The sequence below is a fragment of the Podarcis bocagei genome, assembly GCF_964188305.1.
Source record: "Podarcis bocagei genome assembly, chromosome: 2".
NCBI classification, from domain to species: Eukaryota; Metazoa; Chordata; class Lepidosauria; order Squamata; family Lacertidae; genus Podarcis; species Podarcis bocagei.
This window is the reverse complement of record NC_138126.1, coordinates 12,104,673-12,383,990: the sequence shown is the minus strand read 5'-3', so window position 1 is coordinate 12,383,990 and position 279,318 is coordinate 12,104,673. Positions and strand designations below refer to the sequence as shown.

Genomic DNA, 279,318 nt, shown 5'->3' with positions numbered 1-279,318 from the left:
ACCGCGAAGCCTCTTTGCACCCCAGAGATCGCGATGGCCGGACGCCTCCTGCAAAAGACCCACGCAAAATGGAAAGTCCTCGTGTCCTTCGCTCCTTCCCTTTTTTTTTTTCCAGACCCAAAGGATTCTGGGAGGTGTAGTCTTTTCCTCCCTGGGAAGACAAAATATGCCTTTGGGCTCTGGGAAAGGCTGTTCATGGCCCCTCCTTTCTATTTACTCGCTTACAATCCAGCCTCGCCTGAGCTCTGCTTTCTTCCAATTGAAGTGCAGTGTTTGAGGAAACCCAAATGCTTGTTTGCAGAGCTATTGCACTACCAACCTTAGTTTATGCTTGGGATGCCCTAGTCCTTCGCTTCTTCCCTTTTACCAGACCCAAAGGATTCTGGGAGGTGTAGTTTGTTCCTCCCTGGGGCAAAAAAAGTGCCTTTGGGCTCTGGGGAAGGGTCTCACTTATTTTTTATTTATTTTTTATTTTTTATATTTATTATTTATTTATATTTATTTATTTTCCCTTTCTATTTACTCGCTTACTGGCACACCAGTAAAGCAATGGTGCCCGGCCAAAAGAATGAGAAGGCGAAGCAAACTTGCATGTCAACGTGGTTGGATTCTAGTCTTGGAAGGGACCCCAAGGGTCATCCAGACCAACCGCCGGGAATGCAGGACTCTTGCCTCACGTGGGACTCGAACCCATGACCCCGAGATTAAGAGTCTCGTGCCCCCATCTAAACCAAAAGTACTGATCAGGGAGCGACCTGTGGCTGCTGGCGGCCTCTCAAGCTGACCCACCTCACAGGGTTGTTGTGATGGTAGCTACGAAAGCGGAGAGCAGCAGAGGCCGCCATGAGCCCCTTGGAGAAAAGGCGGGGTATTAAAAACGCAAAGAGGCAGCTGGGCTTGTGCTCCAGGTGGAAAGCCCTTCGAAGTCTCTGTTCGCAAGAGAGCATCTCAAGTCCCATCAGTTCAGGGCAAGAGGGAGATGGCAGGCAGCCCCGCTCACTTCCAGTGTAAAATTGGGAATAAACAACTCGCTGACTTTTAGAAGACAATTGAAGGCAGCCCTATTTAGGGAAGTTTTTAATGTTGGCTGGGGAGACGCAGCCAGATGGGTGGGGGATAAATTATTATTACAGTGGACTCTCAGGTTGCGAACATGATCCGTGAGGGAAGCACTTTCTGCGCGCACATGGGTTGCGATTCAACGCTTCTGCGCAAAGCACGATTTAGTGCTTCTGCGAATGCGCAAGCACCAAAACCTGGAAGTAACCCGTTACGGTACTTTCAGGTTTGGTGCAGTGCGCAACCCGAAATCATGCAACCCGAAGCGTCTGTAACCCGAGGTATGACTGTATTATTATTATTATTATTATTATTATTATTATTATTAAGCCCTCATCAAGATTCTCCCGAGAATTTGGCACTTTTCAAAGTGAGATCTTATTTATTTATTTCCTGAAAGTTGTCCACCGCTGGGCTGTTAAAAAAAACGCGCCAATCTCAAAGCGGTTCACAGAGAGAACAGAACGGCAAAAATGTCAGTAAAAGCAGCTCCTCAAAACATTCAGAAGATAAAACCAGCAACAAACTGAAAGCAGATTGAGACAGGCATTATCGGCTGCACTGGAGAATCAGCAAAGCCCTTTGGTGTTTTGGATTGAACAGCAATTATCCGTTGAGCTACAATCCCATGTCATCAGCATATGTCCCACGGTGATGTACGAAATATAATAAAAACAGCATTCAAAAAACCCCTGACAAATGGAAAAACAATAGGAAATGGACCCCTAAGGCCTGCCATCCTATTCACCCAGCTGGAAGAGCTTGTAGGAACAAAAATGAGTTCACCTTTTTCTGGAAGGTACAGGCTTCTGAGATCTTTGGAAATTGCCCGCAAAGTGTAGTGACATCCTGGGTACATAAGGTAGAAAGCTGTCAATCAATAACAGAAGGTCGCTTAAGCAATCTCCCTCAAGGCATTTATAAGGGGTTTATTTCTAGAAATAACACACACTTGTGATCCGCAGTTAGTTTATACTTTTATTTAAAACGAGAAATAAGACAATGTTTGTGGCTAGGGTCCCCACAGTCCAAATACTTGAAAGCAGGGGGGGTCACTGAAGTCCAGTGTTATTGTCCATAATATTATTAACGGTAATCATTATCATTAAGCATAAGAAACCCTCTTTACACAATATGTACATGGCAGGTGGTGGGAGCAAACCGAAGGAGACTCTTGAGCTGGCTATTTTATTTATTATTTATATTTGCTATTGTCTGAATTGCCACACTTCATCCGGAGATCGCAAGGCGGTTCACAAGATAAGAATACAAAATGAGAACGCAAAATGCATTAATAAAATGAAAGTGGAGCAGATTCCTGTGAGAGGCAGGAGAAACTCTCCTTCCTCGGAGGTTTCAAAGCAGAGGTTGCATGGCCATCGGTCATGTATGATCCAGTTCGAGATTCCTGCAGTACAGGGGGTCGGACCATCACACAAATGCATTCAAAAGGCCATAGAATGTTAATCAGCTAAAGGCCTAATTATGGAGAAATGTTTTTGCCTGGCGCCTAAAGGGACGTATTGAAGGTGCCAGCTGAGCCCCCCCTGGGGAGAAGCATTCCACAAATGGTGAGCCACCACAAAAAAGGCCCGTTCCTGTGTTGCCACCCTCCTGACCTCGTGTGGAGGAAACACACAAAGAAGGGCCTCGTTTTACGATCACGGGGTCCGGGGTTGGTTCATGTGGGGAGAGGCGGTCCTTGAGGTATTGTGGTCCTCGGCTGTTTAAGGCTCTCCAGGTCAGAACCAGCACTTTGAATCGGGCCTGGAAACTAAAGGCTGGGAGACCTGGCCGAATGATTTGCTCCAAGTCAAACTGTACAGTTGGAAGGGACCCCTTGGGTCATCTAGTCCAACGCCCTGCAATGCAGGCAACCCTATGCCTTTCTTTTAATAAAGCCCGAAAACTGATGTTTTTGACACCCTTCTTTGGTACCCCTGCACCCCACCATTCCCTTTGGGCCGGTGGATCAGGACACCAATGCGGACAGGCTAGGATCGTCGTGTGATGGGCTCAAACTGCCTTGCCCCGGTGAGAAACCTGGCCGTTGAATTTGGCACCGGCTGAAGTTTCCGAACCATCTTTTGACCACTGCCTCCTTCAAGCAGCCAGGGACCACCCCATCTCTCAAGGAGAAATTCATCACCCCCCTGGCCCAGGCAGCTGTCTCTGCTCTGCTTGTTTTTTTCAGCCAGGAGGTTTCGACTCTGCCTGTTAAAAATGTCAAAAAGCGCTTCACCTCTCTGCCGCTCCCCCTGCTAACAGCACCACATTCCCAGCGTAAGGCTCCCCTTCGCAGTCCTCGACCTTCACGCCGTTGCCCAACGCCCCTTCCTCCCCAGCCGCCTGGGGGTGCGCAACACCGTTTTGCCCGTGGTTTAAGAACTCCTGGGTCACCGGTTTCAACTCTAGATTGATGGGCTGGCGGTGGATGAGCTGGTGCTTGTACAAACTCGACGTGTAGCTGAACCGCCGCCCGCAGTCCAGACACGAGTAGGGCTTTTCACCCGTGTGGATCCTCTCGTGCCTCACCAAGTCCGCCTTGTCCCGGAAGCCTTTTACGCAGAGGAAGCACCAATGGTTTTTTTGCCCCCTGCGGCTCAGCTTTTTTCGGGCAGCTTTGGTGGCAGCCCCAACCCGGCTTGGGGCAGCTCCCCACGGAGAGTCCCCCGCTGGCCAGTATCCGCTGGAGAAGGTGCCAGCAACGCTCTCTTGGGATGCTGCTGACGGGCTGGGCTGCAAGGATCCAGGCTGCATGCCGGCCTTTTCCTGGCTTGAAGACACTTTTCCGTCACCTGCGGGGAGAAAGAGAGAATCCAAGCAGATGTCATGTCTCGTGCTAGGGAAAGGATTGAAGAAATTAATATATTTCACAAATGCACACACACAAATGTTGCACCTGCAAGTAAGTGTCTCTGTTACTGATTTTAAGATTTTCAATTTTATACATTTCAATAATTTTACAATCATTTTAACATTTCAAAACTCGTCTTCCCCCTCTTTCTGCGGTTCCTTAAATTTATTTTTTGTATTTTCTACATGTTCCAAATTAACTTAATTTACTCATTTATTCATCTACTTTAAATATAAAACTTCAGGTTATTACAATAATCATGCCAATGTCCTTATCTGTTTACAGTTTATTTGTAAATATTCAATAAACCATTTCCATTCTTTTATTAAAAGTTTGTTATCTTTATCTCTTATTCTTCTGGTAAGATTTGCCATTTCTGTATACAGTAGACCCTCGGGTTATATTACCTTCAGGTAATGTAAACTTCAGGTTGCGGACGCGGCAAACCCGGGTTTGCCGCTTGCACATGCGCAGAAGCGCTCTGCGCACCTCATGCATACGCAGAAGTGAGTCTTCCAGTAATGAAATCTTCGGGATATGGCCAGGCCTCCAGAACGGATCCCATACATAACCGGAGGTACCACTGTATTCCATAAGTTTTTGTATCTGTTATACTATTATAACATGTTGTTATCATTATTTGTCCAAGACCTTTTCAAACCTCTTAAAGCATGCAAATGGCTTTCATTCTATCGGTGCAGGCGTTTCTTCTCCCTCCACACGCTGTTCTGGGTGGGCTCTGCCAATCCTACAGAGCCATTTTGGGGTGTTTGTGTGCATGCATGGACAGGGGGAAATCTTGTTGCACTAGTGAGACTTATTGGTTAGTGCATGGTGCTGATAACGGCAAGGTGGCAAGTTTGATCCCCGTATGGGACGGCTGTTCCTTTCAACTCTTCGATTCTGTGATTCCAGCTCTTTGGTTTATTTATTTGCATTTATATCTCACCTTTTTCTCAAAAAAAAAAAAAAGGGAGGTTAGGCTGAGAGAAGGAGAGCGCGCCTGTGTGTGACTGGCCCAAAGTCACCCATCAAGCTTCATGAGTAAGTGGGGATTTGAATCTTGGTTACTCAGGTCCTACTCTGAAACCCTAACCCACCACAAAACGCTGGATCCACCTCTCTGCTTAATCCACCGTTTTATGTTCAGTTGCTGCATATCACACAGCTGTCCCATCGAGACGATGCAGAGGGCCTGAAAACTCTCAAGTAAGAGACCAAATCTCCACAATAGAAGTACTGTTTTGGGGGGACAGGGGGGCGGACAGGTGTGGATGGAGTACGGAATGGGGTAACTGTGCCCCTGAAGGACTAGATGCGCAGCCTGAGAGTCATTTTGGACTCACAGCTGTCCATGGAGGCGCAGGTCAGTTCTGTGTCCAGGGCAGCTGTCTACCAGCTCCATCTGGTACGCAGGCTGAGACCCTATCTGCCTGTGGACTGCCTCGCCAGAGTGATGCATGCTCTGGTTATCTCCTGCTTGGACTACTGCAATGCGCTCTACGTGGGGCTACCTTTGCAGGTGACCCAGAAACTGCAACTAATCCAGAATGCAGCAGCTAGACTGTTGATTGGGAGTGGCCGCCAGGACCATATAACACCGGTCTTGAAAGACCCACATTGGCTCCCAGTACATTTCCGAGCACAATTCGAAGTGTTGGTCCTGACCTTTAAAGCCCTAAATGGCCTCGGCCCAGTACCTGAAGGAGCATCTCTACCTCCATTGTTCTGCCCAGACACTGAGGTCCAGCGCCAAGGGCCTTCTGGCGGTTCCCTCCCTGCGAGAAGTGAGGTTACAGGGAACCAGGCAGAGGGCCTTCTCAGTAGTGGTGCCTGCCCTGTGGAACGCCCTCCCAGCAGATGTCAAGGAAATAACCAACTACCTGACTTTCAGAAGACATATTAAGGCAGCCCTGTATTAGGAAGTTTTTAATGTTTGATGTTTTATCGCTTTATTATTATTATTAATATTCTGTTGGGAGCCGCCCAGAGTGGCTGGGGAAACCCAGCCAGATGGGCGGGGTATAAATTGCTGCCGCTTGTTGTTGTTGTTGTTGTTCAGGTTGACTCACACACACCCAGTTCAATCTCTGGCACCCCTACTTCAAAAAAGAACCAGAAACTAGGTGATGTGAATAGTCCTAACAGGGAAGGGGCGACATCAGTGGCAGCAGGGAGGGAGATACATTGAAAGGGGGTCTTTGCCCAAGGGCTCCCCCGAACCCAGATCCGGCTCTGGCTGGAAGCTGTGGTCCCAGAGGGTAAGCCCAGCCCCATACCTGCACCGTGGCTGCCTTCTACGTGCTTCCTCTGGTGTCTGCTGAGGGCGGGTTTCTGAGTGAAGCTCTGTCCGCACTCGAGGCAGGTGTACGGTCTCTCTCCCGTGTGGACCGTCTGGTGGCGAAGGACTTGCGAAATGTCCCGGAAACTCTTCCCGCACTCTAGGCACTCGGGGCGTTTGCGGCCCACAAGCGTCTTCGGGGGTCGGACGGTGATGCTGACACCTGTTTGGCCAGAGGCGGGGAGCAATATGAGATCCCGCACGAGGAAGGAGCGTCACAAGGTTTAAATAAGGTCATTTGCTTACGTGAATTTTAACCGATGCAAAACTTTTATGGAAACTATGGTGCCAAGCAGTGTGTGTGTACCATACGTAATTGAAAACTACCACACGTTTTGGGAAGTTACTCGTTTGCTGCTTATTTAGACACCTCTTAAGAGATCACAAACAAATGTTGCATGATGGTTCCCAAGATAAGGAAGCAGGGGTTTTTTTGTCTATGCGTCTCTACAATTGGAGGCCATTTTGAATCAAGGTTGCAGAATGAACCTTTCAAAACTGCACTGGTTTTTAGGTTTCTGAGAATTATTGAGTACAAGCCTGCTCGTAAGTAAGCAATTAAGTAAGTAAATACAGTAGATTAGATAGACAGACAGACAGATAGAAGGATAAAAATATTTTTGACAAGCTAAAAAGGGTGTCTCTTATTAACTGGGCAGCAGATTTTGTTTTTCTGTGAAGGTTATGTTTAATACAGTATCTTATGAGGACAGTATCAGGAACATCTGAGAACAGACATTTCTCCTCCTAATATTTATTCCGCTGTCATTTTAAGAGAGGCACTTTGCCTCTCTCTCTCTCACACACACACACACAGACAGAATTCCTCTTCTTAAGATAATATTAGAAGAGGCATTTCCTTATCTCTCACACAGCAAGAGGGAATCACTTTGTCCCTTGCAATTATTCATAGCAGAATGCGGAAAGGTGAACGCTCCTGATGATCCTGTGGGAAGTTTCATATTATTGTGGAATATTAAGAAGAAAAAGAAGAGTTTGGATTTGATATCCCGCTTTATCACTACCCTAAGGAGTTTCAAAGCGGCTAACAATCCCTTCCTCCCCCACAATAAACACTATTAAGTATATCAACACACCAAAGTTGGAATCCAAATACAGTGGTACCTTGATTCTTAAATTTAATCCGTTCTGGGAGTCCGTTCAACTCCCAAAACGGTTCGAAAACCAAGGTGAGGCTTCCGATTGGCTGCAGGAGCTTCCTGCACTCAATCAGAAGCCACATTGGACGTTCGACTTCCGAAAAACTTTCGCAAACCGGAACACTCACTTCTGGGTTTGCGGCGTTCAGGAGCCGATTTGTTCAAGAGCCAAGCCGTTCAGGAACCAAGGTACCACTGTATTACATCTTCTATTGTAAGTTGCATAGTTTCAATAATCTGCATGGAGCTGCAGGGTTTGTGCAGTTATTGAAAAGCTTTATATTTTTTGTGTGTGCAGATTCTATTCCCTCATATTCATCTTTTGTGGCACCCGCAAAATTGATTACGGCGTACGTACCTGTGTAATTCTTTTCTTCCAGATGTTTTCTGAGATGTCTATTGAGTGCCGGCTTCTGGGTGAAGCTCTGCCCGCACTCGGAGCAGGAATACGGCTTCTCTCCGGTGTGGACTGTCTGGTGCCGGAGGACATGCGAGATGTCCCGGAAACTCTTGCCACATTCCGGGCACTCAGGACGCTTGCGGCCAGTGTGGGTCTTCTGGTGTCTATCCAGCTGCCACGCATCCTGGAAGCTTTCCCCACATTCGAGGCACCAGTGGCCATATTCTTCCAAGCGCACAACGGTCTCGTAGACCCCCTCGCTGCAGAGCGTGGCTTCGTCCCACCTCTCCAGCGGCTCCGTCTCATTCTCCTGTTCCAGATCACAGCTGCTTTCGAGGGAACCAGGCCGCCCCAATAACGTCCCGAGCACCACCGGTAGCCTGGGACTTCCTCGCTGGAAAGGGCCCACCTTGCTCCCATTCAGAGTTGTTTCGCCAGCTGAGACCGCATAGCCATCCAGGTTCACTTTCCCTGAACGGGAAAAGGAAACAGAAGAATCAGGCTGGATTTTACTGCACAGTATTTAAAAATATACAAAAGAGCTCTGCTGGACACCAACGCTGCTTCCACAGGGCCACATTTTGATGGGGCATTTGCATGACATCTTAAACACCCTCTCTCATTTTAGCTTCTAAAGCTCAGAGAAATCTGACTCTCTTTATCTCATTGGATGAGCTGCACAATTTTCACAGGCCTTTTGCTCTGCTATTCTGGTCAATTATGCCTCTATTTACTTTGCTCTAGCAGCTAGCATTTTCCTAGATTCCTCTAGCTGTTTCCTTCTCTATGGCTTGTCTCTTCTGCCAAGAAATCATCATCATCATCATTAGAATTTATATACTGCCCAATACCCGGGGGTCTCAGGGTGGTTCTAATAATAATAATAATAATAATAATAATAATAATAAGAAGAAGAAGAAGAAGAAGAAGAAGAAGAAGAAGAAGAAGAAGAAGAATAATGGTGATGATTTATACCCCACCCTCCCCAAAATAAAATCAAGATATAAAACCACAAAATACCTAATAAAAATAAAAACAGATGCCTCCATGGGAAGCCCACAAACAAGACTGGAGAGCAAACAACCTAAATGGGATCAATGGGATCCATACAATTCATACATACCCAATGAGTTGGGACACAGGCTGCCCTCCAACGGCGACCACTCGGCCTCAGGGGAGACCACGATCACCTCCTCCTCGTGTCTCCCCAGTGCCTAAAAGAGCAGAGAGGATTCCCGTCAAGTCAACGCCTTGGAGTCAGGAGGGCGAACCCCCCCTCAGGCTCACCCTGAGGAAGATCAAATCTGAAAACTTTCTCAAAAGACGAGCAGGTCAAATCAGCAATGATACACAGGGCAAAGGATTTGGGACACAATATCCAGATGGCAGATTGGGAAAGGTTATGGAAAACAGATTTGAAATTTACAGCATGCTGTACACAGAAAATTATATGAAAATGATGTACCGGTGGTATTTGACTCCTAGTAAGTTAGCAAAAATGTATAGAACTAGTGCAAATACCTGGTGGGAATGTAAAGAAAAAGAAAATTTGTCATATGTGGTGGTCGTGTAAGGTAATAAAATCTTTCTGGGAGATGATATATAATGAAATTTTTAAAAAATGTTTAAAATAACTTTTGTTTAAAAAACCAGGAGCTTTTCTATTAGGAATTATAGGAATTATATTCCAAAGAAGACATTTTATGTATACAACAACTGCTGCACGGATGTTACTAGCCCAGAGATGGAAAGAAGACAGAGTTCCTACCAGAGAGGAATGGCAAACTGAGCTGATGGACTGGAAAGCTCAGGAAACAAGAGGACAAAAACTTTATAAAAGGAATGGGATTTAAAAAAAAATTATTTAGGAGACCATTGCAAGCTGATGAAAACATGAGCAGGATTTTAAACTCACTTGTAGTGAAACAATTATTATGGACAATACAGTGGTACCTCGGGTTACATACGCTTCAGGTTACAGACTCCACTAACCCAGAAATATTGCTTCAGGTTAAGAACTTTGCTTCAGGATGAGAACAGAAATTGTGTTCCGGCGGCGCGGCAGCAGCAGGAGGCCCCATTAGCTAAAGTGGTGCTTCAGGTTAAGAACAGTTTCAGGTTAAGTACGGACCTCCGGAACGAATTAAGTACTTAACCCGAGGTACCATTGTATGGAGTGATACAAAATATAGACTATGGAATAATATGCAGCTGTAAATGTTGACAACAGGACCCACGGAGGGGGTGGAGGGAGAAGTCTTGAGATTCAGAGTAATCTCTGTACAGTGGTACCTCGGGTTAAGAACTTAATTCGTTCCCGAGGTCCGTTCTTAACCTGAAACTGTTCTTAACCTGAAGCACCACTTTCGCTAATGGGGCCTCCCACTGCACAATTTCTGTTCTCATCCTGAGGTAAAGTTCTGAACCCGAGGTACTATTTCTGGGTTAGCGGAGTCTGTAACCTGAAGCGTATGTAACCTGAAGCGTCTGTAATCCGAGGTACCACCGTATACGGATATACATTTGGATTGTTCTAATGTTACATTTCTAAAATCAAATCAAAATGATTTAAAATAAAATCTTAAGACTTTCTCTCCTTTACCTCGGCCTCTGGTTGCTGGCGTCTGAGGAAATCTTCGGCCAGGGCCACCGCCTGGGAACAGGCCTGAGGGCCGCGATCCCTGACCCAGCTCTGCATCTCCGGAGGCAGGATGGTCAGGAACCGCTCCAAGATCACCAGCTCCAGGATCTGCTCCTTGGTGTGCCTCTCCGGCTTCAGCCACTGCCAGCAGAGTTCCCGGAGCTTCTTGCAAACCTCTCGGGGTCCCTCGGCTTCCTGGTAGCCAAACTGCCCGAAACGTCTGCCCTGCGCGTCGGTGCCAGTGTCGTCCTTTCCCACGGCCTCTTTCTCCGACGTCCTGTTTTCTCCAGCGACCGGATTGCTAAAGGCTGCTGGAGCTCCTCTGCCATTGCTCACCAGAAGCTGAGCGACTCCATCTCCGCTGGGCCACTGGCCAGCAACCGTCACGGCCTCACAAGAGCCCCACAGCAACGGTTTCGATGGCTGCTGGCTTCCCCACCCGGAGGGAAGGGGCTGCACGGCCTTTAGGACCTCCTGCCACTGAGTTTCCCAGCGTTGCGCCAAGCCTTCCTCGGATCCCTGGGTCAACTCTTGGGGGGGCACCCAGCCCAGAAGCTCCCCAATGGTCCCAACCTGGATGACGCGAGGGACCACCCGTTCCCCTTCGGATTCCAGAAGCCCCGCTTGGGATCCCTCCCTCAGTTTCGCGCCAGGGAACGCCTCGTGTTCTAGAACGTTCTGCAAAGGGAGACTCATGACTCCGCCGGCCCTCAGCTCGGCAGCCATTTTGTCCAACGGCGTCGGAACACCGGAGGCAATGTCCACAGAGACCGTAGAAAGTGTTATTTTAAGCTGGAAAGCCCATCACTGGAAGGACAAGGGTTCAGAAATGTTCCCACATCGAGACCTGCAGGCCTAAAACAAACAAACAAACAAACAAACAAACAAACAAACAAACAAACAGAATATTTGTAGCCTTCTCCTTAAAGGAAGAGCTAAACAAAGAGTTTACTCCTTCTTATTCAATGTGTGAGAGACTTGTGCCTTTGTGGATGTACCACAGGTGGTGCCAGGAAGGACCTTGCCATCAGTCGCACCTCCTTTAAAATAAGCGCATCTCATGTTTTCATTTGCCAGGCTAATTCCTCCAGGACACACCAGCAGGATCTGTCGATGGTGCTGCAAGTCACTCCGGTCAAATGGTGACTTTATGCTGGATTCAGCAAAATTTCCAGACAGCAAGAAAGAAACTTCTTTTCCCTGAATGAAGATGACAAAAAGTGGAATAAATAAGCCAAACCAAGTTGTTTTGGCTGTTGAGTCATTCTGAAAGAGAAACCATATTTTAAGCCTTCAGGCTGAGCATCTGCCTTGCACTATCCTGGGTTCAATCTTTTGCATCTCCATGCAGAGCTCGGGATAAGCTGGGTTTCCATGTTGATGATAATAATAATAATAATAATAATAATAATAATAATAATAATAATAATAATTTATTTATTTATACCCCACCCATCTGGCTGGATTTACCAGCCTCTTTGGGCAGCTCCCAACAGAATAATAATAACAATAATAAAGCGAAAAACATCAAACATTAAAAACTTCCCTAAACAGGGTTGCCTTCAGATGTCTTCTGAAAGTCAGATAGCTGTTTATTTCCTTGACATCTGATGGGGGGGGTGTTCCACAGGGTAGGTGCCACTAATGAGAAGGCCTTGCCTTTTTTCCGAGTGTGCTCATTCAACTTTTCCCTTTCCTCCAGTCACTTTCTTCATGATCAGAGCTTGTGCAGCTAGACTGAACCTTTTCTTTTTCTATATGCACAACGGCAAATATAATTGGCAAGCTTTGAAAAGCCTCAGGCCCTTGGGCAAGGGTACCAGTTAAAAGCGCTTTGCTAAACTGGGCCTGCTGTCCGGATCTAGCAGCTGGCGCAACATCATGAGAAGAACATTTCAGTTCTGAGCTAAATGGACCAATGGAACAACATAGTCCGTAGATGGACCAATGCTTGTCTCCTGTGTCATTTTATCCTCTCAACAACCCAGTTAAGTAGTCTTTAGGCTGAGAGAGAACGTGAGAGGCTAAAGGTTGCTCAATGAGCTTTACAGCCATGTGGAGACTTGAACTCGTGTCTCCCTCTTCCTAGTCCAGCACTCCCAACTCGACGTGACTGACCTATGCAGCCCTGCAGAGGTCAGGGATGATGCGAGCTGTTAGTGGTTTGAGTATCAGACTCGGACCTGGGCGACCAGAGTTAAAATTACCCCACAGCCATGAAACCCACTAAGTGACCTTGGGCCATTCATTGCTTCTCAGCCTACCTGGCAGGGTTAAATGAGGATTAAATGAGGAGGGAGAGAACCCATGTAGGCCACACCTTTAGCTCCTTGCAGGAAGAGGTGAGTTACAAATGCAATAAACCAAGTTCTCTCCTCTAACCATATGGCACAAAAAAAGAAATATATATATATATTTATATAAATAAAAGAAATCACACTCCCAGTGTTCTTATTAGATAAGTGATTCTCGGGAATACCTATTCTTCCTTTGAATCCATTTGCTTACACACCTGGTTAATTCCATAATTTTATGCTTGCTCACAATCCTACCTGAAGTCACCTTTGCTGTTTCACACCCCTGACATTCCTTAGGAAACAACCTCAAATTTAACTTTTAAGTAAAAAAGCAAACAAACCCCAAAACAGAGTTTTGTGTAAAGTGTTAACCTACCACCCCATTATTATCTAAACTAGGACGTCCGGTTGGTTGTTGAGTGACTTTCTCCCTTGTTGTGGACCAAGATAAGCAAAACCCGCAAAATTTCTAGCAGTTGCTGTTAGAAATAAGGGTCACAACGATGAGCTTTCGATTTTGTCTGGTTTTTAATTTAAATTGGGCAGCGTTGTCTGCTTAGCTGCCTTCATATATGTCTGTTTCTTTGTGCACAAATTGCAATGCTTGGTGGCTGATTAAAAATATTGATCTACTGTAACAGGATGTTCTATGGCACAACTTCGATGTGTATTAAGGGGGAGACGTTCTTCTTAAAAGCCTCCCCACTTTTGCAAGAATCCTCTATCGAACCACTGCTTCTTCACTTTTTCCTATCTCACCCCCCATCCACCCCAATTGCACGAAAGTTACTTTCCCATCCTAAAACGCCAAAAAGATGCAATGGCAAACCGTAGCATTTATGAAGGAGAAATAAAATACTAAAATACTGAAGAACAAGAAGAAGAAGAAGAGGAGGAGGAGACTCTGTAGTTGTAGACAGAGGTGGTGTACAGGGAAACACATGTACAGGAAAACATACGAAAATCCGATTTATCAAAGATCTAGGTCAAAAGTGAACGGAAGTGGCAGAGGGCAAGAGTTTGCATCTGCTCTGCACCACTTGCACATTTAGAAACTTTCCCCTTTCCCCCTCCACATGCAACTCACAGCACATCCTGCCCCACTGCGCTAGATCGGCTTCAGCCCCACAGAGGCTCTCCTCTTTCTGGTCTGGCTGTATCCTGCAGCAAAGGGGCTGGGGTGGGGGGTGGGGAGCATCCAGAACAGGAAGTGGGCAGCCCTAATTTATTTCCCCTTCACCCCCAACTTCTCAGTCTCTCTAGGAACCAAAACACTCACAATGTAACCCTTCATGTGCCTGTAAAAAAACACACACCAAAAAACCCCAGCCAACCAGAGACACACCTTTAGCCTCACGATCTTATAAAACACACATTTTATCAATAGGGTATGGAGTACGATGTCCCCATTTTCATCAGAGGAATGTTGGAGGGAATGGACTCAGCTGTGCAAATCCCCACAGAGCGAGGAGGGATCCACAGGGTCATCTAGTCCAACCCCCTGCAAATGCAGCAATTACATATTGGAAGAAGCTGGGGCTTAAACTCTGGACCTCCTGCATGCAAGCCGCGCGGCACCTCCCCAAGGGCAATGCATGCACTCTGCATATGCTCAGAGGGCCCACCGGAGCCTTCATATTCCTGCCTGCCATGACGCAGGCTCTGAAAAGCTAGACACCTCATCTGTCCCAAACACAAGTTCTGCCCATGTTGGAAGTTCCCCTACTGCCCCGCTCTACCCAGGGCAATGCAACCCCACGATCAACTCAGCTGTGGTACTAAAGGGGTTAAAGGGCCTGAGCTAGAGAGTCCTAGAGAGGACAGGAAATGGCGAGCGCATGGGGGAACTAAAACGCTGGCGGAATCTTCCTGGTGCACCTTTCTTTCCCTTCCCTTATTTCTTTGGAGGAAGCTGGGCTGTTTAAAGGGGTGGTGGTGTTATTTAGTCGTGTCCGACTCTTTGTGACCCCCTGGACCAGAGCACGCCAGGCCCTCCCGTCTTCCACTGCCTCCCGCAGTTTGGTCAAACTCATGCTGGTAGCTTCGAGAACACTGTCCAACCATCTCATCCTCTGTCGTCCCCTCCTCCTTGTGCCCTCCATCTTTCCCAACATCAGGGTCTTTTCCAGGGAGTCTTCTCTTCTCATGAGGTGGCCAAAGTATTGGAGCCTCAGCTTCAGGATCTGTCCTTCCAGTGAACACTCAGGGCTGATTTCCTTCAGAATGGAGAGGTTTGATCTTCTTGCAGTCCATGGGACTCTCAAGAGTCTCCTCCAGCACCATAATTCAAAAGCATCAGTTCTTCGGTGATCAGCCTTCTTTATGGTCCAGCTCTCACTTCCATACATCACTACTGGGAAAACCATAGCTTTTACTATACGGACCTTTGTTGGCAAGGTGATGTCTCTACTTTTTAAGATGCTGTCTAGGTTTGCCATCACCTTTCTCCCAAGGAGCAGGCATCTTTTAATTTTGTGGCTACTGTCACCATCTGCAGTGATCGTGGAGCCCAATAAAGTAAAATCTCTCACTGCCTCCATTTCTTCCCCTTCTATTTGCCGGGAGGTGATGGGCCCAGTGGCCATGATCTTCGTTTTTTTGATGTTGAGCTTCAGACCATATTTTGCGCTCTCCTCTTTCACCCTCATTAAAAGGTTCTTTAATTCCTCCTCACTTTCTGCCATCAAGGTTGTGTCATCTGCATATCTGAGGTTGTTGATATTTCTTCCAGCAATCTTAATTCCCGCTTGGGATTCATCCAGCCCAGCCTTTCACATGATGAATTCTGCATATAATTTAAATAAGCAAGGAGACAAAATACAGCCTTGTCGTACTCCTTTCCCAATTTTGAAATGTAGCAGGAACCCCCCCACCCCAATCATTCTGTTTGTACAAACTTCACACACTCACACTCACACACTACATACGCCACATTTCTGTTATAAATTCATAGAAAAATCAACCATACATCGGATTTGCACTGTTCCATTTTTATTTTACTCCATATGACAAGGACTATCAAAGGGGGGTGGCTTGGTTCTGGTCAGCCATAATCCCGTCACCATCCCAGCACATCCACAGGAGCCCTGCCCAGTTGCTATGTCAACCCTAATGATCCCAGACAGAAGACAATCAAGATCACAAAGAACTTGCATATGTGAGTGGACTCAGCATGGACTGAAACAAAGGACAATGATCAGATCTTCCCTCTGGGGGCAGGAAACTGCCAACTCCCCTTTGTCTCCTGGAAGTGACTCATGAGGAGGGGGAAAGGAGGAACCAGCCAGGTGACAGGACACTCAGGTTACCACCACAACTCCTCCCTCAACCCCTCCTTTCTGTAATGTATGCATGATGTTTCTGGGGGTGGGCTTGACCTAGAGGATGGGAATTTCAAAAGTTTTTATAAGGTCTTGCACACCATCTTTCTGGGTCTTTCCTCTCTCCTGCAAGTGAGGGGAACACCCTGTAGCAACAGTTCAATAAAGGCCAAGCCTACAGGCTGCTGTTTTGCTCCAAGTTGGTGTCTTTGTTTTTGTCCAAGGGAGCCCTCGGATTTTTCCAGTAACAGAACCAATCAGTTGTTCCATATCCAGTTCTAACTGTAGCTTCTTGTCCCACATAGAGATTTCGCAGGAGACAGATGAGGTGATCAGGCACTCCCATTTCTTTAAGAACTTGCCATAGTTTGCTGTGGTCGACACAGTCAAAGGCTTTTGCATAGTCAATGAAGCAGAAGTAGATGTCTTTCTGGAACTCTCTAGCTTCCTCCATAATCCATCGCATGTTTGCAATTTGGTCTCTGGTTCCTCTGCCCCTTCGAAATCCAGTTTGCACTTCTGGGAGTTGTCGGTCCACATGCTGCTGCTTAAGCCTGCCTTGTAGATCAGCTGCTCTACATAAGGACATAAAAGGCCATGAATCAGGCCAGCAGCTTATCTAGTCCAGCATCCTGGTCTCAAACAGCAGGCAGGATTCAAGCAGTTTCCCCTCCTGTGGTTTCCAGCAATTGCCATGGAGAAGCATTGGTGTCTCCAACCTTGGAGGCCGGTGTTTCCCAAACTTGGGTTTCCCGGTGTTTTTTGGACTACAACTCCCATCATCCTTAGCTAGCAGGACTGATGGTCAGAGATGATGGGAACTGTAGTTCAAAAACAGCTGGAGACCCAAGTTGGAAAACACTGGCAGAGGCAGAGCATAGCTTTCATGGCTAGTAACCATCGATAGGCCTCTCCTCCATAATTTTTTAAAATACATACATACATTTTTATTAATTTTTTAACATAGTCATTTAACATACATTTTTATCTTATACAATTTTTTAGACTTCCGTCAACTATCTCTGAAGATTTTCCATTCTTTATCGCTTAATCTGCATTTCTTAATTTCTCTATTACTTTTAATTATCCTTAACTAATATTCTCTTCATAATCTTCCTTGCAATATTTCGCATAATCCTCCTGACAAAACATCTTGCAGTCCTACTAGCGTAATCTGTTCATTACAGTTGCTTTTCAAATAGTTCAAATATTTACTCCAGTCCTCTAAGAATCTTTGGTCCCACAGGTTTCGAATCCTTCCTGTCAATTTGTCTGATTCTGCATAGTCCATTAATTCTCCTCCATGAATTTGTCTCATCTTCTTTCAAAGCCATCCCTGTGGCAGGGAGTTCCATAGTGTGACAAAGAGCTGCATAAAGAAGTATTTTCTTTTATCTGCCCCTGAATCTTCCAACATTCAGCTTCATTGGATATCCTTGTAATTTCCCAGCATTTAGGAACTTGAGATGCCCTTAAAAAATTCCCACTCAGCCATGATGCTGACTGCATTAGCTTGGGCCAGCCCTTACCTTAAAGTCTAACCACGCTTTTGAGGTTGTTGTGAAGATAAATTGTTTGTGTGTGAAGAGGGAGAGAGAGGCAGGCAGGCAAAGAGGGCACTGCTGCCCCAGGCTTCTTGGGGAACTAGCAAGATTCAATAAAAGGGAAACTATCACAATAATACAGTGGTACCTCGGGTTAAGAACTTAATTCGTTCCGGAGGTTCGTTCTTAACCAGAAACTGTTCTTAACCTGAAGCACCACTTTAGCTAATCGGGCCTCCCGCTGCTGCCGCCGCAAGCACGATTTCTGTTCTTATCCTGAAGCAAAGTTCTTAACCCGAGGTACTATTTCTGAGTTAGCCGAGTCTGTAACCTGAAACGTCTGTAAACTGAAGCGTCTGTAACCCGAGATACCACTGCACTGACAAAATATCATATTAAATAGCTAGCTATATTTCCCTTTATTCTCCATTTTATTGTATTGTATTTTACTTTTTCTTGGCAACGGCTGTAGAAATATTATATGCATCCCAGTAAAGAATGGATACAAAAACTTATGAAATATGCAGAAATGGCAAAACTTACTGGAAGAATAAGAAATCAAGATGCTACGGTAAAATCTGGGTGCGGGGCTACTCTGCCACCCAGCTCGACGGACTAGGTCCGCGGGTCCCTGCGGAAGAAAATGAGCTCAGCCGGAGACAGGAGCAAACTGGAGAAGATCCAAGTTTATTGCGCAACAGGTTCAAGACGAGATTGAACTCCGAGAAAGGGGTGACATGAACTTTTGAAATTTCCCTCCATGTCCCAGAATACAGTGCAAAATACATCCCAGTTACATCATGAATACATTAAGAAGAGGTTGGGTTACACAGATTACATCATGAATACATTAAGAAGAGGTTGGGTTACACAGATTACATCATGAATACATTAAGAAGAGATCAAATGCCATCAAATGCCAACCGTGTCCTTCAGCTCTCTATATTGGACAAACAGGCCAAACCTTATGCCAAAGAATAAACGGACATAAATCTGACATCAAGAATCACAAAACAGAGAAACCAGTAGGAGAACACTTCAATCTCCCAGGACATTCTATACAAGATCTCAGAGTAGCTGTTTTACTACAAAGGAATTTCAGAAATAGACTGGAAAGAGAAGCTGCTGAATTGCAACTCATTGCCAAACTCAAAACCATGGAGAGACCTGGTCTGAACAAAGACATTGGATTCTTATCTCATTATACATGACTAAGCCATTTCTCACCTTCTCACCCCTTGCCTTTTCCTGTAAGACCTATTGCAGTCGTTAAGAGTCGTCAACAGGCTCATCTCAGCTATCTGCCAATCTCCCATTCCCACCACCCTTCTGAGTAATACCCCTCCCCACCTTCTCACTATATAGAAGGATCTGGCAACTTCTGTTTCAGTGTATCTGAAGAAGTGTGCATGCACACGAAAGCTCATACCAAGAACTAACTTAGTTGGTCTTTAAGGTGCTACTGGAAGGAATTTTTTTATTTTGACATTAAGAAGAGGTTGGGATACACAGATTAACATATGGAGGAGGGAGGGGGGAATATGTAGAGCTGGAGATATGCGCAGATAAGCACATCCTGAGTACCTGATGAGAAGACAATGGTCCATGTATGCATGGTGTGCCACCTGGCATTGCCCTGAGGAAAGGCTTGGCAGAGTGATTTGACAGGATTAGGGTCTTGACACCTTGCTTGAGGGATTATGGAGGACAGGGGAGGTGTCATGGAGTCCTAGAGAAATTGAGCAAATTGTCACGTTGATTTTCTATGAATTTTATAGGTTTTAGTCCCTTTTGACATTGACAATTGGAAATAAATGGATATATTGTAGCGAAGAAGGAGGTGAAGAAGACATGCCCCCCCTTCCGTATCAAAGATAACAATTTTTTTATGAAAGAATGGAAATGGTTTATTGAATATCTACAGAAGATATATACTTACAATAGATAATTAAATGAGCAAGTTAAATGAATTAAAAAATAAATGTAAGGAACCGCAGAAAGAGGGGGAAGGAAGTCAAATTTTGAAATGTTAAATTGATTGTAAAACTAATGAAATGTATAAATTTGAAAAGTTTAAATAAAAAACATTTTTTAAAAAAGAAATATTATATGTAACTAATTTGCAAACAGTTTTTAACAACACCCATCAATAAAATGTGAGGTTCTTATTTTTTCCTATGTTTTCTGTATTTCTTTCTTTCTTCTTTTTTAAAAATCTGTTTGCCTACTGTGCAGCTGACAGTGTCATGGGAGCCTCACATAAAAAAAGACCAAACTCCCTCCGTTAAAAAAAGTTGCATGTTTAGAATAGATTTATGAAAGATTTAGAAAACTTATTGATTACAATATTTGTGTGAGAATGTATGGGAAAAATACGGAATAACAGATACAATCTTGCTTAAAATGTATATAGGAAGTGCAGTGTAAGCGATGGAAGCCAAGCAATGAAATTTTATTATTATTTTCATGTCGAGCTATTTGTAGAATAAACTTGGAATTAATTTTTTCAACTTATCTTCTTCTTTTCTTTTTCTTCTTTTTTCTTTTCTTCTCTTTTGTTCTTTTTTTCATTTATATGTTCTTATTTGAAATATACACAGTATGTATGTATGTATGTATTTGCAATACTTTGCTTATATTTTGTAATAATTATGTTAAATGGTTTTTGTTAATACAATTTTTTTATTAAAAAAAGTTGCATGCGTTTTGCTTTTTTTAAAAATAATAATATTTAAATCACTGCAGGGGTGCAGTTTGGGAATTTTAGACTCCGGGGACTCGATGTTCTTATGCACCCTCCCATTACATATCCATGCGCATTCTTTCTTCGCTTACTTACAAATGCAGCAAACAAGCCCTGAAATTCGGCCCGGGAGGCACCACTTGCAGGGATGGGGGCGGCGGGGGGGGGCGGGCGGAGGGAATTGCAAGTGGGTCTATAATGGTTAAATCCAAAGAATCCGATTCCTAGAGAGGCTCAACAAAGCTGGTGGGGGCGGGCGGAAAGGGAGGTCAGTAATGGACTCCTCTTCCTCGCTGGAGGAGTGGAAATGGCTCCTTTGCAGCTCTGAGCAGGGTGAGCAGCTGACACCGAGTTCAATAATAAAGGGAGCTTGGGTGGGTGGAGGGTGCTGGAAAGCCGCAGGGTGCAGAGGAGGAGAGGCAGGGGGTGGGGTGGGGGTGCAGAAGGGAAGCACCCCCTTTCTCCCCTAGATCCTCTCCCTTAAGGGAGCAAACCTTGCAATGCACGTGGGAACGGCGCGCAGAGCAGGTCAGAGGTCCTCCTGCAGTCCATTTGTCCCCTGGCACTGGAAGTGAAGGCCAAAGGACGGACTTCCCAACTGCAGCACGTCGTTAAACTTCGGAACTCCCTCCCACAGGAGGCCATATCTACTTTTCCCCTTATTCCCTTATTCTGAATAGGATTCCTCGCAATAAAAGTTGACAGCTATGTAGGAGGCAGTGATGACCACCAACCTGGGTGGCTTTCCGTGGAGGAGAAGGCCCTCCTCTGCCCTGCCACATTTGGAAGCAGCAGTGTTTCTGGATGCCAGAAACCGCAGGAGGGGAAAGTGGTCTTGTACTTGAATCCTGCTTGCGGGTTTCCCAAAGGATGGCCATTGTGAGAGCAGGAGGCCACTGGCCTGATCCAGCGAGTTCTTCTTAGGTTCTTATGAAAATGGCTCGTCTGCCCTTGTTTAACCCCCGCCACCTAATATTTGGGGATAGACTGCTGCTGTAAAAGGAGGCTTCCCACCCCTAGTGTGGCACAGACATTCCCCTCCCCTGGACATGCCATTTTTCAAAGTAGGAGTAAGATGCAGCTCTGCTGCAACATCAGTTTCGTTATGCGTAAATAAAGTGTTTACTATCACTTTCCCAATTATCTTCCCCAGTAAGACCATCAGTTTTACTCTCCCTTCTTCCCATAGTTTTTGTTTTCAGCAGAATCTTTCTTGGGGGAGGTCTCTTTCTTCCACTTGCCCTGTCCAGTTGCTCCTTTCTGAATGTTACCTAAAAATTTGCCAACCTCCCTCCCACAAATCACTACCCAATCAGATGGGTGAGGTACAAATAATAACATTATTATTATTATTATCATTATCATCATCATCGTCATTGTCATTGTCATTGTCATCATCATCATCCCAGTCTGCCTGTGTTGGATTTCAAATCCACTTTTATATATGTAAGGGTTTTTAATTGTTTTTGGATATGCAGTTGTTCATAGGCAGCAATCATTTTAACTTTATAAATATGTGTGCATGAGAGAGAAATAGCCCAAGCGCAATATATCTGTATCTATATAGTACAGTATTGTGAAATGACTTCAAGATCCTTCATAGGGAGCCATCTATTATTATTATTATTATTATTATTATTATTATTATTATTATTATTATGCTAAGCTTACTCAGGAGTCTTAGGTGAGTTGCCTTGGTAAAAGCTTTTTGAAATAACAACAACAACAATAATAATAACAATAATAATAATAATAATAATAATAATAATAATAATAATAATATATTTACACCCCGCCCATCTGGCTGTGTTTCTCCAGCCACTCTGGGCAGCTTTCAACAGAATATTAAAATACAATAACCTATTAAACTTTAAAAGCCTCCCTAAACAGGGCTGCCTTCAGATGTCTTCCAAAAGTCCGGTAGTTGTTTTTTCTCTTTGACATTGGTGGAAGGACGTTCCACAGGGCGGGTGCCACTACCGAGAAGGCCCTTTGCCTGGTTCCACGTAGCTTTGCTTCTCGCAGTGAGGGAACTGCCAGAAGGCCCCCCGGCGCTGGATCTCAGTGTCCAGGCTGAACGATGGGGATAGAGACGCTCCTTCAGGTATACTGGACCGAGGCCATCCACTTGAAAGCCTAAGTATGCTTGGTGACATTCTCAAAGAACTCTAAAAGGTTCATGAGGCAGGACTTCACCTTGTAGAAGCCATGCTGTTTCTGCGTCAGCAAGAATTAGTCTACTATACAGTCAGTTATTTTATCTTTAACCGGACTTTACCGCAGGTGACCAGGGATGGTGGTAGTCATAGTCTAGCAGCTTCTCAAGGGCTACAGGTTCCCCATCTCTGCAAATATACAGTCTAACTCCTGTTTGTCTGTGTTCTTTCTCCGTCAGGTGAAAGGGCTTCCAGTTACGGACTTCAAGGAAGTATCTCTGGAGTCTCTGATTCCGGCGCAGGTTGCCTCTTCCTGTGAGATTTGAAGGTTGGCTTCAACTTGGCTCTCCCCCCGTCGGAGGAAAATGACTACAGATTATGAATCCTCGTCAGCCTTTGGTCTCCACTTTCAGGATGCGCAGATGGGACTTAAAAGGGAGACCCAGGAGGAGCCGGCAGCTGCCGCCCAGCCGGGATCAGAGGAAATGGGAGAAGCTCTTCGGCGTCAGTGGACAGCCCTATCTGTTAAAGCAGAACCAGATGTGGGTCTCTGGTCCCACCAATATGAAGCTCAGTTGCAGGAGTTCATGAAGACAAATCGGGCCCCTTGCTCCGGACAGGGAATCCCACCGCTGCCAGAAACTGTTCTCTGCGTTGATGCTAAAGTAGTTGCAGCAGAGCAATTGGCCCAAATCCTGCCGTGCGCTCAGAAACCGAGTCAACATGACTCCATGGTGCAAGGCCACAAGAGAGAAAGACATGATATCCTGAGCGAGGAGGCCGCCGTCAGCTCAGATGTACCCTGCCAACACTTTAGGCAGCTCAGGTACCGGGAGGCCGAGGGCCCCCGAGAGGTTTGCAGCCAGCTACGGGATCTTTGCCACCGGTGGCTGAAGCCGGAGAGGCACACCAAGGAGCAGATCCTGGAGCTGGTGATCCTGGAGCAGTTCCTGGCCGTCCTCCCTCAGGAAATGGAGAGCTGGGTGAAGGAGCGTGGCCCGGAGACCTGCTCCCAGGCAGTAGATCTGGCAGAGGATTTCCTGCAGAGGCAGCAAGATGCTAAGAAAGAGGAAGAACAGGTGAAGGGCAAAGGAGAGAAGTTCGAAATGGGCATAAGGACATTGCCTGTCCTGGCATTAGGGTCACCTTCAAAGGTAGCCCCACGTAGAGCGCATTGCAGTAGTGCAAGCGGGAGATAACTAGAGCATGCACCACTCTGGTGAGACAGTCCGCGGGCAGGTAGGGTCTCAGCCTACGTACCAGATGGAGCTGGTAAACAGCTGCCCTGGACACAGAATTGACCTGCGCCTCCATGGACAGCTGTGAGTCCAAAATGACTCCCAGGCTACGCACCTGGTCCTTCAGGGGCACAGTTACCCTATTCAGGACCAGGGAGTCCTCCACACCAGCCCGCCCCCTGTCCCCCAAAAACAGTACTTCTGTCTTGTCAGGATTCAACTTTAATCCATTAGCCGCCATCCATCCTCCAACCGCCTCCAGGCACTCACGGTATGATGGTCAAACCACGATACTGGTTTCAGACTTTTTGAACTGGGGATATATTGCAGCCACTGCCAGCACAGTGTCTGCCTCACTGTTCTCTGCCTGCCTGCCTGCACTGTGTTGGCAGCATTTGGGAAGCTACAACATATCGCCATCTCAAATTGCCTTGATCAGCTGAGAAACGGGCTTCCTTAAACTTAAAGCAAGTTTAACTTCCTTAAACTTCCTTTAAATTGCTCCTGAAGGTCAACAATGAGGGAGACGGAGGCACTTCACCAGGGAGAGCGTTCCACAGATGGGGAGCCACCACTGAGAAGGCCCTGTCATGGGTCAATGCAAACTGGGTGGCAGCCAGAGGCAGCACTGCCAATGGGACCTTCCTTGCTGATTGTAGGGCCCAGGAAGGTTGATATTGTGGGACTCCCTCCCTTAGGGCCCAAACCATTTTGGGCTTTGTACTAAACCCATGAATTGGGCTGGTAGCTCACAGGCAGCTCTAACACATCCCCTTTCCTACTGCTTCAAAATGCTTTCGAGTTTTTACTGGGCGTTTCCCAGACCAGGAATGCACGATGGCTGAGAGTTATACAAATTTAACAATTCCTTGTTTGCTGTTTCAGGAGCACTTTCACGTGATCACAGTCAGCTTCCCTGACGATGAACAGGCTTTGTTGGAAACCTCACAGAGCCAGTCCCACAGGGAGATCAAGCAGGAGGATGAAAGGGATTGCAGCTCCCCAAGTAAGGACCTGTTGTTACAATCCATTGCTTACCACAAAGAGCCTGGCAGGGCTTTAATTTGGGGGTTCCTACTCGGGGGGGGGGGAATGTCTAAAGTGACTGCACTTGGAATCCTTTGTCCAGTTCTGGTTGCCTCACCCTAAAAGGGATATTGTGGAGTTGGAACAATTCAGAAAAGGGCAACCAAAATGAGTCAAGCTCAGTCGGGACACTAGCTAATCTCAAGGTAATATGTTTGAGCCCCACATTCGGGCAAATGACTAGATGATTTCTAGTTGGTCCCTTCAACTCTACAATTCTATGATTTTATGATTTGGGGCTTTTTACTTTAAGAGAGAAGACAAATAAGAAGAGACAAGATATACAGTGGTACCTCAGGTTACAGACACTTCAGGTTACAGGCGCTTCAGGTTACAGACTCCGCTAACCCAGAAATAGTACCTCAGGTTAAGAACTTTGCTTCAGGATGAGAACAGAAATTGTGCAGTGGTGCCCATTAGCTAAAGTGGGGCTTCAGGTTAAGAACAGTTTCAGGTTAAGAACAGACCTCTGGAATGAATTAAGTTCTTAACCCGAGGTACCACTGTAGTTGTTCAGTCAAACCTCGGTTGTCGAACGTAATCTTCCGTAAGCCCATTTGGCTTCCAAAATGTTCAGCAACTGAGGCACAACTTCTGATTGGTTGCAGGAGCTTCCTGCACTCAAACAGAAGCTGTGTTGGACATTCAGCTTCTGAAAAATGTTCAAAAACTGGAACATTTACTTCCGGGTTTTCGACTTGGGGGAGCCGAACTGTTCCAAAACGGAGGCATTCAGGATCCAAGGTTTGACTGTATAAAATTACACATGGTGAGGAGAAAGTGGGTAGAGAAAAAGGGTTTTTTCTTCTCTCTCTCTCATAACACTACAGCTCGGGCACATCTAAGAAAGCTGAATGTTAGAATATTCAGGACAGACCAAAAAACATCATTCTCACAGAACATAATTAAACTATGGCGTTGGCTTCCAACACGAGGCAGTGACAGCCACCAACTTGGATGGATTTAAAAGATTAGACGAATTCATGGAGGAGAGGGCTACTAGCCAAGCTAGCCGTGTCCTACTGTTGGAGGCAACATGCCTCAGAATATCAGTTGCTTAGGATCACAAGTGGGGAGAGTGTGGCTGTTGCACAAAGATTGTGTGGGATACTCAGAGGTTATCTTGTTGGCCACTGTAGGAACAGGATGTTGAACGAGGTGGCTACTGGCCTGATTCAGTGAGCTCTGATGTTCTTAAATACTGTTCTCTTTGACATCTTGTGGGAGGGCGTTCCACATGTTTGCTCCGACTTATTACTAAAGAGGGTTTTCTTGGTGGAAAGTAGTGGGGCATGCGCAAAACCACTCAGAGTTGTGGCTAGAAAGCATGGGAAAAGTGGGAAACTGCTGAGACCTATGCTTTGCCGGCATGGGATAAGCCAAAGTATGGACAAGCCCTGAGTATGAGGCCTTATGTTCTTTTATGAGGTATTACATTAACAGAAGACAGTATTATTCTCTTGCCCAAACCTCTCCTGTCACATTTTTCTTCATTATATCGCCATAATCCATCTCTTCCTTTCTATTTCCCCCCACCTTGTTTATTATCTCTCTATTTCAGCAGGTGACGAACACATGAATGGGGTACATTTAGACGAAGCTGAGCTTCGAAAGCCGAAGAAAAGCTCAGGAGATCAACGTGGATCAAACAAGCGGAAAGAAAAAACAGCGCAGAGGCGAAGAGAGAACTCTGTACTTTGTCAGGCAGGTGGTATTGGAGGTCAACCGAGAATCTCCACAGGAGAGAGCAGGGACGTGCCCTCCGTGTGTGAGGAAAGCTCGAGTGATGCCACAGCCCACGATGCATTCTTAGGAGACGAGCCTTATACCTGCTCCGCCTGCGGGAAAGCCTTCCGTCTCAAGTCAAGCCTCAAAAGACACTGGAGAAGCCACACGGGCGAGAAGCCGTATACCTGCTTAGATTGCGGGCGGAGCTTCAGCTGGAGGAGCAGCCTCACCACACATCAGAGAACCCACATGAGCGAAAAGCAGTACAAATGCTCCAAGTGCGGGAAGACCTTCCGCTGGAGCCAGAACCTCACCAGGCACTGGAGCATCCACACGGGAGAGAAGCCGTACAAGTGCTCCGACTGCGGGAGCAGCTTCAACCGGAGCCAGAACCTCATCACACATCGGAGAATCCACACGGGAGAGAAGCCCTACAAGTGCTTGGACTGCGGGAGCACCTTCAACCGGAGCCAGAGCCTGATTACGCACCAGAAGACGCACGCGGGAGAGAAGCTGTACATCTGCTCGGACTGCGGGAAGACCTTCAACCGGAGCCAGAGCCTCATTGCTCATCAGAGACTCCACACGGGGGAGAAACTCTACATGCTCCGGATGAAAGGAGAGCTCGCGGGGAAAATGCAGCCTCCTCAGACACGGGTGGAGTCGCACACTGCGGACATGATATAGTAGGGTTGCCATATTCCAAAAAGCGAAAATCCAGACACAGATGTTGTTGAGCAAGATCTCCCCGCAAAAAAAGAGAATGGTTTAAAGCTATTTTTTTTTAGCAAATTTGCCAAAAAACAACACTGCTGATTCGAGCTGCCACGTGTCCAGATTTTTCTGGACATTTTAACCGATTTTTGAAAATTCTGCCCGGACGCCATTTTCAAAAGACAAATCCTGGGAAATTTCGTATGTATGGCAGCCCTGTGATATAGGCGTGCTCACAGCGGAGGGGGAAAGATGGGTTTGAGATCCACCCCTTGTTTAGAAAGGTACAAGGACAGTGGAAAATGAGTGCCAGAAATGTTCATTTAAGTCGGGGTTTCTGATGTGTCAGCCTGAGGGTGCTGGTATACCCACCGGGACCTCCTGTGGTGCCTGCAAAAGTTCTCTGTAAATATCTCCTCAAAAATCCACAATCCACAAAAGACTCTTTGCTCTTCCTACTCAGTTCCCGTGTGTACTGACTCCACCTCTCCTGCAGTGAACACGCCCCCTTTCAATATGCCCAAGTTCCATTGGACGCCAGGACTGGATGCCCGCCTTCCCTTCCATTCTGAACAGGGGAGAGGTGCAAAGAGCTGCTATTGGGCAGCTGACGTGGAGGCATGCTTCCATCATTTGGCGATCCTGTCTCTTCCTCCCAATGCTGTTAGATGTGGCATTTTTGTGTGTGTGTGTTATAGCAAAACCTCCTGCATGCAGCATTATCTCTAAAAGTCAAGGGCTCTGTGCAAACCTCTCCTTCTGTTGAGCGATCAAGGCCAATGAAGGAGGACTTGCTAAGCTTGTGTAGCATAGTGGACACAGGTTCAAATTTTGGGATGGGGAGGCCCTCTTCGAGATGTCACATTGACAGCGAACGCTACTTAGCAGAGCCCGACCTCACACATACACCCCTCCCCAAATATGAGTGCAGTATGCTGGAAATAAAACTGTTGTATGTTAGTTAAAATAATAAATTTGATCATCCCTGAAAGTTGAACTGTATCCTCTGACAGAACATTGCTTCAAACTCCTAGGAAAGATACTAGCCCATGCTGCTTCTATGGACTATGTTTCTTCTTTTACCTAGCAAACTGCCTAAAACAAATCCTTAGTTTTGTTAATAAACATGGTGAGGGCGGAAGGCAGGAAATGAAAAGGAGCCCCCCCCCCCAAAAAAGTGAGGAAGGCAAAGAAGAAAACACATGGGGAAAAGCCCCCTTAGCGCATCATGAGTTTGAGGGAAAGGCTTTAAAGCAACAGCAGGGGAAAGACGGAGAAGCCCAGTGAAGGCTGCCTTGCCCCGTGAGCAGCACAGCTTTGAGCAGGGCCACACAGACACACACACACAGAGCACACGAGCGAGGGCGGGACATGGACGGGCAGGGAGAGCGGCTGGCATTTTGTCACCCCTCTCAGTGATGACACCCGGGGCGGGCTGCACGGGTGGGCAAACAAACTGCCCACCCCCTGCTCTGGTCCCCATGATGGAGGCAGGGGCACATTCGCTCCACATTGCAGATTCTCATAGCACTAGAATTCGTGGCCCTCCAAGAAGCTGAGTGTTGGGAGATCCAGGACAGATAAAAGCATTTCATTGTGCAGCAGATAATTGAACTATGGAACTCACTGCCACTGGGGGCAGAGATGGCCACCAATGCAGGAATCTTTTGCCCAACATGGTGCTCCAGCTGGTGACCCTTAGACTGAGAGTCCAGCACTATCCAGAGGACACCCCATTTGATGCCCCCGATATACAGTACAGAATCCAGCTTGTAAATAAGGAACGTCAACGCATCAACCCTAAACACAAAGTTTAACAGGGCAGAAGCCCCACTCAATGCAATGGGGTTTATTTCTGACAAACTGTAAAGAAGGTGAGGCTGTATTTGCAGAGGATATTTGAAGCCAGCGCCTTGTTCAATTTCTTTTACATTTTCTTCCCGTCTGAGGTCTCCAGAGCGAGCAGCTATCCTGCGTGACGTGGGTCAAGGGGTTCATTTTTAGTCCTCTATTAATCCAATGATGCATGCATTTTCACAGCTGCATAAGGCATTGTGGGGAGAGGAAGGTTTCCTAGAATTGCAGAGTTGTGAGGGACTCTGGTCCCACCCCCTGCAGTGCAGGAAACGTTTGGCCAATGTGGGGTTCAAACTCACAACCCTCATGCTCTGCCAAATCAGACATCTCAAACGGAAAACAAGATTGAAGGTGAGAAAATTTATTAGGACTCCTAAAAGTATGACTGTCTCTCTCTCCTGGGAAAAGGAAAGAAAATGCAAAGTGAGAGCAACCCATTTTTGTTTGGTTATTTTTGCTGATTTTGACTGGAATGAATCCTCTCAAAGGGCCCTTGGAAAACTGCCCAACCTGCTCTTGGCGGGTAAATGGTTTTTATGTCGGTCACTCTGGAGAGAAACTCCTGCTGGGCCTGAGAGGCAGATTTCGTCTCCTCAGGAGATACTGAGGTGGGTTTTATTTTCCCACAGATCAAAGTAAGGGAGGAGGGTCTCTCCAGAGAACGAGGCTCCTGAGAACGTGTAGAGTTCGGCTCCTGAGTCAGCGTCAGAAAAAGACACACGTCCCCCTTCATAGTCCAGAGTCACCCGGATCCTCCTGGGCTCCCTCAGGGACAGAGGAGAGTAAAAAGGGGAGGTGCAGGCCCAGTATTCCCCTCCCCACTTCTCCACAGCCCAGATCCCCCACTCAGGCCTTAAGGGGAAGATGCCCTTTCTCTCCACAGACATCCTGGCGACCCCCAAAGCCCACTCTTCCCGACTTCCCACAGTGATTTCCCAGAAATGTCTGCCTGCTGTGAATCCCTCACGTCCCAACACACAAATCTTGTGGCTAAATCTCTCAGGATTATCAGGCAGGGCTTGAGGTTTGTGTCCCCTTCTCACGCTTTTCCCATCCTCGGACAGGATGAGTTCAGGATGGGCTGTTTCTGGATCCAGAGTGACATTTGCTGTTGGGGAGAAGATGAGGGAAAGAGAAGAATATGCAGAGTCAGCTGAGAGACAGAAATGGACATTCTGATAAATAAGTAAAAAACACCCCAAAAACCCAGATTCCCTCTCATATCAAGGGGATTTCTTTGCATTGCATGCAAGACTGAGACTCCTTGGAGTCTTTCATCAGAATAAATATCTTCCTTGTTGGTTTTTAAATCAGTTTCCTTCACTTGAGTGATGCATGTGTTGCTCTCAAACTTACAAAGCCTGAGCCAAGGTTAGACAAATTATCAACATGCATACAACAGCAAAAATCACATTAATTGTTCAAAAGTATGCCAAATACAAACTTTTACCTTTCAATAAAAAGTTGTTTGTATCACTGAAAGCTGTTATTGTGTTTTTATTTTAATACTAAAGGTGTCAATATAGGAGGTTTTTTTTCTAAACTAAAACCTCAATATTCATGTTAAATTGCCGTGTTGGCACTTAGCGATAAATAAGTGGGTTTTCAGTTGCAGTTTGGGCACTCGGTCTCTAAAGGTTTGCCACCACTGGTCTATAGGCAGGAATGGAACTCAGACTGGTGGGCAGGTTCTTCGCAGGGACAAGCTTTGCCCCCAATCCAAACCTTCAACCTCCCTCCCAGTTCATTCATGGGACAGACAAAGAACCCAAACACCACTAGAGGACTGTTTCCCTGAGTGACGCCATTGATGGGGGTCCCAAAGTCTGCAGAGCAGATGGTTCAACACCCATGAAATATCAGTCCCCATCCCTCCTGTGAAATTGTTCCTCCCCTGGAAATTTACCTTTCTGAATCTGTTCACTGAATAGCAGAGCATCTGAGGAAGCAGAAAGATATAAAGTGTAAGGGCAACACTCTTCCACCTGAAATAAATCTCCATAAAAAAGTAACACTTCATAATGTGGCATCCTTAAATTGAAGTACAATTATTAAATATTAATTAAATAGTACAAAAAAATTTAAAACTAGAAAATCATAGGAAGAATCTATGAAAATAACTAAAACCTTAAATAGCAGAATAAGAATATTCAGCATAAATCCTAATGGTCTCTGAATTTTGTGCCTGAAATTGGGCTCTACATTGGAGGACTGGAGGGGAGGCAGAGGGGAGATGGAGGCAGCCTTAACATCTTCCCCAAGTAAAGTGGTGGGGGGAATCATTAAAGCCAAAATTGTGAAATATAAGGAGAAGTGAAGTTTGATGAGGAAGAATTGGCAGAGCTCTCAGGCAAAAGGAAGCCCTTCCTCACAAACCTTCTACAAATATTTCAGATTGTTAACAAGCATAATTGTGCCCTTTGGGGCTCATGTGCTCTTGCTTCCACTCTCAATGGGGGAACTCTCAGGAGATCTTGAAGGCTGAAGCCCTAGATATGGCAGCTGCAGGGGGACGTCTGAGGAGGAGGCGGCTCAGGCCTTGGCTCCACGGCTGAGAAAGAAGCCTGAGCAGGAGGCAGAGGGGGAACTGGGGGCTTCTTAATGCCCCTTGACTCCATTCAGAGCAGGAGAACCTCCAAAAGGACAAACTCAGATTGTGCAGACAGGGAACCACAAGGAAAAGGAGGTTTCGTATAACTGTAAACAGATGCACATGGGAGGAAAAAATCCTGACTTTGCTCTACACTCTGGTTCAGGCTTTCTTTACAGGATCCAGCGTCACAATATACATGGGCCATTCTGGAGAACAGGAAATGAAGGCTGGAGCACCAAGAAGGAAGGTATCCTGGGGTTACTCAAATCCATGAAATAAGAGCCTGGCATGTTCAGTTCTAAAGAAATAGTAGAATTCCCAGTGTGAAATCATGGCAGCCATTATTCATTACCTTTCCATTGTTTCATTGTATTCTCCACAAGGTGATTTAGATCACAGGATTCAAAGATCCTGTTCCTCAGCTCTGGAGGGAAAGCCAGTGGCTTCTCTGGACTCTCTCTTCCCTCATACCTGGTGAAAAGAAAAACAATGAATGGTCCCATTGTGGCCCCATCTCCCCAATTATTGCAGGTGATTTCAATAAAATGAACAAAGTGGAAGTTTATTTCCCAACAGGTTTATTTCCACCACAGATGAGACCTCAGTCCAAAACCCCTGAGGACGGCTGTCAGTGGCTTCGTAAGGATGCTAAACAGAACAGGATGCTAAACAGAATTTGCTGCCAAGGCGTGTGGTGGAGTCTCCTACTTTGGAGGTCTTTAAGCAGAGGCTTCACAACCATATGTCAGGAGTGCTCTGATGGTGTTTCCTGCTTGGCAGGGGGTTGGACTTGATGGCCCTTGTGGTCTCTTCCAACTCTATGATTCTATGATTCTATGATTCTATGCCCAGGAGGAGTCCCCTGAGTGAGTGCCTGAGGGCCCTGCTCCTTCCTGCCACTTACCATCTGGCTTGGGGCGGGGCCTGGGGCCTCATAAGGACTGCGTGCTGCTTGCGGCCTGCTGCCCAGGAAGACTCCCTGAGTGAGTGCTTGAGGGCCCTGCTCTTGCCACTTACCATCTGGCCTGGGGCGGGGCCTGGGGCCTCACAAGGACTGTGTGCTGCTTGCTGCCTGCTGCCCAGGAGGACTCCCTGAGTGAGTGCTTGAGGGCCCTGCTCTTGCCACTTACCATCTGGCTTGGGGCGGGGCCTGGGGCCTCATAAGGACTGCGTGCTGCTTGCTGCCTGCTGCCCAGGAGGAGTCCCCTGAGTGAGTGCTGAGGGCCCTGCTCCTCCCTGCCACTTACCACCTGGCCCAGGGCGGGGCCTGACAGGCCTCACTAGGACAGTTGTTACTGCCGGAGAGGCACAGAGTGTTTTTAAAATGTTTTTAAAAATTTTCTCTGGATTTTTTGTATGTGGGGGGTGGGGGTGGGATTGATGTTTGGTTGGGCTTGGGGAATTTTTATTATTATTATTAATTTGATGTTTTTGTAATTTTTACATTTTTTTTGTTTGTATTGTTTTATTGGTTTTGTTTGTTTGTTTAAGGTGTTATTTTGTTTTTAGGGGGAGGGGTCAGGGCTGCCGGGGAGTGGGCCCCAGCCCACAAAATGGCTGGGGCATGTTCCACAGGGGGGGATGCACTGGGACAACCGATCTCAGTGATCACGGGTAGGAGGAGGAGTTACGCTAAGACCAGACCATGTCATTACAGAGGAGGCAGGTTTAGTCGTTGTCTGAGGACTATCCCTGCCTCCGGGTCTGGTCCTGACCGGATGGATACTAGAATCAGCAAGGGATACCCACATGACCTGAAGGTGCTGCTGTGCAATGCCAGGTCAATGATTCATAAGACCACTGCCATCCATGACTTGATCGTGGATGGAGGACTTGACCTGGCATGTGTAACAGAGACTTGGTTGGATGAAGCAGATGGGCCTGTCCTTGCCGCTGCTTGTCCACCAGGTTTCTCTTACGCACAGCAACCCAGGTCACATGGGCGGGGAGGGGGGGTTGCAGTGATTTTTAGGAAGTCATTAGTTTGCACCAGGCGTCCTATTGGGAAGACCCAGTTTTCTGAGTGCATGTTCTGGAAGTTGGGCAATAGGGGCAGTACAGGATTCCTTTTGGTGTACCGACCTCCCCGCTGCACCAAGGATTCCCTGCCCGAGCTGCTTCAGGTCGTGGCGGATGTTCTCCTGGAGACACCTAGCTTGGTTGTCCTAGGGGATTTTAACATCCATGCCGACACGACCTTACAAGGGGCCGCTCGGGACTTCGTGGAAAGCATGGCCTCCTTGGGGCTGTCCCTGAATAAGTCTGGCCCAACCCACAGCCGTGGACATGCCTTGGACCTGGTGTTTACCTCTATGGATGTTGGTGATCTGACACTAAGTAAAAGCGAAACGAAAGAAGTGCCATGGTCAGATCACTTCCTGGTGCAACTGGACTTCTCCGCGACCCTTCCCCTCTGCAGGGAGGTGGGACCAATTCGGATGGTCCGCCCCCGCCACTTAATGGATCCAAATGGTTTCCAGAGAGTGGTAGGGGATACTTTATCCCATGTTGATGGCCTTTCAGCCGATTCCCTGGTGGCCCGCTGGAATGTGGAGTTAACCAGGGCTATTGACTGTTTGGCTCCGAAGCGCCCTCTCCGATTGCATGGAGCCCGGACAGCCCCGTGGTTTTCCACGGATCTGAGGGCAATGAAACAATCGTTGAGACGGCTAGAGCGCCGGTGGCGGATAACTCATTCCGAATCTGACCGGACACAGGTTAGAGCTCAACGTCGAGCCTACCAAGTGGCGATAGCGACGGCGAAGAAGAATTTCTTCACCGCCTCTATTGCATCTGCAGAAAACAGCAGCAGGAGACTTTTTCAGGTGGTTCACAATTTAGCGGAACCACCTGCAACATCGGGGCCCAGTACGGGCCACATGTTCTCCTGCAATGATTTTGCAAAGTTTTTTGCAGATAAAATCGCTCAGATTCGGGAAGAAGTAGACTCCACCGTGGGAGCAGGGCCGGGGCGGGAGAGTGCTAGAGTTCTGTCTAGTCAAGTTGAGTGGGATCAATTCCAATCTGTTACCTCCGAGGATGTGGACAGGCTGCTTGGACGAGTGAAACCAACCACCTGTCTCCTGGATCCTTGCCCATCCTGGCTTATAAAAGCTAGCCGGGAAGGACTGGGCGATGGGCTTCGTGGGGTGGTGAATGCTTCCCTCCGTGAGGGAGCCTTCCCAGACCCGCTGAAAGAGGCGGTTATTAAACTGCTTCTTAAAAAACCATCTTTAGATGCGGCCACGATGGCCAACTATCGCCCAGTCTCAAATCTTCCATTCCTGGGCAAGGTGATTGAGCGAGCGGTTGCCGAACAACTCCAGGCACGCCTGGAAGAAGCGGACCATTTGGATCCCTTCCAGTCGGGATTCAGGCCTCATCATGGGACTGAAACTGCCTTGGTCGCACTGGTTGATGATCTCCGGCGGGCTAGGGACAAAGGTGAGAGCTGTTTCCTAGTTCTGCTGGATCTCTCAGCGGCGTTCGATACCATCGACCATAGCATCCTTCTGGACCGTCTTGAGGGGCTGGGAGCTGGGGGCACTGTCATACAGTGGTTCCGCTCCTTCCTCCTGGGCCGTGTTCAGAAAGTGGTGGTGGGGGATGAGTGTTCAGACCCCTGGGCTCTCACTTGTGGGGTGCCTCAGGGTTCTGTCCTCTCCCCCATGCTTTTTAACATCTACATGCAGCCGCTGGGAGAGATCATCAGGAGGTTTGGGCTGGGTGTTCATCAGTATGCGGATGATACCCAGCTCTACCTCTCTTTTAAATCAGAACCAGTGAAGGCGGTGAAGGTCCTGTGTGAGTGTCTGGAGGCGGTTGGAGGATGGATGGCGGCTAACAGATTGAGGTTGAATCCTGACAAGACAGAAGTACTGTTTTTGGGGGACAGGAGGCGGGCAGGTGTGGAGGATTCCCTGGTCCTGAATGGGGTAACTGTGCCCCTGAAGGACCAGGTGCGCAGCCTGGGAGTCATTTTGGACTCACAGCTGTCCATGGAGGCGCAGGTCAAATCTGTGTCCAGGGCAGCTGTTTACCAGCTCCATCTGGTACGTAGGCTGAGACCCTATCTGCCTGCGGACTGTCTCGCCAGAGTGGTGCATGCTCTGGTTATCTCCCGCTTGGACTACTGCAATGCACTCTACGTGGGGCTACCTTTGAAGGTGACTCGGAAACTACAACTAATCCAGAATGCGGCAGCTAGACTGGTGACTGGGAGCGGCCGCCGAGACCATATAACACCGGTCTTGAAAGACCTGCATTGGCTCCCAGTACGTTTCCGAGCACAATTCAAAGTGTTGGTGCTGACCTTTAAAGCCCTAAACGGCCTCGGTCCAGTATACCTGAAGGAGCGTCTCCACCCCCATCATTCTGCCCGGACGCTGAGGTCCAGCGCCGAGGGCCTTCTGGCGGTTCCCTCATTGCGAGAAGCAAAGCTACAGGGAACCAGGCAGAGGGCCTTCTCGGTAGTGGCGCCCGCCCTGTGGAACGCCCTTCCAGCAGATGTCAAAGTGATAAACAACTATCTGACATTCAGGAGACATCTTAAGGCAGCCCTGTTCAGGGAAGTTTTTAACGTGTGATATTTTATTGTATTTTTGGTTTTTATGGAAGCCGCCCAGAGTGGCTGGGGAGGCCCAGCCAGATGGGCGGGGTATAAATAATAAATTATTATTATTATTATTATTATTATTATTATTATTATTATGAGAACAAGGGACAGGATGTAACCCCAAGCGACACCACCGGAGGGCTCCCATGGCTTCAAACAATGCTGCCCCCTAACAACTTTCTGGGAAGGTCCCAGGACTTAAGAACCAAACCCCTGAGGTGGAATGCCTGCAACCCCTCCCTCCCTGAGCTTCTCCAGAGGATGTGAGTGATGTCCAAAGCTGCCCAGTGGTCAAGGAAAACAACCTCCACCCTCCCTTCACCCCCTCTCTCACCCTGGAAGGGCACAACCCCATGCCCCATGGGATTCTCCCTCCAGAGGCAGGAAACAACTAGACTTTCACCCCCCACTCAAGACCACCTTCAGCCTCTCACGCTGGAAACGCTCCCAAGAAAAAGAAGCCACCTATTCTAGACCAACAGACTTCCCCCCCCCTCTGTGCCTCAAAGGGGCTGTTACCAGAGTTGGGGGGCTTCTAGCTGGACATTGAAATCTATTTGTATATCCTAAGCTCTTCCCAAGTATCTTTGGCACTTTCTCTTAAGATGTTTGCAATTATCAAAAAGTCCATGAACAGAAAGTGCAAGAGAAAGAAAAGAGCCCCCATCCCTTTGTGAAGGGATGTGGGGAGGGAGGGAGGAGGCAGTTGACCTTGAACCTTGGAGGGAGAATTGGGGGGCTACAAGTTCAGAAGAGGGGGCTCTACTTTTACCTGTGAGGTGCTGCAGGGAGTGAGTCCTCCAGTCTCCCCCCTGCAGCCCCTGGAGGGTCATGTCTGAGGTTCTTGCATCTCAGCTTCAAAGAGTGATGCTAATGGAAATGAGCCAGATCCACTTACCTCTGCAAGGTCCTTCTCACATCCTAGAGGGGAAAAGAGAAGGGAATTCACTGCACACCACAGGCCACACTAGGAAGACCCCCTCTGGCCCTCGGATGTCAGTCTGCCTGGGACATGCCAAGGTTTTGGGGAGGGATGGCGGAATCAGCTGGTTTTGGTTTCTCACAGCTTTTATTTTCCCAGTGTAAAATTATTAACTGTTCTGATTTCAATATCTCCACATTTCCACATCAGTTTGCCATTTTTGTTTAAAATCCTTATGAAAATCCACCAGCATTTTAGGGAAATTTCACATTTGTGGGTTCAAGAGACAATTCACACCATCTCTAGTCTTAGATTATAATTTAATAACTTTAATCCAGTTTGCATTGTGCAATTCAGACGTAAGCAAGCCTACAGGATAATCCTACCAGGGCACTGTCCTAAACTGTCTTCCATAGAAGTCCCCAAATTTCAAATGCTTTTTTCCACCTGGAAATTTAAAAAGCACCTGCAGCATAAAATGTCTCCCAAGGGGTAATAAAATAGGTCAGTGTTTCTTTGGGCTCACCCACACTTCTGCTTTTCCTGTGCCCAGAAAACACGGGTCCAAGTGGTTTTCCTTTGCCCTGCCGCTTTCCCTCAGGAAAAACTTGCTCCTTGGTGCAACATCAAAGAAAACGTCAATGCAGAGAAAACCTGGCTGAGGTTTGCTCTAATTCAGCAGTAAACAGCGGGTTTTCCTGGAGGAAAGGGGTGGGACAAGCGGCAGTCTAGATGAGTCCCTCTGTCCTGCTCTTTGGTCACTGGGACTGAGCACCATTTTGGGCTGATCTGTATCCATGGGGAAGGGGATCAACCCAGAACTTGTGGAGGGAACGGGAAGAGAAGCTTGGTCAAGAGACTGGCTCATGTCGGAAGGAGGCCTGAACGCATCCCAGACGTAGACCCCCACAGGTGAAAGGCGTTCGGAGACAAAGCATCAGCAAAGAGCAGAAGATCAGCTCCCGTTCCATCAAGAACACAGACGAATCTCTAGTCTGCATTCAGGTGAGTTAAGCATCCCAGGTCTCTTGGGTCTTCCTGTCCATTACAAACCTGACTAGAGGCTCCATCATCTCAGCCCCTGCACTCCTTGCATACATGAAAGGGGCAGCCTTTTCCTGGATCCTCTGGTTGTTCCTGCCACCATCTTACCTGCAGGAGTTCACTCGCTGGCTGCTGACTCTTCTCCTCCATCTCCTGGATGATCCTCTCAAGAGAGGAGATTTTCCTGGAGAGTCTGGCCAGCTGCTCATCCCTTCTCCCTGCAATCTCCTTCTCCACCTCTTCCACATCATTCAGCAGACGTTTTTCTTGTTCTTCCAGGAACCGGCGCAGTTCTCTGAACTTCTCCACAGTCTTCATCCTCTCCGTTTCTGTTAATTTCTGCAAGAAAAGAGGAGGTCTGAGTGTGGAAGGTGCTCAGCCTTCAAAACATCAGGAAGAGAATTGTGAGAATTCCACAGGGAGGACACTTCTGATTTTTCAGAGACATGAAACCTCCAGTTACTAAAGAAGTAAACCTTTATTTTGAGGTGAGGCCCTCTCCATTGCTGTTTCTGTTGACTTCTATTTTTCAGAGAGCTGCAGCCTAAAGGAAGGACCTTTTTCCTAGCCATGGATGTTCCCTGCATGTTTTGGGGCATGGCATAACCAGAGTTCAGAGTTGTTCAGAGATCACCCAGGGACATAAAACACCCCTTAGCTCAGGCTGGTGCCATTTAGGTGTAGGAAAGACTGAAACAGAACAATCTTTTGAAATTTACACCTCTGAATCTTTCAAGGTTGACCCAGCCAGGTAATGTTCACAAAAAAATGTATTTATGAGGGTAAAGTACATATCAAAATATTTGTACAAGAATGTAGCCACCTTCATCATAATAATAAATAAACAAACAAACTGATATGGAAAAGGAGAATGGGGGGAAGTTGAAATAGGCAGATTTCCCCATCCCTCCTCAGTCCTGACTCGACTCTTCAAGTGCTTGTTCCCTCCCTAGTAATAAGAGAGACACTTACCAGGAGGTCTTTGCTTTCCTTGTCCAGGGCTGCTTGATAGGCCAGAATTTCCCCTCTCTCTTTCCTCAGAATCTCCAGGCGATGACAGATCTCTCCCTGAAAAGAAAAAGGGAAACTTAGGTTTTATTGAGACACAGAGAGAGGAGATGAATATTATACAGGCTTCTTGAGTCCAGTGGCCTTGCTATAATAGCAAAGTGCAGTGGTATCTCGGGTTAAGAACTTAATTTGTTCTGGAGGTCCGTTCTTAACCTGAAACACCACTTTAGCTAATGGGGCCTCCCGCTGCTGCCGCCACGCGATTTATGTTCTCATCCTGATGTAAAGTACCACTGTACTTTACTAGAGGAAATAAAAGTACAACCTTTTTGGGTCTAAGGCTCCCTGGACCAACTTCCTTCTTTCTGTGGTGTCCCTGTGGGGCTCAGGATCCCAGTTAGGTCCCCCCTTGCTTGCAGATCTTGCAGCCCCTCACCCTTTCTCAAACACCCTCCCTTGTGGAGGGCTCTCTCAGCCTCCTCTTCTCTCCTCTCTTCTTAGGAGTCCTCCTCTGGGTCTCTGAGCTGCCCCAAAGAGAGGTGCTTCCTCACACTGCCCCACAGGGGCCTGTCTGTCCCTTCCCACCAGCAAGGGCCCCTCGCCAGTTTCCTTGCTTCCTCCGAGGCCGCCTCAGCTCCTGGCAGCCCACACCCCCTGGCCAGCCCCAGAGGCACCATTCGCCAGCGGAGCTTCTAGCCAGGGCTGCTGCAACAAACAGCTGCGCAAGCCTTTGGGAGATCCCAGGAGGGAGGTAAGGAAAGAGGGACAGAGGCCAGTGTTGCCAGCAGCACCCCTGAGCATCATTCAGGGCCCCCCAGGTGCCACAGCACACGGGTTGAAAAGCAGGGCAGAACTGGGATGGGAAAGTTTTCTAGCGCAACAAACTAGTCTGGAGAAGAGCAAAGGCAGCCATGCTTGCTCCTTTGTCTCCTCCGAGGAAAGTCCCAGCCTGGCCTCTCATCTTGAGGTCCCAGGGAGAAGTCGGAAGAGGAGGAGGAGGAAGGGCTAAGGCCATATCCAGAATGAGGGTTTTATTTTTTATGTATAATAGCACAGGTCCAATTCTGAGTTGTCATGGCAAAGTCATCTTTCCCCCTGGTCTTTGCAGATGCCACTCTGAACCACTGGCGCCCTCCCTGTGGAACGCCCTCCCACCAGATGTCAAAGAGAACAACAACTACCAGACTTTTAGAAGACATCTGAAGGCAGCCCTCTTTAGGGAAACTTTTAAGGTTTGATGTATTATGGTATTTTAATATTGTTTTGGAAGCCGCCCAGAGTGGCTGGGGAGGGCCAGCCAGATGGGCGGGGTATAAATAATAAATTATTATTATTATTATTATTATTGTTATCACTGAGTCCTTTGCCATTTGGGATGGGAGGAGATCCTCAGCACACGCACACACACCCCACCACTGAAATCTCATTGCACAGGCTCCACAGCACCCCCAGAATAAGCATGCTCCCCACCAGTAGGCACTTCCACACACACACCCCCACTCCTAAATCTGCTTCCAAGAGTTACTTGGGGGGAGGATCCTGCACCATCTGGTCAATTCCTGGCCACCACTCCTCCCCTTTCCCACCCAGCTGATCCCTTGCAACCTTGCTGAGGGATGTGGATGAGGTTAACCCTTTCTCTCCCTCCCACGGTCCCAGTACAAATCTTTGAAGCTGTTGTGAGTATTTCAAGGGAAGATCCCTTTGTCCCCCTGGAAGAGAGAAAGACTTCAACTCCCTCCTCCCAAACTTCAGGCTTGCCCTTGGCTGCTTTTAATGTAAGAAACAACCACCAATTAATGCCACGCCTACTTTGGACCTGAGAATTAAAAAAGGAAACCTCCCAAGTAGAATCCACAGCTATTTCTCCCCCTCCAGATCCAGGGATCTCCTACCTTGTATTCCTCCAAAGCCTCTTCCAGAGGAATCACCTTGTGATTTTCATGTTCCTTCGATCTGTCACACACCAGGCAGATGGGGGCTTCGTGGACTTTGCAGAAGAGCTTCAGGGGCTCCTGGTGATCCTCGCAGACTCCTCCTTTCCCTCCTTTCCCTCTTGAAGGCTGAGATTCTGGGCTATTTCAGCCACATTAGCCAATTGCCTGTTGGGGATGAGGCTCCTTCTCTGGACTCTTTCTCTGCACTGAGGGCAGGAAGCCTCTGCCTCCGATTCCCCCCAGCACTGGATCAGGCAGAATCGGCAGAAGTTGTGCCCACACTCTGCAATGGTGACTGGATCCTTGAAGTAATCCAGGCAGATGGAGCACGTGGCTTCGTCGCAAAGATTCTGGATGGGACCCCCTGCAGCAGCCATGGCTCCCGCACCAAAGACCCGAGTTTCGTTTTCAGCCACAGGGAGTTTCACTTCCCGGAAATGACCCAGAAACTCAGTGAGCACGTGATCTTTTTTAAAAAGATCTCTGCAGATCCTGAATGTTTTCTCAAGTAGCAGTGAATGCTCCTTGATTGCTTCCCATGCTTTTGACACATGGAGAGCGGGATCTTCATTGTCGCTCACAGCCAACGGAACAACACTCCCAATTCACCCCTGTTCCTTGCTTCCTCCTGAGGGACTGGAAATGGCTGAAGGTCATTGAACATCTCGCTTAGCAGCAGGCCTGGGATGTTCCCTTGAGCAGGGTGAATGTAACGACGAGCTAAGGATTACAGCACACCTGAGCATGTGCAGAGTGCATGTGCTGCATCACTGAGCAACTTCCCAGCCCCGTTTAATTTGTCTCAACCATTTCTATACAGCTTGATTGCCATTGTCTCTAAGCAGTGTGCAAAGTATTCCATACAATGAAAAAGGGTGGAAAATATAAAATGGTGTTTTCTGGGACAGCAGAACCTAAGTGGGAGATGTTTGGCTCAACTCTACCAGACACAGATGTTGTTGCGCAAGATCTCGCAAAAAAAGAGAATGCTTTAAAGCTACTTTTTTAGGAAATTTGCCAAAAAAAAACCACAACACTGCTGATTCGAGCCGCCATATGTCCTGATTTTTCTGGCCATTTTAACCGATTTTTGAAAATTCTGCCAGGACGCTATTTCCAAGAGACAAATCCTGGGAAATTCCGTATGTATGACAGCCCAATGATATAGGCGTGCTCACAGCGGAGGGGGAAAGATGGGTTTGAGATCCACCCCTTGTTTAGATAGGTACAAGGACACCGTGGAAAATGAGTGCCAGAAATGTTCATTTAAGTCGGGGGTTGCTGACTGATGTGGCAGCCTGAGGGTGCTGGCATACCCACCGGGACCTCCTGTGGTGCCTGCAAAAGAAGACCTTCCGCTGGAGCCAGAACCTCACCAGGCACTGGAGCATCCACACCGGGGAGAAGCCGTACAAGTGCTCCGACTGCGGGAGCAGCTTCAACCGGAGCCAGAACCTCATCACACATCGGAGAATCCACACGGGAGAGAAGCTGTACATCTGCTCGGACTGCGGGAAGACCTTCAACCGGAGCCAGAGCCTCATTGCTCATCAGAGACTCCACACGGGGGAGAAACTCTACATGCTCCGGATGAAAGGAGAGCTCGCGGGGGAAATGCAGTGTGGATTCGCACACTGCAGACATAGTAGGGTTGCCATATTCCAAATAGCAAAAATCCAGACACAGATGTTGAGCAAGATCTCCCTGCAAAAAAGAGAATGTTTTTTAGGAAATTTCCTCACCCCCCCAATTTTTTTTTAAATTTTTTTTGTTTATCATCTAACCTGATGAATTGTTCTGTAGGCCTTGAAAGCTGGGAAGCTGCTTTCTAACATTTTATTTTCTCTAATAAAGGCATTGGTGTAATATGAGCTTTGTAGAGCATACCAAAAATCCTTTAAAATGTGTTACGTAAATATTAAGCATTGTTAAGCACGCCTCATTTCCTCATAAAGGGTGGGATTAGGGGTTGCACAATAGTTTACACCCCAATCCTGTATATGTCTACTCAGAAGTCGTCTTCTTTGGTGATCCCTCATAGCCAAGTAACATTGTCTTCCAAAACAGAGTTTTAGCAGTGAGTCCATAAGTGAATGGAGGCCAATTCTGGATCCACACATCCTTCCACAGTGGGGACAAAGGTCCCTGGGTGGGGGTTGATCGTGGTGAGGGTTTGCCAAACGTGCCTTCCTCTCAGCACGTTTCTCCCTTTCGTCCTGAGTTTGAGTGTCTTCAAAGCCCATGACACCTTTGGTAAAGGCTGTTCTTCAATTGGAGCGCTCGCAGGCCAGGGTTTCCCAGTTGTCGGTGTTCATACTACATTTTTTTAGCAGTAAGCCCCAATTCAATAGGGTTTACTCCTACATGAGTGAGTAAAGGATTTCAGGCCTAGTTTCCGTTGGGAGAAGAGCAAAGGAGACGGGTTTGCTCCTATTTATTTAGCAGTATATTGGACAACACAACTGCTGATCCTGCTTTGGATTCTGAAATTTTAGCTAGGTAACATCTCTATCCAAATTAAATCAGAATGGGCTGCTTTCTGCACATGTCCCTCTCTGTCTTCCATCCAACAAGCAAGAGGCATATAGGATGGGAGACACCTGGCTTAGTACATGTGAAAAGGATCTAGGGGTCTTGGTGGAACACAAGCTGAACATGAGTCAACAGTGTGATGCAGCAGCTAAAAACCTAACACTATTCTAGGCTGCATCAACAGGAGGATAGTGTCCAGATCAAGGGAAGTCATAGTCCCACTCTATTCTGCCTTAGTCAGACCACATTTGGAATACTGTGTCCAATTTTGGACACCACAATTTATGAAGGACGTTGACAAGCTGGAACGTGTGCAGAGGAGGGCAACCAAGATGATCACGGGTCTGGACACCCAGCCTTATGAGGAGTGTTTGAAGGAGCTGGGTATGTTTAGCCAGGAACATAGGAGACTGATGGGAGATATGACAGCCATCTTCAAATACTTGAAGTGCTGTCACATGGAAGATGGAACAAGCTTTATTCCCGCTCTGGAGGATAGAAGAAGAGGAGTTTGGATTTGATATCCCGCCTTTCACTCCTTCAGGAGCCTCAAAGCGGCTAACATTCTCCTTTCCCTTCCTCCCCCACAACAAACACTCTGTGAGGTGAGTGGGGCTGAGAGACTTCAGAGAAGTGTGACTGGCCCAAGGTCACCCAGCAGCTGCATGTGGAGGAGCGGAGACGTGAACCCGGTTCCCCAGATTACGAGACTACCGCTCTTAACCACCACACCACACTGGCTCTCACACTGGGTAGGACACAAAACAATGGCTTTAAGTTACATAAAAGGAGATTCTGACGAAACATCAGGAAGAACCTTTCTGACAGCAGGAGCCCTTCAACAGCGCAACAGGCTGCCTTGGGAGGTTTTGCACTCACCTTCCTTGGAAGTTTGAATCAAGGTTGGACGGCCATCTGTCATGGATGCTTTAGTTGAGATCCCTGCATTGCAGCGGGTTGGACTAGATGACTCTTGGGGTCCCTTCCAATTTTACAGTTCTAAGATTTTATGAAATGTCCTTACAACATAATGCAATTTAGGAGGAAGATATGTAAGTTTACATAGCAGGAGGGCTGAGAGCAAATGTAAAAAAGGATGGGACAGCTCCATACTCCTGCATTGCAGAGGGTTGGACTAGATCAGTGTTTCCCAACCTTTTTTGGGCAAAGGCACACTTGTTTGATGAAAAAAATCTCGAGGCACACCACCATTACAGCCCCGTGACGTCAGCGTGCAGCGTCACGCCGGGAGGGACGCATGAAAGTGTAAGTTTCAATTTTTTCCCTCCCCCTTGCCGGGGAACCTCCAAGCTTTGGGGGTGGGGGGGAGGAGGCAGCAAAGCGAGGCAGGAAGGAGAGCGCGGCTTGGCTGGGTGAGCTTTGGCAGGGGCAGGGAATGAGAGCCGCGAGGCGGGCGCTGCGGACGGAGGCGCTGCCCGCCGAGCTCGCAGGCAGCCAGGCAGGCAGACGGCGAGAGCCCCGCGCTGGGCGGCCTCTCCTCGCCGCCCCGCCTCTCGCCGCCCGACTCGCCCGCCTCCCTCCAGGCAACATCTCGCGGCACACCAGGCAACATCTCGCGGCACACTAGTGTGCCGCGGAACAGTGGTTGGGAAACACTGGACTAGATCACGCATGTCCAAAGTCTGTTTCAGGGGCCTAATCTGGCCTGCCAGCCCCTGTGGCAGTTTATTAAAATCCCCCCCCCAAAAAAAACCCTCCACAACTTCAATCCTAAAAAAGGTCAACAACTTTTCAGCCCTTTGGGCGGCCCTCACGACCCTTCACTTCATCAAATCTGGCCCTCTTTGAAAAAGACCCCTGGACTATATTTCTAGGGCAGGCATGGCCAAGATGTCGTGATCGATTTGGAGATCCTGGGGCTGATATTGATCGCAGGCTTCTCCTTCTTCTGAAGCCGACTGGCCTTCTGGGAGTTAGAGCCCTGGTGGCGGCGTGAGTGGGACGTGGTGGAGGGGGGAAGGCAGGAAACGAAAAGGAACACCACCACCACCACCCCCCCCCCCGAAAAAACAGTGAGAATGGCAAAGAAGAAAACACATGGGGGAAAGCCCCCTTAGCACATAATGAGTTTGAGGGAAAGGCTTTAAAGCAACAGCAGAGGAAAGACGGAGAAGCCCAGTGGAGGCTGCCTTGCCCCGTGAGCAGCACAGCTTTGAGCACAGCCACACAGACACACACAGCACCCGAGCAAGGGCGGGACATGGACGGGCAGGGAGAGCAGCTGGCATTTTGTCACCCCTCTCAGTGATGACACCCGGGGCGGGTTTGCCCACCCCCTGCTCTGGTCCCCATGATGGAGGCAGGGAGGCAGGGGCACATTCGCTCCACATTGCAGATTCTCATAGCACTAGAATTCGTGGCCCTCCAAGAAGCTGAGTGTTGGGAGATCCAGGACAGATAAAAGCAGATAATTGAACTATGGAACTCACTGCCACTGGAGGCAGAGATGGCAACCAATGCAGGAATCTTTTGCCCAACATGTCGCTCAAGCTGGTGACCCTTGGATTAAGAGTCCAGCACTATCCAGAGGACACCCCATTTGATGCCCCCGATATACAGTACAGCTTCTAAATAAGGAACGTCAATGCATCAACCTTAAACACATTTATAACAGGGCAGAAGCCCCGCTCAATGCAATGGGGTTTATTTCTGACAAAGTGTAAAGAATGTGAGGCTGTATTTGCAGACAATATTTGAAGCTGACGCCTTGTTCAATTTCTTTTACATTTTCTTCCCGTCTGAGGTCTCCAGAGCGAGCAGCTATCCTGCGTGACGTGGGTCAAGGGGTTCATTTTTAGTCCTCTATCAATCCAATGATGCATGAATTTTAACAGCTGCATGAGGTCTTCTGGGGAGAGGAAGGTTTCCTAGAATTACAGAGTTGAGGGTCCTCTGGTCCCACCCCCTGCAGTGCAGGAAACGTTTGGCCAATTTGGGGTTCAAACTCACAACCCTCATGCTCTGCCAAATCAGACATCTCAAACGGAAAAGAAGATTGAAGGTGAGAAAATTTATTAGGACTCCTAAAAGTATGTCTGTCTCTCTAAGAAGTAAGCTGCAGAGGGAATTCTGGGAAAAGGAAGGAAAACGCAAAGCAAAAGCAACCCATTTTTGTTCTGTTATTTCTGCTGATTTTGACTGGAATGAATCCTCTCAAAGGGCCCTTGGAAAACTGCCCAACCTGCTTTGGGCGGGTAAATGGTTTTTACGTCAGTCACTCTGGTCTGGAGAGAAACTCCTGCTGGGCCTGAGAGGCAGATTTAGTCTCCTCAGGAGATCCTGAGGTGGGTTTTATAATTTCCCCCCAGATCAAAGAAAGGGAGGAGGGTCTCTCCAGAGAACGAGGCTCCTGAGAACGTGTAGAGTTCGGCTCCTGAGTCAGCGTCAGAAAAAGACACACGTCCCCCTTCATAGTCCAGAGTCACCCGGATCCTCCTGGGCTCCTCACTCAGGGACAGAGGAGAGTATTTAGGGGAGGTGCAGGCCCAGTATTCCCCTCCCCACTTCTCCACAGCCCGAATCCCTCTCTCAGGCCTTAAGGGGAAGATGCCCTTTCTCTCCACAGACTTCCTGGCAACCCCCAAAGCCCACTCTTCCCCACTTTCCACAGTGACTTCCCAGAAATGGCTGCCTGCTGTGAATCCCTCACGTCCCAACACACAAGGCCAGTCATTGAATCTCTCAGGATTATCAGGCAGCGCTTGACGTTTGTCTCCCCGTCTCACGCTTTTCCCATCCTCGGACAGGATGAGTTCAGGATGGGCTGTGTCTGGATCCAGAGTGACATTTGCTGTTGGGGAGAAGATGAGGGAAAGAGAAGATTAGGCAGAGTCAGCTGAGAGACAGAAATGGACATTCAGATAAATAAATAAATAAAAAACACCCCAAAAACCCAGATTCCCTCTCATATCAAGGGGATTTCTTTGCATCGCTTGCAAGACTGATACTCCTTGGAGAATAAATATCTTCCTTGTTGGTTTTTAAATCAGTCTCCTTCACTTGAGTGCTGCATGTGTTGCTCTCAAACTTACAAAGTATGAGCCAAGGTTAGACAAATTATCAACATGCATACAACAGCAAAAATCACATTAATTGTTCAAAAGTATGCCAAATACAAACTTTTACCTTTCAATAAAAAGTTGTTTGTATCACTGAAAGCTGTTATTGTGTTTTTATTTTAATACCAAAGGTGTTAATATAGGAGTTTTTTTTTTCTAAACTAAAACCTCAATATTCATGTTAAATTGCCGTGTTGGCACTTAGCAATAAATAAGTGGGTTTTCAGTTGCAGTTTGGGCACTCGGTCTCTGAAGGTTTGCCACCACTGGTCTATAGGCAGGAAAGGAACTCAGACTGGTGTGCAGGCTCTTCGCAGGGACAAGCTCTGCCCCAAGTCCAAGCCTTCAAACCCTCTCCCAGTTCATTCATGGGACATGGAAAGAACCCAAACGCCACTAGAGGACTGTTACCCAGAGTGACGCCATTGATGGGGGTCCCAAAGTCTGCAGAGCAGACGGTTCAACACCCATGAAATATCAGTCCCCATCCCTCCTGTGAAATTGTTCCTCCCCTGGAAATTTACCTTTCTGAATCGGTTTTCTGTATAACAGAGCATCTGAGGAAGCAAAAAGATATAAAGTGTAAGGGCAACACTCTTCCACCAGAAATAAATCTCCATACAAAAGTAACACTTCATAACGTGGCATCCTTAAATTCAAGCACGATTATTAAGTATTAATTAAATTGTACAAAAAATAATTAAAAACAAGAAAATCATAGGAAGAATCTATGAAAATAACTAAAGCTTTAAAACACAGCAATCATAAAGCAAGCTTACAAATAGCAGAATAAAAACATTCAGCATGAATCCTGCTGGTCTCTGAACTTTGTCCCTAAATTGGGCTCTACATTGGAGGACTGGAGGGGAGGCAGAGCAATAGGAATCCCGTAAAAGGAGGCAGAGGGGAGATGGAGGCAGCCTTAACATCTTCCCCAAGTAAAGTGGTGGGGGGAATTATTAAAGCCAACATTGTGAAACATAAGGAGAAGCAAAGTTTAATGAGGAAGAATTGGCAGAGCTCTCAGGCTAAAGGAAACCCTCACAAACCTTCTACAAATCTTTCAGGTTCTTCACAAGCATAATTGTTCCCTTTGGGGCTCATGTGCTCTTGCTTCCACTCTCAATGGGGGAACTCTCAGGAGATCTTGAAGGCTGAAGCCCTAGATATGGCAGCTGCAGGGGGACGTCTGAGGAGGCGGCGGCTCAGGCCTTGGCTCCACGGCTGAGAAAGAAGCCTGAGCAGGAGGCAGAGGGGGAACGGGGGGCTTCTTAATGCCCTTTGACCCCATTCAGAGCAGGAGAACCTCCAAAAGGACAACCCCAGATTGTGTAGACGGGGAACCACAAGGAAAAGGAGGTTTCGTAGAACTGTAAACAGATGCACATGGGAGGAAAAAATCCTGACTTTGCTCTATATTCTGGTTCAGGCTTTCTTTACGGGATCCAGCATCACAATATACATGGGCCATTCTGGGGGACAGGAAATGAAGGCTGGAGCACCAAGAAGGAAGGTATCCTGGGGTTACTCAATTCCATGCAATAAGAGCCTGGCATGTTCAGTTCTGAAGAAGTAACAGAATTCCCAGTGTGAAATCCTGGGAGCCATTATTCATTACCTTTCCATTGTTTCATTGTATTCTTCACAAGGTGATTTAGATCACAGGATTCCAAGATCCTGTTCCTCAGTTCTGGAGGGAAAGCCAGTGGCTTCTCTGGACTCTCTCTTTCCTCATACCTGGTGAAAAGAAAAACAATGAATGGCCCCATTGTGGCCCCGTCTCCCTAATTACTGCAGGAGATCTCAATAAAATGAACAAAGTTGAAGTTCATTTCCCAACAGGTAATTTTCAGGATTCAGCTTCATCTCTTGACACCCACCTCCAAGCCCTGGTCAGTGGCTTCATAAGGATGCTAAACAGCACAAGGGACAGGATGTAACCCCAAGCGACACCACCGGAGGACTCCCATGGCTTCCAATGACGCTGCCCCCTAACAACTTTCTGGGAAGGTGCCAGGACTTAAGAACCAAACCCCTGAGGTGGAATGCCTGCAACCCCTCCCTCCCTGAGCTTCTCCAGAGGATGTGAGTGATGTCCAAAGCTGCCAAGTGGTCAAGGAGAGCAACCTCCACCCTCCTTGCACCCCGTCTCTCACCCAGGAAGGGCCAACTCCATGCCCCATGGGATTCTCCCTCCAGAGGCATCAAACAACCGGACTTTCACCCCCCACTCCAGACCACCTTCATCCTCTCATGCTGGAAACGCTCCCAAGAAAAAGAACCCACCCATTCTAGCCCTACAGACCTTCCCTCTCTCTGTGCCTCAAAGGGGTTTGAGTTTGCAGAGTTAGGGGGCTTCTAGTTGGACATTGAAATCTATTTGTATATCCTAAGCTCTTCCCAAACATCTTTGGCACTTTCTCTTCTAGATGTTTGAAATTACCACAAAGTCCATGAGCAGAAAGTGCAAGAGAAAGAAAAGAGCCCCCATCCCTGTGTGAAGTGATGTGGGGAGGGAGGGAGGAGGCAGTTGACCTTGGAGGGAGAATTGGGGGGCTACAAGTTCAGAAGAGGGGGCTCTACTTTTACCTGTGAGGTGTTGCAGGGAGTGAGTCCTCCAGTCTCCCCCCTGCAGCCCCTGGAGGGCCATGTCTGAGGTTCCTGCATCTCAGCTTCAAAGAGTGATGCTAATGGAAATGAGCCAGATCCACTTACCTCTGCAAGGTCCTTCTCACATCCTAGAGGGAAAAAGAGAAGGGAATTCACTGCACACCACAGGCCACACTAGGAAGACCCCCTCAGACCCTGGCACTCGGAAGTCAGTCTGCCTGGCACATGCCAAGGTTTTGGGTAGGGATGGCGGAATCAGCCCGTTTTGGTTTCTCACAGCTTTTATTTTCCCAGTGTAAAATTATTAACTGTTCTGATTTCACTATCTCCACATTTCCACATCAGTTTGCCATTTTTGTTTAAAATCCTTATGAAAATCCACCAGCATTTTAGGGAAATTTCACATTTGTGGGTTCAAGAGACAATTCACACCATCTCTAGTCTTGGATTATAATTTAATAACTTTAATCCAGTTTGCATTGTGCAATTCAGACGTAAGCAAGCCTACAGGATAATCCTACCATGGCACTGTCCTAAACTGTCTTCCATAGAAGTCCCCAAATTTCAAATGCTTTTTTCCACCTGGAAATTTAAAAAGCACCTGCAGCATAAAATGTCTCCCAAGGGGTAAAAAAACAGCTCAGTGCTTCTTTGGGCTCACCCACACTTCTGCTTTTCCTGTCCCCAGAAAACACGGGTCCAAGTGGTTTTCCTTTGCCCTGCCGCTTTCCCTCAGGAAAAACCTGCTCCTTGGTGCAACATCAAAGAAAACGTCAATGCAGAGAAAACCTGGCTGAGGTTTGCTCTAATTCAGCAGTAAACAGCAGGTTTTCCTGGAGGAAAGGGCTGGGAGAAGCAGCAGTCTGGATGAGTCCCTCTGTCTTGCACTTTGCTCACTGTGACTGAGCACCATTTTGGGCTGATCTGTATCCATGGGGAAGGGGATCAACCCAGAAGTTGTGGAGGGAACGGGAAGAGAAGCTTGGTCAAAAGACTGGCTCATGTCGGAAGGAGGCCTGAACGCATCCCAGACGAAGCCCCCCACAGTTGAGAGGCGTTCGGAGACAAAGCATCAGCAAAGAGCAGAAGATCAGCTCCCGTTCCATCAAGAACACAGACGAATCTCTAGTCTGCATTCAGGTGAGTTAAGCATCCCAGGTCTCTTGGGTCTTCCTGTCCGTTACAAACCTGACTAGAGGCTCCATCGACTCAGCCCCTGCACTCTTTGCATACATGAAAGGGGCAGCCTTTTCCTGGAGCCTTGGGCTGTTCCTGCCACCATCTTACCTGCAGGAGTTCACTCGCTGGCTGCTGACGCTTCTCCTCCATCTCCTGGATGATCCTCTCAAGAGAGGAGAGTTTCCTGGAGAGTCTGGCCAGCTGCTCATCCCTTCTCCCTGCAATCTCCTTCTCCACCTCTTCCATGTGAGTCAGCAGACGTTTTTCTTGTTCTTCCAGGAACTGGCGCAGTTCTCTGAACTTCTCCACAGCCTTCAGACTCTCCGTTTCTGTTAATTTCTGCAAGAAAAGAGGAGGTCTGAGTGTGGAAGGTGATCAGCCTTCAAAACATCAGGAAGAGAATTGTGAGAATTCCACAGGGAGGACACTTCTGATTTTTCAGAGACATGAAACCTCCAGTTACTAAAGAAGTAAACCTTTATTTTGAGGGGAGGCCCTCTCCATTGCTGTTTCTGTTGACTTCTATTTTGCAGAGAGCTGCAGCCTAAAGGAAGGACCTTTTTCCTAGCCATGGATGTTCCCTGCATGTTTTGGGGCATGGCATAACCAGAGTTCAGAGTTGTTCAGAGATCACCCAGGGACATAAAACACCCCTCAGTTTAGGCTGGTGCCATTTAGGTGTAGGGAAACTGCAGAAACAGGAGCAGGAGGACAGTGCAGAGTTCATCCCCATAGCTCCCCTGTTTTCTTAAAAGGTTCAAAATGGCTTGAGTTTCCTAACAATGAACAAGAGCGCACATTCAGAAAGACAACTCTTTAGTAATATTTATGGTAAATCAGGATTTGAATTGAACCACTTCCACCCTCTCAGCTCACAAGTCCTCAGGCTTCTCCTTCACTGCTATTCATATAATAAATGACAATGTTGAAATAAACTCAATTTAGCTGCATTGAAACGTGATGGAGACTGAAATATGGAGACTGAAACAGAACAATCTTTTGAAATTTACACCTCTGAATCTTTCAAGGTTGACCCAGCCAGGTAATAGTAGTAGATAGGTAGCCGTGTTGGTCTGCCATAGTCAAAATAAAAAAAATTCCTTCCAGTAGCACCTTAAAGACCAACTAAGTTAGTTCTTGGTATGAGCTTTCGTGTGCATGCACACTTCTTCAGATACACTGAAACAGAAGTTGCCAGATCCTTCTATATAGTGAGAAGGTGGGGAGGGGTGTTACTCAGAAGGGTGGTGGGAATGGGAGATTGGCAGATAGCTGAGAGAGCCTGTTGACGACTCTTAACGACTGTAATAGGTCTTACAGGAAAAGGCAAGGGGTGAGAGGGTGAGAAATGGTTTAGTCATGTATAGTGAGATAAGAATCCAATGTCTTTGTTCAGCCCAGGTCTTTCCATGGTTTTAAGTTTGGTAATGAGTTGTAATTCAGCAGCCAGCCAGGTAATGTTCACAAAAAATGTATTTATGAGGGTAAAGTACATATCAAAATATTTGTACAAGAATGTAGCCACCTTCATCATAATAATAAATAAACAAACAAACTGATATGGAAAAGGAGAATGGGGGGAAGTTGTAATAGGCAGATTTCCCCATCCCTTCTGAGTCCTGACTCGACTCTTCAAGTGCTTGTTCCCTCCCTAGTAATAAGAGAGACACTTACAAGGAGGTCTTTGCTTTCCTTGTCCAGGGCTGCTTGATGGGCCAGAATTTCCCCTCTCTCTTTCCTCAGAATCTCCAAGCAGTGACAGATCTCTCCCTGAAAAGAAAAAGGGAAACTTTGGTTTAATTGAGACACAGAGAGAGGAGATTAATATTATACAGGCTTCTTGGGTCCAGTGGCCTTGCTATAATAGCGAAGTAAAGTGGTACCTCGGGTTAAGAACTTAATTAGTTCTAGAGGTCCGTTCTTAACCTGAAACACCACTTTAGCTAATGGAGCCTCCCGCTGCTGCCGCCACGCGATTTATGTTCTCATCCTGAGGTAAAGTACCACTGACCTTTTCTAGAGGAAATAAAAGTACAACCTTTTTGGGTCTAAGGCTCCCTGGACCAACTTCCTTCTTTCTGCAGTGTCCCTGTGGGACTCGGGATCCCAGTTAGATCCCCCCTTGCTTGCAGCCCCTCACCCTTTCTCTAACACCCTCCCTTGCGGAGGGCTCTCTCAGCCTCCTCTCCTCTCTCCTTAGGAGTCCTCCTCTGGGTCTCTGAGCTGCCCCAAAGAGAGATGCCTCCTCACGCTGCCCCACAGGGGCCTGGGACTTGTCTGTCCCTTCCCAACAGCAAGGGCCCCTCGCCAGTTTCCTTGCTTCCTCCGAGGCCGCCTCAGCTCCTGGCAGCCCACACCCCCTGGCCAGCCCCAGAGACACCATTCGCCAGGGGAGCTTGTAGCCAGGGATGCTGCAACAAACAGCTGGAGGGACAGAGGCCAGTGTTGCACCCCTGAGCATCATTCAAGGCACCCCGGGTGCCACAGCACACTGGCTGAAAAGCACGGCAGAACTGGGATGGGAAAGTTTTCTAGTGCAACAAACTAGTCTGGAGAAGAGCAAAGGCAGCCATGTTTGCTCCTTTGTCTCCTCCGAGGAAAGTCCCAGCCTGGCCTCTCATCTTGAGGTCCCAGGGAGAAGTGGGAAGAGGAGGAGGAGGAAGGGCTAAGGCCATATCCAGAATGAGGGTTTTATTTTTTATGTATAATAGCACAGGTCCAATTCTGAGTTGTCATGGAAAAGTCATCTTTCTCCCTGGTCTTTGCAAATGCCACTCTGAACCACTGGCGCCCTCCCTGTGGAACGCCCTCCCACCAGACGTCAAAGAGAACAACAACTACCAGACTTTTAGAAGACATCTGAAGGCAGCCCTGTTTAGGGAAGCTTTTAAGGTTTGATGCATTACTGTATTTTAATATTTTGTTGGAAGCAGTCCAGAGTGGCTGGGGAGGCCCAGTCAGATGGGCGTGGAATAAATAATAAATTATTATTATTATAATTATTGTTATCACTGAGTCCTTTGCCATTTGGGATGGGAGGAGATCCTCAGCACACGCACACACACACCCCACCACTGAAATCTCATTGCACAGGCTCCACAGCACCCCCAGAATAAGCATGCTCCCCACCAGTAGGCGCTTCCACACACACACCCCACTCCTAAATCTGCTTCCAAGAGTTACTTGGGGGGAGGATCCTGCACCATCTGGTCAATTCCTGGCCACCACTCCTCCCCTCTCCCACCCAGCTGATCCCTTGCAACCTTGCTGGGGGATGTGGATGAGGTTAAGCCTTTCTCTCCCTCCCAAGGTCCCAGTACAAATCTTTGAAGCTGTTGTGAGTATTTCAAGGGAAGATCCCTTTGTCCCCCTGGAAGAGAGAAAGACTTCAACTCCCTCCTCCCAAACTTCAGGCTTCCCCTGGGCTGCTTTTTACATAATAAACAACCACCAATTCATGCCATGCCTACTTTGGACCTGAGAATTAAAAAGATAGCCTCCCAAGAAAAATCCACAGCTATTTCTCGCCCTCCAGATCCAGGGATCTCCTACCTTGTATTCCTCAAAAGCCTCCTCCAGAGGAATCACCTCGTGATGTTTGTGCTCCTTGGATCTGTCACACACCACACAGATGGGGGCTTCATCCTCCTTGCAGAAGAGCTTCAGGGGCTCCTGGTGATCCTCGCAGACTCCTCCTTTCCCTCCTTCCTCCTTTCCCTCTTGAAGGCTGAGATTCTCGATTAATTCCACGAAGTTTGCCAGTTGCCGGTTGGGGATGAGGCTCCTTCTCTGGACTGTTTTTCTGCACTGAGGGCAGGAAGCCTCTGCCTCCGATTCCCCCCAGAACAGGATCAGGCAGGATCGGCAGAAGTTGTGCCCACACTCTGCAATGGTGACTGGATCCTTGAAGTAATCCAGGCAGATGGAGCACGTGGCTTCGTCACAAAGATTCTGGATGGGACCCCCTGCAGCAGCCATGGCTCCCTCACCAGAGACCCGAGTTTCGTTTTCAGCCACAGGGAGTTTCACTTCCCGGAAATGACTGCGAAACTCAGTGAGCACGTGATCTTTTTAAAAAAGATCTCTGCAGATCCTGAATGTTTTCTTAAGTAGCAGTGAATGCTCCTTGATTGCTTCCCATGCTTTTGACACATGGAGAGCGGGATCTTCATTGTCGCTCACAGCCAACGGAACAACACTCCCAATTCACCCCTGTTCCTTGCTTCCTCCTGAGGGACTGGAAATGGCTGAAGGTCATTGAACATCTCGCTTAGCAGCAGGCCTGGGATGTTCCCTTGAGCAGGGTGAACGTAATGATGAGCTAAGGATTACAGCACACCTGAGCATGTGCAGAGTGCATGTGCTGCATCACTGAGCAACTTCCCAGCCCCGTTTAATTTGTCTCAACCATTTCTGTACAGCTGGATTTCCACTGTCTCTAAGCAGTGTGCAAAGTATTCCATACAATGAAAAAGAGTGGAAAATATAAAATAAGCCTGATGGATGATGATGATGTCTTCAGTAGGCTCAACAGGGAGAAGGGTCTGTCTGAACGCAACCTGGAAGGGAGTTCCATAAAATTGGGCCCACAATGGAGTGCTTTATATCCCACCTTTATGCCAAGGAGCTCCAGGTTCTCCCCTTCCTCTTACAATCCCCAGAACAACCACCCTGTGAGGTGGGCTAGGCGGAGAGCCCGTGACTGGCTCAAGGTCACCAGTGAACTTCATGCCCCAGAGGGGATTTGAACCCTGGCCTCCCAGGTCCTGGTCCCACACTCTAACCACTACACTACACTGTCTCTCAGCAAAATCGGGAGTGGGCGTCCATCTTTAAATGGTGTTCTCTGGGACAGCAGAACCTAAGTGGGGAATGTTTGGCTCAACTCTACCAGACACAGATGTTGTTGAGCAAGATCTCCTCGCAAAAAAAGAGAATGTTTTAAAGCTACTTTTTTAGGAAATTTGCCAAAAAAAACCCCACAACACTGCTGATTCGAGCCGCCATATGTCCTGATTTTTCTGGACATTTTAACCGATTTTTGAAAATTCTGCCAGGACGCTATTTTCAAGAGACAAATCCTGGGAAATTTCGTATGTATGACAGCCCAATGATATAGGCGTGCTCACAGCGGAGGGGGAAAGATGGGTTTGAGATCCACCCCTTGTTTAGATAGGTACAAGGACACCGTGGAAAATGAGTGCCAGAAATGTTCATTTAAGTCGGGGGTTGCTGACTGATGTGGCAGCCTGAGGGTGCTAGTATACCCACTAGGACATCATATGGTGCCTGCAAAAGAAGACCTTCCACTGGAGCCAGAACCTCATCACACATCGGAGAATCCACACGGGAGAGAAGCCCTACAAGTGCTTGGACTGCGGCAGCACCTTCAACCGGAGCCAGAGCCTGATCACGCACCAGAAGACGCACGCGGGAGAGAAGCTGTACATCTGCTTGGACTGCGGGAAGACCTTCAACCGGAGCCAGAGCCTCACTGCTCATCAGAGACTCCACACGGGGGAGAAACTCTACATGCTCCGGATGAAAGGAGAGCTCGCAGGGGAAATGCAGTGTGGATTCGCACACTGCAGACTTAGTAGGGTTGCCATATTCCAAATAGCAAAAAATCCAGACACAGATGTTGAGCAAGATCTCCCCGCAAAAAAAGAGAATGTTTTTTAGGAAATTTCCTCACCCCCTGAAAAAAAAAATTTTTTTTTGTTTATCATCTAACCTGATGAAGTGTTCTGTAGGCCTTGAAAGCTGGGAAGCTGCTTTCTGACATTTTATTTTCTCTAATAAAGGCATTGGTGTAATATGAGCTTTGTAGAGCATACCAAAAATCCTTTAAAATGTGTTACATAAATATTAAGCATTGTTAAGCACGCCTCATTTCCTCATAAAGGGTGGGATTAGGGGTTGCACAATAGTTTACACCCCAGTCCTGTATATGACTACTCAGAAGTCGTCTTCTTTGGTGATCCCTCATAGCCAAGTAACATTGTCTTCCAAAACAGAGTTTTAGCAGTGAGTCCATAAGTGAATGGAGACCAATTCTGGATCCACACATCCTTCCACAGTGGGGACAAAGGTCCCTGGGTGGGGGTTGATTGTGGTGAGGGTTTGCCAACTGTGCCTTCCTCTTAGCACGTTTCTCCCTTTCGTCCTGAGTTTGAGTGTCTTCAAAGCCCATGACACTTTTGGTAAAGGCTGTTCTTCAGTTGGAGCGCTCGCAGGCCAGGGTTTCCCAGTTGTCGGTGTTCATACTACATTTTTTTAGCAGTAAGCCCCAATTCAATAGGGTTTACTCCTACATGAGTGAGTAAAGGATTTCAGGCCTAGTTTCCGTTGGGAGAAGAGCAAAGGAGACGGGTTTGCTCCTATTTATTTAGCAGTATATTGGACAACTGCTGATCCTGCTTTGGATTCTGAAATTTTAGCTAGGTAACATCTCTATCCAAATTAAATCAGAATGGGCTGCTTTCTGCACATGTCCCTCTCTGTCTTCCATCCTACAAGCAAGAGGCATATAGGATGGGAGACACCTGGCTTAGTACATGTGAAAAGGATCTAGGGGTCTTGGTGGAACACAAGCTGAACATGAGTCAACAGTGTGATGCAGCAGCTAAAAACCTAACACTATTCTAGGCTGCATCAACAGGAGGATAGTGTCCAGATCAAGGGAAGTCATAGTCACACTCTATTCTGCCTTAGTCAGACCACATTTGGAATACTGTGTCCAGTTCTGGACACCACAATTTATGAAGGACGTTGACAAGCTGGAACGTGTGCAGAGGAGGGCAACCAAGATGATCACGGGTCTGGACACCCAGCCTTATGAGGAGTGTTTGAAGGAGCTGGGTATGTTTAGCGAGGAACAGAGGAGACTGATGGGAGATATGACAGCCATCTTCAAATACTTGAAGTGCTGTCACATGGAAGATGGAACAAGCTTTATTCCCGCTCTGGAGGATAGAAGAAGAAGAGCTTGGATTTGATATCCCGCCTTTCACTCCTTCAGGAGCCTCAAAGCGGCTAATATTCTCCTTTCCCTTCCTCCCCAACAAACTCTGTGAGGTGAGTGGGGCTGAGAGACTTCAGAGAAGTGTGACTGGCCCAAGGTCACCCAGCAGCTGCATGTGGAGGAGCAGAGACGCGAACCCAGTTCCCCAGATTACGAGACTACCGCTCTTAACCATTACACCACACTGGCTCTCACACTGGGTAGGACACAAAACAATGGCTTTAAGTTACATAAAAGGAGATTCTGACGAAACATCAGGAAGAACCTTTCTGACAGCAGGAGCCCTTCAACAGCGCAACAGGCTGCCTTGGGAGGTTTTGCACTCACCTTCCTTGGAAGTTTGTAATCAGAGGTTGGATGGCCATCTGTCATGGATGCTTTAGTTGAGATCCCTACATTGCAGCGGGTTGGACTAGATGACCCTTGGGGTCCCTTCCAATTTTACAGTTCTAAGATTTTATGAAATGTCCTTAAAACATAATGCAATTTAGTCCCATATGATTAAGCAATTGTAAATAAATGAGTGTCCACTCCCACCCTGAGAATAATGCACTCAGATAAACTGGTATGTGCAGATTTTTGGGTAAGATACAGTGGTGCCTCGCAAGACGAAATTAATTCGTTCCGCAAGTTTTTTCTTCTTGCGAGTTTTTCGTCTTGCAACGCACGGTTTCCCATAGGAATGCATTGAAAATCAATTAATGCGTTCTTATGGAAACCGCTTGCCAGGCTGGCAGTGCGGAGAAGGGCTTTTCTCCCCACCGCAAGCCTTCAGGACAGGTACGGGAACAGAGGGGAAGGGGCGCAGCGCTTCTCCTCTGTTCCCGGGGCTTGCGGTGGGAGGAGGGTTTTTCCTCCCCACCGCCAACATTCAGAACAGCATTCTGAATGTTGGCGGTGGGAAGGAAAACCCTCCTCCCACCGCAAGTCTTCAGGACAGCCTTCTGAAGGCTGGCGATGGGGCGGAAAGACCTCCTCCTGCCGCCAGCCTTCGGAGCAGCCTTCCAAAGGCTGGCGGTGGGGCGGAAAGACCTCCTCCCGCCGCCAGCCTTCGGAAGGATGGCGGCGGGAGGAGGTCTCTCCGCCCCACCGCCAGCCTTCGGAGGAGGTCAGCGGACAGTGGGGAAGACGCGCTGCGCTTCCCCGCTGTCCCAGAGATTTCCCTATGGGCTTTCGTCTTCCGAAGGAAGCCCATAGGGAAATTCGTTTTGTGAAGCGCCTCCAAAACGGAAAACCCTTTCGTCTAGCGGGTTTTCCGTCTTGCGAGGCGTTCGTCTTGCGGGGTACCACTGTACTTTGGTCATAGCAACAGGCTACATCCATCTAAACCCTACTTAGGGCAGACCCTTTGAAATTAATGTTGGGATTTTTAATTCATTTCAGTGAGTCCACTCTGAATAGGACTAGCATCTGAGGCAACTGTGTGTGTGTGTGGGGGGGAGATATGTAGGTTTACATAGCAGGAGGGCTGAGAGCAAATGTAAAAAAGGATGGGACAACTGCACACTCCTGTTATGCAGAGGGTTGGACTAGATCAGACATGTCCAAAGTCTGTTTCAGGGGCCTAATCCGGCCTGCCGGTCGGTTTAATCCAGCCCCTGTGGCAGTTTATTAACCCCCCCCAAAAAACCCTCAACAACTTCAATCCTAAAAAAAGGTCAACAGCTTTTCAGCCCTTTGGGCGACCCTCACGACCCTTCACTTCATCAAATCTGGCCCTCTTTGAAAAAGACCCCTGGACTAGATGATCCTCAACTCTACAATACTATATTTCTAGGGCAGGCATGGCCAAGATGTCGTGATCGATTTGGAGATCCTGGGGCTGATATTGATCACAGGCTTGTCCTCCTTCTGAAGCTGACTTGCATTCTGGGGTTAGAGCTCTGGTGGCAGCGTGAGGGGGACGTGGTGGAGGGGGGGAAGGCAGGAAACAAAAAGGAACACCACCACCACCCCCGAAAAAACAGTGAGAACGGCAAAGAAGAAAACACATGGGGGAAAGCCCCCTTAGCACATAATGAGTTTGAGGGAAAGGCTTTAAAGCAACAGCAGGGGAAAGACGGAGAAGCCCAGTGAAGGCTGCCTTGCCCCGTGAGAAGCACAGCTTTGAGCAGGGCCACACACACACACACACACACACACACACACACGGGTAGGGAGAGCAGCTGGCATTTTGTCACCCCTCTCAGTGATGACACCCGGGGCGGGTTTGCCCACCCCCTGCTCTGGTCCCCATGATGGAGGCAGGGAGGCAGGGGCACATTCGCTCCACATTGCAGATTCTCATAGCACTAGAATTCGTGGCCCTCCAAGAAGCTGAGTGTTGGGAGATCCAGGACAGATAAAAGCAGATAATTGAACTATGGAACTTACTGCCACTGGAGGTAGAGATGGCGACTAATGCAGGAATCTTTTGCCCAACATGTCGCTCAAGCTGGTGACCCTTGGATTAAGAGTCCAGCACTATCCAGAGGACACCCCATTTGATGCCCCCGATATACAGTACAGCTTCTAAATAAGGAACGTCAATGCATCAACCTTAAACACATTTATAACAGGGCAGAAGCCCCGCTCAATGCAATGGGGTTTATTTCTGACAAAGTGTAAAGAATGTGAGGCTGTATTTGCAGACAATATTTGAAGCTGACGCCTTGTTCAATTTCTTTTACATTTTCTTCCCGTCTGAGGTCTCCAGAGCGAGCAGCTATCCTGCGTGACGTGGGTCAAGGGGTTCATTTTTAGTCCTCTATCAATCCAATGATGCATGCATTTTCACAGCTGCATAAGGTCTTGTGGGGAGAGGAAGGATTCCTAGAATTACGGAGTTGCGAGGGATCCTGAGGGTCATCTATTCCCACCCCCTGCAGTGCAGGAAACATTTGCCCAACGTGGGGCTCAGACCCACAACCCTGGGATCAAGAGTATCATCCTCTGCCAAATCAGACATTTGAAAAGGAAAAGAAGATTGAAGGTGAGAAAATTTATTAGGACTTCTAAAAGTGTGACTGTCTCTCTAAGAAGTGAGCTCCAGAGGGAATTCTGGGAAATGTAAAGAAAACGCAAAGCAAGAACAACTCATTTTTGTTTTGTTATTTCTGCTGATTTTGACTGGAATGAATCCTCTCAAAGGGCCCTTTGGAAAACTGCCCAACCTGCTCTTGGCGGGTAAATGGTTTTTATGTCAGTCACTCAGGTCTGGAGAGAAACTCCTGCTGGGCCTGAGAGGCAGATTTAGTCTCCTCAGGAGATAATGAGGTGGGTTTTATATCCCCCCAGATGAAAGAAAGGGAGGAGGGTCTCTCCAGAGAACGAGGCTCCTGAGAACGTGTAGAGTTTGGCTCCTGAGTCAGCGTCAGAAAAAGACACACGTCCCCCTTCATAGTCCAGAGTCACCCGGATCCTCCTGGGCTTCTTTCTCAGGGACAGAGGAGAGTCATCAGGGGAGGTGCAGGCAAAGTACTCTCCCCACTTCCCCACAGCCCAGATCCCTGTCTCAGGGCTTAAGGGGAAGCAGCCCTTTCTCTCCACAGACTTCCTGGTGACCCCCAGAGCCCAATCTTCCCCACATCCCATAGTGACTTCCCAGAAATGTCTGCCTGCTGTGAATCCCTCACGTCCCAACACACAAGGCTGGTCACTGAATCTCTCAGGATTATCAGGCAGGGCTTGAGGTTTGTCTCCCCTTCTCACACTTTTCTGATCCTCGGACAGGATGAGGCAGGGATGGGCTGTGTCTGGATCCAGAGTGACATTTGCTGTTGGGGAGAAGATGAGGGAAAGAGAAGATTAGGCAGAGTCAGCTGAGAGACAGAAACGGACATCCTGATAATAATAATAATAACCCGGAAAAACCCAGATTCCCTTTCAGATGAATGGGATTTCTTTGGATCACATGCAAGACTGAGACTCCTTGCAGACTTTCATCAGAATAAATATCTTCCTTGTTTGATTTTAAATCAGTTCCCTTCACTTTCTTATATCTGATGTGTATGGTGCCTGCCCTCCTCTCAACCCAGGCATTTTCTAAGAGGAAAAACCACCCATTAAACCTTTTACTCATCTCTTCTGTGTTATCTAAGGGGAAAGAGAGGAGAATTGGAGGAGGCAGGAGAGAGAGAAGCTGCTTTCCTCTGACCATCTCTGTGGGAATTGCCCTTTGGGGACCTCTGGGTTGGGCTGGAGGAGGAGGGCCCCAATAATAATAATAATAATAATAATAATAATAATAATAATCACATTTGCCTACTGCCCTCCATCCATAGGTCTCAGGGTGGTTCACAGCATAAAAATACAACATAAAAACACATATAGGCCTCCCCTCGCGGGGAGTCACGTTCTGGGCCCTCGTGCCCACAAGTGGAAATCGTGTTAAGTGGAGAGCCTGTTTATTCCTTGCCTTCCTCCCTGCCATCTTGGAAGTTTAGGCCTTGCCACCAGGAAGAGGAGGCAGGTGGCAGGGCAATTTTACAAAGCACTGCTTATTCCATGCTTCTCTTTTGGATTTAATATAAACCATAAGACGAGTTCCCTGAGGGAAGGGGGAATAACTCAAAAGTTAGGGGCTAAGACAGTTGTGATAGGCAAGTGTAGGGTTATTTTGAAGAGCACAAAAGAGGACACATTTGCCAACTTCTCCTTTTAACCATGGATCACTGACAACTCTCATTTGAAATACTCTATGTAGGCTTTCGAAGCTGTTATGTATTGCTAGTAGCAATCTTCTAAATTTTCAACAACAAAATAACAATACGTAATACATATTGCTCCCTTGCTTGCCACATGACAGTATTTGGGCTCATGTTCACATCTTTGTGCACAGAACAATTTATTAACCTGTTGAACATGCACATATGGACTCTCCTTAAGGGCAGGGGGATGTTAACTCTCGCCCTCCCGGACTCCTTTGTCAAGATCTTCTAGCTGAGCCAGCGTCCTTTTAGTTCAGCCACAAGAGAAGGGTTTTATGCAGGATGTCGCTAGCTGCAGATGCTGCTCTGTTGGGATTCTCTGCTCTAGGCTAGCTTAGCTGGGTGCCTTAGATCTGAGTCTAATGCTCTGTGCTTTTCCCCACAATCAAACAGTATATAAATTTTATGAAATAAAGCAAAATCTATAAAATTGAGGGGGAAACCAGGATAATAGTCTGTCTGGAAAAATAAATTCTGTGACCTGCGTGAAACACTTGAGAAGATAGAAAGAATGACAAAAGACAGCACAGTTAGTTCTGAAAATGAAAATCTTAAAGTGTGGAATTATTTGCCAAAAAATTTTAAATCAATGAAAGTACTTGGGATTGCTTTCCTTACTTTGGTTGGATCATCTTATGCTTGTGAGCAGCTGTTTTCAGCTTTGAATTACATAAAATCTGACACCAGAAACAGACTAACAGATGACTTGAGTGCTGCATGTGTTGCTCTCAAACTTACAAAGTATGAGCCAAGGTTCGACAAATTATCAACATGCATACAGCAGCAAAGATCACATTAATTGTTCAAAAGCATGCCAAATACAAACTTTTACCTTTCAATAAACTGTTCTTTGTATCACTGAAAGCTCTGTTATTGTGTTTTTCTTTTAATACCAAAGGTGTTAATGTATGAGTTGTTTTTTCTAAACTAAAACCTCAGTATTCAGGTTAAATTGCCGTGTTGGCACTTAGCGATAAATAAGTGGGTCGTGTGTTGCAGTTTGGGCACTCGGTCTCTGAAGGTTTGGCACCACTGGTCTGTAGGCAGGAATGGAACTCAGACTGGTGTGCAGGTTCTTCGCAGGGTCAAGCTCTACCCCCAGTCCAAGCCTTTGAACCCAAACACCACTAGAGGACTGTTTCCCAGAGTGACACCATTGAAGGGTGTCCCAAAGTCTGCAGAGCAGACGGTTCAACAGCCATGAAATATCAGTCCCCATCCCTCCTGTCAAATTGTAACTCTCCTGGAAATTTACCTTTCTGAATCTGTTCACTGAATAGCAGAGGATCTGAGGAAGCAGAAAGATATAAAGTGTAAGGGCAACACTCTTCCACCTGAAAAAAATCTCCGTACGAAAGTAACACTTCATAACGTGGCATCCTTAAATTCTACTATAATTATTAAATAGTGGAAAAATAATTAAAAACAAGAATATCATAGGAAGAATCTATGAAAATAACTAAAGCTTTTAAACACAGGCAATCATAAAGCAAGCTTACAAATAGCAGAATAAAAACATTCACAATATATCCTGCTGGTCTCTGAACTTTGTCCCTGAAATTTGGTTCTACAGTGGTGCCTCGCAAGACGAAATTAATTCGTTCCGCAAGTTTTTTCTTCTTGCGAGTTTTTCGTCTTGCGAAGCACGGTTTCCCATAGGAATGCATTGAAAATCAATTAATGCGTTCCTATGGAAACCGCTTGCCAGGCTGGCGGTGCGGAGAAGGGCTTTTCTCCCCACCGCAAGCCTTCAGGACAGGTACGGGAACAGAGGGGAAGGGGCGCAGCGCTTCTCCTCTGTTCCCGGGGCTTGCGGTGGGAGGAGGGTTTTTCCTCCCCACCGCCAACATTCAGAACAGCATTCTGAATGTTGGCGGTGGGAAGGAAAACCCTCCTCCCACCGCAAGTCTTCAGGACAGCCTTCTGAAGGCTGGCGATGGGGCGGAAAGACCTCCTCCTGCCGCCAGCCTTCGGAGCCCTAGATATGGCAGCTGCAGGGGGACGTCTGAGGAGGAGGCGGCTCAGGCCTTGGCTCCACGGCTGAGAAAGAAGCCTGAGCAGGAGGCAGAGGGGGAACGGGGGGCTTCTTAATGCCCTCTGACTCCATTCAGAGCAGGAGAACCTCCAAAAGGACAAACTCAGATTGTGCAGACAGGGAACCACAAGGAAAAGGAGGTTTCGTATAACTGTAAACCGATGCACATGGGAGGAAAAAATCCTGACTTTGCTCTGCACTCTGGTTCAGGCTTTCTTTACAGGATCCAGCGTCACAATATACATGGGCCATTCTGGGGGACAGGAAATGAAGGCTGGAGCACCAAGAAGGAAGGTATCCTGGGGTTACTCAATTCCATGCAATAAGAGCCTGGCATGTTCAGTTCTGAAGAAGTAACAGAATTCCCGGTGTGAAATCCTGGCAGCCATTTTTCATTACCTTTCCATTGTTTCATTGTATTCTCCACAAGGTGATTTAGATCACAGGATTCCAAGATCCTGTTCCTCAGCTCTGGAGGGAAAGCCAGTGGCTTCTCTGGACTCTCTCTTTCCTCATACCTGGTGAAAAGAAAAACAATGAATGGCCCCATTGTGGCCCCGTCTCCCTAATTATTGCAGGTGATTTCAATAAGATGAACAAAGTGGAAGTTTATGTGCAGATCCACTTACCTCTGCAAGGTCCTTCTCACATCCTAGAGGGAAAAAGAGAAGGGAATTCACTGCACACCACAGGCCACACTAGGAAGACCCCCTCAGACCCTGGCCCTCGGATGTCAGTCTGCCTGGCACATGCCAAGGTTTTGGGCAGGGATGGCGGAATCAGCCAGTTTTGGTTTCTCACAGCTTTTATTTTCCCAATCTGAAATTATGAATTTTTCCAAAATTTCTAGTCTCCATTCAGGTGAGTTCAGCATCCCAGGTCTCTTAGGTATTCCTGTCCATAACAAACCTGACTAGAGGCTCCATCATCTCAGCCCCTGCACTCCTTGCATACATGAAAGGGGCAGCCTTTTCCTGGAGCCTTGGGCTGTTCCTGCCACCATCTTACCTGCAGGAGTTCACTCGCTGGCTGCTGACTCTTCTCCTCCATCTCCTGGATGATCCTCTCAAGAGAGGAGAGTTTCCTGGAGAGTCTGGCCAGCTGCTCATCCCTTCTCCCTGCAATCTCCTTCTCCACCTTTTCCACATGAGTCAGCAGACGTTTTTCTTGTTCTTCCAGGAACTGGCGCAGTTCTCTGAACTTCTCCACAGTCTTCAGCCTCTCCGTTTCTGTTAATTTCTGCAAGAAAAGAGGAGGTCTGAGTGTGGAAGGTGCTCAGCCTTCAAAACATCAGGAGGAGAATTTTGAGAATTCCACAGGGAGGACACTTCTGATTTTTCATAGACATGAAACCTCCAGTGGCTAAAGATGTAAACCTTTATTTTGAAGGGAGGCCCTCTTCATTGCTGTTTCTATTTACTTCTATTTTGCAGAGGGCTACAGCCTAAAGGAAGGAGCTTTTTTCCTAGCCATGGATGTTCCCTGCATGTTTTGGGGCATGGCATAACCAGAGTTCTAAATTGTTCAGAGAACATCTAGGGACATAAAACACCCCTCAGTTTAGGCTGGTGCCATTTAGGTGTAGGAAGGCAAGAGAAACAGAGGAGAACAAAGTGCAGAGTTCATCCCCATAGCTCAAAATAGCCTGAGTTTCCTAAATATGAACAAGAACGCACATTTAGAAAGACAACTCTTTAGTAATATTTATGGTAAATCAGGATTTGAATTGAACCACTTCCACCCTCTCAGCTCGCAAGTCCTCAGGCTTCTCCTTCACTGCTATTCATATAATAAACAACAATGGAAAATAAACTCAATTTAGCTGCATTGAAACGTGATGGAGACTGAAATATGGAGACTGAAACAGAGCAATCTTTTGAAATTCACACCTCTGAATCTTTCAAGGTTGACTCAGCCAGGTAACATTCACAAAAATGTATTTATGAAGGTAAAGTACGTATCAAAATATTTATACAAGAAGGTAGCCACCTTAGCATTTTTTTCATTTTCATAATAATAAACAAACAAACAAACAAACAAACAAACTGATATGGGAAAAGAGAAATGGGGAGAAGCTGAAATGGGCAGATTTCCCCATCCCTCCTCAGTCCTGACTCGACTCTTCAAGTGCTTGTTCCCTCACTAGTAACAAGAGAGACACTTACCAGGAGGTCTTTGCATTCCTTGTCCAGGGCTGCTTGATGGGCCAGAATTTCCTCTCTCTCTTTCCTCAGAATCTCCAGGCGGCGACAGATCTCTCCCTAAAGAGAAAAGGGAAAACTCAGGTTTGATAGAAGAGAAGATTTAATATTATACAGGCTTCATGGCTCCAGTGGCCTTGCTATAACAGCGAAGTAGTTTACTAGAGGAAATAAAAGTACAACCTTTTTGGGTGCATGACTCCCTCGTCCAACTACCTTCTTTCTGTGGTGTCCCTGTGGGGATCAGGATCCCAGTTGGGTCCCCCCTTGCTTGCAGCCCCTCACCCTTTCTCGAACACCCTCCCTTGTGGAGGGCTCTCTCAGCCTCCTCTCCCCTCTCCTTAGGAGTCCTCCTCTGGGTCTCTGAGCTGCCCCAAAGAGAGATGCCTCCTCACGCTGCCCCACAGGGACTTGTCTGTCCCTTCCCAACAGCAAGGGCCCCTCGCCAGTTTCCTTGCTTCCTCCGAGGCCGCCTCAGCTCCTGGCAGCCAACACCCCCTGGCCAGCCCCAGAGGAACCATTCGCCAGCGGAGCTTGTAGCCAGGGCTGCTGCAAGAAAGAGCTGGAGGGGCAGAGGCCAGTGTTGCCAGCAGCACCCCTGAGCATCATTCAAGGCCCCCCAGGTGCCACAGCACACGGGTTGAGAAGCAGGGCAGAACTGGGATGGGAAAGTTTTCTAGTGCAACTACAGTGGTACCTCAGGTTGCAAACACTTCAGGTTACAAACTCCGTTAACCCGGAAGTAGTACCTTGGGTGGAGAACTTTACCTCAGGATGAGAACGGAAATCACGTGCCAGCAGGTTAAGAACAGTTTCAGGAACAAATTAAGTTCTTAACCCAAGGTACCACTGTAAGTAGTCTGGAGAAGAGCAGAGGCAGCCATGTTTGCTCCTTTGAACTTCTTTGAGGAAAGTTCTAGCCTGACTTCTCATCTTGAGGTCCCAGGGAGAAGTGGGAAGAGGAGGAGGAGGAGGAAGGGCTAAGGCAGGATCCAGAATGAGGATTTTATTTTTTTATATACAGTATAATAGCACAGGTCCCATTCTGAGTTGTCATGGAAAAGTCATCTTCCCCCCTTGTCTTTGCAGATGCTACTCTGGAATCACTGAGTACTTTACTATTTGGGATGGGAGGAGATCCTCAACACACACCCCTCCCCCGCCTGAAACCTCATTGCACAGGCCCCTCAGCACCCCTAGAATGAGCGTGCTCCCCACCAGTAGGAGCTTCCACCCCATCACTCCTAAATCTGCTTCCAACAGTTACTTCGGGGGAGGATCCTGCACCAGCTGGTCAATTCCTGGCCACCGCCCCCCCCCCAGCTGATCCCTTGCTGCTCTCTGCTTTGCAGGGCATTGAGGAGGGATCCTGCTAGCCAAAGGAAACATGCACTTGGTTGTGTATGTGCAATTTCCATTTGCAGTGTTCTTCATATGTACAAAGCAACCTGCTGAGGGATGTGGATGAGGTTAACCCTTTCTCTTCCTCCCACGGTCCCAGTTCAAATCTTTCAAGCTGCTGTGAGTATTTCAAGGGAAGATCCCTTTGTCCCCCTGGCAGAGAGAAAGACTTCAACTCCCTCCTCCCAGCCATCCCAGGAGTCCTCAGGCTTCCTCTTGGCTGCTTTTTACATAATAAACTGTTAGAGGCGGTTTTTCTTCTGGTGGCAGAGACAGAACCACGAGACCGGAGTAAAACACTCAAACAAAGGTTTTATTACAGCTATACAAAAACACAAAGCATGTGGGTGTTCTCTCTCTGCAGGCAAATTCAAACTGTAACTTCTCCTTTTATACTCATCACCTCCTTTTATACCTCTTCAGCCTAGAAAACCACAGCCAGAACTCACAGAAAAAGTTCTTAAAATTACAATCATCTTTTCTGTTTCTTTGCAGAATGACTCCTAAAATAAACAACCACCAATTCATGTCATGCCTGCTTTAGAGAATTAAGAAGATAACCTCCCAAGAAGAATCCACAGCTACTTCTCCCCTCAAGATCCAGGGATCTCCTACCTTGTATTCCTCCAAAGCCTCCTTCAGAGGAATCACCTCGTGGTGTTTGTGCTCCTTGGATCTGTCACACACCAGGCAGATGGGGGCTTCATCCTCCTTGCAAAAGAGTTTCAGGGGCTCCTGGTGCTCCTCGCAGACTCCTCCTTTCCCTCCTTCCTCCTTTCCCTCTTGAAGGCTGAGATTCTGGGCTATTTCTACGAAGTTTGCCAGTTGCCTGTTGGGGATGAGGCTCCTTCTCTGGACTCTTTCTCTGCACTGTGGGCAGGAAGCCTCTGCCTCCGATTCCCCCCAGCACTGGATCAGGCAGAATCGGCAGAAGTTGTGCCCACACTCTGGGATGGTCACTGGATCCTTAAAATATTCCAGGCAGATGGAGCAAGTGGCTTCATCGTGGAGACGCTGGATGTGACCCCCTGCAGCAGCCATGGCTCCCTCAGGCAAAAGTCCCGAGTTAAGTTTCGTTTTCTCTGTTTTCAGGCACTGGGAGTTTCCCTTCCTGGAAATGACTCAGAAACTCAGTAACCACGTGATCTTTTTCTTTTCTTTTTTTAATGTCCCCAGGTCTTTGCATTTGCTGAATGTTTTCTCAAGTAGCAGCTAATGCTCCTTGATTGCTTCCCATGCTTTCGATTACACACAAACACAGACGTACCTAGTAAGTTGTGGTATTCCTAACATTTTAATTCGCAGGCTTCCTTGGCCTTTTTGAATTGGAGAACATCTGCTGCCGCCCTAAATGGATGGGAGTTCTGATTTAGCAAGCGGGACTTGATTCCGTGAAGAAAACTCCTTAATTGCACATTTATTTAAAACCATAACAAGTGGACCCTTGTAGTGAAAAGCCATTTATCCAGCCTGTTGGAGCAATAATGTCTCCAGAAACAGGAACAATATTGCAGAGAAGAGGGGCAGCCACTCTCAAGGACCTGCTCAGAGTCACTGTGCGAAAGGGCTTCTGAGATCTTGGGGATGTGCAGAAGAGAGACACAGACTGCAGGGATCTCGTGGTGTATAAGGTATAAGCCACTCTCTCAAATCACCTGGTCTTGGGGGATATGGGACCTTGAACCTGGCCCAGGAGCTGACTAGCAGCCTGTGGGAATCTCGCTAGCAGGGTGATCAGCACTGGCGGTCGTTTGTCCCCACAAGCATGTTGACTTTCTGCGCTGTCTTTTGCACAAGCCATTCCGCTAGGGAAACTAGGATGTGGCTGAGGGACTTTGGCTTAGGACAGCGTTGACTTCCTCCCTGTGTTTCAGATGCCGTCTCAGGGGACAGCCACCAGGCCCCTTGAGGCAGGTGGGGCTTCATCAGCCAACTCCCAGAGACAAAGCTACATGGACTGAAATGAGACGGGGACAGGCTTTAATTTTTAAATGTTTATTGGGTAAAACTCCTGCAGGAAAGGGAGGCATTGGGAGGAGGTCTTCCAGAGGATTTTGGCGGGTTCTTCAGGGTGAGGGAATGTCCTAACTGGAGATCAGACACCCAGAACACCTCCCTCTGTGCGTTGTTTCTGTCAACTTGGCACTTGAAAGGGATGGACATCCTGTTTTCCTGGGACTCTGAAGAGCCTTCCTTGTGTGGCGGAACGTTCTCCCCCTCTCCTCTCCCCAAATCTGTTCTGGGGTTTCCCCCTGACCTTCCCTAGCTGATCTGGGTGGGCAGGAAGGGGACGAAGGGGACAAAGTCTCATTGTGCTCAGGGAAGTCTTAAGCATATGCCGGGATGCAAAAATCTGCCCAGCGCCCCCCCACCGCTTGCCCAGAGTTGTTGACTTTTTTTTAGGTCCACTCAGGAAACCCAAACAGAAGAGCCTGCCGCGGTGCTCCAACAGGCGGCCTCTTCTTCCCTGGACTCCGACTCTCGGACCCCGGACTCTCGGCCAGGCGCCTATGATTAAGACGGCCCTGATTGTGCTAGTCCTTGCTTCCTCCTGAGGGACTTGAAATGGCAGAAGCTGGACTCACTGAGGTAAGTGGACATCTCGCTTAAGGGCAGGCTGAGGTGTTCCCTTGAGCAGGGCGAATGTAATGACGTGCTAAGGATCAGAGTGCACCTGAGCACGTGCAGAGCGCATATGCCCCATCACTGAGCAACTTCCCAGCCCTGTTTAATTTCTCTCAACCATTTCTATACAGCTTGACTGCCATTGTCTCTAAGCAGTGCACAAAGTATTCCATACAATGAAAAAGAGTGGAAAATATAAAATAAGCCTGCTAGGATGATGATGATGATGTCTTCAGTAGGCTCAACAGGGAGAAGGGTCTGTCTGACCGCAACCTGGAAGGGAGTTCCATAAAATTGGGCCCACAATGGAGTGCTTTATATCCCACCTTTATGCCAAGGAGCTCCAGGTTCTCCCCTTCCTCTTATAACCCCAGAACAACCACCCTGTGAGGTGGGCTAGGCAGAGCCCGTGACTGGCTCAAGGTCACCAGTGAGCTTCATGCCCGAGTGGGGATTTGAACCCTGGCCTCCCGGGTCCTGGTCCCACACTCTAACCACTACACTACACTGTCTGTCAGCAGCTGCATAGGGATGGGACTGGGGGCTGTGATTTTGCAAGGCTTGGCATTGCAATATCAGGAGTGGGAGCGTGTGTGGGGTCTTGGGCGTCCATCTTTAAATGGCGTTCTCTGGGACAGCAGAACCTGAGTGGGGGATATTTGGCTCAACTCTACCAGACACAGATGTTGTTGAGCAAGATGTCCCTGCAAAAAAAGAGAATGTTTTAAAGCTATTTTTTAAGGAAATTTGCCCAAAAAACCACAACACTGTTGATTTGAGCTGCCATATGTCGAGATTTTTCCAGACATTTTAACCGATTTTTGAAAATTCTGCCCAGACACTATTTTCAACAGACATGAAATTCTGCCCGCATGCTATTTTCAACGTGATGCTCCAGCTGGTGACCCTTAGATTAAGAGTCCAGCACTATCCAGAGGACACCCCATTTGATGCCCCCGATATACAGTACAGAATCCAGCTTGTAAATAAGGAACGTCAACGCATCAACCCTAAACACATTTATAACAGGGCAGAAGCCCCACTCAAGGCAATGGGGTTTGTTTCTGACAAAGTGTAAAGAAGGTGAGGCTCTATTTGCAGAGGATATTTGAAGCTGACGCCTTGTTCAATTTCTTTTACATTTTCTTCCCGTCTGAGGTCTCCAGAGCGAGCAGCTATCCTGCTTGACGTGGGTGAAGCAGTTCATTTTTAGTCCTTTATTAATCCAATAATGTATGCATTTTCACAGCTCTATAAGGTCTTGTGGGGAGAGGAAGGTTTCCTAGAATTACAGAGTTGAGGGTCCTCTGGTCCCACCCCCTGCAGTGCAGGAAACGTTTGGCCAATTTGGGGTTCAAACTCACAACCCTCATGCTCTGCCAAATCAGACATCTCAAACGGAAAACAAGATTGAAGGTGAGAAAATTTATTAGGACTCCTAAAAGTATGTCTGTCTCTCTAAGAAGTAAGCTGCAGAGGGATTTCTGGGAAAAGGAAAGAAAATGCAAAGCAAGAGCAACCCATTTTTGTTTTGTTATTTCTGCTGATTTTGAGTGGAATGAATCCTCTCAAAGGGCCCTTGGGAAACTGCCCAACGTGCTCTTGGCGGGTAAATGGTTTTTATGTCAGTCACTCTGGTCTGGAGAGAAACTCCCAACTGGGCCTGAGAGGCAGATTTAGTCTCCTCAGGAGATCCTGAGGTGGGTTTTATATCCCCCCAGATCAAAGACAGGGAGGAGGGTCTCTCCAGAGAACGAGGCTCCTGAGAACGTGTAGAGTTCGGCTCCTGACTCAGCGTCAGAAAAAGACAAACGTCCCCCTTCATAGTCCAGAGTCACCCGGATCCTCCTGGGCTCCTCCCTCAGGGACAGAAGAGAGAGATCAGGGGATGTCCACGCAAAGTAGTGGTGTCCCAACTTCCCCACAGCCCAGATCCCTCTCTCAGGGCTTAAGGAGAAGCTGCCCTTTCTCTCCACAGACTTCATGGCAACCCCCAGAGCCCAATATTCCCCACTTCTTGCAGTGACTTCCCAGAAATGTCTGCCTGCTGTGAATCCCTCACGTCCCAACACACAAGGCATGTGACTGAATCTCTCAGGATTATCAGGCAGGGCTTGAGGTTTGTCTCCCCATCTCACGCTTTTCCCATCCTTGGACAGGATGAGTTCAGGATAGGCTGTGTCTGGATCCAGAGTGACATTTGCTGTTGGGGAGAAGATGAGGGAAAGAGAAGATTAGGCAGAGTCAGCCGAGAGACAGAAACGGACATCCTGATAATGATAATAATAATAATAATAATAACCCCGAAAAACCCAGATTCCATTTCAGATGAATGGGATTTCTTTGGATCACATGCAAGAGTGAGACTTCTCGCAGACTTTCAACAGAATAAATATCTTCCTTGTTTGATTTTAAATCAGTTCCCTTCACTTTCTTATATCCGATGTGTATTGTTCCTGCCCTCCTCTCAACCCAGGCATTTTCTAAGAGGAAAAACCACCCAGGAAACCTTTTACTCATCTCTTCTGTGTTATCTAAGGGGAAAGAAAGAAGAATTGGAGGCGGCAGGAGAGGAGAGAAGCTGCTTTCCTCTGACAATCTCTGTGGGAATTGGCCTTTGGGGACCTCTGGGTTGGGCTGGAGGAGAAGGATCCCCCATTATAATCATCATCATCATCATCATCATATTTGCCTACTGCCCTTCATCCATAGGTCAGGGTGGTTCACAGCATAAAACTACAACATAAAAACACATATAGGCCTCCCCTCGCGGGGAGTCACGTTCTGGGCCCTCGTGCCCACAAGTGAAAATCATGTTAAGTGGAGAGCCAGTTTATTCCTTGCCTTCCTCCCTGCCATCTTGGAAGTTTAGGCCTTGCCACCAGGAAGAGGAGGCAGGTGGCAGGGCAATTTTACAAAGCACTGCTTATTCCATGCTTCTCTTTTGGATTTAATATAAACCATAATACGAGTTCCCTGAGGGAAGGGGGAATAACTCAAAAGTTAGGGGCTAAGACAGTCGTGATAGGCAAGTGTAGGGTTATTTTGAAGAGCACAAAAGAGGACACATTTGCCAACTTCTCCTTTTAACCATGGATCACTGACAACTCTCATTTGAAATACTCTATGTAGGCTTTCGAAGCTGTGATGTATTGCTAGTAGCAATCTTCTTAATTTTCAACAACAAAATAACAATAATACATATTGCTCCCTTGCTTGCCACATGACAGTATTTGGGCTCATGTTTACATCTTTGTGCACAGAACAATTTATTAAACTGTTAAACATGCACATATGGACTCTCCTTAAGGGCAGGGGGATGTTAACTCTTGCCCTCCCGGACTCCTTTGTCAAGATCTTCTAGCTGAGCCAGCGTCCTTGTAGTTCAGCCACAAGAGAAGGGTTTTATGCAGGATGTCGCTAGCTGCAGATGCTGCTCTGTTGGGATTCTCTGCTGCAGATTAGTTTAGCCAGGTGCCTTAGATCTGAGTCTAATGCTCTGTACTTTTCCCCACAATCAAACAGTATATAAATTTTATGAAATAAAGCAAAATCTATAAAATTGAGGGGGAAACCAGGATAATAGTCTGTCTGGAAAAATAAATTCTGTGACCTGCGTGAAACACTTGAGAAGATAGAAAGCATGACAAAAGACAGCACAGTTAGTTCTGAAAATGAAATCCTTAAAGTGTGGAATTATTTGCCAAATAATTTTAAATCAATGAAAGTACTTGGGATTGCTTTCCTTACTTTGGTTGGATCATCTTATGCTTGTGAGCAGCTGTTTTCAGCTTTGAATTACATAAAATCTGACACCAGAAACAGACTAACAGATGACTTGAGTGCTGCATGTGTTGCTCTCAAACTTACAAAATAGGAGCCAAGGTTAGACAAATTATCAACATGCATACAACAGCGAAAATCACATTAATTGTTCAAAAGCATGCCAAATACAAACTTTTACCTTTCAATAAACTGTTCTTTGTATCACTGAAAGCTCTGTTATTGTGTTTTTCTTTTAAGATCAAAGCTGTTAATGTATGAGTTGTTTTAGCGATAAATAAGTGGGTTTTGGGTTTGGGCACTCGGTCCCTAAAAGGTTTGCCACCACTGGTCTATAGGCAGAAATGGAACTCAGACTAGTGTGCAGGTTCTTCGCAGGGCCAAGCTCTGCTCCCAGGCCAAGCCTACACCCTCCCTCCCAGTTCATTCATGGGACAGACAAGGAACCCAAACACCACAAGAGGACTGTTTCCCAGAGTGACGCCATTGAAGGGGGTCCCAAAGTCTGCAGAGCAGACGGTTCAACACCCATGAAATATCAGTCCCCATCCCTCCTGTGAAATTGTTCCTCTCCTGGAAATTTACCTTTCTGAATCTGTTCACTGAATAGCAGAGCATCTGAGGAAGCAAAAATATATAAAGTATAAGGGCAACACTTTTCCACCAGAAATAAATCTCTGTACAAAAGTAACACTTCGTAATGTAGCATCCTTAAATTCTAGTATTATTATTAAATAGTAGAAAAATAATTAAAAACAAGAAAATCATAGGAAGAATCTATGAAAATAACTAAAGCTTTAAAACACAGCAATCATAAAACAAGCTTACAAATAGCAGAATAAAAACATTCAGCATGAATCCTGCTGGTCTCTGAACTTTGTCCCTGAATTGGGCTCTACATTGGAGGACTGGAGGAGAGGCAGAGCAATAGGAATCCCGTAAAAGGAGGCAGAGGGGAGATGGAGGCAGCCTTAACATCTTCCCAAGTAAAGTGGTGGGGGAAACTACTAAAAACAACATTGTGAAACGTAAGGAGAAGCAAAGTTTGATGAGGAAGGATTGGCAGAGCTCTCAGGCAAAAGGAAGCCCTTCCTCACAAACCTTCTACAAATCTTTAAGGTTGTTCACAAGCATAATTGTTCCCTTTGGGGCTCATGTGCTCTTGCTTCCTCTCTCAATGGGGGAACTCTCAGGAGATCTTGAAGGCTGAAGCCCTAGATATGGCAGCTGCAGGGGGACGTCTGAGGAGGAGGCGGCTCAGGCCTTGGCTCCACGGCTGAGAAAGAAGCCTGAGCAGGAGGCAGAGGGGGTGCGGGGGGCTTCTTAATGCCCTTTGACCCCATTCAGAGCAGGAGAACCTCCAAAAGGACAACCCCAGATTGTGCAGACAGGGAACCACAAGGAAAAGGAGGTTTCGTATAACTGTAAACAGAAGCACACAGGAGGAAAAAATCCTGACTTTGCTCTACACTCTGGTTCAGGCTTTCTTTCCCAGCGTCACAATATACATGGGCCATTCTGGGGGACAGGAAATGAAGGCTGGAGCAACAAGAAGGAAGGTATCCTGGGGTTACTCAATTCCATGCACTAAGAGCCTGGCATGTTCAGTTCTGAAGAAGTAACAGAATTCCCAGTGTGAAATCCTGGCAGCCAGTTTTCAGTACCTTTCCATTGTTTCATTGTATCCTCCACAAGGTGATTTAGATCACAGGATTCCAAGATCTTGTTCCTCAGCTCTGGAGGGAAAGGCAGTGGCTTCTCTGGACTCTCTCTTTTCTCATACCTGGTGAAAAGGAAAACAATGAATGGCCCCATTGTGGCCCCTTCTCCCTAATTATTGCAGGAGATTTCAATAACATGAACAAAGTGGAAGTTTATTTCCCACCAGGTTTATTTCTACCACAGATGAGACCTCAGTCCAAAACCCCTGAAGACGGCTGTCAGTGGCTTCGTAAGGATGCTAGACAGCACAAGGGACAGGATGTAACCCCAAGCCACACCACCGGAGGACTCCCATGGCATCAAACTATGCTGCTCCATAACAACTTTCTGGGGAGGTGCCAGGACTTAAGAACCAAACCCCTGAGGTGGAATGCCTGCAATCCCTCCCTCCCTGAGCTTCTCCAGAGGATGTGAGTGATGTCCAAAGCTGCCAAGTGGTCAAGGAGAACAATCTCCACCCTCCCTTCACCCCCTCTCTCACCCAGGAAGGGCACAACCCCATGCTCAATTGGACTCTCCCTCCAGAGGCACAAACAACCTGACTTTCACCCCCCACTCCGGACCACCTTCAGCCTCTCACGCTGGAAACGCTCCCAAGAAAAATAACCCACCCATTCTAGACCAACAGACCTTCCCTCCCTTAGTGCCTCAAAGGAGCTGAGTTACCAGAGTTGAGGGGCTTCTAGTTGGACATTGAAATATATCCTAAGCTCTTCCCAAGCATCTTTGGCACTTTCTCTTCTAGATGTTTGAAATTACCAAAAAGTCCATGAACAGAAAGTGCAAGAGAAAGAAAAGAGCCCCCATCCCTTTGTGAAGTGATGTGGGGAGGGAGGGAGGAGGCAATTGACCTTGAACCTTGGAGGGAGAATTGGGGGGCTACAAGTTCAGAAGAGGGGGCTCTACTTTCACCTGAGAGATGCTGCAGGGAGTGAGTCCTCCAGTCTCCCCCCTGCAGCCCCTGGAGGGCCATGTCTGAGGTTCTTGCATCTCAGCTTCAAAGAGTGATGCTAATGGAAATGAGCCAGATCCACTTACCTCTGCAAGGTTCTTCTCACATCCTAGAGGGGAAAAGAGAAGGGAATTCACTGCACACCACAGGCCACACTAGGAAGACCCCCTCAGACCCTGGCCCTCGGATGTCAGTCTGCCTGGCACATGCCAAGGTTTTGGGGAGGGATGGCGGAATCAGCCAGTTTTCATTTCTTACAGCTTTTGTTTTTCCAATCTGAAATTATGATTTTTTCCAGTATCAAGTTCTTCACATTTCCACATCAGTTTGCAATTATTCTTTTTAATCCTTATGAACATCCAGCAGCAGTTAAGGGAATCACACATTTATGGATTCAGTGGAAGATTGCACTCCATGTCTTGTTTTAGATTATAATTTATTAACTTTAATCCAGTTTGCATTGTGCAATTCAGACGTAAGTAAGCCTACAGGATAATCCTACCAGGGCACTGTCTTCAATAGAAGTCCCCAAATTTCAAATGCTATTTTCCACCTGGAAATTTAAAAAGCACCTGCAGCATAAAATGCCTCCCAAGGGGTAATAAAATAGGTCAGTGTTTCTTTGGGCTCACCCACACGTCTGCTTTTCCTGTGCCTAGAGAACACGGGTCCAAGTGGTTTTGTCTTTGCCCTGCCTCTTGCCCTCAGGAAAAACCTGCTCCTTGGTGCAATATCAAAGCAAACGTCAATGCAGAGAAAACCTGGCTGAGGTTTGCTCTAATTCAGCAGTAAACAGTGGGTTTTCCTGGAGGAAAGGGGTGGGACAAGCAGCAGTCTGGATGAGTCCCTCTGTCCTGCTCTTTGGTCACTGTGACTGAGCACCATTTTGGGCCGATCTGTATCCATGGGGAAGGGGATCAACCCAGAAGTTGTGGAGGAAACGGGAAGAGAAGCTTGGTCAAGAGACTGGCTCATGTCGGAAGGAGGCCTGAACGCATCCCAGACAAAGCCCCCCACAGCTGAGAGGCATTCGGGGACAAAGCATCAGCAAAGAGCAGAAGATCAGCTCCCGTTCCATCAAGAACACAGACGAATCTCTACTCTGCATTCAGGTGAGTTAAGCATCCCAGGTCCCTTGGGTCTTCCTGTCCATAACAAACCTGACTAGAGGCTCCATCAACTCAGCCCCTGCACTCCTTGCATACATGAAAGGGGAACATGAAGGATTGGAGGCAGCCTTTTCTTGGATCCTCTGGTTGTTCCTGCCACCATCTTACCTGCAGGAGTTCACTCGCTGGCTGCTGACTCTTCTCCTCCATCTCCTGGATGATCCTCTCAAGAGAGGAGAGTTTCCTGGAGAGTCTGGCCTGCTGCTCATCCCTTCTCCCTGCAATCTCCTTCTCCACCTCTTCCACATGAGTCAGCAGACGTTTTTCTTGTTCTTCCAGGAACTGGCGCAGTTCTCTGAACTTCTCCACAGTCTTCAGCCTCTCTGTTTCTGTTAATTTCTGCAAGAAAAGAGGAGGTCAGAGTGTGGAAGGAGCTCAGCCTTCAAAACATCAGGAGGAGAATTGTGAGAATTCCACAGGGAGGACACTTCTGATTTTTCATAGACATGAAACCTCCAGTTACTAAAGAAGTAAACCTTTATTTTGAGGGGAGGCCCTCTCCATTGCTGTTTCTGTTGACTTCTATTTTGCAGAGGGCTACAGCCTAAAGCAAGGAGAATTTTCCTAGCTATTTTGACTCAGCCAGGTAATGTTCACAAAAATGTATTTATGAGGGTAAAGTACGTATCAAAATATTTATACAAGAAGGTAGCCACCTTAGCATTTTATTCATTTTCATAATAATAATAATAATAATAATAATAATAATAATAATAATAATAATAAGCAAACAAACAAACTGATATGGAAAAGGAGAATGGGGGGAAGTTGAAATGGGCAGATTTCCCGATCCTTCAACAGTCCTGACTCAATTCTTCAAGTGCTTGTTCCCTCCCTAGTAATAAGAGAGACACTTACAAGGAGGTCTTTGCTTTCCTTGTCCAGGGCTGCTTGATAGGCCAGAATTTCCCCTCTCTCTTTCCTCAGAATCTTCAGGCGGCGACAGATCTCTCCCTGAAAAGAAAAAGGAAAAACTCATGTTTGATAGAGACGCACAGAGAGATCAATATTACACTGGCTTCTTGGGCTCGGTGGCCTTGCTATAACAGCGAAGTAGTTTACTAGAGGAAATAAAAGCACAACCTTTTTGGGTCCATGGCTCCCTGGACCAACTATCTTCTTTCTGCGGTGTCCCTGTGGGGCTCAGGATCCCAGTTGGGTCCCCCCCTTGCTTGCAGCCCCTCACCCTTTCTCTAACACCCTCCCTTGTGGAGGGCTCTCTCAGCCTCCTCTCCCCTCTCCTCAGGAGTCCTCCTCTGGGTCTCTGAGCTGCCCCAAAAGAGAGGTGCCTCCTCACGCTGCCCCACAGGGACTTGTCTGTCCCTTCCCAACAGCAAGGGCCCCTCGCCAGTTTCCTTGCTTCCTCCGAGGCCGCCTCAGCTCCTGGCAGCCCACACCCCCTGGCCAGCCCCAGAGACACCATTCGCCAGCGGAGCTTGTAGCCAGGGCTGCTGCAACAAAGCGCTGCGCAAGCCTTTGGGAGGCAGCTATGGCATCCGAGGAGGGAGGGAAGGAAAGAGGGACAGAGGCCAGTGTTGCTAGCAGCATCCCTGAGCATCATTCAGGGCACTCCAGGTGCCACAGCACACGGGTTGAGAAGCACAGCAGAACTGGGACGGGAAAGTTTTCTAGTCTGGAGAAGAGCAAAGGCAGCCATGTTTGCTCCTTTGAACTTCTCTGAGGAACGTTCTAGCCTGACTCCCCATCTTGAGGTCCCAGGGAGAAGTGGGAAGAGGAGGAGGAGGAGGAAGAGGAGGAGGAAGGGCTAAGGCAGGATCCAGAATGAGAATTTTATTTTTTATATACAGTATAATAGCACAGGTCAAATTCTGAGTTGTCATGGCAAAGTCATCTTTCCTCCTAGTCTTTGCAGATGCCACTCTGAACCACAGAGTCCTTTTCCATTTGGGATGGGAGGAGATCCTCAGCCCCCCCCCGAAACCTCATTGCACAGGCCCCACAGCACCCCCAGAATAAGCCTGCTCCCCACCAGTAGGAGCTTCCACCCCCCACTCCTAAATCTGCTTCCAACAGTTACTTGGGGGGAGGATCCTGCACCATCTGGTCAATTCCTGGCCACCGCCGCCCCCCCAGCTGATCCCTTGCTGCTCTCTGCTTTGCAGGGCATTGAGGAGGGATCCTGCTAGCCAAAAGAGACTTGTAATTAGTTGTGTACACGCAATTTACATTTGCAGTGTTCTTCATATGTACAAAGCAACCTGCTGGGGGATGTGGATGAGGTTAACCCTTTCTCTCCCTCCCACGGTCCCAGTTCAAATCTTTCAAGCTGCTGTGAGTATTTCAAGGGAAGATCCCTTTGTCCCCCTGGCAGAGAGAAAGACTTCAACTCCCTCCTCCCAGGAGTCCTCAGGCTTCCCCTTGGCTGCTTTTTACATAATAAACTGTAAGAGGCGGTTTTTCTTCTGGTGGCAGAGACAGAACCACGAGACCAGTGGAAAACACTCAAGCAAAGGTTTTATTACAGCTATACAAAAACAACAAACACAAAGCATGTGGGTGTTATCTCTCTGCAGGCAAATTCAAACTGCAACTTCTCCTTTTGTACTCATCACCAGCTCTACCTCTTCAGCCTAGAAAACCACAGCCAGAACTCGCAGAAAAAATTCTTAAAGTTACAATCATCTTTTCTGTTTCTTTGCAGAATGATTCCTAAAATAAACAACCACCAATTCATGCCATGCCTACTTTGGACCCGAGAATTAAAAAGAAAATTTCCCAAGAAGAATCCACAGCTATTTCTCCCCTCAAGATCCAGGGATCTCCTACCTTGTATTCCTCAAAAGCCTCCTTCAGAGGAATCACCTTGTGATTTTCATGTTCCTTTGATTTGTCACACACCAGGCAGATGGGGGCTTCATGGACTTTGCAGAAGAACTTCAGGGGCTGCTGGTGATCCTCGCAGACTCCTCCTTTCCCTCCTTCCTCCTTTCCCTCTTGAAGGCTGAGATTCTTGGCTATTTCTACGAAGTTTGCCAGTTGCCGGTTGGGGATGAGGCTCCTTCTCTGGACTGTTTTTCTGCACTGAGGGCAGGAAGCCTCTGCCTCCGATTCCCCCCAGCACTGGATCAAGCAGGATCGGCAGAAATTGTGCCCACACTCTGGGATGATCACTGGATCCTTGAAGTAATCCAGGCAGATGGAGCAAGTGGCTTCATCGTGGAGACGCTGGGTGTGACCCCCTGCAGCAGCCATGGCTCCCTCCCGCCAAAAGCCGAGTTAAGTTTCGTTTTCTCTGTTTTCAGGCACTGGGAGTTTCCCTTCCTGGAAATGACTCAGAAACTCAGTAACCACGTGGTCTTTTTCTTTTCTTTTTTAATGTCCCCAGGTCTTTGCATTTGCTGAATGTTTTCTCAAGTAGCAGCGAATGCTCCTTGATTGCTTCCCATGCTTTTGTTTACACACAAACACAGACGTACCTAGTAAGTTGTGGTATTCCTAACTTTTTAATTCGCAGGCTTCCTTGGCATTTTTGAATTGGAGAACATCTGCTGCCGCCCTAAATGGATGGGAGTTCTGATTTAGCAAGCGGGACTTGATTCCGTGAAGAAAACTCCTTAATTGCACATTGTAGTGAAAAGCCATTTATCCAGCCTGTTGGAGCAATAATGTCTCCAGAAACAGGAACAATATTCCAGAGAAGGGGGCAGCCACTCTCAAGGCCCTGCTCAGAGTCACTGCGAAAGGGCTTGCGAGATCTTGGGGATGTGCAGAAGAGACACTCCCACAGATCTCGTGGTATATAAGGCATAAGCCCCTCTCTCAAATCACCTGGTCTTGGGGGATATGGGACCTTGAACTTGCCCCAGGAGCTGACTGGCAGCCTGTGGGAATCTCACTAGCAGGGTGATCAGCGCTGGCGGTTGTTTGTCCCCACAAGCATGTTGACCTTCTGCACCGTCTTTTGCAGAAGCCATTCTGCTAGGGCAGGGGTCGGCAACCCGCGGCTCCGGAGCCGCATGCGGCTCTTTTACACCTTTGCCGCGGCTCCGCAGATCCTCAGGGACCCTACGCAGAAAAGCAGAAGCGCCAGAAAGAGTAGGGGTAATGGAGCTGGGCAGCCGAGCCGGGCAAAGCAAGGCAGCGGCGGCAGCGGAGCGCGAGAGGCGGCGGCTGCTGGGATGGAGGCGGCGGCGGCGGCGGCCAGAGAAGGGCTGCTGCTGCTTCTACCGCCGGAGGGAAGTTCTGCCAGGCGGCTTCATGGCTCATAGCTTCCCCCGGGGTAGGGCGGGCGGTGGTGGCGAGGGGGACACCTCGTCTGGAGGACGGTGAGGAAGCAGCCGAGCCGCTCACGGCGGCACCTCTTCCCTCATGGTGCAGGGAGCGAGGAAGAAGAGGAGGAGGAGGGCGGTGGCAGGAAGGCGCGCCAGGGCGCGCTCCCTTTCGCCGTCTCGCAGTCCGCCCGCCCTCAGGCCCCGCGCGCCGGGTGACGTCGAGAGCCGCCCACCCAGGCCACGCTCTCCCCAGCCCTGCGCGCGAGGCACCTGAGGCGAGGGAAAGAGCGCGCTCGAGGGAACTGGCGGGGCGGGGGTTTGTGGGGGGTGGCGGTGGTGCTTCGGGATCCTTTTCCGTGCCTTGCTTCTCAGTGGCCGCCGAGTTGAGGGAGAGCACCTGAGGGGAACCACAAAATGGGCCCGCCCTCCCTGTCTGGAAGGGGTGAATTATGAGAAATGATGAGAAAGTTGCACCAGCAGAAGGAATGGATATGTGCTGTTAGTAAAAAGAGAGGGAGTTGAACTGCAGGGAGGGACAGACACTTTTCTATGTATTAATTTGTATAATGCCCTCTATGCACATGGTGCTTTGCAAAAAATGGATATGAGAGGTACCATACCCCTCTTTGCTATCTGAAATAGACTCAGGGAAAAGAGAGAGAATGGGGGAAGGGGAAGAATGTGTGGTTATTTACATTTGGCTTGTTTTGCGGCTCCCAGTTTTTTTTCCCCTTCGGAAATGGGTCCAAGTGGCTCTTTTTGTCTTAAAGGTTGCAGGCCCCTGTGCTAGGGAAACTAGGATGCAGCTGAGGGACTTTGGCTTAGGGCAGCATTGACTTCCTCCCTGTGTTTCAGATGCCGTCTCAGGGGACAGCCACCAGGCCCCTTGAGGCAGACGAGGCTTCGCCAGACAACTCCCAGAGACAAAGCTACGTGGACTGAAATGAGACGGGGACAGGCTTTAATTTTTAAATGTTTATTGGGTAAAACTCCTGCAGGAAAGGGAGGCATTGGGAGGAGGTCTTCCAGAGGATTTTAGCGGGTTCTTCAGGGTGAGGGAATGTCCTAACTGGAGATCAGACACCCAGAACACCTCCCTCTGTGCACTGTTTCTGTCAACTTGGCACTTGAATGGGATGGACATCCTGTTTTCCTGAGACTCTGAAGAGCCTTCCTTGTGTGGCGGAACGTTCTCCCCCTCTCCTCTCCCCAGATCTGTTCTGGGGTTCCCCCCTGACCTTCCCCAGCAGATCTGGGTGGGCAGGAAGGGGAGGAAGGGGACAAAGTCTCCTTGTGCTTAGGGCAGTCTTAAGCATATGCGATGCCGGGATGCAAAGATCTGCCCAGCGTCCGTCCCCCCGTCCCCCACTGGTTGCCCAGAGTTGTTGACTTTTTTTTAGGTCCACTCAGGAAACCCAAACAGAAGAGCCTGCCGCTGTGCTCCAACAGGCGGCCTCTTCTTCCCTGGACTCCAACTCTCGGACCCCGGACTCTCGGCCAGGCGCCTATGATTAAGACGGCCCCGATTGTGCTAGTCCTTGCTTCCTCCTGACAGACTGGAAATGGCAGAAGCTGGACTCACTGAGGCAAGTGGACATCTCGCTTAAGGGCAGGCTGAGGTGTTCCCTTGAGCAGGGCGAATGTAATGACGTGCTAAGGATCAGAGTGCACCTGAGCATGTGCAGAGCGCATATGCCCCATCACTGAGCAACTTCCCAGCCCTGTTTAATTTGTCTCAACCATTTCTATACAGCTTGACTGCCATTGTCTCTAAGCAGTGCGCAAAGTATTCCATACAATGAAAAAGAGTGGAAAATATAAAATAAGCCTGCTAGGATGATGATGATGATGTCTTCAGTAGGCTCAACAGGGAGAAGGGTCTGTCTGACCGCAACCTGGAAGGGAGTTCCATAAAATTGGGCCCACAATGGAGTGCTTTATATCCCACCTTTATGCCAAGGAGCTCCAGGTTCTCCCCTTCCTCTTATAACCCCAGAACAACCACCCTGTGAGGTGGGCTAGGCAGAGCCCGTGACTGGCTCAAGGTCACCAGTGAGCTTCATGCCCGAGTGGGGATTTGAACCCTGGCCTCCCGGGTCCTGGTCCCACACTCTAACCACTACACTACACTGTCTGTCAGCAGCTGCATAGGGATGGGACTGGGGGCTGTGATTTTGCAAGGCTTGGCATTGCAATATCAGGAGTGGGAGCGTGTGTGGGGTCTTGGGCGTCCATCTTTAAATGGCGTTCTCTGGGACAGCAGAACCTGAGTGGGGGATATTTGGCTCAACTCTACCAGACACAGATGTTGTTGAGCAAGATGTCCCTGCAAAAAAAGAGAATGTTTTAAAGCTATTTTTTAAGGAAATTTGCCCAAAAAACCACAACACTGTTGATTTGAGCTGCCATATGTCGAGATTTTTCCAGACATTTTAACCGATTTTTGAAAATTCTGCCCAGACACTATTTTCAACAGACATGAAATTCTGCCCGCATGCTATTTTCAACGTGATGCTCCAGCTGGTGACCCTTAGATTAAGAGTCCAGCACTATCCAGAGGACACCCCATTTGATGCCCCCGATATACAGTACAGAATCCAGCTTGTAAATAAGGAACGTCAACGCATCAACCCTAAACACATTTATAACAGGGCAGAAGCCCCACTCAAGGCAATGGGGTTTGTTTCTGACAAAGTGTAAAGAAGGTGAGGCTCTATTTGCAGAGGATATTTGAAGCTGACGCCTTGTTCAATTTCTTTTACATTTTCTTCCCGTCTGAGGTCTCCAGAGCGAGCAGCTATCCTGCTTGACGTGGGTGAAGCAGTTCATTTTTAGTCCTTTATTAATCCAATAATGTATGCATTTTCACAGCTCTATAAGGTCTTGTGGGGAGAGGAAGGTTTCCTAGAATTACAGAGTTGAGGGTCCTCTGGTCCCACCCCCTGCAGTGCAGGAAACGTTTGGCCAATTTGGGGTTCAAACTCACAACCCTCATGCTCTGCCAAATCAGACATCTCAAACGGAAAACAAGATTGAAGGTGAGAAAATTTATTAGGACTCCTAAAAGTATGTCTGTCTCTCTAAGAAGTAAGCTGCAGAGGGATTTCTGGGAAAAGGAAAGAAAATGCAAAGCAAGAGCAACCCATTTTTGTTTTGTTATTTCTGCTGATTTTGAGTGGAATGAATCCTCTCAAAGGGCCCTTGGGAAACTGCCCAACGTGCTCTTGGCGGGTAAATGGTTTTTATGTCAGTCACTCTGGTCTGGAGAGAAACTCCCAACTGGGCCTGAGAGGCAGATTTAGTCTCCTCAGGAGATCCTGAGGTGGGTTTTATATCCCCCCAGATCAAAGACAGGGAGGAGGGTCTCTCCAGAGAACGAGGCTCCTGAGAACGTGTAGAGTTCGGCTCCTGACTCAGCGTCAGAAAAAGACAAACGTCCCCCTTCATAGTCCAGAGTCACCCGGATCCTCCTGGGCTCCTCCCTCAGGGACAGAAGAGAGAGATCAGGGGATGTCCACGCAAAGTAGTGGTGTCCCAACTTCCCCACAGCCCAGATCCCTCTCTCAGGGCTTAAGGAGAAGCTGCCCTTTCTCTCCACAGACTTCATGGCAACCCCCAGAGCCCAATATTCCCCACTTCTTGCAGTGACTTCCCAGAAATGTCTGCCTGCTGTGAATCCCTCACGTCCCAACACACAAGGCATGTGACTGAATCTCTCAGGATTATCAGGCAGGGCTTGAGGTTTGTCTCCCCATCTCACGCTTTTCCCATCCTTGGACAGGATGAGTTCAGGATAGGCTGTGTCTGGATCCAGAGTGACATTTGCTGTTGGGGAGAAGATGAGGGAAAGAGAAGATTAGGCAGAGTCAGCCGAGAGACAGAAACGGACATCCTGATAATGATAATAATAATAATAATAATAACCCCGAAAAACCCAGATTCCATTTCAGATGAATGGGATTTCTTTGGATCACATGCAAGAGTGAGACTTCTCGCAGACTTTCAACAGAATAAATATCTTCCTTGTTTGATTTTAAATCAGTTCCCTTCACTTTCTTATATCCGATGTGTATTGTTCCTGCCCTCCTCTCAACCCAGGCATTTTCTAAGAGGAAAAACCACCCAGGAAACCTTTTACTCATCTCTTCTGTGTTATCTAAGGGGAAAGAAAGAAGAATTGGAGGCGGCAGGAGAGGAGAGAAGCTGCTTTCCTCTGACAATCTCTGTGGGAATTGGCCTTTGGGGACCTCTGGGTTGGGCTGGAGGAGAAGGATCCCCCATTATAATCATCATCATCATCATCATCATATTTGCCTACTGCCCTTCATCCATAGGTCAGGGTGGTTCACAGCATAAAACTACAACATAAAAACACATATAGGCCTCCCCTCGCGGGGAGTCACGTTCTGGGCCCTCGTGCCCACAAGTGAAAATCATGTTAAGTGGAGAGCCAGTTTATTCCTTGCCTTCCTCCCTGCCATCTTGGAAGTTTAGGCCTTGCCACCAGGAAGAGGAGGCAGGTGGCAGGGCAATTTTACAAAGCACTGCTTATTCCATGCTTCTCTTTTGGATTTAATATAAACCATAATACGAGTTCCCTGAGGGAAGGGGGAATAACTCAAAAGTTAGGGGCTAAGACAGTCGTGATAGGCAAGTGTAGGGTTATTTTGAAGAGCACAAAAGAGGACACATTTGCCAACTTCTCCTTTTAACCATGGATCACTGACAACTCTCATTTGAAATACTCTGTGTAGGCTTTCGAAGCTGTGATGTATTGCTAGTAGCAATCTTCTTAATTTTCAACAACAAAATAACAATAATACATATTGCTCCCTTGCTTGCCACATGACAGTATTTGGGCTCATGTTTACATCTTTGTGCACAGAACAATTTATTAAACTGTTAAACATGCACATATGGACTCTCCTTAAGGGCAGGGGGATGTTAACTCTTGCCCTCCCGGACTCCTTTGTCAAGATCTTGTAGCTGAGCCAGCGTCCTTGTAGTTCAGCCACAAGAGAAGGGTTTTATGCAGGATGTCGCTAGCTGCAGATGCTGCTCTGTTGGGATTCTCTGCTGCAGATTAGTTTAGCCAGGTGCCTTAGATCTGAGTCTAATGCTCTGTGCTTTTCCCCACAATCAAACAGTATATAAATTTTATGAAATAAAGCAAAATCTATAAAATTGAGGGGGAAACCAGGATAATAGTCTGTCTGGAAAAATAAATTCTGTGACCTGCGTGAAACACTTGAGAATATAGAAAGCATGACAAAAGACAGCACAGTTAGTTCTGAAAATGAAATCCTTAAAGTGTGGAATTATTTGCCAAATAATTTTAAATCAATGAAAGTACTTGGGATTGCTTTCCTTACTTTGTTTGGATCATCTTATGCTTGTGAGCAGCTGTTTTCAGCTTTGAATTACATAAAATCTGACACCAGAAACAGACTAACAGATGACTTGAGTGCTGCATGTGTTGCTCTCAAACTTACAAAATAGGAGCCAAGGTTAGACAAATTATCAACATGCATACAACAGCGAAAATCACATTAATTGTTCAAAAGCATGCCAAATACAAACTTTTACCTTTCAATAAACTGTTCTTTGTATCACTGAAAGCTCTGTTATTGTGTTTTTCTTTTAAGATCAAAGCTGTTAATGTATGAGTTGTTTTAGCGATAAATAAGTGGGTTTTGGGTTTGGGCACTCGGTCCCTAAAAGGTTTGCCACCACTGGTCTATAGGCAGAAATGGAACTCAGACTAGTGTGCAGGTTCTTCGCAGGGCCAAGCTCTGCTCCCAGGCCAAGCCTACACCCTCCCTCCCAGTTCATTCATGGGACAGACAAGGAACCCAAACACCACAAGAGGACTGTTTCCCAGAGTGACGCCATTGAAGGGGGTCCCAAAGTCTGCAGAGCAGACGGTTCAACACCCATGAAATATCAGTCCCCATCCCTCCTGTGAAATTGTTCCTCTCCTGGAAATTTACCTTTCTGAATCTGTTCACTGAATAGCAGAGCATCTGAGGAAGCAAAAATATATAAAGTATAAGGGCAACACTTTTCCACCAGAAATAAATCTCTGTACAAAAGTAACACTTCGTAATGTAGCATCCTTAAATTCTAGTATTATTATTAAATAGTAGAAAAATAATTAAAAACAAGAAAATCATAGGAAGAATCTATGAAAATAACTAAAGCTTTAAAACACAGCAATCATAAAACAAGCTTACAAATAGCAGAATAAAAACATTCAGCATGAATCCTGCTGGTCTCTGAACTTTGTCCCTGAATTGGGCTCTACATTGGAGGACTGGAGGAGAGGCAGAGCAATAGGAATCCCGTAAAAGGAGGCAGAGGGGAGATGGAGGCAGCCTTAACATCTTCCCAAGTAAAGTGGTGGGGGAAACTACTAAAAACAACATTGTGAAACGTAAGGAGAAGCAAAGTTTGATGAGGAAGGATTGGCAGAGCTCTCAGGCAAAAGGAAGCCCTTCCTCACAAACCTTCTACAAATCTTTAAGGTTGTTCACAAGCATAATTGTTCCCTTTGGGGCTCATGTGCTCTTGCTTCCTCTCTCAATGGGGGAACTCTCAGGAGATCTTGAAGGCTGAAGCCCTAGATATGGCAGCTGCAGGGGGACGTCTGAGGAGGAGGCGGCTCAGGCCTTGGCTCCACGGCTGAGAAAGAAGCCTGAGCAGGAGGCAGAGGGGGTACGGGGGGCTTCTTAATGCCCTTTGACCCCATTCAGAGCAGGAGAACCTCCAAAAGGACAACCCCAGATTGTGCAGACAGGGAACCACAAGGAAAAGGAGGTTTCGTATAACTGTAAACAGAAGCACACAGGAGGAAAAAATCCTGACTTTGCTCTACACTCTGGTTCAGGCTTTCTTTCCCAGCGTCACAATATACATGGGCCATTCTGGGGGACAGGAAATGAAGGCTGGAGCAACAAGAAGGAAGGTATCCTGGGGTTACTCAATTCCATGCACTAAGAGCCTGGCATGTTCAGTTCTGAAGAAGTAACAGAATTCCCAGTGTGAAATCCTGGCAGCCAGTTTTCAGTACCTTTCCATTGTTTCATTGTATCCTCCACAAGGTGATTTAGATCACAGGATTCCAAGATCTTGTTCCTCAGCTCTGGAGGGAAAGGCAGTGGCTTCTCTGGACTCTCTCTTTTCTCATACCTGGTGAAAAGGAAAACAATGAATGGCCCCATTGTGGCCCCTTCTCCCTAATTATTGCAGGAGATTTCAATAACATGAACAAAGTGGAAGTTTATTTCCCACCAGGTTTATTTCTACCACAGATGAGACCTCAGTCCAAAACCCCTGAAGACGGCTGTCAGTGGCTTCGTAAGGATGCTAGACAGCACAAGGGACAGGATGTAACCCCAAGCCACACCACCGGAGGACTCCCATGGCATCAAACTATGCTGCTCCATAACAACTTTCTGGGGAGGTGCCAGGACTTAAGAACCAAACCCCTGAGGTGGAATGCCTGCAATCCCTCCCTCCCTGAGCTTCTCCAGAGGATGTGAGTGATGTCCAAAGCTGCCAAGTGGTCAAGGAGAACAATCTCCACCCTCCCTTCACCCCCTCTCTCACCCAGGAAGGGCACAACCCCATGCTCAATTGGACTCTCCCTCCAGAGGCACAAACAACCTGACTTTCACCCCCCACTCCGGACCACCTTCAGCCTCTCACGCTGGAAACGCTCCCAAGAAAAATAACCCACCCATTCTAGACCAACAGACCTTCCCTCCCTTAGTGCCTCAAAGGAGCTGAGTTACCAGAGTTGAGGGGCTTCTAGTTGGACATTGAAATATATCCTAAGCTCTTCCCAAGCATCTTTGGCACTTTCTCTTCTAGATGTTTGAAATTACCAAAAAGTCCATGAACAGAAAGTGCAAGAGAAAGAAAAGAGCCCCCATCCCTTTGTGAAGTGATGTGGGGAGGGAGGGAGGAGGCAATTGACCTTGAACCTTGGAGGGAGAATTGGGGGGCTACAAGTTCAGAAGAGGGGGCTCTACTTTTACCTGAGAGATGCTGCAAGGAGTGAGTCCTCCAGTCTCCCCCTCGCAGCCCCTGGAGGGCCATGTCTGAGGTTCTTGCATCTCAGCTTCAAAGAGTGATGCTAATGGAAATGAGCCAGATCCACTTACCTCTGCAAGGTCCTTCTCACATCCTAGAGGGGAAAAGAGAAGGGAATTCACTGCACACCACAGGCCACACTAGGAAGACCCCCTCAGACCCTGGCCCTCAGATGTCGTCAGTCTGCCTGGCACATGCCAAGGTTTTGGGGAGGGATGGCGGAATCAGCCAGTTTTCATTTCTTACAGCTTTTGTTTTTCCAATCTGAAATTATGATTTTTTCCAGTATCAAGTTCTTCACATTTCCACATCAGTTTGCAATTATTCTTTTTAATCCTTATGAACATCCAGCAGCAGTTAAGGGAATCACACATTTATGGATTCAGTGGAAGATTGCACTCCATGTCTTGTTTTAGATTATAATTTATTAACTTTAATCCAGTTTGCATTGTGCAATTCAGACGTAAGTAAGCCTACAGGATAATCCTACCAGGGCACTGTCTTCAATAGAAGTCCCCAAATTTCAAATGCTATTTTCCACCTGGAAATTTAAAAAGCACCTGCAGCATAAAATGCCTCCCAAGGGGTAATAAAATAGGTCAGTGTTTCTTTGGGCTCACCCACACGTCTGCTTTTCCTGTGCCTAGAGAACACGGGTCCAAGTGGTTTTGTCTTTGCCCTGCCTCTTGCCCTCAGGAAAAACCTGCTCCTTGGTGCAATATCAAAGCAAACGTCAATGCAGAGAAAACCTGGCTGAGGTTTGCTCTAATTCAGCAGTAAACAGTGGGTTTTCCTGGAGGAAAGGGGTGGGACAAGCAGCAGTCTGGATGAGTCCCTCTGTCCTGCTCTTTGGTCACTGTGACTGAGCACCATTTTGGGCCGATCTGTATCCATGGGGAAGGGGATCAACCCAGAAGTTGTGGAGGAAACGGGAAGAGAAGCTTGGTCAAGAGACTGGCTCATGTCGGAAGGAGGCCTGAACGCATCCCAGACAAAGCCCCCCACAGCTGAGAGGCATTTGGGGACAAAGCATCAGCAAAGAGCAGAAGATCAGCTCCCGTTCCATCAAGAACACAGACGAATCTCTAGCCTGCATTCAGGTGAGTTAAGCATCCCAGGTCCCTTGGGTCTTCCTGTCCATAACAAACCTGACTAGAGGCTCCATCAACTCAGCCCCTGCACTCCTTGCATACATGAAAGGGGAACATGAAGGATTGGAGGCAGCCTTTTCTTGGATCCTCTGGTTGTTCCTGCCACCATCTTACCTGCAGGAGTTCACTCGCTGGCTGCTGACTCTTCTCCTCCATCTCCTGGATGATCCTCTCAAGAGAGGAGAGTTTCCTGGAGAGTCTGGCCTGCTGCTCATCCCTTCTCCCTGCAATCTCCTTCTCCACCTCTTCCACATGAGTCAGCAGACGTTTTTCTTGTTCTTCCAGGAACTGGCGCAGTTCTCTGAACTTCTCCACAGTCTTCAGCCTCTCTGTTTCTGTTAATTTCTGCAAGAAAAGAGGAGGTCAGAGTGTGGAAGGAGCTCAGCCTTCAAAACATCAGGAGGAGAATTGTGAGAATTCCACAGGGAGGACACTTCTGATTTTTCATAGACATGAAACCTCCAGTTACTAAAGAAGTAAACCTTTATTTTGAGGGGAGGCCCTCTCCATTGCTGTTTCTGTTGACTTCTATTTTGCAGAGGGCTACAGCCTAAAGCAAGGAGAATTTTCCTAGCTATTTTGACTCAGCCAGGTAATGTTCACAAAAATGTATTTATGAGGGTAAAGTACGTATCAAAACATTTATACAAGAAGGTAGCCACCTTAGCATTTTATTCATTTTCATAATAATAATAATAATAATAATAATAATAATAATAATAATAAGCAAACAAACAAACTGATATGGAAAAGGAGAATGGGGGGAAGTTGAAATGGGCAGATTTCCCGATCCTTCAACAGTCCTGACTCAATTCTTCAAGTGCTTGTTCCCTCCCTAGTAATAAGAGAGACACTTACAAGGAGGTCTTTGCTTTCCTTGTCCAGGGCTGCTTGATAGGCCAGAATTTCCCCTCTCTCTTTCCTCAGAATCTTCAGGCGGCGACAGATCTCTCCCTGAAAAGAAAAAGGAAAAACTCATGTTTGATAGAGACGCACAGAGAGATCAATATTACACTGGCTTCTTGGGCTCGGTGGCCTTGCTATAACAGCGAAGTAGTTTACTAGAGGAAATAAAAGCACAACCTTTTTGGGTCCATGGCTCCCTGGACCAACTATCTTCTTTCTGCGGTGTCCCTGTGGGGCTCAGGATCCCAGTTGGGTCCCCCCCTTGCTTGCAGCCCCTCACCCTTTCTCTAACACCCTCCCTTGTGGAGGGCTCTCTCAGCCTCCTCTCCCCTCTCCTCAGGAGTCCTCCTCTGGGTCTCTGAGCTGCCCCAAAAGAGAGGTGCCTCCTCACGCTGCCCCACAGGGACTTGTCTGTCCCTTCCCAAGAGCAAGGGCCCCTCGCCAGTTTCCTTCCTTCCTCCGAGGCCGCCTCAGCTCCTGGCAGCCCACACCCCCTGGCCAGCCCCAGAGGCACCATTCGCCAGCGGAGCTTATAGCCAGGGCTGCTGCAACAAACAGCTGCGCAAGCCTTTGGGAGGCAGCTATGGCATCCGAGGAGGGAGGGAAGGAAAGAGGGACAGAGGCCAGTGTTGCCCCCCTGAGCATCATTCAGGGCACTCCATGTGCCACAGCACACGGGTTGAGAAGCACAGCAGAACTGGGACGGGAATGTTTTCTAGTCTGGAGAAGAGCAAAGGCAGCCATGTTTGCTCCTTTGAACTTCTCTGAGGAACGTTCTAGCCTGACTCCCCATCTTGAGGTCCCAGAGAGAAGTCGGAAGAGGAGGAGGAGGAAGGCAGTGTCCAGAATGAGAATTTTATTTTTTATATACAGTATAATAGCACAGGTCAAATTCTGAGTTGTCATGGCAAAGTCATCTTTCCTCCTAGTCTTTGCAGATGCTACTCTGGAATCACTGAGTCCTTTGCCATTTGGGATGGGAGGAGATCCTCAGCCCCCCCCCCTGAAACCTCATTGCACAGGCCCCACAGCACCCCCAGAATAAGCCTGCTCCCCACCAGTAGGAGCTTCCACCCCCCACTCCTAAATCTGCTTCCAACAGTTACTTGGGGGGAGGATCCTGCACCATCTGGTCAATTCCTGGCCACCACCGCCCCCCCAGCTGATCCCTTGCTGCTCTCTGCTTTGCAGGGCATTGAGGAGGGATCCTGCTAGCCAAAAGAGACTTGTAATTAGTTGTGTACACGCAATTTACATTTGCAGTGTTCTTCATATGTACAAAGCAACCTGCTGGGGGATGTGGATGAGGTTAACCCTTTCTCTCCCTACCATGGTACCAGTTCAAATCTTTCAAGCTGCTGTGAGTATTTCAAGGGAAGATCTCTTTGTCCCCGTGGCAGAGAGAAAGACTTCAACTCCCTCCTCCCAGGAGTCCTCAGGCTTCCTCTTGGCTGCTTTTTACATAATAAACAGTTAGAGGTGGTTTTTCTTCTGGTGGCAGAGACAGAACCACGAGACCGGTGTAAGACACTCAAACAAAGGTTTTATTACAGCTATACAAAAACACAACGCATGTGGGAGTTCTCTCTCTGCAGGCAAATTCAAACTGCAACTTCTCCTTTTGTGCTCATCACCTCCTTTTATACCTCTTCAGCCTAGAAAACCACAGCCAGAACTCGCAGAAAAAGTTCTTAAAGTTACAATCATCTTTTCTGTTTCTTTGCAGAATGACTCCTAAAATAAACAGCCACCAATTCATGTCATGCCTGCTTTAGAGAATTAAGAAGAAAACCTCCCAAGAAGAATCCACAGCTATTTCTCCCCCTCCAGATCCAGGGATCTCCTACCTTGTATTCCTCAAAAGCCTTTTCCAGAGGAATCACCTTGTGATTTTCATGTTCCTTTGATCTGTCACACACCAGGCAGATGGGGGTTTCGTGGACTTTGCAGAAGAGCTTCAGGGGCTCCTGGTGATCCTCGCAGACTCCTCCTTTCCCTCCCTCCTCCTTTCCCTCTTGAAGGCTGAGATTCTTCGCTATTTCCACCAAATTAGCCAGTTGCCGGTTGGGGATGAGGCTCCTTCTCTGGACTCTTTCTCTGCACTGTGGGCAGGAAGCCTCTGCCTCCGATTCCCCCCAGCACTGGATCAAGCAGGATCGGCAGAAATTGTGCCCACACTCTGGGATGGTCACTGGATCCTTAAAATATTCCAGGCAGATGGAGCAAGTGGCTTCATCGTGGAGACGCTGGATGTGACCCCCTGCAGCAGCCATGGCTCCCTCAGGCAAAAGTCCCGAGTTAAGTTTCGTTTTCTCTGTTTTCAGGCACTGGGAGTTTCCCTTCCTGGAAATGACTCAGAAACTCAGTAACCACGTGATCTTTTTCTTTTCTTTTTTTAATGTCCCCAGGTCTTTGCATTTGCTGAATGTTTTCTCAAGTAGCAGCGAATGCTCCTTGATTGCTTCCCATGCTTTCGATTACACACAAACACAGACGTACCTAGTAAGTTGTGGTATTCCTAACATTTTAATTCGCAGGCTTCCTTGGCCTTTTTGAATTGGAGAACATCTGCTGCCGCCCTAAATGGATGGGAGTTCTGATTTAGCAAGCGGGACTTGATTCCGTGAAGAAAACTCCTTAATTGCACATTTATTTAAAACCATAACAAGTGGACCCTTGTAGTGAAAAGCCATTTATCCAGCCTGTTGGAGCAATAATGTCTCCAGAAACAGGAACAATATTGCAGAGAAGAGGGGCAGCCACTCTCAAGGACCTGCTCAGAGTCACTGTGTGAAAGGGCTTGTGAGATCTTGGGGGTGTGCAGAAGAGACACACACTCAGACTGCAGGGATCTCGTGGTGTATAAGGCATAAGCCCCTCTCTCAAATCACCTGGTTTTGGGGGATATGGGACCTTGAACTTGCCCCAGGAGCTGACTAGCAGCCTGTGGGAATCTCGCTAGCAGGGTGATCAGTACTGGCAGACGTTTGTCCCCACAAGCATGTTGACTTTCTGCGCCGTCTTTTGCACAAGCCATTCCACTAGGGAAACTAGGCTGCAGCTGAGGGACTTTGGCTTAGGGCAGCATTGACTTCCTCCCTGTGTTTCAGATGCCGTCTCAGGGGACAGCCACCAGGCCCCTTGAGACAGATGAGGCTTCACCAGACATCTCCCAGAGACAAAGCTACATGGATTGAAATGAGACGGGGACAGGCTTTAATTTTTAAATGTTTATTGGGTAAAACTCCTGCAGGAAAGGGAGGCATTGGAAGGTCTTCCAGAGGATTTTGGCAGATTCTCCAGGGTGAGGGAATGTCCTAACTGCATATCAGACACCCAGAACACCTCCCTCTGTGCACTGTTTCTGTCAACTTGGCACTTGAATGGGATGGACATCCTATTTTCCTGGGACTCTGAAGAGCCTTCCTTGTGTGGCGGAACATTCTCCCCCTCTCCTCTCCCTAAATCTGTTCTGGGGTTTCCCCCTGACCTTCCCCAGCAGATCTGGGAGGGCAGGAAGGGGGCAAAGTCTCATTGTGCTCAGGGCAGTCTTAAGCATATGCGATGCCGGGATGCAAAGATCTGCCCAGCGCCCCCCCCCCCGCTTGCTCAGAGTTGTTGACTTTTTTTTAGGTCCACTCAGGAAACCCAAACAGAAGAGCCTGCCGCGGTGCTCCAACAGGCGGCCTCTTCTTCCCTGGACTCCGACTCTCGGACCCCGGACTCTCGGCCAGGCGCCTATGATTAAGACGGCCCTGATTGTGCTAGTCCTTGCTTCCTCCGGAGGGACTTGAAATGGCAGAAGCTGGACTCACTGAGGCAAGTGGACATCTCGCTTAAGGGCAGGCTGAGGTGTTCCCTTGAGCAGGGCGAATGTAATGACGTGCTAAGGATCAGAGTGCACCTGAGCACGTGCAGAGTGCATGTGCCCCATCACTGAGCAACTTCCCAGCCCTGTTTAATTTGTCTCAACCATTTCTATGCCGCTTGATTGCCATTGTCTCTAAGCAGTGCACAAAGTATTCCGTACTTTGGAATGGAGTGGAAAATATAAAATAAGCCTGCTAGGATGATGATGATGATGTCTTCAGTAGGCTCAACAGGGAGAAGGGTCTGTCTGAACGCAACCTGGAAGGGAGTTCCATAAAATTGGGCCCACAATGGAGTGCTTTATATCCCACCTTTATGCCAAGGAGCTCCAGGTTCTCCCCTTACTCTTATAATCCCCAGAACAACCACCCTGTGAGGTGGGCTAGGCAGAGCCCGTGACTGGCTCAAGGTCACCAGTGAGCTTCATGCCCGAGTGGGGATTTGAACCCTGGCCTCCCGGGTCCTGGTCCCACACTCTAACCACTACATTACACTGTCTGTCAGCAGCTGCTTAGGGATGGGACTGGGGGCTGTGATTTTGCAAGGCTTGGCATTGCAATATCAGGAGTGGGAGCGTGTGGGGGGTCTTGGGCGTCCATCTTTAAATGGTGTTTTCTGGGACAGCAGAACCTGAGTGGGGGATGTTTGGCTCAACTCTGCCAGACACAGATGTTGTTGAGCAAGATCTCCCTGCAAAAAAAGAGAATGTTTTAAAGCTATTTTTTAAGGAAATTTGCCCAAAAAACCACAACACTCTTGATTTGAGCTGCCATATGTCGAGATTTTTCCAGACATTTTAACTGATTTCTGAAAATTCTGCCCAGACACTATTTTCAACAGACATGAAATTCTGCCCGCATGCTATTTTCAACGTGATGCTCCAGCTGGTGACCCTTAGATTGAGAGTCCAGCACTATCCAGAGGACACCCCATTTGAAGCCCCCGATATACAGTACAGAATCCAGCTTGTAAATAAGGAACGTCAACGCATCAACCCTAAACACAAATTTTAACAGGGCAGAAGCCCCACTCAAGGCAATGGGGTTTATTTCTGACAAAGAAGTTGAGGCTGTATTTGCAGAGGATATTTGAAGCCGACGCCTTGTTCAATTTCTTTTACAATTTCTTCCCGCCTGAGGTCTCCAGAGCAAGGAGGTATGCTGCCTGATGTCCTCTATTAATCCAGTGATGCTTGCATTTTCACAGCTGCATAAGGCATTGTGGGGAGAGGAAGGTTTCCTAGAATTGCAGAAATGTGAGGGACTCTGAAGGTCCTCTAGTCCCACCCCCTGCAGTGCAGGAAACATTTGCCCAACATGGGGCTCAGACCCATAACCCTGAGATTAAGAGTCTCGTCCTCTGCCAAATCAGACATTTGAAAAGGAAAAGAAGATTGAAGGTGAGAAAATTTATTAGGACTTCTAAAAGTGTGACTGTCTCTTTAAGAAGTAAGCTGCAGAGGGAATTCTGGGAAAAGGAAAGAAAATGCAAAGGAAGAGTAACCCATTTTTGTTCTGTTATTTCTGCTGATTTTGACTGGAATGAATCCTCTCAAAGGGCCCTTGGAAAACTGCCCAACCTGCTCTTGGCGGGTAAATGGTTTTTATGTCGGTCACTCTGGTCTGGAGAGAAACTCCTGCTGGGCCTGAGAGGCAGATTTAGTCTCCTCAGGAGATACTGAGCTGGGTTTTATAATTTCCCTCCAGATCAAAGAAAGGGAGGAGGGTCTCTCCAGAGAACGAGGCTCCTGAGAACGTGTAGAGTTCGGATCCTGAGTCAGCGTCAGAAAGAGACACACGTCCCCCTTCATAGTCCAGAGTCACCCGGATCCTCCTGGGCTCCCAAAACAGGGACAGAGGAGTGTCATCAGGGGAGGTGCAGGCAAAGTACTCGCTTTCCCACTTCTCCACAGCCCAGATTCCCCACTCAGGTCTAAAGGAGAAGTACCCCTTTCTCTCCACAGACTTCCTGGCGACCCCCAAAACCCAATCTTTCCCACTTCCTACAGTGACTTCCCAGAAATGGCTGCCTGCTGTGAATCCCTCACGTCCCAACACACAAGGCCAATCACTGAATCTCTCAGGATTATTAGGCAGGGCTTGAGGTTTGTCTCCCAATGTCACGCTTTTCCGATCCTCGGACAGGATGAGTTTGGGATGGGCTGTGTCTGGATCCAGAGTGACATTTGCTGTTGGGAAGAAGATGAGGGAAAGAGAAGAATATGCAGAGTCAGCTGAGAGACAGAAACGGACATCCTGATAATAATAATAACCCCGAAAAACCCAGATTCCCTTTCAGATGAATGGGATTTCTTTGGATCACATGCAAGAGTGAGACTCCTTGCAGACTTTCAACAGAATAAATATCTTCCTTGTTTGATTTTAAATCAGTTCCCTTCACTTTCTTATATTCGATGTGTATGGTGCCTGCCCTCCTCTCAACCCAGGCATTTTCTAAGAGAAAAAACCACCCAGGAAACCTTTTACTCATCTCTTCTGTGTTATCTAAGGGGAAAGAGAGGAGAATTGGAGGAGGCAGGAGAGGAGAGAAGCTGCTTTCCTCTGACAATCTCTGTGGGAATTGGCCTTTGGGGACCTCTGGGTTGGGCTGGGAGATGGGGACCCCCCTGTAATAAATCATCATCATCATCATCATCACATTTGCCTACTGTCCTTCATCCATAGGTCAGGGTAGTTCACAGCAGGTTCTTCGCAGGGCCAAGCTCTGCCCCCAGGCCAAGCCTACAAACCCTCTCCCAGTTCATTCATGGGACAGACAAAGAACCCAAACAGAGGACTGTTTCCCAGAGTGACGCCATTGAAGGGTGTCCCAAAGTCTGCAGAGCAGACGGTTCAACACCCATGAAATATCAGTCCCCATCCCTCCTGTCAAATTGTTCCTCTCCTGGAAATTTACCTTTCTGAATCTGTTCACTGAATAGCAGAGCATCTGAGGAAGCAGAAAGATATAAAGTGTAAGGGCAACACTCTTCCACCAGAAATAAATATCCATACAAAAGTAACACTTCATAATGTGGCATCCTTAAATTCAAGTACAATTATTAAATATTAATTAAATTGTAAAAATAATAATTAAAAACAAGAAAATCATAGGAAGAATCTATGAAAATAACTAAAGCTTTAAAACTCAGCAATCATAAAGCAAGCTTACAAATAAGAGAATAAAAATATTCAGCATGAATCCTGCTGGTCTCTGAACTTTGTCCCTAAATTGGGCTCTACATTGGAGGACTGGAGGGGAGGCAGAGCAATAGGAATCCCGTAAAAGGAGGCAGAGGGGAGATGGAGGCAGCCTTAACATCTTCCCCAAGTAAAGTGGGGGGGGGGAGGGAATCATTAAAGCCAAAATTGTGTTGGCAGATCCTTGCTTTAAACTGTTTACAATAAAGGGGAGACGGACTTCCTTTTTTTTTTCACCTCCCCCGTTCGTACCAAATCCACAAACGAATTATTTGTAATCCAATTTCCAAATTACTCACGGGTTGTTGTTCTTGATTTTAAGTCCAAATTTTAGCAGGAAGAAGTCAGCGCTCTCCGACAAATGGCATGCGGCTTCGCTCGGCAGGGGAAGCAGAAGACTCACAGCACCACGCCACTCCCCGGCACCCGTTCGGTAGCCTTTAAAAAGGCTCCTTCACGAGTCGGGAGGGCGCTAACGGTGCCCGCCGAGTCACCATGTCCACGGGCTCCGTGCCCGTGGTTTTTAAGGGTCCCCGTGTTGCCGGCACGGCAAGACCCAGCCCCCTGTGAAGCCGATTCCCTCCGGAGCTCGGAGGGAATCCGCCATTAGCCGATATAAATTCCACGGATTTAAAAGTCTAAGTTAATGTGCTGGAGGACAAGCGTTTATTTGTTTGGATTAAGTACCACCTTTCTCAAGCCCGGGAGTAACCCGTGAAAAGAGCCTGCTGAGGATCTACAGAAAACCTTTGAAAGCTGTCAAATTAGCTGTCAAAGTTGGGAAAAACCGAAAGCTTAAATTTTAACCGGTTATATTGCTACAAAATATTGAAAGTAAAGAAAGACTGATACAAATAAATCTGACTTTTGGATCGGAAGGGAAAGGAACACTAAGTAACCAGAATCCCTCTAGAGGGGATTCTTGGACATTACAAGAATGGAACTAGGTCGGGAAATACGAGCTGACTTGCAAGAGCTTATCTTTCTCATGGGAAAGCTGCGAGAGATGTTCAAGCAAGGCCATGTTTTGTCTACAAGTCCTACAAAACCGAAGTCAACAGAAAATATACCTACTGAGCTGTATCTGAAGAAGTGTGCATGCACACGAAAGCTTATACCAAGAACTAACTTAGTTGGTCTTTAAGGTGCTACAGGAAGGAATTTTTTTATTTGGACTATGGCAGACCAACACGGCTACCCTACTGAGCTGGAAAGGGACTTGATGTTCAAAACACAGGCAGCTGGACAAGAAAAAAAACCAAAGATTGAAGAGGAGGAAAGGACATTTGCTGAACAGGAGGAGCATTAAGAAGGGGTGGCTGAAATGTTACAGAAGATAAATGAGAGCCGGAGACCTGCCAAGATGAACTCTAATTCGATCAAGGTGAAAGCTGGACTATTTGGGACATATAGATTCAAGAAACAGAGCTGGAGCTCCACCTTTAAACAAGTAGGCCTGGCTGGAAGAAACATGGTCAGTACTGAGAAGGTACCTCTTCGAGCTTGGGTGTTCAGTATGAGAGACCTCCGAAGAAGCCGGCTGAAAGGGACTGAGAGAGATTTGAGAGCCTCGGATGTAAGTTCACCAGGCTAAAAAGATGGACTAATTGGACTTTGGTTTGGGATTGAAACTGGGGAGAGAAGGGTGGGGTTTAGAAGTCCAAAGGGGGCCTGATTTTTATTTTGCAGTGTAAAAATTTTATGTTCTTTATCATTATAAGAATGGGGAATCGGTGGATGGGAACTAGGGATAACCTTAGGAAAGGTATCTTTTTTCTTGTCTCTTTATCTCTTTTTTCTTTCATATATGATTAAGGTATATATTTTAAAAATTGCTGAATAAATTAAACTAAGCATAATAATGAAATAAGGTTTAAACCTATTACAAAGAATTATATTAACAAATTATGGTTAAGTAAATTAACAAATTATAGTTAAGACACTAAGGATAAAAACTTGTTTGAACAAACAACTGGAGCTGGAATACAATAAGGGGAGGCGTGGGGAAGTCATGAAAAGAAGTTATTGAAAATGAGACGTAAAAGGTGGTACCTTTTTTGTTGTTTTTTGTGTTTTCTTTTGTTTTTCGGGTTTTTTTGTAACCTTTTGAAACTTTAATAAAGATTATTTAAAAAAATAAATAAAGCCAAAATTGTGAAACATAAGGAGAAGTGAAGTTTAATGAGGAAGAATTGGCAGAGCTCTCATGCAAAAGAAAACCCTTCCTCACAAACCTTCTACAAATCTTTAAGGTTCTTCACAAGCATAATTGTTCCCTTTGGTGCTCATGTGCTCTTGCTTCCACTCTCAATGAGAAGATCTTGAAGGCTGAAGCCCTAGATATGGCAGCTGCAGGGGGACGTCTGAGGAGGAGGCGGCTCAGGCCTTGGCTCCACGGCTGAGAAAGAAGCCTGAGCAGGAGGCAGAGGGGGAACGGGGGGCTTCTTAATGCCCCTTGACTCCATTCAGAGCAGGAGAACCTCCAAAAGGACAAACTCAGATTGTGCAGACAGGAAACCACAAGGAAAAGGAGGTTTCGTATAACTGTAAACAGATGCACATGGGAGGAAAAAATCCTAACTTTGCTCTACACTCTGGTTCAGGCTTTCTTTACAGGATCCAGCGTCACAATATACAGGAGCCATTCTGGGGGACAGGAAATGAAGGCTGGAGCACCAAGAAGGAAGGTATCCTGGGGTTACTCAATTCCATGCAATAAGAACCTGGCATGTTCAGTTCTGAAGAAGTAACAGAATTCCCGGTGTGAAATCCTGGCAGCCAGTTTTCATTACCTTTCCATTGTTTCATTGTATCCTCCACAAGGTGATTTAGATCACAGGATTCCAAGATCCTGTTCCTTAGCTCTGGAGGGAAAGGCAGTGGCTTCTCTGGACTCTCTCTTTCCTCATACCTGGTGAAAAGAAAAACAATGAATGGCCCCATTGTGGCCCCATCTCCCTAATTATTGCAGGTGATTTCAATAACATGAACAAAGTGGAAGTTTATTTCCCAACAGGTTTATTTCTACCACAGATGAGACCTCAGTCCAAAACCCCTGAGGACAGCTGTCAGTGGCTTCGTAAGGATGCTAGACAGCACAAGGGACAAGATGTAACCCCAAGCGACACCACCGGAGGGCTCCCATGGCTTCCAATGACGCTGCCCCCTAACAACTTTCTGGGAAGGTCCCAGGACTTAAGAATGAGACCCCTGAGGTGGAATGCCTGCACTCCCTCCCTCCCTGAGCTTCTCCAGAGGATGTGAGTGATGTCCAAAGCTGCCCAGTGGTCAAGGAGAACAACCTCCACCCTCCCTTCACCCCCTCTCTCCACCTTCAGCCTCTCATGCTGGAAACGCTCCCAAGAAAAAGAACCCACCCATTCTAGACCAACAGACCGTCCCTCCCTCAGTGCCTCAAAGGGGCTGAGTTACCAGAGTTGAGGGGCTTCTAGTTGGGCATTGAAATATGTCCTAAGCTCTTCCCAAGCATCTTTGGCACTTTCTCTTCTAGATGTTTGAAATTACCAAAAAGTCCATGAACAGAAAGTGCAAGAGAAAGAAAAGAGCCCCCATCCCTTTGTGAAGTGATGTGGGGAGGGAGGGAGGAGGCAGTTGACCTTGAACCTTGGAGGGAGAATTGGGGGGGGCACAAGTTCAGAAGAGGGGGCCCTGCTTTTACCTGTGAGATGCCTCAGGGAGTGAGTCCCACAGTCTCCCCCTCGCAGCCCCTGGAGGGCCATGTCTGAGGTTCTTGCATCTCAGCTTCAAAGAGTGATGCTAATGGAAATGAGCCAGATCCACTTACCTCTGCAAGGTCCTTCTCACATCCTAGAGGGGAAAAGAGAAGGGAATTCACTGCACACCACAGGCCACACTGGGAAGACCCCCTCAGACCCTGGCCCTCGGGTGTCAGTCTGCCTGGCACATGCCAAGGTTTTGGGGAGGGATGGCGGAATCAGCTGGTTTTGGTTTCTCACAGCTTTTATTTTCCCAGTGTGAAATTATTAACTGTTCTGATTTCAAGATCTCCACATTTCCACATCAGTTTGCCGTTTTTGTTTAAAATCCTTATGAAAACCCACCAGCATTTTAGGGAAATTTCACATTTGTGGGTTCAAGAGACAATTCACACCATCTCTAGTCTTAGATTATAATAACTTTAATCCAGTTTGCATTGTGCAATTCAGATGTAAGTAAGCCTACAGGATAATCCTGCCAGGGCACGGGCCCAGTCCCCAAATTTCAAATTCTATTTTCCACCTGGAAATAAAAAAAGCACCTGCAGCATAAAATGCCTCCAAAGGGGTAAAAAAACAGCTCAGTGTTTCTTTGGGCTCACCCACACTTCTCTCTTTCCTGTGCCCAGAAAACATGAGTCCAAGTGGTTTTGCCTTTGCCCTGCCGCTTTCCCTCAGGAAAAAACCTGCTCCTTCGTGCAACATCAAAGCAGATGGCAGTCCGGAGAAAACCTGGCTGAGGTTTGCTCTAATTCAGCAGTAAACAGCGGGGTTTCCTGGAGGAAAGGGGTGGGACAAGCAGCAGTCTGGATGAGTCCCTCTGTCTTGCTCTTTGGTCACTGTGACTGAGCACCATTTTGGGCCCATCTGTATCCATGGGGAAGAGGATCAACCCAGAAGTTGTGGAGGGAACGGGAAGAGAAGCTTGGTCAAGAGACCGGCTCATGTCGGAAGGAGGCCTGAACGCATCCCAGACGAAGCCCCCCACAGCTGAGAGGCGTTCGGAGACAAAGCATCAGCAAAGAGCAGAAGATCATCTCCCGTTCCATCAAGAACACAGACGAATCTCTACTCTGCATTCAGGTGAGTTAAGCATCCCAGGTCTCTCAGGTGTTCCTGTCCATTACAAACCTGACTAGAGGCTCCATCAACTCAGCCCCTGCACTCCTTGCATACATGAAAGGGGAACATGAAGGATTGGAGGCAGCCTTTTCCTGGATCCTCTGGTTGTTCCTGCCACCATCTTACCTGCAGGAGTTCACTCGCTGGCTGCTGACTCTTCTCCTCCATCTCCTGGATGATCCTCTCAAGAGAGGAGAGTTTCCTGGAGAGTCTGGCCAGCTGCTCATCCCTTCTCCCTGCAATCTCCTTCTCCACCTTTTCCACATGAGTCAGCAGACGTTTCTCTTGTTCTTCCAGGAACTGGCGCAGTTCTCTGAACTTCTCCACAGTCTTCAGCCTCTCTGTTTCTGTTAATTTCTGCAAGAAAAGAGGAGGTCTGAGTGTGGAAGGTGATCAGCCTTCAAAACATCAGGAAGAGCATGATGGGAATTTCACAGGGAGGACACTTCCCATTTTTCAGAGACATGAAACCTCCAGTTACGAAAGAAGTAAACCTTTAATTTGAGGGGAGGCCCTCTCCACTGAATTTTCTATTGACTTCTATTTCGCAGAGAGCTACAGCCTAAAGCAAGGAGCATTTTTCCTAGCTATTTTGACTCAGCCAGGTAATGTTCACAAAAATGTATTTATGAGGATAACGTACGTATCAAAATATTTATACAAGAATGTACCCACCTTAGCATTTTATTCATTTTCATAATAATAAATAAACAAACAGACTGATATGGAAAAAGGAGAATGGGGGGAAGTTGAAATGGGCAGATTTTCCCATCCCTCCTCAGTTCTGACTCGACTCTTCAAGTGCTTGTTTCCTCAATAGTAATAAGAGTGGCACTTACAAGGAGGTCTTTGCTTTCCTTGTCCAGGGCTGCTTGATAGGCCAGAATTTCCTCTCTCTCTTTCCTCAGAATCTCCAAGCGGTGGCAGATCTCTCCCTGAAAAGAAAAAGGGAAACTTCGGTTTGCTTGAGACACAGAGAGAGGAGATGAATATTATACAGGCTTCTTGGGTCCAGTGGCCTTGCTATAATAGCGAAGTAGTTTACTAGAGGAAATAAAAGTACAACCTTTTTGGGTCCATGGCTACCTGTTCCAACTACCTTCTTTCTGCGGTGTCCCTTTGGGGCTCAGGATCCCAGTTAGGTCCCCCCTTGCTTGCGGAGCTTGCAGCCCCTCACCCTTTCTCTAACACCCTCCCCCTTGCGGAGGGCTCTCTCAGCCTCCTCTCCCCTCTCCTTAGGAGTCCTTCTCTTGGTCTCTGAGCCCCAAAAGAGATGCCTCCTCACGCTGCCCCACAGGAGCCTGGGACTTGTCTGTCCCTTCCCAACAGCAAGGGCCCCTCGCCAGTTTCCTTGCTTCCTCCGAGGCCGCCTCAGCTCCTGGCAGCCCACACCCCCTGGCCAGCCCCAGAGGCACCATTCGCCAGCGGAGCTTGTAGCCAGGGCTGCTGCAACAAAGAGCTGCGCAAGCCTTTGGGAGGCAGCTATGGCATCCGAGGAGGGAGGGAAGGAAAGAGGGACAGAGGCCAGTGTTGCCAGCAGCACCCCTGAGCATCATTCAGGGCACTCCAGGTGCCACAGCACACTGGCTGAAAAACACGGCAGAACTGGGATGGGAAAGTTTTCTAGTGCAACTACAGTGGTACCTCAGGTTGCAAACACTTCAGGTTACAAACTCCGCTAACCCGAAAGTACCTTATTTTTCGCTCTATAGGACGCACTTTCCTCCCTCCAAAAATTGAGGGGAAATGTGTGTGCATCCTATGGAGCAAATGCAGGCTCCTTGGCTTCAGCGATAGCATCGCTAAGCCTCTGAAGAGCAGAGGGAGCGCTCCCTCTGTCAGTGTTTGTAAAAAGCAAAAAAAAAGGAGGAAAGGGTTCTGACCTCCCTTTATCTTCTCAGTCTCCTTGTCAGCGCAAAAAGAGTCCACGGGAATATCCTTGCAGAGTTTTATTAAAAGTCTTTGTGCAAAGCACGACTGAATACCTATACACACCAGCACCAACCAACCAACCCAAACACCAGACACCAGACACCAGCCACAGCCCAAACTAACATTTCTCACTTATATATACAACTTGGTGCAAGCTGCTGAGTCATGCTGACCCAGCTTTATTCGCATTAAAGAAACAGCGGCCATTTTAGCCGTGACACCCCTTCTGTTTCTTAAATGCGAAAACCCCAACAGAAACAATACATACATGCATTATATACATAAACCCAGTTTTGTCATCAATTCATTATGGCATGTTGCTGGCAAAGGCTTGGTAAACAAATCAGCAATATTATCTTGTGACTGACAATACTCCAGTTTGATTACCCCATTCTGTACACAATCTCTCACATTCGCATGACGGATAGCAATATGTTTTGATGCGGATTTCATTATTTCCGAGCCCGCTAATGCAATGCACAATTGGCTATCTTCATACACTTGGATAGGCAAATCTACTTTACAATCTAGATCTTTTAGTATCTGTATAAACCATATGATTTCATTGCATGCTAGCGACAGGCTCACATATTCTGCCTCACAGGATGAGGTCGCAACAAATCCTTGTTTCTTTGACCTCCATGCAATTATGGAATTGGCAAACATCATAACCATTCCACTTGTAGATTTTCTAGTAGCTACACAGCTTCCCCAGTCCGCATCAACAAATACTTCTAGTTTTTCATCTTGTGCACTAGAGATCTTCAAACATACATTTAATGTCCCCTTTAGATATCTGATAAGCCTTTTCAAAGCACACCAATCGGCAGTACTGGGTTTAGATACACGTTGGCTCAGAACATTTGTAGCACATGCAATGTCTGGCCTTGACCACTGGCTTAAATACAACAGTGATCCTATTTTTGAGTGATACAACTCAGGCTGATCAAATTCATCATCACACAGTGTCTTTGGGAAATCTGGTGTCATGGGAGTCTGAACCGGCTTGCAGTTTTCCATGCCAAACTGCTCTATTAAATGAAGAATTTTCTCTTTCTGGCTCAATAGGAAGCTTCCATCTGCTTCCTGCCTTACTTCTACTCCCAAGTAATTGCTTACAGGCCCTAAGGCTTTAAGCTTAAACCTCTTTTCTAGTTGACTTGTGAGCTTCTGGATCTCATCTGTGGAACTCCCTGCTACAAGCAAATCATCAACAAAGACTAAGAGCATTAGATATTTGTTGCCTGTCCCCTTGGTGTACAAGCATGGATCAGCCACACTCCTTTTAAAACCAAGTTTTACAAGGGCTTCATTTAAACACTGGTTCCAACACCTTCCACTTTGTTTGAGACCGTAAACAGCCTTTCTCAAACGCCAGACTGCACCATTCTCCTCTTCAAACCCAGGGGGTTGTCTCATTAACACTTCATGGTCTAAATTTGCATGCAGATATGCAGCATCAACATCAAAATGGTGCACTGCTAGTTGTCTTACAGCAGCAATGGAAAGCATTAAACGGAAAGTTTCACTCTTTACAGTGGGAGAAAACACTTCATCATAACTCTCCCCTTTAATCTGAGTGAACCCTCTGGCTACCAATCTGGCTCGAAAACGTGGTTCCCCAGATGCAAGGGTTTTCCTTTTGTAATCCCATTTGCATGACACCACTCTGCCACCAGGTGGCGGCATTATGATCTCAAACACTTTGTTACGTTTAAAAGAGTCCATTTCTTCTTTCATAGCTTGTTCCCACAAAGCACGTTCCCCAGGGGGTAAGTCTAAGACTTCATTATAACTCTGTGGTTCCACACAACTCACATTGCATACTCTCACTCCTCCTAGGGTCAAACGCTGAGGAGGTACACCCTTGTTTGAACGCTGGGAGCGCCTAGGCACAACTACTTCTTCTTCCCCCCTTATCTCTGGCTCTTCTTCCTCTTCCTCTAGAGAAGTATTATCTATTGCCACATCTTTTGGGGAAATATGTGCCTCCTCCTCATTCTGCTCCTGTGTTGCCAATGGCTGAGAAGAAGCCTCTTCTCTTACTTGCAGGGGCAGTAGGCAATCAGGGTTGGCATGGATCGCAGTCCATCTGTCCTGGTCAGCGAAGTCTGCACTTCGTGACAGAACCACGCGTCCTGGGCGTAAATTGAAACGCCACCCTTTGCCATAGGACTGGTATCCCACAAACCGCAGTTTCTGTGCTCTAGCACCCCCTTTCTGGCGCTGAGCTTTGGGAATATTTACATGTGCCCAGGCACCCCAGTTATGGAGCATTGTCCACTCTGGTTCTTTCCCAAACAATACACGATATGGTATATCTTTTATAGAGCTAGACCAGGTTCTATTAATCAAAAAGTTTGCTGTCAGAAAAGCCTCGCCCCACAGCCTATGGTTGTGGCCCAATCCTGCATCCACTAGCAGGCAGTCCTTTACTGACTGTATTACAGCCCCACGTCTTTCACACAGACCATTTTCAGCAGGGCTATAAGGGTTAGTCAAGCGATGAGTGATCCCCTTACGTCGCAACCATGCCCCAAATTGTTTGTTCATAAATTCTCCGCCCCTATCTGTTTGCAACTGCACAACAGGGCGAGCGAAGAGCTTTTCAGCTTGGGCAACCCATTCTCTGAATGTGGGGAAACACTCAGATTTCTGCTTTAACAAAAACAGCCAACTAAAACGTGATTTGTCATCTATTACCAGAAAAGCATATCTGGCGCCCCCTTCAGTCTTCTTTGGAAAAGGGCCTATAACGTCACAATGGACAAGTTCTAAAACCTCATTAGATACTCTGTCGCTTTTAGAAGCCACAGGCTTCCTCTTAGATTTGGCCATTTTACATACATTGCAATCTAGGAAACAGTTACAGCTATTTACTTTTAGGTTCTTGCACACCTTTTGCATTTCTGAAAGCACACGGAAATTGGCGTGACCCAGTTTTCTGTGCAGTTGATGTACACACCCCTTATGAACTGGCAAATTATCCTGAACCACCTGGGCTGCTTTAACAGGCTTGTCCTGCATTACATATAACCCATTTTCCAACTTTGCCTGGCCACATACCTGAGTTCCATTCTTTATCAGACAGCCATCCTGCGTGAACTTAACACTATACCCTGCATTAATCAAACAGCTTACAGACAGTAAACAATAGTCCAAACTGCTGATAAACAGAGTCTCTGGTAGAGTAGTGTTCAAGCACTGCAGGAAACATGTTCCCTGGCCATCAATCTTGCTTCTACGACCATCAGCAAGATAAATTGAGTCTTTTCCATCAGCTGGCTTCTCCAGGGTCTTAAAGTCCTCCCGACTGTTGCAGATAATCCTGCTACTCCCAGAGTCCAGCAACCATGTTCCTCGAGGTATTTTTCTCTCCTCCCGAGAAACTGCAGAAACAAACTGAGCAGAACACGTGTTCTTCTTCCCTGAAGAGAACCCCTTCTGCTTACGTTTCTGTGTCGATTGCTGTCTCTGCTCCATGTCGTCTCCTGGAAGTCTTGCCCTGCACTGATGTTGGAGATGCCCGGGTTGGTTGCATCTATAACACCTCCTCACCGCCATGGCCAAGTCCAAACCTTGGCGTTGCTCCATTGGCAGATTCTGCTGCTGGCCCCCTCGGCTGTAACTCCTCCGCTCTTGGAGTTCAGCCTGTCTATCTGACCTTCTTTCTGCTTCTTCGGTCAATCTGCCAACCACATACTCAAGGGTCAGATCTCGGGGACGCATACTCTCCATGCTGTTAATTACGGGCAACCAGCTTTCAGGCAAACTTGAAAGGATAATGTATGTTTGGTCAGTCTCATCATAACGCTTACCTCTCTGCTGTAGTTGAAGAAACAGAGATTTCAGCATTTGAAGATGAGTTGCCAAACTCTCACCTTCTTTCATAACAGTCCTGAACAGCCTTCTGGTCAGAGAAATGATAGTTCCAGCAGTTTCTCTGACATGCATTGCCCTTAATAAATTCCAGCACTCAAACGCTGTGCTGGCATTTGCTACGTGCAATAACTGAGAGTTGCTCAAACACAGCATAATTTGGGCACGAGCCCTTTCATCCAGCCGTTTTTTCTCAGCAGAGTCAGTTCTCAAAACCTCAGTTTCAACACAGTCCCATAGTCCATCTCTCCTTAACAACTGCTGCATTTTAATTGACCAACTCAGCCAGTTGCTCTCTGAGAGAAGTTCAAAAGGGATGCCTCCCCCAATATTTACAACTTGGGAAGACTGTAAATCTGCCATCTCTGCTGGTGCTTGTTGAGCCCCTTCTGTAGGGTCTCCAGCAATCTCTCCTGACTCTCTCTTTAGAGTCCAACTAGATGGTCCTGGCTGGCACTCACCGGCTTCTAGCTGCTGCCTCTGTTGACCCTCAGGTCCCGCCTGGCTCTGCAACTGGTGTAGCCGCTCTGTGAGTTACCTACTGTGGTCCTCTAGCAGTTCAAACTGTTCCAGTAGCCGACGCTGAGTGCTTTCCTGATCCTCAGATCCTAGCCGCTCCAGCGTCACTGCAGACAGTTACAGCTTGTCACCAACTGCTCCAACGCACAGCCACTGTCTCCGTACACCACCAGGACTCACCAACTCCTTGCTGAAATGCTGTTAGTCGTTTTGCACTCTGCACATGCTCAGAAACACTGGGCCCATAACCTGTCAGTGTTTGTAAAAAGCAAAAAAAAGGAGGAAAGGGTTCTGACCTCCCTTTATCTTCTCAGTCTCCTTGTCGGCGCAAAAAGAGTCCACGGGAATATCCTTGCAGAGTTTTATTAAAAGTCTTTGTGCAAAACACGACTGAATACCTATACACACCAGCACCAACCAACCAACCCAAACACCAGCCACCAGACACCAGCCACAGCCCAAACTAACATTTCTCACTTATATATACAACTTGGTGCAAGCTGCTGAGTCATGCTGACCCAGCTTTATTCGCATTAAAGAAACAGCGGCCATTTTAGCCGTGACACCCTCCGTGTTCCAAAGGCTTTGCATTGCTTTCGCTGAAGCCTGGAAAGCGAGAGGCGTTGGTGCACACCAACCCCTCTCGCTTTCCAGGCTTCAGGGATAGCCACGCGCAGCCCCTCCGGCAGGGAGAGGCTGAACGGGGCTATGGCTTCTTTAGCCCAGCGCAGCCTCTCCCAGCAGGGAGAGGTTGCGTGGGGCTAAAGAGGAATCCAAAACAGCCAGCAGGATGGATCCCGCTGGCTGCCTTGGCTTGTGCCATAGCCACGCGCAACCCCTCCAGCAGGGAGAGGTTGCGCGCATCCTGTACGCTGCTCTTTGGGGCTGGGGGGGGGAATAATATTATTTTTCTTGATTTCCCCCCCTACAAACTGGGTGCGCCCTATGGTCCAGTGCGCCCTATGGAGCGAAAAATCTGGTAGTACCTTGGGTTGAGAACTTTACCTCAGGATGAGAACGGAAATCGTGCGCCAGCAGGTTAAGAACAGACCTCCGGAACAAATTAAGTTCTTAACCCAAGGGAGCACTGTAACTAGTCTGGAGAGGAGCAAAGGCAGCCATGTTTGCTCCTTTGAACTTCTCTGAGGAAACTTCAAGCCTGACTTCTCATCTTGAGGTCCCAGGGAGAAGTGGGAAGAGGAGGAGGAGGAGGAGGAGGAGGAGGAGGAGGAAGAGGAGGAGGAAGGGCTAAGGCAGGATCCAGAATGAGGATTTTATTTTTTATATACAGTATAATAGCACAGGTCCAATTCTGAGTTGTCATGGCAAAGTCACCTTCCCCCTAATCTTTGCAGATGCTACTCTGAACCACGGAGTCCTTTGCCATTTGGGATGGGAGGAGATCCTCAGCCCCCCCCCCCGGCTGTTACCTCATTGCATAGGCCCCACAGCACCCCCAGAATAAGCGTGCTCCCCACCAGTAGGTGTTTCCACACACACACACACACACACACTCCTAAATCTGCTTCCAGCAGATACTTGGGGGGAGGATCCTGCACCATCTGGTCAATTCCTGGCCACCGCCCCCCCCCCCAGCTGATCCCTTGCTGCTCTCTGCTTTGCAGGGCATTGAGGAGGGATCCTGCTAGCCAAAGGAAACATGCACTTGGTTGTGTATGTGCAATTTCCATTTGCAGTGTTCTTCATATGTACAAAGCAACCTGCTGGGGGATGTGGATGAGGTTAACCCTTTCTCTTCCTCCCACGGTCCCAGTTCAAATCTTTCAAGCTGCTGTGAGTATTTCAAGGGAAGATCCCTTTGTCCCCCTGGCAGAGAGAAAGACTTCAACTCCCTATTCCCAGGAGCCCTCAGGCTTCCTCTTGGCTGCTTTTTACATAATAAATTGTTAGAGGTGTTTTTTCTTCTGGTGGCAGACGACAGAACCAAGAGACCGAGTGTAAAACACTCAAATAAAGGTTTTATTACAGCTATACAAAAACACAAAGCATGTGGGTGTTCTCTCTCAGGCAAATTCAAACTGCAACTTCTCCCCTTTTATACTCATCACCACCACCATCATCATCTTCAGCCTAGAAAACCACAGCCAGAACTCGCAGAAAAAGTTCTTAAAGTTACAATCATCTTTTCTGTTTCTTTGCAGAATGACTCCTAACATAAACAACCACCAATTCATGCCATGCCTACTTTGGACCTGAGAATTAAAAATAAAACCTCCCAAGAAGAATCCACAGCTATTTCTCCACATCAAGATCCAGGGATCTCCTACCTTGTACTCCTGGAAAGCCTCCTTCAGAGGAATCATCTCGTGGTGTTTGTGCGCCTTGGATCTGTGACACACCAGGCAGATGGGGGCTTCATGGACTTTGCAGAAGAGCTTCAGGGGCTTCTGGTGCTTCTCACAGACTCCTCCTTTCCCTCCTTCCTCCTTTCCCTCTTGAAGGCTGAGATTCTGGGCTATTTCTGCCACATTAGCCAGTTGCCTGTTGGGGATGAGGCTCCTTCTCTGGACTCTTTTTCTGCACTGAGGGCAGGAAGCCTCTGCCTCCGATTTCCCCCAGCACTGGATCAGGCAGGATCGGCAGAAGTTGTGCCCACACTCTGCGATGATCACTGGATCCTTAAAATATTCCAGGCAGATGGAGCAAGTGGCTTCATCGTGGAGACGCTGGACGGGATCCCCAGCAGCAGCCATGGCTCCTTCGCTCTGAAGACCAGAATTAAGTTTCGTTTTCTCAGTTTTCAGCTACTGGGAGTTTCCCTTCCTGGAAATGACTCAAAAACTCAGTAACCACGTGATTTTTTTCTTTCTCCTGCTGCGCTCTGCTGCCCAGGAGGACTCTCCTGTGTGGGTGTCTGAGGGCCCTGCTCCTTCCTGCCACTTACCACCTGGCCCAGTGCGGGGCCTGAAGCCTCATAAGGACTGCTGTGCTCTGCTGCCCAGGAGGACTTTCCTGTGTGAGTGTCTGAGGGCCCTGCTCTTGCCGCTTACCACCTACCTGGCCCAGGGCAGGGCCTGAAGCCTCACAGGGACTGCTGCGCTCTGTTGCCCAGGAGGACTCTCCTATGTGAGTGTCTGAGGGCCCTGCTCTTGCCGCTTACCACCTACCTGGCCCAGGGCAGGGCCTGAAGCCTCACAGGGACTGCTGCGCTCTGCTGCCCAGGAGGACTCTCCTGTGTGAGTGTCTGAAGGCCCTGCTCCTTCCTGCCACTTACCACCTGGCCCAGGGCAGGGCCTGACGGGCCTCACTAGGACAGTTGCTGTTACTGCTGGAGGGGTGCAGAGTGCTTTTAAAATGTTTTTAAAAATTTATTTTGAATTTTTTGTATGTGGGGTGGGGGTGGGGGTGGGATGGATGTTTATTGGGCCTGGGAATTTGTTTGATTTTATGTTTTTGTAATTTTTATTGTTTTTTGTTTGTATTGTTTTATTTGTTTTTGTTTTTTTAAGGTGTTATTTTGTTCTTATGGGGAGGGGTCAGGGCTGCTGAGGAGTAGGTCCCAGCCAACAAAATGGCTGGGGCATGTTCCACAGGGGGGGGGGGATGCACTGGGACAACCGATCTCGGTGATCACGGGTAGGAGGAGGAGTTACGCTAAGACCAGACCACGTCATTACAGAGGAGGCAGGTTTAGTCGTTGTCTGAGGACTATCCCTGGCTCCGGGTCTGATCCTGACCGGATGGATACTAGAATCAGCAAGGGATACCCACATGACCTGAAAGTGTTGCTGTGCAATGCCAGGTCAATGATTCATAAGACTACTGCCATCCATGACTTGATCATGGATGGAGAATTTGACCTGGCATGTGTAACAGAGACTTGGTTGGATGAAGCAGATGGGCCTGTCCTTGCCGCTGCTTGTCCACCAGGTTTTTCTTACGCACAGCAACCCAGGTCATGTGGGCGGGGGGGAGGGTTGCAGTGATTTTTAGGAAGTCATTAGTTTGCACCAGGCATCCTATTGGGAAGACCCAGTTTTCCGAGTGCATGTTCTGGAAGTTGCGCAATAGGGGCAGTACAGGATTCCTACTGGTGTACGGACCTCCCCGCTGCACCAAGGATTCCCTGCCCGAGCTGCTTCAGGTTGTGGCGGATGTTCTCCTGGAGACACCTAGCTTGGTTGTCCTAGGGGATTTTAACATCCATGCCGACACGACCTTACAAGGGGCCGCTCAGGACTTCGTGGAAAGCATGGCCTCCATGGGGCTGTCCCTGAATAAGTCTGGCCCAACCCATAGCCGCGGACATGCCTTGGACCTGGTGTTTACCTCTATGGATGTTGGTGATCTGACACTAAGTAAAAGCGAAACGAAAGAAGTGCCATGGTCAGATCACTTCCTGGTGCAACTGGACTTCTCTGCGACCCATCCCCTCTGCAGGGAGGTGGGACCGATTCGGATGGTCCGCCCCCACCACTTAATGGATCCAAATGGTTTCCAGAGAGTGGTAGGGGATGCTTTATCCCATGTTGATGGCCTTTCAGCCGATTCCCTGGTGGCCCGCTGGAATGTGGAGTTAACCAGGGCTATTGACTGTTTGGCTCCAAAGCGCCCACTCTGATTGCATGGAGCCCGGAGAGCCCTGTGGTTTTCCACGGATCTGAGGGCAATGAAACAATCATTGAGACGGCTAGAGCGCCGGTGGCGGATAACTCATTCCGAATCTTACCGGACACAGGTTAGAGCTCAACATCGAGCCTACCAAGTGGCGATAGCGACGGCGAAGAAGACTTTCTTCGCTGCCTCTATTGCATCTGCAGAAAACAGCAGCAGGAGACTTTTTCAGGTGGTTCACAATTTAGCGGAACCACCTGCAACATCGGGGCCCAGTACGGGCCACATGATCTCCTGCAATGATTTTGCAAAGTTTTTTGCAGATAAAATCGCTCAGATTCGGGAAGAAGTAGACTCCACCGTGGGAGCAGGGCCGGGGCGGGAGAGTGCTAGAGTCCTGTCTAGTCAAGTTGTGTGGGATCAATTCCAATCTGTTACCTCCGAGGATGTGGACAGGCTGCTTGGACGAGTGAAGCCAACCACCTGTCTCCTGGATCCTTGCTCATCCTGGCTTATAAAAGCTAGCCGGGAAGGACTGGGCGATGGGCTTCGTGGGGTGGTGAGTGCTTCCCTCCGTGAGGGAGCCTTCCCAGACCCGCTGAAAGAGGCGGTTATTAAACCACTTCTTAAAAAACCATCTTTAGATGCGGCCACGATGGCCAATTATCGCCCAGTCTCAAATCTTCCATTCTTGGGCAAGGTAATTGAGCGAGTGGTTGCTGAACAACTCCAGGCACGCCTGGAAGAAGCGGACCATTTGGATCCCTTCCAGTCAGGATTCAGGCCTCATCATGGGACTGAAACTGCCTTGGTCGCACTGGTTGATGATCTCCGGCGGGCTAGGGACAAAGGTGAGAGCTGTTTCCTAGTTCTGCTGGATCTCTCAGCGGCGTTTGATACCATCGACCATAACATCCTTCTGGACCGTCTTGAGGGGCTGGGAGCTGGGGGGACTGTCATACAGTGGTTCCGCTCCTTCCTCCTGGGCCGTGTTCAGAAAGTGGTGGTGGGGGATGAGTGTTCAGACCCCTGGGCTCTCACTTGTGGGGTGCCTCAGGGTTCTGTCCTCTCCCCCATGCTTTTCAACATTTACATGCAGCCACTGGGAGAGATCATCAGGAGGTTTGGGCCGGGTGTTCATCAGTATGCGGATGATACCCAGCTCTACCTCTCCTTTAAATCAGAACCAGTGAAGGCGGTGAAGGTCCTGTGTGAGTGCCTGGAGGCGGTTGGAGGTTGGATGGCGGCTAACACATTGAGGTTGAATCCTGACAAGACAGAAGTACTGTTTCTGGGGGACAGGAGGCGGGCAGGTGTGGAGGATTCCCTGGTCCTGAATGGGGTAACTGTGCCCCTGTAGGACCAGGTGCGCAGCCTGGGAGTCATTTTGGACTCACAGCTTTCCATGGAGGCACAGGTCAAATCTGTATCCAAGGCAGCTGTTTACCAGCTCCACCTGGTACATAGGCTGAGACCCTATCTGCCTGCAGACTGTCTCGCCGGAGTGGTACATGCTCTGGTTATCTCCCGCTTGGACTACTGCAATGCGCTCTATGTGGGGCTACCTTTGAAGGTGACCCGGAAACTACAACTAATCCAGAATGCGGCAGCTAGACTGGTGACTGGGAGTGGCTGCCGAGACCATATAACACCGGACTTGAAAGACCTACATTGGCTCCCAGTACGTTTCTGAGCACAATTCAAAGTGTTGGTGCTGACCTTTAAAGCCCTAAACGGCCTTGGTCCAGTATATCTGAAGGAGCGTCTCCTCCCCCATCATTCTGCCCGGACACTGAGGTCCAGCTCCGAGGGCCTTCTGGCAGTTCCCTCACTGCGAGAGGCCAAGTTACAGGGAACAAGGCAGAGGGCCTTCTCGGTAGTGGCACCCTCCCTGTGGAACGCCCTCCCATCAGATGTCAAAGCGATAAACATCTACCTGACATTCAGAAGACATCTGAAGGCAGCCCTGTTCAGGGAAGTTTTTAATATGTGACATTTTAGTGTATCTTTCATCTTTGTTGGAAGCCGCCCAGAGTGGCTGGGGAAACCCAGCCAGATGGGCGGGGTATAAATAATAAATTATTATTATTATTATTATTATTATTATTATTATTATTATTATTATTATTACAGCAGTCCTGATTGGAGACCCTGACACTGTTGGCTGTCACCTTGTGTGCCTCCTTCCGGCAACTCCTGGAGCTAAGCTGGTGCCAAACGTCTTTCTCTGCGTTCCTTTGGAGCACATCAGTGAGGCTTGTCATCTGGGCAACCCAGGACCTCCAGACACGCTGCCCAGGCTTGCGCCCCAATGAGATCACTTTGGTGCTGCTGTTGTAAACAAGATCTGCCCCTCTTCCCTTATGGGGTATCCAAGAGCCCATAGAGAGTCCTTACGTAGGTTCCCTATTGCTAGGAGAAAATAACAGAGGCCAACCAGAGAATATTGAGAAGCAAAGCAGCTAGTAAGCCTGATCTTTATTAAAGCTGTTGCAACAGGGTGCTCCCCTCACATACAGGAGGACGGAGGAGGACCCAGAACAAAGGTGTGCTTGCCCTTATATAGACATTTTTAATTCCCTGCCCCAGAGCTCAAGACCACCCCCCACAAACCTCATACCTACATCACAGAACAGGTGGTCTACGACAGAAGTTTGAATGTTGTTGATTTTCCTGTCTGCCAGGTTTTCTGATATTGCCTTATCTGATTGCCTTTCCTGGTAGTCTGCCCATTCCTTTGAGATGGTGATTACCCAGTTCCTGAGACAATGGGAAGGTTCCCTCACCCCCTCCCTCCTTGCAGAGAAAACATTTGGTCAGTTTGGGACTCAAAATTGTTTCAGGACGGTCCTCCCGTGCTGCTCCAGACATGTGGTCCACACACCCATGTATGTGCCTGGTTGGTACATTTGTGAACATTTATTATATTTATAAGACCTTAATTTTTTTATTACACTGCAATCACAGCAGACAATGGAGAGACCCTCCATTGTCTCTCAAGACAGACAGATGCTGACAACAACATCCATAGGTTCTTAATTTGTTGGCCCATTATGGCCTCCAGGCATAGGCGCCGACTCCATGGGGCTTGAGGGGGCCCGAGCCCCCTCAAAAATTCATTTGGGGGGGGCTCCGCCCCCCAATAATCTTGGGCGCCCCTCCAGCAGAGCGCCATCGCCGCCCCTCCCCCAGCCCAAAATGCACAGGGTCGGGCTGCATGCCTCCTGCCCTCCCTCCCGAGCAAAAGCTCCACCCAATTTCCTTCGGAGCTGATTAATAGGCGCAGCACGCTCTCCCCTATTCGCTCACGAGGAGGCGCCGCCACTTTATTTGCATATTCATGAGCTTATTTATTATTCATGAGCTTTCCCGCCCCCCCCCCCATATTTTTTATAAGTCCGCGTTCCTGCCTCCAGGCAACCAGATCAGCTCATTACACACATCATATTATATATTTTTATTATCTAGGTTGTTCAACAAAATTTAAATACCGCTTAATTGACAGAAAGAAAAAGTCTCTAGGCAGTTTACATAAAATATCTGTAAGAGGGAAGCAAAAAAACCAACAGACTTAAAAGAATAATAATATTAGCTATACAATAAGAACATACATTCATAAAGAAGACTGGAAAATGTTTATTGAGTATATGGAAAATAGTTGTGTACGGCAGCATTAAGATAAATTCAACAGAGTAAATGATTCTTTATGGATATAATAGTGGAAAATTGATTTGAATGATTATTGTAAAATATGCAGGGATGTAAGATATGTAAAATGAACCATCGAAAGAGAAGAAGGGAAGTCATTGGATATTTCCAGGTTTGCAAAATGTTTAATTGAAATTGTAAAACAAAAAAGATTATACAGTGGTACCCCGCAAGACGAACGCCTCGCAAGACGGAAAACCCGCTAGACGAAAGGGTTTTCCGTTTTGGAGGCGCTTCGCAAAACGAATTTCCCTATGGGCTTGCTTCGCAAGACGACAGCCCATAGGGAAATATCCGGGACAGCGGGGAAGTGCAGCGCGTCTTCCCCACTGTCCTCGGACCTCCTCCGAAGCCGGGCGGCGGGGCGGGAACACCTCCCGCCACCGCCCGGCTTTGGAACGGTGCTCCAAAGCCGGGCGGGGGGGAGGGAACACCTTCTGAAGGCGGGCGAGGGGCGAAAGTCTTTGCTCCCCCCTGCCTGCCTGTCCCGGAGGGCTTTTGAAGGCAGGCGGGGGGAGCAAAGACTTTCGCCCCCCGCCCGCCTTCAGAAGAGGTCCAGGACCTCTTCTGAAGGCTGGCGGGGGGCGAAAGTCTTTGTCCCCCCTGCCTGCCTTCCCAGGGGCTTTTAAATTGCCCCGGACAGCGGAGAAGTCCTCCGCTGTCCCGGGGTGATTTTAAAATGCCGCCCGCCAGCATTTTAAGATCGCCCGGACAGCGGAGAAGTCCTCCGCTGTCCCGGGTTTTCTTAAAATGCTGGGGGTGGGAAGAAAAGCCCTTGTCCCCCCCCCCCCCCAGCCTTCAGAAGAGGTCCGGGAACAGACTGTCCCCGGACCTGGTCTGAAGGCGGTTTCCCTAGGAACGCATTAATTGATTTTCAATGCATTCCTATGGGAAACCGTGCATCGCAAGACGAAAAACTCGCAAGACGAAGAGACTTGCGGAACGAATTAATTTCGTCTTGCGAGGCACCACTGTAATAAGAATTATTATAAACAATGAATAATAATAATAATATCAAAACAGATAAACAGGGTTGTTGTTGTTTTAAACGGAACCGAAAAGGCATGATGAAATTACATTTCTGATTAAGGCTTGCCTAAACAAAAACTAGGATGCGGGTGGCGCTGTGGTCTAAACCACAGAATCTAGGGCCTGCCGATCAGAAGGTCGGCGGTTCGAATCCCTGCAACGTGGTTAGCTCCCGTTGCTGTGTCCCAGCTCCTGCCAACCTAGCAGTTCAAAAGCATGTCAAAGTGCAAGTAGATAAATAGGTTCCACTCCGGCGGGAAGGTAAACGGCGTTTCCGTGCGCTGCTCTGGTTCGCCAGAAGCGGCTTAGTCATGCTGGCCACATGACCCAGAAGCTGTACGCAGGCTCCCTCGGCCAATAAAGCGAGATGAGCGCCGCAACCCCAGAGTCGGCCACGACTGGACCTAACGGTCAGGGGTGCCTTTACCTTTACCTTAAACAAAAACTATATTTAAAAAGCTGACACCACTAATAATGCAAGCAAAGAGTTTCAGATAAATGGGTGCTGACACACTAAGATATCAATTCCTCGCACAACAAACATTGCAGAACAAACAAGCATTTGCAAAATTCCCCAAAAAAGAAAAAGAGAGTTGTTGGTTTAATCATCATCATCATCATCATCATCATCAGATAGCGCTTTGATTCCAAACCAATGCGCATGCCGTACTACAATTCCCAGAAGCCCTTGCCTTCCAAGGGGCCGGGAGGCGCGGGGACTACAATTCCCAGCATGCCCTGGCCTTTCCTGCTGGCGGGCTCCCTCCCTTGCCTTTGCCCAGCTTCGGAGCACAAAGGCAGGTAGCGGGGAAGCGCTGGAGATGCAAAGGGGGTCCTGCCTGCTCTGGATGGGTCCTGGCGCCGGTGAGTTGCAGCTGGAAGGGGAGGAACGGGGGGGCGAGGAGAATTGCAAGCTCTTGTCCCAGGTTGCCAGCTTCTTCGATCAGCCTCTGCTCCTGTGCTCCTGCTGCAGCAGCAGTCTGGGGCTGCTGGAAGTTGACTGCGTTTTATTTCCCCGGCGTGGAAAGCTTCGCTTGCTGATTTCTGAAGACCAGCCTGCTTTTAAAAGGCAGAAAAGCAAGCCAGGACATTCCTCCGTCCGTATCTGGCTGGGCCTTAACTTGGAAAAGAGGGAGATGTTTTAATCTGTTCCAGCAAAACAAGGTGCACGCAAAATTTGGAGGTGGCATAGAAACCCAGCTGGTTGGTTTTTTTTTTTAATTAACTTTTTATTGGATTTTATAAACAAGGATCATAAGAATAATAAGCGGTATAACTGAAAAGACCAAGTCTCTGAATGTCATTTGTACATCGCAAAAATAGCACGATAAATTTGCAAGAATATCTGCAACGCATGATTCATTATTAGTGGTCAATGTACAAGTTATTGGTTTAAATCAGGCATCCCCAAACTTGGCCCTCCAGATGTTTTGGGACTACAGTTCCCATCATCCCTGACCACTGGTCCTGTTAGCTAGGGATCATGGGAGTTGTAGTCCCAAAACGTCTGGAGGGCCGAGTTGGGGGATGCCTGGTTTAAATAAACCAAGTGGAGTGGATTAATTAAAAACAGTAAGTGGAAACAGGATAAAACTGCTTGGCTCTGTTTTGTTTAAAGCTTGTAAACCCAGCTGTTTTTAAGGTGCCACGAGAAAGTATGAATTCTTTTTTTTCCAATTTCCAATTCCAATGTATGGTTGTATATTGCTGTAATAGACTGTAATATACAGTTCTTACAGAACCATTTATAAATGTGGCAGCTGATTAAGTCATACTTAATACATCCATAATTCACTGTTTTCATGAAGATGTAGAGGACTGGGCTTTTGATTCTCTCTCACACCCTGCCCCGAAATCAAATATCACTTTGAGCTTTGCAAAATACTTTTTGAGAGATTCAGGTTTCACAAATAGGGAGAGAGGGCTGTTGGACTGCGGTTCTGCTCGTGGGCTTCCCATTGCGTTTCCAGGTCGGCCACTGTGAGAACAGGATGCGGCCTGATCCAGTAAAGAGATTTTTATGTTTGTATATTCTTAATCCATAAAATGCAGCTCAGTTCCCCCAAGCCGCAAATAACAGAAATCTCTTTTTTAAAGATCCCTCACAGTACCGAATGACGTCCTCCGTTGAACTTGGATCCCCCCCTTTTTCCGAAGGGAGAGGAGAAAATACTCTGGTGGAGTCAGCTCAGGTAGGGAATTTTTTGGATGAGGATGGGGAAAACCATGAAGTTGGCCAGTGCCTCTGCAGAGCTCCATCCTTATTTCAGAAATAATAATAATAATAATTATTTATTTATTTATACCCCGCCCACCTGGCTGGGTTTCCCCAGCCACTCTGGGCGGCTTCCAACAAAACACTAAAATACAATAACCTATTAAACATTAAAGCTTCCCTAAACAGGGCTGCCTTCAGATGTCATTATATATCGTGATATAGGATTATATCGCACATGTTTAGCTGCTGATCTGTCACAATGTTGGAAACCAGATGATCGCCCAGCCCTACCGTTTGACTCTTCACAGTTCCATCCTGTCATCGTGATATATTGGTATATCACGAAGTTCAGCTGGTGATGTGTGTTGAAAACCAGATATTGCCCAGCCCCACTCCCAGGGTTCTTGTGGGGAAGCAGTGCGCCTTTAAATGTATGATGCTTACACAGACTGACTTCAACACTGATGACGGGATAGTATTTTCCTGAGGGCAAAATAAGGGCTTGGATGGCTCAGGGCAGGCTAAATGGGCCACACAGCTCTGTCCTGCAACGACTTGCCAAGACTCCTTGGCCTCTGCCCACTGAAGCACCTTGTCTCACTGCTTGACACTAGGGCTGGCGCTGAACGAAAACAGGAAAGGCTGGGAGAGAGAAGAGGGGAGGGAAGAAAGAGAGGAAGGCGCATAAATTTACAGAGGGTGCCTTCTAAGCAAAGTACTTTTATGGTCAGCTAAGCGTAGAATGCAAGCGTGGCGCTGGGGTCTAAACCACAGAGCCTTGGGCTTGCTGATCAGAAGGTTGGCGGTTCGAATCCCCGCAACAGGGCGAGCTCCCGTTGCTCGGTCCTTGCTCCTGCCAACCTAGCAGTTCAAAAGCATGACAGAGTGCAAGTAGATAAATAGGTACCGCTCTGGCAGGAAGGTAAACGGCGTTTCCGTGCACTGCTCTGCTGGCCACATGACCCGGAAGCTGTACTCCGGTTCCCTCGGCCAGTAAAGCGAGATGAGCGCCGCAACCCCAGAGTTGTCTGTGACTGAACCTAACGGTCATGGGTCCCTTTACCTTTACCTTTAAGTGTAGAATGTGGCACACGTCATTTGGGCACCGTCTGCACTATGCATTTAAAGCTGTATCATACCACTTTAAACTGTTATGCCTTCTCCAAAGGATCCTGGGAACTCTACTTTGTTAAGGACGTAGACAGCTGCAAGGAGACCCCAGTTCCCTTCACAGAGCTGCGCTTCCCAGACTGGTTTAACACGCAACCCCAGGATACTCTGGGAACTGCTGATCTGTGAGGAAAATAAGTGTCTCCTGTGACATGGGTGGTGCTGTGGTCTAAACCACAGAGCCTAGGGCTTGCCGATCAGAAGGTTGGCAGTTTGAATCCCCGTGACAGGGTGAGCTCCCGTTGCTCGGTCCCTGCTCCTGCCAACCTAGCAGTTCGAAAGCACGTCAAAGTGCAAGTAGGTAAATAGGTACCTCTCCGGTGGGAAGGTAAACGGCGTTTCTGTGCGCTGCTCTGGCTCGCCAGAAGCGGCTTAGTCATGCTGGCCACATGACCTGGAAAAACTGTCTGCGGACAAATGCCAGCTCCCTCGGCCTATAGAGCAAGATAATAATAATAATTTATTATTATACCCCTCCCATCTGGCTGAGTTTCCCCAGCCACTCTGGGCAGCTCCCAATCAAGTGTTAAAAACAGTACAGCGCAAGATGAGTGCGCAACTCCAGAGTCATCCACAACTGGACCTAACCTTTACCTTTAATAATTCAAGTTGCCATGAAGCTCACAGGTTGACCTGGTGCCCGTCCTTGCCTCTCAGCCATTTAACCTACCACACAGGGTTGTTTTGAGGAAGAATTGGGAAGCGGGGGAAGCGTGTCTGCCACCTCGGGTCCCTCAGATTTTGCTTTGTTCTTGCAGGGCCTGTTGACCTTTGAAGACGTGGCCGTATATTTCACGGAAGGGCAGGCGGCTCTGCTGAACCCGGTCCAAAGGGCCTTGTACCGAGAGGTCATGCTGGAGAATTATGGGAATGTGTCCTCGCTGGGTAAGGAAGGTGGCTGTGCCTTGATAAACTCTTAAAATGGAAAGCGTAACCAAGGTTGTAGAGCAGCCTTGGCCTACCATATCGCTGGACTACAACTTCCATCATCCCTGACCATTCGCCACGCTAGCTGGGACTGATGAGAGCTATAGTCCAAACCATCTGAAGGGCACCGGGTTGGGGAAGACTGGTGTATAGGGTAATCCTTGTGGTCTGCCTAAGAATGTAAATGCATTTTCTGAATTGTTTTGGTGTTGGACAGCCAAACGTTCATTCTGAAATTATGGCTAAACATTCATTCATCCTGAAATGATGGCTGAAAGCGAAGGAAAATGTCTTACGCTCAGTGTTGTCTGGCAGAAGCTCTCCAGTATTTCAGGCAATATTTCAGCTCTCCAGAGGCCCTGATCTCGCCCAGCCTTAAGTGGAGATGTTGGGGATTGAACCTGTGACCTTCTGCATGCAAAGCAGATGCTGTTCCATTGAGCTAAGGGCCTCCCCTATAAGAGTGTATGAGGTTTTTTCTTATTAAGCGTCAAGTAGGCATATACAGAGGGGACACGCTGTGGGTTAAACCACAGAGCCTAGGACTTGCCGACCAGAAGGTTGGCGGTTTGAATCTCCGCAACGGGGTGAGCTCCCGTTGCTCGGTCCCTGCTCCTGCCAACCTAGCAGTTCGAAAGCACCTCAAAGTGCAAGTAGATGAATAGGTACTGCTCCGACGGGAAGGTAAACGGCATTTTCGTGCGCTGCTCTGGTTCGCCAGAAGCGGCTTAGTCATGCTGGCCACATGACCCGGAAGCTGTACGCCGGCTCTCTCGGCCCATAAAGCGAGATGAGCGCCGCAACCCCAGAGTCGGCCACGACTGGACCTAATGGTCAGGGGTCCCTATACGTTTAGGCATATACAAAGTTTTTATACGTAGACTATATCAGCAAAGTTGACTCAGTATAAACTCATTTTCTATAACTTGGAGTTAAACCTCAGTAAAGAAGAAAAGAAAAGAAGTAATGAAAGGAAATAAAGGAAGGGAGAAAGGGGAGAAAATAGTATATTTGTGTAAGCTTCCTTTTCTGCTCCTGTTGTTTTATTTAATAGAAAGAGTGAATTGCATAAAAATTAAAATTTGCAGCCAGGCAAAATGAAAGATTGAAATGGTTACATAGGCTTAGTCTTGTTAAGTTTATGCATACATATATATATATTTGCGGAGATTCGAACTGCCAACCTTCTGATCGGCAAGTCCTAGGCTCTGTGGTTTAACCCACAGCGCCACCCATGTCCCCTCTGTATAAGCCTACTTGGCGCTTAATAAGAAAAAAAAATCATACGCTCTATATGTATAAAACCCAGTCGGCCAATTGTGACCTTGATTTCCCCCCTCGTTCTTTCCCAAGAAGGATTTCCAGTCCTCAAGCCTGACCTCATCTCCCGGCTAGAGCAAGGGGAAGACATGTGGGTGCCTGATTCTCAGGGGATGGATGAAACTGTGATCTCCAACACACACACAGGTAAGGGGCTTGGGATAAGTTGGGGATTCCGACCCCCTGCCCTCAACAATTAGCAGTTGCCTGAAACGGTTTCATTTCCTCTCCCTCCCCTTGCAACTGCCTGAGAGTGTGACCACATCTACTTCGATTGGGAAAGGGAGGACCCACCAATTTTGCTTCTCTTCTCATTTTCCTGATATTCAATTTCGTTCTCCACATTCCTGCAGCAAATCTGCCAATTTTGTTTCTTTAAAAAAAACCCTCTTGGAAATTATTTCTCCTAATAAGACACACATTTGCCCACCGTTTTGACCAACGTACCCATTTTTGCTAGCCACTGTGTTGCATTTTGGGATGCTATTTTCGCAGACATATTATTATGCCCACGTTTACCTCATATATTCCTTTTTCTAAACGTCAGTGGGAGAACTGCATCATGAAATTTGGACAAGTGTGCATTTCAAAGGGTGGCGCATCTGTGTCCTCATACTGTCTCGGGAAGGATAAATTTGGCTTTAAATGGGAACAGAATGGGATTTCTGCCCCATCCTTAAAAGGGATTCCAGGCCTCTGTGGAGCATTTGTGGGGTGCCCCATGGAACACGAGTGGGAAGACCCTCTAGCGAAGGGCTGTATTCCCTTGTGGCAGCCTTCTGGGGGCCTCATGCCAGTGGAGGGTGTGGCCAGGGACAAAGTGGGTGGAGCCAAAGTTAAAAGTGGGCGGGCCAACAGACGTCCAGCTACGTTCCATACAAGACATCTTTCCATCCTCTATTCAGGCGAGCAAAAGGCATTACAGTGGAGCAACGTCATAAGCACATTTAACATACACGAATTCAACCCCATGTGCCTGTCGAAACAAGGCGTGGGCGACTGTCAGAGCCAAGTGTGGGCAGTTCCACCTAGTGAGCCGTCTTGGGGTGAGCGCGAGTGCGATTTCCTGGCTGAGCACGCCGTCCTTCAAGGACAGTATTCATCATATCCCATGGCCCCTAAACGCAAGCTAGCTGCCTGCAGGTCACCCGGAGGGCAGCGCAAGAAGCAGCGATCTGTTCCGACGCTGGAGGAGAAAGTGGCCGTGTTGGATTTATTGAGGACCGGCATGTCCGTCTCCAAAGTGGCCCGCGTATACGGCCGCAATGAATCCAGCATCCGTGCCATTAAAGTTCGAGAGAGAGAAATCCGTCAAGCCGTGGCCTCCGGTGCTCCCATAACGGCTAAGGTGACGAGCCAAGTTCGCGATCAGACTTTGGTGAAGGCGGAAAAGGCCTTGTACCTGTGGCTGGAAGACATGAACGGCCAAGGCCTTCCCGTCGACGGCAACATGATGCGAGAAAAAGCTCTTGACCTGTACACGCTGTTCAAGCCTCTTACCGACGAAGGGCGGCCTTGTGACGAGAAGGAGTTCAAAGCCAGCCAAGGTTGGCTCAACAGCTTCAGGAACCGCTTCAACCTGAAAAACGGGCACAGCCCTGGCGAGGCTGCACCCACCAACAAACAAGCAGCGAAACCCTACTCCAAACAGTTAAAGAAGCTGATAGAAGAAAAGGGATATCTCCCGGAACAAGTTTTCAACGCTGGCGAGACAGGGCTCTTCTGGAAGAAAATGCCCAGCCGCACGTACATTTCGAAAGCAGAAAGACAGGCGGCCCAAGACCGTGTGATGTTGTTGTTTTGTTGCAACGCGGCCGGGCATTTAATAAAGCCCGGCCTGCTCTGTGGGTCTGCAAATCCTCGTGCCCTCAAAGGCAAGGACAAACACCTCCTGCCTGTGTTCTGGCAGTCGGGCAAAAAGGCTTGGGTGACGGCAGCAATATTCCTGGATTGGTTCCACCGATGCTTCGTTCCGGAGGTCAAGCGGTACCTCGAAGAGAAAGGAATTGACTTTAAGGTGTTGCTGATTGTCGACGATGCTCCTGGCCACCCCGAGGGAGTCCGGTTTGCGCATAGCGACGTCGAAGTTGTCTTTCTGCCCCAAAGCGCCACCTCCGCCATCCAGCCTCTCGACCAAGGCGTAGTTCGCTGCTTCAAGGCCAAGTACACGAGTCTTTTGTTCTCGCGGGTCTGCAACGCTCTGGACGCCGATCCCAGCCTCAACGCGGCCGGGCGTTGGAAGTCCTTCAACATCGCCGATTGCATCGCTTACGTCAAACAAGCCATGGATGCGATCGAGCCGGAAACGGTCAACGCGTGTTGGCGAAACCTGTGGAAGAAATGTGTGAATGATTTCAGGGGTTTCCCAACCATTCACCACGAAGTGGAACACATCATTCGGGTGGCCAGGCAATTGGGCGGCGATGGCTTCAGGGACATCCTTGAGGAAGAAATAGAAGAATTAATCGAGGGCCATAGAGGAACGACGGCTAGCGAAGAACCCGAGGACCTGATAAAATCGGAAGAGGAAGAAGATGACAACGAGCAGGAAGAGCCGGCAAGTTGGAACCTTCCCAAATTTGCCGAGGTGTTTCAAGCGGCAAAGCACTTGAATGATTTGATTTCGGAATACGATCCCTCCATGGAGCAGAGCCTCAAAGTCACACGTGGCATCGCCGAAGCTTTGAGGCCGTACCGAGAAATGTTTGAGCAGCTGAAGAGGCAGCAGCGGCAGTTGCCGGTCGCCATGTTGTCCTCGAAAAAACAACTGGCAGCGGATGAGCCCTCGCAAACGACTCCTCGAGCGGACACAGAGCCAGCCGCCTTGTGTGCGTCTCATTCTCCATCACGCAAGCCTGGACCGTTTTCTGCCGGATTAGCATTAGACCCTTGTGACCCCTCAGCAGTGATGTCAGGAGAACAGAAAGACAAATCGCCCGAGTGTGTACAGCGGTCCTCTTCATTCTTTCATCCTCATCGTATACAGGTGTGTACCGCAGTGTGCTTTATGGGCAGTTTAAGGGATTTTCAAGGGTAATTTTGACTATACGAAATTTTTGCCTTAGGCGCCGAGTCCGGAGCCTAATCCCCGTGTTAGATGCGATTTCATGGTATTATAGCTTGAGGATACATGGGGCGAAGGCCCTCAAGGAGGATGTGGGGCAGGTTTATGATGGAGGGGGTGTAGCCTGGTGAAGCGCATGGGGGCTGGCTGGAGACAGGGGCCTGAAGGCCAGAGTTTTCCAACTTCTGGGTTAAAATCTTGCAATTACTATAGAGCTCCAGGTTCAAATCCCCACTCGGCTGTGATTCTGGGGCATTCACGCGTACTGAGCGATTCTGGGGCATTCACGCGTACTGCCTAAGCTGCCTCATGGGGTTGTTGTGAGGAGAAAATTGAGAGGTGGGGGGGAAAGTATGTACCATGCCCTGAGTCTTCTGCAGAGAAGGCAAGGTGTCCCCATAATGAACAAATAAATGCTATGCTCACCAAAATGCACGTTTCTTTTGTATTTGTTTGCAGTGGCTCGGCTCCTCCGATAAGATCAAGGAGGTTCATGGGACTGTTTCCCTCCCCTTCTCTTCCTCCCTGACCCACCTGGCAATGTCTGCCGCCTCATGATGGCTTCTTTTTTTACCAAGAGATGGGCAGATCCTGCTCCTCAGCTAAGGCAAACCTTTTTACCCCTTCTCATTTGCCCACCCTTATCCCTCCACCCAAGGATGGCAGGGAATAATAATAATAATAATAAATTTTATTTATATCCCGCCCTCCCCAGCCGAAGCCGGGCTCAGGGCGGCTAACAACAATCAAATAATCAATCAAATAGTCACACAATCTAAAAATATTGGCTAATGGCTTGTTTATCATTGTACCAAATCTGAAGGGGTCTTAATGGTTTATATATGGTTTTCTTTTCTCCTTTCTGTGTCTCTTAGTACAGGTACCACCAACCTTTTTAGGGCCAGAGGGCGTATTTGGAATGCTCTGGTCACAAAATGGCTGCCGCCGGGGGCGTGCCTTGAGACAAAATGGTCACCACATATAAAAGAACGGGGGGGGGGGGGGATTTGAAACTGGACAAGGAAGCTCTGCCATCGGCTGCCCCATCAATGGGCATAATGTGCTTTTTACTGATCATAAAATCATAGAATTGTAGAGTTGAAAGGGACCCAAGGGTCATCTAGCCCAACCCCCTGCCATGCTCTGTTTGACATTCCGGTTGAGTTTCAGGGCACTTCCAGACAGCCACTATTTGGGGGTGGGATTCAGGCATGAGATTATGGTAGATCTGGAGCTCTGGTGCAATAAACCCTCCACTCCCAGCTTTACCCAAATTTCCATTTTGAATTGTCGTTTTCCTCTCAGTTTCCCTCCATCCCTGCTAATAATGAAAACAACGAGGGGGGAACTCTTTGTTTTTCTGTTCTGTTCAGAACAAGCGGGAGGCTGGGTGTCCAGTCATGGCATATGATAAAATGTGGGGGCCCATTTAATATTGGAGAGGCTAATGTGGATTTTTGAAGCGGTCTTTACTCAGCAGGCACCATAGGAGGTGTTGGCGGGCACACGTGGGCACCATGTTGGCGACCCTTGCCTTGTCCGTTTTCTGAGGTTGCTTCTGACAAGGAACAGCAGTGAATCCCCGTCTTATGTTTTTTGCTCTTTTCTCCTTTCAGGCGACTCCGAGAAGAGGCTTTCATGCCCGGAGTGCAGCCGACGTTTTGCTCGGAAATCATCTCTCGCCAGACACCAGAGAATCCACATAGGAGAGATACCTTACAACTGCTTGGAGAGTGGGAAGGGTTTCCCCTGGGAGACAGAACTCGGGAGCCGTCGGAGCGCCCGCCCAGAAGAGAAACCGTATAGGTGCCAGGAGTGTGGGAAACGTTTTGTTTACAAATCAAAACTCGTTGTGCATCGGAGGGCCCACACGGGAGAGAAACCCTACGACTGCGCGGCGTGCGGGAAAGGCTTCGCTTACAAGTCTTGCCTCGTGAGCCATCAGAGGCTCCACACCGGAGAGAAACCGTACGGATGTCCGGAGTGTGGGAAAAGCTTCGCTCAGCAGTCTGCTTTTGTGATACACCGGAGAATCCACACGGGAGAGAAGCCCTACAAATGCGCCGAGTGCTGCAAATCTTTCCCTCAGTTCTCCGACCTAGTGAACCACCGGAGGGTCCACACGGGAGAGAAGCCCTATAAATGCACCGAGTGTGGTAAATCTTTTGCCCAGTGCTCGGCCCTTGTGATCCACCACAGGGTCCACATCGGGGAGAAACCCTACACGTGCTTGGAGTGCGGGAAAGGGTTCCCACAGCAGTCGGAGCTTGCAAAACACTGGCGGACCCACACGGGAGAGAAACCCTATACCTGCCTGGAGTGTGGGAAAAGTTTTCTTCAACAGGCTCACCTTAGCGGACACCAGAGAACCCACTCGGGCGAGAAACCCTACGGCTGCGGGGAGTGTGGGAAAGGTTTTGCTGACAAATCAAACCTGGCAAACCACCAGAGGACCCACACAGGGGAGAAACCCTACAGTTGCACTGGGTGCGGGAAGCGTTTTGGCCAAAAATCCCACCTCGTGAGACACCAGAGAGTTCACACAGGAGAGAAGCCTTACAACTGTTCAGAGTGTGGGAAATGTTTTGCCCAAAAATCAAATCTTTTGATGCATCAGAGAGTCCATTTGGGGTAGAACTTGGCTTGTAACATGCTCTGCAGATCTGTTTTTTTAAGTTTCCCTTTTCTGTTTCAGTTTGCAATACTGTCTTTGCATTATTCACCCGTGAGAGCATTTGAATGAAAGGAGAATAAATTGTCACACTATGCAAATAACACAAGTAGACCTCTCCAGAGTCTTACCATGAGACACTGGAGAAATCACTGCTGCCATGCCATGCATTATTATTATTATTATTATTATTATTATTATTATTATTATTATTATTATTTGAATTTATATATCGCCCTATACCTGGAGGTCTCAGGGTGGTTCACAGAACAAAATCAAAATATAAAAGCATAAAATATATAATCAAAATAAAAACAACCACCCAATAAAGCCTGGTTTAGGGAAGTTTTTTAAAATGACTGATGTTTTATTTTTAATCTGTTGGAAACTGCCCAGAGTGACTGGGGAAACCCAGCCAGATGGGCGGGGTATAAGTAACAAATTATTATTATTATTATTATTATTATTATTATTATTATTATTATTATTAACCCCCTCCAAAAAAGCCACATTTTGAAAGGGCATAGGATGTCAATCAAATCAACCAAAGGCCTGGTTAAAAAGGAACATTTTTGCCTGGTGCCTAAAGGTGTATAATGAAGGCGCCAGACGAACTTTCCTGGGGAGAGCATTCCACAGATGGGGAGCCACTGCAGAGAAGGCCCCGTTCTCATGTTGCTACCCTCCGGACCTCTCCAGGAGGAGGTATGCGAAGGAGGGCCTCAGAAGATAATCTCAGGGTCCGGGCGGGTTCATATGGAAAGTGGTAGAGCTTGAGGTATTGCAGTCCTGAGCTGTTTAAGGCTTATAGGTCAAAACCAGCACTTTGAATTGGGCCCGGAAACTAATTGGTAGCCAGTGCAGTCGGACCAGGATCAGTGTAATATGTTCAAACCGTCTTGCAAACCTCACAACCATCTGGTCTAGGGAACCACCCACTAACAGTGCCTCGATTTTGTTTCAGTTTGTTGGCTCTCATCCAGTCCATTATTGAGGCAAGAAATAAGAGGGGCACGTTCTTTAGCAGCGTGGATTTGGCATGTTAGTTTTTTTGCCAGTTTTCTCAGACCCTTTGGTTCTCAGGCCTTTAGCCGTTTGCCAGCATCTGGCAATTTTCAAGCCGCTGCAAGCAGAAATGACAACATTTCTTTATATACAGCTTGGAAAGTCAGCATTATTCACTATTCCCACTACTGCCGGGGCTGGAGACACGTTGATGTTCAGCTTATAAAAGTTCCCCAGTTCTTTAAAAACCTCCGTCCAAAATGCAAACAGGTTTGCAATGCCACCAGGGCCACAGGAAACTTCCTGGGCTCTTATTATCTGAATGCGCGCATTTTCAACCCTAAAAGGGGAACTTTGTCTACACCAGGGAATCCCTTTTATGTTGGGACTCTGTTGTACTATTTCAGTCTACAGTTGGCTAGGATAATTTAGGCTTCTTGTATTAATTTACAAGACTCTTAACAACTTGGGGCCAGAATAGCTTAGGGCTCGCCTGATCACTTATATCCCTGCCTCTCATCAAGCACTTTGCGGGACTCACAATTTGTGGCGCAAATGCATGGTTTATAACCCCAGGAGCCATGCGTTCAGCACTGTGGGCCTAATCCTTTTTTTTTTTAAGAATAATTTTTTATTAACCGACCAATCACATCAAATCAAACCAAATTACATAAATTCCAAATTACACAGCCGAATTTTGAATTTTTGTTGGGGGTACCCATATTTCAAGTTCCGAAGGGATCCAATCAACTTCTTGCTTCTTGCTGCTGTTTTAATGTCCACAAATCTAACCTTATGAAGTTCACAGTACTATCCAGTCCTTTCTTATTATTTTTCCACATCTCTTGTTGTTATTTTCATATATTTTTCCTTCCTCTTTGTGACCTCTGATAGTCTCCGCAAGCTGGTTAGAACAGTTTGTAATCCTGCGTGAATATTATTTTTTTTATCCAGTAGCCATATCCAGACGTTTTCCATGTAACATCACTTCCATACATCAAAACAGTCTTAGCGTCATTAATCTTCACCAATCTGCCTCCTTTCTCAAAACCTCTGAGGAGATTCACCAGGAATGCAGTCTGAAAACAAATCCGTTCTTCCTCCCGGCTATAAATCCTTTGGCAAGATGGCGACTCCGAATTAATTGCTGCGCCATTCCCAAAAGCTCTTATTGCTTCTCGGTCTCCATAAAGCATACTTTTGGTTAAAGTTTATCTCCACACAGACCTTAATCATCCTGCTTGGGTCAGTTCAACCGACAATTCTAATGAGGAGGGGTTCTTGTAAATCACATAGAAGGAAAGTAAAAAAGGTCCGTCCCCCCCCCCCCATTCAGCCCCATTGTCAACATACCCAGCCTTTGGTGTATCTTCATCGTAAAATATTCTTGTTTCTCCAGCCCGTCGTCTTCTTTCGCAGAGGTCACTTAAATTAGCAGACTTCACTCCCCTTCTTCACTTGAAATATGTGCATTTGCTTCTTTTGTAATTAATTATTCCAAATTGCTGCAACTAGTGCGCGATCAGAGACAGCGTCCAGGAGAGCCGAGGTCCACACGGGGGCATTCTGCCTAGGGCCCTCACCCCCTTCTTTCGAATTAGGGGGTGATTTATGGGCACAGCAGGCAAGGACAGTGTTCCCCATTTCCTTGGGGCAACAAGGGAGGCTGCCTACTCCCATAACAGCCTCTTAATTACCCCGTGTGGGTCGGAGAGATGGTATTGTCGGCCATCTTCCAATGCGCCCCCTAGTGGGCCCCCCACTGTGGGCCTAATCCTGTGGAACTCCCTTCCACCTGAAATTGCACATACATGTTGAACTTCAGGCATTGAACAACAGTCAGTCTATTTCAGCAGGTATTTTAAGTAAGTTATACTGTGCCTATTTATGAAACATATTTTTGTTGTATTATTATGCTTCGTGGATTGTTTTATTTCTCTGTAAACTGCTTTGTGACCACCCAGTTTTAGAAACTGGGATAGGAAGGCTAGGAGCCAAATGGATCCTGGGACCTGGGTTGTGGGCACCAAAACAGAATGTCTAGTCGCCATTTTGGGGGGAGGTCAGCAACATTTATTATTTATTATTTTGAGAAGCATGAACTAATACACAATTCGCATAAGTGACACATTGTTAATATCACATTTTTAACAGAAATTGTTCATATATGTTTAATTTGGTGTTTGCACAATAAAAATATTGGTACGATACTTCAGTTTTCAAAACACTCTACTCTTTATTGTTAAACATATTGTCTATCCTTAACATATACAGTGGTACCTCGGGTTACATACGCTTCAGGTTACAGACTCCACTAACCCAGAAATAGTGCTTCAGGTTAAGAACTTTGCTTCAGGATGAGAACAGAAATCGTGCTCTGGCGGCGCGGCGGCAGCAGGAGGCCCCATTAGCTAAAGTGGTGCTTCAGGTTAAGAACAGTTTCAGGTTAGGTACGGACCTTTGGAACAAATTAAGTACAGTGGTACCTCGCAAGACGAATGCCTCGCAAGACGGAAAACCCGCAAGACGAAAGGGTTTTCTGTTTTGGAGGCGCTTCTCCAGACGAATTTCCCTATGGGCTTGCTTCGCAAGAAGAAAGCCCATAGGGAAATCTCCGGGGACCTCTTTTAAATGCTGGTGGTGGGGAGCAAAGCCTTTCCCCCCCTCCGGCCTTCAGAAGAGGTCCAGGAAGGCCGGCGGGGGCTGAAACGCTTTGCTCCCCACCGCCAGCATTTTAAAAGCAGTCCGGGATAGCAGGGAAGCGCTTCCCGCTATCGCGGACGGCTTTTGAAGGCGGGCGGGGGGGAGCAAAGACTTTCGCCCCCCGCCCGCCTTCAGAAGAGGTCTTGGACCTCTTCTGAAGGCGGGCGGGGGGCGAAAGTCTTTGCTCCCCCCTGCCTGCCTTCCCGGGAGAGCGGAGAAAGGCAGCGCGTTTCTCCGCTGTCCCGGACGGCTTTGGAAGGCAGGCGGGGGGGAGAGCAAAGACTCCCCCCCCCGCCCGCCTTCAGAAGAGGTCCAGGACCTCTTCTGAAGGCGGGTGGGGAGCAAAAGTCTTTGTCCCCCCTGCCTGCCTTCCCAGGGGCTTTTACATCGCCCCGGACAGCAGAGAAGACCTCTGCTGTCCCGGGCGATTTTAAAATGCCGCCCGCCAGCATTTTAAGATTGCCCCGGACAGCGGAGAAGTCCTCCGCTGTCCCGGGGTTTATTAAAATGCTGGGGGTGGGAAGAAAAGCCCTTGTCCCCCCCCCCAGCCTTCAGAAGAGGTCGGGGGACAGACTGTCCCCGGACCTGGTCTGAAGGCGGTTTCCATAGGAACGCATTAATTGATTTTCAATGCATTCCTATGGAAAACCGTGCATCGCAAGACGAAAAACTCGCAAGAAGAAAAAACTTGCGGAACGAATTAATTTCGTCTTGCGAGGCACCACTGTACTTAACCCGAGGTACCACTGTACTTCGAGGCTTCAAAGCACATACAATTCAGTCATCCTTGAGTGTCAGCCAGGTGCAAAAAATGGCACCCAGACTTTTTAAGGTGCCCGCAAAGGGAGAATTTTTAGGCGCGAAATGCCCCTGGCACCCTGCTAGTTTCGAACCCTGTGACCATCTACGGTGAAAAACGGTCTGTAGATATGCAGCGTATCTGTTTTGCAGTGGCAGGCAGTTCCAAAGGGTAGGTGCCACCACACGAAGGCCTGATTCCAAAATCATGCCGCATGGACATGTTGATAGGACGGTGTTTTGCAGAGGGTCCTCTCCTGCAGAATCCAATGATCGAGTTGTGTATGCAGGGGGAAGCCATGACTAATTGGTGCAGGTTTATTGCTAAATCCTGGTTCAGCCATTTCATGCTGGAATCGCCTTTCGATTTTTTTGCTGTTGTCTGAAAAGGTTGCTTTTCAAGTTAGCCGCTGAGTGGTTTGGGAGTTTATGCTTTCAATGTGCAATGTTTTACTACATTTTTATGTATGTTGGAAGCTGCCCAGGGTGGCTGGTGGAATCTGGTCGCATGGGCAGGGCACAAATAATAAAATTATTATTATTGAATTATTCCAATAAAGGTCCTAGTCGTGATTGGTGTAGCTTAATTGTGCATGTGGCCAAAAGATGAAAACGGAAGACTCCACTCGCATTATAAAATGATTTGGTTAATGTAAATAGTTGCCTGGAATAAGAACTTACTGTATTTGGATTTTCATTCAGTAATGGGTTAGGGTGGGGTATTTTATTATATGTGGGTGTACAATACTGTTATATGTAATAAGCTAATACAAAATAAAACGACAATCTATTGATTTATATCTGCTGACAGCTCAGTCAGTTAGAGCTTTGTGCTGATAACGCCGAGGTTGCAGGTTCGATCCCTGTTTGGGACAGCTGCATATTCATTCCTATATTTCAGGGGATTGGACTGGATGATCCTCAGTGTTCCTTCCAACACTACAACTCTGTTACTCTATGAATATTCTTTTTTTTATAAATATTTTTTATTAGATTTTCCATAAAAAAAAAACATTTCTACAAAATTATACATCCATTTTTAACTTAAACCCTTTTTTCCAGAACTTCCCTCAGCTTGTCTGATAATTTTCTGTTTATTTTTTTTTATCCTCGTCTCACATTTCCCAATATTATATTGCACTCAAATACTCTTAATCACATCATATTTTTAAAACAATATTTCTAACAGTAATTTCACAGAGCTTCTTGAAAGCCAACGAACGTTATTTGCTCATCACAGAAATTTTTGATATACTCTGTAAATTTCTTCCAGTCCTCAGAGAATCTCTAGTCACATTGGTTCCTAATTCTCCCCGTCAATCTGTCCATTTCGGTGTATTCCATCCTCCATTCTTCTTTTGTGGGCATCTCTTCCTGTTTCCATTTCTGTGCCAGCAAAATTCTGGCTGCTGTTACTGCATACAGAACTAATTTCCACATCTTGTTACTCTATGAATATTCATCCCAATTCAACAAATCAAATTCCATACGTGGGTTAGATTATTTCCAGTCTGTATTGATCCAATTTGCTTACGCTTCCATTCTACCACATCCTGTCTTGCTTGTCCGTCTTCCCACACGGCCATTAATTTCACTGGGTTTACTCCTGAGTAGGACTGGCACTGGCCACAACCTCAGGGCTCGGTTTTTGCCCTGTGCTCTGTCCAGGGCTGGGGTGAAATGTTGCAGCTACACTGTTGATGTGGACAGAATATTGCCAGCACAAAACCCAGTGTTCGGAAGTTTTCCCTGGGTGCCCATACGCTACCAGGGCAGGTTCAGGCTCCTTGTATTAATTTCCCAGGCCCTAAATAATTTGGGTTCAGGATACTTCGGGGCCTGCCTCACCAGCAGGCATTTTAATTGAAGGCTGATCCTATAGCTAACTGACCTTTGTGGTTTTTCATATAGAATCTTTGTAAACCTCTTAAGAGACTATTGTAGTTAAATGGTATATAAATTGTATAACTGAATAATAAAATAAAAACCACTTCCCTAACTGCAAAAGAGGTTCCTTTTGAAAGTGCCTGAATCCATTTCAGTTTTCCAAACTTAAATTTCCTGGTATTTTCATCTCTCCTGCAAGCTACTGTCTGGCGGCACTCTGACTCTCTTAACTACACACACACAAAATCATTTTGCTAAGGGTTTCTAAGGTTTACCGTAATTTATTTTGCTTTTCTGCTTTTGCCTAACAATGTCACAATAATACTGCATGTTTGTTTCGACAATCCTGCTTTTCATATTTGGTGAATATCCTGCATCTAGTAACTCAATAAAGAATTGAGCCTCTCCAAATCTAGTCCCCGTTTTTATATTCCATGTATATCCTGCATAGGGAAGTTTTCAATGTTTAATATCTATTATTATTATTATTATTATTATTATTATTATTATTATTATTATTATTATTATTATTATTATTAAAATACGCTGGAAGCCGCCCAGAATGGCTGGGGCAACACAATCCGATGGGCAGGGTACTGCTACTAATACTAAGGCTTTGTTCAAATGATACAGCAGTGAATTCCTCAAAATAAGAGGTGGGGGGGGGAATTTTGGCTCCAAGGGAACTTGCAGGACAATTTTGCCAGGTAGGTAGAGCATCTTGCCTCATAGCTTATCCTCAAAACAACCCTGGAAGGTAGGGCAAGCTGAGAGAGAGCAACTGGTCCAAGGTCACGCAGCAAAGTTTTGTGGCTCATTGGGGATTTCAACTTGGGCCTCTCATCTTAGTCAAATCATGACACCACATTGGGGCAGGGGGAGAGGAAGGGGAGCTGAGGAAAGAGTCGAGCCACATACTTAAACAGTACGGCCTGGGATCCTTTCGACTGTCAGCTTTGAGGACAAAACATGAGGCCTTATGCAGGGAACAAGGGATGCTGCCTTATAACCCATGGGTAGGCAAACTAAGGCCCAGGAGCCGGATCCAGCCCAATCACCTTCTAAATCTGGCCCGTGGACGGTCTGGAAATCAGCATGTTTTTATTTGAAGGGACAGTCCCTTATTCCAGCGCCATGTCCCGCTGGTGTCCCTTATTGATGGATGTCCCTTAAATTTCAAAGGAAGCAGCTCCTCTCCCTCCCTCCCTGCCAGCCAGGGAGGAGGGAGGCTCCAACTGTGTTGCTTGGCTGTGTTGCTCACCCAATAAGAAGTCTAAGAACGACTGGGGGTGGAGCTTGCATGCCTTGTGTGTGGCTAGTTAATGCAAGCTGAGCGGGTTTTTGAATGCTGGACGCCATTTAGTTGCATGTGCTGCTGCAAACTTTGCAGTGCAAAGCCAGGCCGGGGAGCCATCTTAAGTTGAGGCTGCATAGGCCTTGTGGTGCATGTGATTCAGATTCTATTCAGTTGAACCTCTGGTTACAAAGTTGGTTCGACAGTGTTCTTGAAGCGACCAGCATGAGTTTGACCAGACTGCAGGAGGACAGGAAGACTGGAGTGCCTGGAACAGGTGAGGCTGCAGGTCCCTTATTTTCAAGGCTGCTGGTCCCTTATTTTCAAATCTGTAAGTTGACAGCTATGGTTTTTACATGAGTAGAATGTGTGCTTTTATTTAAAATGCATCTCTGGGTTATTTGTGGGGCCTGCCTGGTGTTTCTACCTGAGTAGAATGTGTGCTTTTAATAATAAATTAATAATAATAAATTTTTATTTATACCCCGCCCTTCCCAGTTCAAAAACCGGGCTCAGGGCGGCTAACAACAAATTTAAAACACTTAATTGATGCAACAAAAAAACAGCATAAAATACAGCATAAAACATGAATAACAATAAATACAGAATTCATAAATCAATTTAGGGGGGGGGAACCATCCAATAAACATTTAGCTGGCTAAATTAGTCCTATTTGGGCCAGCGAGGAGACCAGGGGAGTATTAGCTGTGGGATCCCAGAGCGGGTAATCTTCATAAAAAGGGGAGGGGGAGGGGAGGAAGGGGAATAAAAGATCAGGCTAAGTTCAAGTTGAAAGCCAGGCGGAATAGCTCTGTCTTACAGGCGCTGAAGAAGGAAGTTAAATCTTGCAGGGCCCTGGTCTCATGGGACAGAGCATTCCACCGGGTCGGAGCCATCACTGAGAAGGCCCTGGCCCTGGTGGAGGATAATCTGACTTCCTTAGAGCCCGTGACCTCTAAACTATGGTTATTCATTATTCATGGACCTTAAGGCCCTCTGCGGGGCATACCAGGAGAGACGGTCCCATAAATATTTATTTAAAATGCATCTCTGGGTTATTTGTGGGGCATAGGAAATCGTTCATTCCCCCCCCCCCAAAAAAATATATAGTCCAGCCCCCCACAAGGTCTGAGGGACAGTGGAACGGCCTCCTGCTGAAAAAGTTTGCTGACCCCTGTTATAACTACATCAGGCCATTGGTCCATGCAGCTCAGTATTATTTTCCCACATCTGCCTTTTCCAACATGGTGCCCACGGGTGCCAGGGCACCCGCAATGTCCTAGCAGTTGTTGGGAAACCTCGTTATTTCCCTCGCAAAGCTCCGATGACCAGAGGGCTTTAACAAACAATCTCACTTCCCAGGGAATTATGGGAATGGGGGGGGTGTCTCCTGACAACTCTCTGCAGGTGGTGCTTGTATGTTTTCTGAAGAGGGGGGTTGTTTTAAACCCAGTATATAATTTATTCTATCCAGTTTGGAAACGCTTGAAAAAAATACCACACAACGTGAACTGTATGTTGCATGGCGTGACTTCCATCCGAGAGCGAACGAGAAACAGCCCTTGGAGCAGCGATGGACTGGCGTTAACAGAACTAGCATGCTGCTTTGCTGAAAGACCCCGGACATCCTAATATTGCAGATGCAAGCGGTGGACCCATGGCCTCTCCAACTCTATCCTGAGTGAAATCTACCAGACCCCATTGTTTCAGGCCTGGCGACACCCTGCTCCCTCCATTTCCTATGGCTGCCAAAGAGCTCTTGCCACCAGAAAGTTCTTTCTAATGTTTATTTGGAATCTCCTTTTTTGTAATTTGAATCCATTGGCTCGGGTCCTACCCCCCAGAGCAGGAGAAAACAAGCTTGCTCCCTCTTCCGTGAGACAGCCCTTGAGATATTTGAAGGTGGCTATCGCATATCCTCTCAGCCGCCTCTTTTCCAGGCTAGTCATACCCAGATCCTTCAACCGTTCCTCATCAGGCTCGGTTTCCAGACCTTTGATCATCTTGGTTGCCCTCCTCTGTATACATTCAAGCTTGTTGATATCTGAAGGAAGGTGAATTCAGGTGACCCCCACCTAGGCCCGAAGTCACCCCCCCCCAAACCAGGCCTCAAAACTGTTCAAGATTCCTTTTGTCTTCTAAAAACCCACAGCTACAGCTTTTCCGTGGATTCTCACAAGATGTTGGTACATAGGCAAAATGTTATTTTTAAAGGCTAATGAATAGGCTGTGTCATTGCCAAGAATATTCAGGCCTGAGAAACGAATCTTATCTCATTCGGTTGCAACATCTTGGACATGCTGAACCACCAAGGCTCCTTGACCCACCCCCTCGGCTTCTCATGCCCCCTTTCCTGGGAAGAGTCCCATTAGTCCCAAGACAGGAGCTTTCTGTTCATGCTCAGAGGAACTCATGGGGCAGGACTCTGGAAGGAGGAGAAAGGGGGAGGGAACTGGAAATGGGTATATATGTTTGTGCACATGACTGTGAACCCGTGCATGCTTTCTGTGAACTATCACACTTGCTCCTTCTACCAGTTCATGGATGGTAGAAATAAAAGCTTTTTCTCTGAAACTATTCCTTGAGTGTCTGTTGACTCCCACTTCCCTTTCCCGGGCGCAGTATTTTTCCCACCCGAGGGCAAAGCCTCATAAGGCTACAATATCCTCCTTAAATTGTGGTGCCCAGAATTGGACACAGTATTCCAATTGTGCTCTGACCAAGGCAGCACAGAGCTGTACTATTCCTTCCCTTGATCTGGACACTAGACTTCTGTTGATGCAGCCTAGAACAGCATTCGCTCTTTTTGCTGCTGCATCACACTGTGATATTAAGCTTGTGGTCGACTAAGACCCCTAAATCCTTTTTTTTTTTTTCTCATGTACTCCTGGCAAGTCGGGTCCATTAATTTTTATGAGTCTTCTCTGTGTACAGCTCTGTGTACAACCCTTACCATTTTTCTCGATTTTATTTTATTTTGGTGAGTTGGCAGCATTTTTCTTAACAAATTCTGCACCTCAGGTTTTTTACACAGGACCCAGTTCTGGTGGTACTGGACATGCAAAATTTAATATGTGCAAAGAAATTGTCATTCATTACTCTTTATTTGCAGAACATTTTGCCAATACACTAAAAAACTCTTAAAGCAACCATGCATAATAAAGGCAGCCACCTACAACATCCAGTTATTTAAAAAAAACTCAGAAACAAACCTCCACACATAGACGACTCCCTACACAGTGTAACAAAATAGGGGGAGGACTTAATTTGGAGGAGAAGCCATTTGTTTTGCTCTCTATCCTGAATTTACACACAATGGTCAAAGAGAACCCAAGGCAGTGTACATTAGTAAATTCAGTTTCTTTTGAAGAGTTGGCGACTTTTCAAAATGGAGTCCCACATCTCGGGGATCGTGGCGAGCTTTCCCTATTTCCCCTCACCTGCCTTTATTTATCTTCACTTGCATATTAACATGGCGGAAAGTCATATTGCAAGGTACTCCAGATTGCGGTATTTCACAGCAAAATCTTGCAAACACAGTAAACGAACGAGATTAAAAGGAGAGGATTTCGACATAAGACAGGTAACAATAATGTGGACTAAGCATGGATAACAATAAGCAAAATCTAGGTTAAAATATTTTAAAATGTACAGAATGTCTATGAGACAGTACAACTTGGAAACCTTGACGTTGATGCTTCGTGACAATGTTAAGGCCGCTGGAGCCCAGGGGAGGGATGCAATGGCAATCTGAGAAAATTCTGACATTTATCAGTAAATCCAAAGCACAAGATGATTCGGTTAAAAAAAGAATAAGATGACCAAGTATTTTTCTTGTTTCTGTTTTTTGCAAGTGAGGAGTGACATTTAGCATTTATTTGGTTGTATGTTTCCAAAACAAGTATAATGATAAAATTCTTTCTAATACGGTACCTTACTGTAAGTTTCAAGACCAACTACAGTCAGCTAGAATCAATTCTACAAGAGTATCATTTCCCATGGACTGGTTGCAGATTCCTGACAATCAGGGACAGATCTCAAAAATACGGAGTGCCTGGAAAGAATCATACCCTCTTTCTCCATCATTAACTGGTAAAAATAAAAAAAAATCCTTCCAGTAGCACCTTAAAGACCAACTAAGTTAGTTCTTGATATGAGCTTTCGTGTGCATGCACACTTCTTCAGATACCTTTCATGCGGCTCAATGTGGTGCCTTCCATGGTTCCAGTTACAGATAGGTAGCCGTGTTGGTCTGCCATAGTCAAAATAAAAAAATTCCTTCCAGTAGCACCTTAAAGACCAACTAAGTTAGTTCTTGGTATGAGCTTTCGTGTGCATGCACACTTCTTCAGATGATGTGCATGCACACGAAAGCTCATACCAAGAACTAACTTAGTTGGTCTTTAAGGTGCTACTGGAAGGAATTTTTTTATTTTGACTATGGCAGACCAACACGGCTACCTACCTGTAACATTAACTGGTAAATGTCAGCATTTAAGAAGGGCAAGGTTTGACACGTCCAGGATGATTTAAGAAATGAAATGATTTTCATACAATATCCCCCTGTCCCTTAATCATCCCCGTAGATGAGCTACTGCTATGAAACTCTGAGAAACGCCATGCACTATAGCAATTTTCTTTGAATTACAGGATGCTTTTATTGGCAATTTATAAAATGTAACCTCTCAATAGTCAAAAAGCTTAGCATAACGCATTCGTGGAAGGTAATATACCCCACAGAGACGGTCCAGCGTGCTCACCCGACCCTCCGTACTGTTCACAAAACATCCCGTGCACCCACTAAGCCCAGTTCCCCACTAATATTGTTGCTCTCTAGTCTACATTACAAATGACAGCACAACTGTTTTGCATCTTTATGCAGAAGCGAAGTCCCGCTGCAGTCCGAGAAGCGACTTCAGCATTGCAGGCTTAAAAGTACTCAAAAGTGTTAGCATACCTGTTGGAGTGAAAGGTTGCTGCATTCATCATCCCATACCTTTGATTTAGTCTCAAAATAGCCCATAATATTTGCTTTTAAAACCATACCAACCAACCAACCACAATTGCTTACTGATCAAGAGCCAAGCAGCAACTTGGAACCTAATTATTTTAGGGTCAACTAGATGGAAACAAGTTTTGTCATTTTTGGAAGGCTTATGCAAAAAAAAGCAAACTCCTTCCTTATTAACATTTATTTGGGACTTGTGTGGAGGCGAGACTGTTTTGCTTCTCTGCTCCCCAAATTATGGATTTGGGGGGGTTAGTCCTCTGACCAAGCCAAGAATCTAAGCCAGCCTTTGTATGTAAGCTCATAAAAGTCATTTGCCCACAAGTCCTCTTCACTACCAGCCACTCAGCAGGCTGGGAAACGAAACAACAACAACAACAACCATCACCACCACCACCACAACAACCCTGCTTTCTATTAAGCATACTGGTTGATGTGGGGAAGGAGGATCTGTCCATCTTCTACCATTTGCCTCCTGTGCTGTTGTGAAGAGGAATTTCCTTACTTTAAGGCTAGAATGGAGTCCAACAAGGCTGGTACAGGAGAACTGGCCTGAGCCCGCTCACTCGCCTGATTGGAATTCCTGCTCGCCTGTGGCGACCAAGCGAGCTGTTAAAACACAAGGCTGATCTCGGTGCAGTCTTAAAACGTGTTTACTTGGAAGTAAGGCCTTCTGATTTCAAGGGGGTTTTACTCCCTTGCTATTTTGCATAGGATTGCAGCCTGTATAAAAACATTTGTATGATTTTTTCAAGAGACCAAGGAAAATGAAAGCGCTGCAGCATGCTGAACTGTCGTGGCAGAGGTTGCCAATACAAAAAACTAAAGCCCACACATGCCAGTACATTCGGGAATAAGGTAAGCTCCCTCAATATTCATGACGCAGCTATATCGCTTATTCTTAGACTCCCATCAGCTCCAGCAAGCATGGCCAGCGCTCAGGGATTATGGGAGTTGTAGCACCAGTAGCACCATTTGCAGGGAGTGTCTGCATCCCAAACTCAATTAATAGGAACCTGTTCTCAGTAATTTATTTCATTTTTGCCAGATTTCAGCAGAACCTGTTAACCTATGTCTCAATCTCACCAATCAGCTGATAGCTGTTAAGCAGAGTGCTCTTTCGCATGCTTCCCATTGCAGGCTTGGAGATTCCCAGTTCAGGTAATGTACTATCTAGTTTTGTGATTCTATAACTGTGACTTTCTTCAGCCGTCAAACAAACCCAAATACGCTGAACTGCCCTGCTGCCCAACATTGTGCGACTCCCCCAATGCGGTGCAAAATCCAACCCACATGTTTCCAGAAATATCGTTTTGGAAAATAATCCCTTTTTAACTATGTTAAAACCCTCCCTTCCACTTCCATCTCTGCTAGAGCAAATCTATACGATCAGGTTAAAAAATGTGAGAGTCTAGAATTTTTAACCAAACTGATACCAAGAGGCAACGAACCCCTTTTAAAACACCCTCTTTAAAATTTGGTGTGGGTCAGAACAAGCAGGATGGGTGTCCAAATTCCCTCCCCTCCCACCAAGTTAAATAATGACCATCTTTCGAAATATGGGGGAGGACAAAAGCGGGGTGTTTTTTTTACAGACCACCCTGATTGTCATTCATTCTGCCACAGCCAGTTGCTGAATCTCAGTCGTTTTGCTTCCATCTAGTCTGAGAGAGTACAGAATCACCATCGATTTTGGAAGCTGAAGAGAGCAGCAACTGGGTCAGAACCAAAACATTGTTATTTTTAATGCTCTGCCTCTTTTCCCTTTTTTTTGAAGGTGTACACCCAAAAATGTAATCTTTGAGAATCCCTGTTCAGTAATGATAGATCTCTCCTCTAAGTCAAGCAGGAAGTGGGCATAGCTGTGAAATGCAAGGAATCTTCCCTGCAGAGCTGGATCTCCCTTTCTGAAGATCCTGTGCCTAAAGATCCAAACGGAGCTTCTGCCAGTCAGATCTTGGATCGATACATCTCTGCTTTCAAACATGCTTCTTTTCAAGAATGTCTAAAGCACGGCTTTCTTGCTTGACCGGACAATCTTACTCGATGGCCGTAGGCCTGGATGAAGCTCCTTCCCTGCTCTGAGCATCCTTCACAGCGTCAAGGTCCTGTCCTCGGTTAACTCTTTCATGACTAGGATGGCTTGATCTCCGACGGAAGTCTCCTCGATTGTCCACAGGTTGGGCACGCCTCCTTCTCCGGCCTCCGCCGAGGGTGCGTAAGACGTAATGGGCCAGTGAAACGTTTCCGCAGGGTGAGCGTATCCGTAATAGTTCTCTTGCGTGAAGCCGATGCTCTCTGGAGTGAAGCTCTGGGTGATGTCCAAGAAGATATTGGCTCCGACCGCGGCCTTGGCCTTGCGCGACCGGCCCTTGTGGCGCTGGGCGTCGTGCGTGTTCTGGTGGCGGATGAGGTGAGAGCTCTGGTTGAAGCTCTTCCCGCACTCGGTGCACCGATAGGGCTTCTCGCCCGTGTGGATCTTCTGGTGCCGGAGCAGCGTGGCCAGGTCGTTGAAGCTCTTCCCGCATTCCGTGCATTTGTAGGGCTTCTCCCCGGTGTGGATTCTCTGATGTCGGAGGAGGGTCCGGCGGTCGCTGAAGCTCTTCCCGCATTCCGTGCACTCGAAGGGCCTCTCGCCCGTGTGCACCCGCCAATGGGCCTCCAGGTTCGACTTGTCGCAGAAACTCTTGCTGCAGCTGGAGCACTTGTAGGGCTTTTCCCCCGTGTGGCTGCGCCAGTGAGTCTTGAGACTGTACTTGTTGTAAAAGCTCTTGCTACAGCTCGAGCAGTGGAACGTCTTCTCCCGGGTCTCCACGTGCGTCTTTTGATGCGTAATGAGATTTGTGGTCCGGTTAAAGCTCTTCCCGCACTCGGGGCATTTGTACGGCTTCTCGCCCGTGTGGATTCTCTGATGTCTAAGAAAGCTGGTTTTGTCGCAAAAGCCTTTGCTGCAGACTGTGCACTTGTAGGGCTTCTCCCCCGTGTGGATTCTCTGATGCACCTTAAGGCTCGCCTTGCGCGTGAAGCTCTTCCCGCAAACCTTGCACTGGTTTTTTCTTTTGCCTTTGTAAACTTTCGCCGGAGCTGGCAACCCGTTGAAGTCGCTGCCCTGGCAATTGGGTTTGTCCTGCCAGTCTTCTTCTGTTTGGTCGTCCCCGTTTTGCTCTAGTCCTCCTTGATCTCCAACATTATCTTCATCCTCTGTATCGTCTGACAACACTCCGTATGGTTCCCATTCACTCTCGCTCTCCCAGCCATCACCTAGGAGAGAGGGAGGGAGAGAGATCAATACAAAAGCGAAGGAAATATAAAGAGACCAGGGAGAGGAGTCGGTGGAAGAAGATTGGAAAAAGTTTAAAGACTATCTACAGAAATATTGTAAAATTAATGAATGTTAGAAAAATGTTGAAATGAAGTTATATGGCTTTAGTAGAAATATTATAAGGAATTAAGTACAGATAGGTTAATAGAGTATTAAAGGAAAAAATAAGGTTAGAATGAGTTAAGATAATTATAGGATAGAAAACAGAGGAAGATGGAAAGGAATTGCTGAAATAATTAATAGAAGTGGAATACAAAAAGGGAGGTGTGAGGAGGTTGTGGAAATAAGTGAATGAAAGATGGGATAATGAAATTGTTTGATTTATTTTATCGTCTTTGTCTTGTTTTGTTAATTTGATGTGTTGCATTGTATTGTCTTTTTTTTTTTTCTTCTTCTTCTTATTTTAGTGTCTTTGGAAAAAATAATAAATATTATTTTTTTAAAAAAGGAAATATAAAAGATTCAAACTCTGTGAAATAGCAATGTCTATTTCTGCAAAGAACAAAGAGCTGAAAAATGGTTCTTTTGCCTGTAGATCCCTTTGGCATCTTTAAGGGAAGAGAACACAACCTTTCTGACACCTGGGAAGGTTATTTATTTATGCCACTACTGCGGCTTGTGTTCTGTTAGCCCCAAAATAGAAAACAAGCAAAGTCCCAACTAAAGAAGAATGCCAACTGAAACTGATGGAACATGCGCAGCTTGTGGACCTAACATATAGAAGAAGAGAACAAGAACATACATTTAAAGATGATTGGAAAATGTTTACTGAATATACGGAGGAAAATTGTGTATATCTGAAAATGTGGGCAGCATTAAGATAAATTCAACAGTGTAAATAAGTTTTGGTGGATGTTATAATGCAATACTGAATGGTTTAGTTTATATAAAATATGCAGGGATTTATGTTGTGCAATATGAACCATGGAAAGAGAGGAACGGAAGTCACTGATGTTTTAAGGTTGTTTAAGTGAATATTCTAAAATGTAAAACAGAAATTTAAGAAAAATTATAATAAAAAAGGGAAAAGACCACAGATTGGTGATAGACGACTTGCTTTGCATGCAGAAAGTCCCAAGCTCAAATCCTGACATCTCTGTGCAGGGCTGGGAGAGACTCCCTGCTTACAGAATCATAGAACTGTAGAGTTGGGAGGGACCCCAAGGGTCATCCAGTCCAACCCCCTGCAATGCAGAAATCTCAGCTTAAACATCCATGACAGATGGCCATCCGGGTATGAAACCCTGGAGAGCTGCTGCCAGCCAGGGAAGACAATACTGAGCTGGGTGGGCCAAGGATCTGACTTGGTATAAGATAGCTTCCTGTGTTCCTCAACTGACTACAGTGGTACCTCAGGTTACAGACGCTTCAGGTTACAGACTCCGCTAACCCAGAAACAGTACCTCAGGTTAAGAACTCTGCTTCAGGATGAGAACAGAAATCGTGCTCTGGTGGCACGGCAGCAGCAGGAGGCCCCATTAGCTAAAGTGGTGCTTCAGGTTAAGAACAGTTTCAGGTCAAGAACGGACCTCCAAAACGAATTAAGTACTTAACCCGAGATATCACTGTACAGTCATACCTTGGGTTAAATATGCTTCACGTTGAATGTTTTCAGGTTACGCTCCACAGCAACCCAGAAGTAATGTAACGCGCTACTTCCGGGTTTCGCCATTCGCGCAGATGCTCAAAATGACGTCATGTGCACGCAGAAGCGGCAAAACACGACCCGCGCACGCTCAGTCGCGTATTATGTTCTACTCAGGATGCGAACGGGGCTCCCAAACGGTTCCCGTTCGCATCCAGAGGTACCACTGTATTGTTATTAAATTTATGTCCTTTCCTTTCCTCCAAGGTGTTTCAAGTGCTATACCTGGCTCCCCCCCCCCACCTCTACTTTATCCCACAACAACTCTGCAAGGTAAATTAGGCCAAGAGAAAGTGACTGGCCCAAAGTCACCCCAGTGAGCTTCCTGGCCGAGTGTGGATTTGGACTCCGGAGTCACAGGTCCCAGCCTGCCATTCTAACCACCAAAACACACCTGGGGTCAGACGGGGGCAGCTCCATGTCATTGCTACCCAAACCCAACAGTGGGTGCCTCATGCCTTGGTGCCAAATGCCCCTCCCAAGCCCCCCCCCCAGTTACCTCACAGGCGACACCCCTGACCAACTCTACCTTGCACCCTCCTTGAACTCTGGTGTTGCCACCTGTTTTGCCTGGATGAAGGCCAGAGGCAGTGTGTGAGAGTTTGTATAGAAACCTGGGAGGGGTGGCTAACACCCCAGAGGACAGGATCACACTTCAAAACGACCTTGACAGATTAGAGAACTGGGCAAAAACAAAGAAGATGAATTTTAACAGGGAGAAATGTAAAGTATTGCACTGGGCAAAAAAAATGAGAGGCACAAATACAAGATGGGTGACACCTGGCTTGAGAGCAGTACATGTGAAAAGGATCTAGGAGTCTTGGTTGACCACAAACTTGACATGAGCCAACAGTGTGACGCGGCAGCTAAAAAAGCCAATGCAATTCTGGGCTGCATCAATAGGAGTATAGCATCTAGATCAAGGGAAGTAATAGTGCCACTGTATTCTGCTCTGGTCAGACCACACCTGGAGTACTGTGTCCAGTTCTGGGCACCACAATTCAAGAAGGACACTGACAAACTGGAACGTGTCCAGAGGAGGGCAACCAAAATGGTCAAAGGCCTGGAAACGATGCCTAATGAGGAATGGCTAAGGGAGCTGGGCATGTTTAGCCTGGAGAAGAGGAGGTTAAGGGGTGATATGATAGCCATGTTCAAATATATAAAAGGATGTCACATAGAGGAGGGAGAAAGGTTGTTTTCTGCTGCTCCAGAGAAGCGGACACGGAGCAATGGATCCAAACTACAAGAAAGAAGATTCCACCTAAACATTAGGAAGAACTTCCTGACAGTAAGAGCTGTTCGACAGTGGAATTTGCTGCCCAGGAGTGTGGTGGAGTCTCCTCTTTTGGAGGTCTTTAAGCAGAGGCTTGACAACCATATGTCAGGAGTGCTCTGATGGTGTTTCCTGCTTGGCAGGGGGTTGGACTCGATGGCCCTTGTGGTCTCTTCCAACTCTATGATTCTATGATTCTATGAACCATCATGGCCGCTCCCAAAAAATCTTGGGAAGTGTAGTTTATTAAGAACTGTGGGGAAGGCCCTGCTCCCCTCTCAGAACCGCCACTCCCAGCATGGCTTAACAGTCAATCCCTCTTCCTATCGAACTCAGGGAATTGTATCTCTGTGAAGAGAAGGGCTGTGCTTCTTAATAACTCTCAGCACCCTCAACGAACATGGCTTCTGAGAGGGAAAGAAGAAACAATCCCAAACAGGGAAGAATGGCAAACCAAGTTGATGGACTACGCTGAAATGCCAAAATTAACTGGAAAGCTTTAGGAACCAAGAGGACAAGAACTTTAGAAAAAGAATGGGGGGAAATTATAATTTATAAGCGTCTCCACCCCCATCGTTTAGCCCGGACACTGAGATCCAGCACCGAGGGCCTTCTGGTGGTTCCCTCATTGCGAGAAGCAAAGCTACAGGGAACCAGGCAGAGGGCCTTCTTGGTAGTGGCACCCGCCCTGTGGAACGCCCTCCCAGCAGATGTCAAAGCGATAAACAACTACCTGACATTCAGAAGACATCTTAAGGCAGCCCTGTTCAGGGAAGCTTTTAATCTGTGATATTTTACTGTATTTTTTGTTTCTAATAATAAATAATAATAATAATAATAATTATTATTATTATTATTATTATTATTATTATTATTATTATTATTCAGGAGACCATTGTAAGAAGATGAAAACATTAGCAGGATTTTAACCTCACTTGTAAGGTAACAAAGACTATGGACAATTTGGACGGATAAAAAAAAGTGGATAATGGACTGATATGCAGTTGTAAATATTGACATTAGGACCCATGGAGGGGATGGTGGGGGGAAATCTTGAGATTTGGGGCAATCTCTTCATATGGACTTTTAATTGATTTTGTTGTAAGTTTCTATTTTTTAAAACCAAATAAAAATTATTCCAAAAAGAGAAAAGAAACATGGCTTGTTTAAAACGGGATAAGACCGCTTTGGTTGTCTGGTACAGATGTGGCCGCAGTCAAACAGCATCTGGTGGGAAGGCAGAGGGGCCCCATCCTGGCTCGTAGCGGACACTCACTCTCTGCAGCTTCAGTCACAAAAGAAATGCCCTCTTGGGATCCTCCTGGTTGTGCCTCGAGTGGCTCTTCCAACAAAAGGTCTTCCTCTTGGGAGTCCTCTATGCTGAGGGAGGTCCCAGTCGCATTATCTGTAGCGAGGGGGAGGGGAGAAAAGATCACTTTCTGTCTGAATTGGACAGAAAACCAGGATATGAATCTTCAAATAAGTAAATCTACCAGCTGATTCCGTCTGCCATGTCTCTCTCGGCTGATTTCCCTCAGGCGTCTCGGCTTCTCTTCCATTTCCAACGCTTTCCTTCGCCTCCTCCATCTCGCTCCCTTTCGGAGTTACTTCAGCCGGTCCCCCGCTGTGTTCGCTCGCCCAGAGATCAGCCACTGAAATAGGAGACCAAGAAGATCGTAAGGGGAAAATGGCACCTTAAACCACAAGATTTCACCCCAAAACCCTGGGGAGATGCCTCACGAATCAGACGGTGGCCTGGTTCACACAACAGGCCAGGCCAAAACTTGGCTTGGAGAAGCTCCTGAAAAGGACCTCACAGCTGCTTTTTGCTTTGCTCCTCCTAGCTACGTTTCGATGTCCAGAGCTCAGCCATGGTTTGGCTCAGCGTGGCCTCCTAACTGGGCCTCGTGGTAAAGCTCTCTCCTACCCAAGGACATAGCCTTGTTCCTCAGGAACCATGAACTATGACCAAGGGAAGGAGCTTAATCACGAGCCCCGGGTTTGGAAGACATGCTAAGTCAATCCTTGGCAGCAAAAACCAGGGAGGATCAGAGTTTCCTTCTACTTTTTTAAAAAAAAAAATAATAAATTTTATTAGTATTTTCCACACAACAACAACAACATGAAAGATATCAAAAAATAACAACAGACAACACACAAAAATCAACATTCGAAAACTAAAAAAAAACAAAAAACACCCCATATCTTACAAGTTAATATTATAAACACTAAAACAACAACAAGACATTGACTTCCACCAATCCCACAGCACCTCCTTTATCTCTCATTGTGTCTTCCTGTTTTCCTGTTTTCTTTATCATTCTCCTAGATGGGCTTCCTTCCCAGGTTGACAAGCCCCGCCTGCCCCCCTAAAACGTCCCAAATGCTGCAATTAAGAAGCTACCTGTTGGTTGTTCTCCTTCTTCAGAGCTCTGGTCAAGTATCTCTTCCTTTTCTTCCAACCAGGAGATGAGATCAGGTTTAGGAACCGGAGGCCCTTCTGGGGAAGAACAGAAAAAAGCCCACCACACACACCAAAGCTATTATTTCTGGCTTTCTTGAGGAACTTCGTACCAGCCACTCTGAAACCACCCTGGCCACTGCCACTCCAGCACAATATTTAGAAGGCAAGATCTTCTAACTGAGGGATTGAGGGTGAATCTGCTGCAGGCTTTCAGATTTTCTCGGACTCCAGTTCCCATCCACATGCAGCCAGCATGGGCAGCAATCAGGGAAGATGGGAGTTTAGGGTCTTGCAGGTTCTGCAGGCCAGGACGTTCCTCACCTTGAGAGTGTGAGAGATCTGTCAATGGCTGTTAGCAATTAACTGCTACTTATTTTAGAGAGTGGTCTGTCCATCTGTTCTCTATAGGTTTGGACACCTCTCAAGATATTGGGGATTGAAGCTGGGATGTCCTGCCTCCAAAGCAGATGCTCTACCAGTAAGCTGTGGCCCTTCCTTATATCTCAACATAAAAGTAAAGGTAAAGGGACCCCTGACCATTAGGTCCAGTCGTGGCCGACTCTGGGGTTGCAGTGCTCATCTCGCTTTATTGGCTGAGGGAGCCGGCGTACAGCTTCCGGGTCATGTGGCCAGCATGACTAAGCTGCTTCTGGCGAACCAGAGCAGCGCACGGAAACGCCGTTTACCTTCCCGCCAGAGTGGTACCTATTTATCTACTTGCACTTTGACATGCTTTAGAACTGCTAGGTGGGTAGGAGCAACGGGAGCTCACCCCGTCATGGGGATTCGAACCGCCGACCTTCTGATCGGCAAGTCCTAGGCTCTGTGGTTTAACCCACAGCACCACCCGCGTCCCTATGTGTCAACATAGAATGGTTCAAAATAGAATCAGAGTTGGAAGGGACCCTGAGGATCATCTAATTCAACCCCTTTACAATATGCAGGAATATGCAGCTGTCCCATATGGGGATTGAAGAAGACGACGATGACTTTGGCTTTGATATCCCGCTTTATTACTCCCCTTCAGGAGTCTCAAAGCGGCTAACATTCTCCTTTCCCTTCCTCCCCCACAACAAACACTCTGTGAGGTGAGTGGGGCTGAGAGACTTCAGAGAAGTGTGACTGGCCCAAGGTCACCCAGCAGCTGCATGTGGAAGAGCTGGGACGCGAACCCGGTTCCCCAGATTACAAGTCTATCACTCTTAACCACTACACCACACTGGCTCTCAGCTCTAACCAACTGAGCTATCCAGCTGACATATTTGAGATGACTTCACCCAGAGCCGTGATAGGATTATAAGAAGATAGCTTACACTGATTGGCAGCAGCCTTTAAGGGTTTCAGGCAGGGAACATTCGCAGCCCAGAACTTAACCTGGGACCTTCTGCATGCAAGGCCCGATTCTCTGCCACAAGGGCTGCAGATCATTCGTCAGTGTCCCTCCACCAAAGAGCGAAGGGATCCTTACCCAGAGAGGCGACGTTCCCGTAGTTCTCCACCATGACGTCCCTGTAGAGGGCTCTCTGGTCTGGGTCCAGCAGGCCCCACTCCCCCTCCGTGAAATGCACAGCCACTTCCTCAAAGGTCACAGGCCCCTGGAAGGAAGTGGGGATGGCGGGGAGTCATTCTCACAAAGAGTCCCACGCAAGGTGGAAAACTTTCCACTTCCCTGTATCCCAGGATTGGGGAACCCAGTGCAATTTTTTCTATTAAAAAAATGTTTAGGGGTAGTCTCATTTTGACTCAAGAAAATCACCATTTTATAGTTCGAATCAGGGGGAAATAAAGACAGTAAATGGACAAAAAGTACAAAGAACATGCATTACTTATATTGAAATATTGCCACTCAACGAGGCCAAACTTTCATCAGTAAAACACCACACATCCACATTCCACACTGCTTCACACATTAAACGCCCGCTTCTGTCTGAGACTCAGGAAACACCAGGAAAGGAAATGAAGCCTCTATCAGGCGTAGCAGCAGAACTGACAATTCACTGTGCTAGAGAAGAAACTAAAAAATTAAAATTTTTTAGTATTTTCTCCCGTTAAGATTCACAGAAAGTTTAGGGGCATGCATACCCTTGTGTACCCCCAGAAAAAAAAATCACTGGGGGAACCTAAGACTCAAGGGCCAAATGTGGACCTCCAGGGTGTGTGTGTGCAACAAAAGGAAGTCCCTTTGAGGGTCTTTGCCTCACCTGATCGGAATCCATAGTATCTGTTTCTATCTCAGCACAAAATGAAGATGAGCCATGACTTATTTCAGCAAACAGCTCTCCACCTGCAAAGCAGACAACACAATGACAAGACAGTTACCCTCTCAACACATTTAAAACGGGGCTCTCGACTCCTGTCATTATTGGTGTGCTAGATAAGAAATAACTCTAAAATGTGTTGAGAGATGTAAAGAAGAAAGAAAGAAAGAAAGAAAGAAAGAAAGAAAGAAAGAAAACACAAAACATACTTAGATAAGCTGCGAACCTGTTCTGAGTGCACGAAAATTGTTAGAATTATTTATTCAATTTGTAGGATAATAGACTATACAGAACTGGCAAAATTAAGAGAATCTAATGCTGTTTTAAGGAAGAACGGATGCCTTTTCAGACTATTATAAAGAAATATTATAGTATGATGAACGTGTGAGCAGGATTTGAGCTATGAGCTACAGAAGCAATTAGATTATTATACTGTAGTTATGATTTAATAGACAATAAAGTGCAAAAGGGGAGAAGCAAGAACATGGAAAATGGGGTGAGAAGTTGATAAAAGTAAGAGAAAGGATAAAATTTTGTTTTGACTGTGTATGTTAAAAACACTGTAACTTAATAAAATGTAATCAAATAATAATAATTTGTGTACCGCCCTTCATCCAAAGATCACAGGGCAGTTCACAACATAAAAAGGTATTCTCATGTATGCTACTTAAGAACATACTCCATTTATTCTAATTCAGTCACTAAACTATATCTTTCACCTGGAATGAGGAGTGGCACTCAAAGTGAACAATTAATTGCTCAATTTTACCAGAACAAAATGGTTGGGATGATCCCAATGACAAAACTATGCTTTCTCTTCTGGATTAACACAAGGTCTCTCTCCACTGTGCTAATGCTCAATGTTTCGTTAAGGATTTTCCATTAAAAGAACAAAGGAAGGCATCGCTTTCCAGTCCATCGTGCTTAAACTGAAAGGCTTTCAGAAGTAAGGATAACTAAAAAGTTTGGATTGCAAGGACAATTGTTAGCATTCACCCATCAAGTCAGAATTGGAAAAACATTCTGGTCCGCAGTACAAATGTTAACCGCAGTTTTTTGATTCACTGCCACAGGTTTAAGGTTTTTAAAATAGTGACTAGGCTCTTGAATTATGGTGTAAGGTAAAGGTAACAAAACCCTTATATTGTTGCTGCTGAATCGTATATTGAATTCCGTAAGACAGCAACACAAGGAGCTATAAAAGATGTCACTTTGCTATGATGGTTAAATTAACATCTTATTTAAGAGCAGGAGCCTCAAGCGACAGAAAGAATACATTTTGGGAAAGTTGGTCCAACCTTCCAAAATATATAGGTGATCCATAGGGACCTTCAAGCACCAGAAATCCTTACCAGGAAAATCTGTGTCGCCATCATTTTCGTGCGCCGTCACTCTGAACAGGGGCCTCTGCAAAATGTCTGATGGAGCCCCTGCCTGGGGGGAGTCAGCAGCCACATCCATGAATGCCACCTGCACACAGAACAAAGAGAGGGGACCCCCCCCCCAAGTCAGGAAAATAAAAGGGGCCAGCTCTTCACACATAAGCCTGACTCCAGTCTTCCGACGGTGGCCCAGTTCCTGAAACAACTGCCAGCAGTGACCCATATATTGAGCACGCAGGGCCTTCTCTGTGGCAGCACCCGAAGTAACACAAAGGATTGCAAGATGCCCCAAAAGGATCTCTCTGAAGTCGGTGATCAGGAAACAGAGATTGAGATCAGGAAACTGGCAGCAAACTGTCTCAAAGCCTTAAGTTTTCTTCTTTCAAATGTTGCTGCCCTCGGCTGGCTCTTCCTGGCTGGCTTCCCAGTAATCAATTCCCTTCCTCCCCACCACTTTCATTAATTGTTCACCCTAAACCAGTGGTTTGTAATATTGTTAAATTCAGAACAAAACTGATCTAAAAATAAAAGTGTTGTTTTTTTAATCAGCCTTACTTCATTTGCTACCAGCTCATTTTAAAATATTTGACTGCTGTTTTACACTGTTTTGCTTAACAGTGGAGACTCTCCTGCCACAGTGAAACATTTGAGAATCGACCGACTTAGATGACCAGCATATTACCAGTGCCTTTTTTCTGGGAGGACGCAGGGGTACACATACCCCTAAACATTTTGTGAATCTAATGGGAGAAGAAACTAATTTTTTTTTTAAAAAAAAAAAGTTTCTTCTCTAGCACGGTGAATCGTCAGTTCCCTTGCTACCCCTGATGGAGGCCTTTTGTCCACTGACTGTACAGTGGTGCCCCGCAAGACGAATGCCTCGCAAGACGGAAAACTCGCTAGACTAAAGAGTTTTCCGTTTTGGAGGTGCTTCGCAAAACAAATTTCCTATGGGCTTGCTTCGCAAGACGACAATGTCTTGAGAGTTCCTGCTGTTTTTTTTTCCCTTTCCCCCCCCTTTTTCTAAGCCGCTAAGCCGCTTATCAGCTGATCCGATCAGCGGATAAGCCGCTAAAAGCCGCTAATAGCGCTAATCCGTCAATGGGCTTGCTTCGCAAGACGAAAAAACCGCTAGACGAAGAGAATCACAGAACGGATTCTTTTCGTCTTGCGAGGCACCACTGTATTTATTTTTCCCAATTTGAACTATAAAATGGTGGTTTTCTTGAGTCAAAATGAGAGTACCCCTAAACATTTTTTTAAAGAAAGAATGCACTACTTGTCACCCACCTGCGGCACCAGATAATCACTTGGAAAAATACCAGGATGCAACTCGCTCACCTGATCATCTTCTTCTTGCTTCTTCATGAGGAAATCTTTGGCCAGGCCAGTGGTTGGGATACAAGCCTCTCCGTCACTCAACCTCGCCACGAAGCTCTGCATTTCTTCAGCTAGGGGTTGTTCCTTCGTGGGCCAAGTCGAATTCAGCATCCGGTGCGGAGGCGCGTCTAAGGGAATTGCATCCTCCTCGCTCAGGACAACCGTTGCTCCATTTCTTTCCCAGCATCCTCTACTGCTCCCAGCCTGGGCAGCAGACGGGTCCACGGCCACCGCTTTGGGGCCGACCACGTCTTGCGAGTCTTCTGTCTTCACTTGGTTCTCCAGCGCGGCCTCCAACTGCAGACCGACAGCCAACGGGTCTCCTTGTTCTGCTCTCATTCTCTCTAGTTTCTTGGGGTAAAGGCAGAATTTGGAGGGGAGCAGGAGGAGGTCGGATGCTACGTCGTGGGCCCGCAAAAGTCTGCAGGCTGCTCTTCTGCCACACTGCCAAATGAGGCAGTCACATCACATCAGAAAGGCAAAACTGAAGGGTTCCAGAAAGCCATTGGGTCTCATCGCTACAGGAAAGGGAGAGAAAAGCCAAGGATGAGAATAACAGAGAAAAACAAAAAGGTGCGCAATTTAGCGGAACCACCTGCTCCATCGGGGCCCAGTACGGGCCACATGATCTCCTGTAATGATTTTGCAGTTTTTTGCAGCAGAGGAGCTATGACACTTGTGTCCAGGGCAGCTGTTTACCAATTTCATCTGGTATACACAGGCTGAGACCTTACTTGACTGCGGACTGTCTCATCAGAGGTGCTAATCCAGAATGCGGCAGCTAGACCGGTGACTGGGAGTGGCTGCCAAGACCACATAACACCAGTCTTGAAAGACCTACATTGGCTCCCAGCACGTTTCCGAGCACAATTCAAAGTATTGGTGCTGACCTTTAAAGCCCTAAATGGCCTCAGCCCAGTATACCTGAAGGAGCGTCTCCACCCCCATCGTTCTGCCTGGACACTGAGGTCCAGCGTTGAGGACCTTTGGCAGTTCCCTTGCTGCAAGAAGCCAAATTACAGGGAACCAGGCAGAGGGCCTTCTCGGTAGTGGCGCCCTCCCTGTGGAACGCCCTCCCACCAGATGTCAAAGAGAACAACAACTACCAGACTTTTAGAAGACATCTGAAGGCAGCCCTCTTTGGGGAAGCTTTTAATTTTTGATGTATTACAGTATTTTAATATTATTATTTTTAGAAGCTGCCCAGAGTGGCTGGGGAAGCCCAGCCAGATGGGCGGGGTATAAATAATAAATTATTATTATTATTATTATTATTATTATTATTATTATTATTATTATTATTATTCCCACACTTTCCCATGCGTTTCACTGTCACTTTCCTAACTGCAAAATGTGGGTGTTTTTGAAAAAGCAGGTTTGCTGGAACAGAGCATTTTGAAGGAATAATAATAATAATAATAATAATAATAATAATAATAATAATAATTTTACTATTTATACCCCGCCCATCCAGCTAAGGCAGCCCCAGCCACTCTAAAACCTAAATTTCCAGCATGCAGTAGAATCCCTGCAGCAAAATACTGTTCAGTGCATTTTCCTGTCACTTTCCTAACTGCAAAAAGTCACTTTCTTTCTTTAAGTGCATTTTATTGCAACAGAGGGAACACCTTAACTGCACATAACCTAATTTTCTGTAATGTGCTTGAATCCCTCCGGCAAAACACTGGCAGGGAGGAGACCTATACACTTGGGATAATTATTTTTAAAAGGTGAGGTAAGGACTTCTGTTTTGCCCAAAGCTGTAGCCACATACATGCCTACTTCTGAGGAAACACACACAAGACTAGGTTGAAACTCATTGGCAATACTGGCTTCTAGTCAGCTGCTGAGCTATGTTCAATAACCCTATAGCTAGAATATTGTATCACTCCCTATATACCCAACTTTGCACTGCACTCTGCAGGAGGGGGAATCCAGCAAATGCCGTCCTATCAGGAGGTCCATCCTGCACAATATTGTGATATTGGGCCTTTAGTATACCTGAAGGAGCGTCTCCACCCCCACCATTCAGCCCGGACATCGAAGTCCAGCTCCGAGGGCCTTCTGGCGGTTCCCTCCCTGCAAGAAGTGAGGTTACAGGGAACCAGGCAGAGGGCCTTCTCGCCAGTGGCTCCCACCCTATGGAACTCCCTCCCATCATATGTCAAGGAAATAAGCAACTATCTGACTTAGAAGACATCTGAAGGCAGCCCTGTTTAGGGAAGTTTTTAATGTCTGATGTTTTATTGTGTTTTTAATATTCTGTTGGGAGCCTCACAGAGTGGCTGGGGAAAACCAGCCAGATGGGTGGGGTATAAATAATAAAATTTTAATAATTATAATTATATTGTGGATTTCCCTCCTCTCAAATATTAGACAGGTGTCGTCTCTGTTTCCTACTGAAGACCGTCTTCTTCCAACAAGCCGATTAAGCAGAGATCCCCCCCGACCTGCATCAGTATGGGAATTGTTTTAAGTATGTTTTTTAAATAAAATAAAATTTATTAATATTATATTAATGAAAACAAATAACATATTAATCCTAGGGGGAAATGATTAAGTTTTGCTTTTTATGTTGTGGTCAACTTACTTACTGTGCGTCCCTGGTTCTGAAAACTGCTGCAAGACAGGTTCCTGCACATTGTTGTATTATTAAAATTGAATAAATAAATAATTCATTTTAAAAAGGCAGGCTACCGCAGGTCGCAAATGAATTTACTGGACAGTTAGCAGAGAAGAATTTGGCAATTTGTTCTTGTTGCTATTATCAGGACCCGTTCAAAAGCACTGCAGTGTGGAATGCAAGCCAGTCCGTGCCCTTTCTCAGAATACTCCATTCCGTTCCTCCCTCCCAGTTTTCCCTTCCTCCTCACCACAACCACCGAGAGGCCTCAGAAACCCTTGAATTAATTGGGGCGTTCCCTTAATTCCACCTCCCTAAGTATATTTTTCTGCTCATACAAACTTTGGGGTCCCCACCTCCACCACGGCCTGCTGCTCCCGACCACTTGGGAGCCGTTTTGCCCATGTAAGGATTTGAGAGTCTCACCGGTACAGATAATTATTAAACATTTATATTCCACTGGCAAAGCACCTGGGGGGGCTGCTTCCATGAGGCTCAGAACGAAGGTGCAAAACTAGTCCTTCCTTTTGCTTGTCTACCAACATCCGGTTTCATTAGCATCCTAAAATTCTAGAATTAGAAGGGAGGGAAGGAAAACTTTTTGTGACCCACTTTTTGTGACACACCCTGCATAATCTTACATGTCCCCTCTTCCTTTCCCTTTTCTCTATAAACAATGCCCCCCCCCACAAAATGCTGCAACCTTTTCATAGAATCATAGAGTTGGAAGAGACCACAAGGGCCATCGAGTCCAACCCCCTGCCAAGCAGGAAACACCATCAGAGCACTCCTGACATATGGTTGTCAAGCCTCTGCTTAAAGACCTCCAAAGTAGGAGACTCCACCACACTCCTTGGCAGCAAATTCCACTGTCAAACAGCTCTTACTGTCAGGAAGTTCTTCCTAATGTTTAGGTGGAATCTTCTTTCTTGTAGTTTGGATCCATTGCTCCGTGTCCGCTTCTCTGGAGCAGCAGAAAACAACCTTTCTTTTCATCATATGCTCCAACCCCCTTGATCATTTTGGACTTTTTCTGAACCTTTCCACAGCTCTGCGATCTCCCATTTATTTGTTTTTCAGGTGAGGCGGCCAGATGGATAGGGAAAGTGACCTCAGATGGATGGGGAAAGTGACCTCAACGGCCGCCCTCCTTGCCTTGGGGGTCAAACCGGGGTGTGTTTTCCTTGCCCCTCCCCTTTCCACACTCTCACAATTGAAAACTGCCTTCTCCCCTTTTTTCTCTTTTTTTGGGGGGGGCTCCCCGAAATCCCACCCCACCCTCCAAATTAAAAGGCCAAGCTTGCTTCCATCTGCCCCAGCTGGGGAGGAGGATGAAGAAGGGGGCAGGAGAAAGGGAGCAAATGTGGCAAATTATTGGACACCCCCTTGAGTTTCATGACAACTCTCATGCTGCAAATCTCCCCTGCCCCGCTCTCTGTAATCTACCCACGCACACTTTTGCAAGAAACTCACCAGATCCCCTCCAGCAATGGACATCACAGCCTGGATCTTACCCACAGTGGCTGGGGGAGGGTTTTTTTGGGAGAGAGAGAGAGAGAGAGAGAGAGAGAGAGAGAGAGAGAGAGATGAAAAGCAGGAAGTGACTTAAAGCAGTTTACAACCCTCCTTCCTCAAAGGTATCCTAGGAATAGAGACTCGGTCAGCTTAACCCTTAGAGAAGCATTTCAGATGTATTGCAAAGGCAAAACACACACAGACAAGCAAACACATCACAACACTTTGAGGGCTAGTCTGATGCACATGCACACACACACACACATGCACACACACACACATCTGGGTACTCTAAGGACAGCTCTGTTTTCCTGCAAACACACCATACAGAAAAGACAGTGCCCGCACACTGTCCCTTTAAAGCAGTTACCAAATTGCTGTTTTCCTCTCAAAGAATTCTGGGAGCTGTAGTTTGCTGGGAATTGTGGCTCCGCCCAGGGTAAAACTACAGGGCCCAGAATTCTTTCAGAGGGAAGGATGTGTTTCGAAGGTGCTTTGTAAGCCAAAGAGCCACAAAGAGCTTTCAAAGCCCGACCTGACCGTGACCAGAAGGAGGAGTACCAGGAAGAATGGATGAAATTTAATGGCTATTTAGTTAAATACGTTAAGTTAAATTAATTGGAAAAAGCTTGCAATAGCCAGATAGGCTTAGGATTTAAATATGTAAAATGATGGATTAATATGTTTAACGCTGAATGAATAAGAAAGAAACATGTTAAGTGATTAAGTTAATTATATAAGAATTTGGAAAACCGTTAAAATGATATACATTTGAAATTCAACTAGGGGGATATGAGGAAGTCACTTAACAATGTTAATAAGATTAGTTTTAATAAGGTTATGATTTATGTTAGCTTATTTGTTTGTTGGTTTATAATTTTGTGAAAATCAATTAAAAAATTGGGGGGGGGGGAATCGTGGTGACCTGTTGTTTGTAGACGACACCCCCCCCGAGCTTCACATTCAAAATAAACATTTCCTTGCATAATACCAAATATTTTACTGATAAGAAATACACTGGGAAACAAAACAACTCCTAGCTGTGCTTGATTCATAACATAAAACACAGCTACCATATAATATCACCGGAGGATATCCAGGCAGTATAAAACAAAGCAGCTACGTAAAAGCACTGCTCCTTCCCAATGTAGACCCCCCCCCATTAATACATTTATACATACATATTACGGATATACAAACTGTTGTAAACAAAATCTGCCCTTTTTCCCTTATGGGGTATCCATAGGTTCCCTATTGGTAGGAGAAAATAACAGAGGCCAACTAACCAACCAACCAAACATTCATTTCAGACAATCTTTAAAAATATTCATACATACCCACACTCAGTCCCACCACCGCCCCTCACCCCCACCCTGTGCGTAACAGAATGTGTAACAGAAAAAGAAGTAGAAAGTTGGTTTAATAGTGTGTGAAAGAAAGTAATAGAAATGGAAAGAAAATGCAATTGAGTAGATTGGAAGTACAATGTAGAATATTGATAGGCCTTGCATCTTCCTGCCACCCTTGCCATTCTCTCCTGCCACAGCCTTTGAAAACCACTGGAACACTATATGAAGCTATGCACCTCAGGTATCAAAGGACAGAATACCGTATTTTTCGCTCTATAAGACGCACCAGACCACAAGACGCACCTAGTTTTTGGAGGAGGAAAACAAGAAAAAAAATATTCTGAATCTCAGAAGCCAGAACAGCAAGAGGGATCGCTGCGCAGTGAAAGCAGCAATCCCTCTTGCTGTTCTGGCTTCTGGGATAGCTGCGCAGCCTGCATTCGCTCCATAAGACGCACACACATTTCCCCTTACTTTTTAGGAGGGAAAAAGTGAGTCTTATAGAGCAAAAAATACGAGAGTTTATTATTCTCTCCCTCCCCCAATCCTTTTTTATTGATTTTCCATTTTAAACAAACAAAATACAAACAAAGACAATAAATTTCAAGTGTCCTCTCCCATCAAGCCCAGCAAAAAAGGCTTCTGACTTTTTTGGGAAGGTATATTTAAGCATCTTTTTCAATTCGTTGCAAATCAGTTCCCAAAATGATTTTGTTTTCTCACATGACCACCACATGTGATAAAAATCGCCATCCTTCTCTTTACATTTCCAACATAATTTACTACTCATCCTATACGTCTTTGCCAATTTCGTAGGTGTCAAGTACCAAGGGTACATCATTTTCCTTATATTCTCTTTCAAGGTGGCACATGCTGTAAATTTTAGACTCTCGTTCCACCTTCTCACCTACGCTTCGTACTTGATATTGTACCCAAAATCTATTATTTATTCTCAAAACAGTTAATGACCCCTGTACTTTGCACCAGTTTACTTCTCAACCCAGCCGACCCCACAGGGTTGTTGTGAAGATAAACGTACAGTGAAGAGCTGCCCATCAGGAAGGGTGGAGTCAAAATGCAATTAATTGTTAATAAATAAATGTGTATGTATATATGGACTGCAAAATCTCATCATGCTTCTGTCACCTCCAGGTGTATGTGGGACTCCAACTCACATCAGTCCCAGACAGCAAGGTCAATGGTCATGGATTATGGGAACTGTAGTCCAGCAACATCTTGAGGACCACAGGTTCCATCACCCCTGCTCTAAGGAGTTCTGGGCAATGTTGCAGGAGTCCCTTACTCTGCAAATTCTATTCCCAATAACAATTCTATGAAAAAACTGAGGCCTATAGAAAGTGACTAGCCCAAGCCTAGTCAGGTAACTATGTTGTTGTTGTAGTTTAGTCGTTTAGTCGTGTCTGACTCTTCCTCCCACAGTTTCGTCAAACTCATGCTGGTAGCTTCGAGAACTCTTTCCAACCATCTCATCCTCTGTTGTCCCCTTCTCCTTGTGCCCTCCATCTTTCCCAACATCAGGGTCTTTTCCAAGGAGTCTTCTCTTCTCATAAGGTGGCCAAAGTATTGGAGCCTCAGCTTCAGGATCTGTCCTTCCAGTGAGCACTCAGGGCTGATTTCCTTCAGAATAGATAGGTTTTATCTTCTTGCACTCCATGGGACTCTCAAGAGTCTCCTCCAGCACCATAATTCAAAAGCATCCATTCTTCGGCAATCAGCCTTCTTTATGGTCCAGCTCTCATTTCCATGCATCACTACTGGGAAAACCATAGCTTTAACTATACGGACCTTTGTTGGCAAGGTGATGACTCTGCTTTTTAAGATGCTGTCTAGGTTTGTCATATGAATGAGCAGAAAATTGAACTCAGTGTCATGTTGGGCAAAGTCTAGCACTAAGCCCTCATCAGTCTTAATAGTAGTAGTAGTAGTAGTAGTAGTAGTAGTAATAATAATAATAATAATAATAATAATAATAATAATAATAATATATTCTAGGTTGCATTTTAGGGCAAAGCCCACCCAAGGGAGCTTGCAGGAAAACCAGCTGTAAAACACCAAAGCACATTTAGCATATTTAGCAAATTTATATGCCATTCCACAGCGTGAAGCCACAGAAGTGTTGTGTGATATAAAAGCGGAACTTAAAACAGCAGCCTAAAATAATATAAATGGTCCTAATATAAACAGCCTAAAAGAATATAAATAATATGAAGATAAATAACAGAATATAAAATAGAAATAATATGAACAGTCTAAAATAATACAAAGCAGTCTAAAAACAATTTTCAAATCAACAGCAGCACTACATTTTTATTTGTTTTTAAAGAAAATGCTGCCTTCAATATGTGGGTATCAAAACCATTTAAAAGCTTATACCCAGGGTGGATAAAACCTTTGGCCCACTGGGTGTTGTTGGACTACAACTCCCATCAGCCTTGAGTACAGGCCATATTGGCTGGGGCTGATGGGAGATGCAGTTCAGCAACACTTGGAGGGACAAAAAGTCTGGTCTATATTGATAGGATCATATGCGTATCACTTTGGAGGTTGTTTTGTAAGAGTGGAGCTACCAGCAAGAAGGCTCTGCTTATTTCTCCCAGAAAGCTGATTGATCTTACAGGCGGGATTCTGGTCAGGACTTTAGGAAGTTTAGTTCTGTGAGAGAAAATAGGAATTTCCTAACAACTCTCAGCACCCTTAACAGACTACAGTTCCCAGGATCCTTTGCAGGGAAGTCGTGGCTGTTTCAAGTGACATGATACGGCTCTAAATGTATAGCGCAGGTGGGGCTGAAGGCTGCCCTCCTACACACCAGAGGTGGAGAAACCATTGGCAGAGAATGAAAGCCTTAATCTCAGGGTTGTGGGTTCAAGCCCCACGTTGGGCAAAATAGTTCTGCATTGCAGGGGGTTAGACTAGATGACTCTCAGGGTCCCTTCAAAACTCTACAGTTCTATGATTCTATAACCTGCCTCCCTCCCGATGTTGGTGGACTCCATCTCCCATCATCCCTGGCCCATTGGCCATACAGGAAGTCCCACAATTACTGGAGGAAAACACCACAGCTTCCCCCTACATTTCTATACCCCAGAGGTGCTGGTGGTGAAAACTTGTGGCCTTCCAGATTTTTGTTGGACTCCAACACCCATCAGTCCCAGCCAGCATGGCCAGAGGACAAGGATGATGGGAGTTGTAGTCCAGTTAAAAGGGACCCTGCGGTCATCTAGCTCAACCCCCTTGCAGTGCAGGAATATTTTGGCCAATGTGGGGCTTGAACCTGCAACCTTGGCATTATCAGCACCAGGCTCTGACCAAGTGAGCTATCCAGGCTGCACTTTGAGGTTTACTCACCCAAACTCCTCTAAGAATCCGATCTGGCTGAGAGACTGCTCCAAATCCCCCTGGAGGATTCAGCTGGGCTTCTCTCCTCCTTTCTTCCCTTCTTCCTCCATCTGGACCCCTCATTCTTCCCTCCTTCTCACCAGCCACCTCCTCCTGCTCCTCCTGGTTAAGGAAAGAAACGGGTGCAACAGCAGAAGCCACGAACCCCCAGCCCCTTTGCATGCATTTTAATACCCAAATTGCTCTAAAACAACCCAAACAGGCAAGAGAGAGAGAGGCACACAAGCATACTTTGGCCCTCGAATGGTTAAGGGGACAGAGCTCTCGTTCCTAGAGAGGCAGGAAATGGAGGGCCACGGGGGGGGGGTGCTGTCCAAAGTGGAGGACTTTCCTCCTCTGCCCAGCTGAGTTGCTGAACCCTCTGCAGGCTGACTGCAATTTGTTTCTTGGGGGGAGCCTGTAAGTAGAAGGTGCATTTGGCTGGGGGGCAGAAAAGGGGCATTGGGGGGAGAAGAGCATAAGATTGCAAGCTGAGCAGTTAGCAAAAGGCAGTGAAACACATGTTGGAATGGGGAGGGGGGGGAAAGCAGTTTGTGCCAGAGTCAGACCACTAGTCCATCCAGCCCCAGGGCTGCTGCCTCCTTCGACGGGCAGAGGATCTCCAAAATTTCCCAAGCTCCTAGTATAGCTGGGAGCTTCCCAGTTTGAGATGTTGCCTGGCATTTTCTGCCTGCAAAGTGAACACAGGAATCAGCCTCCTACGGAGTCGGTCAACTGGGTCTGTCTCGCTCAGCACTGCCTACACTGACTGGTAGCAGCACTTCAAGGTTTCAGGCAGGAAGCCTTTACTAGCAGCACTTGGGAGATTCTAGGGGGTCAAACCTTCTGCATGCCAAGCAACTGTCCTGCCCACACTTCTGCAAACCTTGCAGCTCCCTGGAGCCTCCCGATAGCTCCCTCTTCCGTCTGGGTGGAACTGTTTTGGCCCCATAACAAACAGCGCGAGGAGAATCGAGATTGTTGACTGTATCAGGATGGGGAGCCTTTTCTGGGCAGCCTTTCGAGGGCCACATCAGCAGGAGGCAGCAGCGCTAGAGACAAAAGCAAACAGAGCAACAAGTGTAAATGCTGCTGTCACACAGTAAATGTAAAGTAAAGGGACCCCTGACCGTTAGGTCCAGTTGTGGCCGACTCTGGGGTTGCGGCGCTCATCTCACTTTATTGGCTGAGGGAGCCGGCGTACAGCTTCCAGGGCATTTGGCCTGCATGACTAAGTCGCTTCTGGCGAACCAGAGCAGCGCACGGAAATGCCGTTTACCTTCCCGCCGTAGTGGTACCTATTTATCTACTTGCACTTTGACGTGCTTTCGAACTGCTAGGTTGGCAGGAGCAGGGACCGAGCAACGTCACGGGGATTCGAACCGCCGACCTTCTGATCGGCAAGTCCTAGGCTCTGTGGTTTAACCCACAGCGCCACCTGCGTCCCCACAGTAAGCTAGTTTCTATTCATACTCTCCTCTCTCTCCTCACAGCAGAGCTGGCAAGCCCAGTGGAAAGACTTCCTCAGAGTGGTTCAGCCCCACAACTCCAGCATAGAGAGCGCACAGCCGCCGTGGGAGGACACCAAATTATCTTTTATCCACACCAAGGGACCCACAACTGCCGGCCCGCAGGCTGGATGTGAGGGGCGCATACTTCGTGGGCTGGCTGAGGATATGCATGGCTCGCCGGATCCCAGAAACAGAGAGGATTATGGGGAAGTGGATGGCCAAATGCCCTCGGCGCAGATGGAGAACGCCGGCTGTTCCGGCAGTTCGAAGTAAGAAGAAGACGAAGAAGAAGGGGGAAAAGTGTTCACTGTTCTTTCAGGAGCTGGGCCTAATCCAGGAGGTGGCAGTGAGCTTTGCAGAGGCCGAGCGAACTTTGTCTGAAACTGCTCCGAGGCATCTCATTGGAGAGATTGGGAAGGGGAAGGATAACAGTTTGCCAGGTACAGATTACCTGAGCTTGAGGTTTGTGGAGGTACATCTGCCCCTGCCTTAATAATATTCAGAAGGAATTTGAAAACAATCCTGTTTATGCAGGCAGCTGAGGGCTGAGGGGTTTTTCCAGGCAACCCAGTGATTATTATTTTACTAAAAAAATTCCTTCCAGTAGCACCTTAAAGACCAACTAAGTTAGTTCTTGGTATGAGCTTTCGTGTGCATGCATACTTCTTCAGATACACACATTATTATTTTACTATTATTCATTTTGCTTCTATACTGCTTTATATTTTTAAGAGGAAAAAATCTCAAAGCTGTTTGCAAGTTGCATTAAAACGTAAAGTAACCCAGAAGAAAAACATTACAGAAGGAAGTCAAATATACATTCAAAGCTAGCTAATTAACAGGAAACTAAAATGTTATCTTAAAGATTTCAAAATGAAACGTTACAAAGGGTGTAGGTCAGCTACAGAATGCACATTTAACATAGCAAAGTTAGCAAAAATAAATAAATCTTAAGCATTCCAAAAGAAAACATTATTAAGGGAAGTCAAATATAAGATGCACATTTCAAACAGCATAATTAGCAAGAGGGGGGGGGAATATTAATTGTAAACACAGAAGGTAACCTGCCACCTTTGTTGGCGATCCTGTCAATGGTGGTTCACTGCAGGAGGTGATTTGGGAAACTCAGGGCTCCATGACCTGGGTCTGCAGCAAGAGCAGCCATGATGGTCTCTGGCCTCTTCTGCAGCTTCTGCTTTTGTAGCTGGAGTCAGTCAGGCCCCGCCCTCCCAAGTAGGTGGGAAAAGGCCAGCAAGGCAGGGAGCAGGACCTCCAGGACTCACAGCCGATATAACTGTTTTTTGGACTGCTGCTAGACTGTTTCTAAATGCTTTTTAAAATGTTTTTGCAAAATGTTTTATTACTGACGTGTTTGCCGCCCTGCACTCCCTACAGGAGTAAAGATGGGATATAAACTGAATTATTATTAGTATTACAGTGGTACCTCAGGTTACATACGCTTCAGGTTACATACGCTTCAGGTTACAGACTCCGCTAACCCAGAAATAGTGTTTCAGGTTAAGAACTTTGCTTCAGGATGAGAACAGAAATTATGCTCCGGTGGCACGGCAGCAGCAGGAGGCCCCATTAACTAAAGTGGTGCTTCAGGTTAAGAACAGTTTCAGGTTAAGAACGGACCTCTGGAACGAATTAGGTACTTAACCTGAGGTACCACTGTATTAGTATTATCAGGGACGCGGGTAGCGCCGTGGTCTAAACCACTGAGCCTCTTGGGCTTCCCAATCAGAAGGTCAACAGTTTGAATCCCCTCGACGGAGTGAGCTCCCGTTGCTCTGTCCCACCTCCTGCCAACCTAGCAGTTCGAAAGCACACCAGTGCAAGTAGATAAATAGGTACCGCAGGATATTGCAGGCTGAGGAGTTATCAAAAGGCAGCGAGAAGGTAAACGGCGTTTCCATGCGCTCTGGTTTCCGTCACAGTGTCCCATTGTGCCAGAAGCGGTTTAGTCATGCTGGCCACATGACCCGGAAAGCTGTCTGTGGACAAATGCCAGCTCCCTCGGCCTGAAAGCAAGATGAGCGCCGCAACCCCATAGGCATAGCTGTCAACTTTTCCCTTTTCTTGCGAGGAATCCTATTTGGAATAAGGGGGAATTTCCCTTTAAAAAAGGGAAAAGTTGACAGCTATGCCCATAAGTCACCTTTGATTGGACTGAACCATACAGGGGTCCTATACCTTTTGCCTACTTATTATTAGTACTATTAATATTAGTATTTCCATTTCCCTGAATAAATAGGTCCATTCATTTGGTCTGTTCACTCTTTTGAGCCTTCCTTTCTCCTCTCCTGTTCTTATTGCAGCTCTCTTTTTTTCTTTTTTTCAGGTGCTGATGGCTGTATGAGTGACAGCAATGGGGAGCCACAGGGGATGTCGTCCAAAAGAGCCCATAGTCTAGAGCTGGAGCAGATTTTTTTTAGTGATGGTGGATCCAAGAGAGACGATGGAAGGGGAGACTGGAGGAGGGAAGCCACTGCAGGCCCAGAAGTTCAGCCTGCGAAACAGCCCCGCAACAACGGATACACAAAGGAAAGGGAAGGAGTTTGTGCACTTTGTGTGAGAAAAGCTTCAGCACTCAATCGAGTTTTAATAGGCACCAGAGGATCCACACAGGAGAGAAACCGTACGAATGTCCAGACTGCCAAGAAAGCTTTCTCGCCAGATCCAACCTCATTAGGCATCGCAGGATCCATATGGGAGAGAAGCCGTACAAGTGCTCAGACTGCGGGAAGAGGTTCAGTCGGAGCGCGAACCTCATTACCCATCGGAGGAGCCACACCGGAGAGAAACCATATAAATGCTCCGGCTGTGGGAAGACATTTTATCAGATCGCGCACCTCCTGAGGCAACAGAGGACGCACCTGAGGGGAAAGCTGTACGAGTGCGCCGACTGTGGGAAGGGGTTTGCTCACGGAACGGCTCTTAGCAATCATCAGAGAATCCACACCGGAGAGAAGCCGTACGAGTGTTTGGACTGCAGCATGGAATTCCGCAATAAATCAAGACTTAATAGACACCAGGGACGGAAAATCATACCAGTGCCCAGACTGTTGGAAAGGATTCAGTCGCTGTTCGGTACTAGCCAGGCATCGGAAAACGCATTTGAGGGAAAAGCCAGGCCCCTGCTAACACTGTGGCAAATCCTTCCTTAGCACATTGGACCTTACTGCACACCAGAGAACCCACACAGGAGAGGAAGTTGTGTAAATTCTCAAGGGTTGTGGGAGAGAGATTCTTTCAGAATCGTGCACCTTACTAGAAATCAGGGAATTCTCATGGGACAGGAGGCATAAGGCTAGCTCACACAATAGCCTGAGAAGGAGCAGGTACCCAGGGTTGACGCCATGGCATCAATAGTTGCCATTGTCCTTGCCAGTATCTCTTGTGGCACCTGTACAAGGTCTCAATAAATATACCCTCAAAAATCCACAATATGCTCCTCCTGCTCAGTTCCTGTTCTCAGTGGCTTGAACACCTCCCCTTAAACATGTCTGCATTTCCATTGAATGCCAGGACCTCAATTTCCATTATGAACTGAGGAGAGGTGCCAAAAGCTTCTCTCTGTGAGAAAGTGTGGCAGCGGCTAATTTAGGTTCCTTTCAACCCATTGATACTGGGGTCATGGACATTTTCTGTTCTTTCAGGTGTGGCAGCCATTTTGTCGTCCGTCCCCCCCCCCCCCATATTATGCTACCCACAGATACGTGGCAGCCATTTTGTGTCATACCACACACTCTATGGCAGCCATTTTGTGACTGGCACTCATGGCGCTTTCTCAAAATTTCAAAGATGCCCACTAGTGAAAAAAGTTGATCAGAAATGGCCAGAGGCCTGTAGCTGCTAATAGTTTTCAGTTCTGGCAGCTGCTATGGGCGACTCTGGAAAAGTCCTGCTAGTTTCTTACCAGCCTCCAGGAAGGAGATAATCCAAAGATTTGGGAGAATAATTGGGAAGAGAATAGAAGAGGGCATGATTTGTAGAGCAGCAATGAAAAGTGGTTTGGGGGAGTCACTTTGTTCTTTTATCTCTATGGTGCCCTGCTTTTTTTATTGGTATTGGTTATTCTACACATGGGTAGCTTGTGGCCAGCTTAGAGCTTTGGGGCCCATTGTTGAGCGATTCTTATCTTTCCTGTCTCCATGGCTCAGAGTCCTCCTTTACAGTGGCGTAGCGTGGGTTGTCAGCACCCGGGGCAAGGCAAGTAATTTGTGCCCCCTAACCCGTGGATTTGCGCCCCCTAACCCGTGCATTTGCGCCCCCTAACCCTAACCCCCAGATGTTGCACCCGGTGCGGCCGGCCCCCCCTGCACCCCCCACGCTACGCCACTGCTCCTTTATACACCCTTCCTTGTAAAGTTTAAAAGCCAATCTGCGCATGCAGTAGAAGAGACGCTTTTATTGAATTCTACCATCTTTAGAAATGTGAGTGGAGCTGGATCTAAAATGCTCTCCCCGTGTAAAACACAAAACATCCTGCACACAGGGAGCTTTAAGGAGAAAGATTATGGTCTACTTCAGTTTTCTATGTGCAGCAAAGTAATCAAACACAAGTGACTCCTAAGCTGCATTCTGATGTGGAACTGTTTTGATATGCAATTTTACTTGCCTGTATGGCATTTCAACAGTCAAATTCAATTATATTTTGTTTTAAAAAATATATAAAATGGGCTTTTACTGTACTGGGCTGTGATTCTGTTTCATGTTTTTTGCGGGGAGTCAGTCCTATTGAATTAGGCGGTACTTATTTACTTCTACAGGACGCGGGTGGCACTGTGGGTTAAAACCACAGAGCCTAGGACTTGCCGACCATAAGGTCGGTGGTTTGAATCCCCATGACAGGGTGAGCTCCCGTTGCTCGGTCCCTGCTCCTGCCAACCTAGCAGTTCGAAAGCACGTCAAAGTGCAAGTAGATAAATAGGTACCACTCCAGCGGGAAGGTAAATGGCGTTTCCGTGCGCTGCTCTGGTTCGCCAGAAGCGGCTTAGTCATGCTGGCCACATGACCCGGAAGCTGTACGCCGGCTCCCTCAGCCAATAAAGCGAGATGAGCGCCGCAACAACTGGACCTAATGGTCAGGGGTCCCTTTACCTTTACCTATTTATTTCTACAAGGCAGGTGCAGGGTCTCTCTGGCCTTCCAGTTGTTGTTTGGACTACAAATTCCATCAGCCATTGGCAATCCTTGCTGAGGTTGATGGGAGTTGTAGTCCAGCAACATCTGGAGGGTCAAAGGTTTCTCCACACCTACTATGAGATCACCAGGAGGAGCTCTGCCAAATCTAATCCAAGTTCCTTCTAGTCCAGTAACTTGTTTTCCCAAGGCAGCCAATCAGATGCGCCTTGAGATGATACCAGGCAGGCTAGAGAGGCGCTGCCCTTCCTGACTGCTGCTGTTCTGCATCTCATATTCAGAGGTACACTGCTGCCAAAGATGGAGGTTCCATATATCCTTCATGCCAATGGGCCATTGATAGCCTCACCCTTCATGGGATTGCCTGGTCCCCTTTTAAAAGTTAGCAGCCATCACCGCCTCCTGCAGTGCTGTGAAAGACCATGCATGAAGCAGGGACAAAATAAACTTCCATTTGTTTAGCTAGTTAGCTAAAACTTTTGCTTACCTGGAGGAGAGAATTATCAGGTGAATATGCAATTTAACATTTAAAGCACGTGCCATCCCACGTCAATCAGCCATGGCTTCTTGAAAGAATTATGCAAACTGTAGTTTGTTAAGGGTACCTGGGAAGCTAGGAAGACAAGTAAATATCTGAGAGGTGGATTAGTGAGTGAGCGCAGGTAGCAGAAGTTATAGGTCTGGATAGGATAGGCACCCCATTATTGTAATTGACTGATACCATTTATGAAACCACACGCTTGTTAAACTGCAATAAATAAACAGAAGTTTATGTTCCAATTTAACCCTGACTGGACTCAGTATTGTACCAGGTAGGGCCTGGGTGGTGGCAGTGAGAAATAAAGTGGTGGCACAGGGATCAATAGGCAGTGAAACGTCTTGGGACCCTGTGTGATCGTCACAGCACACTCCATTGTCTCTCAAGACAGGCAGATGCCAACCATTTTAAATACCTATCGGGCAGTATGTGAGCAGTTGCGATGCCTGCATTTTGCACCAGCTGATGGGCAAACAACATTTGGAGGGCCACAGGTTTCCACCATTGTTTTGAGGAGCTCGTGGTTTTTCCTCCTTGCGGAAAACCAAACCCAAGCAGATTCTGACGGGTGCTCTTGTTTCGTGGAATGGGTGGGAACCATTTCTGTGCCTTCCATGAGCTCAGCAACATTGATCCTCACCGAAGACGCCAAGCCAAGAGGCTTGAAATAGCATTGGTCTTTGTTACAGGACAGATCCTGTTTATATCTGTCAGGGGTTCAGAGACAGAGGCACAGGTGAGGGGGGAGACGGAGAGCGATGGGGAAGAATCCCAGGACAGTGAGGAAGAGGATGACAATGACTTGAGGTCTTCCATGAGTCTCTCAAGTGAATCGGAGGATTCCCAGAAGGGGGCGCCCCTAGTCAGGCCAAGGGGGGTCACAGGGGGGACCTGCCAGGAGCAGGGAAGCAGCAGGGAAACCCCGAGTGGGAGTGGGAGATCGGGGCCGGCCTCCCAGCAGGAACGAAGTGAAGAGAGTGGAGTTCCCAGTGTGACACACGGAGCGGAGCAGGAAGGAGACAGGGGAAGGAGATCGGGGCAGGACGTCCTGCCGGAAGAGGCGGAGAGTAGTACAGGGAGTAGTGTAAGTGTCAAGAGAAAGGTCAGGGGTAGCGAACGCGCGCCAAGTTCAAATGTGGAGGCGCGCGGAAATGGAGAGAGCCCGGAGGAGGAGCCTGGCCCCAAAGCACGAAGGAGGGGGGAACAGGCATCTGAGGAATCCACTTCAGGAGAGAGCAGGAGGGAAGGAACCCAGGGGGGCAGAAAGACCCTGCGGAAAAGGAAAGACAGGAAGAGGTGGACTAGCACAAGCCTCTTAAGCTGGTGTAGGGGCGGGACCGATTCAGAGGGGACTTCAAACGTCTAGGCTAAGAGACGCGGGGCTGCGCGCCTCGGTTGTGGAACCAATAATGAACTGCAATAAACATCCTTGTATGTAAGAAGAACCTGGCGTTGGTCTTTTGTGAGCTGAGACCTGAGGCAGCCCTGACAGTAAGTCCCCTCCCAAAGATACGCAAAATTTTTTTTTGCAAAGCTCACGAAGTTTGGCAGCCATGAGTATGGAGCAGCAGATAGCTGAGCTACGCAACGCAGTCTCCCAGCTTACCACTGAGGTAGCGATCTCCCAGAAGAGGGGGGAAGAGGCGGAAAAGCGGTGCCAAGATCTGCAAGCCAGGTGGGATCATGCATGCCAGGTGGGGTTCCCGGGGGCCAAAGCTGCTGGAGTAGCACTGGGCAGAAGAGGAGGCAACTTGGTAGCCCACTTCAATGGGAACCTGAAGCAGTACCCCAGTTTTAGAGCAGACGTAGAATATGCGTTGCATTTGCTTCGCGACGACTTTAAAGATGAGGAGGAGAAGGTGGGTTTCATTGTGTCCCACTTGCATGGGGAAGCGAGGGCTTGGCTGCGCAATCTGTGGCGCGAGGATTGCCCTGCTCGAAGGGACTCTGATGAATTTATCAAATGCATGGACGCTTGCTTCCAGTCTAGCGTGGATGTGGATGTAGCACACCAGCAGATGCATGGTTTAAGGCAAGGCAAGGCTTCAGTACGTCAGTACCATGCTCGCTTTTTCGCCTTGCTGAATGTGCTGCGATGGGAGAAAGATTCTCTGGCAATCAGAGACTTGTTTTGGGAGGGGCTCTCTGGCCCTGTGAAAGACGAACTGGCAAGGGGGGACAGACCTAAAACCCTGGCAGACGTGGTGCAGCGGGCGCTTGCCATTGGAGTACGCCATGAAGAACGCCCTTGGCGCAATGAGGGGGGTAGCCAGCTTCACGCACCGTCTAGAGTGCCTCCTTTCTTTCCCAGAGATCCAGGACGTACGCGTCCCTCCCCTCAGCTGCCGGCAGGGGAGGAACCGATGGAACTGGGGAGTGCAAAGGCTCAGTCAGCGGCCGGAGCCCCAGCGTCCGGAGCAGTCAAGACAAAGCCTCCTAGAGGGAACAGGAAGTGTTACATCTGTGACAGTGGGACGCACATGGCCAAAGAGTGTCCCCAGAGGCTCCGGCAGCACACTGCAGCCTTAGCAACAGTAACTGCAGCAGCACAACATGAAGAGCAGTTTCAGGGAAACGACAATGCCTGGCTGGAAGCAGAAATGCTGGGGCACAGCCAGGCGAGTCAGTAGGGCAGTCCCCAGCGCTTTTGCAGCCTACAGACCCCCTGCCACCTAAGCCAGTGGTGCAGCTCACTGCAACTCTCCAACTACCTAATGGACGCACCCTAGAAGTCCCCATTACAATTGACAGTGGGAGCAACGCAGACTTCGTGGGGGTGCACTTCGTCAAGCAGCATCGCATAGAGCTCCTACCAGCCACGCTGCCTTTGAACGTCGTCACGGTGGAAGGCAGGAAGTTGCTGGGTGGGCAGGTGGTGCAACAGACGCCACCCATGGTGATGCAGATTGGCAATCACCGAGAAATCATCAGTTTCAACGTCACCCGCCTGTCAGACACGCCTATAGTGTTAGGCATGAGTTGGCTGGATAGGCACAGCCCAACCATGGCGTGGTACCAGCGGCAGCTCACCTTCGGCTCGTCCTACTGCGCGCAGCATTGCATCCAGACCGGTCAAGAGGAGGAGGGCCCAGAGGAAGGGCAGCAGCTGAGGCTCAGCATGGCGCAAGCTGTACCCCTCAAGTACAAGGGGTTTTTGGAGGTTTTCTGCGAGAAGGAGGCTGACCAGTTGCCACCCCACCGGCCCTACGACTGCGCAATTGACCTCTTGCCAGGGACAACGCTACCGACTGCGAAGCTGTATTCCATGTCCGAGGACGAGCTGCAGGAGCTCAAGGAGTTCATAGCTCACAACCTGCAGCGGGGATTCATCCGAGAATCGAAGGCTGTAGGGGGCAGTCCTGTGTTTTTCGTGAAGAAGAAGGACACGCCCCAAAAAAGGCTGATCGTGGACTATCGCTTCATAAACTCGAAAACAAAGCCTGCAGCCTTCCCCATGCCCAAGATTGACGACCTGCTCGGGACGGTGCGGAAAGGAAAGATCTTCACCAAGTTGGATCTCCGCGGCGCATACAATCTCATACGCGTGCGAGAGGGTGATGAGTGGAAGACGGCCATGTTCACACCGTTGGGCACCTACGAATACAGAGTTATGCCGTTTGGTCTCCAAAATGGCTCCCACTTCTTCCAAGCTTTTATGCATCACGTGCTAGCGGGACTCCTCTACAAGAAGTGCGTATGTTTCCTCGACGACATTCTTATCTTCTCGGAATCGCCGGAGGCTCACGAGAGCGACGTTAAGGAAGTCCTGCAGAGGCTACGGGAGCACAGGCTCTACGCCAAACTGGAGAAGTGCCAATTCGACGTGACGGAGGTGGATTTTCTGGGCTATAGGCTGTCCGACAGGGGACTAGCCATGGACAGCGCCAAGGTCCGCGCGGTGTTGGACTGGAAGAGCCCGCGAACGCGGAAGGAGGTCCAGAGGTTCGTCGGTTTCGCCAACTTTTACCGCAAGTTCATCAGGGGTTTCGCCAGGGAGACGGCAGCTATCACGGACACTCTCAGCTCCAAGAAGAAGAAGTTCACCTGGACGGACCAGGCGGAGCAGTCCTTCAGGAGACTTAAGAGTCTCTTTGCGTCCGAAGAACAGCTGTTACACGTGAATCCCGGCAGGCCCATGAGGGTGGAGACTGACGCATCTGACAGAGCGGTGGGGGCCGTCCTCTTGCAGGAAGACCCGCAGGGGCACTGGAGGCCCTGTGCTTTCTACTCCCGGAAGCTCAGCAAGTCGGAACAGAACTACACCATCTGGGACAGGGAGCTGCTGGCCATCCACACAGCTTTCAAGGCATGGAGGCACTTTCTCATCGGAGCCAAGCACACCGTGCAGGTCTGCACGGACCACAAGAACCTAGAGTACTGGCGCACGGCGAAGCTACAGAGCCAGAGGCACATACGCTGGGCGGAGTTCTTTGCGGATTTTGATTTCAGGATAGAGTACATCCCAGGCGATAACAATGTCATAGCAGATGCGCTCTCCAGGAAACCTCAGTATCTCGAGCAAGCGGCACCGGCGGCAGCCAGGCACATTTTTGCACCACAGGCGTGGGCGTGCGCTTCAGTCGCCGTGGACCTGGAGGCGGTGCGGCGCGCGTTGCAGGCGGATCCGTTCGCACAGTCCAAAATGGAAGAGGTGCGGAGAGGCACGGCGAAGGACGACGAGTTCCAGATACGCGACGGCCTGCTGACCCGTAAAGGTGCTCTCTACGTTCCGGGAGACGATCTCCGCGCGAAGGTTCTGCAGCAGTTGCACGACGCACCCAGCGCTGGCCACTTCGGCAAGGAAAAGACGACGGAATTAGTGGCCAGAGACTTTTGGTGGCCCCAGATGCGAGGGGAGGTCGCGGAGTACGTCGCCAGGTGTGACACATGCCAGAGGTCCAAGCCAGTGCACCAGAAGCCAGCGGGACTGCTGGAACCGCTGGAGACGCCACTGCAACCGTGGGAGAGGGTGGCGCTGGACTTTGTCACTGATCTGCCCAGTTCGTGAGGCAAGACGGCGGTGCTTGTGGTTGTAGACCTGTTCACCAAGATGGCGCATTTCATTCCTTGCGCGAAGGTGGCGACAGCGGAGCAGACCGCCAAACTGTTCATCGACCACGTGTTCAAGGTGCATGGCTTGCCACGGTCCGTTCTGTCCGACAGGGGGCGCCAGTTTGTGTCCAGCTTCTGGCAGAAGCTCCTAGGGATTCTGCACGTCAAAATCAACCTGTCGTCGGCGAGACATCCGCAGACCAACGGCCAAGCGGAGAGAGTCAACGCGATCATGCAGCAGTACTTGAGATGTTACGCCAATCAACGACCCGCGGCTTGGGTGGATTACCTGCCGATGGCTGAGTTTGCCTACAACAACACGAAGCACGCGTCGACGGGGGTGACGCCGTTCTTCGCTAACAATGGACGGCATCCCAGAACCTTCCCGGGGCTCGTAACAACGGGGGAGGGGGCACCACAGGAAGCCGACCATTTCGCAGCAGAATTGCAAGAGGTCCACGACGAGCTACGGAGACATTTGGAGCTAGCCAAACAGGCCTATAAGGTGCAGGCAGACAAACACAGGAGGGAGGGGGAAGACATCCAGGTGGGAGACTGGGTATGGTTAGCGGCCCAAGCAATGCCGGCCAAGTCGTTAGCTAAAAAGAAGCTAGGACACAGGCAACTAGGGCCGTACCAAGTTGAGGCCAGGATCAATCCCGTAGCGTTTCGACTGGCCCTCCCCGAAGGGTCCAGAATGCACCCGGTCTTTCATAGGTCAGTGCTCACCCCTTACAGGGCCCCACACAGATTTCAGGAGTCAGGGACGGCACCAGAACCGAGCAGAGAGTCGCCCAAGAGGGGGAGCTCACCTAGGGACGAACCAATCAACGAGGTCACAGAGATTCTGGACTCGAGATGGGGGGAAGAGGGAGTAGAATATTTTCTCGCCAGGGAGGGCGCCCCGGCCAGCGCCAACAGTTGGGTGCCGGACTACGCTTTGGACGAACCCCTCCTCAAGGATGAGTTCCATGCCCTTTTCCCACACAGGCCCGTGCCAGCACAGTTTTTCGACGATTGGCTTTTTACGCCCACACTTTCCGCCAGCACCTTCCGAGGGTTCTCCTCCGCAGAGGAGACGACGCCAGAGTCGAGCCCTCCAAGGGGATCGTGTTCGGGGGTGGACACCGACCCTTCTTACTGGTGGGACGACCAACCAGAAGAGGACTGGCGCACGAGGTGGCGGATGGGTCCTTGGCAAGCAGACCCCACCCAGGCAACAGGGGGAGGGGAGAACGTGAACATGTTGGGAGAGGACCACGGGTTCGAGCACACAAACAATGAACTGGAAGCAGAGGAGATCGACGTCGACGACCTGTGTCCGGCAGCGACCTCCGCAACGACGGAGCCCCCGGAACCTGCGCCCGAGCAGCGGGAGGGGGGAAGGGGGGGCTTCGAGGGGGGGATGGATGTCAGGGGTTCAGAGACAGAGGCACAGGTGAGGGGGGAGACGGAGAGCGATGGGGAAGAATCCCAGGACAGTGAGGAAGAGGATGACAATGACTTGAGGTCTTCCATGAGTCTCTCAAGTGAATCGGAGGATTCCCAGAAGGGGGCGCCCCTAGTCAGGCCAAGGGGGGTCACAGGGGGGACCTGCCAGGAGCAGGGAAGCAGCAGGGAAACCCCGAGTGGGAGTGGGAGATCGGGGCCGGCCTCCCAGCAGGAACGAAGTGAAGAGAGTGGAGTTCCCAGTGTGACACACGGAGCGGAGCAGGAAGGAGACGGGAAGGAGATCGGGGCAGGACGTCCTGCCGGAAGAGGCGGAGAGTAGTACAGGGAGTAGTGTAAGTGTCAAGAGAAAGGTCAGGGGTAGCGAACGCGCGCCAAGTTCAAATGTGGAGGCGCGCGGAAATGGAGAGAGCCCGGAGGAGGAGCCTGGCCCCAAAGCACGAAGGAGGGGGGAACAGGCATCTGAGGAATCCGCTTCAGGAGAGAGCAGGAGGGAAGGAACCCAGGGGGGCAGAAAGACCCTGCGGAAAAGGAAAGACAGGAAGAGGTGGACTAGCACAAGCCTCTTAAGCTGGTGTAGGGGCGGGACCGATTCAGAGGGGACTTCAAACGTCTAGGCTAAGAGACGCGGGGCTGCGCGCCTCGGTTGTGGAACCAATAATGAACTGCAATAAACATCCTTGTATATAAGAAGAACCTGGCGTTGGTCTTTTGTGAGCTGAGACCTGAGGCAGCCCTGACAATATCCCTCCATTGTGAAAGCTGATGGTTGGTCCCTCTGCCTCTGCTTCCTGTTTTTTAACCGTGGTTCCCCAGTTCAGGTCAGGACACATACACCCCCCCCCCATTAACTGAATGGGTTTCCTGATGGCTTTCAACACACAGGCCAGCTTTTCGTCAATAATGGGTTGCTGTTTAACAGCAGATGTCCCTAACAAAGCACCCCCTGGACATGGAGAAACTTATGTCTCTCCCGATGTTGGTGGACTCCCATCACCCATGGGCCATTTTCCGTATGTTTAGTCGGAAACTTCAGGCAGCCCTGTGCCCAGCCTTTTCCCTTACAAGCAGTCCAGAAAGCGGCTCTGGCCGTCACCTTCCTCCTCCTCAGCTTTTGCGTTGCCTTTGCAGAATGCAGCAGGGAAGACGATGGGGACTCTATCCCATTGGCTCTCTGGCGCCACCTACTGTTGGGCTCCTTGCCTTCTGCCCTACCAGCCCCGATGGGCACCAGCCACCACTGACCAGGAACTGGAGACCCTACACCCAGAGATGTCCCACTGGAGGAAGGCTGAGGAATGGGAGAGACCTGACACACCACCTCTAGATGCACACGCCCCCACCCCCGTGATGTCATGGACTGGCTGGATGCAGAAGAGTGGTGGCAGGCAGCAACTGGGGAACCCCCAGGGGAAGAAGGCTCAGAGCCTGGGGATGTGTGGTGGGACAACAATAAGTGGTTAGAGCAGGCATCCCCAAACTCGGCCCTCCAGATGTTTTGGGACTACAATTTCCACCATCCCTGACCACTGGTCCTGTTAGCTAGGGATGATGGGAGTTGTAGTCCCAAAACATCCGGCGGGCTGAGTTTGGGGATGCCTGGGTTAGAGGGAGAAGACGGGGGGAGGAGGTGTCGGAAGCTGGAGAGGCAACAGGGTTTAGTGAGCAGGGAGAGGCTGTGGCAGAGGGCAGTTCAGAACCAGGAGCCTGGAGAGGTGAGGGGCCCAAAGGCAGAGATTGAGTTAGCTGGCGAAGCATCATGTGTGTCTCCTCCTCCCCTCTCCACTGGTTTCCCAGGACCAGAAGAGGAATGAAGAAGGTGGAACGGCGACAGACAAGGCCTTGGAGTCTCAGATTGCTCTGGAAGGATCTGAGGGAGAAGACTGTAGGAAGGCCTTCAGTCCTGCCTCATAGGGGCAAGGCCTACTGGGAAGACTGGCTTTGCCTGGAAAGCTGTTGTTATGGAAGTTGCTGCGCTCACTAGGCCTGAGACATTTTGTTTCTTTGAATAAAGAATTAATTTCACTGAGGCCTTGTGAGTTACTGCTGGCCTGTGCCCAACATCCACCCCGACACCTACTCTTGAGCCTCCATGATTATCCCCAAGACCCCAAGAGCAGAGACGAAACGGGTCTAAGCCAAACTCTGAGCCAGAAAGCACAAAGCACGCTTGGCAGGAAGGAGACAGGCGCCAGAGTTGCCTCTCTAAATCCTTTCATTTGCCTGTTGTTGGGGCAACATCTCATTTCGAACAGCTACTAGATTTGCACTCTAGTTCTGGATGTCTGGGGAATCTAAGCTGGACGGTAGTGGTGGAGACTGGAACAACAACAAGACATCTAATCTCAACCACAGAACTTGCAAAGAAATGCATTATTATTTTTTATACAGGACCAGAGAGAGGAGAAACGCAGAGGGAAACAAGTTTATCTCGCACAAAGTGCAAGCAGATTGAAACAGGTACAAAAATTTAAAAAAACTGACCATCTAGTTTCTAGTGCTCTGCCACAACAGAGGCCATGATTAGCCTCCACAGTCGGAGGCAGTATACTAAGTGTTGGGAACTGCGGTTTGGAGAGGATACCATTTGTGCTCAGGGTCTGCTTGGTGGCTTCACATTGGGCCATCTGGTTGGCCACTGTGAGGTAATAATAATAATAATTTGGCTCCCAACAAAATATTTAAAACAAAATACAGCACTAAACATTAAAAACTTCCCTAAACAGGGCTGCCTTCTGATGTCTTTTAAAAGTAAGATAGTTGCTTATTTCCTTGACATCTGATGGGAGGGCGTTCTACAGGGCAGGTGCCACTACTGAGAAGGCCCTCTGCCTGCTTCCCAGTAGCTTTGCTTCTCACAGGGAGGGAACCACCAGAAGGCCCTTGGAGCTGTACCTCAGTGTCCAGGCTGAACGATGGGGGTGGAGATGCTCCTTCAGGTATACAGGACCGAGGCTGTTTAGGGCTTTACAGGTCAGCACCAACACTTTGAATTGTGCTCGGAAACGTACTGGGAGCCAATGCAGGTCTCTCAGGACTGGTGTTATATGTTCTCGGCAGCCACTCTGAGTCACCAGTCTAGCTGAACCTGATCCAGAAGGGCTCCTTCTTATGTTCTTATCAGTTGTTTGAGCACTGCATTTATTTTTTGTTTTGGTTTATTAATGAAAATTCAGCACATTGACACTTCCAACTCTATAGCTCTACTTTGCTTATACTACTAGGATGGGACTGCAGTCTCTGCAGGGGAAAAACCCCCAGAGGGACCTAGAAAAACGTTACATGCACATGAAACTGTTCTGCTGCACGACCGTATCATAGAAGTGGAGGGTACCCAAAAGGTCATCCAATCTACCACCTGCAATGCAGGAATCTTCCACCTCTCATTTGTGTGAGCAATTTCCTTCTCTCGTAAGACGTCATCTAATGTGTCATTCCCTTGTGCGCCGATTGATGCTTTTATTTTTTTCATAAAAGTCAAAAAGCCGTCGTTACGTGTTCTGTCTGGCGTGAATTTTCCAGTGCCGAATGAGATTTGGACTCTGAGTGAAGCTCTTCCCACATTCCGAGCACTTGTAGGGTTTCTCTCCAGTGTGGAGCCTCTGGTGCCTGATAAGATGTGAGCTCTGGTTAAAGCTTTTCCCACACTCGATGCACTTATACGGTTTTTCTCCCGTGTGGATTCTCTGGTGTGTGAAAAGGTTTGTGCTCTGATTGAAGCTCTTCTCACAAATGAAGCATTTATAGAGCTTCTCTCCTGTGTGGATTCTCTGGTGCCTGATAAGACTTGATTTGTCGCAAAAGCTTTCGCTGCAGTCCGAGCATTTATAAGGTTTCTCCCCTCTGTGGTATCTCTGATGTGTAAGGAGGCTCCAGTTGCGACTGAAGCTCTTTTCACACACTGAGCATTTATATGTTTTTTCTCCCGAGTGGATGCCTTGACGTGTCATGAGACCGGATTTGTCTGAAAAGCTATTACTACAGAATTTGTATGGTTTCTCCTCTAAGTGAATTCTCTGATGCTTAAAAAGGTTGGCGCTCTTACTGAAGCTTTCCCCACAGTCAAAACATTTATAAGGATCTTCTTCCGCATATATTTCTGGATGTCCAGGAAGACTCATGTCATCAGAGATGCTCTTGCTAAAGATTACGGAACTACACAGATCCTTCTCTCCTTTGTGAATTTTCTCACGTGAATTGTGCTTAGACTGCACAGAGAAGCCCTTGCTGCCTTTGGAGTGATTACGGGGTTTCTGTGTTGTGTGGATTTTCTGGTGAGCAATAAGGTTTGAGCTGCGGCTGAAGCTTTTCCCACAGTTCAAGCATTTATAGGGTCTCTCTCCTGTGTGGATTCTCTGATGGGCGTTAAGACTCGATTTTTCGCAAAAGCTCTTGCTGCAGTCTGAACAGCTATACAGCTTCTCCCCTGTGTGCAGCCTCTGATGTGAAGTGAGCCGCGTCCTTCGGTTGAAGCTCTTTCCACAAAGTGCACATTTATAGGGCCTCTCGCCTGTGTGGATTCTCTGATGAGTAACAAGGCTCGATTTGTGACTGAAGATCTGCCCACACACAGCGCACTCGTTCCTCCTCCTTACTTTGCACGGTTCCTTTTGGAACGAGCTTTCGTGGAACTCCACATCCTGCAAGTAAAGGAATCTGTCCTTCACTGCCGGCTTTCCAACCTGAATCTCTGGTCCATCTTCACTCACAAATATCTCTTTCACATCTCGAGTCTCAGTTCCCTCCGCAGCAGCCTCATAAAGTTCATTCTCGTTCTCCCTCTTCCAGCCTGAAATAAACAGAGATGCTTGTTTATTTCCTGCTTCTAAGTTGTGAACAAATAAACAGCCTCGGTCCTTTATACCTGAAGGAGCGTCTCCACCCCCATTGTTCAGCCCGGACACTGAGATCCAGTGCCGAGGGTCTTCTGGCAGTTTCCTCATTGCGAGAAGTGAGGTTACAGGGAACCAGGCAGAGGGCCTTCATGGTAGTGGCGCCTGCCCTGTGGAATGCCCTCCCACCAGATGTCAAGGATATAAGCAGCTATCTTATCTTTAAAAGACATCTGAAGGCAGCCCTGTTTAGGGAAGTTTTTAATATTTAATGCTGTATTGTTTTTAACACTCGATTGTAAGCCGCCCAGAGTGGCTGGGGAAACTCAGCCAGATGGCGGGGTATAAATAATAAATGATGATGATGATGATGCTAAAAGAGAGAAACAAAAGATGAGTCTTTTGCCCACCTTTAAAACTCTCCCCTTCCTCAGTACACTGCTCAATGAGCTCTTCCTCTTCCAACCGGCAGATGAGGTCAGGCTTGGGAATCAGCAGAGCTTCTAGATATTCAAAACATAAAAATCAAACAGCTGGTTATGTAGGGGCCGCAAGAGAGCTTCCAAGATCTTTCCATCCACGCAGGAAGGACTGTTGCTCGGTGCTACAGCATTTACTTTTGTATGTAGAGAGACCCAAATTCAATTCCTGGTACCTCCAGGTACGTCTGGGAGAGATTCACCGGCATGAAACCCCAGACAGAGACTGCTAGTCAGGCCACAGTCACACCTCACATTTAATAGCACTATCATGCCACTTTAAAAGGCAATACTAGAGTTTTCACAGCCGAGTCCTCAATTCCTTATCACTACGGCTTGGCTTGCTTTAAATAGGACTGTGTCTTAAACTTGCTATTGAGGTTTTCAAACCTTTTTTGTAAACTCAGGGGAGCGTTTCAGCCCTGTTCTTGAGTTTGTTTAAAATCATTTAAGGTTTATGATTTTTCTATTTCCTTCTGAGGAAACTGAATAGTTCAGTGAAACGAGGTTTGTAGCCAGCATCCCGTTAAGGTTTTATTCAATTCTAGGTTTTTCTAATTTTTCCCTTAAACTTTGTGATTTTTGTTATTTAGTTTAATATTTTTAGTCGATTACTTCTCGTTTCAGGGATTTTCATGGTATTTCATTTGTTTGGTGTAGTTTTTGGTTCCGTGACTGTCTTTTTTCTACTACTTTAAATGATCATGGCTTCCCCCAAGGAATTCTGGGAGATGGTGTTTGATAAGGCTGCTGGGAGTAGTTAGGAGCCCCCCTATTCCCATCATAGAGTGAGAATTATAGAGTGGTTTACCTGATTTGGCATGGGCTGGCCGGTGGTGGGGGCTGAGGGAAGTTGGAATCCAACAACACCCCCTGCCTCATCTATGGCCAAAGGCATCCTTACCTAGAGAGGCCACCATCCCGTAATTCTGCAACATGACCTCCCGGTACAATGCTCTCTGGCCTGGAACCAGCAGGGACCACTCCTCCTCTGTGAAACTCACAGCCACCTCCTCGAAAACCACAGGCTCCTGAAACACATACAAAACTATTTTCTTTTTCTTTATTTTATTTATGCTTTTCGGGTTTATATATTTCAATCATTCTACAATCATTTTAACATTTCAAAACTCGTCTTCCTTCCCCCCTCTTTCTGCGGTCCCTCAAGTTTATTTTCAATATCTTCTGCATATCCAAATTAACTTTATCTGCTCATTTATTCATCTGCTTTAAATGTATACTCTTATAAAACTGCAGATTATTACAATAATCCTGCCAATGTTCTTATCTGTTTACAATTTATCTGTAAATATTCAATAAACCACTTCCATTCTTTTACAAAAAGTTTGTTATCTTGATTTCTTATTCTTCCGGTTATTAATGCTGCGTATTCTGCAAGTTTTTGTATTCGTTCTTCCTTTACTGGGACTTCTGTTTCTTTCCATTTGGGGGCGAATAACATTCTTGCCGCTGTAGTAGGATACATGAATAAGTTTCTATACAGTTTGGGTAGTTCTGTCCTTATAATACAAAACTATTTCCTAGCCAAACATCCCAGAAAATGGGTTGATGATTGCTCTCCTTCCATCACACACCCAAAGAAGACAATAGGAACAGGTGGTTGTTTTCAGGGTGCAGAATTTGCAGGTGATATTAGACTTTCTGTTCCTCATCAGGCAATGGTGTTTCCTCCTGCCTTGCCCCACCTAGCCTTTCCCAGACTATGACTTTGAGAATAGCAGCCGCAGTAGCTGGCAACAGAGGAGTTCAGGGATATTTTTTAAAAATAGTTTTATAAGTTGTGCTTATAAAAGTGTGGTGCTTATAAAAGTGTGGTGTAGTGGTTAAGAGCGGTAGTCTCGTAATCTGGGGAACCGGGTTCGCGTCTCCGCTCCTCCACATGCAGCTGCTGGGTGACCTTGGGCCTGTCACACTTCTCTGAAGTCTCTCAGCCCCACTCACCTCACAGAGTGTTTGTTGTGGGGGAGGAAGGGAAAGGAGAATGTTAGCTGCTTTGAGACTCCTTAAAGGGAGTGAAATGTGGGGTATCAAATCCAAACTCTTCTTCTCTTCTTTGTTTCTCAGCTTGATCCTTTTACATGGTTTTGTATGTTTTGTGGTATTTTACGTGATTTGCTGTTACTTTTATTGATTGGTAATTCTTTATTGTGGTTGAACTGTTTATTATTTGCTGATGTTTAATTTTACTGTTTATTAGATTCTGATGGATTGTTTTATATAAGTTGTTTATTTTAAAGTTACTGTGATTTTTATATTGGATCAGTCTGTTACTATTAATGTTTGATGTTTTATTGTGTTTTTATGTCTTGGAAGTCGCCCAGAGTGAAATATTACATTGTTGTTGTTGTTGTTGTTGTTGTCGTCATCATCATCATCATCAGTCACCCAGCCAGCACAGCTGTCAGGCATGATGGGTGTTGCACTGCAGCGACACCTACAGGGCAACAGGTTCCCAATCCCTCTTCTGCAAGATTCAAAGGTTCATACCGTCAAAATGGGCTGAACTCACAGCTTTCCCCGTAGGTGGCTTTGAGGGCTTTGAACAGGAATGAGGAACCCCCGGAAAGTTTTTTGGATTTGATATCCCACCTTTCACTCTCTTTAAGGAGTCTCAAAGCGGCTAACATTCTCCTTTCCCTTCCTCCCCCACAACAAACACTCTGTGAGGTGAGTGGGGCTGAGAGACTTCAGAGAAGTGTGACTGGCCCAAGGTCACCCAGCAGCTGCAGGTGGAGGAGCGGAGACGCGAACCCGGTTCCCCAGATTACAAGACTACCGCTCTTAACCACTACACCACTACACTACACTACACTACACTACACACACCCTCCCAGCCCCTCTACTGTACAAAGGTAAGAGTTGTATTTGCTGCTCCGCCTACTTTTGTCTCTGGCCCCGCCCACTGGCCTGTGGCCCCTGATAGGCTGCCCAGAATGGAATGTGGCCCTCAGGCTTAAAACTGCACACACACGCACACACACACAAAAAATCCTTGATCTTGAAGACTGAAAAGAGAAGGAGGGGAATTGAGAGAGGTTCTTTTGTGGAACTGTGACGATAGTATGTAATTATATTCTTTAGGGAATTGTGAAAATCATTATTGGGGGTGCTAAGGATGGTATTTTGTGAGCGACGGCGAGTTATTGTGCCACCCTTCCTCCCAAAGAAGCCCAGGGATATATAAGAAAGTGGCACCCCAGTTGTCCAAAATAGGTCTCCCCAACGGGCTTTCTCCTACCTGAGTTGGCTGGACGGTGACTTTCCCCCCTCCAGCAGAAAAAGGAGAAGATTCAGAATGTGCCTCAGGTGCCATTTCACTGTCTGTTAATGAAACGGAGGTAGAATCAGAAGCAGAGGGCCAAACAAAGATTTAAAATCAGCCTCCTAGCCAATCAGGGTTTATTTTTTAATCAGCCTCCTAGCCAATCAGGGTTTATTTTTTAATCAGCCTCCTAGCCAATCAGGGTTTATTTTTTAATCAGCCTCCTAGCCAATCAATCAAGGTTTATTTTTTAATCAGCTTCCAAGCCTGAAGATGCAAAGCAAAACAAAAGAGCACATTATAAAGTGTCACACCCTGGTGGATCACGTTAAGCTTGTGATCCACTAAGACACCCAAATCCTTATTGCGCGTAGTATTGCCAAACGAGATCTTACCACCTCCCCCAACACTAAATGCAGGATTTTACCTTTATCTCGGTGGAATTTCATTGTGCTGGTTTTGGCCCCACGTCCCGGCCTGTCAAAGTCGTCCGACGGAACCTTCTTTGCACCAGATAAAGGGCCGGCCACCTCCATCAACGGCTCCTGGACCTAAAACAGGAGAGAGTATTAAGGGCATCGGAATATGTTCTTAACGGACGGCCATCTGTCATGGATGCTTTAGCTGAGACTCCTGCAGAGCATGGGGTTGGACTAGATAACCCTTGGGGTTCCTTTCAACTCTACAATTCTGTGATTCCCCCTTTTCTACTCCTTTCTCAACTCCATTCATTCATTTAAATTTTATTTAGTTTTTTAGATTTTGAAATTTACAAACAATTATCAAACAACCAACATAAAAAGAGGATTTTGAAGAATCTCCTGGACTCCCAACCTCCCCTCTGTGGGTCCTTGTCTTGTTCCTACATATTGTCTATTAATCCATCATTTATTTATTTTAGGTGGGTGACCAGCAGAACAAAGCTTCTGAGAAAGGCTGTAAAACAACTTCCTTATAAAACAACAATTTCTTCATGCCCACAGCATGAACCACCAAAATGTAACCCGCTCACCGTATGCCTTCTGTCCTCCTGCTGCTTCAGTAGAAAACCTTCTGCCAGGGCTACGGCCTGGACACAGCTCCCTGGGCGGCCATCTTTGACCCAGCTCTGCATCTCCGGGGGCAGGACGGCCAGGAATTGCTCCAGGACCACCAGCTCCAACATCTCTTCCTTGGTGAGTCTCTTGGGCCTCAGCCACCGGCAGCAAAGGTCCAGGAGCCGGCTGCAAACCTCGTGGGGACCAATGGCCTCTTGGTACCTGAACTGCCTGAACGCGACACCGGAATTTGGAGCATCCTGGTTCAAGATCTCCGGAGCTGTTTTTCTGCAGGTTTCCATGCCACACCCAGCCCGAGCGCTTTCCATCCTCCTTCTCTCTGCTTTGAGGGCAGCTGAGTCTTGCAGAGCCTCCTCGGACTCCAGTCCCGCAGCCAAAAGATCACCTCGCTTTACGGCAGCCATGTTCTCTCTCTCTCTCTCAGGACTGGCAATGGGGCTCTGTCCCACGGTTCAACAGCATTTGATCGAGCCAAGCAATATATCCAGTTACCAAGAGGAGATTCTTCTCCTTATGGAAACAGAAGCTGAATACAGTGGTACCTCAGGTTAAGAACTTAATTCGTTCCGGAGGTCCGTTCTTAACCTGAAACTGTTAACCTGAGGTACCACTTTAGCTAATGGGGCCTCCCGCCGCACTGCCACTGCACGATTTCTGTTCTCATCCTGAAGCAAAGTTCTTAACCCGAGGTACTATTTCTGGGTTAGCGGAGTCTGTAACCTGAAGCGTCGGTAACCTGAAGCGTCTGCAACCCGAGGTACCACTGTAATAATAATAAAAAAGGTAAAGGACCCCTGGATGGTTAAGTCCAGTCAAAGATGACTTATGGGGTTGCGGCGCTTATCTTGCTTTCAGGCCAAGGGAGCCGGCGTTTGTCCACAAACAGCTTTCCAGGTCATGTAGCCAACATGGCTAAACTGCTTCTGGTGCAATGGGACACCGTGACGGAAACCAGAGTGCATGAAAACGCCGTTTACCTTCCTGCCGGAGCAGTACCTATTTATCTACTTGCACTTGTGTGCTTTCAAACTGCTAGGCTGGCAGATGCTGGGACAGAACAACGGGAGCTCAGTCCATTGTGGGGATTTGAACCGCCGACCCTCTGATCGGCAAGCCCAAGAGGCTCTGTGGTTTAGACCACAGCACCACCCGCATCCCGGAAGCTTTATACTGTTCTGAGTCTCAGCTCACTCTAAAAAATTGGAGGCATGGGAATGGTGTGGGGAGAGAGGAGCTGAGCTCTGCTCTCCTAAAAATGACTAAGGACCCAAACCTTCACGTAGGTTGAGAAACGCAAGATACAGCACCCGTGTTTCTGCTCAGTCTTCTGAAAAATTGGGGAACGGCCATATCTTACTGGCAGAGTATCTGCTATGCATCTGGAATATTCCAGATTCAATCTCTGGCTTCTCCAGGTGGGGCTGAGAAGAAGAGACTCCCATTTCAAACACTGGAGAGCAACTGCCAGCCAGTGTCAACAATTCCAAGCTACTTAGATCAATGGTTGGACTCAGGACCAGACAGTTTCCTTTACTCCTTAAGCGGAGATGTGTTGTAGGAGTTATTATTCATTGTATTTAGATCAGACCCTTCCTCCAAACATCTCACTGTTTCATACTGTCAGGAGCAAGCTGGCAATAAATCACAGCATTCAATTTGGAGTAAACACTTTACAGTCAAACTTCAGTTGTCGAACGTAATCCGTTCTGGAAGCCCGTTCGGCTTCCAAAATGTTAGACAACCAAGGTGTGGTTTCTGATTGGTTGCAAGAGCGTCCTGCACTCAAGTGGAAGATGTGTTGTACATTCGGCTTCTAAAAAACGTTCAAAAACCACAGTGTTTACTTCCGGGTTTTTGGTGTTCGAGAGGCAAAACGTTCCAAAACGGAGCCGTTCAGAAACTGAGGTTTCACTTGTACAGTGGTACCTCGGGTTAAGTACTTAATTCGTTCTGGAGGTCCGTACTTAACCTGAAACTGTTCTTAACCTGAAGCACCACTTTAGCTAATGGGGCCTCCTGCTGCTGCCACGCCGCAGGAGCACGATTTCTGTTCTCATCCTGAAGCAAAGTTCTTAACCTGAAGCACTATTTCTGGGTTAGCGGAGTCTGTCACCTGAAGCGTATGTAACCTGAAGCGTATGTAACCTGAGGTACCACTGTATTAGAAAGAGCATGATATTGGGCCAAATATCAGGCTTAAAGAGCCCAGCAGCTCATCCCTGTTAGGCTTTGCCCCTGCCTCCCCACAGCTGTCTAAGTCCCCTCCTCTCCAGGGTTTTCCCAAGCAAATGGAGACTTTGCCTGCATGAACCTCTCCTCCGTCCTTTTCATGCCTCTTCTGGTTCTGGGAGACAAGGGGGGAGGGGAGCTTGTCACACCAGGAGGAGGAGAAAACCCATGATTCTTCACCAGCCTGACCCATCTCTGCCTCTTGGCCTTCCTCATCCCACTCTCCTGCTTCTGCTTCTGCCTCTGATTCTGGGCTTCTCTCTGCCACAGATTCTCCCTGCTCACTAAACCTTGTTACCTCTTTAGCTTCTGACACCTTCTCCTCCCTGTCTTCTTCCTCTGACCACCATTCCTCTGCATCCAACCAGTCCGTGACACATACATATAGGGTAGGATCCAGACTTGAGTTTCGGTCAGTTCCCATTGAAACCAACTGGACTAAAGCCATTACTAATTTTTCACAATGATTTTAAGCATCCTAAGCACAACTGACTCAAGTCTAGATACAACTCAAAGTTCCTCTGCCTTTTTAAAATTCTCACGACGTCCTTGAAAAGTAGACTAGACTGAGAGATAGTGACTGGCTCATAGTCACGCAGTAACACTTGCAGGTGAGGGGATTTGAACTAGGATTGTACCTGTCCCACTCCAACCACTACACCACGCTGCCTCTCAGTTTAATATAAAGAGTTCTGTGGAACTCAAAAGCTTGCTCGCTAATGGGTGACAATTGCAGTACAATCGCCATAACTGCAAATCATAGCATACACCAAACAGCAATTACGTAAAACAAGGCATCAGTGATTTGAAGAAAGGGAGTCGGAATTCATAAATATAATCTGCTAGCTCAAACCTAGCTTAACATCCGCCAGACCTCTGAATCTCCTACACAACTTTTTTGCAATACTGTCTAGCTCTTTCTTTCTAATCTTTCTAGCAGCCAGAGCATAAAACGCCACTCCAAGCGTCACAAATCTGCCAGCGTTGCACAAAACGAATAAACGAATAAACCGTTTCTGCTTCCCAGAGTTAGCAAAGGTTTCAGGAATTGGTCTCTTGAATAACCCTACATTTAAAATAAAAAAATTCCTTCCAGTAGCACCTTAAAGACCAACTAAGTTAGTTCTTGGTATGAGCTTTCGTGTGCATGCACACTTCTTCAGATACCGGACTTCCATTTCATGCGGCTCAATGTGGTGCCTTCCATGGTTCCAGTTACAGATAGGTAGCCGTGTTGGTCTGCCATAGTCAAAATAAAAAAAATCCTTCCAGTAGCACCTTAAAGACCAACTAAGTTAGTTCTTGGTATGAGCTTTCGTATCTGAAGAAGTGTGCATGCACACGAAAGCTCATACCAAGAACTAACTTAGTTGGTCTTTAAGGTGCTACTGGAAGGAATTTTTTTATTTTGACTATGGCAGACCTACATTTAAAGTATGCTTCCCGCCCTGCCCCCCCTCCCCGGAACCCTGGGAACTGTAGTTTGCAAAGGGTGCTGAGAATTGTAGTTCCGTGGGGGTCGGACTACAGTTCCCATGATTCTTTTTTGGGGGGTGCAGAATGGGATTTAAACATCCTTTAATTGCATGGTGTATACAGTCTTAAGTCCCAATGAAAAAATGGGATTTTATTCCCAGGTAAATGCAAGCAGGACTGTGGCCTTCTCTGCTCGCGGTAAAGGTGCCTTTATCACTACCATTACTTTTAGATATTTTCCCCACCCTCTGCAATTTCTTTAAATAAATATATATTTGTGTCAATCATTCCTATAAATATGGAATCTGGTCTGCAATATTTTTTTTCTGCTACGCCAGCTCTTCAATGCACCCTTTTCACCCCAAATGCATTTTGCACTCACCTCTTTCCAGGAGAAATTCCAAAGCCCATCCACCCCCCCCACCCCCTTTTTATTTTTTGCAAAGGTAGAGCGAAGGGGGATAGGCAAGGTTGGCCGGAAGTGCCTCCAGCAACGAATCAACCTCGCCTCCTGAAGGGACTCTCTAGGAATGCGGCACTCGGTCAGATTAACCCTTAACCTGTAAGGAGGGTGGGAACACACTACCCTGGAAAAGTGGCATCTGGCTAAATAATTTTTTTTTTTAAGTTTACAAAAAATATATATATTATTATTTTAAATGGGAAAGGCTATTAAGAACTCAGAGAGCGGAAGTTTGGGATTTGCAGTCAGGTGTGGAAAAAAGGTTGTTGAAACCATATTCAATAACAGTGCAATCCTGCTGGGTGATTCAATCGGGCCAGACAAAATGACATGCTGTTTGGCAGAGAGCCCATCGCGAAATTATACTGTGGAAGATATAGAAGCTGCCCTACTAAGAGCAGCCGGTCTGTTAAGTTCAGTAATGTGAGATGCCCAGGATTTCATAGGAGAGGACTCTCCCAGCTGGGCTTGGGGATGTCAGGATTTGAACCTGGGACCTTCCGCAGGCGAGGCAAATGTTCAACCACTACTTACACAAGGGGGCATAGGAAACTGGCTTCTTCTGAATCAGACCATAGGTCCTTATAGCTCAGTATTGTTTGCACTGACTTGCAGCAGCTGTCCAGGATTTCAGGCAGGTCTTTCTCCCAGCCCTGCCTGGAGAAGCTACAGGATTGAACCTTCGGCACCCCAAACAGATGTTCCTCGTGACCCCATGGACCAGAGCAGAGCACGCCAGGCCCTCCTGTCTCCCACTGCCTCCCAGTTTGTTCAGACTCATGTTTGTAGCTTCGAGAACACTGTCCAACCATCTCGTCCTCTGTCGTCCCCTTCTCCTTGTGCCCTCCATCTTTCCCAACATCAGGGTCTTTTCCAGGGAGTCTTCTCTTCTCATGAGGTGGCCAAAGTCTTGGAGCCTCAGCTTCAGGATCTGTCCTTCCAGTGAGCACTCAGGGCTAATTTCCTTAAGAATGGATACGTTTGATCTTCTTGCAGTCCATGGGACTCTCAAGAGTCTCCTCCAGCACCATAATTCAAAAGCATCCATTCTTCGGCGATCAGCCTTCTTTATGGTCCAGCTCTCACTTCCATACATCACTACTGGGAAAACCATAGCTTTCACTATACGGACCTTTGTTGGCAAGGTGATGTCTCTGCTTTTTAAGATGCTGTCTAGGTTTGTCATTGCTTTCCTCCCAAGAAACCCCTTTCTCTAGCCATCATTTAATTTCACTATTTAATCTCAGAAACAGACCCTATTGTTTCATAGGGAACAGTCAGAGATGGCTAGCCACAATATTTAGCTGATTATTTTATTATGCCTACTTGTTTTTAAAGTCTTTATTGTATCTATGCATTCTTGCGTCTATGTTATACAATTTCATACAGTCCACTTAGAGGTGCTTTTTTAAAAAAGGTAGTATATAAGTAAAATTAAAATCAAGCTAGCTGCTGATCAGGCAAATTAACAGGATGGCAGAGTTGGAAGGGGGTCAGAGGGTCATCTCGCGCAACCTCTGCAATGCAGGAATATTTTGCCCAACTGACATGCTGGAAATATTTTATTTTCCTCGGCCAGGCCTGCCTGAACCTCAGGTAGCCAAGGGTGTGCAATACAGGTAGGTAGCTGTGTCTCCTACTTAAAAAAAGACTGAAATTTGGAATACAGAGTACCAGTTCTGGTCACCAATCCTCAAAAAGGATATTGCAGAGTTGGAAAAGGTTCAAAAAAGGGCAGCCCAACTGATTATTTCATTTCTATACCACTTAATCTATTAAAAATATCTCTAAGCAGCGTACAGAAAAACGAAGCAACAACAGACAATGATCAAGGAGGTGGGGCAACTCCCATATGAAGAAATATTGAAGCATTTGAGACTGTTTAGAGAAAAGACAAGGAAGAAGGTGGCATGACAGAAGTTTATAAAATTATGTGTGGCATGGACAGGGTAGAGAGGGGGAAAATATTTCTTTTTTCTGTTTTATTTTTACAAAGTAATAATCATAAATATGTAGGAATAAAAATGTGCACCTTACCACCAAGACCATTCCATTGTAACCATCCAACCTCCCAAAAATTCAACACCTCTTGTGATGGTTTGACCCCTTTCTGTTTTAACAGTACAAATTCTACAAACACCTTCTGTATCGCCTCAAAATAATTACTCCTGCATATTCCTCATCTTACCTTAATGGCACATGTTAATTTATCATTAATAGCTATATCCCACACCTCTTTATACCATTCTCCCATTGTATATTCTGCGTGCCCCTTCCACTTCCTAGCTATCATAATTCATAATTCAGCTGTCAATAAATTTGTGAGCAAGCCCTTCATGGTCTGCGAACCTTCCATCCCATCGTAAATTGATAATGATGCTACCTCTGGGCTTTCGGTCAGCTTTAACCCAGCGATTTCTGTTATCTCCTTAAACACTCTGCTAAAAAATGTACAGATTTACACCTCTACCACATGTGAACAGAATTCCCTGTTTCCTGGCATCCCCTCCAACCTAACACCGAATATTCCTTGTTTATTTGATTTAATCTGATGTGTTAAATACCATCTCCAAAGAAGAAAATAAAGTTATAGAAGGGGAAACCAGTGAAATTTATAAAATATTAGTAGAAATGGAGGATCAATTAAAAGAGGTGTGGGAAAAGGAGACCAACAGGGCAGATAGATAGTCAAAGCTGGGGGGAAATATGGGAGAATCGTACATTGAAAATGTTGTCTATAAGAATAAAAGAAAATTATTATACAGTGGTACCTCGGTTTAAGTACTTAATTCATTCCGGAGGTCCGTACTTAACCTGAAACTGTTCTTAACCTGAAGCACCACTTTAGCTAATGGGGCCTCCCGCTGCCGCTGCGCCGCCAGAGCACGATTTCTGTTCTCATCCTGAAGCAAAGTTCTTAACCTGAAGCACTATTACCGGGTTAGCGGAGTCAGTAACCTGAAGCGTATGTAACCTGAGGTACCACTGTATATATATATATATATATAAAAGATTTCTCCCTCTCTCACAACACTAGGGACATCCCAGGAAGCTAAATGTGGGAAGATTTGAGACAGTTAAAAGGAAGGATTTGCTAAGGCTGTACCACTAGGATGGCTTTAAAAGATGAGATAAAGGCATGGCACATAAGGCTATCCAATGGCTACCGCCTGCCTCCACAGTCACAGACAATAATGTTGCTGGAAACCACAGAGGAGGCGTGCGCTTTTGTGCTCAGGTCCTCTTTCTCATAGAGATCTGTTTGGCCATTGCGAGTCTCTCACTCTATGCTTCCTCAAAGCACTGCTGGCCAAAATACGGCTGCGCTCTGCCCTTCTTGGGCCCTTTATAAAGCATCCTAGATTCAGCACACCTCACACCATACCAGTTTAGAAAATGGGAACCCAGTTTAGAAAATGTCCCCTGTCCCATCCTGTTAATACTCACTAGGGGAGAGAGGGGAAGGTGGCGAGGGAAACACTGCAAAAATATAGAAGGAAGCAGGCAATTTCCCCCCACCCCCAGAGGGGAAAAAACCAGCGATTGTACAGGTAACGTAGCTTTATTTATTCAGCGATTCAAAATAATCTCTTACCGATATACAAAAATAATTAGAAGCACTTGGAGCAGTGTCTAGAGCATGGCTACAAAGCAGGGTTGTGGTTTTTTTTTATAAAAAAATTACAACAAGTCGAACAAGGGCTGGTAAATTTGCTAGTAGAACTAGTTACATTCAAACTGGATATTATTATTATTATTATTTCATTTCTATACCGATTTTTGTTTTTAAGAAATGACCGCAGGACGAAGCAGGAGAACAAATAGTAGCTTGGTGTAAACTGATTCAGGGGCTTCCATTTAAACTAGCGCTTTGTTTGGGCTTTTAGAATAGAATCGGCTAAAGGAGAGGAGAGATGTTCTGGGTAGCCATGCCATGCCCCCACCCCTATCCCACGGCATCCTCGTCTTGAGCCATGTACCTCCCTCCCCAAATACATGGAGGAACGAATGTCTGCGACAGGAAGTCGTCCTGGTCCCAATCTAAACAATGTGAGGAGCCTCTAAAAGGAAGAGAGGGGCAGCAGGGATGGGACAGAGGCGGCAGCAGTGACTAATACAACCCCACTCCTCCTGACTCCGTGCTGTGCAAGGAAGACCGCTTCTAAAAGATAATCATCTTGGTATAGCCAAGCAGCCAGGAAAAAGAGGCCATGCCATATGCGATGGGGAGGTTGCCACGGGACGGAGATCTCTCTCAGCGATAGGATCGTAATCCAGGGACCTTTAGTACAAAGAGGTTCATCAAGTTCATCCACCTGATATCTATTCGGCAAGCATGCACAGATATGTGCGTACATGTATTTAATGGGTGTACGTTTGCATAGACACATTTCCAACTTGGCCGTTAAAAGATGAGGAGGATATGCCCTCACCCTCAATATTTTATCCTTGCAGTCACAACAAAGGGAAGCGGAGGCTGAGAGCCTAAGACCAACCAGCCGAAGACTTACTTCATTCCAGAGTGTGTGCATTTAAATTACATTATTAACGACATTTATCTATATACTGTTATATATTGCAATTTCATATATTCTGGTGCTTTTTCTTTTTTCTTCTTTTAAAAAACCTGCACTTAACTATAAACCACTCACAGAGGGCTTTGGGCCACAGAGCAGTATAACAAAAAACGTAATACGTAAATTAATAAAAACTTCTTCTTTTTGTTCATTTTCAGGCTGGCAATCTTGATCGAGGAACCTGCAAAAGAAAGTGAAAATTTATTTGTTTCTAAGCTCAGGGAAATGCAGATGATTCTTCTCCCTGATACCTATTTTATCTTCCCAATAAGGTTAGGATGGGGGTGGGAGAGAGAGATCTGTAAGATCTGTAGTGCCAAACAGTCCCCACACCGGTCCTAAGGGGGCCTGGATTTAATTTAATGCAGACTTTGACAACCTGGTCCTCAATGCCAGATGTTCTGGACTACTGTCAGCCACAGTCAATGCCAAACTGAGGAAAAATGCTCTAATATGCACTGTCATAAAAATACATCAAGGTGGTATATGACATATAAAAATTGTTGGCCTCCATCTGTCTCGATGGACAATGGAGAACGCATCAGGGGGTCAAGTCAAACTACTGTGTTAGCAGCATGGAAGTGACCTCCACAGGGCACAAGCCCTGTGTCTGGAGGTCCTGGGCTGGCCAGAGGACAAGACCCCCCTCTCAGCCTCGTTGATGTGGTCCAAAAGAAAGCAGAGCATAATAATAGGTTAAGAATATAAAGATAAATGAAAGAGGGTAAGGATTTGCTGAAAGGACTTTTTAAACGGGAATACAAAAAGGGGAGGTGTGAGGAGGTCAAGGAAATAAGCAAATGAACTTAAAAATGTTGAAAAATGGATTATTTCTTTTTTAAGATATCTTTCTTTTTTTCTCTTCTTTTTATTTTTTCAACTACCTGTTTTTTGGTAACTTCCTTGTTAGCTTTCGGTTTTTTTCCTTTTTTTTCCTTTTTTTCCTTTTTGTATGTGTAATTGTTGGTTTAATTATTTTTAATTTTTAAAAACTTATGTTTAGTGTAAAATCTCAATAAATATTTTATAAAAAAGAAAGAAAGAAAGCAGAGCAAGACGTTTGGCACCAGCTTGGCTGCAGGAGTTGCCAGAAGCAGGTGTACAAGGCTCTTTCCAACCATTTTAGGGACTCCAGATTTGTGTAGGGTTTTGCTCCTTAGCCTTTTCTCCTCCCGAAGATATCCCATAAGGCAGTAGAGGTTAAGGGTCAGAGTCTTCCTTCTCCTAGATGGGCTCCCTTCCCAGTTGGATGAGCCCCATGTAAAATGCATATAAACCACCACCCCCAGCAAAAAACATGAAAAACAGAAACAAAACCTTAACAAGTATTGATTGGTTAAAAAGGCAGAATTTATACTGCAATGGCCTGTGTAAACAATATCGTTTTCAAAAGACCTCTGAAAAAAAGGGAGGGACGGTTCTTGCTGAACCTCTTCCTGAAGGGAGTTCCACAGGGCGATGGAAGCTCAGTCCCCAGTGAAGGTCAAATGAATCTTAGCACTGTGGGGAAGCCCCATCAGAGGATCTCATAGATCAAGGGGGAGGCTAAGAGATCAGACAGCCAAGCTAGCTGGGCATGATGGGAGATGTAGTCCAAGAACATCTAGTGACCCGAGAATGAAGAACACTGGACTAATCTGACTAAACCCCCATGGATACCCCATCGGTAACAGACAAGCCAGGAATATATTTAGGGATTATCTACTCAACAACAACTAACTGTTCCAAATCTTTAAAAATATAATTTCATCTCAGGTATTAGTTATACAAAAGGAAAGATCTGGAGTCACAGAATGATGGTGGCTTTTGATAGAATAGTGGTCTTACCTCACCTCCGGTCCCCCGTGTAGCCAGTCTAAATCTATGCGGTAGTTTGCACAAAAAATAAATCACCATCCACACTTATCTGGAATGAAAATGAGAATGAAGAAGGCTACCATCTCCCAGTCAGGCTCGTCCTGTTTTCAAAGAATGGAACTACATTCCATCCATCTTGACACAAGCAGGCCTAGCCTATGTAACAGATTGCCGCCTCAAATGTGTGCATCTGCACTGCAAAAGCAGCTTTCCTCACACAGGGTGGGAGGGGAAAGTGGCAAGATGCCTGGAAAGAGATTTTTTATGTCCAAGAGAGCACAAGGCAGGCATGAACTTCCCTGTGAACCAATATATGTCTACTCAGAAGCGAGTCCCAATGCCCAATCACATTCACCCGGTGCTATACCAGCTGCACTGGCTCCCAGTGGAGTACAGGATCAGGTTTAAGGTGCTGGTTTTAACCTTTAAAGCCCTATACGGCCTAGGACCCTCGTACCTACGGGACCGCCTCTCCTGGTATGCCCCACAGAGGAACTTACGGTCCTCAAATAAAAACATCTTGAAGGTCCCAGGCCACAGAGAGGTTAGGCTGGCCTCAACTAGAGCCAGGGCCTTCTCGGCTGCGGCTCCAATCTGGTGGAATGCTCTGTCACAAGAGACTAGGGCCCTGCGGGACTTGACATCTTTCTGCAGGACCTGCAAGACAGAGCTGTTCCACCAGGCCTTTGGCCAGGGCACAGCCTGACTCCCTCCTTCGGCAATCTTCACGGAGCTCTGGCCCAATGGTTGCCAGTGGTTTGTTTTGAATTATTTTTATAATGAATGATTTTAGAGTGTTGTGTTGTACTGTTGTACTGTTTTATTGTTGTTAGCTGCCCTGAGCCCGGCTTCGGCTGGGGAGGGCGGGATATAAATAAAATTTATTATTATATTATTATTATCTATGGGATTTGCTCCAAAAATACATAGGACTGCAGCACTAAATGCCCCTTGTAGCATCACAATTACAATTAACTACCAGGTGGGACCCAAAATTGTTCCTGATAATAAACTGCAACCCCTGAGAATTGGTGCTTGAGCTTGTGGTTTCTTCCTCCCACCCCATCGCTTTTTCCTTTTGTGTCACGTCTTCATACCGTAGGCCTTTTTTTGTGTTTTTCCTTTACCCTTTTCAGGGTGATGCACACTTTATGGTAAAATCAGTGGTGTGTTTACACTGCAGAGTAGCTGGTAGTGCGGGTTTTACTTCAAAATGAAAAGCAAATGTTAACTGTGCTCCAGTTCCTAGTAATAAACAACACCTGTAAAGTTTTTGTACATTGATTTCACTACAGTGGTGCCTTGCAAGACGAAATTAATTCGTTCCGCAAGTTTTTTCTTCTTGCAAGTTTTTCGTCTTGCGAAGCACGGTTTCCCATAGGAATGCATTGAAAATCAATCAATGCGTTCCTATGGAAACCGCTTGCCAGGCTGGCGGTGCGGAGAAGGGCTTTTCTCCCCACCGCAAGCCTTCAGGACAGGTACGGGAACAGAGGGGAAGGGGCGCAGCGCTTCTCCTCTGTTCCCGGGGCTTGCGGTGGGAGGAGGGTTTTTCCTCCCCACCGCCAACATTCAGAACAGCATTCTGAATGTTGGCGGTGGGAAGGAAAACCCTCCTCCCACCGCAAGTCTTCAGGACAGCCATCCGAAGGCTGGCGCGGGGAGAAGGGCTCTCCGCCCCACCGCCAGCCTTCGGAGGAGGTCCGAGGACAGTGGGGAAGACGCGCTGCGCTTCCCCGCTGTCCCGGAGATTTCCCTATGGGCTTTCGTCTTGCGAAGGAAGCCCATAGGGAAATTCGTTTTGCGAAGCGCCTCCAAAACAGAAAACCCTTTCGTCTAGCGGGTTTTCCGTCTTGCGGGGCACCACTGTATATGTGTTTTTATATGTACAGTGGTAGAAGAAGAAGAAGAGTTTGGATTTGATATCCCGCCTTTCACTCCCCTTCAGGAATCTCAAAGCGGCTAATATTCTCCTTTCCCTTCCTCCCCCACAACAAACACTCTGTGAGGTGAGTGGGGCTGAGAGACTTCAAAGAAGTGTGACTGGCCCAAGGTCACCCAGCAGCTGCATGTGGAGGAGCGGAGACGCGAACCCAGTTCCCCAGATTACGAGACTACCGCTCTTAACCACTACACCACACTGGTACCTTGGTTGTCAAACTTAATCCATTCCGGGAGACTGTTTGACTCCTGAAACTGTTCAAAAACCAAGGAGCTTCCTGCAGCCAATCGGAAGCCGCGTCGGATGTTCAGCTTCCAAAAAACATTTGCAAACCGGAACAGTCACTTCCAGGTTTGCAGTGTTCAGGAGCCAAACCGTCCGAGTACCAAGGCGTTCGACAACCAGGTATGCATGTATTGGAAACTGCCTAGAGTGGCTGGGGCAACCTAGCTAGGTGGGCGGGGTATAAATAATAAAAAGATTATTATTATTAAATAAAAGTAATAATGGCAGTCAAGCTGAAGCTGGCAGAGGAACTGTATCCACAGACACATCCCTTCATGCCGCAAAGCTTGGTGGGACTTCACCATAGAGAGAAAGAAGACAGCATATTTAAAGTTTCTCTAGCGACTGAAAAAACAACAACAATTCATTTCTTACCACAGCAGTGCTTATTGCTTCCACAGGAAATTCTGTAACTTCAACAGGTTCAGCAACCAACTCTGAAATGGACAAAGAGGTTTGGCTTGTGTCAAAACACGATCATCTAGGCCAGTGTTTTTCAACCACTGTTCCGCGGCACACTAGTGTGCCGCGAGATGTTGCCTGGTGTGCCGTGGGAAAAATTGAAAAATTCGAAAGATTTTTTTAAAAAATGTCACATTTTCGCCCACTAGGCGGGCGCCGGACTGTGTCCACCCTATTTTCCATCCGTCCTGGGTGGGGATCAGATCAGATGCGATCGGATGAGAGCGGACAGGTGGTCCGCTCTCATCCGATTCCCCATAGAGAGCAGCGGGGCTCTGACATCTCCCTCTCCGCACACAGTGGTGGTGTGCCTCGTGTTTTTTTCATGAAACAAGTGTGCCTTTGCCCCAAAAAGGTTGAAAAACACTGATCTAGGCCAGCCTTTCTCAACCTGTGGGTAGATGTAGTTGGACTACAACTCCCATCATCCCTGAGCTCTGGCCTTGCTAGCTAGGGGTGCTGGGAGTTGTAGTTCAACAACATCTGAGAACCCACAGGTTGAAAAAGGCTGATCAAGGCAGAAGTACAGGATGAAGTAAGCAGAGGCTGACAATCCCTGAATCGGGGTGAACAGTCCAGCCTCCACTTCCCACTGCGGGGATTTCAGGTGGTCCATGAGGCCATGACATAAACAGTGAAGAGGGAAAGAGAGACCAACTTCTTCAGTCAGACATTTCACCTATCCAGTGTGTTCAGGTTGATTCATTTCATATTATTGTTACGGGTTTATTTCTTTAATATTATTATTTTTATTATTGGCATTACTGACAACAACAATAACCACCACTTTGAGATTCTTCGTTATCAAGCAATATATAAATGCTATGAAATGAAAATAATAAACAAACGAGATGAAACTGGCATACAGGGTTCTTCATCCCCACTTCAGAACAACCCTGTGAGGTAAGTTAGGATAACAGACAATGACTGGCCCAAGGTCACACAGTGAGCTTTGGGGCCAACGCAGTATTTGAATTCTGGTCTCATAGCTCCTAGCCCAATACTCTACCTCCACTTTTATTGATTTCTGCATTGCAATTCTACGATTCTATGATACTATGACAGCTTATTTGCGAAAATGTTAGCTCTTCAACCAGGCCTTTGGCTGATTGACATCCGATGCCCTTTTAAAAATACATTGTCAAGGGGGGGGAGGTTATTGGTTTGTTTTTGTTCCTATTTTTACAGTGGTACCTTGGGTTACAGACGCTTCAGGTTACAGACGCTTCAGGTTACAGACTCTGCTAACCCCAGAAATAGTACCTCGGGTTAAGAACTTTGCTTCAGGATGAGAACAGAAATTGCGCGGCGGCAGGCCCCGTTAGCTAAAGTGGTGCTTCAGGTTAAGAACAGTTTCAGGTTAAGAACGGACCTCCGGAACGAATTAAATACTTAACCCAAGGTACCACTGTATTATTTGTTTTGTGTTTTTCATATTGTAATTTTGTGAACTGCCCTGAGATCTACGGGTGAAGGGCAGTATGCAAATTTAATTAACAACGACAATCGCGGCAACCAGCTCCTCCTGCCCCTTCTCACCTGTCTGCATGATGTGTGTCCTTTCGTGCCTCCTCAGCTGCGAGCACCTGATATACCTTTTCCCGCACTGCAGGCACTCGTAGGGTTTCTCCCCGGTGTGCGTCCTCTGGTGCACCAGGAGGGAGACCTTCAGCTTGAACCTCTTCCCACAGTCGGCGCACGAGAAGGGGCTCTCTTTGCTGTGGGTGGCCTTGTGCGCCTCCAGGGAGGCTTTCTGGTTGAAGGTTTTCCCGCACTCGGGGCAGGCAAAGGGCTTCTCCCCCGTGTGGATCCGCTGGTGCCGCGCCAGGTTGCTCTTGTTGTGGAAGCGCTTCCCGCACTCGGTGCAGAGCGACGGCTTCTCCCCCGTGTGGACTCTCTGGTGCGTGTTGAGGGACGACTGCTGGCTGAAGCGCTTCCCGCACTCGGTGCACTGGTACGGCTTCTCTCCTGTGTGCGTCCTCTGGTGCATAATAAGGTGGCATTCGGAGTGGAAGCTCTTCCCGCAGTCCAAACAGGGGTGGGACTTCTCTTTGGCGGGGGGCTTGGGGCTCGCACTGACAGCTTCCCCGCCGTTGAGGCTTTTCTTGGGGCTTTCGCGGGGCACCTCCCCTCTGTGCATTCTCACATGCAACAAGTACCCCCTTTTCCGCTTGAACCTTTTCCCGCACTCCGTGCAGACGTAGGGCTTCTCTTTGCTGTGGGTCGGCTCGTGTTCAATCAGGCACACCTTCTGAATGAAACTTTTCCCACATATGGGGCAGACGTACGGTTTCTCGCCGGTGTGGATTTTCATGTGCCTGATCAGGTTGCCTTTGTTAGAGAACCTCCGTCCGCAGACGGTACACAGGTATCTCCTCTCCCCTGTGTGGACTGTCTTGTGTTTACTGAGGGCCTGTTTTTTAATGAACTTCTTCCCACACTCGGGGCACTGGTAAGGCCTCTCCCCTGTGTGGATCCTCTTGTGAACGATGAGGGACACTCTGCTCATGAAGCTCTTCCCGCATTCGGGGCACTTGTAGGGCTTCTCCCCCGTGTGGGCTCTCTCGTGCAAAATGAAACTCCGCCGCCATCGGAAGCTTTTGCCGCAGATCGAGCACTGGTAGGTCCTGTCCCCCGTGCGAATCGTCTCGTGCGTGTTCCTCTTGTGCTTCGTCAAGTTGTTTCTGTACCGGAAGCTCTTCCCGCACTCGGGGCACTGGTAGGGCCTTTCTCCTGTGTGGATTCTCTCGTGTAAGATAAGGCGATGCTTCCAGTAGAAGCTTTTGTCGCAGTGTGAGCATTTGTGGGGCTTCTCTCCTCTGTGGCGCTTCTCGTGTCCGGTCAAGGCACATTTGGTTTTGAAGCTCTTACCACAGTCTTGGCAAAGATAGGGTTTCTCTCCCGCGTGCGTATTCTGGTGTACGACGAGAGCTGCTTTCCCGTTGTAGCGCTTGCCACAGTCTGAGCATTTGAAGGGCCTCTCGTCTGTGTGCATTCTCTGATGTTCGATGAGGGAATATTTGAAGATGAAGGTTTTGTCGCAATGGGCGCATGCGTGCGGCCTCTCTCGGGTGTGAGCCCTCACCCTGTGCGCATTCAGGTATTTTTCAAGGGTGAAGCTCTGGTCGCAATCTGAGCACTTGTACAGCTTCTCGGCCGTGTGGATTCTCTTGTGTATCCTAAGCAACGATTTCTGGTTGAAGCTTTTCTCACAGACGGGGCAGGTGTAGGTCTCTCCCGCATGGATTTTCTGGTGTACGGCAAGGGATGTTTTCCACGGGTAACTTTTCCCACACTCGAGGCACTCGTACGGTTTCTCCCCAGTATGGGTCCTCTGGTGCGTAGCAAGGGATGCTTCCTGACCGAAGGACTTCCCACAGTCGGAGCACTGATAGGGTTTGTCTCCTGTATGAGATCTCTCATGTGCAATGAGGCGTGCTCGCTTGTTGAACCTTTTTTCACAAACGGAACATCCGTATCGCGTGTCTCCTGGGTGAGATCTTCGGTGTTCGAGAAGGAGTGATTTGCGGCTGAAGCTTTTCCCACACTTGGAGCAGCCAAAAGGCTTCTCCGCCATATGAGACCTCTCATGAACAGTGAGGTTCAGACCCTGCAAACCATCGCATTCACAGTCTTCCAGTGACGTCACACCACTGCCTGCCTGCCCAGGTCCTTCTGCCTGACAGCTTTCATCTTCTTTCTTCTGTACTTGGTCACTTCCTGCTGGATTAAATGAAAGAATTACAAAGAAGATGGGATGTAAGAATGACAAGCACATGTTCCCATCGATAGCAACATGGCAATAAATAATAATAATTTTAACAATAATAATTTATTATTTATACCCCGCCCATCTGGATGGGTTTCCCCAGCCGCTCTGGGCAGCTCCCAACAGAATATTAAAAAACACAATAAAACATCAAACATTAAAAACTTCCCTAAATAGGGCTGCCTTTAGATGTCTTCTAAAAGTCAGAGAGTTGTTCATTCCCTTGATATCTGACGGGAGGGCATTCCACAGGGCGGGCGCCACTACCGAGAAGGCCCTCTGCCTGGTTCCCTGTAACCTCACTTCTCGCAGTGAGAGAACCACCAGAAGGCCCTCGGAACTGGACCTCAGTGTCCGGGCTGAGCGATAGGCGTGGAGACGCTCCTTTGGGCAAACTGAGCCAAGGCCGTTTAGGGCTTTTAAGATAAGCACCAACACTTTGAATTCATAGAATCATAGAGTTGGAAGAGACCACAAGGGCCATCGAGTCCAACCCCCTGCCAAGCAGGAAACACCATCAGAGCACTCCTGACATATGGTTGTCAAGCCTCTGCTTAAAGACCTCCAAAGAAGGAGACTCCACCACACTCCTTGGCAGCAAATTCCACTGTCAAACAGCTCTTACTGTCAGGAAGTTCTTCCTAATGTTTAGGTGGAATTGTGCTCGGAAACTTACTGGGATCCAATGTAGGTCTTCAAAGCAGGGGCCCCCTCAAAGAATAAGTCCCCTCTCCCATTTCCCAAAATGCACTGAAGTTTGACAAAATAAATAAGGTGTTCCATTGACCATGCGGGTGGGAACAGTGGTTCAGCAATATCTAGAACGCCAAAACGTTCTCCACACCTGCACTAAGCCATAGTTAAGCTTAACTGTGACTTAAAAGGGGAATGCGCAGCACAGGGAAAGTAGGACACTTTGCTCCTCCTCCAGTCCTCCGGTTGCTGCGTTGCCAGGAGCTAAGTCATGGTTTGGCCTAACGTTTCCCCTCAAACAAACCATGGGCAGCAAGCCCAAAAACCAACCTTGGCTACTGCCACTCATTTCTATTCAACTACCTGCCACTGTTTGAGTCTCTTTCTCCATCGCTCTGTTCTCTTCCCCGTCTTTGTCCTCGCCTCCGCCTGGCAATTCTTCGCAGGGCTTCGCCTCCTCGCCTTGGCTCCCCATCACGGCGCCTGCTAGAAAAAACCCCAAAGATACACGAGAGAAACGGAGCCTCAGTTTGTTTGCAGCTTGAATTTATGCATCAACTTCCCCCTCTCCCCTCCCAAGGAACTCAAGGGGACACCAAGAAATAGTCGCTGGCCCAAAGTTACTTGGCAAACTCTAGTCACCGCTGGGTTCGGATCTGAACCAGGGCCTGCTTTCAATCTCTTACCACATGCGCTGCTGTGGAGGCTGTCTGAACAGGGAAGCATGCTAATAAATTATTGCTTTCAAGAGAGCATGCATTCGTTCACTTTGCCCAGGGAAATCTGGGGAGCCGGCAGGGGTATTTTGAAGGGGCGGCATTTTGAAACGGGGATTTTATTTTTAAATAAATTTTGTTTGTTTGTTTTATAAGTATAAAATTATAGCAATGCAATACCATACACACCCACATTTACAGATTCCTCCAAATCTCTGGACTTCCCATCTCTCCTCCATGGGTCCTATTATTAAACCTTTTCTACTGCATCTTATGTTTTATATAACTCCATTGTCTCCATAATACCGTATTTTTCACTCTATAAGACGCACCTTTCCCCCCCTAAAAAGTAAGGGGAAATGTGTGTGCGTCTTATGGAGCGAATGCAGGCTGCGCAGCTATCCCAGAAGCCAGAACAGCGAGAGGGGTCGCTGCGCTTCCCCCACCTCCCGGAAAAGCCCCCAAGAGCCACGCTCCCTTTAAAGAGCCGCGAGGAGCGTGTGTGTGGCTCTTGGGGGCTTTTCCCCGAGGAGGGAGAAGGGCAACCTGTCAGTGATGGACTGCCCTTCTCAGACTACATGGGACTGGCTGAAATGACCGGCAGAATCCGTGACCAGGGGAAAGAGACGGCGGATGAAGATTGGAAGAAATTTAAAATCTATCTTAAAAAACATTGCAAAATTAATGAATGCTAAAATGTTGAGGTTTTAAAAGGGGATTACAGCTGTAAAAGATTAAATAAAAGAAAAGAATAAGGGAAAAAGTTGATAAAACCAAGGGCTAGGATTTGCTGAAACAAGTTTGGAAATTGGGATGTAGAAAGGGGAGGTATGGGGAAGTCGGTGAAGTAAGGTTTAAGAAAAAAGGATATGAAATTATATATGTTCGTTTGTGTGTTTGTTTGTTTGTTTGTATTGTGTATTGTTTGTGTCTATAAAAACTGTGAAAAACCAATAAAAATTTTATATTTTAAAAAAAAGATGGACTGCCCTTCTCCCTCCTCAGGGAAAAGCCTGCAAACGCCGCACACACGCTCCATGCGGCTTGTGAAAGGGAGCGCTGAGCAGAGCCTGGGATGCATACAGTCTCTGCTCAGAGCTCCCTTTAAATAATTCCCCCCCCCTTGCATTCCCCCTCTAAAAAATAGGTGCGTCTTATGGAGCTGTTAGCACAAGTGCTGTTGCAATCCTGCTAAGGGGGAATTCTCAAGGAACTGTTGATCATGTGCTGTGCCCCTCATTCTCCCCCCCCCTTTTTACTGTTTTTTAAAACGTTTGATGAATTTAGTCAAAATAAAAAAATTCCTTCCTGTAGCACCTTAAAGACCAACTAAGTTAGTTCTTGGTATAAGCTTTCGTGTGCATGCACACTTCTTCAGATACACTGAAAGAGAAGTTGCCAGACCCTTCTATATAGTGAGAAGGTGGGGAGGGGTATTACTCAGAAGGGTGGTGGGAATGGGAGATTGGCAGATAGCTGAGATGAGCCTGTTGACGACTGTAATAGGTCTTACAGGAAAAGGCAACAGGCTCATCTCAGCTACCTGCCAAATCTCCCATTCCCACCACCCTCCTGAGTAATACCCCTCCCCACCTTCTCACTATATAGAAGGATCTGGCAACTTCTGTTTCAGTGTATCTGAAGAAGTGTGCATGCACACGAAAGCTTATACCAAGAACTAACTTAGTTGGTCTTTAAGGTGCTACAGGAAGGAATTTTTTTATTTTGACTATGGCAGACCAACACGGCTACCTGATGAATTTAGGATCACATGAATTCAAATTTAATACAAATTTAATAGTGACATCCCACCCCGCCATCTTGATGTTTCCTTTCCCACCCTTATGAGCTGCTCAATATTACGTACATTTCCAAATTACATTTCGAAAACTCAAAATATTTCAGCATTTTATCTTTGATTTTTTTCCCAATTTTCTTTTTTCCCCTATTGGCTGCTCGTTTTCGGTTCCTGCTAGACTTTTACATAACTATAACATATTCCCTTGTGCCAAGAAGAGTTACGCTTCGCTTTGTTGGCCCACAAGCTATGCCCCTCATTTGTTACTCAAAGTTATTTACTTTTTTATGTAAAAGCTTTTTGAAACCACTTTTAAAAAAACAAAACAAAACCCTAAGCAGTATACAAAACCAAAACCAAACAAAAAAAGAGATAAACAGCATTACAAATCAGAAACAAGTAAAAACAGGAAATCTGATATAATAGGGTCTGATCTTATGGGTCAGGGAAAGTTAGACAAAAAGATGGCATCCAAAACTAGCCCTACTCAAGAGCAGACCCAATGAAGTTAATGACTAAAATTAATTGCTGTCAATGGATCTACTCAGTGTAGAATTTAGTTAGCTACAACCCTATATTTTAAAACTATATTTTAAAATTTTTGAGGCTAGCCCATTTTTCAACATCTGGTTTTACCGGCAATTTTAACATATATTTTATATTTCGTGTAAACCGCTTCGAGGTGCAGCGGCTTAAGCGATCTATTAATTTTGTTAAATAAAGGGAGGAGGCAAAAGGAAGCCAAATTCCAACCCAAGGCCGGCTTGTTAATTTTATTTATTTATACAATCATTTCTACACCGCTTTATCACTGTGTTCTGCAGCAATAAAACCATAATAACTTAAGAGCTTTTCGCCCGGTCCCTTTCTGAATCCTGACAGGCTTCGACCGAGCAGAAAAGTGTCTTATTTTTTAGGCCTAATGACATTGCGAATCCCATCCCCCAAATAATCCTGTGACAGGATTCTTTTTTAAAAATAAAAATATATATGAACACTGTATCCAAGCCTTCTATGCCTTGATGCAGGGAAGCGAGTTCGCTAGCTGCGGAAACCTATATATATGTCTCCTCAGAGGTAAGCCCCACTGAGTTTAATGAGGCTTACTCCCAGGTAAACGGCCACCTGCTTTTACATTACGGCGACATTTTTAGTTCAGCTTCCTTCCAGCAAGCTCAAATGAAACACATTTGTTTTTTCCCTGCAACCTGAGGGTTAGGCCAGGCAGATGGAAAACCATTGCCCCCCCCCCCAGAAAGTCACCCAGACTACAAATCCCATCAGCCCCTGCAGGTATGGCCAGCGACCGGGGATGATGGGAGTTGGAGTCCACAGATTTCCCCCCCCCTCCAGCAGTTCTCAACCTGTGGGTCCCCAGATGTTGTTGGACTACAATTCCCATCATCCCTGAGCTCTGGTCTTGCTAGCTAGGGGTGATGGGAGTTGTAGTTCAGCAACATCTGGGGACCCACAGTTGAGAAAGGTTGCCCCCCCTCCCCTCTGCTCTAACCACTATACGACACTGTCTCCAACAGAGGCGTGGCTGGCGATACGGGGACCCCCTGGAACTACCCCGAATATCCATAATGGGGACCCACTTTCAGCAGCCTCAACCACAGTGGAGACTTCCTCCTGAGATACGACTTCTTCGGGCACAAAGACCTCCTCCGAAATGCCCTCTGCCCGGCCATCGCTCACAGTCACGTCTTCTAGAGGAGAGAGAGAAAGGGAAATAAATGGAATTAATTCTAGAATGAACAAGCCTGTCCCCTCTCCCAGAAAGCAAGGAAGCAGGCGATTTAACTTGCGACCTTTTATTATGCTTTTTATATACGTTGGGCGGGGTACAAATAATAAAAGAACGATAATGATAATAATAATTATTATTCTGGACATATGGCATCCCTAACAGAACAACCGCTAAGGCGAATAGCCACTCGAGAAAATTATAAACAACTACATAGGCTATCGAGAGACACCTGAAAGTCAAAGGCAAGTATTCCAATTATATATTGTAGTTATTTTGATTGCTGTATTTCTGTAACTCATCTGAGACCATTTGATGAAAAGCAGGCTATAAATACAAATTAAAATTATATTTTCATTGTTCTAAAGAGATGGATAGGTTTATAGATAGATAGATAGATAGTTTTTTTTAACAATCTGTGGCCCTCCATTATATTATTATTTTATTATTATTATTATGCCTTGGTGAAGACTTGACGTTTTCATCCCCAAAAAAGTTTTTGATTTGCGTTTCTACTGAAATGAGGCTGCATTTTAATGTTGTATTTTAATCTTGTTTTTTAAGTTGTATTTCAATCAATTGTTTTTTATACCTGGTGTTAGCTGCTCTGAACCAAGTCTTGGCTGGGGAGGGCGAGGTATAAATAAAATTATTATTAATTATTATTATTATTATTATTGAAAGGCAGGATCTCTTTGTGCCTGCCAACAGAGCATTTAATGCTGTATTGTTTTTAACACTCGATTGGGAGCCGCCCAGAGTGGCTGGGGAAACTCAGCCAGATTGGCGGGTGTCAGGGGTTCAGAAGCAGAGACGCAGAGAAGGGAGGAGACAGAGAGCGAGGGGGAGGAATACGAAGGAAAGATGAGTGGGGATGACGAACCGAGATCGCCGAGCTTATCCAGTGAGTCCGAGGATTCCCAGAAGGGAGCGCCAGCAGTCAGAGCAAGGGGGGAAAGCAGGGGGACACCCCAGGAAGAAGGGTCCAGAGAGGAATCAGAGAGCAGCAGTTGGAGATCGGGACCCACGTACCCAGACGGGAACAGCGGGGAGAAAGGGGACCAGATATCGGGTTCCGGAGGCTTTCAGAAGGAGGGAGGGCATGAGTCAGGAGTAGTCACGCCCACCTCGGGGAGCGACGAAACGATCAAGAGGAAGGTTGAGAGTTGGGCGCGCGCGCCAAGTTCAAATGTAGCGGAAGCTGGCGCAGTAAGCAGCCCAGAGAGTGAACCAGGTCCCAAAGCCCGCCGCAAGGAGGCGGAAGGGTCAGGGGGGTCCGCGTCAGAAGAGAGTAGGAAAAAGGAGACCCCGGGGGGCAGAAGGACCCAGAGACGGAGGGAAAGGCGCAGGAGGTGGAGCAAGGCTAGGGTATTAAGCTGGTGTGCTAGAGGCGGAGACTCAGACGGGTCTTCGCCGGTCTGACCTAGAAGAAGTAGGGCTGCATATTGCAGTTTGGAAATGGAAGCTGTAATCCAATAAAGACTCTTTTAACCTGAACGCTGGCTAACGTGGTCCTATGTGAGCTGGGACTGAGTGGCAGCCCTGACAGTAAGACCCGTCTCTTAGCAGCTTCGGACACCTGATACCTCGCAGCGGAGGCAGAAGCAGCGAGAGGAGGAAATTGGTGTTTGGGAGCGAGCTCACAACGGTTGGCAGAGATGACGGAAGCAGAGAAAATTTCAGCGCTGCAACAGGCAGTGACCCAATTGAACGCGGAGGTACAGGCATCCAAGAAAAGGGAGGAGGATGCGGCAGCCGCCTACAGAGATCTCCACGCCAGGTTTGAAGCATTGGTTAAGCATGGGCAGCCAGGACCCAGACCGGAGGGGGTTGGGTTGGCACGGAGAGCAGGAGGGCTTGTGGCTCACTTCGATGGGAATTTACAACAGTACCCCAATTTTCGAGCAGACGTAATGTGCGCACTGCAACTGCTGGCGAAAGACTTTAGGGATGAGGAAGAGAAAGTGGGGTTTATACTATCCCATTTGCATGGGGATGCTAAAGCGTGGCTACGCAATTTGTGGAGGGATAAAGATCCGGCGCTTCAGAATGCAGATGCCTTTATCAAAGCGATGGATGCGTGCTTTTTATCTACCATTGACGTGGATCTTGCCCGACGGGAGATTCATGGACTGAAACAAGGGAGGGCGAGCGTACGCCAGTATCACGCCCGCTTTTTTGCGCTGGTCAGTGCCTTGGAATGGGACCGGGATTCGCCCCCAGTCAGAGACCTCTTCTGGGAGGGATTAAGCAGTGCTGTTAAAGACGAAATTGCGAGGGGGGAGAGGCCCCGGAGCACGCAGGAGGTGGTCCAAAGGGCGCTGACTGTGGGGGTGAGGCTGGAAGAACGTCCGTGGTGCAGAGACGAAGGACGTGGAGGGCGCGAAGCAGCGAGAAGTTTCTCTTTCGTTCCCAGGGACGCTACGCGTGCGCAATCTACACCTCCGCCAGGAGGGGGAGTGGAACCTATGGAGGTGGGAGGAGCCAGGGCTCAGTCAGCTACCAGAGCCCCTGCACCGGCGGCAGTCAAGACTAAACCTCCTAGAGGGACCAGGAAGTGTTATATATGCGACAGCTCTCAACACTTGGCGAAAGAGTGTCCCCAGAGGAGCTCCAAGCACACTGCAGCCTCCGCAACGGTGAAAGCGGCCACGCAACACAGCGAACCCCAGCAGGGAAACGACGATGTCTGGCTGGAGACAGAGGCACTGGGGCCCAGCCAGACGCATCACTGAAGCAGTCCCCAGTGATCTTGCAACCCACAGACCCCCTCCCACCCAAACCAGTAGTGCAACTCACAGCATCTCTCCAGCTGCCCGATGGCGTCACTATCGAAGTCCCGCTTTCTGTGGATTCTGGAAGCAACGCAGACTTTATAGCACAGGATTTTGTGGAGCAGCACGCTATACAGCTATTGCCGGCCACTCTGCCCCTGCAAGTCGTCACAGTGGATGGCAGAGAGTTGCTGGGGGGGCAGGTGGTGAAGCAAACGCCGCCAATGGTGATGCGCCTTGGCAACCACAGGGAAGTCATCAGTTTTAACGTCACACGACTGTCGGACACACCCATTGTGTTGGGCATGAGTTGGCTGGACAGGCACAGTCCGACACTGGCTTGGTACCAGCGACAGCTGATCTTCGGCTCCTCTTACTGCGCAGAACACTGCATCCTGCCCGGACAGGAGGGAGAGGAGGAGGAATCACAACTGCAGTTGGGAACGTTGCAAGCAGTCCCCCACAAATACGCAGACTTTCTGGAGGTCTTCTGCGAGAAGGAGGCAGACAAGTTACCACCGCACAGGCAATATGACTGCAAGATTGACCTCCTACCAGGGGCGACGCTACCGAAGGGGAGGCTGTATTCCATGTCTGAGGATGAACTACAGGAACTCAAACAGTTCATAGATCACAATTTGGAGCGCGGTTTCATCCGGGAGTCCAGGGCAGTAGGGGGCAGTCCTGTTTTCTTTGTGAAGAAGAAGGACACGCCCCAAAAGAGGCTGGTGGTGGATTTTCGCCTCTTGAACAAGATGACCAAGCCCTCTGATTTCCCCATGCCCAGGATTGACGACCTACTGGCGACGGTGCGCAAGGGACGCGTGTTTACCAAGTTGGACCTGCGAGGGGCGTACAATCTCATCCGCATGAGGGAGGGCGATGAGTGGAAGACAGCCATGTTCACGCCTCTGGGCACCTACGAGTACAGAGTGATGCCGTTTGGATTGCAAAACGGTTCTCACTGTTTTCAAGCTTTCATGCATCATGTGTTGGCGGGACTCCTCTACAAGAAGTGCGTCTGCTTTCTGGATGACATCCTGATATTCTCCGAGTCGCAGCAAGCGCATGACCAAGACGTTCGGGAGGTGCTGGAGAGGTTGCAGCAGCATAGACTGTACGCCAAACTGGAGAAGTGCCAGTTCGACACGACGGAGGTGGATTTCTTGGGTTACAAGTTGTCGGACAAGGGGCTAGCCATGGACAGCGCCAAGGTGCGAGCGGTGTTGGATTGGAAGAGCCCGCGCAACCGGAAGGAGGTCCAGCGGTTTGTCGGCTTCGCCAACTTCTATCGCAAGTTTATCAAAGGGTTCGCGATGCAGACGGCGGCTATTACGGACACGCTAAGCTCCAAGAAAAAGAAATTCATCTGGACGGAGCAGGCAGAGCAGTCCTTTCAGGCACTCAAGCGTCTCTTCGCGTCGGAAGAGCAACTGCTGCATATCGACCCCAGCAGACCCATGCGGGTAGAGACAGACGCGTCCGATAGAGCAGTGGGAGCTGTCCTGCTGCAGAGGGACCCACAGGGGGTCTGGAGACCGGGAGCGTTCTACTCCAGAAAGCTCAGCAAGTCGGAGCAGAACTACACCATCTGGGACAGGGAGTTGCTTGCCATTCATGCAGCATTCAAAGCATGGAGGCACTTCCTGATCGGCGCCAAGCACACGGTGCAGGTCTGCACGGACCACAAGAATCTGGAGCACTGGCGCACGGCGAAGTTCCTGAACCAGAGGCAGATACGTTGGGCGGAGTTCTTTGCTGACTTCGATTTCCGAATAGAGTACGTCCCAGGCGACACCAACATCATGGCGGATGCACTGTCCCGAAAGCCGCAATACCTCGAAGAGGCGACGCCAGCGGCAGCCATGCACATCTTCGCGCCAACAGCGTGGGCGTGCGCTTCAGCCACAGTAGACCTGGAGGCGGTGCGGCGGGCGTTGCAGGACGACTCCTTCGCGCAGGCGAAGATGGCCGAGGTGCACAAGGGCACGGCGAAGAGCGACGAGTTCCAGATACGGGACGGCTTGCTCTTACGTAAAGGGGCCATCTACGTGCCTGGAGATGAACTTCGCGCCAAGGTACTGCAGCAGTTGCACGACGCACCCACGGCCGGGCACTTTGGCACGGAAAAAACGGTGGAATTAGTCGCAAGGGACTTTTGGTGGCCCAGACTGAGAGGGGAAGTCGCGGACTACGTCGCGAGGTGCGACACCTGCCAGAGGGCCAAGCCGGTGCACAAACCACCGGCGGGACTGCTCGAACCGCTGCAAACGCCGTTTGAACCGTGGGAGAGGGTGGCCCTGGACTTTGTCACGGATCTACCCAGCTCGAGAGGCAAGACGGCTGTACTAGTGGTGGTGGACTTGTTCACCAAGATGGCACACTTCATACCGTGTGCGAAGGTGGCCACGGCAGAACAAACAGCCAAACTGTTCATAGATCACGTGTTCAAAGTGCACGGGCTGCCGCGGTCTATACTGTCCGACCGCGGTCGCCAGTTCATCTCGAATTTCTGGCAGAAGCTGATGGGCTTCCTGAACGTCAAAATCAACCTGACATCAGCGAGACACCCGCAGACCAACGGGCAAGCGGAGAGGGTCAATGCCATCATGCAGCAGTACCTGAGATGCTATGCCAATCAACAGCCTGCGACGTGGGTGGATTACCTGCCGCTCGCCGAGTTCGCCTACAACAACACGAAGCACGTGTCCACAGGGGTGACACCGTTCTTCGCCAACAATGGGAGGAATCCCAGAACCTTCCCGGGACTGGACAGAGTGGGGGAAGGGGAACCGCAGACGGCGGACGCTTTCGCGTCTGAGTTGCAGGAGGTCCACGATCAACTCCGACGGCAGCTGGAGCTAGCGAAGCACGCATACAAGGTGCAAGCGGACAAGCACAGGCGGGTTGGCGAAGAGATCCGAGTGGGAGACTGGGTCTGGTTGGCAGCCCACGCAGTGCCGACCAGATCGTTAGCCAAAAAGAAGTTGGGGCACAAGCAACTCGGTCCATACCAAGTCGAAGCGCAGATCAACCCAGTAGCTTTCAGGCTGGTGCTCCCGGAGGGTTCCAGGATGCATCCGGTGTTCCACAGGTCGGTGCTCACTCCCTACAGGACACCTCACAGGTTCCAGGAACCAGGAACAGCACCGAGTCCGTCTCAGGAGCGGTCGGAGGCGGGAAGATTGCCACAGCAGGACCCCATCAACGAAGTCACGGAGATTTTGGACTCCAGATGGGGGGAAGACGGAGTGGAATACCTCCTAGCCAGGGAGGGCACCCGGGCTAGTGCTAATAGCTGGGTGCCAGACTACGCTTTGGAGGAACCCCTGCTCAAGGACGAGTTTCATGCCCTTTTCCCACACAGACCCATGCCAGCAGGCTTCTTCGACGACTGGTTGTTCACGCCCACACTTTCCTCCAGCACGTTCCATGGCTTTGACTCGGACGGGGAGCCCGCACAGCGCACACATTCCCCAGAGGGGTCACCGGAGGGTTCGGCGTCCGACACCTCGTATTGGTGGGACGATCGGCCAGAGGAGCAGTGGCGCCGGAGGTGGCTGGAGATGCCAGGTCAAGCGACCGACGCAGAGACTGACATGGACGTGTGCGGGGAGGATCTCTGTTTCGAGCACGGCGGCACTGAAATGGAGGCGGAGCAGCTCACCGTTGACGAACGCGAGGAGGAAGACTCGGAGGTCTTCAGTTGGCGGCCAGCAACGAGGAGCGAACTGTATCCGGCATTCACTCCTGTGATGATGGAGCACCCTGCAACCACCCTTGAAAGTGGGGAGGGGGGAAGAGGGGGCTTCGAGGGGGGGATGGATGTCAGGGGTTCAGAAGCAGAGACGCAGAGAAGGGAGGAGACAGAGAGCGAGGGGGAGGAATACGAAGGAAAGATGAGTGGGGATGACGAACCGAGATCGCCGAGCTTATCCAGTGAGTCCGAGGATTCCCAGAAGGGAGCGCCAGCAGTCAGAGCAAGGGGGGAAAGCAGGGGGACACCCCAGGAAGAAGGGTCCAGAGAGGAATCAGAGAGCAGCAGTTGGAGATCGGGACCCACGTACCCAGACGGGAACAGCGGGGAGAAAGGGGACCAGATATCGGGTTCCGGAGGCTTTCAGAAGGAGGGAGGGCATGAGTCAGGAGTAGTCACGCCCACCTCGGGGAGCGACGAAACGATCAAGAGGAAGGTTGAGAGTTGGGCGCGCGCGCCAAGTTCAAATGTAGCGGAAGCTGGCGCAGTAAGCAGCCCAGAGAGTGAACCAGGTCCCAAAGCCCGCCGCAAGGAGGCGGAAGGGTCAGGGGGGTCCGCGTCAGAAGAGAGTAGGAAAAAGGAGACCCCGGGGGGCAGAAGGACCCAGAGACGGAGGGAAAGGCGCAGGAGGTGGAGCAAGGCTAGGGTATTAAGCTGGTGTGCTAGAGGCGGAGACTCAGACGGGTCTTCGCCGGTCTGACCTAGAAGAAGTAGGGCTGCATATTGCAGTTTGGAAATGGAAGCTGTAATCCAATAAAGACTCTTTTAACCTGAACGCTGGCTAACGTGGTCCTATGTGAGCTGGGACTGAGTGGCAGCCCTGACAGCGGGGTATAAATAATAAATTAATAATAATAATTAAGACATCTCAAATGCCGTCTGCATATGGGAGCGTGTCAATAAAGGGAGGCTAGAGACAAGTGCTTCCCTCACAGAGGACTAGCAGATTGAGAAAGCAAGTTCTCAAAAGTTTCGGCCTGGTGCGAGAAGAGCCAGGGGTTAATCTTGTCCCAGGACCTGTATACTCCCCCATGACAGAGACACAAGAAACTCTTACCCAGTGTGGCAGCATCCCCGTCCTCCTTCTTGACAATTCTTTTGGCTTGTGGCGTACGCCGAGCTTGCGAGGGAGTCTTCTTTGCTTTGGACAAATCAGTCACCCCCTCCTGAAACAGGGCACAGAGAGAGAGAGAGAGAGAGAGAGATAGCAAATGGATCATAGAGTCATAGATATATAAATATAACAGATTAGCAAATCAAAGTACAGGAATTGGTGGAGACGGCTCAATTGACTAGTAAACTCAGAGGAAACTCAAAGCAAAAATTTGCAGAAAAATGGGATGGTTATAGAAGATATGTTCAAAAATATAATAATAGTTTTGACTCTGTGCTAGCATTCAAGTGATAAATATAATAATAATAATAATAATTTATTATTTATACCCCGCCCATCTGGCTGGGCTTCCCCAGCCACTCTGGGCGGCTTCCAAAAGAATATTAAAATACTATAATACATCAAACATTAAAAGCTTCCCGAAACAGGGCTGCCTTCAGATGTCTTCTAAAAGGCTGGTAGTTGTTGTTCTCTTTGACATCTGGTGGGAGAACTAAAAGGAGGTGGATAACAATTAAGGATTTATTATGTTTTCAGAATGTATTAGAAAAATTATACAGAAAGGTTTATTGTTTTGTGTACATTCAAATGTAAGATAAAACATATGCAAAGGGACTTGACAGGAAGTCAAAGTTGAAGAAAAGATTTTGGAAGATAAAAGGGGGGAAAATATTTACTTTCATTATCATCATTTTCTGTGCGGGTGTGGGTGTGTGGGTGTCTGCACATATGTCTGTTGTTGTATGCAATGTTTGGGAGGAAATAAGACGGTAAATAACAATTAACAAACTAAATATCGATGTATGTATTTTTTTTCTTAATTATATTTAGTGGTAGTATGGCTGTATTGTTTTTTGTAACATAAAATCATTCAATAAAAATTATTTTTTTAAAAAAGTCATAGATGACCCCGAGGAATCTTTCGCCCAATGCGGGATTCAAACCCACAACCCTGAGATCAAGGAGGGAGGTATGAGAGGGCAGCTCCAACCAAGGTTGTCTCCAATGCTAGCCGTACTCAGTGTAGACCCACTGAAGTTAATGTGACTGAGTTAGGGCCATTGATTTCAACAGGGTCTACTCTGAGTAGGACTTAGGCCACTCAGAGCTGGGTACATTCAGCATGGAAAAGAGGAGACTGAGATAGGGTAGCCATATCTCAAGGGCTGTCACATGGAAGAGGGAACATGCTATTTTTATTTTTTATTTTTTGTCCTGCTCTGGAGGGTAGGATTCGAACCAATGGCTTCCAGTTACAAGAAAAGAGATTCTGACAAAATATCAGGAAAAGCTTTCTGACCGTAAGAGCTGTTTGACAGGGGAATAGTCTCCCTCAGGAGGTTGGGATTAATCTCTCCTTCCTTGGGATTATTAACAACAAGAACAACAACAACTGGCCCTCAAATGTGTTACTGCCTCTTAACTGTGGACATAGGCGCCGACTCCATGGGGCTTGAGGGGGCTCGAGCCCCCTCAAAAAAATTTTTTTTGGGGGGGCTCAGCCCCCCCAATAATCTCGGGCGGGCGCCCTTCCAGCAGAGCGCCGCCGCCGTCCCCCGCCTCCTCCCAGCCTGCTCCTTCGCCAGCCAGCCAGCCGCGCGCCCTAATCGGAGAGCCCCGGCCAAGGCACTGCCGGAAATCCCGCGAGAACAGGGGAATCCCGACTGGCCACACCTCCCAGCCAGCCAATCGGCTGGCTGGGGGGGCGTGGCTTGCCCTATTTAGGGCCGGAGCCACTTTATTTGCATATTCATGAGCTTATTTATTATTCATGAGCTTTCCCGGGCCCCCCCAATATTTTTTCTAAGTCCGCGTCCCTGACTGTGGAGGTACAGCACAGGCATCAAGGCCAGTTGCTGACGTAAGTAGGGGTGATTCCTGCCTAGTCTCTAGTGGCGTGGAGTTCCTCAGGGCAAGAACTGCCACACTGAAGAAATGGCGAAGGTAAGTGCCAAATTAAGAGGACAGAAGTGTTTAAGGAAGAATGGAGACCACTGATGGTAAAGGTAAAGGTATAGGGACCCCTGACCATTAGGTCCAGTCATGACCGACTCTGAGGTTGCGGCGCTCATCTCGCTTTATTGGCCGAGAGAGCTGGCGTACAGCTTCCGGATCATGTGGCCAGCATGACTAAGCCGCTTCTGGCAAACCAGAGCAGCGCACGGAAACGCTGTTTACCTTCCCGCTGGAGTGGTACCTATTTATCCACTTGCACTTTGAGGTGCTTTCGAACTGCTAGGTTGGCAGGAGCAGGGACCGAGCAATGGGAGCTCACCCCGTTGCGGGGATTCGAACCGCTGACCTTCTGATCGGCAAAGCCTAGGCTCTGTGGTTTTACCCACAGCGCCACCTGCATCCCGACCACTGATGGACAATCTATCAAATTATCACCCATATATGAAGTCACTGGCAGGATTTGAAGCATAAGCAGTGGAAACATTTAACGGTAGCGGGGTTTAAACAATAAACATACAGTGGTACCTCGGGTTAAGTACTTAACTCATTCCGGAGGTCCGTACTTAACCTGAAACTGTTCTTAACCTGAAGCACCACTTCAGCTAATGGGGCCTCCCGCTGTGCCGCCGGAGCACAATTTCTGTTCTCATCCTGAAGCAAAGTTCTTAATCTGAAGCACTATTTCTGGGTTAGTAGTCCTGAAGCGTATGTAACCCAAGGTACCACTGTATGTGTGCTATAAACAGCTCATAAAAAGGACAAGAAGAAAAAAAATCAGAAAAGGAGAGGTGGGAAGTAAAGAAGAAACTTAGCATGTTTTTTTAAAAAATGTTTATGTTGAGAAACGCGTTGAAATATTTTTGGATACTTAATAAAAATGATATGGGGGCGAGGAGGAACTGCCACATTGAAGGCTCAACCGGGGACCAGAGGATCAGAGCAAAGCCCACTGGAATCACCAGCTGGGATAAGAGGGGCTCACCTCTGCCTCTTGCTGACTCTGTAGGAAATCCTCCGCCAGCGTCACGGCATGGTCACAATCCATGGGTCCCTCTTCCTTGACGTAATCCTGCATCTCCCGGGGCAGGATGGCCAGGAACTGCTCCAGGATCACCAGCTCCAACATCTGCAGTTTGGTGTGCTTCCCGGGCTTCAGCCATTGGTGGCAAAGGTCCCAGAGCCGGTTGCAAAGCTCTCGGGGCCCTTTGACCTCCTCGTAGCGGAACTGGCGGAAGTGCTGGCGTTGGGCCTCCGAGTTGTCGATGGGCTCCTCTGGGACGTTTGGCCCCGACCTCTCCCGGCATTCTCTCCTGATCCTTGCCTGGAGGAGCCGAGGGCTTTTCCTCGCCTCCGAGTCTGCGCCGCTGCTTTTCTCCCGGATCGACGCCACCCGGAGATCCAAGGCGGAAGAGGCTGGAGGGGAAAGGGGGGGAAGGGCATGCCACATAAAAATTGATCATGAGGACAGTTTTCCATACTAGAGCAAAAGCCACACTTTATCCATCTTTTCAGTCCTCTGTCATGACCATCCATGACACAAAGGAAGCTGCCTTGCACAAGGCCAGACCATTGGCCTATATAGTTCTATACTGTCTACACTGACTGGCAGCAGCTGTCAAAGATTTCAGGCAGGGTGGGTAAAAATCAATGCTTTTTTTTAAAAAAATCAAATATATTTGATTTGATTTAAAAAATAATAATCAGATTTTTAAAATAAAATGCTTTTGGAGGAAAAATCTTTCTAAAAATAGATTTCTGTTTAAGTTACATTATAGTCCAAAGGCTATTCATCAGGAAATAAGGATTTGTGGTAAGTTTTTCATGTGTGCTAAAACTCAGTCTTAGTTTTTTTTTTTTTTTATTGTTTAACCACATCAGTTAACAAACATGGATACATATGCTATAATGTTACTGTTCCAGTTAAATAAATTGTTTAAATTGTTATCAAGGAAATGATTACTTTTCTCCTTCCAATAAAGTACAGCAGAAAAGTTAATTAAACCTCACAATAATTTCATATCTATGTCTAACCAAATCAGTGATTTTTTATATAGCTGTAAAAACTTCTCTGAAAATTTATTATTCCAAAAATGAAACTTTCATCTGGTTGTGAATATTAAGATTATACCAGCAAGAATGAGTCTTTCTGTAAAAAAAATGATTTAAATCAAGTCTTATTGACTAGTGATAGTGATTTAAATCAATTTGATTTGATTTAAATCAAATCCACTCTGATTTCAGGCAAGGAGATTTCCTCAGCCCTACTCGGAGAACACATAATTTACAAGAAATTATGAAAGGCACCAGAAATAAATAACAAAATGCTTATTAAAATGGTAGATAGGTAGCCGTGTTGGTCTGCCATAGTCAAAATAAAATAAAAAATAAAAAATTCCTTCCAGTAGCACCTTAAAGACCTTAAAATGGTATTCAGAGAGCATAAAAGCAACACAAACCAACACAACCCTGGTATAAAACCCATGCAGAACAGTAGCAGTGGACTGCACAGGGCTGGGATCCAAATGTGGCCCCCTATGGCATTTTACCTGGCCCCCAGGACTCTCGCTAGGTCACTGTCGCATCTCCCTTCCTCAACCTGGTGCCCTTCAACCACTGCGGACTACAACTCCCAGAAGCCCTAGCAAGAGGGCGCCATACTAGGCTGAGTTACACGTACAGCGGTACCCCGGTTCTCGAACGAAATCCGTTCCGGATGCCTGTTTGGCTTCCGAAATGTTCAAAAACCGAGGCGCGGCTTCCCATTGGTAGCAAGAGCTTCTTGCACCCCGAGGAAGCTGCGTCGCACATTCAGGTTCCAAAAAATGTTCGAAAATGTAGCATTTACTTCCGGGTTTTCAGTGTTCGAGAACCAAAACGTACGACAACGGAGGCGTTCGGGAACCGAGGTTCCGCTGTTTCCATAGGCTATGAGGACACAGGGGTCGTTCCAAGGTCTTTGCAGGAAGAAGCGGGCTTTGAACGCTTCTCTCCCCCCTCCAAATACTTAAAACATTCTTCTGCTTAGCAGCACTGAGCTAAGCATCTTTCACAGAGGCCTGTCATTTATTATGAACTTTTGTGGCATCGACTGCCTGGCTTCACCTGGGCTTGCCGGTGCCGAGTACGAATGCTCCAGGATCACAATGTCGCTCTTGGAGGCTGCTGCTGCTTCAACATCGCTTTCACCGACTGCCAAAGTTTGGCTGCTTGGTTCCAGATCGGGTGGTTTACGCCGGACAAGGCACTTTCTCGTTTTAGCAAGACCCTTTCCAGAGCCCTGCAAAAGGAAAGTTAAAACAAAGAGCAGTTAGGAAGCAGTCCTAAGATGCAACAACAGCAGCAACCGAAGCCGCTTTTGCTGTGGGAGAAGAGAGATTGGATTTTGGCCTGGTGAGAGTCTCTGCCTCAGAAAGCCAGGCCCATTTGCAACACTTCCCGGTTGCAAATCGTCTTCTGCCATTATGCCTTTGTCATTTGTAAATGTAAAACAAACCAAAGAGCATCAGACCGATAGGAACACATCTTTATTTCCCCTCCTCCTTATGATCGCTAATGAAATATATCTTCAGATACCATCAGTCCCAGCCAGCAAGGTTAATGGTCAGGGATGCTGCAGGGACTACAGTTTCCTCAATCTTGAAACAGGCAAAAAGTAGTTCAGATGTGGTAGACTGCAACTCCCATCATTCCCGACAATTGGCCGTGCTTTCTGGGGCTCATGGGAGTTGTATTCCACAAAATCTGGAAGTGAACACAATGGCTACCTCTGGGGTAGGCAGCCAATGGCCTGATTTAGCAGCAGGGCCCTTAAAGGAGCTCCGAGGCCATTATTAAAGGATAGAGTCCACAATGATGTTTATGTTCCAAGACAGAGGGGTAAAATACAGAGTTGTTCCGGTTGTTGTTGTTTTTTATTAAAGTTTTCTTGGTTTACAAAGGTATGCGCAATGTCTCTTTTTTCAAGTTCCATTTTCCATAGGTCAGTTTCATTTGTTGAGACATTAGGGTTACATTAGGAAGAAAGGGGGGGAAGAGGTGGAGGGGGGAAAGGTGAGTGGGGTTGGGGCTGGGAGGCAATGTTTCTAATTTGCTTAATATATGTGGGGTTTTGTGTCAGCATCGCTTGTGCGGGTTCTCTGCGATTCACTTGTGTTCCTTTGGTGATGAGAAAGGTTGCGGTTGGCCTAGGGTGTGGTTGTTTGTTTGTGATTGGCTGTGGTGAACTTTGTTTTTGTGTGTGAGTGGGGTGGGTGGGTGTTTTTGAATCAGGTTAGCCATATTGATTTGTATGCTGTTGTTGGATTTTTGTCATTGTATTATTGGGCTGTGTATGTGATAAAGGGGATAAAGGCATCTTCTTCTATTTGTTCCCATGTCAGTTTCAGTCTGTTGGTTAATTTTTTTAGTAAGGCTGTTTCCCATACTATTTGGTACCACTGGTCCATGCTTACTCCTGACAGGTCTCTCCAGTGTCTGGTTATGATGCTTCCGGCTGCTGAAAGTAGGTGGGTTACGAGTTCTTTGTGGTGTAAGTGGGCGTTATTGTCTTGGAAGATGTTTAGCAGGGCCAGTTCTGGGGTGATTTCTAATACCTGCTTAGTTATTTTACATATTTCTTGTATGGCTGTTGTCCAGAATAGTTGGATTTTGGGGCACTCCCACCACATATGGAGGTATGTGCCTGTGGAGGTGCACCCTCTCCAGCATTTTGGTGTGGTTCCTGGGCATATTAGTGCTACGTAATTTCCTTGGTGTTAGGTACCACCTGTAGGTGAGTTTCAGAGTGAGTGAGTTGTTCCGGTTGTTATAAGAATTTTAAGGTCTCAAATATAGAAGAAATATTCATAAAGGGACACATATCTAAATATATGAACCATGAGTCTGAAACAGCACAGAAGAGTAATCCTGAAGCCATTTTGACTCTCCCAATGACCTCAAATATTCCTCTGCAGTAAAGGAGGCAAATGGGGAAAGCCTTTCCATTGTCTTCTTCCTTACAAATCCTGTCTTAAGGACCAATTACAGATGGGTAGCCGTGTTGGTCTGCCATAGTGTATCTGAAGAAGTGTGCATGCACACGAAAGCTTATACCAGAACTAACTTAGTTGGTCTTTAAGGTGCTACAGGAAGGAATTTTTTTATTTGTCTTAAGGACGTATTTGTGTATGAATAGGGTGAACCTGTGACCTGGATTCAGGAGCTAAAGTATTAACCATGACAAAAGAATGGCCAGGCTGCCCAGGTAAAGCAATCAGTGACCATTATCAGGTATCCTGGCAGGATAGGACTTCTGCTGTAGTCTGCCTCCTTCTGTGATGTATGTACAGGGGCGCCGACTTATAAAAAACATTGGGGGAGCCCGCGAAAGCTCATGAATAATAAATAAGCTCATGAATATGCAGATAAAGTGGCGCCGCCTCCTCGTGAGCGAATAGGGGAGAGCGTGCTGCGCCTATTAATCAGCTCCGAAGGAAATTTGGTGGAGCTTTTGCTCGGGAGTGAGGCAGGAGGCATGCAGCCCGACCCTGTGCATTTTGGGCTGGGGGAGGGGCGGCGGTGGCGCTCTGCTGGAGGGCGCCAGAGATTATTGGGGGGGCGGAGCCCCCCCAAACGAATTTTTGAGGGGGCTCGGGCCCCCTCAGGCCCCATGGAGTCGGCGCCTATGTGTATGTATGATGGGGGTTTTTGGGGGGTGGGGGTGGGTCTTGGACTACAGGGTGGGCAATTTCAAAAGTTTATAAAAAGACTTGCACACCATTGTTCTGGGTTCTCCTCCCTCCTGCGTGTGGGGAGTAGGGACCCTGTTGCAAAAGTTCCTTGAATAAACTTCAAACTATGCTTCTCAATGTATTCTTGCTGGCCTCTGTTTTCTCCTCCGATAGGGTTGGGCTCAGGAATACCCCATAAGGGAAAGGGAGCAGTTTTTCTTATAACAGGAAGGAATTTGCCTTACCCCATTCCTATATTTTTAAAGGGTACATTAAATCAAATAACAATGACTGTTTTTATTATTGTTATTTTTATTTATTAGATTTATATACCAGCGTTGTTTTTCTCTATTTTTAGTTTTATTTCATAGAATCATAGAATCATAGAGTTGGAAGAGACCACAAGGGCCATCGAGTCCAACCCCCTGCCAAGCAGGAACACCATCAGAGCACTCCTGACATATGGTTGTCAAGCCTCTGCTTAAAGACCTCCAAAGTAGGAGACTCCACCACACTCCTTGGCAGCAAATTCCACTGTCAAACAGCTCTTACTGTCAGGAAGTTCTTCCTAATGTTTAGGTGGAATCTTCTTTCTTGTAGTTTGGATCCATTGCTCCATGTCCGCTTCTCTGGAGCAGCAGAAAACAACCTTTCTCCCTCCTCTATGTGACATCCTTTTATATATTTGAACATGGCTATCATATCACCCCTTAACCTCCTCTTCTCCAGGCTAAACATGCCCAGCTCCCTTAGCCGTTCCTCATAAGGCATCGTTTCCAGGCCTTTGACCATTTTGGTTGCCCTCCTCTGGACACGTTCCAGTTTGTCAGTGTCCTTCTTGAATTGTGGTGCCCAGAACTGGACACAGTACTCCAGGTGAGGTCTGACCAGAGCAAAATACAGTGGCACTATGACTTCCCTTGATCTAGATGCTATACTCCTATTGATGCAGCCCAGAATTGCATTGGCTTTTTTAGCTGACACGTCACACTGTTGGCTCATGTCAAGTTTGTGGTCAACCAAGACTCCTAGATCCTTTTCACATGTACTGCTCTCAAGCCAGGTGTCACCCATCTTGTATTTGTGCCTCTCATTTTTTTAGATTTATTTATTAGATTTATATTCATCCAAAGATCTCAGGGATGTTCACAAGATAAAAATACAAGATAAAAACACAGATAAGTAATTCCTGATCATCGACTGGACCAACAGGCTTTGCACACACAGTACATTTAAAGTACACGGCTTTCTCAAAAAAAATAATCCTGGAAACTGTAGTTTACCCTCACAGAGCTACAACCCCCCACCCTCCTGAACAAACTATACTCCCCAGTAGTTTAAATGTACGGCACGTGCGCACCCTGTTTTCTCTTAAAAAAATTAAATAAATCCCCTCACCTTTTTCGGTCGACGAATGACAGTTGGGATTGCTCCGGGTTTGAGTTCCCGCCGGCCGGAAGCCACTTTGCCCCAGAAATCCGTCCTTCTAAAGTGCTCTGAGCACACGACGTCGTTGTACGAGGGAGTGAAGTTCCGACGTCCGATGTTCACGAGCCACTTTTTCAACTGGTCTTCCTTTGTGAGAGGAAACCTGAAACAATTTTGTTTTGAATTTTAAAGAGTTGGGCATTCACGTAGTTGTGGAAATTGCCATAGACTATTACTGTAGTAATACTACTACTACTACTACTACTACTACTACTACTAATAATAATAATGATAATAATTTATTATTTATACCCAGCCCATCTGGCTGGGTCCCCCCAGCCACTCTGGGTGGCTTCCAACAAAACACTAAAATACAATAACCTATTAAACATTATAAGCTTCCCTAAACAGGGCTGCCTTTAGATGTCTTCTAAAAGTTTGGTAGTTATTTTTGTCTTTGATATCTGGTGGGAGGGTGATCCACAGGGCAGGCGCCACTACTGAGAAGGCCCTCTGCCTGGTTCCCTGTAACTTGGCTTCTCGCAGTGAGGGAACCACCAGAAGGCCCTCGGTGCTGGACCTCAGTGTCTGGGCAGAACGATGGGGGTGGAGACGCTCCTTCGGGTATGCTGGACCGAGGCCATTTAGGGCTTTAAAGGTCAGCACCAACACTTTGAATTGTGCTCGGAAATGTACTGGAAGCCAATGCAGATCTCTCAGGACCGGTGTTATATGGTCTCGGAGGCCGCTCCCAGTCACCAGTCGCGCTGCCGCGTTCTGGATTAGTTGTAGTTTCTGGGTCACCTTCAAAGGTAGCCCCACATAGAGCACATTGCAGTAGTCCAAGTGAGAGATAACTAGAGCATGCACCACTCTGGCGAGGCAGTCCGTGGGCAGGTAGGGTCTCAGCCTGCGTACCAGATGGAGCTGGTAGACAGCTGCCCTGGACACAGAATTGACCTGCGCCTCCATGGACAGATATGAGTCCAGAATGACTCCCAGGCTACGCACCTGGTCCTTCAGGGGCACAGTTACCCCATTCAGGACCAGGGAGTCTTCCACATCTGCCCGCCTCCTGTCCCCCAAAAACATCTCCCCTCAGTCTCCTCTTTTCCAGGCTAAACATACCCAGCTCCTTCAAGCGCTTCTCGTAAGGCTTGGTTTCCAGACAATGAAAATGGTGGTGCCCAGAATTGTGTCACAGAACTGCACTATATTTGAGCAAGGCAGGAGGAGATTTTGCAATCATTCATACCCCACCCACCACAATTCCTTCCAGGTGGCCCAGCTTACCTGTGAAACGTGACGTGGGATCCACGCCAACGCCGGTTGTTGCATCTGGGCACTGAACAACAGCTCGCCATGCCTGCGTGTGGACTCCTTCTGAGGTTGACCCAACGAGCAGATGGACGTTTACGTCTCTGTGTTAACTCCAGCCATTACGAGTGTACAGGTGAAAAGAGCTGGATCCAACCTAAAAAAAAAATGGCAAAGCAGAAGGTTTGTTCCTCTTGCCCATATTTCCAGAAGCACACTGGATCCTGGATGGTGCTCAACACCCCTCAATTGCTGGGGTTCTTTCCACTGAGAATACTGCCACTATGGTAGTATGCAAGAGCCTAGTCAATGTCTTGCCTGTCTAGACTTTGACCATTCACATCTTTGGTTCCTAGACAGGTATTCCTCTAGGAATCCGGACTTGGTGGATTTAACCCTCTAGAGAGAATCTCAAGGGCAAAGAATGAGAGGACATCTCCAGCTAACGCCTTGGAAAAGAGGAAACAGAAGAGGCATTAAATGCAAATATTCACTTCTCAGCGCTTTATTTGGGGTAGGGAATGAAACTGAGCAAACTAATATTGGGGTGGTACATGGTTCCCTCCCTTCCCATTTCATTAGGGTTGCCATATTTCAAATCCGGAGAGGAGGAGTCATGGAGCTTTCTTAGCAAAATCGCAAAGAAGAAGTTTTTGAGCTATTTCTGAGGTAAAAACGACACTGCCAACACATGGGCTGCAATATGTCCGGATTTGACCAGACATTTCGCCGACTTCCACCCAGACACTGCTTGTGGCTGCAGTATTCTCAATAAGTCCAGGAGATTCCAGACTTATGGCAAGCCTACATTTACACCCCATAATAACCTTGTGAGGTAGGTCGGACTGAGCCGAAGTCACACCCAGTGAGCTTCATGGATGAGCGGGGATTTGAACCCTGGTTTCCCAAGTTCCTAGCCTGACTCTCTCTAACCACTACCCCACACTGTTAGGTTGCAGGCTGACTGATTCCTTCTTTAGGGAGCTTGCCAGTCGATAACATCCCACAACCCTTAGGGGAAGGGAGATGATTCAACAGTAACCATTTTATTTGTTCTGCCATAACAAAGTGGGGGAAATGCACTGATAGGAGACTCTTGAGAGTCCCATGGGCTGCAAGAAGATCAAACCTCTCCATTCTTAAGGAAATCAGCCCTGAGTGCTCACTGGAAGGACAGATCCGGAAGCTGAGGCTCCAATACTTTGGCCACCTCATGAGAAGAGAAGACTCTCTGGAAAAGACCCTGATGTTGGAAAAGATGGAGGGCACAAGGAGAAGAGGACGACAGAGGACGAGATGGTTGGACAGTGCTCTCGAAGCTACCAGCATGAGTTTAACCAAACTGCGGGAGGCAGTGGAAGACAGGAGTGCCTGGCGTGCTCTGGTCCAGGGGGTCACAAAGAGTCGGACACAACTAAACGACAACAGTTGAGCCGCAAATCTGGCTTTTAATTTCCCAGCAGCCAACACAAATATAAGGTAGCCTTATTTTCCTTGGCCAGCAGTAAAAACCACACAAACTCGGTTGACGTAATAACATTTCTCCCACAGCTGAACTCAAGACAGATGTTTTCCACGAGGATCTTTATAGAGGGGGAACTGGGTGATGTAATGAACAGTGTCTTGTCTTGCAGAACACACAGAAACATTGATCCAAAGAAAATTCCTTGCAGCTTTAAATGTGATTTCCAAAGGCAATCCAGAAAGGCAGAGGCTATAAGATCAAGTGTTAATTTTGTAAAAGCAATTGTGCATTTATGGCCATGACATATCGGAGAATCTCTCTCTCTCTCTCTGTTTGAATGGGATCCCCCTCAGAGATGGTAAAGGAAGATGCAATCTTGGGCATGTTTATTCCAAGTTTAAGCCCTCTTTCGTTCAGTGGGTTTACTTTCCGAGAGGTGAAGTGGGGAGTGTGATTTACCGGGGGAAAGAGCAAGAGAAAATAGTGACAGACAGAGATATAGTTGGAGCTATAGACATAAAAATCCAGAATGATGCATGTTGCTCTGCTTGTGGTTCGGCATGAAATTCTCATGTTGCATTTTGCTTGGCTGGGTGATATGCATCCTGCTTGCATATCAGCGGAGCCCAAGGCTTTTGTAGGGAATTCAGCACTGGGTCTGTACAGAGAGTGCGACAAGGCAATTTTAGTGGATGTTTCTTGCGCCAGTCACTGCCTCTCAGCCTAACCTGCCTCGCAGGGTTGTTGTGGGGATCAAATAATAATAATAAAATAATAATAAAATTTTATTTATATCTTGCCCTCCCCAGCCGAAGCTGGGCTCAGAGCGGCTAACAACAATAAAAGTAACACAGCATTCTAAAATCAATTCACTTTAAAATCAATTCAAAATCAAATTAATGGGGGAGAACCATAATGCCCCCTTGAGCTTTTTGGAGTAAAAAGTAGGACATAAAGGCAATAAACAGTAGTAGTAGTAGTAATATGGGATACATGACCCACCCCCCAGGAACCCTCAACCTGCAGCAACAGTACCATGCTGATATATGAGCCTACTTAGAAGCAAGCCTCAGTACCTCACAGAGATCAATGGAACTTACTCCCAGGTAAGCGGGCACAGGATTGCTGCCCGAAAGTGTAACCGCACTGGACTGAATTGCAAGGCTGGCACAAAACCACCCTCGCAACCCACACTATGAGAAGTGGACTAACTCGAAGGGATGTAAGGTAGCTGGATGCCAATGAGGCAAGGGCCCTTACAGCTTTAACAGTTATGTAGAGGAAGGAAACTCCCTCTTTGATGTGACTAAACAGAGATCATATAATCACAGAATTGTAAGAGACCCTGAGCATCATCTAGTCTGACCCCCTTGCAATGCAGGAAGATGCAGCTGCCCCATTCAGGGATTGAACCTGCAACTTTGCCATCACCAGCCCCATGCTCTAACCAACTGAGCTATTCCAGCTGGACTAATAAAGGGTGCAAGAGTCTTGTGCACCAGGGCTTGTCACAACTCATGTTTCCACAACACTATAACACTGAGGACAGTAACAAAAATACTTTCCTTTGCAACACAAAAAGCCGCCTTACACTTGCAACTTCGGTTTTGCCTAGAGCAGACCCACTGAAATTAAAGTCAAGCATGTTCATGGGTTTACTCGGAGCAGGAGGACCGTTGACTCCCTCCCATGGAGCCCACCTAGCTCAGGGCGCACAGCTCCATATAGTCAACACGGGCTGGCAGCAGCTCTCCAGGATTTGAGGCTGGGGGCTCCAGGCTCTACCCGCAGACTGAACCTGGGGCCTTCTGCACTCAAAGCCACTGAGCTACGGCTTGCTCCCCCCCGTCTTCCGAAAACTGCCTTCCCACGTGCATCTTTTCAAAAGCAGCAAATGCGTAATTTAAAAACAACCACCACACGTTTTCCCCTAGGAAATAAGAATGCGAGTTAGAAAACAAAAACAGAAGCACCCCCTCCCCTGCCACCAAAATCACAGCTCCCTGTTTAATTAATAAATAATAAAAATAATAATAAAAATAATAAATAAAAATCCAGGGTGTGTTTTCTCTGCTAGGCAAAGCTCTGCCTTCCTCGCAAACAAAATGGCTTCGCAAGCGACTGCGAAGTCTCCTCTGCGGACAATGAGGCTCTTCAGTCTATGCAGCCTTTTTTAATAAGTCTACGCACCCAGAAATGCAAAGAGGTAACCCCACTGCTCCGCACCTTTTGGGCCCCCCTCGCACATCGGGAGGAAGGGGCAGGAAAACAACAGCACTCACTTGCTTCTCAGCTCCTTTTGCAAGGAAACCCGCCGAAGCCCAGATTCTCCCCCTCTCTTTCCCCCCCGCTTTCTTGCAAACGCTGTAGCCTACCAGGAGTCGCATTCACACGTTCGCGGGTTGGGTCAAGGAAACTCTCCCCTCTTCTTCCTTTCTGGAGAAGCCTCCCTCCCCCCTTGAGCTGGCTTGAACTATTAAAATGAAGTCAGGAATGATTTAGGCCTTGGTCTCTTCCTTCTTTTTCCTCTCTCTATCGCCAACTCCTCCCCCCCCGGAACAGGGTGGCGAAATGGTTTGTTCCGCTCCAGACAGGCAGCTAGCGGGACATACCAACTTTTAAATGACATGATATATGCAGGTCGTTTCAAAACTGCTGCAAGCAGAAAAGCAGCGCGGCGTGGGGAAAAAAGAATCTCCTACAGCGGCACCTTTCTCGTTGCAAGGTGCAGCTGGTTTGTTTTTATTTTTTAAAAAATAAACCTAACCCACCCTGTAGCCTGAAATGGCGCAGTCCATTTCAGCGCCGCTTCTCGCTTGGTGTAACAAGAGCCACCCTAAGTGGAAGATGAAAAGGGGGGAGGCAGAGCCGCGTGTTGTGGGTTCCTTGCGCTTGCTGATGCAAAATAATAAATGGCACTTTTTAAAATTTCTTGCAGTTTAACCCTAGATTGCATCTGTGCGTGGCCTGCGCAGGAGAATCCTGTGCTCAACACTCGTAGGGAAAGAGGAACTTGCCTCATCCAGCTCAGTGTTAAATAAAAATTTTATTTTTTAAATATTTTGTCTAGTAGCACCTTATAGACCAACTAAGTTTGTTCTGGTACTGTATAAGCTTTCGTGTTTGCACTGACTGGCAGCAGCCCCCCGCTGTTTCAGGCAGGAAGTTTTCCCCACCAGCCGTTCCTGGGATTCCTGCATTGCAAAGGGGTCAGACTAGATGATGGTCAGAGTCCCCTTCCCACTCTTATGATTCCAACCAGGTGCTTCCAAATATTGTGTTTACATTCTGAATATTTGTATGGTTGTGTTTATATTTGGAATATTGTTTCTATAGTGTAAACCACCCTGTGATCTTCAGATAAGGGGTGGTACAGAAGTTAAAGAAATAATAATATTTATCTGTGTAGCTGAAGCTACATTGGAAGGCTAATAAACCAGAAGAAAAGACATAAACAATAAAATGCATCACAAAGTTAAACCCTTATCTGGCAGAATGCCTGGCAAGCCTCTGGGTTCCACAGAACCTTTCATCATCAACACTTTGTTAAGAACAGTACCAAAATTTGGCTGGATGTAGCCGCAAGGTCAGCTTGTGCACACGTTTATCAGAGGCAGTTTATGCCTTAGAATCCTGTGGGAGTGAGTTCCACAGTTTAACTCTGCGCTGCGTGAAGGATTTTTAAAAAAAATCTGTCCCAAATCTTTCAACATTCAGCTTGTATACTTATCCGTGGCAACACACAAAGACACACCAGAGATTGCTTTTGAATGGTTTTCTAGCTAAAAGAGTGGTTGGGGCAACCCAGCCAGATTGGCGAAGTATAACTCATAAAATTATTATTGCTATTAAAAGTAGTCAATTGAGGCAATTTCCTCATGGTCAGAAGGGAGTGCAAACCTCACAAAATGCAAAGCCTTATCTTCAGGTAGTGGAAAATCCTCTGGTTGCAGATTCAGCCTTAAACAGCTGGACTCTCTATTCTTCAAGGCAGATCTCTCCAAACTTTTCATGTTGGTGACACACATTTTTGACATGCACCATTTTGCGACACAGTTTTAATTCAGTTTTACTAGCAAACCAGAGGCTAAACTAACCCCTTTCCAGCTTGACGCGCTAATGTGTCACGACACACAGTTTGGAAAGCTCTGCTTCAAGGCCAGACTTGGTGCCCCCTCATATATATTTTTTGACTACAACCCCCTGCTCACTGGGACTGATGGGAGTTGTAGTCCTGGAGGCCAGTCAATGTAGCTGTGAATTTCACCATCCCCTTATGGACCAGCAGCCGAGCTATATTTGCTTTTTCATGAGTTGTAGCTCCCCAAGCAAAGTGCCGTGCATATTAATGGCACCACATAACGAACAACAACACTAATCACTTTAAAAGGTCAGAGGTGGGCTGGTGGAGGGAAACTTAATTTTTGCATTATGCTCATTGCAGAGGCCTGAAGACAGGAGCTGGAAGTGAAGGCTCTGTTGCAATACCTCTCTTATTCTATCTTTGTGGTGGGGCAGTTACAAAGCTGGTGGAGTGGGGAGACCAGGAGGAGTGGAAAGGAGAAAATAATGAGAACATCCTGGGCAGGCCTGCCACAGTGTGTGCATCCATCAGGAATAAGATAGCAGGTTTGGAGAAGGGGAATATGATGAGCCCTGTGTGTTTTAACTCAGATGTAAGCCTCACAGAGCTCAATGGGCTTCTTCCTTGCAAGAAAATGTATTTTGTTTATTAAAGTATTTATTTATATGCTACGCTCTTGCAAAACTTCAGAGAGGTGGAGAGCAACATTAAAATGTTTTATTCATTTAGTATTATTATTATTATTATTGGCATCCATCCGTCTCAGGAGACAACGGAGGACTGCATTTTTAACAACACTTAAAATAAAGAACATAGGGAAAAAACGTGATTTTTTTTATATAAAAAAGAAAGGTATGCCATACTGCATCACTATAAGAATTACAATTCCATATATGCTTATCTAATATATAGATCTTATTATCATCCAAATACATATGTCTTTATTTTTAACCTATATGTTGTAATGAAATTGAGAACTCATTTATACACTTGTCCATTCAAAGTCTACATTTATAAGCAATCTCCTCACAAGTGGCAAGAGCAGTCATGTCTTCAATTATTCAATGCAGTCATACATTAAAACATTTTAAAGCAATACAGAACAATCAGGAAAGTGGCTGGCTACTTTTAAAGAGAAATTTAAAGAGGTTTTTTTAAAAGAGAAAATTTAGATAAATTTTAAACAATGGCATACGGCTGTTGGCATTAAAAAAAAGTTCTCAAAAAGCACTTGAAAGTCAAATATGGGACGAAGTGAAGCCTTGGTGCAGTTTAGGGAGAAAAAAGTGGACTTTGGGCCAGGCGGAAATTAATTTATTGCTTTGTAACACCTGCTTGATGCAAATGGGAATACTTACTCCCAAAAGCGTGTGCCTGATTTACTTAAGTTTATATCTCACCCTTCCTCCAAAAGAGCCCAGGGTGGCAAACAATGCCGATACAATACACTTAAAACTGCTAAAAACTGTTTAAAAGTCCTAAAACTCCACACCCGCTCTCAAAACCAGTGATTTCAGGGTTGCCAGGGCAGATGTTCCAGCCACCAAATCCTTGGGGTAAGCAGGGAATGCTTTGAAATTCCTTTAACAACGAGACCCGGGTTCAAATCCACGCTCTGCCATGAAGCTCACTCTCAGCCTAGCCTACCTCAAAGGGCTGTTGGGGGGATTCATTGAGGAGGGGGAGAAGAACCGTGAACACCAGTGCGAGCTCTTTGGGGAAGACGGCGGGACAGAAATGCAACAAAGAAACCGTATTAGATAGAGGGCAGTCAAAAAAGAGATGGGGCCAGAGACCCAGACCTCTCTGTGTGCGTTGGGGGGGGTGTTTCTGTATTTTAGGGGGCCACCACCAAGAAGGCCACCTCTCTCAGAGGACACAAAAGATTTTGAGCAAGTCAATAAACTGTCAGGTTTTCTCCCCTTAATCCCGCCTTCCCCTCCCATTAACAACACCCTGGCTTGTGTTTTTTTAAACGAACAAACGAGGAAAGTGAAGCTTACAATCTGAAATGCCTTTCTTTCTTTCTATTTCTTTCTCTCTCTCTCTCTCTCCTCGTTCTCCCAGCTTTCAAGATTCTTCGTCGGTTGCACTTTCTCGTGTGAGTGCGCTTTGTAAAATGCGTGTTCCATTCCAACTTCAAAACAAAACACCAACCCTGCAAAACCCGTGCAATGCAATGTTTCTTCTTTTTCTTTTTGCTCTACCAATCTCCCTTTGTAAAATAAAAAAATGTTTTATTATTATTGGGTAAGTAACCCAGAAGAAACAAAAACGCGGGGGGTGGGGGGAAGTCCGCTGACACCTGACGGTTGGATCCCGCCACGAAGGGGTTAAGGCAACCAGCAGCCGAACTCTCGCCTTCCTAGAAAGGAAGCGGCCCTTCGCAGCCAAGGCCCGGTGTTGTTGAGGGGAAGGAATAGCGGGCGCACCTTCCGGTTCCGCTCCTCTCGGGCCACGAAGGAGGAGCCGCATTGCCTGGCAGAGCAGCTGGAGGCTGGTTGCATGGAGGGAGCCGCCAGCGGAAGGTGCGGCGGGTTTGATTTTGGGGGGTGGGAAAGTGGGGACCCCGTTGCCGTGGGCGGCCGTGGAGGCAGAAGGCGCTTGCTCGGAGGGCGGCTCCAAAGGCTGGAGCCCCTGAGCCGCTGGTTCAAATGCCGCCTCTCTTAGGGACTAGGAACTTGGCGGAGCTGCTCTAGGCGTTTCAGAAGGGAGTCCTTCCTGGAGATGCCATTGCGGGTGGGTCCTGGGATCTCCTGACTGCAGAGGTGGCGATCCGCCTCTGATTTTCGATGCCCTTCGCCTCCCCAAAAAAAGAACGAGGAAAAAATAACTGGGTTAGGAATCATAATGTAGTGGTTATGGTTTGGTAGGGAGAAGAGAGCAGAAGGGGAGAAACAGCAACTCCGAGGGGTTAAGGGTGGGAAGGCGTCAGAAGGAAGAGAAAAGGCGAAATTGTGGTTTGACGGCGTGTGTTAAAAATGTTGAAACTTAATAATAATAATAATAATAATAATAATAATAATAATAATAATAATAATAATAATTAATAATATCTTTATTGTCATTACCCCCTCTCGGGGACAACAAAATTACTTGGCTGCTCCATCCACCCAGGTAGGGCACTCCACACAAAATCAAATCAACTATAAAAACACTAATTAAAACAATACAGTATAAAACAGCAAGGAAGATTAGATGACTTTCAAAGTCCAGGCTTCCCATTCCATAAAATAGAATTGGGGCGGAGGGAACTGGATTGGGAATTAGGGACATAGGAAAGTGCCTTGAACGCAAAGTGCTGTGGCCCTTATAGCTCAGTATTGTTCATACTGGGATGTCAAGAGTCGTTTATTGTTGTTGCCAGGATTGCTTTGTTGTTGTTGTTAATGATTTAGAACTGCGGTCCGTGGACCCCCAAGGTCTGCGTAACCCACCCAAGGGTCCATGAGCACCATTCACATAACAAAAACGACCATAGAGGTGTCAACATTTTCAAATGTAGGGGGTCTGTGGCTGGGCTTTTGAAAAACGGGGTCCGCAGTACTTCACATAAGAATGGTCTTCAGTGGTTCCCAATTAGCTGAGTTACAACTCCATCGGACAGGCCTTTGGAATGTAATACGTTCAAATCTTTCATAAATGTGGTGGAAGGGAGGTTAGCCACCTGTGATTTGGTTGAGATTCCTGCATTGCAACTTTGCAACTTTTTGCAGCTGTTGTTAAAGTTGCAAAACGACAGAGCGATGGAGAAATCTCTGAAACAACAATGGGATATCAGCTCAGACATGATGGAGAACAGCAACAACCTGGAAAAGATAGACAAAGCATTTTACAAGTACAGGAAGAAATAACATGGACAGAATAATTGTCACAAACAGGAAGAACAAGGATATAGATTGAGTTCCTCATTTGTAGTTCTATAAATCATTTAATGTGTCAGCACGAATAGAAGTTATTAATATTGCAGTTGTTGTAGAAGGGATTATTATTTTGACTGGGATGTAACTGAAAGTAATAAGATTTTGGAACTCACAAATAAAGAAAATCATCAAACCGTCAATTCTACCTAAATTATATGATTTGGTATTTGAGGCCACCTAAATTATATAATTTGGTATTTGGTAATTATATAAATTGGTATTAGTAATTGTATTATAATTTGGTATTAGGGTATTATTGGATTGAAATGGAAAATTAATAAAAAAATATGATATAAAAAAGAGATTCCTGCATTGCAGGAGGTTAGACTAGATGACCCTGGGGGGTTGTGTGTGTGTGTGTGTGTGTGTGTGAACGCACGCCAAAGTAAAGATGGGTGTCTTTTGCATGTACTACAAGCTGTACAATGAAGGTACCCGGCGCACATCTGTGGGGAGGGAATTCCTTCTGGCACATCTGTGGGGAGCAGCCCTCTGTAGGGGCTGCTACAGAGAAAGCCCTCTTTTGGGCTGCCTCCCCCCCCAGGAATGAGGGTGGTGAAACTACCAAGACACCCCCCCCCCCGCTGATTTTAACCCCTGAGAAAGTATGGAAGGGAGAAGACAGTCTTTGAGATTTCTCTTGTAAACTGTGCTCCATGCTGTTAACCACTCTCTACCGTTATCCCTTACAGTTTTCGGCAAGCAGCTACATCTCTGCCATCATGGTGAAATCATGTTGTGCAATAAACTGCAACAACAAATTTTTGCTGGGCAACAATATCTCATTTCACAGGTAAGGTGCCCTTATGATGCCCTTAGGCTTGAACTGAATTTTCTCCATACTTGGTACATTCCCTGCATATAGAAAGCTAGCAAATAATGGATGGTGTGCAGTGAGTGAAGTGGCAGCTTCACTGATCTGATCTGGCAGAGCCCTTCTAACAATTTTTATGTTACCATGTCAGATAGGATGGTTTATAATTATGGCTTCCTCCTGAATGTACTAAGCAAGGAATACATATATATTATTAACTAAAACGGGAAAGTTCTATCATGTGAGCATTGAAATTATGTGAGCACCGCACCGCAGTCTGAAATGGTACTGTCTGCATACAGCTTTTACTGCAAGCTCATTCTTCCCCATTCTGTTAAGAGTTTGGATGTAATCCTTGACGCCTCCCTTTCCGTGGAGGCGCAAGTTACAGCAACAGCCAAGGCGACATTTTTCCACTTTTGCCGCATCAAGCAGTTGGTCCCTTACCTTTCCCGCCCCGACCTGGCCACAGTGATCCATGCGACGGTCACCTCCAGGCATGACTACTGTAATTCGCTCTACGCAGGGCTGCCCTTGAAGCTGTCCCAGAAACTCCAGCGGGTGCAGAATGCTGCAGCGAGGCTCCTCACGGGGTCTCTGCCATGGGAGCATATTCACCCAGTGCTTTTCAAGCTGCACTGGCTCCCGGTGGAGTACAGGATCAGATTTAAGGTGCTGCTTTTGACCTTTAAAGCCCTTCATGGCCTAGGACCCTCGTACCTACGGGACCGCCTCTCCCGGTATACCCCACGGAGAGCCTCAAGGTCCATAAATAGCAACACCCTAGTGGTCCCAGGCCCTAAGGAAGTTAGATTGGCTTCAACCAGAGCCCAGGGCCTTTTCAACTCTGGCTCCAGTCTGGTGGAACGCTCTGCCTCATGAGACCAGGGCCCTGCAGGATCTGATTTCTTTCCGCAGGGCCTGTAAGACAGAGTTGTTCCGCCTGGCCTTTGGCTTGGAGCCAATTTGATTCCCTCCCTCCCTCTCTTTCTTTTTTCTTTTCCTTCTCCTGCGATGAGGCTACATTTTAATATTTTAATGTTTCAATATTTTAATACTGTATTTTAATTTTGTCTTTAAGTTGTAATCATTCAAATTGTTTTTATTATTGCTTGTAAGCCGCTCTGAGCCCGGCCTTGGCTGGGGAGGGCAGGGTATAAAACAAAAATTATTATTATTATTATTATTATTGCTGAGCTGTCGTCTCCACTCTGTGGTACCCCTCCACCGGCCCTGGTGATGCTTTGCTGCTCATCAGTTGCACTTCAGGAGAGAGCCAGGGCATAGGGAGAGTGCTGGGGACCACCTTCAGAGACTTGGTGGGCTGGATTAAGCCCACAAACTGGTAGTTCCACACCCCCAAACTAAATCTGTAATCAACATGTTGATGCTGGGGTTGCAAGGAGAGGTATCTTTTCTTAGAAGCCAGCCAGTGTTCCTGCTTCCTTGCTGCTCTGTCCCCCTCCATCAACATCTGTGGGCCCCATATGCACTATAACTTTAAAGCAGTATCATACCTAGGACCCATGTACCTAAGGGACTGCCTCTCCTGGTATTCCCCACGGAGGACCTTGAGGTCCACAAATGACAACACTTTGGAGATCCCAAGTCGCAAGGTGGTTAGATTGGGTCTCAACTAGGGCCAGGGCCTTTTCAGTACTGGCCCCGACTTGGTGGAACGCTCTGCCACAAGAGACTAGGGCCCTGCGGGACTTGACATCTTTCTGCAGGGCCTGCAAGGCAGAGCTGTTCCGCCTGGCCTTTGGTTTGGACTCAGTCTGTCCCTTATGTTTTGCTCCCCTTATGGTTTTGATCTATGGGCTACTTTTAAAATGAGGCTGCATTTTAAATTGTATTTTTAACCTGTATTTTAAATTGGTTCCCGCCACCATTATGTTTTTATTGTAATTTTACTGGTGTTAGCAGCCCTGAGCCCGGCTCTGGCCGGGGAGGGTGGGGTATAAATAAATTATATTATTATTATTATTATTATTATTATTATTATTATTATTATTCCACTCTAAATAGTCTGTTGGAGCACTTGGGCATGATCAGGAAACAGCTCCAAACGTGAGAGGCCTGAGCAAGTTCCCTTTGCACCAGCAAAAGGGAAAAATAGACGGCAAACTTAGTCAGCGGCTTCATTTACTGGCAGGCTTGAGCATACACAGTTAACATGTTTGCAGAGTCTCCTGCTAGAGCGCTAGCAGGGTTACTCCCTTAGGTGGAGAATTGCCACCTGGACTGCACAGCAAAACACTCAGCAAAGTACAGGTCCAGGTTGCAGGTTCATATGTAGCTCCAAGCACAGCTCAGAGGCAGGTTTGGCCAGGTATAAGCAATCGGCAATCTTGCACTTAAAACCAGCTGCAAGCAATCAGCACTTACATTTTTCCTGGGCAAGAGTAAACCTCCTTCAACACAGTCATGGTTTCTCCCAAAGAATTCTGGGAGCTGTAGTTTGTTAAGGGTGCGGAGAGTTCTTAGGAGATCCCCTTTGCTCCTCACAGAACTATAATTTCCAGAGTTCCCTGGGGAGAGGGATTGGCTGTCAAACCCCTCTGGAGATTGTAGCTCTGTGAGGGAGAATGTGCTAAACTAGATGGACCAAGGGTCTGACTAAAGGTCAGGCAGTACTTGCTGGGATAGCTCAGTTGGTTAGAGTGTGGTGCTAATAACACCAAGGTTGCAGGTTCAATCCCCGTGTGGGCCAGTTGCGTACTCCTTCATGGCAGAGGGTTGGTCTAGAATATGATTGTGTGGTCTCTTCCATCTCTCTGATTCTATCTAGTTATAGCCGTGTGTGTTTGTTTCATAGTTATGAGCACAGCTTCTGGGTATCTGTGAGGAGAGGAGTTTCGGACTTTTAATCCATTTGTGCTTTGTGCCTCTGCTGCCTGTGAACACATTGTATGAAATGGAACATGAGTGCAGTATTTAATTGCCATATATATATATATATATATATATATATATATATATATATATATGCTTTCGTAGATTTTCACGGGTACAGGAATGCAGGTTTTGGTGTCTTCGGGTGTCTTCCCGTGTAAGAGTTGGGGTGTCTAGGCGACGTTTCGACGAGGTCTCACTCGTCATCTTCAGGCTGGTGCTTTCGGCTTCTTGTTACTGGAACAGAGCAGGATCTCAGTGTTTGAGTTCCTATAAATACTGTTGAGGGGGTGTGGTGTATAGCCTCCAATGTTCTGGGCAGAGAGGAAGTTTCCAGGTTAGTGTGCCTTTTCTTCTTTTGTTCATTAATTACTTGAGGGATATCTTGAGTGATTTCTTGAGTGATATTCTGAGTACCACTTAGGAGGGTCATTAGGTGTGGATTAGTTGCTAAAGCTTTCGTGTCTTGACCTCTTGAGCTTGTGAAGAGTTTTTCTGAGAAGATGGCTGTACTGCACTTAGTTGTGCTCTGGCTTGGCTTCGTGTATAGGGGCGAGCTGTGGTTTTGTGCCCTGTGCCAGCCAGATCTGTGTAGGGATTGCAGGGGGGTGCAGCATCCGGAGGTGCCACTATGGTTTGGCTACTGGATGGTGTCTGTAATTTATCTGTGGAGAGGGTCTGGGTTTGGGTCTGGTGTGGTTGATTGGAGATGGCGTTCTGTGTGCCTCTGGTTCTGGTGTCGGTTTTTGTGGGGAGGGCTAATTTCCAGATGTCTGGCAGGCGGGACGTGTCGTCACGCTTGTTCATGTTGTGAGGGTGTTTCTCTATTTCGATGGCTTCCATGATTATTCTCTTGTGGTGATGTTCCATGTTAAAGAGCAATTTGGAATCTGCAAAATTAATTTCGTGTCCTGTTTCTTTCATGTGTTGGTAAAGAGAGGAAGTTTTTTCTTCTTTTTTGACGGCATTCTTGTGTTCTGCTATACGTGCATTTATTCGTCTGTTTGTTTGTCCAATGTACGTGGCTGGGCAGACTTTGCAGGGTATTTCATAGACCCCTTGGTTTTCTAACTGGATTTTATCTTTGGGGTTTCTGAGGATATTGGCTATTTTTTGGTTGGTGCAAAAGGCTGTTTTGATATTGTGTTTATGGAGGATTTTGCTAATTTTATCTGTAGTGCCCTTGATGTAAGGAAGGAGGGCCATGCCATTGTTTTCTTCTGTGTCTTGGTTTTTGGGGGGCACAGAAGAAAACAATGGCATGGCCCTCCTTCCTTACATCAAGGGCACTACAGATAAAATTAGCAAAATCCTCCATAAACACAATATCAAAACAGCCTTTTGCACCAACAGCCTTGCACCAACAATATCAAAACAGCCTTTTGCACCAACCGAAAAATAGCCAATATCCTCAGAAACCCCAAAGATAAAATCCAAAGATAAAATCCAGTTAGAAAACCAAGGGGTCTATGAAATACCCTGCAAAGTCTGCCCAGCCACGTACATTGGACAAACAAACAGACGAATAAATGCACGTATTGCAGAACACAAGAATGCCGTCAAAAAAGAAGAAAAAACTTCCTCTCTTTACCAACACATGAAAGAAACAGGACACGAAATTAATTTTGCAGATTCCAAATTGCTCTTTAACATGGAACATCACCACAAGAGAATAATCATGGAAGCCATCGAAATAGAGAAACACCCTCACAACATGAACAAGCGTGACGACACGTCCCGCCTGCCAGACATCTGGAAATTAGCCCTCCCCACAAAAACCGACACCAGAACCAGAGGCACACAGAACGCCATCTCCAATCAACCACACCAGACCCAAACCCAGACCCTCTCCACAGATAAATTACAGACACCATCCAGTAGCCAAACCATAGTGGCACCTCCGGATGCTGCACCCCCCTGCAATCCCTACACAGATCTGGCTGGCACAGGGCACAAAACCACAGCTCGCCCCTATACACGAAGCCAAGCCAGAGCACAACTAAGTGCAGTACAGCCATCTTCTCAGAAAAACTCTTCACAAGCTCAAGAGGTCAAGACACGAAAGCTTTAGCAACTAATCCACACCTAATGACCCTCCTAAGTGGTACTCAGAATATCACTCAAGAAATCACTCAAGATATCCCTCAAGTAATTAATGAACAAAAGAAGAAAAGGCACACTAACCTGGAAACTTCCTCTCTGCCCAGAACGTTGGAGGCTATACACCACACCCCCTCAACAGTATTTATAGGAACTCAAACACTGAGATCCTGCTCTGTTCCAGTAACAAGAAGCCGAAAGCACCAGCCTGAAGATGACGAGTGAGACCTCATCGAAACGTCGCCTAGACACCCCAACTCTTACACGGGAAGACACCCGAAGACACCAAAACCTGCATATATATATATATGCATTTCCTCCATAACACGCACAGACATTTCCCCTTACTTTCTAGGAGGAAAAAAGTGAGTGTTATGGTGCAAAAAATACGGTGTGTACACACACACACACACACCATATTTTTCGCCCTATAACACGCACCCGACCATAACACGCACATAGTTTTTAGAGGAGGAAAATCCGTAGGCATGCCACCCGTAGGCATTTCCTCCATAACACGCACAGACATTTCCCCTAACTTTGTAGGAGGAAAAAAGTGAGTGTTGTGGTGCAAAAAATACGGTGTGTGTGTATATATATATATATGTATGTGTGTACACACATACACACAGTGGATGCTCGGGTTGCGAACGTGATCCTTGCGGGATGCATGTTCGCAACCCGCAGTGTTCGCAACCCGCGTCTGCGCACGCACGGGTTGCGATTCAGCGCTTCTGCGCATGCGCAAAGCTCGATTTAGCGCTTCTGTGCATGCGCGATCACTGAAACCCGGAAGTAACCCGTTCCGGTACTTCCGGGTTTCGGCGGTCCGTAACCTGAAAAAACACAACCTGAAGTGTCTGTAACGCGGGGTATGACTGTATATCACATACTTGTCATAGGTTTCCTCTGGGGAAAAAAGATCTGTTGAAAAAGTGGGTTTGGAACATCCGCCGCAAAAACTTCACTCCCACGCGGCACCATGTGATCTGCTCAGAACATTTTTGCGAGACGGACTACCTTGAAAACGTAGCTTCCGGGAGGCGGTACTTAAAGCCTGAAGCGATTCCGACAATGTTTAACATACCCGAGCGGCTGAAGAAGGTAAATCTCACCGTCCTCCCATCAATCTCGTGGACGGACGCCTTTGCTATACAGTACAATTGTGCCCTACACGGGGGTCTGGCTCAGAGTGTTCTACGTATATGCAGAAATTTGTGTACTCGAACCGTTGGAGCCATCCCTTCACAAGTATACTGGTTTCCCTGTGGCTGGCTTGCTGAAAGGGCCTCGCTGCCCCAAGGAACTCAGAGCCTCTCAAAATAGCATATTTTGCTTTTTGTTGCACCTGGAGTCGCTGGCAAGAGCAGCCTCACCACGCAGAAACCCTTTCCTCCTTAGAGAGAATATTTGCCTCTTTGTCTTCCTTGGGGAGCAAGGCTCTCTCTGCGCTCTGACTCCAGATGCACTGGGATGCTCTTGTGAGATCTGGTGGGAGCACCTTAGACCCAGCGTGTAGAGAGGGCCTTTATGACTTCCATAGCTGCAGGTGGAACGCCTCTGAATACCACTTGCTGGGAATCACAATTAGGGGGTGTGCTTGAGTGCATGCTCTAGTTATCTCCCACTTGGTTATCTCCCGTTTGGATTACTGCAATGCGCTCTACATGGGGCTACCTTTGAAGGTGACCCGGAAACTGCAACTAATCCAGAATGCGGCAGCTAGACTGTTGACTGGGGGCGGCCGCCGAGACCACATAACACCGGTCCTGAAAGACCTACATTGGCTCCCAGTACATTTCTGAGCACAATTCAAAGTGTTGATGCTGACCTTTAAAGCCCTAAACGGCCTCAGCCCAGTGTACCAGAAGGAGCGTCTCCACCCCCATCGTTCAGCCCAGACACTCAGGTCCAGCTCCGAGGGCCTTCTGGTGGTTCCCTCCCTGCGAGGTGTGAGGTTACAGGGAACCAGGCAGAGGGCTTTCTTGGTAATGGCGCCCACCCTGTGGAACGCCCTCCCAGCAGATGTCAAGGAAATAAACAACTATTTGACTTTTAGAAGACACCTGAAGGCAGTCCTGTTTAGGGAAGTTTTTAATGTTTGATGTTTTATCTTGTTTTTAATATTCTGTTGGGAGCCGCCCAGTGTGGCTGGGGAAACCCAGCCAGATGGACAGGGTATAAATTATTATTATTATTATCCCATAGGCCAACGATAGGCCACTGCTCAAAGTTTCATTTTCATACAGGGCGGTAAAAAGAGGCGGCCCCACATCCGTCGTGATCCTCCGCCAAGCCGTCAGTTGAAAACCAAGGAGAGCGAGGCAGAAGTGCCTTCCCCTGGGAGCGATGTTGTGGGGCTGGAGCACTCCTACTCTCTCCCAGCCAGTCCAGGTAGGTCAGCAACTAAACTTCACAAAAGGCGCTGCTGGAATACAGCTTTCTGTAAAAAGAGACCGAGCGTGTGAGTCTGTGGAATGCTCTCCCCAGGGAGGTTCGGCTGGTGCCTTTGTTATATATCTTTAGGCACCTGGCAAAAATGTTCCTCTTTAGCCAGGCCTTTGGCTGACGCCCTTTTAAAATGTGTTTGGGGTGTGTGTGTTATTGGATTATGTATTTTGTGGTTTTATCTTGTGCTTTTATTTTGCGAACCACCCTGAGACCTGCAGATAAATTGTGGGAATGTTAAGGATAATAGGAGAGGATACAGTGATTAAATATTATCACTCACGCTAGTGAGTCATGTAGCAGAGCAGATTCCCCTCAATTCAGTAGGAAGCAAGTTTGCAGATTCATTTGAATCCCTTTAGTTAAGCAATCCAATCTGGCTTGCCCAGATGGATTATTCCTGGTGTCCCCTTTTATCCCTCTTAAAAGAATAATGACACAAGAGTCTTTCCTTATCAGTAACAAGAACTTTACTCGCATTCAGTTCACAGTATGATTCCTGAAGGCAGGCTTTAGCTAGTAGTTACATAACAAAGTGTGAGTTCATCCCATATGGGGATTGAGCCCATGTGCTGCTGGCCGAGACCCAGCAGACAGCAAAATACATTAAGAGAACGGCATTAAGAGAAGAAAATGGCTGCAGGAGAGCAGGATGGCAGCAAGAGGACGATGGCTGCGTGACTCGGCTCCTTTATGGGGTCAGGCAGGGTCATGCCCATCTCCCTGTTCACATGCAGGGGGAGAACACTGCAGACCAGTGGAACCGGAAGTTACGCTGGCTGGAGTAACATCCTCCCCCCACCTGTGTTCACTCTAGGAAAACAATGAATGTTGTATTTGACTGCCCCAATGGATTGTTTAGTCGTTTAGTCATGTCTAACTCTTCGTGAGCCCCTGGACCAGAGCACGCCAGGCCCTCCTGTCTTCCACTGCCTCCCAGTTTGGTCAAACTCATGCTGGTAGCTTCAAGAACACTGTCCAACCATCTCGTCCTCTGTCGTCCCCTTCTCCTTGTGCCCTCCATCTTTCCCTACACCAGGGTCTTTTCCAGGGAGTCTTCTCTTCTCATGAGGTGGCCAAAGTCTTGGAGCCTCAGCTTCACGATCTGTCCTTCCAGTGAGCACTCAGGGCTGATAAATAAAAATATTTTAGTATTGATCAACATAATTTATAGCTTGCTATTGAGCCAAGTGAATTGACCATCATATGCCCCATCCTGGTATTCACCTCTTGTCCTTAAAAACTATTAGCCCGGGATCTTCGCTTGACATCTGTGCGGGAGCACGGCCTGACTGACCCTACAGCAGGAAAAGGCCCTCGCTTCCTCCAGCCCAGGCCTTGGAGGGAATGCCGGGAGAGGACATGGCAGAACATCTCGGAGGAGCCCGTCGACAACTCGGATGCCCATCGCCAACGTTTCCGCCAGTTCCGCTACGAGGAGGTCAAAGGGCCCCGAGAGCTTTGCGACCAGCTCTGGGACCTCTGCCACCAGTGGCTGAAGCCCGGGAAGCACACCAAACTGCAGATGCTGGAGCTGGTGATCCTGGAACAGTTCCTGGCCAGTCTTCCCTGGGAGATGCAGGACTACGTCAAGGAAGAGCAGCCAGCAAACTGTGATAGTGCCGTGACCCTTGCCGAGGATTTCCTGAAGAGAGGGCAAGGGGAAGAGGTGAGTTCATTTCCCCTATGGCAGATCTAGGCCTCTGAGACTGGCTGCACAAGCTAAAAGCATAGAGTTCCAACGAGAGTAAAGGTAAAGGGACCCCTCACCATTTGGTCCAGTCGTGGCTGACTCTGGGGTTGCGGCGCTCATCTCACTTTACTGGTCGAGGGAGCCGGCGTACAGCTTCCGGGTCATGTGGCCAGCATGACTAAGCCGCTTCTGGCGAACCAGAGCAGCGCACGGAAACGCCATTTACCTTCCCACTGGAGCGGTACCTATTTATCTACTTGCACTTTGATGTGCTTTCGAACTGCTAGGTGGGTAGGAGCAGGGACCAAACAACAGGAGCTCACCCCATCGTGGGGATTCGAACCGCTGACCTTCTGATCGGCAAGTCCTAGGCTCTGTGGTTTAACCCACAGCGCCACCTGCATCCCCTTCCAACAAGAGTAGCCATCTCAAAGGGAAAGAAGCTGAGTATTGAGCATAGACTCAGGCAGAGCTGCAACAGGGAACCTCTTGTGTGGGTGATATGTGTACTGGTGTACTGGGTTATTCCTTCAGAGACGCCGAGTACAGCTGGTTTAAACTGGTTCTGTTTTTTCTTTCAGTCAAGGTCATGCTGTCTATAATAAGAGGCCAGAAGGAGCCTGGGTTTCTGCTTTCTCTACCTATCTCTTTTCCGTCTGGTGTGGTGTTCTGTATGCTTAGTGTTAAGATTTAGTCTTATTATAAGTCATCGTAAGTTTTAAGTAAACTCTGCTGCAACTGGATTTCTTAGGTACAGTGCCAATCCTGAATACAGTGGTGCCTCGCAAGACGAAAAGAATCCGTTCCCGAGTCTCTTCGTCTTGCGGTTTTTTCGTCTTGCGAAGCAAGCCCATTAGCGGCTTAGCGGATTAGCGCTATTAGCGGGCTTAGTGGATCAGCTGATAAGCAGCTTAGCGGTTTAGGGGATCAGCTGTTAAGCGGCTTAGCGGATCAGCTGTTAAGCGGCTTAGCGGATCAGCTGTTAAGCGGCTTAGCGGCTTAGGATCAGCTGATAAGCGGCTTAGCAGCTTGGGAAAAGGGGGGGGAGGGAAAAAACCCCGCAGGAACTCCCAAGACATTTTCGTCTTGCGAAGCAAGCCCATAGGAAATTCGTTTTGCGAAGCACCTCCAAAACGGAAAACCCTTTTGTCTAGCGGGTTTTCCGTCTTGCGAGGCATTCGTCTTGCGGGGCACCACTGTATATTGGATTTCTGACCGTTATGCTCATTTGCCTTCAGTAGCAGTAAAGCTCTGCTAAAAGGTAAAGGTACCCCTACCCATACGTGCCAGTCGTGTCCGACTCTAGGGTTGTGCGCCCATCTCACTCTACAGGCCGGGGGCCAGCGCTGTCCGGAGACACGTCCGGGTCACGTGGCCAGCGTGACGAAGCTGCTCTGGCGAGCCAGCACCAGCGCAGCACACGGAAACGCCGTTTACCTTCCCGCTATAAAGCGGTACCTATTTATCTACTTGCACTTAGGGGTGCTTTTGAACTGCTAGGTGGGCAGGAGCTGGGACCGAAAGACGGGAGCTCACCCCGCCGCGGGGATTCGAACCGCCGACCATATGATCGGCAAGTCCTAGGCACTGAGGTTTTACCCACAGCGCCACCCGCGTCCCTATAGCTCTGCTACTGCTGGTCTATTTTGGGGAATCCTGCAACGTGTTTAACTGCTAACTATGCATTGGAATCAATATTGAGTAGACTTTCAACGACAAATTCCTGTCCTAAAGCACAAGCCTCAGATGACTGCCTAGATCAGCCTTTCTCAACCTGTGGGTCCCCAGATGTTGTTGAACTACAACTCCCATCACCCCTAGCTAGCAAGGCCAGAGCTCAGGGATGATGGGAGTTGTAGTCCAGCAACGTCTGGGGACCCACAGGTTGAGAACCGCTGGCCTAGATTTTCACCCAGGCTTCTGCAGGCTTCTCATTGCAGCAACTGGCTGGCCATTGTGGGAACAGGATGTTGGGCTTGGTGGGCTTTTATTGCGTTCTTAACACTGCCACATTGACGGCCGCTGCCTCGCCAGCAGACATAGTGCCGCACAGACCTGAAGGGACAGAGCCTATCCCTTTCTGGGCTGCGCTGCCTTCTCTCCCTCACCCATTTTCCTGTTTTTAGGTGCGGAGGCCGCTGGCCGAGATGGCAGCCAATCTCCCTGAGTCCGAGAAGGCTCCCTCGGAGGTGCGGCGTTCGCTGCGGGTCAGGAGGCCCACCAGGAAGGGAGATGGAAGTTGTGCTTTGCTGGGTAACAATTCTTTGTGCTTCCCTTGTGGCGGGTGAAGGGGGAAATCCAGCCCCCCAGGTGTGGCTGGACTCCCATCGTACATTGACATTGCTTGCAAAGGCTGATGGGAGTTGTAGTTCTGCAGGGCTAAGGGAGCTGGGCATGTTTAGCCTGGAGAAGAGGAGGTTAAGGGGTGATATGATAGCCATGTTCAAATATATAAAAGGATGTCATATAGAGGAGGGAGAAAGGTGGTTTTCTGCTGCTCCAGAGAAGCGGACACGGAGCAATGGATCCAAACTACAAGAAAGAAGATTCCACCTAAACATTAGGAAGAACTTCCTGACAGTAAGAGCTGTTTGACAGTGGAATTTGCTGCCAAGGAGTGTGGTGGAGTCTCCTACTTTGGAGGTCTTTAAGCAGAGGCTTGACAACCATATGTCAGGAGTGCTCTGATGGTGTTTCCTGCTTGGCAGGGGGTTGGACTCAATGGCCCTTGTGGTCTCTGCCAACTCTATGATTCTATGATTCTAGGGCCAAAAGTTCCCCCCTCCTGTTCCTATGACATGTCTTTTCTCTCGCCTCCTCTTCCCCTCCTCCGTTGCCTGCCTGATATTCTGAGAGCTGCTGTCACAAGACTCTAGTCCTGGGTGAGGGGCAATTCTTATCCCCAGCCTGTCACAAAAAGGCTTCTCTGTTTGTTTAGAAGTAGGAGGACTGGGCTATTACTTTATCTATAAAGGGAGCGACCATAGCGCAGTGGTAGAGCATGCAAGAAATCCCAGTTTCAACCTCCCCAGCAGTGTCTCCAGGTACGGCTGGGAGAGATCCCAGTCTGTAATTCTGGGCAGCTGCTGCCAGTCAGTGTGGACACTTCTAAACTAGATGTGCCAGTGGATATCCTAACTAAAACAGTGCAGACAGAATCTAAAATGGAGGTATTTTTAGGACACCGTAGCCACCTATGGAAGCGAACCAGTGCTATTTTTCTAGAACACTATGAACACCTCCTTTGTTCTCTTGAACCTCGGTTTTTGCGCATCTCGGAAGCCCAAATGATTCGGAACCTGAACACCGAAAATCCAGAAGTAATTGCTTCTGTTTTCGAACGCGCCTCAGAAGTCAAATGGCTTCCGCTGCATGTTTTTCTATTTTTTTCATTTGATTTTGCTGACTGACCATTGATCCTCAGTTTTTGAACATTTCAGAAGTCAAACGGTCATCCGGAACGGATTACGTTCGAAAACCAAGGTTCTGCTGTGACGGCAATGGCGGCCACCTGAGAGGTGCCGGAACTGAGTTCCGGAAAGTTCCGGCTGGAAAAAGAAAGCCCTGAAGCAAACCATATATGGCACCCTTTGCCCGTTGGTTTCTTAGGTGATTTCTTGAGAGAAAGAGAGAGTTTTCCCCTTCTTTCTTAGAATTCATTTCCCCTGTCTCTGTCTGTCTTGATCCTCCAGAAGATGAGCCTGCGAGCGACGACAACCAGGCAGAGATCATTCAAGCCGAAGTCCCTGCATCTGAAGAAGTAGTGTCTCAGGAGGAAGTTTCCTCCGTGACTGAGGCTGCTGAAAGTGGGTACTCATTAAATATGGCGTTTGTTTAATAGAAGCAATCTCTCTCGAGAACGGATCTGGAGCTGCTGTTTGTCATACTGCCCTGAGTAAAGGGAGCGGTGCTTAGATCTGGGCCTTGTCTCTGCCAGGGTTTCGAAGGGATTAAGAATGTAAGGCCAGCACTCATATTGTACCCCATGGAAGGAAAGAAGGGAGTAACCAAGAGAGGAATTCTCAGAGGTGCGCTGAGCGCGATTTATTTGACCTTTGCTTATTTATTTATATTCCCCCGCCCCAGTTATTTTATTTTATTTTGACAAAGTAATAATCTTAAATAAATAAGAATAAAAATGTGCACCGCACCCCCGAGACCATTCCATTGTAACTATCCAACCTCCCAAAATTTTCAGCACCTCCTGTGATGGTTTGACCCCTTTCCGTTTTAACAGTACAAATTCTAAAAACACCATCCGTATCCCCTCAAAATCATTTCTCCTGCATATTCCCCGTCTTACCTTAATGGCACATGTTGATTTATCATTAAAAGCTATATCCCACACCTCTTTATACCATTCTTCCATTTTATATTCTGCTTGCCCCTTCCACTTCCTAGCGATCATAATTCATGCAGCTGTCAATAAATTTCTGAGCAAGCCCTTCATGGTCTGCGAACCTTCCACCCCATCGTAAATTGATAATGATGCTACTTCTGGACTTTTGGTTGGCTTTAACCCGGTGATTTCTGTTATCTCCTTAAACACCCTTTGGCAGAAAAATTGTACTTATTTACACCCCACCACATGTGAACAGAATTCTCTGTTTCCTGGCATCCCCTCCAACATAACACAGAATATTCCTTGTTCATTTGATTTAATCTAACTATATCAGATTAAATCAGGTCAGACCATTGCTTATTTATTAGTTTTATTTTAAATATATTTAGGTTCATTTTCTTTCTTTTTAGTGTTTGATGTTTTATTGTGTTTTTAATATTCTGCTGGGAGCCACCCAAAGTGGCTGGGTTTAGGTTGATTTTCTGAGCAGATACCCATTCCAGAGCCTATTACAATCACAAAGCAACTTCAACATTAATCAGAAATGGTGTGTATTTGGCTGTATCCCTTGTACCCCCATTTCTCCACAGCAGTTTTCAGGCTCCATTTCTGCCCCCCTCTCTCATCCTTATAGTTGTGCCGGTGAGCGATGGTTGGCAGAGCGACGATGAAGGGGAGCTGTGTGGGGCACCGTGCGAGGGAAGCGAGGGCACAGAGATGGAGGAGAACTCCAGGGGTCTGGGAGGAACAAAGAGGCGACAGGGATCTGAGGCACCTGAGAAGGGGAAGAAGAAACTGGCAGGTAGTCTTTTATTTCTATTCACTTAGTTATTTTTGCTACCCCGCTCTTCATCCGGAGGTCCCAGGGTAAGTCACAATGATGTAAAATGCTGTTCCTAGCATTAGTCTGATTGGTGTCCGAAAGACTGAGCGCTAAGCAAAAATAAGTATTTTACTATTTTAATCTTTTTTTTAGCGAAGTAGTGAAATATTGCAAACATTTGCCGCAAACAGGTTCAGTAGATCTGAGGAAGCAAAGGCAAGGGAGGCGAATTAGAGTAAGGGTTCTCTTGTTTGACAGCGAAAGGGAGAGAGATAGCACTCCCAAAAGCAGTGGCCAAATGTCCCCCAAATTACCCCAAATTGGGTAAGACACAAGGTTTATTTACACATAGCTATGGTAACAGAGAGCTGCAGAGGAGGCGCATTCAGAGACTTGTCAAGACAGGCCCAGAAGTGGACTAAAAATACAATATGGAAGAGATTTGCCTGAGTCTGTGTCGGCATCAAAAGTGGCCTTTGCCCCTTGGCCACTTCTGGTGAATTCTCCTCAGGGTGCTTTGCTCTTGCAGAGGCAAACAGACAGCACCATTCCCAACACCTCGCTGAGAGAGACGGCTGCGCAGACCCCGATGATGACTTCGTTGTTCTCTTGAAACCATTTATGGGCGGAGACCACGCAGCCCGTCTTCCTCACCGGCCAGCTGTCAAAGGCGCCGGAAGGAGCGGCCAGGGGGCAGAAGCCTATCGCTGCGTCCGAACTGGTGGCGTTGACGCCGCAAGAGCAAGGGTAGAGTGTGTAATTTCTGTCCTGGAGGAAGAGGTTTAGCTTCCAGTTTTCCGGCCCGAACCATCCGCAGCAAGACATCCTGGATTGGAAATAGTCCCAGGCAAGCATGGCGGACCTGTTGGTTTCGTGCCTCAGGTCGTAGTACCGGATGAGGTGGAGGACAAAGGCGGGCGCTTTTTCCTTCATGGCCTTCGCACGGTGGTAGATGAGCAAGCCGGTGCTGGCCTGGGCCACCAGGAGCAGGAGCAGGCCGAGGAAGTACAGCCCCAAGAAACATCGGCTCCCGCTGAAGGCCCCCACGCAGCCCAGGAAGCCCATCACCATGGTGACGGCCCCGACGCCAATCAGGGTGTAAGGCACGATGTTCATGGTGGACGTCGAGATCTGCAGGATGGTGATGAAGTTTCTCTTGTCGAACAAGAGCCATAGTCCGGAGCCCATCAGCATGGCCCCCAGGACAAAGAAGAGGTGGTTGAAGAAGAAGAGGCTGTAAGTAGTGGCTTTCTGACAGATGGGCCTCATCTTCTCACAGACGCAGCTTCCTTCTGTTTCGGAACTCAGAACCTCCAGGACAGACACACAAACAGACAGTTCAACACCTGTAGGGGCTTGGATGAGCCACAGAACGAAGTGCCTGAGAGACCTGGGCTCACAGCTTTTTTTATTATCGTCTAGCCGCCTGAGTTCTGCGCCCCAACCCCTCTTGTTTTTTAACATCTGCCACTTCATTTATGTGGTCTTTTCCCCCTCCCCCTTTCTGGAAGTGGAGCTCTCAGAAGTGGCCTTCCTCCCCCTGTCAGCTGACGTGGTACATTCCATTTGATTTCCTCACTTCTAAACTGATGGCCACTGGTCAGGGATGATGCGAGCGGAAAGTTCAGCAACATCTGGAGGGCCTGATACATAGATAGATAGATCCATCTCTTTAGAACAATAAAAATACAATTTTAGTTTGTATTTATACCCTGCTTGTCATCAAATGGTCTGAGATGAGTTACAGAAATATAGCAATGAAAATAACTCCAATATATCAATAGAATACTTGCCTTTGACTTTCAGGTGTCTCAATAGGCCTATGTAGTTGTTTATAATTTCCTTGAGTAGCTATTCACTTTAGCAGTTGTTCTGTTAGGGTTGCAATACATCAATAATAATAATAATAATAATAACAATAATAATAATAATAATAATTTTATTATTACAGTGGTACCTTGGAACTCAAATGGCTTGGCTCCTGAATAAATTGGCTCCCAAACGCCGCAAACCTGGAAGTGAGTGTTCCAGTTTGCGAACGTTTTTTGGAAGCCAAACGTCCGATGCCTTGGTTTTCGAACCGTTTCGGGAGTCAATGGACTCCCGGAACAGATTAAGTTTGACAACCAAGGTACCACTATATTATTATTATTATTATTATTATTATTATTATTATTATTATTATACTCCACTCATCTGGATGGGTTTCCCCAGCCACTCTGGGCAGCTTACAGTGTATCTTAAAACATAATAAAAACATCAAACATTTGGGACAAAGCCTGTATTCAGCCCCCTTAAGCACCTTTTCCTCTAAGGCATATGTGGTTCTCCCCCTCCTCGTTTGATCCCCACAACAACCCTTTGAGGTGGGTTAGGCTGAGAAGCAGTGACTGTGCACTCCTCACATTTTAATTGTGTAAACTATCAGTTTAATTGTGTAAGCTATCAGTGGGTTGGGTGAAACTTCAAGGCTTTCAGAAATACAAAAAATCCCTAAGGTAGAATCCACTCTTCCAAAAAGCCCAATGAGGATGTCACATGCTGACAGTTGGGGACCGGGGAACCCAGAAAATCAGATGGGAGAGGCAACGGAATGGAGTCTCATAGGAGGGGGTATGGCTGGCAGACCAGAGGAACAATCCACACTGTAATGTTTTATTGCAGGACCCATTTGTGACACTCTTTTCTCTCTCTCTCTCATTTTGTTCTAGCAGGCAGTGATCAAGTGCCAGGGAATGAAGAGGAAAGTCAGCTGGAAACAGCCGAGCGAGGAGGAGAAGAAACTTCGGGGACAGTCAGCGGGAAATCTCCCCAGGGTCTTAAGGTTGAAGGGACACCTGGAATCCTGCAGCACACAGAGCATCTGAAGGAGATACCAGCGAAAGAGAATCCATATAAATGCCTCTCCTGCGAGGAAAGTTTCCATAAGCGGTCTCAGCTGGTTATACACCAGAGGGGTCATGCTGGAGAGAAGCCGTACAGTTGCTCCCAGTGTGGCCAGGGTTTCTCTTCCCGCCCTGAACTTCTTGGCCATGAGACAAGCCACACAGAAGAGAAACCGTATCAGTGCTCGGACTGCGGGAAGAGCTTTCGGGAACAAGCGTATGTTGTCCAGCACAAGAGGATCCACACGGGGGAGAGGCCGTATACGTGCTCCGAGTGCGGGAAGAGCTTCTATCGCAGAGGGTCCCTTATTCTGCACGAGAGAATACACACGGGAGAGAAGCTGTACAAGTGCCCGGACTGTGGGAAGAGCTTCAATCGGAAGCCGCACCTTGCCGTGCACAGGAGAATCCACACGGGGGAGAAACCCTACGAATGCTCCGACTGTGGGAAGAACTTCACTGTGAAATCTGCCCTCAACGTGCACATGAGGACCCATTCCGAAGAGAAGCCGTACCAGTGCTCCGACTGCGGGAAGAGCTTCCGCGAGAAAGGGACCCTCAACATACACAAGCAGAGCCACACGGCGGAGAAGCCGTTTCAGTGCTCCGAGTGCGGAAAGTGCTTCCGCTACGCAGCATCGTTCCGAAGACACAAGAAGTCCCACTCGGTGGGACCCGTGTTGAAATCCTACGAATGCCCCGAGTGCGGGAAGAGCTTTGGCCGCAAAGATTACCTTATCACACACCGGAGAATCCACACCGGAGAGAAGCCGTACATGTGCTCCGTGTGCGGGAAGAGCTTCAACCACGGTGCGACCCTCGTCACGCATAAGAGGACTCACACGGGAGAGAAGCCGTACGAGTGCTCCGAGTGCGACAAAAGCTTCAAGCAGATTTCGGGCCTTATTACACACCGGAGAACCCACACGGGAGAGAAGCCGTATGGATGTTCCGATTGCGGGAAATCCTTCATCCTGAAATCGTACCTTGATGTGCATAAGCGGACTCACACCGGAGAGAGACCGTATCAGTGTTCACACTGTGGGAAAGGGTTCTCGTGCTCCTCTTACCTTTTAAGACATGAGAAAACCCACACCGGGGAGCGATCGCACATATGCTCTGACTGTGGCCAAAGTTTCCATTGGAAACGGTCCCTGATCATGCACATGAGGAAACATACAGGGGAGCAGAACGTACACGATTGCACCATCTGTGGCAAAAGCTTCAGCTGGTCGTCTGCTCTTAACGTACACATGAGAACCCACACTGGAGAGAAGCCATATGTGTGCTCTGAGTGCGGGAAAAGCTTCAGCGGCAAGTGGATCCTCATTCAGCACAAGAGAATCCACACGGGCGAGAAGCCGTACGAATGCCCCGAGTGCGGGAAATGCTTCCACGTGAAATCCTCTCTCCTCGCGCACCAGAGGACCCACACGGGGGAGAAGCCCCACGAGTGCTCCGAGTGCGGGAAGAGCTACAGCGTGAAAGCCAACTTCACCGCGCACATGCGGACGCACACGGGGGAGAAGCCGTACGAGTGCGCCGAGTGCGGGAAAAGCTTCTACAAGAAAGACCGCCTCATGACGCACAAGAGGACCCACACGGGAGAGAAGCCGTACCAGTGCTCGGAGTGCGGGAAGGGCTTCAACTGGAAAGTCGGCCTGATCAACCACATGAGGATCCACACGGGGGAGAAGCCGTACGCCTGCGCCGCGTGCGGGAAGTGCTTCCACAAGAAGGACCACCTGGCGCGCCACGAGATCATCCACACGGGAGAGAAGCCCTACACCTGCTTCGACTGCGGGAAGAGCTTCAACCAGAAAGTCGCCCTCCTCGTGCACAAGAGGACCCACACGGGAGAGAAGCCCTACAAGTGCTCCGAGTGCGGGAAGAGCTTCAGCTGGAAAAAGTCCCTGATCACACACAGGGCGGCTCACACGGGAAAGAAGCCCTATCAGTGCTCAGAATGCACGGAAAGCTTCAGCAGGAGATCCCAGCTTGCCGAACATGAACAGATGCACATAGGTGAGATGGAGTGGGATGATTTGCTTCTGTGAGGGCAGGTCAATGCCCTGGGGGGAGCACCTCCTTTCCAGGTTCGGCCCCAGGATCCCTGGATTAAAAGTAGCAGTAGTGGTGGTAGTAGTAGTAATAGTAATTAATAATTAATTAATAATTTGTTTATTATTTATAGCCCACCCATCTGGCTGTGTTTCCCCAGCCACTCTGGCCGGCTCCCAACACCATCAAACATTAAAAAATTGCCTTCAGATGTTTTCTAAAAGTCAGATATTGTTCATTTCCTTGACATCTGCTGGGAGGGCGTTCCACAGGGCAGGCACCACCACCAAGAAGGCCTGGTTCCCTCTAACCTCACTTCTCACAGTGAGGGAACCGCCAGAAGGCCCTTGGAACTGGACCTCAGAGCTGGTCCCTCGGGCTGAACGATGGGGGTGGAGATGCTCCTTCAGGTATACTGGGCCGAGGCCATTTAGGGCAGGGGTCACTTTTTCAGCAGGGGGCCAGTCCACTGTCCCTCAGACCTTGGGGGTGGATGGCGGACTATATTTTGGAGGCAAAAGAAGAACGAATTCCTATGCCCCACAAATACCCCAGAGATGCATTTTAAATAAAAGCACACATTCTACTCATGTAAAAACACCAGGCAGGCCCCACAAATAACCCAGAGATGCATTTTAAATCAGAGGACACATTCTACTCTTGTAAAAACATGCTGATTCCCAGAACGTCCACGGACCAGATTTAGAAAGCGATTGGGCTGGATTCGGCCCCCAGGCCTTAGTTTGCCTACCCATGGTTTAGGGGTTTAAAGGTCAGCACCAGCACTTTGAATTGTGCTCGGAAATGTACTGGGAGCCAATGAAGGTCTTTCAAGACCAGTGTTAAATGGTCTCTGCGGCCGCTCCCAGTCACCAGTCTAGCTGCCACATTCTGGATCAATTGCAGTTTCCGGGTGACCTTCAAAGGTTGCCCCACGTAGAGCGCATTGTAGTAGTCCAAGGGGGGAGATAACCAGAGCATGCACCACTCTGGCGAGGCAGTCCGCGGGCAGGTAGAGTCTCAGCCTGCGTCCCAGATGGAGCTTGTAAACAGCTGCCCTGGACACAGAATTGACCTGCGCCTCCATGGACAGCTGTGAGTCCAGAATGACTCTCAGGCTGTGCACCTGGTCCTTCAGGGGCATAGTTACCCCATTCAGGACCAGGGAGTGCCCCCCACCTGCCTCCCCCTTTCTCCCAAAAACAGTACTTCTGTCTTGTCAGGATCTCTGGCAGCATGCCAAGGAGCAGCCCATAGCTCAGCCTCCTTTTTAACCATCCTATATGCCCTTTTAAAATGTGGCTCTTTCTTTTTTGGCAGGGGGATGTTATTGGGTTGTTTTTATTTTGATTATACAGTATATTGTGTTTTTTATGTCGATCTTTTCAGCGAATCACGCTGAGACCTCTGGGTATAGGGCGGTATATAAATTCAATAAATAATAATAATAATAATAATAATAATAATAATAATAATAATAATAATAATAATAATAATAATAATAACCATCTCAGAATGTGACAAACCTATATCCTCCTTGTTGTTCCCCCACCTGCCCCATTCGTGGTCTCCCCACTCCCTGTGAATAAAAACCCTGTAGCAGTTTATTTTTTGTACATTTCAGGTTTCATTGCCGAATCTACGGAGCTCACCGTGGAGGAAATCAGCACCGCCGTGGTAAGGAAGAGCTCTCATTTTGCTTTGCCGAGAGAAGCTTTTAATTACAACGCATCATTATTTCCTCTATGACAGGAATCGGGGAATGGCCTTTTTCCGTTCCTTTCTGGGGAATCCCCTGGGGTCATATGACAGTGGTAGGTGGGGCCAGAGGGGGGCAGCCAATGAAATGTTACCTTTCCTCAGCCAGCGAGTTTTATGCTCACTCCCTCACCTCCCTGGAGCTGTTATCAGAGTTCAAGGAGACGCTCAGAGGGGTACAAAGCAAGAGGGAGGCTTGGGGAGCAAGTGCGTGGCCTGGGGAGAATTCTGATAAAGAGTGACAATTCCCAGAATTCCCTGGGAAGAAGGACTGATTGTTTAGCCACCCTGGGAAATGGAGTTCTGGGAGAGGAACAGAGGGTCTCCTCAGCACCCATAACAGACTACAGTTCCCAGGATCCTTTGGGGGAAGCCATGACTGCTTAAAAGGGACGCGGGTGGCGCTGTGGGTTAAACCACAGAGCCTAGGGTTTGCCGATCAGAAGGTCGGTGGTTCGAATCCTCGCGACGGGGGGAGCGCCCGTTGCTCGGTCCCTGCTCCTGCCAACCTAGCAGTTTGAAAGCACGTCAAAGTGCAAGTAGATAAATAGGTACCACTCTGGCAGGAAGGTAAACAGCGTTTCCATGCACTGCTCTGGTTTGTCAGAAGCGGCTTAGTCATGCTGGCCACATGACCCGGAAGTTGTACGCCGGCTCCCTCAGCCAATAAAGCGAGATGAGCGCCGCAACCCCAGAGTCGTCCGCGACTGGACCTAATGGTCAGGGGTCCCTTTACCTTTACCCTTTATGACTGGTTAAAGTGGTGGACGCGGGGGGCACTGTGGTCTAAACCACTGAGCCTCTTGGGCTTGCCAATCGGATGGTTGGCGGTTCGAATCCCCATGACAGGGTGAGCTCACATTTCTCTGTCCCAGCTCCTGCCAACCTAGCAGTTCGAAAGCACGCCAGCACAAGTAGATAAATAGGTAAACGGCATTTCTGTGTGCTCTGGCTTCCATCACGGTGTCCCGTTGCACCAGAAGCAGTTTAGTCATGCTGGCCACATGACCCAGAAAGCTGTCTGTGGACAAACGCTGGCTCCCTCGGCCTGAAAGTGAGATGAGCACCACAACCCCATAGTCATCTTTGACTGGACTTAACCGTCCAGCGGTCCTTTACCTTTTAAAGTGATAATGCAGATGAGAGCCTTAAACTTAAACCACGCCTAAATCTGGATATGCCAAAGCTGCCTTTCCTTGGCTGGGCTGTGTAGATGACGTCTGTCTTATTCATAACACTCTTTGATTGTTCCAGATGAGCTTGGATTGCAATGCCATTATTCTGACCACCGCTGTATAGAGCAGGAAACGTCGGGAAGCTGCACTTGGGTAAGACAAGCAACAGCCAGCGTGTTGTGGAGCCTGGAGTTTTGTGTGAGGACCAGGGAGACAAAGGATCAAATCCCTGGTCCATCCACGGAGGTTCCCTTATGACGATAGGCCAGTTCCTCCTCCTTAGTGTATCCTCCATGTTGCAAGGATAAAACGAGGGTGAGGGAGAGTGGAGAAGCTGCTATATCCCACCAGGAGAATGGGATATAAGCACAGTAAATAGTAATAAATTATATTTATTCCTGTTTAGGGAAGCTTTTAATGTTTGATGTATTACAGTATTTTAATATTTTTTTGGAAGCCGCCCAGAGTGGCTGGGGAAGCCCAGAGAGATGGGCAGGGTATAAATAATAAATTTATTATTATTACTACTACTTTTAATCCAGGGATTCCTGGGGTCGAACCTGGAAAGGTGGGTGGGGTATAAATAAATTATTATTATTATTATTATTATTATTATTATTATTATTATTATTATTATTATTATTATTATTATTATTATCATCATCATCATCATCATCATCATCATCATCATCATTATTATTCCCAGACCCCATTAAAAAATTCTGCTTTATTACCTTGAAATCCCTCAGATATCTTAAAAACCACCTTCTCCCTTAAGAACCTGCTGGTCACCCTTGTCCAACTGATTTTATTAATAAACTCTGGAGAGATGTTTATTAGCATACTGTTTAAGCAGAATAAATGTATAGAAGTAGGGTCTCCTTTTCTAATAGACCTTTGCCTCCCAAACATTCTGATTGGTTTCAACATACAGTGGTACTTCGGTTTTCGAGTGTCTCGGAAACTGAACGTTTTGGTTTCCGAATGTCGAAAACCCGGAAGTAAATGCTTCCATTTTCAAACATTCCTCAGAAGTCAAACGGCTTCCACTGCATTTTTTTCCAATTTGCTCCATTGAAACTGCAGGCCGCTATTTGCGCCTCAGTTGTCAAACGTTTGGGCAGCCGAACGGTCTTCCGGAACAGATTATATTCAATAACTGAGGTTCAGAAAGAATATGCTGTTAGAAACGACAGGTATGAGGTATGAGGAAAGAACGACAAAGCTGTAAAAACAAATAGCTTCATTGAACATCAGAGGGTTGTCTCCAGCTTACTCAGAGTAGACTGAAAACAATGGACATGACTAACGTAACTTCATTCATTTCCATGGGTCTGCTCTGAATACAACTTCATAGAATTGACAGCATAATAATACTGACAACTTGTTCCCTTTTGTATAGTAATTATATGTTCATATTACACTTTTTCCTTTGTATTTATAATCAACACCATCAGGCAGTACTGTGAAATTTTGTTAAAGAAGTATAAGTACAGGTACAGGTAGGTCCCGCTATCCACCCACTCACTCTTGGAAAATTCACTTATCAGAGTGCAAATAATTATGCCCAAATCTGCAGATTCAGATATCTAAATATCCAGATTTTGCCCACTTCCTTTCTTTGTGCTTTGCTGGCCAACGGCAGCCATTTTTGGGCAGAAAACATGCAGAGAGTGAGGGAGATTAGAAAAATCAGGGAGCAGGAGAGATCGGACAAATTTGTTTTTCTTTTTATCTCTTTTTTGCCGGTTGGCTGCAGCTGTATCAGGAAGGAACCACAGAGATTGCACAAATCCCCAGTTAGAAATATTCCCATAGGAATCAATGGAAATCATAGACTTGTTATGCGAACACTCGCTTTACGAATGATTTCCAGGGAATGCAGTGTGTTCAGTAAGTGGGACCTGCAGGTATATAGATAGTGCACTCAGGTCAACAATGCAGACCCTGCCTTGTGTCTCTAATGGCACGAATGATTATGGGAGTCGTAGTTTGCTAAGGGTTGTTAGATCCCTGTTTCCCTTACAGACCTACAGTTCCCAGATTTCCCTGTGAACAGAGATTGTCAAACCACTCTGAGAATAAGAGTTCTCTGAGGGGAATAGGAGTCTCCTAACAAACTTCTGCACCCTTAACAAACTACAATTCCCAGAATACTCTGGGGGAAGTCGTGGCCATTTAAAATAATATAATGGTGCTTTCTATGCATTGTATGGAGGTGGCCAAAGCAAAGATATATACCGTATATAAAATACAGAATAACTTATGCAAGTTAAGACCATGTTACATGATAATTTATACAAGGCTCAAAAGCTTTGACTGGGGCAGAAATTAGACTTCCTAAATGCATAAATCTGTGTTTCATTTTGTTTTTTAAATAAACATGGCATTCATATAGCTGTGGACATTAATCTACAACTGTTTTAGGAACAGGCATTTTATTACTTGTGGAAAGGATCCTTGCAAATATTTTCATGCTGATATTAGAAAGATGTATTTATATATATATTCTCTCTCTCACTTTTAGCAAATCATTGTGATGCTCTTTTGTTTTCTTTCCCATGCAGGATTCTGGAAGCTAGCCAGTTTGCTGAACCTGATTTTTTTTTTTTAAAAAAAAGAAAAAGCTTTTTACATATGCCGCTGCAGCAGAGTATCTTTAACCTTCTTATGAGTTCTGTGCAGAAACTCAATCCCTTTTCAGGGCTTGGTTATTTTGCAACTGCTTCAGAATTATTGAATTATCTCTCAAGATCATCTCCTCCCTCTCTCTCAATCCTTCTGGTCGTTGAAGCCCCCATCTGGCTTTTAATCCATGTCAGCACTATATAAAAACCCTTGTCTTTGCTTGCATTTTCCGAAGGATATAGCTCTGAATAAAACTTTTTAGAATCGAATGGGTGAATTGCATCTTCTGGCTTCTGTGTTTGGTTCTGCCTTGCCCAGTCTGTGCTTGAGTCAGAGATTTCTACGAGTTTATGCCTTTTAAACCTCTAGCCCTGAGAGTAAAAAGCGGCCCTCCAGACCCTTCTCTTCGGCCCTTTGAACTTTCCCCGACCACCCACCCCACACCCAGTGTCCGCAGGCTCTGTGACCTTGAATGGTGTTTTGCTTTTTTGCCTGGATGTAATATGGCCTTGGAACACGGGTGGCACTGTGGGTTAAACCACAGAGCCTCTGGGGCTTGCCGATCAGAAAGTCGGCGGTTCGAATCCCCGCAATGGGGTGAGCTCCCATTGCTCAGTCCCAGCTCCTGCCAACCTAGCAGTTCGAAAGCACGTCAAAGTGCAAGTAGATAAATAGGTACCTCTCCAGCAGGAAGGTAAACGGCATTTCCATGCGCTGCTCTGGCTCCCTCGGCCAATAAAGTGAGATGAGCGCCGCAACCCCAGAGTCGGCCACTACTGGATCTAATGGTCAGGGGTCCCTTTACCTTTTAACATGGCCTTAAACTCTATGATTAATGCGTCTCTCTTGTTGAGATGCAGCACAGAGTGGTGTAGAAACTAAATCTGTATGTTGCTCTGCATACAAATTTGTATTTTCGCCTCTGGTGCCATGTGAGCCCTGTAAAATTTCCCCGTGGGAATGAAAAGAGTCCAATTCTACCAGCCCCACCTTAGACAATGTGATAGAAGAAAAGAGTGGAAAAATAGCAATCACCCCTGTAGGATTTCCCACAGTATTAACTTCAGGGTATTTTCCCACCTTACCGCAACCAGCTCTCTCCCTCTGTGTCAAGAGTTTTTTTTTTCCGGTTTTCAGGTGTGTATATATGCACATATTTTAATATTTGTAGTTTAGGATTTTCCAAAGGACTGGAGATAGTCGGGAGAAATGTATTGCTACCAACCCTCACTGAGTCTCCTTTTCATGTGGATTTCCCCACCTGCATTTCCAACATCAAAGGCCTGGAAACGATGCCTTATGAGGAACGGCTAAGGGAGCTGGGCATGTTTAGCCTGGAGAAGAGGAGGTTAAGGGGTGATATGATACCCATGTTCAAATATATAAAAGGATGTCACATAGAGGAGGGAGAAAGGTTGTTTTCTGCTGCTCCAGAGAAGCGGACACGGAGCAATGGATCCAAACTACAAGAAAGAAGATTCCACCTAAACATTAGGAAGAACTTCCTGACAGTAAGAGCTGTTTGACAGTGGAATTTTCTGCCAAGGAGTGTGGTGGAGTCTCCTACTTTGGAGGTCTTTAAGCAGAGGCTTGACAACCATATGTCAGGAGTGCTCTGATGGTGTTTCCTGCTTGGCAGGGGGTTGGACTCAATGGCCCTTGTGGTCTATTCCAACTCTATGATTCTATGATCTTTCAGCACCGTTAACAAAACGGCACTCCTTAGGATCCTTTGAGGGAAGCCATGGCTGTTTCAATTAGCAAGATGCATCTTTAAATGTATAGGGCAGATTGGGGCCTTAATAAGACCACCCCCCCCCCCGCCTTTAACACAAACCCTTCAGTCAATAAGCGTGCAGGCATAACATCAAACTTTTATTATTAGACATCCTTGTTTCTAGAACGGCCCATGCCGTCTTGTGTGGGGCAGGTAATATCGGTCGAGATCCAGACACAAAATGTGCAGAAGTGAAACTGGCAAATTACGCCGCCTCCACGACAAGCTGCCTGCAATAGTCCACAGCTGCTTATATTATCACTTGAGATTACGGAGGAATTATTATGGCAGAGTTCTGAGAGCTCAGTTGACGAGCTGTGGATCTTTCAAGTTCACGAGAGAAAGACGACAGTCGTTTTCATGGCAGGAGACAAAACGGGGAGAAATTCAACCATTTTTAGGGGGTCCAGTGTTTCTCAAACTTGGGTCCCCAGCTGTTATTGGACTACAACTCCCATCATCCCCGGCCACTGGTCTTGCTAGATAGGGATGGTGGGAGTTGTAGTCCCCAAACAGCTGGAGACCCAAGTCTGAGAAACACTAGGTGACAAAATATGTTTTAGAGCACGGGGAGGAATCTGATAATTCCAGATGGGGTGTCTTTGTGGAAGGGGGAAGAAATAAGTCCAAGAAGGGGCATGAATACTGAGGTTTATAAAAATATGCATAGTGTCCCTCAACTGGATGCTTCCCAGATGCTAAACTCCGGCTCCCATCATTCCTGCCCATTGTCCATACTTGCTGTGGCTAATAAGAGTTTGGAGTTTCATTTTTTAGTTGATATAACCTGCCCTTGGACCTTACGGTAAATGGGGGATACGGAATCAAATAAATAGCAACATCTTGTGGCTACCAAGATGGGAAAGGCTGTTGTGAGAGTGGCAGATTTTTGCTCCCTTCCCAAAGGACACTCGAATTTGGGGTCGCCACGGAAATCTGCGGGTGGCAGATTGGCAGTGGAGAAGGGGGAATTCTTTGCTCTCAGTGCATAGCTGACTTACGGGCAAGGGATGCGGCGGTGACCACAGGCTGAAGGTGGCTTTGGAAAAGTGGGTTAGATCCAAACCCCAAGTAGGACAGGCCTATCAACCGATATTCACTATGACAGCAGAATAAAACTCCCTTAGACAGAGGCAGTATACCTCAGGCTTCCAGATGCCAAGAAATACGACCAGCGGGAAGCGGGACTGTGGCCTGTACGCCTGTATGAAAATATCAGAATGCTCGGCTCTGTTTCCAGGCAGCCTCAACAAAGGGTTTGGCAGTACCTAGCAGTTTGGCAGTACCTGGCAGGCCAAAGATTCTGTACCACTGATGTCCATAGGAGCTGATAGGAGGAGCAGCTGAATCTTAAACCAGTACAGTCACACCTTGGGTCCTGAAAGCCCTGGAATGCAGATGTTTTGGCTCCCAAGTGCCGCAAACCCAGAAGTGATTGCTGCGGTTTGCAAACTATTTTTGGAAGTTGAACGTTCAACGGGGCTTCTGTGGCTTCCGACTGACTGCAGGAGCCAATAAGTAGCCACACTTTGGTTTCCGAACGTTTTGGAAGTTGAACGGACTTCTGGAACCGATTGCGTTCGACATCCAAGGTGCGAATGTATTCAGTGCTAGTCCTACTCAAGACTAAACCCACTGAAGTTGACAGGCATGACTAACTTAGCCAATGGTTCCCCACCTCTGCTCTAAACATTTATAGTGGTACCTCTGGATGTGAACGGGATCCGTTCCGGAGCCCTGTTCGCATCCAGAAGCAAACGCAATCCGCGTGCGCGGGTCGCGATTTGCCGCTTCTGTGAATGATGTCATTTTCACCGTCTGCGCATGCGCGAGCAGCGAAACCCGGAAGTAACGCGCTCCGTTACTTCCGGGTCGCCGCAGCGCACAACCCTAAAATACTCATCCCGAAGCTACTTCAACCTGAGATATGACTGTATACCACCACAGCTCCACAGTCGTTTTTTAAAATATTCTGAGCACCTGGGCATTTCCACACAGATTTTCTGATATTTTGCAAAGGTCAGAGGGACTGGAGGGTTGGGGGGGTGTTCGTTTGTCTTCTCTTTCCCCTCCCCACCTCCTGATCCGGCTATGGCCTCTCCCCCCCATGTGTCTTTTTATGCACGGTCAGGTGGGACGTGCGGCTGAAGCTCTTCCCGCAGTCCAAGCACTCGAAGGGCTTCTCCCCCGTGTGGGTTCTCCGGTGTGTGATAAGGTAACCCCGGTCGTTGAAGCTCTTCCCGCACTCGGAGCATTCGAAGGGCTTCTCCCCCGTGTGGGTCCTCTGGTGCGTGACGAGGGAGCCCTTCTGGTTGAAGCCCTTCCCGCAGTCCGCGCACTTGTGGGGCTTCTCGCCCGTGTGGATCTTCTCGTGCCTCAGGCGGTCGGAGCGGTGCGAGAACCACTTCCCGCACTGCGAGCACTCAAAGGGCTTCTCGCCCGTGTGCGTCCTCTCGTGCCCCACGAGGTACGACCTCTGGCTGAAGGTTTTCCCGCAGGCGGAGCACTCGTAGGGCTTCTCGCCCGTGTGGACCCGGCTGTGGCGCACGAGCTGCGAGCTTGTGCAGAAGCTCTTCCCGCAGTCCGAGCACTCGTAGGGCTTCTCTCCCGTGTGCACCCGCTTGTGGCTGATCAGCTGAGAGCTGATGCCAAAGGCTTTCCCGCAGTCGGAACATCCGTAGGGCTTCTCGCCCGTGTGGGTCCTCTGGTGCTTCAAGAGGTTGCCTCGCTCCGTGAAGCTTTTCCCGCAGCTCAAACACTTGTAGGGCTTCTCCCCTGTGTGGACGCGCTTGTGGTTGATGAGGTGGGAGCTGGTAGAGAAGTGCTTCCCGCACTCGGAGCACTCAAACGGCTTCTCCGTGGCAAAGTTTGTCATGGGCACGTTGCCCGGAGGCCCTTCTTCCACCGGGAAAAGCTTCCCGAGGATGACTTCTTCCAAAGATATCCGGGTGGGGCTTCTGCGCTCGGGTCTTTCAGCTGGGAGGACCGCCTCTTCGTTTTCTCCGTCGGACTCATCAACTTGTGGAACGAAAAGAGAGAATCGTGAGATGAGTCAAACTTCAAAGCAGAGAGAGAGAGAGGGGCAGCCAAGACCAAACAAAAGATGATAGTTCTTAACCTGAGGTACTATTTCTGGGTTAGCAGAGTCTGTAACCTGAAGCATCTGTAACCCGAGGTACCACTGTATTACTTATACCCTGCACATCTGGCTGGGCCTCCCCAGCCATCCTGGGCAGCTCCCAACAGAATATTAAAAACAATAAAACATCAAACATTAAAAACTTCCCTAAACAGGTCTGCCTTCAGATGTCTTCTAAAAGTCAGATAGTTGTTTATTTCCTTGACATCTGACGGGAGGGCGTTCCACAGGGCGGGCACCACTACCAAGAATTATTATTATTATTATTAATTATTATGAGCCGTTAAGCCAGCCATGTAGAGACTCATCTGGTATGCATGGCCGTCTCGGGCAAATCACACCCACCTGCTTTGCACCTGGTGCGGGGCACAGCTGAATGCGACCGGCCCTACCAAAACCCCATACAAAGTGCTTTACAAGCAACAACAACAGCTGGTCACCGGGGCTTGCCTAGCGCTGTGCAGAGAAGAAGAAAAACTGTGTGGTCCCATCTGCCCTATACATTTGCAGCAGTAACATACCAATTTAAACAGTCATGGCTTCCCCCAGAGAATCCTGGGAACTGTAGTATGTTAAGGATGCCACGTGTTGCCAGGAGGTTTCTATTCCCCTCACAAAGTTGTAGTTACTGCAGTTCCCTAGCACAAGGGATTACATTGTTAACTGTGAACAGGAACAACGGGGTCTCCTAACAACTCTCAGCTCCCTTATCAAACTACAATTCCCAGGATTCCTTGGGGGAAACTATGACTGTTTAAAGTGGAATTATATGGCTTTCAATGTATGTGTGGGTGTGTAAGAGAGCCTTTTTTAAAAAAAATCTCCTGACATGCAACTATTTGACCTTAGAAGTCTGTCTTCTTTTTTGCTTTAACTTCTCCCGTGCCATTTTCATTTGTTGATACAAGTACAACTTGCAACAGTAAGAACAGATTGCATCCTTGATAAGTTTAACAACCCCATTAATACATGATAATAATTTATTAACCCCTAAAATTAAAAAATTGAGCCTCCAAGAACTACCAATATAAAGATTGTTTTGCGTGAAACAGTATACTTTCTCCTAAAACTGTAAACGCATGTTAGTTAATTGTCCCATGTTTGCTATTCCATGGTCCTCTTAACTTTCACCAATTGTGTTCATACTTGTTTCACCTTCTTTCCTCCATATTTAACCTATAGAGTCCAGCACATTTTGCTTAAAGTGCTCACTTCCCACAGCTTAATATGCCATTCTCTGGTGCGCAGGATTCCCCGCCCGCCCCCACCCATGGCAGTATTTTGCATATAGCATTGTCGCTAGTTGTTGTTTAGTCGTTTAGTCGTGTCCGACTCTTCATGACCCCATGGACCAGAGCACGCCAGGCACTTCTGTCTTCCACTGCCTCCCGCAGTTTAGTCAAACTCATGCTGGTGGCTTCGAGAACACTATCCAACCATCTCGTCCTCTGTCGTCCCCTTCTCCTTGTGCCCTCCATCTTTCCCAACATCAGGGTCTTTTCCAGGGAGTCCTCTCTTCTCATGAGGTGGCCAAAGTATTGGAGCCTCAGCTTCACGATCTGTCCTTCCAGTGAGCACTCAGGGGTGATCTACTAGTCACTGCTAGTACCATATGAAATAACAGATTTTTCTTGTCCTTTAGGTACGTTTTTAAAATAAGCAAGTAACAAAAAAAAATGATCATTTTGAAGCAGATACTGCAAAATACTCCTTACGTTTGCTATAATTTCCCCCCAACACTTGGGTGTCTTTACCTAATAAGGCAGTCTCCCCATCATATTCTTCCGCCTCCTCTGCCTGCTTTTCTTCCTGTGCCTTCTTGGAATCTGAAAGATTCTTCTCTGGGAGCTGAGGCGCCTGGAATGGAGGGAAAAGAAGGAGGAGGCCTGTTATTCTGAATGTTAAGCTGCTACTTTAAACAACGCTTTCTCTGCAGAAATCATTACTAGTCCATGTGCTTACAATACAGCTTTTTCTCACAATTCTCAACATGCCCATGCTTTTAAATATGCTGCAAGCCGCTCTGAGACCTCTGCTGTAACAAGACTGTATTCATAATACATCTCTCGGTATCGCCCAAAGTATCCTTACGTTTTGTGCCTCTCCGTCAGGCTCTTGCCGTCTCAGGAGGAAATCCTCAGCTAGGGCTACCACCTGGGCACAGAGGTCTGGGCCAGAGTCCTTCTCCCAAGTCTGCATTTCTTGGAATGGAATGGTGAAAAGATGCTCCTTTCGTTTATCTGAACTGGGGGGGGGGGGCAAAAAACACAATCCACACTGATATGCACAAATGCACAGGACAAAGATTTCAGTAGCAATCGATATGAAACCTGCAGTTATCTTCCCATCTATATAAATTTATTATTATTATTATTATTATTATTATTATTATTATTATTATTAATTTGTACCCCGCCCATCTGGCTGAGTTTCCCCAGCCACTCTGGGCAGCTTCCAACAGAGATTAAAAATACCTTAAATACATTTAATACGGAGATTAAAAATACATTAAACCATGGCAAAGCTAACCTCGTTCCATTTGTTTATCTTTCTGAACATAATATCAGCATGAGACAAGGTTTAGAGTGCCCATGGCCAGCCAAGTTACTTGGCCACCTGAGAGAGAAAGCACTATGGTTTCTCTCCCCCTGCAAAAGTACAATAATCATTAATTAAAGAACAGTTTGATACATAATTTTATGGTATCACTCCAAAAAAAGGTGGTGCTATGATCCGTCAAACCTCGGAAATACATTTTCCCCAAAAGGTTTCCACAATTTTGGCCACTAGTGTACGTACCTCCCACCTTTCCTCCTGGGACCCCCAAGGCGTCCAACGAGACTCACCCCCTCCTCATTCCTCGCTACAACCCTGCAAGGTATGCTAAGGATGCGTGCATCTAGGACCTGATCCAGCAGAGCGTCTCTTGCACTCTCAAGCCCTGGGGGAGAGGAAGGGGATAAAGAAGGGAGGGGGCTCCCCAATCCTGCAGCCTTTTTTTTGCCCCCCTCCCCAAAGGCTGCTCCTTCCACGCGCCCAGCAGCTCCCCTGGCAGAGATGCCACCAGACTCACGGAGGCCACTTCCTACTTTCCCACGGGTGGGGGGGGAAGGCAGGGGGGAAAAAGAGGAATCCCCTCCCACTTCCGCGTTGCACCTCCCCCATTTCCTGCCTCTCTAGGAACCGCTCTGCTCGCTGCTCTCGTTAACTCTTAAGACCCTAACCCTCCTGCAATGCAGGAATCCTGTCCACAGCCATCCCTGGGTGGGCTCCAACCGCCAACCTTCTTGTTAACAGCCAGACGCCCTGACCCACAGAGGAGCAAAAGGCGGGCATCGTATCCTCCCCCCACCATCACGGTTTACTCAGAAGTAAACCCCACTCCGTCCAGTGGGGCTTACTCACTATGCCGCAGCTGGACATTACGGCTGACTCTATGTAATTTATCTGTGTTTTCATTGGAATTTTTAATTTAAACTTAGAATCGTGGAATTGCAGTGCTGGAAGGAGGGACCCTGATGGTCATCAAGTCCAAACCCCTGCGATGCAGGAATCCCAGAACAGCTTGGGGAAAACTAATAATAATAATAATAATGATAATTTTTTATACCCTGCCCATGTGGCTGGGTTTCCCCAGCCACTCTGGGCGGCTCCCCACAGTATATTAAAAACACGATAAAACATCAAACATTAAAAACTTCCCTTAACAGGGTTGCCTTCATTTTTTTATATATAAATATTTTATTAGGTTTTAACAATAAGAAAATGCAAAAGAAGTACAAAAACAGAAAGAATACAAAATTACAAGATACAATAATACAAACATTGAGCACAAAAAAGAAAGAAAAAGAAAACACATACACAGAAAAAACAAAAATTCCCTTTTTCTTAGTTTCTCATCTTTAGTTAACTTATTTTCCTGACTTCCTCACATCTCCCGTTCTTGTATCCCTTATAAAAATTAGTTCAGCAAATTCATGTCCTATTAGTTTATCTGTTATTTGTCCAAATCATACATTTTAACTTGTTGCTAGTACCCCTGCGGTTCATTTCAATGTCTTCAACATTCAAAAATTTTACAATGTTTCTGTAAATAAATTTTAAATTTTGTCCAATCTTCCTCCACCAGCTCTTCTCCCTGGTCTCGGATTCTGCCAGTCATTTCCGAACCGGGTTGCCTTCATATGTCTTCCAAAACTCCCTTCCTGAAACTCTGGAGAGCTGCTGCCAATCGGTGTAGACAATACTGAGCTAGTTAAGACAGGTTCCTTATCCCTGACAGAAGTCCCTCCAACCTCTGCTTAAAGACTTTCAAGGGAGCGCCTCCCACCTCTCCTGGGAGTCTCCTCCACAGTCAGAAGATTCTTCCTGACGTCTAGTGAGAATCTCCTTTCTTGTTTTTTTAACTGCCTCCTTTTTTCACTTTTGAGTTCCCATCTTCTGTTGTCTGATTTTATTTTTATGCATTTCATCTTCTCACCCGGGGGCTGCTTGTGTGTTTCCCATAGGCACCTGACTGTCCAAGGTGAGGACAGGATGCTGAATGGGGAACTATCATGGTTCTAAGTTCTGCCCTGGCTGTCGGAGCCAATACGCCTCTTGAGACCAGACGCTGAGCATCAGCAGGTGGAGAAAGTAGCGCTGTTGTGCTCAGGGCCTCCCATGGGCATTTCTTGGCCACCATGAGAGCACGATGGAGAGACTAGATGGGCCTCCAAGGCTCAGTTCCCACCATGAATTTAAAACACTATGATACCAACTTAAATAGTCATAGTTTCCCCCAAATAATTATGGGAGCTGTACTTTATTAAGAAAAGGGACGCGGGTGGCGCTGTGGGTAAAAGCCTCAGCACCTAGGACTTGCCGATTGAAAGGTCGGCGGTTCGAATCCCCGCAGCGGGGTGCGCTCCCATCGCTCGGTCCCAGCGCCTGCCAACCTAGCAGTTTGAAAGCACCCCCGGGTGCAAGTAGATAAATAGGGACCGCTTACTAGCGGGAAGGTAAACGGTGTTTCCGTGTGCTGCGCTGGCTCGCCAGAACAGCTTTGTCACACTGGCCACGTGACCCGGAAGTGTCTGCGGACAGCGCTGGCTCCCGGCCTATAGAGTGAGATGAGCGCACAACCCTAGAGTCTGTCAAGACTGGCCCGTACGGGCAGGGGTACCTTTACCTTTACCTTTTACTTTATTAAGGGTGCTCATCGCTCTTAGGTGACCCCCCCATTGCCCTCCCTGAATTACATTTTGCAGATTATTTTAACAACTAGCACATCACTCTTCATAGGAAATTCTGGGAATGCGCCCTGCTTGATCAAGGACAAAGTTCTGGGCAAGGATACCTTGGCTCTCAGCTGATGTGAAATTTTCTCCATGCCCATGGAATCGGTTTATTAACTTCCTACAGGGGTTTCACTGGGAAAGTCCTAGGGGCCTAGTTTCGGCAGGGACGGAAACATTTATTTTTATTTTATTTGGCTGCATGCACACCACAGCCCCAAAAAGAACCCTGGGAACTGTAGATTGCCCCTGACAGAGCTAGAATTCCTAGCACCCTTAACAAATTACAGTTCCCAGGATTCTTTGGGGAAAGGGTGTGTGTGTGTGTGTGTATGGTGTGTATGGACTGCCAACTTGCCTAAGAATATCAAGGAAGTGGCCTCATAAAATCCCGTAAAACAGAGGAAGAAGGAGAGGCTCATGCCAAAAGAAAACTTCGGTTCTCTGGATTATTTGGAGGAAGCCATGACAGTGCTTTAAATGTATGGTATGGATGTAACCTAGTTTCTCTCTGAGTCTCTTTGCTTACTCTGTGCAAAGTTACATGACAGGCAAGTTGACATCGTGATTGCAGGGGTCTCTGGCCTTATCGGGATGCTGTTAATTTGTAACGTACAAGGAAGGCAGCAGACCTCTTGGTTTCTCAAAAGGCAAAGTCCTGTTTATTTGAGATGTTACCTATCGATAGCTTTTGGCAGTTTCAGCAGAGCAAACATCTATCCAAACATTCACTCAGCATAGAATCGATGACATTAAAAGGAACAATATTATAAAAATTATGGAAGCATAAGGCTGCATACACATCATAACTTTAAAGCACATTACTTCCAAATAATTTGTTGTTGTTTAGTCGTTTAGTCGTGTCCGACTCTTCGTGACCCCCTGGACCAGAGCACGCCAGGCACTCCTGTCTTCCACTGCCTCCCGCAGTTTGGTCAAACTCATGCTGGTAGCTTCGAGAACACTGTCCCACCATCTCGTCCTCTGTCATCCCCTTCTCCATGTCCATCTTTCCCAACATCCGGGTCTTTTCCAGGGAGTCTTCTCATGAGGTGGCCAAAGTATTGGAGCCTCAGCTTCAGGATCTGTCCTTCCAGTGAGCACTAAGGGCTGGTTTCCTTCAGAATGGATCTTCTTGCATTCCAAATAATAGTGTCCAGATAGTACTAGCCCCAGTCTGTTCTGCCTTGGTCAAACCACACGTGGAGTCCTGTGTCCAGTTCTGGGCGCCACAATTTAAGACAGATATTGACAAGCTGAAACATGTGCAGAGGGCAGGTACCAAGATGGTCCAGGGTTTGGAAATCAAGCCTTATGAGGAACGGTTGAGGGAGATGGATATGTTTAGCCTGGGAAAAGGCAGACGGAGAGCAGATCTGATAGCCATCTTCCATAGGCGCCGACTCCATGGGGCCTGAGGGGGCCCTAGCCCCCTCAAAAATTTGTTTGGGGGGGCTCCGCCCCCCCAATAATCTCGGGCGCCCCTCCAGCAGAGCGCCACCGCCGCCCCTCCCCCAGCCCAAAATGCACAGGGTCGGGCTGCATGCCTCCTGCCCTCCCTCCCGAGCAAAAGCTCCACCCAATTTCCTTCGGAGCTGATTAATAGGCGCAGCACGCTCTCCCCTATTCGCTCACGAGGAGGCGGCGCCACTTTATCTGCATATTCATGAGCTTATTTATTATTCATGAGCTTTCGCGGGCTCCCCCAATATTTTTTATAAGTCGGCGCCCCTGCCACCTTCAAATATCTAAAGGGCTGTCACATGGGAAATGGAGCAAGGTGGTTTTCTCCTTTTTCAGAGGGTAGCACCCGAACCAATGGCATAGAGTTATGAGAAAGGAGACCCCCTGTACTGCAAGATGATTTAATATAGACATGGCTGAGCTAATATTACTGCGGGGGAGAAGAAAACCTATTTTCTCTCCAGCACCAAACTAGATATTGGAATTCCATACATTTAAAGCACATTCCTATGTTTTCTTAAGGATGCTGGCAATTACAGTTATAGCTGTGAGAGGGTGAAGAATAGTTCCCATGATTGTCAGGGTGTGTGTGCTTTAAACATATGGTATGTGAACAGCCTTCATGAAAAGGATTAGCAGCAGCTTCAGAGCAGACAAAAAGTAGATAGTGCCATTCAGGAGATGATAATTCTTTCCTATGCACATCACCCTGTGCAGTTTGCATAGGAAAAACTTCCCAATTCAAATTTTGCAGGAAAGCCTGCAGCACTTGCACTTTTAAAACTATAGGAGCATCTATGCTGCTGTTGAAATTAAGGAAATTGATAAGGAGAAGTTAAATTATATATATATCACACACACATAATTTAACCTCATTATTAGTTTCCTTAATTTCAGCAGTTACAGATATATAATTTAACTTCCCGTTATCAGTTTCCTTGATTTCAGCATATTATATATATAAAAAAAAACATATATATAGATATTTAACTCCTCATTATCATTTTCCTTAATTTTGGCATATATTATATAAAAACACATATATGCAGATACATAATTTAACTTCTCATCAGTTTCCTTAATTTCAGCAGATATATATATATATAAAACAGACACACACACATATATAGAACTTCTCATTATCAGCGTTTCCTTAATTTCAGCAGATATTGTGTGTGTGTGTGTATCACTTGCTATTGGTTTCTATTGACGCATTGGTTTGTTTGTTGCACGTCATAGCTGTCAACTTTTCCCT

General features: G+C 47.4%; 13 protein-coding genes, 4 long non-coding RNA genes and 4 pseudogenes across 45 annotated transcripts in view; 6 read left to right on the top strand and 15 right to left on the bottom strand.

Moving 5' to 3' along the window:
* Positions 1-376, bottom strand: part of LOC308580495 (uncharacterized protein) — a 13,256-nt gene extending 12,880 nt beyond the window's left edge. The window contains exon 1 of one of the 3 annotated variants that reach the window (XM_081182213.1): positions 1-376. This exon is cut by the window's left edge and continues 70 nt beyond it. In XM_081182213.1, the coding sequence (XP_081038339.1) occupies positions 1-197 (197 nt within the window). In that variant the 5' untranslated portion in view covers positions 198-376. The other 2 variants (XM_081182212.1, XM_081182214.1) reach the window with 2 other exon arrangements.
* Positions 377-2,024: 1,648 nt separating this feature from the next.
* LOC308580500 (uncharacterized protein) lies at positions 2,025-13,984 on the bottom strand. Of its 4 annotated transcripts, XM_081182223.1 has the most exons (7): positions 13,843-13,962; positions 11,457-11,658; positions 10,420-11,313; positions 8,941-9,031; positions 7,776-8,288; positions 6,196-6,420; positions 2,025-3,857 (listed from the first exon to the last, which is right to left on the bottom strand). In XM_081182223.1, the coding sequence occupies exons 3-7, from the start codon at positions 11,182-11,184 to the stop codon at positions 3,298-3,300; spliced, it is 2,154 nt and encodes a 717-aa protein (XP_081038349.1). In that variant the 5' UTR covers positions 11,185-11,313; positions 11,457-11,658; positions 13,843-13,962; the 3' UTR covers positions 2,025-3,297. The 4 variants fall into 4 exon arrangements, with proteins under 4 accessions (XP_081038349.1, XP_081038350.1, XP_081038348.1 ...); XM_081182224.1 differs by lacking the exon at positions 11,457-11,658 and having other exon boundaries at positions 13,843-13,984; XM_081182222.1 differs by having other exon boundaries at positions 10,420-11,658.
* Positions 13,985-20,609: 6,625 nt separating this feature from the next.
* Positions 20,610-28,275, top strand: LOC308580686 (uncharacterized protein). 2 transcript variants are annotated; one of them, XM_081182703.1, is made up of 4 exons: positions 20,610-20,695; positions 22,758-23,597; positions 24,642-24,762; positions 26,407-28,275. In XM_081182703.1, the coding sequence occupies exons 2-4, from the start codon at positions 22,884-22,886 to the stop codon at positions 27,255-27,257; spliced, it is 1,686 nt and encodes a 561-aa protein (XP_081038829.1). In that variant the 5' UTR covers positions 20,610-20,695; positions 22,758-22,883; the 3' UTR covers positions 27,258-28,275. The 2 variants fall into 2 exon arrangements, with proteins under 2 accessions (XP_081038829.1, XP_081038828.1); XM_081182702.1 differs by having other exon boundaries at positions 26,404-28,275.
* Positions 28,276-29,486: 1,211 nt separating this feature from the next.
* On the bottom strand, positions 29,487-70,607 carry LOC308579770 (uncharacterized protein). The gene is given in 14 exon segments (XM_081180704.1): positions 29,487-30,249; positions 31,048-31,080; positions 32,087-32,313; positions 50,590-50,612; positions 51,772-52,002; positions 53,338-53,433; positions 53,804-54,124; positions 55,216-55,730; positions 57,051-57,157; positions 66,040-66,062; positions 66,365-66,649; positions 67,576-67,671; positions 69,628-70,080; positions 70,082-70,607. Coding segments are annotated over 14 exon segments (3,042 nt in total). The 5' UTR covers positions 70,199-70,607; the 3' UTR covers positions 29,487-29,734.
* LOC308581102 (zinc finger protein RFP-like) lies at positions 36,453-41,721 on the bottom strand (annotated as a pseudogene). Its single transcript, XR_014013474.1, has 4 exons — positions 41,222-41,721; positions 39,288-39,383; positions 38,424-38,654; positions 36,453-37,270 (listed from the first exon to the last, which is right to left on the bottom strand). The product of XR_014013474.1 is annotated as a zinc finger protein RFP-like (transcript).
* On the bottom strand, positions 46,445-50,012 carry LOC308581125 (butyrophilin subfamily 1 member A1-like). Its single transcript, XM_081183618.1, has 3 exons — positions 49,493-50,012; positions 48,399-48,431; positions 46,445-47,606 (listed from the first exon to the last, which is right to left on the bottom strand). Exons 1-3 carry the CDS (start codon positions 49,641-49,643, stop codon positions 47,086-47,088), a joined length of 705 nt encoding a protein of 234 aa, XP_081039744.1. The 5' UTR covers positions 49,644-50,012; the 3' UTR covers positions 46,445-47,085.
* Positions 61,653-66,008, bottom strand: LOC308581128 (butyrophilin subfamily 1 member A1-like). Of its 2 annotated transcripts, XM_081183621.1 has the most exons (3): positions 65,810-66,008; positions 64,631-64,663; positions 61,653-62,442 (listed from the first exon to the last, which is right to left on the bottom strand). In XM_081183621.1, the coding sequence occupies exons 1-3, from the start codon at positions 65,958-65,960 to the stop codon at positions 61,928-61,930; spliced, it is 699 nt and encodes a 232-aa protein (XP_081039747.1). In that variant the 5' UTR covers positions 65,961-66,008; the 3' UTR covers positions 61,653-61,927. The 2 variants fall into 2 exon arrangements, with proteins under 2 accessions (XP_081039747.1, XP_081039748.1); XM_081183622.1 differs by lacking the exon at positions 64,631-64,663.
* A 2,440-nt stretch (positions 70,608-73,047) lies between the features above and the next one.
* LOC308581220 (zinc finger protein RFP-like) lies at positions 73,048-82,845 on the bottom strand (annotated as a pseudogene). The gene is made up of 7 exons (XR_014013473.1): positions 82,051-82,845; positions 80,122-80,217; positions 79,372-79,602; positions 78,181-78,203; positions 77,085-77,203; positions 76,006-76,038; positions 73,048-73,840 (listed from the first exon to the last, which is right to left on the bottom strand). The product of XR_014013473.1 is annotated as a zinc finger protein RFP-like (transcript).
* A 3,682-nt stretch (positions 82,846-86,527) lies between these two features.
* Positions 86,528-96,858, bottom strand: LOC308581219 (zinc finger protein RFP-like; annotated as a pseudogene). Its single transcript, XR_014013472.1, has 7 exons — positions 95,494-96,858; positions 93,599-93,694; positions 92,855-93,085; positions 91,661-91,683; positions 90,565-90,683; positions 89,486-89,518; positions 86,528-87,320 (listed from the first exon to the last, which is right to left on the bottom strand). The product of XR_014013472.1 is annotated as a zinc finger protein RFP-like (transcript).
* Positions 96,859-98,909: 2,051 nt separating this feature from the next.
* Positions 98,910-114,679, bottom strand: LOC308581235 (zinc finger protein RFP-like). Its single transcript, XM_081183765.1, has 7 exons — positions 114,194-114,679; positions 106,415-106,510; positions 105,702-105,932; positions 104,522-104,544; positions 103,509-103,627; positions 100,433-100,465; positions 98,910-99,704 (listed from the first exon to the last, which is right to left on the bottom strand). Exons 1-7 carry the CDS (start codon positions 114,617-114,619, stop codon positions 99,184-99,186), a joined length of 1,449 nt encoding a protein of 482 aa, XP_081039891.1. The 5' UTR covers positions 114,620-114,679; the 3' UTR covers positions 98,910-99,183.
* Positions 114,680-120,742: 6,063 nt separating this feature from the next.
* LOC308580417 (tigger transposable element-derived protein 1-like) lies at positions 120,743-131,752 on the top strand. Of its 4 annotated transcripts, none has more exons than XM_081182003.1 (7): positions 120,743-122,081; positions 123,315-123,409; positions 125,364-125,490; positions 126,889-126,999; positions 127,758-129,838; positions 130,376-130,523; positions 131,533-131,631. In XM_081182003.1, exons 1-6 carry the CDS (start codon positions 122,039-122,041, stop codon positions 130,472-130,474), a joined length of 2,556 nt encoding a protein of 851 aa, XP_081038129.1. In that variant the 5' UTR covers positions 120,743-122,038; the 3' UTR covers positions 130,475-130,523; positions 131,533-131,631. The 4 variants fall into 4 exon arrangements, with proteins under 4 accessions (XP_081038129.1, XP_081038128.1, XP_081038130.1 ...); XM_081182002.1 differs by having other exon boundaries at positions 121,195-122,081; positions 126,886-126,999; XM_081182005.1 differs by lacking the exon at positions 120,743-122,081 and adding an exon at positions 122,090-122,381 and having other exon boundaries at positions 126,886-126,999.
* An 8,563-nt stretch (positions 131,753-140,315) lies between these two features.
* On the top strand, positions 140,316-141,795 carry LOC308581368. Its single transcript, XR_014005015.1, has 2 exons — positions 140,316-140,551; positions 141,749-141,795. It is a non-coding gene; the product is annotated as an uncharacterized lncRNA (long non-coding RNA).
* Positions 141,796-143,359: 1,564 nt separating this feature from the next.
* LOC308581275 lies at positions 143,360-146,622 on the bottom strand. The gene is made up of 2 exons (XR_014004916.1): positions 144,740-146,622; positions 143,360-144,351 (listed from the first exon to the last, which is right to left on the bottom strand). It is a non-coding gene; the product is annotated as an uncharacterized lncRNA (long non-coding RNA).
* Positions 146,623-146,628: 6 nt separating this feature from the next.
* LOC308580468 (uncharacterized protein) lies at positions 146,629-169,072 on the bottom strand. 5 transcript variants are annotated; one of them, XM_081182156.1, is made up of 11 exons: positions 168,782-169,072; positions 167,866-168,018; positions 163,106-163,155; positions 158,971-159,527; positions 157,600-157,717; positions 156,191-156,273; positions 155,458-155,584; positions 153,930-154,025; positions 153,019-153,177; positions 152,802-152,930; positions 146,629-148,543 (listed from the first exon to the last, which is right to left on the bottom strand). In XM_081182156.1, exons 4-11 carry the CDS (start codon positions 159,346-159,348, stop codon positions 147,375-147,377), a joined length of 2,259 nt encoding a protein of 752 aa, XP_081038282.1. In that variant the 5' UTR covers positions 159,349-159,527; positions 163,106-163,155; positions 167,866-168,018; positions 168,782-169,072; the 3' UTR covers positions 146,629-147,374. The 5 variants fall into 5 exon arrangements, with proteins under 5 accessions (XP_081038282.1, XP_081038283.1, XP_081038280.1 ...); XM_081182157.1 differs by lacking the exon at positions 168,782-169,072 and adding an exon at positions 162,104-162,202 and having other exon boundaries at positions 167,866-168,286; XM_081182154.1 differs by lacking the exon at positions 168,782-169,072 and having other exon boundaries at positions 167,866-168,286.
* A 318-nt stretch (positions 169,073-169,390) lies between these two features.
* LOC308581323 lies at positions 169,391-172,856 on the top strand. The gene is made up of 2 exons (XR_014004969.1): positions 169,391-169,846; positions 171,751-172,856. It is a non-coding gene; the product is annotated as an uncharacterized lncRNA (long non-coding RNA).
* An 11,877-nt stretch (positions 172,857-184,733) lies between these two features.
* LOC308580494 (uncharacterized protein) lies at positions 184,734-195,367 on the bottom strand. The gene is made up of 7 exons (XM_081182209.1): positions 195,333-195,367; positions 191,200-192,008; positions 190,615-190,738; positions 190,164-190,246; positions 187,809-187,935; positions 186,836-186,928; positions 184,734-186,382 (listed from the first exon to the last, which is right to left on the bottom strand). Exons 2-7 carry the CDS (start codon positions 191,647-191,649, stop codon positions 185,085-185,087), a joined length of 2,175 nt encoding a protein of 724 aa, XP_081038335.1. The 5' UTR covers positions 191,650-192,008; positions 195,333-195,367; the 3' UTR covers positions 184,734-185,084.
* A 3,589-nt stretch (positions 195,368-198,956) lies between these two features.
* Positions 198,957-239,062, bottom strand: LOC308580360 (uncharacterized protein). 8 transcript variants are annotated; one of them, XM_081181791.1, is made up of 12 exons: positions 238,866-239,062; positions 231,290-231,470; positions 229,967-230,159; positions 225,963-226,137; positions 223,843-224,273; positions 220,848-220,956; positions 213,111-213,221; positions 209,362-209,484; positions 206,076-208,259; positions 204,450-204,511; positions 201,818-201,896; positions 198,957-200,171 (listed from the first exon to the last, which is right to left on the bottom strand). In XM_081181791.1, exons 2-11 carry the CDS (start codon positions 231,358-231,360, stop codon positions 201,852-201,854), a joined length of 3,504 nt encoding a protein of 1,167 aa, XP_081037917.1. In that variant the 5' UTR covers positions 231,361-231,470; positions 238,866-239,062; the 3' UTR covers positions 198,957-200,171; positions 201,818-201,851. The 8 variants fall into 8 exon arrangements, with proteins under 8 accessions (XP_081037917.1, XP_081037918.1, XP_081037921.1 ...); XM_081181792.1 differs by lacking the exon at positions 238,866-239,062 and adding an exon at positions 235,005-235,327 and having other exon boundaries at positions 201,823-201,896; XM_081181795.1 differs by lacking the exon at positions 238,866-239,062 and adding an exon at positions 235,005-235,327 and having other exon boundaries at positions 209,362-209,481.
* Positions 239,063-239,260: 198 nt separating this feature from the next.
* Positions 239,261-266,676, top strand: LOC308580359 (uncharacterized protein). 2 transcript variants are annotated; one of them, XM_081181788.1, is made up of 12 exons: positions 239,261-239,390; positions 241,478-241,578; positions 247,497-247,698; positions 248,844-248,988; positions 250,293-250,711; positions 252,862-252,988; positions 254,428-254,541; positions 255,712-255,879; positions 258,615-260,810; positions 262,471-262,523; positions 263,859-263,932; positions 266,347-266,676. In XM_081181788.1, the coding sequence occupies exons 2-11, from the start codon at positions 241,508-241,510 to the stop codon at positions 263,901-263,903; spliced, it is 3,540 nt and encodes a 1,179-aa protein (XP_081037914.1). In that variant the 5' UTR covers positions 239,261-239,390; positions 241,478-241,507; the 3' UTR covers positions 263,904-263,932; positions 266,347-266,676. The 2 variants fall into 2 exon arrangements, with proteins under 2 accessions (XP_081037914.1, XP_081037913.1); XM_081181787.1 differs by having other exon boundaries at positions 258,612-260,810.
* Positions 256,059-257,452, bottom strand: LOC308581021 (CD82 antigen pseudogene; annotated as a pseudogene). The gene has a single exon. The product of its transcript is annotated as a CD82 antigen pseudogene (transcript).
* Positions 266,677-268,096: 1,420 nt separating the features above from the next.
* LOC308581379 lies at positions 268,097-268,810 on the top strand. The gene is made up of 2 exons (XR_014005032.1): positions 268,097-268,610; positions 268,729-268,810. It is a non-coding gene; the product is annotated as an uncharacterized lncRNA (long non-coding RNA).
* Positions 268,811-269,461: 651 nt separating this feature from the next.
* Positions 269,462-274,422, bottom strand: LOC308580928 (uncharacterized protein). Of its 3 annotated transcripts, XM_081183238.1 has the most exons (5): positions 274,397-274,421; positions 274,166-274,264; positions 273,415-273,568; positions 273,064-273,180; positions 269,462-271,194 (listed from the first exon to the last, which is right to left on the bottom strand). In XM_081183238.1, the coding sequence occupies exons 3-5, from the start codon at positions 273,520-273,522 to the stop codon at positions 270,274-270,276; spliced, it is 1,146 nt and encodes a 381-aa protein (XP_081039364.1). In that variant the 5' UTR covers positions 273,523-273,568; positions 274,166-274,264; positions 274,397-274,421; the 3' UTR covers positions 269,462-270,273. The 3 variants fall into 3 exon arrangements, with proteins under 3 accessions (XP_081039364.1, XP_081039363.1, XP_081039362.1); XM_081183237.1 differs by having other exon boundaries at positions 274,166-274,422; XM_081183236.1 differs by having other exon boundaries at positions 269,462-271,202; positions 273,078-273,180; positions 274,170-274,422.
* Between the last annotated feature and the right edge of the window lie 4,896 nt (positions 274,423-279,318).

Coding starts and splice junctions, on each gene's coding strand:
- LOC308580500 (XM_081182224.1), bottom strand. CDS start 11,184: ATGGCTGCCGAGCTGAGGGCCGGCGGAGTCATGAGTCTCCCTTTGCAG. Junction 9,032..10,419: donor GCCAGCAACCAGAGGCCGAG/GTAAAGGAGAGA, acceptor CTGCTCTTTTAG/GCACTGGGGAGACACGAGGA. Junction 3,858..6,195: donor AGAAGGCAGCCACGGTGCAG/GTATGGGGCTGG, acceptor TTCTCCCCGCAG/GTGACGGAAAAGTGTCTTCA.
- LOC308580686 (XM_081182702.1), top strand. CDS start 22,884: ATGACTACAGATTATGAATCCTCGTCAGCCTTTGGTCTCCACTTTCAG. Junction 23,598..24,641: donor CTAAGAAAGAGGAAGAACAG/GTGAAGGGCAAA, acceptor TTGCTGTTTCAG/GAGCACTTTCACGTGATCAC. Junction 24,763..26,403: donor AAGGGATTGCAGCTCCCCAA/GTAAGGACCTGT, acceptor TCTCTATTTCAG/CAGGTGACGAACACATGAAT.
- LOC308581125 (XM_081183618.1), bottom strand. CDS start 49,643: ATGGGGCCATTCATTGTTTTTCTTTTCACCAGGTATGAGGAAAGAGAG. Junction 48,432..49,492: donor TACAATGAAACAATGGAAAG/GTAATGAATAAT, acceptor TTGCTTCCTCAG/ATGCTCTGTTATACAGAAAA. Junction 47,607..48,398: donor CAGAAAACCGATTCAGAAAG/GTAAATTTCCAG, acceptor TCTCCCCAACAG/CAAATGTCACTCTGGATCCA.
- LOC308581128 (XM_081183621.1), bottom strand. CDS start 65,960: ATGGGGCCATTCATTGTTTTTCTTTTCACCAGGTATGAGGAAAGAGAG. Junction 64,664..65,809: donor TACAATGAAACAATGGAAAG/GTAATGAAAAAT, acceptor CTGCTTCCTCAG/ATCCTCTGCTATTCAGTGAA. Junction 62,443..64,630: donor CAGTGAACAGATTCAGAAAG/GTAAATTTCCAG, acceptor TCTCCCCAACAG/CAAATGTCACTCTGGATCCA.
- LOC308581235 (XM_081183765.1), bottom strand. CDS start 114,619: ATGGCTGCTGCTGGGGATCCCGTCCAGCGTCTCCACGATGAAGCCACT. Junction 105,933..106,414: donor AGGAAAGCAAAGACCTCCTT/GTAAGTGCCACT, acceptor CTTTTCTTGCAG/AAATTAACAGAAACAGAGAG. Junction 103,628..104,521: donor GTGAGAAGGACCTTGCAGAG/GTAAGTGGATCT, acceptor TCTTTTCACCAG/GTATGAGGAAAGAGAGAGTC.
- LOC308580417 (XM_081182002.1), top strand. CDS start 122,039: ATGCAAAGGGGGTCCTGCCTGCTCTGGATGGGTCCTGGCGCCG. Junction 125,491..126,885: donor TGGGAATGTGTCCTCGCTGG/GTAAGGAAGGTG, acceptor TTCTTTCCCAAG/AAGGATTTCCAGTCCTCAAG. Junction 127,000..127,757: donor GATCTCCAACACACACACAG/GTAAGGGGCTTG, acceptor TCCTCTATTCAG/GCGAGCAAAAGGCATTACAG.
- LOC308580468 (XM_081182156.1), bottom strand. CDS start 159,348: ATGAGAGCAGAACAAGGAGACCCGTTGGCTGTCGGTCTGCAGTTGGAG. Junction 157,718..158,970: donor AGCAAGAAGAAGATGATCAG/GTGAGCGAGTTG, acceptor TTCTGTGTGCAG/GTGGCATTCATGGATGTGGC. Junction 155,585..156,190: donor ATACTATGGATTCCGATCAG/GTGAGGCAAAGA, acceptor ACTTCCTTCCAG/GGGCCTGTGACCTTTGAGGA.
- LOC308580494 (XM_081182209.1), bottom strand. CDS start 191,649: ATGGCTGCCGTAAAGCGAGGTGATCTTTTGGCTGCGGGACTGGAGTCC. Junction 190,247..190,614: donor GAAATTCCACCGAGATAAAG/GTAAAATCCTGC, acceptor TTTCATTAACAG/ACAGTGAAATGGCACCTGAG. Junction 187,936..190,163: donor TCACCGTCCAGCCAACTCAG/GTAGGAGAAAGC, acceptor TATGTGTTTCAG/GAGCCTGTGGTTTTCGAGGA.
- LOC308580360 (XM_081181791.1), bottom strand. CDS start 231,360: ATGGCGAGCTGTTGTTCAGTGCCCAGATGCAACAACCGGCGTTGGCGT. Junction 220,957..223,842: donor AGAGTCAGCAAGAGGCAGAG/GTGAGCCCCTCT, acceptor GCCCTGTTTCAG/GAGGGGGTGACTGATTTGTC. Junction 204,512..206,075: donor GACACACATCATGCAGACAG/GTGAGAAGGGGC, acceptor TGTCCATTTCAG/AGTTGGTTGCTGAACCTGTT.
- LOC308580359 (XM_081181787.1), top strand. CDS start 241,508: ATGGTGAAATCATGTTGTGCAATAAACTGCAACAACAAATTTTTGCTG. Junction 241,579..247,496: donor AACAATATCTCATTTCACAG/GTAAGGTGCCCT, acceptor TACTTGTCATAG/GTTTCCTCTGGGGAAAAAAG. Junction 262,524..263,858: donor AGGAAATCAGCACCGCCGTG/GTAAGGAAGAGC, acceptor TGATTGTTCCAG/ATGAGCTTGGATTGCAATGC.
- LOC308580928 (XM_081183236.1), bottom strand. Junction 273,181..273,414: donor CTGACGGAGAGGCACAAAAC/GTAAGGATACTT, acceptor CCTCCATTCCAG/GCGCCTCAGCTCCCAGAGAA. Junction 271,203..273,077: donor TGGGGAGACTGCCTTATTAG/GTAAAGACACCC, acceptor TCGTTCCACAAG/TTGATGAGTCCGACGGAGAA.